Source organism: Notamacropus eugenii, chromosome 6 (genome assembly GCF_028372415.1).
Source record: "Notamacropus eugenii isolate mMacEug1 chromosome 6, mMacEug1.pri_v2, whole genome shotgun sequence".
In the NCBI taxonomy this organism is placed as follows: domain Eukaryota; kingdom Metazoa; phylum Chordata; class Mammalia; order Diprotodontia; family Macropodidae; genus Notamacropus; species Notamacropus eugenii.
This window is the reverse complement of record NC_092877.1, coordinates 72,353,726-72,642,083: the sequence shown is the minus strand read 5'-3', so window position 1 is coordinate 72,642,083 and position 288,358 is coordinate 72,353,726.

The following is a 288,358-nucleotide window of genomic DNA, read 5'->3' as shown; positions in this document are numbered from 1 at the left end:
ATAGAAAAGACAAGGGCCTGGGTTCAAGCTCAACCCATTTATTTTTACCAATGAGCAAACTGAGGCACAGAACAGTCTAATGACTTACTCAGGATCACATATCTAATAAGTATCTGAGGTAGTATTTCTATCAAGTCTTCTGGCTTCAAGTCCAGTACTTTATTCCTTTACCTTTCTGTCTCCTTCATCATCCTGGCACAATGACAAATCAAGGTATTTTGAGAAATGATTTCAAACTTTAGCAGTAAGTGAACTTTTTCTTACTTGAGCTGTTTTCAGGAAATCGCAAAGGATCTCCTCCTTCCTCCCCTCCCACTTTTTTTTTTAAAGAGCCATTTACCTTTGGTGATACGAGCAGCACAGGCCTTGAAGAAACATTCTAGTCATACAGCTTTCTAAGGAAACAGTTGTTGCCTTGTAAATTGATACATAAGCCTGGTAACAAATCCTATGCATCTAGCTATTTAACTATATACACTGCCTCTGGCTGAAATCTTTTCTGCATTTCCAAGTTCTCTTTAAATAAACTGATAGCTCCCTGGAGGTTGAATTCAACACTTAGGTGTTTATCATCTTTACAGGATATGTTAAATGTGTGAACCTTCTTTGCTACTTGAGGTGAGAGTGAATGGAATGGACAGCAGACCTGTCTGTGGGATTTCAGGTTAGCTTTATGAGTCTCCATTTTTTGATTATGCAAAGGAACTTCAATCATGTTAACATCTCATACATGTCCCATGATACATGTTTTAGGGTCAAGCTTTTGGATGCAACAAATGTAGCATATGAAGTCAATCATACTGGGAAAAGCATTGGATTTGCTGTAAAGATGTTGTTCCTAATTCTTAAGTGCAAAAATTCAGTTTGTGTTTTTCTAAATAGAAGAGAGTTGTTCTTTATTTTGCAGCTAAGCAATACAGTTTGAGTTTCTTTGTACAGTGTATGTAGAATCATGTTTTCCTATTTACTTTCACTATTTTTTCAAATACATGAAGTTTCTTATCCAGGAAATGTATTATCAGAAAAGGAAATGGGCTGGTCCCATGTATAGAAGAAAGGACTACTGGTAGATAACTATGTGATCAAATGATATTTTGAAGCTATCAAGAAATTTTCAGGAATGCCTCCAATACTCTGGTAGAAACCCCTGTGTTTAGCACAAGATACAGACAAGAATTGCATAGGATGGGCAGAGATGTCAATGGAATTTCAGTCTGTATGGTTGGGGGATAATAACCACATTGATAAAATCACAGTATTTTTCAGTGTTTTGTAGTATTGAAATATTTCCCATATGTAATCAAACTAAAAAAAATCCAAGCATTTACTTTAAGGGGAATTCTTCCTTTGTATATGTGAAACTGGTACGTTTTTAACAGGTGAAATGACTAATCGATCCCACATAATCTTCTCACATGTATTTAAAAGTGCACAAATATTAAAATACTCCTGATTATTCATTTAGAGGTAACAATGAATGATGGATAAAGATTTGGACTCAGAGTCAGGAGGGTGTAGGTTCAAGATTTATCTCTGGCATATATTGGCTGGATGATCCTGGGCAAGTCAACCTTCTGGTGCCAGGCCATTCTCTAGGACTATAGGGCTGAAGAATATTTTGTCCATCTGGAATCCCCTATTCCAATGAAAGCATAGCTCCATGACACTAAAATAAGAATTCCAATGTTAATTGGAGTTTTCAGTTCTTTCTGTTGGGCGTTATGTGAAGTTAGCCACAATGGTGATGCTAATAACCCAAGAGTGTTTCTGAACTCATTATCAGGACAAGTCATGTGAAAATAAAAATGTTTCCCCTTTCTCTTCACCTATCCCATTCCTATGTAATGAGAGTACTTTTTACAAACATGCAAGATGCATATACTCTGCCGTCCCTTCAGTCTGGAAATTCAATTCTAGCGTGATTTATTACTGTGTAACCAAGGAAACGTCCAACATCAACTGAGAGTCGAATAGAACTTTCAGATCTGTAAAGCACTTCACATACATTAGATTATTCAATCCTCATTCACATCAACTTCACAAGATAATTATTGCAATGGTTATTACCTCCATTCTACAAATAAAGAAACTGAAGCTCACAGAAGTTAAGAGATTTGCCCAGGGTCATAAATTGCCAAGTGTCAGTAAAATCAGGCCTTTGTTGACCTCAGGTTGAGGGTTCTTTCCTCATTGCATCATATTGCTCCTTAATGAGAAATTTTGAAGGTGAAGATATCACTTTAACCTGGAGATGCAGGACCAAGGAAGTCTTACTTCCCAGAATTGCACCTTCTGACTGGGGAAGGATGCCTTGAACATGGAAGAGTATCTACAGTTTGTAGGTTAATAATCCAGGAAAGGTTTGGGAGGGGGTTGCTTAATTAGGTTAGTGAAAATGTTAGAAATAGGAGGGGGTGGATAAAAAAAAGATATTGTCAAAGCAGAAGAGACTGGATATTCCAATTTATTGGATATGGAGAATAAGGGAGAGAGAAGAATAGGAGGATACCAGGCTTAGATCGTGTTTGGTATATGACAGGTGTATTATCCAGACTAAGAGGATGTTGACTATACCGATCAGATTGATGTTGAATTTTATTAAAATGTCTAAGCTGTTACCTACACTAAAATAAACATAACTAAATAAGGTAGCTCTTCATCTAGAATTTTGTGTTATTATAATATAGGGATAAGGATAGGGGTGGTCCTATGATTTCATTGCTATGGGGAGCTCTTAGATGACAGGCTGACAACTTCTTGGTCACTTACAAAGCCTTGGAGAGTTGCCCAGAGCATCGATAGGCTAAGTGGATTTTCTAGAGTCACCCTCAGTCAGTCTCTGTCAGGATTTGGATTTTAAACTCAGGTTTTTTTGCCTCTGAGATCATCCTGCTATCTTATTATAACACAGTTTCCTCTTTATTAGATATGTTTCATTAAAATTCCATTCATGGAATTCTATACGAACCTACCTATCACAGTGACTTCTCAACCTCTGAGTGCAGTAAAGGAATGAGAAAATAGTAGAAATTAGGGAAAACTATTAGACAGACTAGGAAAACTCTCCATAAGAACAAGAAATTATTCTGACTGAAGCACTTAAACATTAAAAAATCATAACATACAGTGTGCCTGATAGCTTTTATAAATCAAATCCATATTTATTTGTATATGTAAGTAGAGGTTGGATTTTGTTTTGTAATTTAAAAAAAAAATACATTCTTAGAAACATCTAGAGATAGGCTCAAAAACCATCTCTGTACTTCTATTCCTTCCAATCTTTAATAACTCTCAGAGTGAGAAGAAACCTCAAATGGAATCAAGTCCAGCATCTACAATATTCATAAAAAGAGACCATGCATCTTCCAGCGGAACACTTCTAATTACAATGACGCTCCCTTCTAACGAAGTCCATTCCACTGTTTTTTGGATCGCTCCAATAGTTAGGAAATTCTTCCTTGTATTGAGCCAAATTTTGATTGCATGTAACATCTAATCATTGCCCTGAGTCCTGCCCTTTGAACCTCATCCCGGTAAATTTTATCCTTCCTTGGCAAGCGCTCCAGTTTTTCATTGTCCCTCCTAAAACGTGACGTCTCGAGCTGAGCACAGAATTCCAGATGGACTGACCAAGGCAGAGGGCGACTCTCCACCTCCCACCTCCTGCAACTAGACTTCTCTCCATACTGCTTACAATCACTTTAGCGTTGTTGTTTGCCTCAGCATGCTGTTTAACTCCTATTGATCGTGCAGTTGCTCCACTGAAAGCCCCAGAGATGTTTCCTATAAACTGTTGTCTCATCAGCACACAAGACAACGCATGTAAAATACTTGTCATTCAGTGAAGTATTATAAGATGTGTAAACAGTTAATTTTGTTGTTCTCCCCTTCATCATTCTCCAGGTCTCTGGCATCCTATACTTTATCACTGATTTGTTTTAACCTGGATGTAGGACTACATATCTATCCAGCTTAAGTGTTATCTCCTTCTATTTGCCTAAATATTCCAACCTGTCTGAGAACATCCATCTCTCTGATCCAGTTTACGTTTGAATCTTTCTGATGTTATTACTTCTCTTATCAACATTTTCATAGTTGCTCCTCTCTCCCCCTTTCCTCAAAAGAGAAAACTCATGTCGATTACCCTGTTTCCCATAAGTTCTTTTGGAAGAGAGGCTGCTTGGGCATATGTATATACCAGACTAAGTAACATTTTCATATGATCGCTTTTTCTGATAGAGCCATCTTTCTCTTCCTTAAACATTCTGCCTAATGGGAAACATAACTCCTTAGGGGATATCTCAGATTGTACCATAGCTACCAAGAATGAATCGTACAATAGGAGAGGCAGGGTAGAAGGTAAATGACATAACCATCTTAGATTTCAAACAGTGGCTCCTCATATGTTCCCAGGGGCTAGAGTGACTCATGGGGACTTTGTAGCTAGGGAACTATCCTAATAAAGTCCATGGGTCCAGACATTATTATTCCAGCATCTTAAATTGGATAATAATCTCTTGTCCAAACCTTGACAAATTTTCTAAGCACTGATTATCAGAATTTTTCCTGAATAAACAGTGTTTGACTTTTTACTGTGGGTATATAGGCTTCCCTGCAGGGATTTCAGGTTCGTCTTGTGGTTGTAAATGACTTGTCTGTCTCAAAAATGCCGCTTGTATAGCAGCTTTACCACACCTTTATAAGGGTTAACTGTATAGCCAGGAAAGGTCTCTTGCAAAGGATAAGATTTGAAGAGAGTTTTGAAGAAACCACAGAAGTTAGGAGGCAAGGTTGAGAAAAAGAGCGTTTCAGACATTAGGGAACAACCATTAAAGGACCAGGACACAGGATATGTAGTATTCTGTGATAATAAATAAAAAACCAATGCCACTGGATCCCAGAGCATGCAGAAGGGAGAAGAGTCTAAGAAGAATGGAAAGGTAGGAAGGGGTATGTTTGGAAAGGATTTTCAAAGTCAAATAGAGGATTTTATTCCTTAATTAAAAATTGGTTGGGCCTGTCTTCTGATTCCACTATTCCCTACCTGAGATACATAGACAGAGAGGCCTTTCTAAGAAGCTGATAATTGAATGAGGAAAGGTGGATTTCCCAGTGACCCTGGTCTGTTTTGAATGCCATGTCTCCTTCCCTAAGGTTCTGTTCAAGTGGACTTCCTACACAGGGCCTTTTCTTATCTCCTAATTGCCAGCACTCTGTCCCTCAAATTAGATTTTTTTTTGTGTTTTCTTATCTGTGTACATGTCTCTCCACAGCTTTCCCTGGGTGAATGCAAGTTACTTGAGTCGAGGGACTTTTTTGTGTTAGTATTCCAAACTCCTATACCTAGCACAGTATGTGGCATATAGTAGGCACTTTGTAAATGTTTAAAAAATTGAATTCTATCATCCTTAGGATATTAGAAGAATAAGTTTTATTGAGTTCACAATCCATTTATGAAAGCATGTTTATTCTTAATGTAGCCTCTTTGCAAAAGTATGATGCCTTTGATTTTGCATTCTTTCCTTCTGACAGAAGTTACCCATATGGATCCTGGCAATATTTCTTCCTGGGATATTGTGTTAATTTTTTTTTTCTTTAACATTTGTATGCATGAACATCTAGCAATTCTTGGATTAGTCAGTTTCATTAAGCTACTTTAAATCTGGTGGTATCTGGTCCATTCAGTCAATATAGTGGGAAGACCAATAATCTATGTTGTTGTGTAGACATTGCTAGGATTACCATTGAAAGAAAACAATCTTTTTAAACCTATTTACAAAATTTTCCATGTAAAGAGGGACACATCAGAGCATATATGTAGGTTTTTGATTTTCATACTTTTTAACAAATAAATTAATCAATTAGGATTTTTTTGTGTTGATTATTGAAAGTACAGAATGGTAAATATAGTGTGTGGTAGATATTATACCCAGAGGACTGGGATGAAGACTTTGATTCGAAGTGACTCAGGCAACTCCTCAGTATTTGTCTACTAAATACCATATAAATTGTAAGCTGAAATAAAAGGAGATGAAATTAGATAATATTCATAAAGTCCTTAGCACAATCTCTGACACATAGTATGTACTGAAATTCTTGTCCTTTACTTTCTTCCATTAAAGGAGGGAATTCCTTGTGCTGACAAAAGTCACAGATCTGTCCTTATTCTTGTATTGAAAGCCAAGATAACAGTCAGGGAGTACACTGGAAAGGTAAGACTATGTGATGAAGATCTGTGGCACTTTGAAAATGTCTGCCTAAGATACATAAAAATCTTCAGCAATATGTTCCCTATAACAGTGAGGATTTAATGAGCACTCTTAAAACTGCTAACGCTCCTAATATTCTGTATCATTCAATTTCACAGACTGGCAGAATTGCCATCCTTTTGTTCATAATTTTATATTGACTGTTTAAATTTTTTTGACATGAACCAAATTTAGATTTTATTGTAGCTGCGTAAATATTTAATTTTGGTGAACTCCTAGATGTTTTAATATTTCTGGTCCACTTGGTTCTAAATGTCTCCTGTATATCTGAGAAATCCTTGTGCAACTTTCCAGAGAATGGAATAACCCAAAACAGCAAAAATGGATTGAAAATGGGATGGTCCTTAAAGACAGAAAGGATTCGATGTAGGGCTCTTTTGACATGTTTCCCATAAATCTAAATAAAGTCCTTTGTTGCAGTCACATAGTGATAATAAAAAGAAATTTTGGAAGAAAATTGTTTCCTTGCTTAGTATGTCTGAATAATGGACATCTATTTAAATAGGATATGTCTGTATATTTGCATGTGAGTCTAGAATTTTGTTCATGTTTAACAGTTACTTGATGTTAGAGTTTATACAGAACATCCCAAAAGTCTGGATGCATTCTAAACTGTTGAAGCTTAAAAATGCACTGATTTAGGGGTAGCTAGGTGGCACAGTAGATAAAACACCTATCCTGGAGTCAAGAAGACTGGAGTTGAAGCCTAGCCTCAGTCACTTACTAACTGTGTGATCTTAGGCAGGCTATTTAACCTTGATTGTCTCCAAAAAAAAAAGAAAAAAAGCACTGACTTTTGTGACATCCAATATGTATATAATCTTACATGACATGTATATGTATATACATGTATATATGCACATTCAAATATGTGCATAAATACATATGTATTTTATGTACATATATGCATATATTTTACATCTTTCAAATCTACTTTTCTTCACTATGTGAATGATTTCTATTTAACAGTTAATGCACTTAGCATTTTAAAATATTAATTAAGTTTTTCATCTGTTCAGTTTTTATATCTAAACACTTTTTCTCTTTCCTTAGGCAATTTTGTTTAAATAAAACTGATTTTAGCACTCTGTTTTCTTGTCAGATTCTCTGAGGGAAAATTAATTGAAATACAAAATGGAAAAGCTAAAGAAAACAAGCGAACTACAGTGGATCCCTGAGGTTCTTCCATTTTGGCTGAAGCTGTTTCCACTGATGGATAAGAGCTGCCTACTTACTCCATGCTATGGCTGCTGCTCTCTACAGTGGATGTCTTTGCCTATGGAATGTCCCAAGAAAAACAAACTGCACTTGTAAACTGTGAATTCCAGAAACGAGATGAGGCAAATTCTCTCTCTCTCTCTCTCTCTCTCTCTCTCTCTCTCTCTCTCTCTCTCTCTCTCTCTCTCTGTTTCTCTCTCTCTCTTTCTGTCTCTCTCTCTCTTCCTTTTTCTCTTCTAAACAGTAGAATCAAATTGAACCAAAGCTTGTTGTACAAACAGAAAGAAATGAAATAAATATTGAATTTGTATGAATTCCTTACAGAATTACTAATCCTAAAACCAAATGAATAGCCAGAGGGAAGGTTACTGAATCAGATAGCAAATGCAACTTGAAGCAGACAGGAAAAACAGATATTTACAATATAATGATAGTGACAAATACGTGCAGGATACAGGTGTAGCAAAGGGGTAAATCATAAGTCCTGGAAATTTATAACTTAGAAGATCTTTCTTGAGTTTTTAAACCATTTGAGTTCATAAACTACTTTCTGGTGCAAAGGATTGTCTTGTCCCTTAAGTAACTCTTTTCTTTGGCATCTGCTTGTCCTCACCGTGCCACTTAATGAGCCACACATGTTCTATATGTGTGTCATGGTCTCCTACTGCTCTGTTCTCTCTGATGAGATGGTTTATGAGAGAAAATGGCGAGAAGCTCCCCACAAGAGCTTGTCTTAGGGTCTTTGCCTCGCTTCTGGAATCATCAGCTTCCAAACAGCCTCATACTGGACTGATCCACCAATGGAAGCCATTTCCTTAGTTTAAATAAGTCCCCAGAAGCTTAACTAGTAAGTTTTGTCAGCTAGTCAGTTGTTCCATTCTTGACCCAATCAAAAAGACTCACACCTGATAAAGACATCACAGGGTATAAGTTTGCTTATACTTTTCAAACTTGATCATACCCTTATAATGATTAAGGTGAGGAGTATACAACCCCCTCCCTTACGGAGACACAAAAAGATTCTCTCAATATTCTCTTCTATTTCTAAACTAATGCAATAGTTTAATTTTGGGTGACTAATGTAGAGCAGGGAGCAGGAATGAAACAGGGTAAGTCAAGAGAGTAACTCTTTTTTATAGCTTCAGATTTTAATTAATTAATCTTCCTAACTAGGTATTAAACTTTTTTGTTTTTATGCAAATGAAGGATTACAAATGCTGAGATAATCCTCTACAGTTGATACCTAGAACACAAATCTCCTTTTGCCTTACCCTAGTCAAGCTCTAATATTAACTTTCCCTTCCAGTTGCAAAACATTTACAGTGGCTATAAGCATGACATCTATTTCTTCACTCAAATCATTATTTAAAACATTAGTTCCCCTCTTTTTTTCCCCAAGGTCTTGTCTAGCGTATGAATATTCCCAAACATAATTTATGATTATCACATGAATTAACCCATATGCCCTCAAGATTTCATTTGCTTTTCCAACATCATGTGATCTAAAAGATCACTCATTCAGTTATAGAGTAAATACATTCTTTATTGCAATGAAAATGAATAAATGTTGACTTTAATATTCCTATGTAACTGCTGCTTCTAGTAAGATCTGAAATCTCAATTTTCCTACCCAGGCTTCTGGATCTTAGGTGTGCTCAATGACATTGTTGGTTAGGGATGACCCCCTAATTCCCTCCCTCCTTGTCAAACATTTTGGTCTAAAAGGTAAAGGATGTGAGTCAGTGTCCACTTGGATTTATCTCATTTACTTCCTTCAATCTGGCTCCTCCTATAGGAAGTAATTACTACTCCTTTCCTTCATGAACTCTGCAGTGTTCTTTTATCTGAAAGTTTGATGATGCCATTGTAAGATATCTTAAGTATTGGCCTTATAATCATGTGCTATCTTGGCTTCTTATCCTACTGGCCTCTTGAGTCTTTTTTCTCTCATACTTCTTATAAAGGAGAGGATTTATGGTGTATATCATAAATCCACTAAACCCTAAGTATCCTGTAACCTATTCTTTCTTGAGCCTAAAACATGCAGGAAAACTAGAAAGTACAGGGGAAAAAGCAAAACAAAGCACAAAGAAAAACAAAAGCACCTAGCACTATGCGTAAGTAACTTCAATTCTCTGGGGCTTAGTTTTCTCATCTATAATGAGAAATCAGGGCTAGATGGCCTCTGTAGTAATTTCTAGCTCTATATTTAAGATACTATGTCCCAAGGTCTGGAGAAAAAATAGATTTAAACAGAGGTACCTTTCTCTATGCAAATATTTTATCTATCTCTATCTATCTACACACATATGTATATGTATGTATATCTGCACATATATGTAAATATCTCTATGTAAATATCCTATCTCCCAGAATGACATCACCTTCCTTAGCATAGGGAACCATGATTTTGAAATCTTTGTAGTTTCAGCACTTAGCCCAGGGCTAAACATATCAGTGCTTATGCACACACACACACGCACACACACACACACACAGACACACACACACATACACACACAAACACACAGATATATAGTCAAATTGAATATTGAATTAAAATCTGTGCTTTTTTGTGTCTTAAACAAAATCACAAAAGAAAGAAAACACCTCTGTTATTGGCCTTAACTGTATGTGTATGTGCAAGTGCATGTGTGAGCCAAACTCAATGCTAAGCTCAGTCATCCAACATTCCTTCTCCAAGTTCATCTACAAGAAAGTTGATTGTCCACTAGAAAGTTAAAGAATTCAACAGGAATTATGTTTTCAGTGGAATGAGACTTCTAGCAAATGTCTAGGCTTTTGAAGTCTCTCATCTCTCCTGTGTTTTATTCTTGTGTAATTTTTGTGATTTATTTCCTGAAAACATCATTTATTGCCTCCATGTGACTTGGTGTCTTTGGTATATTCTTACAATTACTTCTGTTGCTTTCTCTTTTGATGCTCATCCAAAGGATCTACATTGTTTGATCTACATTCCCCCCATGAGTTTGTAGATTTATCATTCAAGCACATATACATCTTTACACCAATCTCTTTACATATCTATATTTATCTATACACATATAACTTGACCTATAGGGCCACTTACCTGTCACTTCTATAAAATCTGTTCTTTTAAGCAAATAAAGCATGCATATTGCCATATTCCCATCAAGAGCTGTAATATCTAGAATATATTCAATGCATATTTTTCTCCAAATTCTACTTAGGAGTGAGATCTGAGACATGACTATGTAGGCATAGCACATTCCATGATGCATCCACATTACTTTAGTTAAAAAAGGAAAAATAGTGGCTACAAGATCCTGGGGCTTGAGGGATACAGAAGCATTGGACAGTAAGCAATAGGAAGTAAATGTGGACAGATACAGAGCTGGATCAGGGTCCCAACCACAAGTAAAATCAATACCAAGATAAAAAATAGAAACTGCGTGAGATGAAAAGATTTTATTTGGTTTCAGGTTGCAGAATTTGATACTAAACTATACAAAGAGGAACAGACCCAAGATGGCAGAGCAAAAGCAGAGGCTTGCTTGAGTTTTCCCCCAAACTTTGCCAAATAACTGTAAAAATAATGACACTAAACAAATTCTGGATCTACAGAACCCATGTAATGATGGCGTGAAGCAAATCACCAGCCCAAGACAGCATGTAAGGTCAATGGCAAGCATTTATCTCCCCAGGCTGGGAGTGGAGTACATTCCAGCATGGGCCACGTTGACATACATGGCAGCTATGGTGGTTACCAGACTTTTCAAACCCCAAACACCAAGGAAAACATGAAAAGTGAGTGGGGAGCTGTGTGAGAGTAGCATGGTCTACCTCTAGTACCAAGGTGGTCCAGGGGTGGAAGAGCCTGTGGCAAACACAGCAGCAGGTACAGTGGTAGAAGCTTTTTTCTGGAGTGCTAGGTCTACAGATTGTGAAGGCATCAAGTGTCTGACAGCACGATGCCCCCACTAGCAGAGAACTACCTTCACAGAGAGCTAAAAATTCAAGTAATTGGCTGGGGAAATGAGCAAAAATCAGAAAAACATAAAACCATAGAATCTTACTTTGATAATAAAGAAGATCAAAACATACAACCAGAAGAAGACAACAAAGTTAAAGCTCCTACATTCAAAGTCTCCAAGAATAATATGAATTGCCCTCAGGCCATGGAGGAGTTCAAAATGATTTTGAAAATAAAGCAAGAGAAGTAGAGAAAAAAACGGGAAGAGAAATGAGATTGATGTGAGAGAATCATGAAAAATGAGTCAACTGTTTGCTAAAGGGGACCCAAAAATGCTGAAGAAAATAACATTGTAAGAAATAAGACTAATTCAATTGGCAAAAGAGATCCAAAAACCAATGAGGAGAATAATGCCTTAAAAAGCAGAATTCGCCAAAATGGAAAAAGAGGTCCAAACGCTCACCATAGAAAATAATTCCTTAAAAATTAGAATGGAGAAGATGGAAGTTAATGACTTTATTAAAAATCAAGAAATTATAAAACAAAACCAAAAGAATGAAAAAAAATAGAAGTCATTGTGAAATATCTCATTGAAAAAAAAAAAAACGACTAACCTGGGAAATAGATATAGGAGAGAAAATTTAAAAATTATTGGGCCACCTGAAAGCCATGATAAAAAAAGAGCCTAGGTACCATCTTTCAAGGAATTATCAAAGAAAACTACCCTGATATTCTAGTACCAGAGGGTAAAATAGGTATTGAAAGAATCCACCAATTGTTTCCCGAAAGAGATCCTAAAAGGCAAACTCCTAGGAATATTGTAGCCAAATTCCAGTGTTCCCAGGTCAAGGAGAAAATACTGCAAGCAGTCAGAAAGAAACAATGAGAGTATTGTGAAAATATAATCAGGATAAAACAAGATATATCAGCTTCTACATTAAGGGATCTGAGGGCTAGGAATATGAAATTCCAGAGATCAAAGGAGCTAGGATTAAAACCAAGAATCACCTACCCAGAAAATGATCATTCAAGGGGAAAAATGATCATTCAAGGAAATAGAGGACTTTCAAGCATTCTTGATGAAAAGACCAGAGCTGAATAGAAAATTTAACTTTCAAATGCAAGACACAAGAGAAACATGAAAAGGTAAACAGGAAAGAAAAATCATAAGGGACTTACTCAAGTTGAACTGTTTGCATTACTACATGGAAAGATAATATTTGTAATTCTTGAAACTTTTCTCAGTACTAAGGTAGTTGGAGGGATTATATAACATATGTATGTATATACACACACAGAAACATACACACACAGCACAGGGTAAGTTGAAAAGAAGGGATAACGTCAACAATAAAATTAAGAGATGAGAGGAATATATTGGGAGAAGGAGAAAGGGAGAAATAGAATAGGGGTAAATTTTTCTCACATAAAAGAGACAAGTAAGAGCTTTTAGAATGGAGGGGAAGAAAGGGGAGGTGAGAGGGAAAGAGTGATTCTTACTCATCAAATTTAGCTTAAGAAGGAATAACATGCATACTCAACTTGATATGAAAAACTGTCTTACTATACAGGAAAGTAGGGAGAAAGGGGACAAGTGAGGGGGGAGTGGGAGGATTATAGAATGGAGGGCAAATGGGAAGAAGGGATAATCTGAAGCAAACACTTTTGAGGATGGACAGGGTCAAAAGAGAAAATTGAATAAATGGCAGAGAGGGATATGATGGAGGGAAATATATTTAGTCTTTCACAACATGACTGTTATGGAGATGTTTTGCAGGATAACACATGCGTAACCTATGACTGTTTGCCTTCTCAATAGGGGTGAGTGGGGAGAGAGGAAGGGGGAGAAGTTATAATTCAAGGTTTTAAAAACAAATATTAAAAATTGTTTTTACATGCAACTGAGAAATAAGACATATAGGCAATGGGTATGGAAATCAATCTTTCCCTACAAGCAAATAGAGGCTGAAGGGGATAAGAGAAGGGGTGGGTTATGATAGAAAGTAGGATAGATTGGGGAAGGGGTAATCAGAATGCATGCTGTCTTGGGGTGTGGAGAAGGGAGAGATGGGGAGAAAATTGGGAACTCGAAATCTTGTGGAAGTGAATGTGGAAAACTTAAATAATTACATAGAAAAAAAAGAAACTATACAGACATGTCTGAGATACTCAGACAACATTTGCAATTCATTTTTCCAGCAGTCTTTGGACACATACATGCTTTAATAATGAAGTCAATAAACAAAGTCAACTTTCTTGCCTAGCTTACTTTAAATTTTCAATAACCATATATCTCTCACTGTTATGGGGCAAAAAAGAGCTGTCTTGTGATAATGGTAGATAGAGTCAGTTTGCAACCAAAATAGTACTATAACATTAATTTGGACATATATATTCTGGTATGGTTGTTAAATATTCACAAAAACTTATCAAGCTATTAAAACTTAAAACAGCACTAGGTTATCAGGGACATTATATTTCTCATTTATCTCTCTTTATACACTTGTGTATATTATATGTATACGTATATACACATAAGTGTGTATGTGTAATGATGTGATACTACTAGTTTAGACATTCCCTTTGATGAAGCAGATTTCATCTTATTTCTGTCCATCTTGTACTACTTTTGTGGGTTTATGTTTCCATATCACTAGAAGTGTACCATGTCTAATTTTTCTAAAATTCTATTCACATTCTTAACTTCTTTCTTGTTTATTTTTGTTGAGATTTGTTTCGTTCTAAAAGGCACACATTAATGTTTCTCAGTATAATAGCTTTCCTATTTTGTAACTTGTTTAGTTTGTCTTCTAACTCTTTAGATGCGTTATTAGTTTTTCTATCTCCATAGTGTAATCTTTCTGAATTGTGATCGATATGGAATTGAATAATAAATTTTCTAATATTACCATCTTAATTATAATCATAAGTAATTAATAATTCTCTAATTATTTATTTGTCTTTATTTCTATGAAGTATTTTGTAGTTGTATTTATATAATTATTATATGAATCTTGGTATGTTTTACTCATTCTCTAGCTGTTTTAATGGAAATCTATCTTTTTTTTCTCTCTCCTTGATGGGTTTTATTGGTAATATACAGGAATCCTGATGATTTATGTGTATTGATTTCATATACTGCAAATTTCTTGAGATTAATTAGTCCAATTAATTATTTATTTGATTCTTGGCTATACAAAATATTTTTGTTCATTTTTATCTCATTTTTTATGTTTTTTTTAATTGCCATAGCTAGCATTTCTAGGGCTATGTCAACTTGTCTTATCAATAACAGGCATCCTTGTTTTGCCTAGCATCATACCTCTGCCTGCTCATCTTGTGCTATGTATATAGCACATATATATATATATATGTATATGTATATGTATATCTATCTATCTATCTATCTATCTATGTATCTATGTATCTATCTATGTATCTATGTATCTATGTATCTATGTATCTATCTATCTATCTATCTATCTATCTATCTATCTATCTATCTATCTATCTATCTATCTATCTATCTATACATATATACCATATACCATTTACCATATTGAAGAAAGGTCCATTTATTCTTAAGTATTTCTCCACTACCTCCTTTGCTTTATTCTTTCAAGACCATAAAAATATTACCAAACCTTTCCCAAGACCTTTCTTATTTGACTTTGACTCCTGATGACATTGGTGTTCTAGAGACCCTTATATCACACACATAGATACAGACACATACACACACAGACACACGCACACAGACACACACACACAACCCTACCATTAGAATATAGTTCATTCTTATAAAATCCCTTCTATAACTATTTTCTGTACTTCTCTTGATTTATATTTATATTTCCAATTTCTATTCAGTTTGGGCTTTTCATCAGGAATTTTTGAAAGTCTTTTATCTAATTGAAGTCTTGATCCTAAGGCCAATTGAGTAGTATTGTTGTTATTGTTGTTATTATCATAATGGTGTTGAAGCTTTGTTTGTAGTAGTTGTGGAACGGTAGTTCCCTTCTCATTTTATATCTTGGGCTTCCCTGGCTCATAATAGCTTCTTCTCTTTTTGATTTATTTGTTTATTCTTGGTACCCTGGGGCCTTCCTTCAGACATGAGGGATGGGTCTCAGAACCCCTCTCCTTTGAGCATCATCCCTAGACTCAGCTTCTCACGGGTGAGTTGAATTTCATATCTTCTTTCCTCTTAGGATTGGGATTAGAGTGAGCATAGTGAGGCCCTACTTCTTATTTGGGAATGAATTATAACTCTCCCCTCCTTCAGGACCAGAATGAGGAGAAGAGCTACCTCCTTGGCTATTCCCTCCTCAGAGATTGTAGTGACAGAGAGGAAGACTATCTTCAGGGAATGAGTTATATGATGTTAGGGGGCTTGGTCATGCAGTGGTAGAGAAACTGGGATATACTGTTTTCTCCTACTCTGCCATCTTAGTTGGTCCTGCCTTTAGAGGACTTTATTAATTCTGTACTTTTGGGTAAGACATTTAACCTCTCTCAGCATCAAGTTCATCACCTTTAAAATAAGGGAGTTGAATTTGATTGTTTTGAAAATCTCTTCAGGTCTAAATCTATTTTCCTATGAATCTGTAACACAGAAACTCTACCCAATATACAGGAAACTTATGTTGCAATCTCTTGACATTGCAAATACAGTAGTGGGGAACTCAGGCTATGCACTTGCCAGCCTTCATTTTTGCTATGTGACCAGTCCATATTATTTTCCTAGAATATATTTCCCTAATGATGACTTTTTATTACTATTCTTCTTCTGAGTTCTTCATTAGTTATATGTAGCACTCTTCCACTTACTGTAAGCCTCTCCATTACCCTGTGTGATATTAATTTTCAATTTTCGAAAACTGCTATATTCAATATCTGAAAGTCATACAATAACTCTGGTAAAAGATTGCTACTAAAATTGGGCTTTCATTCTTAGAAGAATCTTGGAGCATCTAAAAGACCTTTGCAATTTAATCTAGTCTGTTTTAATAATCCAATCTGTTGTATTTTTCCTTTTTAGTTATGGACCCAACTGAGTGTCCATTTACATGATCTACATGCTGATAGACATACTCTCAAGATTGTCTATTCAGCTACAAGACATATTCTGGGTAATAAACATTCTTTTTCTGCTTGATTTTGACTATGTGGAAAATCAGGTCAAATAATTTTGAGTGTTCATAGATATCCCCCACCCCCCACCCCAGGAGGTTCTACAGTTTTCCTGGGCTTGAAAGAAGTCAGCTATTAGAGAGAGTTACCTAAAGGGAAGAGTTAGAAGGGAGGTTGCATCCACAGGAGAGGGGGTGCAAATAGGACTAGTTCTCCTGTGTAGGAAAACACCTGAAAACTTTAGCTGCTGCTGAACAGATGTAGGTTTTCAGACCTAAAATGAACTTTGACATTTTCTAGTCCATTTTAAAGAGAAAGATTTGGAATCTCAAAGGGAGTAAAGTAACTTTCCCAAAGTCATGCAATGAGTTCCTGTCAGAACTGGAACTGAAAATAAATTCCTACCTAGAGGTCTTTCAGTCATAATATTCTACCCCTTTACTCTCCTTTATCTTTCCCTGTAGGAAATATTACAGTATTTGGCATGACTCCCTGAAATGAATTGGCCCCATTCTGGAAGCTCCCCTTAAACAATGATTCAGGTTGGTTAGTTTGGCAAGGTTGTAATTTGCCAAATCACTTCATACCTTGCAAGAGGGCATATAGGTTACAGATAAACCCTGGAAGGTCTTTATACAACATACACACAAAAGAGTTATATATTACAATATATATGCACATAATATTTATGTATTACTACATATGTACATGTACACACACATGCATACAACTCACTATTTGAGTGATAGATCATAAGTAAAAAAAAGGAGGGTCATTGTACAGAAAGGTAAAATTGCAGCTTGAAATTTTATCTGTGTATTTGAAAAAATGTTTCATACTTGTAGAGGTATATTATTTTTCTTCTCTTTGTAATAGTTTAGGGAAATCTACTGAACTTATTGACTGGGTTTGACTCAGTCGAACTGTTTTCATAAATGATGTTACTGTATTATAGTACCCTATGAGGTCATGTGCTTGGGTTAACAGGGGATCTAAAGAAAAAAATACCTTTCCATCCCTTAAGGGCTTATGATTATGACACATTCTTTATGTTGTAATTGTTAAAGACAACATTTATTCCAATACCTAATTATTTACCTTTAAATGAATGTTGTGCAATTTGCAATTGAATAGCTTTACTTTATTGAATGCAGATGTTTTCAGGAAATGTAATTCTGCATTAAGAGTTTTAATTATTTTACTAACACCCAAGAATCTTTGTCCTACCTTTAAAGTTATGTCTAGTAAATTCATGAACATGAAATCTAAGCGAAAAATCAATTATTTACCTATGTGTTTCCAATTTTTTTTGATGTATGAATTAAATGCTCAGAAAAAAACAAATGAATTTTTTACTTTCAAAATAATCACAACCAAACCAACCAAAAACCCATTTTCCTTGAAGAATGGGATCCAAAATACTGCATGAAGTGCCTTAACTTTCAGTTTGATTATTGTTGACATCTACAAACCTAGGAAATTGACTTCCTATCAGGTTAAAACAATAGAATTACAGGATTTTAGATCTGAGAGTAATACCTTAAAGTCTCCTAATCCAATTTGTTAAAGTTGTTGTTTTATAGATTAGAAAACCAACAAAATAAGTCTTTGTGTGAGGTAAAAGAAAATTTAATTCATATTGCTCCATACAACTAGTGATTAGAAAAATGCCTCATCTACCAATATATGTAGTAGATGACATTCACCAAGTAGGCCAGGTAGGTAAATTAAATTCCCTGGACATCAGAGATTCAGGCAGTTTCAGAACACGAGGGGTCACTTCTGTTGTCATTTTCATATAGTGCTTTGCAGTTACAAAGTTTTTGCACAATATTTTCATTACTACAGGCACTTACATGCTTATTGAATTGAGTTGCTTCCTGTAATACTTTGCAGTATGAAGTATGAAGTACAAGTATTATTTTCAGTTTATAGATGACAAAGCTAAAAATCAATGGAGGGAGAGTGGTACAGGAAAGAACACTTGTTTTGGAGTTTGTGGACCTGGATTCAAATCCTGCTTCTTCTGTTAACTGTACAAGTAAGTTGATGAATTTCCCTGGACCTTCCCTGGGCTACCTATCCATTAGGATGTTGGGCTACATGTCTCTCAGGACCTTCTTCTTCTTTTTTTTTTTTTTTCAAATTTATTAGTCAATTTGTTTTCAGTTCTCAACATTCACTTCCATAAGTTTTAAATTTTCTCCTCCTTTCTCCCTGCTCCCCAAGATAACATGTAATCTTATATGGGCTCTACACATAACATTTACTAGATCTGACTTGTTTAGGGGAAAGTAGCTAAAAAAAGGGGTAGATCTTGGACTTTAACCCATGACTTCTCGTATCCAGACTAATGCATAAAGATGAAGCAAGGGTTAGAAAAATTTCATCATGCCATGTAGACACAATAATGTTGCCTTTTCATCCCCCCATTTTTTCTTTCAAAGAGGAAAGAGGATGTCTTTTTTCTTTTACCACAGAATGACTAGAACTCAAGACAGAAAAGATGCTCCAAAATTCAATTTGTCCGTCTCTTTGCCTCGAGAACTATTTTTCCAGATATTTCCAGAAAAGTATAAATACATTTTTGAATCTGAATTGAATCCCCCTTCATTTGAAACCTATTTCTTCCTGTTCTTTGAAGAGCAGCTGGTTATTCTTCTGTGGAAATGACACAACATTGACTTATAAAGTCATGTGGAATTAAGAACAACAAAACAGCCTTCACTCAGACTAATTACCAAATTAATGAAGAGCTGTAGTTTGGCCTATGTAAAATAAACTGGTGGTCTTAGTCCAGAGACCCGGAGAGAGGTGCTGTTTCCCAGCAAACTCACCTCTCCACTTGGCAAGGATGTGTGTCTTGCTTTGTATTCTCAGCAAACATGGGAAAAGTTGAATACACAGAGAAACCAAGGACATACTGATTGGTGGCAATCTCTCCAGAATGTAAAAGACTGCTGGGGTAATATTTAGGGGAACTCAAATTCCACTTGTCTGGTCTCTTTTTCCCCCTGTCAACTGGAGTTCTTCCCCTCCCCACTTTCCTCTACTCAAGTTGCCAATCCATTATTTATTTAAAGCTTTGAGTAAAGTATATATTGTGGGAAGAAAAACAAAATAACCCACTTTACCCCTGATATGCATGAGCATTGAGGATCCTAGAAAAAGACAATCTTTCTGAGTATGTAATACATTGATTTACAGCAAAAGGAAATAAACACTTTGAAGCAGGGGGACGGAGGCTGGTTGGAAACTGCCAGAGCACTTTGAATTTTAAAGAGTTAAACTCTACTTTTTTTTTTTTTTTTTTACTTGTCTCCAATCCAGCCCAATGGGGAAAAAGACACACTACAACCTGACATTTGGATAATAATAGTGAGGAATGCTACATGACGCCCTTAAGATGCAGTGGTCTAAGATTGCTGGAATGGAAAGCGATTAACTAGTCATTTCCTGTACTGCCAATAACAATCCTGTGATAGGTAGAAAAACATATTATCCTTGACATGCAAGTATATGCTATTGAGATGTCTCCTTAATGGTGTATCATAGGTCAGTATAGAAGTACTAATCTTTTCTTGAATATTGTATTAGCAACCCCACCCCCACCCCATGCATCATTAAACTTAGAAACTATAGAAACCAAGGCTAGGAAACAGTGTTAGAGAAACAGTACATGAATTAAGGACTGCAGTAGTTGATTTTTAAAGTAACTTTAGTTTCAAAAATGCCTAGAAACAAAAACCTTTCTTTCATTTAAGGTGGACTCCACAGCAACAGTTCTCTTTAGGAACCAAAAAGTTAAAATATTTCTGTTGTCATATCCTGCCTACAGCAGGGTCAACACTTGCTGGTGATTAGGAAAACAGCCAGGCTGGGGAGGGCAATCCCTGCCTGGGGAGAGAGGGAGCAGAACAGAGCAACCACAAAACAAAGACAGTCAGGGCTGGGCTTGGGTGTCTGCAAAGCCTCAAGATCCCTGGGGCTGAGCAGGGCAGGAAAGCAAGATTTGGTAGGAGAGATTCAGTACAGAGGGCCACTTTTGGACCAGCAATCAAAACAGGAGTTCTGAAGAGCTGAACATTTGGCTCAAGATGCCCTTATCAAAAAAGTAATCTTCTCAAAGAAGTTATTTTGCTGATGCAGAGGGCTCTGCCACACCCCATGTTGAATTAGTGAATTAGTTAGATCGTTGGTTCATAAATCTATAAAGTCTTCCTTCCTTCCTTCCTTCCTTCCTTCCTTCCTTCCTTCCTTCCTTCCTTCCTTCCTTCCTTCCTTCCTTCCTCCCTCCCTCCCTTCCTTCCTCCCTCCCTCCCTCCCTCCCTCCCTTCCTTCCTTCCTTCCTTCCTTCCTTCCTTCCTTCCTTCCTTCCTTCCTTCCTTCCTTCCTTCCTTCCTTCCCCTTGTTCTCTTCCTTTCTCCCTTCCTTCCTCCCTTTCTCCTCTTTCCCAGGGCCTGATACAATGCCTGATGAAGAATGTTTATTAGTTAATTGACTTTTTAAGTTTATGTTCTCATAAATACACTTTATTAATACTTTTTTGTCTTGGCATCATAGTCCTCCCCCACACCCATGAAAACCTTCCCTTGTAACAAAAATAAAATAATTAAGTAAAAAAGGAAACAACCCCCAAAGCAGCTTATTTAAAAAAAAAAAAAACAAACAAACCAAAAACTTGTTCAGTGATATATAGAAAATTCCGACCAATGCCTGTTCCTATGTCTGTGGCACGAAGGAGGGAGAATGTCTTGTTATCCCTTCCTCAGGATCTTCCTTGACTTTTTTCACTAGTGAGTTCAAGTCCATTTTAAAACAATCTTTTATTTTACGTAGGTATAATCATTGTGCATGTTATACTCTTGGTATTTATTTCTCTTTTCATTAGTTTATAAAAATCTTTCCATGCCTTTTTAGACATTCCACTGTCATCATTTCAAACTGTATATTGATAGCCCATTACTGACATGTGCCATATTTCACTCCAGCCCAGCTCTTCTTTAATCCATGGTTACTCACTTGGTTTATGGCTCTTTGCTACCACACAGAAAACTGGTGTGAACTTCTGGGTATAGTTATTGGACCTTTGCTTCTGTCTTTGTCTACCTTGGGATGTTATTTTAGTTTTAAGTTTCAAAGGAATCAGTCAAAGTTACAAATTCCCTGTGAAACAGTCATCGCTGGTCAATTATCCTGCTAAGTAGTAGAGTAGATAGAAACCTGGAGTTGGATTCAGCAAAACCAAAGTTCAAAAGCAGCCTTAGACACTAGTAGCTATGGACCCTGGGCAAATCATTTAACCTTAAAGCACTTTGTAAATCTTAATGTGCTATGAAAATGATAGCTATTATTATTATTATTCAAGCATAGTGTCCTTCTGATAACTAGACCAAAAGATTCACAGTAGCACTCTGTGTGACAGCAAAGAACCTCAAAACAAGGGGTTTTCCATTGACTGGAGAAGGGTTGGGAAAAATATGGTACATGGAAATAATAGACTATTACTGTACAGTACGAAAAGGTGACAATGAGGTATCTAAAGGAACATAGAAACATGCCTTGATAGTTGATAAGTAACGTAAACCAGCATAAGTTGTTGACTCTGGTAAATGTGGCAAGGTCTGCCATTCTTTAATGGAGGAGGTGGACCCTTGTGTCATTCCTCATGTTGACCTTTTGCATTCACTGAAGTTACCCAAATTTTAAGCAAACCAGAAACGGTGATTTAAAACCCTGAAATAGAAAGATATTCGCAATTACTTAGTTCAGAAGTGCTCTATGGAACAAATCATGGTAGTCATAATGTGGGAGTAAAGGTTCCAAGGCATTTTGATCAAATTAAAGAAAACATGTCAAAGAAGTGGGAAACCACAAACCACAGGGGAAAAATTGTAATAGGAATCTTGCTGGAGAGTCCACCCAATCAGTTTAAAGAAGAGGTGTGTGCCAGGATTGAATGATTTATATGGAAATTTAGAAAGCCTGATCCACACCCTAATGAAATGAGTCAATCATGAGAGTATTATATATTTCATATCTAAAATCCAAATACCTATTTCACTACCCTCAGGAACGATTAAAAGCAACAGTGAAGGACATAGGAAGTTTGCTCATGGAAAAGCTTTGGAAGGGACAGAATTCGCCCTAACAGTGGTTGATAGTATTTGATTTTGGTGAATACTTTGGGATCCAAAAGAGGAAGCATGGTGTATCAGGTAGAGAGCTGACTTTACAATCAGGAAGACCTGGCTAGTGACTGGGCAAACAACTTAATCTCTCGGTGTTCCAGGCAAGTCTAAGACTATAAATCACAAAGAACATGCCAATTATGTTGGTAGAATAATTTCTTCACCTGGAGCTTCCTACAGTGAGGGCCTACAAAAGTCAATGTCCCCAATTCTCTAAAAGGAAATGGATATGACCCAAGAGTTTGTATTTAATAAAAGAAAACCAAATACTATCTCAAGGGATAGATCCTTAAGGGACAGCACCAATGAAACAGGTCTTTAAGAGTTAGAGCCAATGAAATAAGTTTTTAAAGAGGCAGAGTAAATACAACCAAGAGGCCTAGAAGAGCTCTTCAAAACTGAGCTACCAAAGATCTAATAAGAATTTATTAGTTGGCAACTAATTGGGACTGGCATGTCCCAAGCTCATGTTTGAGGTTTTCTTATCATAGACACTCCTTTATATTTAGGCTCTCAGTGTTGCCATTCTAGAAATCTTATCCTTTTGTCTGGAGGACAGCCTGATTGACTTTTCAGTACCTCATTTGCTTTGTGCTGAGCGACAGAAAATGATTTCATCCCCAAACCCTTAATTTGGCAGAGCAAATCCTCAACCTTCACTGGGGCCACCCAACGCATAGTACACTGCTGCCCCCAATTGGGCTCTGATCATCACAACCTGTCCACTATCAATGTCCTTGGCCTTCATTAATTCCCAAACTTCCTTTAAGATAGGAAAATCTTTGACTAAAATGGTATCAGTTGGACAGGAACATTGGCACAAGGATCTAGTTTAAGATTTAACCATTTTCAACATATAGGTTATAACTAAAACCACAGCGTGTGCTGAAAAAACTTCCTTCTCCTCCTCTCCACTCTAGAGAAAAGTGCTGAAAGCACTTTGAGAGTCAAAACATTTGGTTTAATCATTTCAAGTAGGGGCACCTTGAAAGAGCTCTCAAAAGAGAGCTCAACAGTGAATTCCAGCTCACTCCAAATGCTTAACCTAAAAATGTATGGGAAGAAATGAATTAAAATGTTTTGCTTAAAAGCATACTTCTAAAAGCCAGCATAGTATAAGGAAAGTAGGATGTCCTTGGGGACAGGAAGATTTGGGTTCAAGTCATATAATCTAGTACATATTAGTCAGATGACAAGTTACAACCTGTGTGAGCCCCATGGAAATCTCCAGGATCTTAAGTCACAAAAGAGTTGCTGATCTGTTCTGGTAGAGGAAATCATTATGTGAAATTGTTGACATTGATGAAATGAAGATCTGAATCAATTAAAAAAATCATGGAAAAACTCTCAGAAAATATTAAAAAATGACAGCAGTTTCTCTTATTAATAGAAAATAAGGAAACTTGGAAATATCAGTATCAATAAAAGAATTACCTATAATCACATCATAATTAATATACTAATCAATTGGGAAATATCCAGAAATTATATAGGTAAACAGTAAAAAATGGCTTAAATATAGTATTCAAAGGAATTATTCATTTGATTTGACAAATGAGAATGAAGAATCATCTCCATCATCATTATTCACATTTCTGTGGGCTTTAAAGATTCCTGGGCATTTTCCTAGCAATAAGCCAGTGAAACGTGTATATAGCACACCTGTGAGCCGTGTGCCAGCACATCCCCCTTACACACCTTGTATGCCTACAGTGCCAATCTTATTATCCCCATTTCACTGAGGAACAAATTGAGTCTAAGAGGAAGTAAGTGACTTGTTCATAGATGTGAATCATAACCAATACCTGAATCTCATCTTTCTGATTCCAAATCTAGCAATCCTTAATTAGAAAAAGTACTGAAAAGAAAGAAAAATTGAGAAAGAATTAGAAACTGACATAAAACACACACACACAAAACTTTCCACATAGAAGATAATGTGTGGTCCAGATAGTCCCAAAGATGAAATTGCACAATCTTGGCCCACTGAGGAACGATTCAGTATGTTACTGAGTTAATGAAAATTCCAAAGACATATTATTTGAAATCAATCAGGCACTGGGACAAACATCCTCTTTTCATAAATTCCATTATTATCTTTAACCACTGAGGGCAACCAAAAGATCCAGCTACATTAAAATTGGGATCCCTAAGAATGAGGTGAAAGAGACATGACTAGAGAGCAGGTTGGGGACTTTAGTAGACTGAAAGCTTAATTAAAGCCAACAGTATAATATTGAAGCCAAACGTATTTAAGCATGTTTATATAGATCTTGGGCTGCTTTAGAGAAGCACAGGGTCCAGGACTAGGGTGATGAGAGCCTTATTATACCCTGTCTTGATTAGAGCTGCTTTGATTAGACACAATGCAACTGATGTATTTGGTTTGAGCACCACATTTTAGCAGGGACATTGATAAGTGGGGGGAGCATGCTGAAAAGGGTGACAAGGAATAGTGGAAGATCTTGAGATTATTTCATATGAGAAACTATCACCCTCCCAAGCCAACCCACCCAACTCAACAAATTCTAATGACTCCTTCTTTTCTCTTGGATCACATATGAAAATCTTCTATTATTTGGTTTTTAAAGCCTTCACACACTGGCCTTTTTGAACCTTAGCAATTTTCATACACTTTAGTCTCCTTCTCCCATTCTGTGATCCAAAGTAGTCTTCCTATTTCTAGTACACAGTCAGCTAGCACTTATTAAGTGCTTACTATATTCCAAACACTGTGTCACTTCCTTGAAATAACAATACAAATAGTAAGAAAGTCAGTCTCTGCCTCAAAGTGTTTATATTTGAATAGGCAAAGACAACACATAGAAGAAACCTGAACAGGAAGAGGGGGCAAAGAAGGAAGGGTGGGGATAATTGGGGAATCATAGAGTACAGGCTTGACAAGCCTTTGATATGGTTGATCTGGGCATCTCCTTGAAATGGAGGTTCTGGGGAAAGGCAACTCATTGGAGAGACAGGCCAAAGAGATAGAAGGTCTTTCCAGTGTGTAAATTCTAGAGAACTGGATGAAGAGCTGGGGCATAGTAGAGAAAATCTGGATTACAGTCTGGAGAAGAATGATAATACAGGATATTATCCCCAGACTCCATCTTTTGAATGGTTGTCTCCAATGGCCAGAATATCCTACCCTTGTCACCTTTGTTTTTTTGTTCTGTGACTTCTTTCAAGGCTAGCTCAAATACTTCTCTACAATATATACCAGAGTCTACTGATTCCCCCTCTTCCCCTAGCTCATACCCTTTTGTAATGCCTTTTTCGTTCAGAGTGCTTTCTGTCCACCAACCATACATACATACATACACATACACACACCATGTATGCATACATGCAAACAATTGACATGCCATCCAATTACAGACTATAGGCATCTATGCCCATATATGTTTGTATATTACATACATGCACAGATGTACATATAACATGTACATATAATATATATATATACATAATGTGTCAGTTGTTTGCGTATTGTCTCTTTCATGAGACTGTGGGTTCTTTGAGGACAAAAGTTGCATTTTTACCTTCTTTAGCTCATTACACTCAAGGTAAACGCTCGTTAAATGTTTAATAAATGACTAACCTAGCTGACTGGCTGACATGGGACAGGCTAAGAAATATAATAAAATCCTATCTCTGTGTCTTTAATGTTCAGAATTATTGTCATTCTCCTTCCCCTTCCACTCAAGCACATATCCTCATCTCCATTTTTTGAAATGCCATTTATTCCTCAAACCCCAATTCAAATGACCTTTATCATTTAGCCACTCAGATCCTCCCCAGTCACCAGTAACCTTTTCCTCCTTTGAATACCCAGCACTTTGTTCCTACCGCCTTATGAAATTAGGTTTTACTTTACATTTTAGTCATTTGTGCATACTTCTTATCTCCCCTGCTAAGCCATATGTCCTTTTTTATTCATCGTTATCTCTTCCAACATTTAACATGGTTAATTGTACAGTGGAGAAATGTTTGTTGATTGAATGAATGCACAAATGAATATCAGGGACCTAAAAAAGGTTTCCTTTCTATGGTATTTTCTTTTTATCAAGCCAGCAGAAACAAATAGGAATTATTTATGAGTGACTTTTCAGTTCCTTCAGTTTGTCTGGTAAACTAATTACTATGAGCGAGCTAATCCTTCTGAATGCCTCCCCTTATTTATATTGTTGTTAGTGCTCTGATATGACAGTTTAATGCTATTATGCTACAAAATATATGTTCTTCCCTAAAATAAACATTTTTTATATTAACAATACATATGTCTTCAAGGGGCAAGGTTATCTAGAGATAATTGGACCCTAGAGAGATTACAGGCATTTAGATCATGAGAGCTGTGTTTCCAGCATGCCTTATTAAAAAATTGCTGGGAAGTCAAAGAAAACTATAAATACACACTCTCTGTAATTAGCAAATAAATAAATATCAACCCCAGGTAGCCACTGATGTGCCCTGTTGATGAGGCCTTTATCTGCTTGATTCTATAGTGTGGAATTATGGTTTAGTATCTTCACTTTCAGGCTCATTTTAAAGTGAAGAGCATATTTGTTAAATTGAAGAAAGCTGGGGCACCAAATCACACATTTATAAATGGAAAGAATCTTTTGGTCATTTATTCCCAAACCCTCCTTCTTTAGATCAGGAAACTGGGGACCTGGGAAGCTAAGAGACTTGTCCGGAATCACAGAAGCAGCATTAATCCCAGGGCAAATTTAGGGCTCAAATGCTGCTCACTTACTAGAAAATTCTTTTTGAAGAAGGTAAGCGGAGAGAGACTCAATAGGATATAAGAACGCTAAAGGCAGAGACTATGTGTCTACGATCTGCCCTAGTGTTTGGCACACAGGAGGCGATAATAAATTTTTGTGTATTCAACTGAATTAGAATTGAATTGAAATGAATTGAATATGGAAAATGGAGATGTTCCAATTACTACAAGGTGTCTCCAAGGCTTCCTCACTGCTGATCCAAGTAGATGGTAGGTTTTTATTGCTTCTGTTCTGCCTAGAATGGCTTTAAGCTAGTCCTTGGGTAAGGCATAACTAGGTTGAATGTACATAACACAAATAAATTGTGAAAAACAAGACATTTCAAATTTTGGGGGGACAGAGTCAAGATGGAGGAGTAAAAGCAGGGACTCTCTTGAGCACTCCCCAAACCCCTCCAAATACCTGTAAATATGGTTCCAAACTAATTCTAGAGTAGCAGAATCCACAAAATGACAGAGTGAAACAAATTCCAACCCAAAACAACCTGGAAAGTCCACAGGAAAGATCTGTTGCACCAGGAGAGGCTGGGAGAGGAGTGAAATCCAGAGTAGGTCCCAGGACAGACTAGATCCCAGCATACCCTCAGCAGGCTGCAGGGGACTAATTCACTGGCAGTTGTGGTGGTTTTCAGACTTTGCGACCCACAAATGCCAGACAACTTAGAAGGTCAGTAGGAAAGGTCTCTCCCCTGGGTGGGAGAGGTACATGGTTCAGCCTCAGCCTCAACCCCAGGGCCGTAGAGAATTTGAACTCAGGTCTTCTTGACTCCAAGCCTGATGCTCTAACTACTGCTCCACCTATATGCCAAAATGGAGAGCTGTTTTGTGCCTATAGGCTATTACCCAGAATAAGAAAGTTTTTTTTTTTTTTTCTGTTTGACCTCAGAGGATTAATCTAGAAAACACAGATACTAGGTATAAAATCAGAGTGAGCTTTGACACAGGAAAAGCTTCCAAACAATTAGTTATTCCAAATACCTTCCTTGAAAATAAGTGAATTTTTACTTTCGGGAAGTCTGAGCAAAACTGTTCTGTCCCATTTCCTATATGTCACAAAGGGAATTCTTTTGCAGGTATGAGTTAGATAAGAGTCCTGTCCAACTCAGAAGTTCTATGAATCTGGGTGATTCTTCCAGGTTTACTAATTAAAGGAGTTTATGACATCTTTCTTCTTGCACTAAGGTAGCATTATAATGGAATATATTGGATACCATGCCATTTAATAACATTATTTCAGATGAATGAAATTTGAGAGTTTAGTTAATAGTAGATGCAGTCAATAGTGTAAATTCTACTTTTTCCTGGTATTACATACCATTAAAAGTCTGAAGAATTTCATTATTCTTTATGATTGTTCCTTCAACTATGTGTCATCATGTCATAGTCTCTATGAAAACTTTCCTGATTCCCCAGCTAAAGGAATATTTTCCATCTTCTGAATTTTTATCATACTTGTTTTATGTCTCTCTTGTGACAGTTATCAGAGTCTACATTGCACTTATTGTCAGCATGTATATAGACGGTTTTATCTCTGCTTTCGGACTGCAAATTCGTTCAGTCCAAGAGAACATGTTTTATCACTCATTATAACTCCAACATCAACCAGCACAGGGCCTTACATATGGAAGATGACCAGTTTATGTTCATCCTTCATTGCCAAAGAAGACCATGACATCAGAGAAATGATGACATAACTTGCACTTGAATTTGTTTTGAGTGACAGAAGGCTGAGCAGGTCACCAGCCTCACATCGGAAGGTGACCAGTACATGGTTGTGGAAGGAAGAAGTGGGTGAGACTCACCTCTTTTTTATACCTCGATTAGCCAAGGGAGATTCTTCTTACCGTATACTTCTCATTTCTTCAGTTTAAAAATCAAATAGATTTCCAACAAGCCATTTTAGAAACACATTTCTGACACATATGTGGAACATATATTGTTGAAAAAGATATTATTTATGGATTGAAAGTTTCAGAATCTTTGCTGCCAGAAAGGAAAGCAGTGTCTTTCAAAACATATATTTTTTATAATTTAGTCAATTGTAATTATGAAACAAAGAAACATCATGCAACTCAGATCTTCAAGCCTAAACATCTACCCATGTAGTTTTATAAGATGTTCAGATTGTATAATTCTTGTTTTTCAACTGGTGTCTTGACCACACAGAAAATAAAAGAATTGAAAATGTAGATGGTGGGGGGAAGGGGAGCAAATGAGCATTTATATAAATGATTCCTACTCTGTACCAGGTACTGGGGCTAAACACTTTCCTTTTTACAAATATGCCATTTGATCCTCACAACACGTGAAGCGGTGCTGTTGTTACCTCATTTTATAGTTGAAATACTGAGGCAAATAGAGTTTACATGACTTGCCCAGGTTCATACAAGTAGTGAGTATTTGAGGCTGGATTTAAACTCATCTCCCTGAGTCCAGGCCCAGTGTCCTATCTATTGTGCAACCTAGTTGCCTAGGCTGTTCTTTGTTGCTGGGGAGGGGGAACATAAAACAAAAGGAACCAGCCTTTTTTCTTCTTCTCCAACCAGAACAACTACTTTGGTTATGAATATATCAGAAGAGCATGGTATGTAGTGGGTGAAAGTAGTACCTCCACTTGATTTTACTTAGCTCCTTTTCTGTTGGCAAGTAGACTCCTAATAATATGTGTCCTGGATATGGTAAGAACTGAGGTTTAACATGAATTCAGGATCATAAGACAGATGACAATTGAATTGAATATATCAGCAGAAAATGCAATAAAGCAGCAAGAGTAAAGACAGGAATGAAATAAGATTTCAGTCTGAGAATTTTCAAACTTCCATTAACAGTCTAATAGGAAGAATTTCATAGTTATTGCATGAAGCAGCTGGCTGAGGGCCCATCCCTTCTTGAGAAGAGATTAAGGAAAAACAGCATCCCTGAATAGGGTGGAGTGTTGAAATGGCAGAAGAGTTGGCCATGACCCTCCCTACAGAGAAATTGCTAACTGTAGCATCCCTAGTACTTGGTAGACAGAGTATTAAGTTATAGTGGATAACTGAAGACTAGTTGAAGGAGAGACATGACGAGGTGTGTGGTGTCTAACGGAGGGCAACTGAAATGATGAGTTAAGTGGAAAGAGTTAGAGATATTATACCCTGAGGAGCGCAGGTGCAGCAGAATTTTGCACGATGAATTGATTTGAAGACATTTGTGGCTCTGTGGCTTTGAAGATGTGAGTTGCCCCTTCACATGTGCATAGTGGTTTCATTTTTTTGATGTACCCCTTCATGTGAGTAATAGGTTCCCCATATGTGTATGCTCTGTATGACCTTTATCTGTGTCTATACTTTCACTGAAGGCATTTGGAAAGCATGGAAGAATGATCTCAAGGTCTATGGAAAATATATTATTTTGTAATATTTTATTACTATGGTATTTCATGAAATGCTTTTGTTTTGGACTAAGGGAAAAAGAATGATTAGTAGAGTGAATACTGGCAGAGGTGAAGGAAGCTATATTTCAGAGAGACTACCAACCTACAAAGGGTCAGTGGTAGCTTCTGGGAACCCACAAGAGAAAGGAAACAAGGTGTAAATGGTTACTTACTTAGTATGTTCCTTGACAATATGCTTTGGTAACAAAATCCCCGTGGTTAAATGCTTCTATCTTGGCAAAATTCTCAAGTGTAGTTGAAGCAAGATTGTGAAAAGTTTGTACAATCATAGATTTAAAAAATAAAGGGATGGTAGAAGCTGTCTAGTTCAGAGGTGGGGAAACTGTGGCCTCAAGGTCACATGTGGTCTTCTAGGTCCTTGAGTGCAGCCTTTTGACTAAATCCAAGTTTTACAGAACAAATCCTTTTATTACAGGGGTTTGTTCTGTAAAGTTTGGATTCAGTCAAAGGGTCACGCTAGCACCTGACAGATTATATTAACATAAATATGTGGGGGGATCCACATACTCTGGTTCTTTGACTGCTTCCTGTGGTGATCGTTGGATACATGGAACAGTGGCAGTTTGTTTAAAGTTGGAGATTAGAAAGGAGTGAGGGGTGGAGCTTGACAAAGATGCTGGAATACAAAGAAACTTACAATAGTGTGTGGTTCTCTCCTCACAACTACTGAAAAGAAGATGTAGGAGAAATTTCAGACACACTAATGTTAGAAAAATACAAGAAGGAACCATCTTGGTTTATTTTTCAAGCCTAAGATAATGAACTCACAGGCATTACTAGGGAAGGAATTATAGACTAGGGGTAAACCAGCATCTTTTTCATTCCCACCCCAGGGTAGGATCTCTGACTTAGATCAATAGTAAATTAGCTTGGCAAGGGTTTCAGACCTAGGACTGGTGTACAGTTCTATCTCTATGAATATACATGCCATTCCAGCAAACTTATAAGGGCCAATCCTAACACCTTTGTAGTGAAGTTCCTCCCCCCACCCCACAGGAAAATTGACCATTGTATTGTCAGATAGAAAACAATGTTCAAAGCCTACAGATCATAAGGACAGTATTCAGACTACATCCTAGACCAGATCATTTTAGGGACACTAAAATGTTTAAGGCTTCCTAGCATGAGACATCCCTGAAGTCCTCTAATTAAATAGCATACAATATGCAGAGAACACAAAGGCATGACTGTGGGTTATATAAACCAGAGCTACATAAAGCCAGGAAATTCCCTCCAGAAGTTCACAGAGTTTGACTCTGACAGAAAGTTCCATCTGCAGTAAATAAAAAAAGAATTTCTGAAATAAACAAAGCAAGAAATTTTTAAAGAACTTAAAATGACTTTATAAATTAAATGAGAGTTCTGAAAGAAAGAATTTAAAAAAAAAACAGGAGTTTTTGGGAGAAGGGTAGAAGGAGAATTAACACTTTAGTGCAAGAGGCAAACATGATCCAAGTAATATACATTTTGAAGATTCAAATGGAACCCCCAAATTAATGACTTTGAGACAAGAAACATTTTTAATAAAAAAGTGACTAAAATAAGATATTTTAGATAAAAAACATTTGACTGAAAAAATGTCCCCTTAAATATAGATAATTTAAGAATCAGTGGATTGATAAACATGTAATCAAAGAATAAAAGAACCTCAATGTTTTATTTACAGAATCTATGAAAGAAGATTGCATAGCCATATCAAAATAAGAAATAGATGTGAAAATGGAAATAACCCACAGTTCATCACCTACTAAAAGAAACTCTAAAATGAAAAATCTAAGGAATATTACTGATAAAATCCAGAACTTCTAGGTCAAAGAAAACACACTGCAAGCATCTAGGAAGAAAGAATTCAAGTACTGAAGAACTACCTGCAGAATCTCACAAGATTTAATTGTTAAAACTATAAAATAGCAGACATCTTGGAAAACTATATTCCAAAGGGAAAAAAAAAAGATATAAGCTTACACCCAAAAATGTTATCCAGCAAAACGGTATAGTTCTGCACAGGAAAAATAAACCTTTAGTGAAAGAAAGAACTTCTTAGCATTACTTATGAAAAAGAAAAAGAGCAGAATGGAGTTGAAATTTTGAAGTACAAACATTGGAATCATGAGGAATAGGAAAGGAAAATACAAGTGAACAACTAGAAAGGACTCTTATTAAGATGGAGTATTTCTGTTCTAAAGTGAGAGATAACGTGTCTTCTTAGAACTCTCATATCATTGGGGTTCAAAGAAAGAGTTAAATAAGACAGAGATTTTGAATGCTTTGGTTGTATTTTGATGAATTTACATTAAAAAGAAAGGAATAAAAGAACTGTGTTGGGGAATGAAGGTGGAGGATGGATGGAGAAGCTCGTATTTCATATAATCAGATTGGGCAACAGTAAGAAGACTGGACAAACTAGGACAAACAAGGATTAAAGTTTAGGGCAACTGAGCATAATTTGAACCTCATTTTCATCTGAACAGGGTAAAACACAAACATATAAACACAAAGATTTTGGTGCAGAAATTAATTCAATTCAGCACCGAGAGAGAAAGGAATGGGGAGATGCATAAATAAGAGGTAGGATAGATTCAAGGATGGATTATTCATAAAACAAACTCTAACCTCAGGGACTGGATTATGAAGAGATGCTTTAAAAAGAAAAAAAAAACAAGAAAGAAAGGATGAGAACCAGTGCTTAATGCCTAGGTGAGGGGAAGAGAAGAGAGCAAAGATAGAGCAGAAGCAGTTTATATAACATGTAAATTACTAGTGCTGAATGCATATGTTCTTCTCATCACCTTCTTTTTATAAAGAGGGTGGCAAAGACAAAAGGATGAAAATAAGTAACACAATAGGAAGGAGAGAAATTTACAATGAACAATTGTTAACAGTGAATTGGAACCTGGTGAACTATTCCATAAAATGGGAGATAGCAGAAGGAGTGAATCTGAATGTCTTTCTCTCTCTCTTCTTCCCTCTCTCCCTTCCCCCTTCCCTGCTTCCTTCCTTCCTTTCTTCCTTCCTGGAGCACTGTCCTATATGAATACCGTCCTCTGTATCTTTGCCCTTTTCTCCACTCCCATAGCCATCGTCTTAGTTTCAATAATCATCCCCTCCTGCTTGTATTATTGCAACAATTTCCTAATTAATCTCCTTACTTTCATTTGTTCTCCTGTTAAGTCTGTTCTCTACATAATTGCCAATTTGGAATTCGTAAAGCACACATATAATGTTTTCACTTCTGTTGTCAAAAAAACTTCTGGACTTCCCTGTTGTCTCTAAGTTAAAATACAATCTGCTTTGCTTGACATTTCAAGCCCTTTCCATCTGGTTCCAACCTATCTATCTGGACTGATTTCCCATTATTTCCCTACAGGTGCTTTGTGCTGTAGCTAAACTAAGGTACTTGCTGTTTTCTGTACAAGACATTCCGTTATCTTGCCCTTCTGCCTTTACATGGACTACTCCCACCCTGAAATGCTTCCTCTCCTTAGCTCCATTTCACGGAATCCCTAGTTCCTTTCTTTAAAAAAAAATAATTTGTTATAAAACAAGTATTTCCATAACAAAATATAATAAAAATATGATTGTACATGAAACTGCAAATTTACTACGTACAACTTGCTATTCCTTCAAATAAAGGCAATGTTATCATATAAATGTATATTTTCTTCCCCTCCCTACTCTGGGGATGGCGACCATTAGACATAAGTAAATAAACATATATCTATATGTGAGTGTGTGTGTATGTGTGTGTGTGTATGTGTGTGTGTGTGTGTATGTGTGTGTGTGTGTGAAATTATTCTATATATACTTCTATTATCTGTTCTTTCTCTGGTCCCAGCTCAGTTTAAGTATCAACTGCCACATAAAGCTTTGTCTAACCTTCCCTTGGAGTTTCCTTACTTTCCCCTATAGAAATGATAACTTACTTATTTTGTGCATATTTTGAATTTATCTTTTTGTGTATACATTGTTCCTTCTCCACTAGAAGTTACGTTCTTTGGTTATAAGGATACCTTCCTTCCTTCCTTCCTTTCCCTCCTTCCTTCCTTCCCTCCTTCCTTCCCTCCTTCCTTCCTTCCCTCCTTCCTTCCCTCCTTCCTTCCTTCCCTCCTTCCTTCTCTCCTTCCTTCCTTCCCTCCTTCCTTCCCTCCTTCCTTCTTTCCCTCCTTCTTTCCCTCCTTCCTTCCTTCTTTCCTTCCTTCCTTCCTTCCTTCCTTCCTTCCTTCCTTCCTTCCTTCCTTCCTTCCTTCCTTCCTTCCTTCCTTCCTTCCTCCCTCCCTTCCTTCCTTCATTTTTCCCCTTTATTTCCCTAGCACATGATTTTGCACCCCACACTTAAGTTAATGAATGAATATTGAATTGAATTGATTTTCTAGGAGTACAGGGTTATATAGTAGGGTGTAGCGTATTAGAAGAATATGTGCAGAATACTGCTATGAATGGCAGAGTTACAGGTATTCTTATCAGTCATGGCTATCAAAGTCGTTCCTGATCTCCTTGAGATTTTAGTTCTTTTCTCATCCTTCCAATCACTTTGTAATGACTGTGTATGGATTTCATAGTTACTTATTTATGTATCTCTTATATATGCTCTGTAAAATGCAAACTCCTTGCCAGTAAGTCATATTGAGAGCAAATTGAAATCTTGTCCTTGTATCCCTAGTGCCTAGCACAAAATTTTGCACAGAGCAGACACTTTAATGAATACTTGTTGGATTGAATTGAAGTCACAACTACTGGCATTTTGACATAATCAAATATTTTGAGGATTGTGTTTAATTAGGATGTCCCATGATAATAGGAATAATCTGTAATGTATAGGCTGTCCCCAGTTTACAAATGGGTTGAGTTCTGCACATTAATTATCTGAAACTCAGAATGCATTTTCCCATAGTTATCAGGATTCTTTCTTTTTTCAGCCAGAACATGATCCACATTGTGGGTTAGAATTTTGTGGGTTAGCCTTAGATCTTAGTTCCCATTCATAACACTGATTCTATGGGAAAATACATGCTGTGGTATGAGGTAAGAAGGAAACACAGTGTCTTGGGGAATTCCTGAGCCACAGTGGAAATGGAACTGTCTGCCCAGTGCTCAGTATGTAGGGAATATATGCCCTTTCCCCAAATACCATCCCTTTCACTTGCCACAGATGAGACAGCCAGTGGTCACTTAGGGTTTTATAAAAAATGGGATATGGAATCTCAATGAAAACATAAGCTTATGACTCTCTAAGGCTATTCTTATCTGTAGATGCATCAATAAGTAGAAAAAAGGTGTGCTGTAGCTCAGAGATATTAACAGGGTTATGGATGTTTAATCTTCCAAGATATGTGGTGGTATCCATGACACAGCAGACAAAGTTCTGTACTTTAGGTCAGGAAAGGCTAATTTTGAAACTTATTTTGGTCATATTTTAGCTATGTGACCTTGGATAGAGCACTTAAACCTTAAGCCAGTTTCCTCATCTGTAAAACGAGGGGTGTTTGACACTGACTTTTATATTCCTTTCCAGCTCCAATTCTATGATTCTACAATCCTTTCCCTGACATCCTTGGTGAGTGCCTCGTAATTATAGAATTTTAGATTTAAAAGTGACCTCCTAAGTTGTCTAGTATCCCTTATCTGAAGTGAAGTGCTTTTTTTCAAATGGTCAATGAACCTCTGTTTGAAGACCTCTAATGATGCTGGGCCTCATGTCATAAACTTGCACATCATCTGATGAGCAACTATAATTTTGGAAAATTTACCTTTTGAAACTAGTCTCTGGGAGTTGTTCCTGCTTTCCCAAGGGGTCAGCCTATTCAATGAATGGGTGTTGCCTCACCCTAAGTGAGTACCTGCAAAGACCTTGGCCTAAAGGGCCCAAGGTCTTCCAGTGCATCCTGGGTCATCTCCAGTCGTCCTGGGGAATATCAAGTCTGGATACAGATGGCTCTGGAGGAGAAGTGAGACTGGTGGCCTGTACAACCCTCCCTCACTCAAAACAAAGTCATGTACAAGTCATGTTATCATTTCTCTGATGGCATGGTCTTCTTCAGCAACGAAGGATGAACACAAAAAAAGGGGTCAATATTTGTAATTACCTTATCAGAATCTTTTCTGAGTGGTTAATATTCTCTTTGAGATGGAGAGTAATAGAATTTCTGCTCCCTGAGCAAGATTTGGTGATTTTATGGACTTCGAATGTAGTAACAAAAGGGAACGATTTTAGTGAGACGGTATCTCCAGTCTGACACAGGGGCTATGCATCTGGAAGAATTGTGGATTTGAAGAGACAGGCAGCAATATGGTAGTGATGGTCTCTGAGGGAAATAACATGAGGTGACAGAGTAAGCCTTATGAAAAATTCCAATGAATTTCTGCAAGGAGCCATGAGAAAGGGTTGGGGAAAAGGAGCACATCAGGAAGTTATGCTTGATTCTGATTCCTAGGAGCTCCATAGACCTGTATGAAAAGACAGAATAGGGAGTGAGTTTTGACAAGTCTGGAACTGCTGAGGACCTACAGAAGATTGTGCCTGCTCGGAGTCTTACCAAGTTAAATTAAAAGGAGCCACAACTCTCTACATGCCTCTGGTTACCAGGTAATAATCATTGGTGGGGTGTCTATTTTCCAAGATTCCTGTTTTAAGTGCTTGTGCTTTGGACTTTTCAATGAAAAGAAAGTGAGACTGATGACTTTGTGTAACTCTTCCTCACTTAAACCCAATTTATCTGCAAGTCAAGGCATCAAACTATGATGTCATTGGTCCTCTTAAAAAAATGAAGGATGAATAATAATGTACATATTTATGGATGTATACAATATATGTTTATACATTTACATTATACATATGTAAGCATATATAAGTATAAATATATATGTACACACATATCTGTGCATGTGTATATATGTATATGTGAATTATATATGCATTATATGTATATATGTACATGTATATGTATATGTATTTACACACCAAGCAATGAAATGGGTTAATCATGTAGCACAAATAAAAGAAAAACTTAGATGTTGCACTGAAATCCACATGGAGCAAGGCCCCTACAATGCTAAGCATATCCTGTATTGATGAGATAGGGAAAAGGAAACAGGAAAGTCAGAGCATTAGAAGGCATGACTAACTTGGGATTGGTAGGTGAGATGATAGATTTATTGAAATGTCACTGAAGTGTTAACTGTAGCCTTTTGGTGAGAGTCTGAAGAAAAATAGAAATATTCCTTCTCTGAATTTGTTTCAAATCTAGATACATTTATTTTTTATATAAGAAAAAAATTGGAAATAGAAAGACAGCTTTGTACAGGCATTCTGGACAGATGAGAGGAAAACAAGGACATGACAAGCCTATCTCCAACTATTTTATTATTTTGCAAAATCAGATATAAAACTCTACAAAATACAAAAGATTTTGTGTGCAGTGGTTAGTTTTTGAATCTCTGAAGCATGGAATGGTTTTCATCCAGTTGAAGTCCCAATTAAGTAAGTACCACATTCCATTCATGCTCTAAATCCATAAAGCTTGCATTTTAAAAAGAACTCAAGAAATTACCTATAACACAGCCCTGTTTTTAAAAAGTAATAAAAATGGTTCACTGGTTTTATGTCATGCTTATCCCTCATCTTCCTTCTGTCATCACATTTTAGGGGAGAGCTGAATATGGGCCTATAAGCGGTAGAGTGTTAGATCGCTTAAAACTAGGGCTGAGATAATTGCAATGAATGGGGGAAAAGAGAAGTGGTTCTATTTCATTTTATTTTTATATTTGATTTCAACTTCTAATAATTGTTTCTGTTTCCCTGTGGGAAGGATCTGGCTTCTTTAAAACTATCCAATAATTTTACAGGAATTTTGGAATCACCTTGTTCACAGCATTGTTATTGTCATTCTGTCATGTCTAGCTCTTCATGGCCCCATGAGCAGCACTGCCCATAATGTTTTCTTGGTAAATATACTAGAGAGCTTTGCCATTTCCATCTCCAGTGGATTAAAGCAAACAGAAGTCAAATGATTTAACCATGGTCACACAACTAGTAAATATCTGAGGCCAGATCTCTCTGATTCCAGACCCTATTCACAGAGTCACCTACTATGCTAAGTGCTCAGTATATAACACTGATAATAATGATGATGGAGGTGGTGGTGGTGATTATGAAAATAATAATAAATAACAAAAATAATGAAATAGGTCCTGCCCTCAAGGGGTTTGTATCTTATTGAGAAGCTATAGCAAATATATATATATATGTATATATATATATATGTATATATATATGTATGCATATATATACATAGATAGATAGATAGATGATCGATAGATAGATAGATAATCAGATACAAAGCACATACAGAGTAATAAAAAAATTTCAAAAAATTATAACACTGTTACTGAAGTTGGGAAGATGAAGAATCAGGAAATACTTCAAGTAGAAGGTGGCACTTGAATTTTGAAGGAATTCTAGTTTGAAGGAGGGAGCAAGATCATTCTAGGAATCAGAGATAGTCTGCACACAGATTTTGAGATGAGTTTTAAAGTCACATGTAGGGAGGAACTCTAAGTGTGATTTGGAGTGTACAGTTTATAGGGTGGAGTAATGTGAATCTTGACTGGAAGGCAGCCTAGAATCATATGATGAAGGGTTATGAATGCCAAGCAGTAGAGTTTAAATTTTATACTAAATGCACTAGAGAAATGATACTGAAGAGCCTTGAGATGGAAACAGACCTTATTAGATCTGAGCTATAAGAACACGATTTTGGCAGCTCTGAGGACGATGCATTAGAGAAGAGAAAGACTTGTAGTTGGAGGACCAGTGAGGAGGCTATTGCAGTAGCACAGGTCAAAGCTGATGAGGACCTGAACCAGGGTGGTGATCATTTGAGTGGAGAGATGAAAGTAGCTAAAGAAGTAGAAAAGACAAGACTTAACACTTCATTGGATATTGTGGGAGAAGGAAGATTAAAGATGAGTCCCAGATCATGATCCTGGAAATCTTGCAAAGTTCTTTTGGGGATCAAATTAGATCATGGTTGTAAAAGAAATCTAAAAAGTATCTTTCATTATACAGGTTTATAAGGCCTGGTTCAAATGAAACCTGTCACAGGAGATCTATCACCACATTCCTCTTCTTGGTTATGATTTTTCTCTCCTCATATTTTATATGTAATCATGATATAATATATCAATGTTCAACTCAGCTCAAGAAAGCCCCACTGTGGAAACTCATTCTGCTGATACAAATCACAACCCATTTATGACTTAGTAGGTAGCACTTCAGTAATTCTTTAAGGCATTTAAGTAATACAGAATGTTTTGGCATATTGTTGCACTAATAGACTATAAGGTTAGGGACCATGTATTCATGAAATGTGTATCTCTTCCAGTACCTACCATAGTGTACTGAATACATAAGAAGAATGAATTATTATTTATTGTGTTGCATTTTATGATGGTAGTGGGTATTGACTAGTGAATAGTGTATTGGACTCATGTGCAGATTCTTCTTGAATCTGGGTTCAAATCCTGTCTCTGACACTAATTATGTCTCTGTTAAATCACACAATTAGAAAGAATCATCAAGTTCCTACTATGTGTCAGACACTATAATAAGTGCTAGATATAGAAATTAAAAAAATGACAGTCACTGCCTTCAAGAAGCTTACATTTATATAGAGGATACAACACAAATAAGTATTGTTGGTAAAGGCAGGCATAGGGTATGTGATTGGAGCAATAGAATGTCATACACTTTTCAAGAGCAGTGGTAGAACTGATTTCACTGCTTCCAGAATGAGGCAAAAAGCTAAAAAGGGATGGAGAAAATATGCATATTATGCTGGAGCAGATGGGAATAAGTCTGTACAGGGTAGACCACATTGTCCTGGAAAATGGCTTGATAGGATGTGAAGCATGGTCTAGTGCTGGCTGAAAATAGTGAGTTGCATGAATGACTCATTTAGGGGCAGAGCCAGGATGGGAGAGTAATGACAGTGACTCATTTGATTTCTCCCAAATTACCCTCCAAACAACTTTAGAATAATGCTCCAAATTAAATTCTGGAGTGGCAAAAACAACAAAAGATCAGGTGAAATTATGTTCCAGTCTGGTAGGTTAGCAGAAAAGGTCTGTGTCATGACAGGGAGGGAGATATTTGGACTTGGAGTTCAGTGCATAGTGCCTAGGGTAGGCTAAGTCAAGCCACCATTAGCAGGACTTGGAGATGGCTGAATTTTTGAACCCAGTAAAACTGAATATAATTCTTTGGGGGATGGGGAATGAGTATTCAATGAAATAGAGGATTTTCAAGTATTCCTGATGAAAAGGCCAGAGCTGAATAAATAAAAATTGAACTTTCAAATACAAGACCTAAGAGAAGCATAAAAATGTAAAGATGAAATGAAAATCATAAGGGATTCAATAACAATAAACTATTTATTTCTACATGGGAAGATGATATTTGTAACTCCTAAAAACTTTCTCATAATTAGGGCAGTTCAAAGGAGTATACATAGACAGAGGGCATGATTGTGAGTTGAATAAAATGGGATAATTATTTTAAAAAACAAAATGAGGAAGTGAGAAAGAGGGATGCAGTGGGAGAACAGAAAAGGGAGAGGTAGAATAATGTAAATTATCTGACTTAAAAAAAGTACAAAAGTGCTTTGCACTGGAACGGAAGATTGGGGAGAGGGCAAAGCACATGAACCTTACTCTCACTGGAATTGGCTGAAAGAGTGAAGAACACTCACACTCAGTTGGGTATAGAAATCTCTCTTACCCTACAGGAAAGTAGGAGGGAAAGGAGAGGAGAGAAAGCATGGAGGAGCTGATAGAAGGGAGGGCAGATTAGGGGAGATAAAAGTCAGAAGCAAAACACAAAGTGGAAGCAAAACACAATTTGAAAGCAAAACACAGGATGAAAGGAGAGAGAGTAGGATAAACAGAAGGAAATAGGATGGAGGGAATTACATAGTAATCACAACTGTGAAAAAATTGAACCAAGTTTCTCTGATAAACACTTAATTTCTCAAATGTAGAAAGAATTTAGTCAAATTTATAGAAATAATAGTCATTCCTCAATTGCCAGATGGTCAAAGGTTATGAACAGGCAGTTTTCAGAAGAAATTATAGCTACCTATACTCCTACGAAAAATGCTCTAAATCACTATTGATTAGAGAAATGCAAATTAAAACAACTCTACTGGATTGATTAAATGACAGAAAATGAAAATGACAAATGTTTAAGGAGAGGTGGGAAAACTGAGATACTAATGCATTGCTGGTAGAATTGTGAACTGATTCAACCATTTGGGAGAGCAATTTGGAACTATGCCTAATGGTCCATGAAACTACCCATACCTTTGACCTAGCAATACCACTACTAGGTCTATATCCCAAGGAAATCAAAAGATAAAAAAGGAAATGACTTATATGTACAAAATATTCATAGCAGCTCTTTTTGCAGAGGCAAAGAATTTAAAATTGAGGGGAAAGCGCTGGACAAGTCATGGTGAATGAATTAATGGAATATTATTGTGCAATTAAAAAATAACAAACAGGGTGCTCTCAGAAAAACCTGAAAGACTTATATGAACTAATGCAAAGTGAAGTGACCAGAACCAGAACATTGTACACAGTAATAGCAATATTGTACAAAGATCAACTGTGAACAACTTAGCTATTCTCAGCAATACAATAATCCAAGACAATCTCAAAGGACTTATACTGAAAAAATGCTGACTACTACCAGAGAAAGAATTGATAGAGTCTGAATGCAGATCAAAGTATACTTTCAAAAACTTTATTCTTTTCCTTTTTTGTTGTTCTGTCTTATCTTTTTCAACATGGCTAATATGGAAATATGTTTTGCATGACTGAACCCTTATAATCTATATCAAATTGCTTACCTTCTCAATGAGTGGGGAAGGGAGGGAGGGAGGGAAGAAGGGAGAGAATTGGAAACTCGAAATTTGAAAAAAAACTAATCTTAAAATTGTTTTCACATGTTATTATGAAAAATAAAATATGAAAACAATTTAAAAAGAATGTCTCCTCCACCTTTCTGTCTACTATGTCATTGATGAGTTGTGATTTGCCTTGATTGAAACAGTTTCTACACTGAGACTTCTGTGAGTTAAATGTGATATTGATATTTTATATGATGACAGTAATAATTAATCTCTCAGCCAGAGGAGCCATTCTGAAATTTCCTGCATTCTTTTATTCCTATATGTAATAATCTACATGGTTATCTACAAGTCAAAAAAAATTAAGCACCTATTATATACCAGGTACTATGCTAAGTGTTAGGGAAACAAAGGGGGGGGGAATCAGTCTAAAACTATATTAAACTTTCAAGGAGCTCATGGTTTAATGGAAAAGACCACAAGAAAACTATTTATAAACATGATATATACAGAATAAATTGAAAAGATTCACGGAGGGAAAGAGCTGGTATTAAAGAGGACTGGGAAATGCTTTTATATAAAGTGTCATTTTAGCTGCAACTTGAAGAAAGCCAGAGAAGTCAGATGATAAGGAAGAGAATTTTAGCCATAGGAAACAGCCAGTGAAAATTCATGGAGATGGGAGATGGTCTGCCTTGTGTGAAAAACAATGAGGCTAATGTCACTGGATGATATAATTTGTGGAGGGAAACAAAGTATAAGAAGCCTGGAAAGTTAGGAAGGGGCAAGGTTATAAAGGGTTTTAAAAGCCCATTAGAGGATATTATATTTGATCCTGGAAGCAATAGGTTGCTACTGGATTTTATTGAATAGTGAGATATCATAGTAAGACCTGTGGTTTAGAAGACAAATTTTACTTCTGAGTGGAAGACAAAATGAAATGGGGAGAGACTTGAGTTAGGGAAACCAAACATGATGCTATCATATTTATTTTCAATGAACGGAGTTGTGTAGGCACATGTACCAAGTTTATACCCTTCCTATGAAGAAACAATTTTCTTTTTCATTTCAACCTCAGATCCACATATTGAGTTATCAATAACTGTCTTCTGTCAGACCACAAGAAGCAATTAACTCCCAGTAATGGACGGAAAGAGGTAGAAGTGTGAAAGGGTTAAAATGACTTTCTTCTAGTGATCCTTCATAAATACAACATTCTATTACCAGTTATGGAAGAGGTGGTAGAGGAAAGGGAATGAGATTCAGGGACAGGTGAAAGAAAGAACACAACCTCAAAGTACCATAGAGTACTTCTAGACTGAGGAGTGGAAGGGCAGAAACCTGTATAGAAGATCTTTTATGCAAGGCAATTCAAAGGAATATGCTGAAAATACAATTAAAAATATTCACCTGGAATATTAGACAAGAGCTAACCTTCTCCAAATAAGAGAGTTTGTAATTTGCTCTTGAATGCTCTTAGGAACCGAGAGTTCTACTAGCAGATAAAAAAGGAAAGTTTGAATGCAACTGAAAAAAGTATTCCTGCCTTTGTTGAATTAAGTTGTACAGAGGACACTACAAGAAGGTGAATCCCTGAAAGGGAAAGGTACAGGTACTGAAGTTAAGGTACTGTACAAGGGAATTGAGCCCCGAGCTATAGAAATCTCTGACTATCTGAACTAATGGTGAGAAATGAGCACAGAACACAATAAAGAAAGATGGTAATACACAAAGGGTGGAGAACAAACATGTCTATCCAAATAAGCTAAAGCCAAACCAAACATGTCTAGACCAATAATAATTTATTCCAAGGGGCACTGATTCAGGTCTCAGTAATAGGTTATCCAAAAATAGGTTATCTGGCTATAACGTTTTTTAAAATTTTGTTTTGTTTTATAGTGGACATCTTGCTGGGTTTTGTTCGTTTTTGTTGTTGTTTGTTTTTCTTTTTGCTTTGTTTGATTGTTTTAAAAATGTGACACCAAAAACCTGCTATCCAAGCATTTGGAACCTATGAATTAAGTGTATAACAGTGTTCTCTGAATCTATGAGTTGGTTCACAAATGCTGTTGAATTTATAAAGGATTACTTTTTTAGCTTTTTAATCTTAGGTTTGGCACTCTGACCCTTAGAAAAGATTCACAGAACTGAAAAATAAGAAGTTATTTATAGTAGTCCAGTGATCTCAAGGGCAGCTATGTGGTTCAGGGGATAGAATTCTGGACTTGGAGTCAGGAAGACTCATATTATTTAGTTCAAATCTGGCCCCACACATTTACTGGATATATGACCCTAGGAAAGTCATTAAACCCTGTTTGCCTCAGGTTCTTAATTTGTAAAATGAGTTGGAGAAGGAAATGAAAAATCACCCCAGTATCTTTGCCAAGAATACCCTTAAGAAGTCATGAAGTGTGACTTAAATGACTAAGCAAAAGAAAAGTGATCTCAAAATGAATCTATAACTATCAGTAGCATTTTAAATTACCTATATCAGTTGGCAGAACCAAAACTGTTTTTTTTTTCTTGAGCAAGTACCATGAAATATGCCTTCTTCTGGGGGTGAGATGGAATTGATGCTATAGATAGAAAGGATGAAATTTGCTTTATTCAAAGGGAGCTAGAGATCCAGGGTAAACTACTGAGAAGGGAATCAGAGTAGGTTGGATGAGGAAAGAGCTCACACTAGTTTGTCATCTCATAACCTCCTATTTTAACTATTATTTTTGATAAGAAGTTACTAAGGTGACTCTTTGCTTTTATGTTGCAAGGCTGTTTATGTTCTAAGAGCCCTCTATATTTGGAACCCTGGGAAAAACCTCAGTTGTTATGATGGTCATGGTCATGACTCTGTCAATTAGGAATCGTAATGATTATGCCAAAATATATTTGAGTATCTATTTCTGAATATTAGTAATAATACATGTGGATATAGAGTTTCATTATGGAATTCCAATAGAGATTCTAAAATGGAGACACTTTCCAAAAATGCATAGCACAGTTTTAAATTTAATATGAATTATTGACATTTTCTTCAACATATTTTTGTCTAACAAAAAAAAAAACCACAAATCACACTGTGAGCTGTAGAATTTAGCAGTTTGTGAGACAAAAATATTTACACTGAAAATGCAATAGTCACATGTAAGTTAAGTTTACCATAATATCTTCCAAGTAACATACAGCTGGATAATCAGAAGAAAAAGAGGATTTGACTTTCAGCAACCAAGATGGCAGTGTCAGCAATAAATCACTGTAACTCTCCCATATTCACTTCTAATCAAATATAAAATAGCACCCCAAAAGAAATCCTGAAAAAAAGAACCAGCAAAAAGATAGGGGTAGAACAATCTTTAAGCCCAAGAAACTAGAAAGATCAGGAAGAAAGGTCTATCTCACTCAGGTAAAAAAGGAGCATAGTCTAGGACAGAGAGCATATCAGCAAGCCAACAGGAGATCCTGAGCCCTAGTGTGGTGGAGCAGGAAAATGCTAACACCAAGACCCTCCACATACCTTAGCATAGCCAGGGAAATGGGCTGACTTCAGCTCCAAGAACTACCGTGTGTTTCAGTATAGCCCTAAGCACCCAGGCCTACTCCAGCAGCCAGATCCCCACATGCCTTATGCCTTAGCATAGCCCTGGGGAAAAGGCAGCCTCCAAAGGTCAGATCTCCATGTGTAGCCCTGGGGAAATGCGGAAACCCTCCCCCCCCCCAAGCCTCAGCATGAACTAGATACCACCACCACTACCCCTGCTTAGTGCCAGGTAAGCTGCCAGACCCCTCCATCCTCTAGCAGTGCCAGCCACCACATACCTTATTCTCAGCACAACACCAGACACAAGGATGCTTTGTGGGCCTCAGGGCAACATCAATGTAGCATGAAGTAAAAAAAGTCAGGGCCTTCAGTCACCTAGGAGTAGAGATCAAATTTAAAGGGAAAGAAAAGGGATAAAAAATATAAATGAACAAACAACAATAGGAACAAAAATCTGACCATAGAAAGTTATAATGGTGAGAGGGAAGACCAATATACAAATTGCTGAAAGGACAACAATGTCAAAATATCTTTGGGCAAAACCCCACAGAAAAATGAGAAGTGGTTGCAAGCCCCAAAAAGAACTCATGGAAGAGTCAAAAACGAGCTTAAGATCATATAAGAGAGGTAGAAGAAAAATTGGGAGTGATGCAAGAAAATTATGAAAAAAAGAGTGCACAGTTTGGAAAAAAAAAAAAAACAAGTCCATAAAAATTATAATGGGTCATCTGGAAAAGGAAATACAAAAACTAATTAGAGGAAACTAGTGGTTAAAAGTTTGAATTGAACAAGTGGAAGTTAATGACTCTATGAGGCATTAAAAATCAATCAAAAATTCAGAAGAATGACAATATAGAAGAAGTAAAATTTCTCGTGGAAAAAATAAAAACAACTGACCTGGAAAGCAGATCCAGGAATGATAATCTCAGAATCATTGGACTACCTCAAAGCCATAATCAAAAGGAAGATCTTGACAGCATATCTCAAGAAATTATGAAGGAAAATTGCCCTGATTTACTAGAATCAGAAGGCAAAACAGACATTCAAAGAATCCACCAATCACCTCAGGATAGAGATCCCAAAATTAAAACCCCAAGGAACATTATAGTCAAATTACAGAGCTATCAGGACAAGGAAAAAATACTGCAAGTGGCCAGCAAGAAACAATTCAGATATCAGGGAGCCACAATCAGGATTACATAGGAGTTAGCAGCTGCAACAGTAAAGAATCAGGAGTCATATACCATCATATTTTGAAAGTCAAGGGAACTAGGACAAAAGCCAAGAATTACCTACCCAGTAAAATTAAGTATCATTCTCCAAAGGGAAAAATGATCATTCAATGAAATACAAGAATTTCAAGCTTTCCAAAGGAGAAAACCATAATTGAACAAAATAAAATTTGATCTCCAATATCAAGAACCAAAAGAAGCCTACAAAGGTAGAAAGGGAAAAGAAAGCACAGGGATTCAATGGAGCTGAACTGTTTACATCCCTACATGGGAAGATGATACTTACAATTCTTAAAAACTATCCCACTAATAGTGCAGCTAGAAGGAATATAAATAGGCAGAGGGTATGAGTATAAGGTGAAATAAACATAAAAATAATGAAGAGATGAGAGAGAGAAGTGCTCATGGTGCAGAAAGAGGAGAGATAAAATGCAGTAAATTATTTCAACATGGAGAAGCTCAAAAGACCTATTACAGTGGAGGGGAAGATGAGAGGGTGGGTGATGGTCATTGCTTGAACCTTTCTTTCATTGGTATTGGCTCAAAGAGGGAATAATATGCATAATAGTCAAATATAGAAATCTGTCTTACCAGATAGGAAAGTAGGAAGGGAATAGATCAAGTACAGTGGCAGGAACAGGGGACTGAGATAAGGGTGAGCAGATCAAAGATGGTGGCAGACAGAATCAGAACACTATGGAGGAGGGAGAGAGTGAAAGGAGAGAGCAAACAAAGAAGAGGAAAGATAGGATGGAAGGAGATACACAGTTGGTAATCTTAACTGTGAATGTGAATGCAATGAAATCTCCCTTAAAAAAAAATGGCTAGCAGAGTGGATGAAAAGCCAGAATACTATAATAGGCTGTTTATGAGAAACACACTTGAAGCAGAAAGAAATATACAGAATAAAGGTATGGGGCTAGAACAGAATTTATTATGCTTCAGCTGAAGTAAAAACAGAACAAAACAAAGCACACATAGCAATTCTGATCTCAGACAAAGCAAGAGGCAAAATAAACCTAACTAAACGAGATAAGGAAGGAAAATGCATCTTGCTAAAAGGTACCATAGATAATGAAGTAATATCAATACTAAACATAGATGCACCAAGTGGTATAGCATCCAAATTCTTTTATTTATTTATTTATTTATTTAACTTTTAACATTCATTTTCACAAAATTTTGGGTTCCAAATTTTCTCCCCTTTTGTCCCTTCCCCCCACCCCACAACACCGAGCATTCTAATTGCCCCTATGACCAATCTGCCCTCTCTTCTATCATCCCTCTCTGCCCTTGTCTCCATCTTCTCTTTTATCCTATAGCGCCAAATAACTTTCTATACCCCTTTACCTGTATTTCTTGTTTCCTAGTAGCAAGAACAGTACTCGACAGTTGTTCCTAAAACTTTGAGTTCCAACTTCTCTTCCTCCCTCCCTTCCCACCCCTTCCCTTTGGAAGGCAAGCAATTCAATATAGGCCATATCTGTGTAGTTTTGCAAATGACTTCCATAATAGTCGTGTTCTGTAAGACTAACTATATTTCCATCCATCCTATCCTGTCCCTCATTACTTCTATTCTCTTTTTTGATCCTGTCTCTCCCCATGAGTGTTGACCTCAAATTGCTCCCTCCTCCCCATGCCCTCCCTTCCACCATCCCCCCCCCCACCCTGCTTATCCCCTTATCCCCCAGTTTCCTGTATTGTAAGATAGGTTTTCATACCAAAATGAGTGTGCATTTTCTTCCTTCCTTTAGTGGAATGTGATGAGAGTAAACTTCATGTTTTTCTCTCACCTCCCCTCTTTTTCCCTCCACTAAAAAGTCTTTTGCTTGCCTCTTTTATGAGAGATAATTTGCCCCATTCCATTTCTCCCTTTCTCCTCCCAATATATTTCTCTCCCACTGCTTGATTTCATTTTTTTAAGATATGATCCCATACTCTTCAATTCACTCTGTGCACTCTGTCTCTATGTGTGTGTGCGTGTGCATGTGCATGTGTGTGTGTGTAATCCCACCCAGTACCCAGATACTGAAAAGTTTCAAGAGTTACAAATATTTTCTTACCATGTAGGAATGTAAACAGTTCAACTTTAGTAAGTCCCTTATGACTTTTATTTGCTGTTTACCTTTTCATGCTTCTCTTCATTCTTCTGTTTGAAAGTCAAATTTTCTTTTCAGCTCTGGTCTTTTCATCAAGAATGCTTGAAAGTCCTCTATTTCATTGAAAGACCAATTTTTCCCTGAAGTATTATACTCAGTTTTGCTGGGTAGGTGATTCTTGGTTTTCGTCCTAGTTCCTTTGACTTCTGGAATATCCTATTCCATGCCCTTCGATCCCTTAATGTAGAGGCTGCTAGATCTTGTGTTATCCTGATTGTATTTCCACAATACTTGAATTGTTTTTTTTCTAGCTGCTTGCAATATTTTCTCCTTGACCAGGGAACTCTGGAATTTGGCCACAATGTTCCTAGGAGTTTCTCTTTTTGGATCTCTTTCAGGCAGTGATCTGTGGATTCCTTGAATACTTATTTTGCCCTCTGGTTCTAAAATCTCAGGGCAGTTTTCCTTGATAATTCATGAAAGATGATGTCTAGGCTCTTTTTTTGATCAAGGCTTTCAGGTAGTCCCATAATTTTTAAATTGTCTCTCCTGGATCTATTTTCCAGGTCAGTTGTTTTTCCAATGAGATATTTCACATTATCTTCCATTTTTTAATTCTTTTGGTTTTGTTTTGTGATTTCTTGGTTTCTCATAAAGTCATTGGCCTCCATCTGTTCCATTCTAACTTTGAAAGAACTATTTTCTTCAGTGAGCTTTTGAACCTCCTTTTTCATTTGGCTAATTCTGCTTTTGAAAGCATTCTTCTCCTCATTGGCTTTTTGAACCTCTTTTGCCAGTTGAGTTAGCCTATTTTTCAAGGTGTTATTCTCTTCAGCATTTTTTTGGGTCTCCTTTAGGAGGGTGTGGACCTGCTTTTCATGCTTGTCTTTCATCTCTCTCATTTCTCTTCCCAGTTATTCCTCCACCTCTCTAACTTGATTTTCAAAATCCTTTTTGAGCTCTTCCATGGCCTGAGCCCATTGGGTGGGCTGGGATACAGAAGCCTTGACTGCTGTTTCTTTCCCTGATGGTAAGCATTGTTCTTCCTCATCAGAAAGGAAGGGAGGAAATACCTGTTCACCAAGAAAGTAACCTTCTATAGTCTTATTTTTTTTCCCTTTTCTGGACCTTTTCCCAGCCAGTGACTTGACTTCTGAGTATTCCCTTCACACCCACTTTGCCTCCATATCTGCCCAGCCAGTGCTTGGGGTCTGAGATTCAAATGTTGCTTCCCAGCCACAGGGCTTTTGGTGGGGGGAGGGCTGCTATTCAGTGTGAGATCAAGTTCAGGTGCTCAGGTGGGAGCAGGGCCGCTCAGTTCCCTCAAGGGGTTTAAGCGGAGACTTTCAACAATGGATCCCAGCTCCTGCCTGCTTGGGGAGCCCCAGTCTGCTGCTGCCACCTCCCAAGAGGGCCCGAGCCATGGGGGGACCCCACTCCTCTCTCAGCAAGCCGAGAAGGCCCTCTCACCAACCTTTGGGTCCCGTGGGTAGAGGGACCCATGCGGCCTCTGGAGATTCAGTCCCTGAAGCCCGCTCGAATCCTCTCCTCTCAGTGGCGTGCGGCCAAGGCAGGGCTGGGCTTGGCTCCAGGTCTGGGGCACGACAGATCTTTTGCAAGAGGTTTTCAGGCTCTCTGGAGCAGAAATCTCCTTCACTCTGTTGTTCTGTGACTTCTGCTGCTCCAGAATTTGTTGGGTGTTCTTCTTAAAGATATATTATGGGCTGTGGGTTCAGAGCTAGGGTATGTGTGTCTTTCTATTCCGCCATCTTGGCTCCTCCCCTAGCATCCAAATTCTTAAAGGAAAAGTTAAGTGAGTTAGAGGTTCATGACAAAACAAGGATAGAGCATTACAAAATATAAAGGAGAAAATTTTGATTGTTCTAAATTCAAAAGGTTTTGCACAAATACAACCAATGTGACTAGATTAGGAGTAGAAAGCTGGAAAATGATTTTTATAGCAAGTGTCTCTGATAAAAGCCTTAATTCTCAAATATGTACAGAATTGAATCAATTTTATAAGAACAGAAGCCATTCCCCAACTGATGAATGGTCCAAGGATATGAAAAAATCATTTCCAGATGAAGAATTCAAAGCTTTCTATAGACATATGGAGAAGTGTTCTATGTCATTTATGATTAGAGAAATGCAAATAAAAACATTTAGGTACCACCCTGAACTTATCAAATTGGCTACTATGACCAAAAAAATAAAGAAAAATGAGAAATGTTGGAGAGCATGTGGGAAAATTAGGAGACTAATGCACTGTTGGTGAAGTTTTGAAGTGATCCATCCATTCTGGAGACAATTTGGAACTATGCCTGAAGTGCAATCGAATTGTACATCCCCTTTGATCCAGCATTGCCACTACTAGGTCTGTATCCCAAAGAGGTCATAACAAAGGGAAAAGGACCTACATGTGCAAACAGAACAGCTCTGTTTGTAGTGGCAAAATAATTCAAATTGAGGGAATGCCCTTTAATTGAGGAATAGCTGGACAGCCTATGGTATATGAATGTGATGGGATACTATGGTGCAATAAGAAATGATGAACAGGCAGATTTCAGAAAAATTTGAAAGGTCTTGTGTGAACTGATGCAAAGTGAAATGAGCAGAACCAGAAAAACATTGTATACAGTCTCAGCAACATTATGTAATGATCAACAATGAATAACTCAGCTCTTCTCAGCAACACAACACTCCAAGACTAGTACAAAAGACTCACAAAAGGAAATGCTGTCCACATCCAGATAAAGAACTGACACACACTGAATGCAGACAGAAGCATAATTTTTTTTACTTTATTCTTTTTTGAGTTTTTTCTTTTGATCTTTTCCTTCTTCCATAACTGTGATTAATAAGTAAATATGTTTTACATGATAGCACATGCATAACCTATATCAAAATGCCTAACATTTTTAATATTTTCATCAGAAAGGGAAGACAGCAATAGCAAAACCAATCAAAGTATTAAAAAAAAGAATCTCACAGTGTATATAGTAATCTACACATGTGGTGACCCTACTTCTGAAAATGACTGGGAGACAGTGAGGTATCTTATTCTCTTTCTTGTTTGGTGCCATAATTGTTCCTGTTCTTTTCAATTTTATAACCATTATTTTTTAATGTTTTGGGGTTGAAATGCTCTCTGCATTTACCTTTCTGTTGTGTTTGCATCTGTTCTTTTTTTTCCCTGTTTATTTTGCATCCCTTCTCTTACTTTATCTTTTTGATATTTCTTATTTGTAGCACATTCTTTGCTATGAATCCCTGGGTCAGAGGATATTGATTTGTAGCCAGTTCAATAATATAAATGGAAATTACTCTACCAAAAGGCTATAGTAATTCACTGTTCCACCAACAATGCAATAAGTTGTCTACTTTTCCATGACCCCTCAAAAATTGGCTTCCTGTCTTGTCATTTTTTTTCCAATTTTTTGGACTTAAGAGGAAACCTCAAGCTTTTTGTATTTGAGTTTTTAAGTTTATTATTAATTTCTAATATTCTTTATATTGTTATTCAAAATTTCCAGGTTTTTGAGTATTATTTGTTCATTCTCTTTGTCTCAATGTCATTGAAAAGTTGTTGGTGATATGTATCTATCAATTATCTTTACATCTTGAATGCCAGACTCCTATGCAAAGAATTTGATAACAATGATTTATTTACCATTTGACTACTTCTCAGTATTACAATGGTTTGTCACAGAAGCTTAAATACCTGGAGTTTCATTTAGGATTGATACCAAAACACATCTTACTAAGCTCTAGGAATACTGAGTGAGTATTACAAAGCATCTTTTTCTACTACATTGAACAAATTGATGGGAAAAAAGTCTTGGTACTGAAATTAAACAATTCTGAATCTTATAGTGGCAACAGATCTTAGAGGGTGCTTAATTTAATGAGAAATGTAAATGGGAATTTTTAAATAATGTTCCTTCTGAGTAAATATCATTGAAATGGCCACTCAGTCTAGTTCAGGCCTTTATTCCCTCTTACCTAGACTATTACTGTAACCTTCCAATTTTTATCCATGTTTCAAGTATGCTTCCATTCTAACATATTCTCCACACATCTACCAAATTAATATCTCAAAAAACTATGTCATACCATCCCTCTCCCATTTGAAAACCTTTAGTGGCTCCCTATTACTTATAGGAAAAAAACATAAAAATTACTCAGTCCAAAAATAAAGCCCTTTTCATTATGATCCCGTGACATTTTTTCTAACTTATTTCACTTTACTCCTCTTTATGCAGTTTGTAGTTAGATCAAATGCTACATACTCTTTCATGAATTGAGTATTCCTTATAAACTACATGTGCATTGGAAATAGGGACATTGGTAGTCAGAGGATTGTCTACTGTGCTACTCATAACTGTGATGCTGAGTGAGTCTACTAATCTCTCAGGTCCTCAATTTCTTCATTTGTAAATTGAAGGCATCAAACTATGTGACTTGTGAGCATATTTCTAGCACAAAATCTGTAATTTATTACCTGCTTCCATGTCTTTTGACAGATTATGCCCCAAACCTCCAATTCACTTCTTCCTTAACTCCAAAACTTAGAATTCTTAGTTTCCTTCAAGGTTCTTCTAAAGTGTCAATTCCTATAAGAAATATTTTCTCATATAAGCCAACAATTATCATTTAGTCTCCAAGAATTTATTAAAATTTTACTATGTTCTAGGAAGCATTGGTGATACAAAGATAGGCAAAAACTTGGTACCCACACTCGAATAGCAGTCATTTTACTGGAGTAGGTAATGTGTGAACAACTATGTACGTATGAGATATGTCCTGGGACAATATCAGGGAAAATGCTCCCCCCGCCCTTTTTCAGAAGTAGAATTTGAGCTGAGACTTGAAGGAATTCTGGGAAGCCAAGGGGCAGATTGAGGAGGAAGAACTTTCAAGATATAGCATAACCTTGAGATCAAGTATTTTGTGCATGAGAAGTGTAACAAGACATCTCTTATGGATCATAGCCTATTTGCAAAGGAGTCAAGTGAAAGAAGAGTGGAAAAAATATAAATAGGTCAGATTGTGAAGGACTTTACACGTTATATATGGACTTTTATATTTGATATGAAGTTAATTGATTTCAGGAGAGGTGACTTGATCAGACATACTTTAGGAAAATCTTGTTGGCAGCTGATTTGAAGATACATTGGAAAAGGGAAATCAATGAGAAGGCTATCCCAATAATGCAACTGAATGATGATAAGGGCCAGCAACAGGTCAGTTGTGCTAGTGGAGAGAAGGAAACATTTACAAGTGATGTTATAAAGGCAGAAACAACAAGACTTGCCAACCAGTTGGTATGTGGAGTGCATGTGAAAGAGGAATTGAAGAGGAAACTGAAGTTGTGACCTTGGGTAAATGGGAAGATTGTGGTGCCCTCCATGTTCATTGGTAACTGGAAAGTTAAGGGGAGGGATAAATAAGTTCTGTATTGGATATGCGGAGTTTACTGCAGATTGTTTAGAAGAGGAGGGAAGGAAGTGAAGGCATCAATTAGAGATTGCCTTCTCAAGAAGTTTAGCTTCAAATGAAAAGTGCTGGAAGACATGGAATAAAATGGGCATATTTGGGCATGTAGATGGAACATTTGTGCATATACTTTGCTTTGGTAAGGAAAATCACTTCCTCTTCATCTAAGACAGGGTAAAAGAATGGAGGAAGATATTTGAGGTATATACAATGAGGAAGAATGTAGTAGAGTGGGTCTTTTGCAAAAAGCCTCTTTTTTTCAAGTAAATATAAACTATGGTCCTCAGCTGAGAGTGAGGAATGAGAGGAAACTGTAAGAGCTTTACAGAGGCATGAAAATATTTGGAATATTCACTGTGGTGAGTGGCAAAGTGAAGCTATTAGGAGTTTTAAAAGAATTGCCTTCTAGTGAAAACCCACTTGAGAAAATGTAACAGAATTGTAGCACATCCAGTAAGGACTGGTTTGTGATTTTTTTCCAGCTCAGTTTGATGATATATGAATAGGACCAAGGACAGAAGATAGTTTAAATTACCCAGTCTTGAGGTTTAGCCTGGCAAGATTGGTGATAGGATGGAATTGTGAAGGATTCATCTATAAATGATGGTGCTACACAGTTGAACTGGTTCACCAGTGTAGAGATAGTGATGGAAGGTGAGTATAGCCAGTGCAAAGATGATAGTTTGAGAAAGAGCTGAAAGGTGAAAGGTTTGATTTCTCTAGTTATTAGTGTTTCCTCATTCCACAAATTATATTTTGCTCACGTGACCTGTGATTTCATAGGTATCAGAAACTTCCAGTAAAGGATTCCTCTATCAAAAGAGATTAGCAAATGTTTTCAAAAAAAAAAAATTAGTCATAGTGAGCTGAGAGATATGTGACTTGGCCAGGTTAACACAAACATAATATTAGAATATTTTACACACACACACACACACACACACACACACACACACATACACAAAATACACACACATATGAAGTGGAATTTGAACCCAGGTTGAGCCTAGATCCCACTTATCCTCTGTTCCACAGTATATTTATTTATTTGGTTTAATGTTATAACTAACCAGTAAAATGTAAACTCATTGGAAGTCACGACTATTGATATATTTCTTTGTGTTTCAATACCTCTACAAGTCCCTTAATCTCTGAGTTCTAGGCCATCAATGCCAACCAGTGGCTGCATATGACTCACAATACTTCCCTGTGCCTTGGGAGCCAGATTAAAATGTAGTTTGGAAGTATTTAACAAAATAAAAAATAGAAAACATGAAGAATATAAGCTTTAAAACTAAATCGATGTGCTTCTGGAAGGGATCATTGATTATGCATTGGTGGTCCCCTTTTTATTTAACTTTGTCACTACTACTTTAGATATTTCTCTAAGGATATAACTCACAAAGAAGGTGCTGACTTGCACTGGTAGACAGACTTTCCTTGTCTAGGAATTCTCCATGCCAATGAAATCATAAATCTAGTCCAGGGTGGGGAACCTGCAGCCTTGAGGCCACGTGTGACCCTCTAGGCACTCAATACAGCCCCTTAACTGAGTCCAAACTTCACAGAACCAATTCCTTTAATAAAAGAATTTGTTCAGTAAAACAGGAACTCAGTCAAAGACAGTGCCCAAGGACCTAGAAGATCACAAAACCTTGAGGCTGCAGGTTCCCCACTCCTGGTCTAGTCTCTATCTTATCCCTAGCCTCATACATAGAACCTCACACAAAATAGGTATTTAAGAAATTTTTTGTTTTACTAAATTAAATTAGGAAGAATAATTCAAAGGTAGTGTCAGTAAATTGTTTAATGACGACATGGTCATTCAGGGCGCATGGGCTCAAAGTCTGTTGCTATGCAGTGATTCAGCACATTTGCCAAATCCTTCCATGTTCTTTACCATACATCCAGATATACGTTGCTGTGCTTTATTGACTAGGCCTGTAACTTCATGTTTCTTTCACTTAGGAGAGTGGTCACTGGACTTAAAAGGTCAGAAGGGAGCCTAGGGAAGGTTGATGCTTTTCTACTGAATGACTCTTTAATATTTCTTGATTAAAGATGCAAACTTTTTGAGTTTCAACATAAAGCAAATGGAAGAGAGTTAGCAAATCCCTCCCCCACCATGCCTCATGCACACACACACACACACACACACACACACACACACACACACACACATGCACGCACACCACTGCCCCAGGAAGTAATTGCTAAGTTACAAGTCATAGCTGACTAGGGAAGTGAGGTCTCATGTGGGGTTGTCCAGGAAGGACAGAAGAAGTTTTTGAGATTGCGTAATGGGTAAACTGAGATCCCAGCTTGATGCTTTATGGTTTGAACATAATTTACAGGTGGTTAGGGGTACAAAGCTGGCACAAGTGTTGAAGGGAATGTTATTCAGGACTCATTCCATTTTAAGTCCACTGATGTCTGCAGCTTATTGAGCTATATGACAGCAGAGGAGAGGTGGCTTCACTTCATTTGAATTCCTTTTTTCTGCCTGCCCAGCCCTTCTTCATTAGAGGTTTTTTTCACACTAATTGCAGTTCCAGGTCTTGACTCTCAGGGACAGGTTCAATGTAAACGATATCTCATTTACTGATTTTAAAATGGTCTCTTTGTAACAACCTATGAAACCCATGTCCACATGAATATAATCACTAAAATAGTCTTGGAAAATAATGGGAAACATTAGAGACATTGATACCAAGGGCAGGAAATCATTCTGACTGGTGAGGTTGAGAATTTATGAAGAATGATTGCACCATGTTGCTATCCGACATGTTGCAGCAAGGTCAAAGTCCCTGTCGAGTATCATAAAGAAATAAACTTACAAATGTTGTTTTGCAGTAACAGTTGAGTGAAAAAGCCAAATGCCTTTTCATGAAACATTAAAGAGGTTTTAGTTTAGTGTCAAGAAGCAGTGTTTATATTCCTGGCAGCCATGGTACCACTAACTGACATTTAAAGCACTGAAGGGAGAGGAGGTTTCATTGATATCTGAGGTGTCATCCAGGAAAAATGGAACATATAGATTTCAAAATATTACAGATTTAGACAAAATATGATATCTAGATGACCTCAAGCTCAGTAGCGAATCAGGATTTGTTTTACTATGTGGACGTTGATAGACATTGATTGATTCAGTTTTTGAAACCTTTAAAGTATTTAGCTAGAAAGAATAATTTCAAATAATTTATCAAATGATCTTGAAAAACAAATCACTTCTATTCTCTAGACTTTAGCGACCTTAATAATAAAATGAGATGCTAAGTCCAGTTATAGTGGACAATGTAAGCAAAAGTACAGAGACACCAAAGGCCAAGAAAACAATTGGGTATGAAAATGAAGGAAGTAAAGAAGGAAGAAGGGAGGAAGGGAGGGGCTATTATTAAACTCATATTATAATTGAGTAAACAGGTTAGATGACTTGCCTAGAGTCACACAGCTAGTAAATGTCTGAGGCTGGATTTGAATTCAGATCTTTTTGACTTCAGGTCTAGCACTCTATGCGCTATGACTAAATGAAGTTAAGTTTGCCTATAGAGAAATTGTATGAGACAAAACTGAACAGGTAGTATGGAGATAAAGAATGGAGGGTCTTGAATGCCAGAGCAAGGAATGTCCACTTTCATCAGTGAGTAGCAGTGGGTCTGAAGATTGGTCAGGCAGCATTGTTTTCAGAGAATGGAATGGGGAGAAGCTAGAATGAAAAGGGATTAAGGAGATGATTATAGCAGACCAGATGAGAGGTGATGGAGGCTGGAACTACAGTGGTGGAAGTGAGAACAGAAAGGACGAGCTGTGAGAAATATCACAGGGGTAGAAGAGACCAACTTTAGAAACAGAATGGATTATGGAGATAAAGGAGAAGACAGAGTCAGATATTAATGCTGAGGTTACAACAATTTTAAATGCAGTGTGCACGTATGAAGAATAGACATTTGAAATTAATCAAACAAGGTCATTATTTTACTGACTCTACCGTGTAATTTCTGAGGGAGAACAAGGCTGCATTTTTAGATAGAAGGCTAGTTGGCATTCTGGGCATACAATAAAGGCCAGGAATGTAAGAAACCTCACATAATTGTTTTGGAATAGGAATTTAGTATTTTCCCCTGTATGTTAATAATATTAACTTAAATTTACATAATACTTTGCATCATAAAGGACTATGAATACATTAGCTAATGGAATCCTTGCATTAGTCCTGGGAGTTAGTAGAACCAGTGTTATCTATCCCATTTTATGGAGGTGAAAACTGAAGTACAGAGAAATGAACTCATCAAGGCTACATAGTCAGAAAGTGACCAGGACTTCTGACTGAAAGTTGGCATTCCACTATGCCGTCATGCCTACATCTGTAAAGCCCTTTGTTAAGCTATGCTCAGTTAATTTATATGTGTTATCTTCATAATGAAGTAAAAAATGCTTTGGATTTGGAGCCAAAGGACTTCTGTTAGAATCTTAATTTCACTGCCTAGACCATCTGTGTAGCATTGGGGACTTTACCTCTCTGGTCTCAGTTTCCTTAAATGTAAAATGAAATGGTAGATGACCGTTAAGGTCTGTTCTAGGGTAATATCCTTGAGATTAATATCATCTTTTCAGCCTCACAGCAGCATTGTGAGGAAGGTAGGACAAGTAATATTAATACAATTTTATAGATTTTTTGAAAGCTTAGAAAACGTCAAATGAGTTATTCAAAAGCACAAGGTAGTCAATTAGTATTATAGGTAAGAGAATCATCTTGGTCTTTTAACTACAAGTGCATTTTTCATTAAGATAGAAGGCTTGAAATGTTTGTGGCTCACAGAATTCCAAAGCTCCAAAGGACCAAGAACAAAATAAGAGTAATTTACATTTACACAACGTGCTTCATGGTTTTCAAAATGTTTTAGGTGCTTTACCTCATTTGAGCTTCAAGTTCACCCTTATAAAGGTTGATGCTATTATTCTCCTCATTTTATAGATGAGGAAAGCTAAGGGGAGACAGGTTAAATGACTTGGCACACTTTAATAAGTGTCCAACGAGGAGTTGATCCCAGAATTTTATAATTTCAAGTCAACTTCTATATTCATTACGTTATTTTTCCTCATCTAGTCCTAGCAACTCATTCTACTGATAAGACAACTGAGGTCCAGAATGGTTCAATGACCTTACTCACAGTAAAGTAAATTCAAGTACTTAGTTTAGAACTATTTTCTACATAAATTAATCCATTATATGTCACTGTATGTAAAGGGAAAGAAAGTGGCAATTTTCCAAATGGGATTTAAGCTAAAAAATACCCTTGTGGATTAATCTGAAAAACAAAAACAACAAACATTAAATGCTCAGTTTTCATCAGTCCTTCCTAAAACCCAGTAGTGTTCCTTACCAAAATGAAATGGTAGAAGCCAGTAACATACCTAACAATAACAGCTCATCTGGTTTTTCAAAGATTTTTCTTTCTGTATCCCTGTAGGGTAATTACTGTAAGTGTCCACATTTTATAGAACTGAAAAATAGTCAATGGAGAAGAAATCACTTGTCCAAAATCCTAGAGCTGGGTTTGGCATCTAATTCTTTGGACTCTAAGCCCATTCAATGCTCTTGACACTACTCCATAGTCTTTCATGTCAAACCATCTTCACTTTTGCTTTTCATGGTACCCCTAATACTTAACACAGCGCCTGCAGCATAGTAAGTACTTAATAAATGATTGTTACTTTGCCATGGAAACTATAAAACTGGATCAAAAGTATTAATTACTGGCCATTAAACTGAAGCAGAAACCAGTAGTTATACAAAGTGCACTATTGAGGCAGTATTCAATAATGAAGATAAGGTCACGTACATAGTTTAAAATAAATAAATTCATATAGGGTGAATAAGAATGAAATCTAAATATGAATTTAGAAATAATTAGTGAGGAGCTATTTGGGCAAACCAATGGTGAGTTGGGAATCATTTTTTAAGTGTGCACACCAGACCTGGGAAATCTATCCAGGATACTATACTCAGCTCATTAACATATCTTAGAAAACTAAATGAATATTTGTCATAAAGAATTATCTAGAAAGGAATTAGTGAGCTCAGTGTTGCATATCTTTGTGGATATTGCCACACCAAAATTAATTACATTTATTAATAGCTGTTTTCTCAGGGGATGCTTCTCTCAGTTATCCAAATAAGTCATCCTATATTCAGGAAGCATGTGGTTTGTATTTCTTTAAATATTAGTACATATTTTAAGGAGGTTGAAAATAATGATAACTGCATTAGAAATTAATAAATGAAAGAAGAAATTTGGAACTTAATTATTGAAAAATTGGAATTATTTATAATGCATATATGGAGGCTAGGGAATTAAGTTTGTGACAAAGAGCCCCACTATATACTAGTTGGTCTATGACAGGATTTTTCCCTTAGAACTTCCTATTATTAAAACATCTCATTAATATTAATGAAGGCTATCTGTTCAAACTAGAAAGAAAATAGCCACCTTTAGTCAGAATTGTTAAATGAATATCTATCATAGATGGGCAAAACAGGTTGAACAAAGCATGATTATTCAGTGAAATATTGACTTCTTGAAAATTAAGCATATTTACGGTAATATTTTCCTTCTTTATTGTCCATTACATTGGTGGGTAGTGCTAGAATGTGAATTCCTACAATACCTCCTTTTCTAACCTGGTTTTGGGGCCCTTTCCTGCCATTTTGAATGCCCTCCAGTGGATTCTTTACAGATCACCATTGTTCTCCCTAAAGATGGTACCCAAGACTCAATGTGGTGCTCCAAATGTGTTCTAATCAGGAAGATTAATTACCTAGCGAAGTGGAATGATTGCTCCCTTGTTATCAATACTGACATCCTCACTTAATTCATCCTAGGGATATTTTGATATTTCAAAATATCTGTGATCTCCTTAATGTGAACACTCTCTCCAATAAATGAATGAGGTTTTGTGGTTGTACACTGTGGACTCACTAATACTCAGCTTGCAGACCATTTGCAATCCCTGAGTCTTTTCCGCAAGGACTGTTCAATAGCCATGCTTCTGCCATGTTCTCAAGCTGATTTTTGGAACCCAAGTAGGGCTTTTCAATTATCATTTAATTTAATCTCATTTTATTCGTATTAGGAGAAAGAGCTAGAAATACAGTGCTTGGGACAATAATTTGACTCTCATTTACTTGAAAGTTTTGGTATGTAGTTTGCCCTGTTTTTCAGCATATTAAATAACAAACTTTTTTCCCCTATCTTCAAAGCCCAGGTATTTTATACGTTGAAATGACTTTTAGACTGGATCGTCCAGACTGGATTGTGAATATCTACAGTCTAAAGGCTAATCAACTAATTTCTGATTAATACCTATACTAAAATATTTAAAGGCTAATCAACTAATTTCTGATTAATACCCATACTAAAATGTTACCTACACTGCAGAGAGATGGATGCCAGGGCCCCAGGTGAGCTCTTAAATTCCTAAACCTCCTTCTAAGAAACGTAAGGAACTATTTGTAACAAAGTCAGAAATGTTAGGGCTACGCCCTGCTGAAACCAATATGAAATTAAGAAAGAAAAAAAAAAAAACAACAGCCTTACAGAAAAGCACTTCTCTGACCTGTAGGTCAGAGTAAGATGAGTGCTCTGTAGGTGGTAGAATGCCAAATCGAAAGAATTACATGACTAAACGGACAACATTCAGCCTAAAGATTTTGTAATAGTCCTGTATGAACAATCACTCTATTTGTTTCCATGATGTGCCCAGAGTAAAGGACTCGTCTGGGGAAGGCAACTATTCTCTCCATATGGCACTCCAAACTTGCTGAGAGGTGGGCTGAGCTAACCAGTGTTCATTACAATTCCCTGGGCTACAAGTTAGAATTTAGTCCATTATGAACCCATTGAGGTCAGTTTTCATCCATATGGTCATAGGAGGTCAGAAAACTGGTCTCCATTTTTTCCTTTCCTTGAAGAACCCAGAGCATAAGTAAAAGCAAGAGGAGGAATTTCTATCCAAAGCAGCCTTAGAAGACGCATTCTTGGCCTTTGAGGGCTGTGAGAGTAAAACTGAACTCATTCCAAGTAACCTTCAGGAGAATATTTGTTTCTTTATTTCTGTCTTGTACTGATTTAAAAATTCAGCATGGACCTCAAGAAAAAGGACATTTCACTTAACTAAAAACAGAGGGCCAGAATATAGTATTCTCTCTGATTTATTTCAATCCTGGTAAGCTCAGTTTCTCCACAAGGGATCCAGGTAACTGCTGATGGAAAGAGGACATTTACACACAGGAGTGAATTGTTGGACTTCTGGAGTGACATACTTTGGTTGCTGACCAACAGAACCAGGAAATGGGACTTTCAGGATATATGTGTATTTTCCAATCCTACTTCATTGTTTCTAATTAAGTGCAAAAATAAAGGGTTCGGGATGAAGCAGATATAAATCTTTCTAGGTAGTCACATGATTTCACTGGTTGTTGGTTTGGTGGATACTGAGAGCAATAGAGGGCCCATCTGGGGTGGCATGGATGAAAAATCTGTAGGCATGGTTAGATTGTTTTATTTTATAAATGCATACCTATCTATACACCTATATAAATGTACACGAACATCTGTGTGTCTTATGCATGTATATGTGCAGGGAAGAGCTGTAGAAGTAACACTGGCAGGAATTCTTAACCTGGGGCTTAGACACTTTTTTCAAAAAAAGTTTTATTTTTTAATTCTGTATATACTTTATTGTTTTTCTGATGACACATGGAGAATTCATTTCATAGTAGACTGATTTTAAAGTGTACCAGAAACATACCATTCATTTTTTTCTATTCTAGTGAAGTAGCTTTGTTCTAAAATTCTCTCTAATTTGAAAGTTACAAAGATCTCTTTACAAGTTTTGTAACCTATTCAATATAATGTGTTTTCTTTGAAATCTTATGAATATCACTGTGTACATTTAAAAATATTATTCTGAGAGGAAGTTCATCCATAGGCATTGTCAGACTACCAAGGGGCCCATGACTTTTGGCAGTGAAGAACACCTGCACAATAGTCAGAAGACATTGGTTCAAATTCTATTTCTGTTGTTTTAGTTGATTTATGACCTTGGGAAAGTCATTTGACTTCCCTGGATATCAGTTTTCTTATTGGTGAAATGATGGGGTTGGACTAGATGGTTCCACACGTTCCCCTCCAGCATTAGAGCTATACCATCTCTACCTAATAGAGGGCAGGAACTGTTTCAATCTTTTCTTTGAATTCCCTTGACCAGCACAGAGTCTGGAACAAAGCAGGTATTCAATAAATGTTATTGTCTGATTGATTGATTAAATAAATGAATGACTGGGCAATAACATAGAGATACAGTAACACAATGTAGCTTGGTGAGGCACACCAAGATAGACAGTAACTGGGTCCCAAAATTAAAGGAGGAAAAGAACAGACATTCCATTTTCTTCTGGTGATTTGGCATATTATTAGAAACTCATCAACTCATCAATGACTTTTTATGATAGAAGAAGAATGTGAAACAAATTTATAGTAAACTGCAAAAATGGCTGAATAGGTTCATCTAGGAGAAGCAAAGGAGCTTATTTCATCAAGCAATGAGAAATATCATTTCTCATGTTACATTTGATTGCCTTGTTTTGAAAGGATTATGATGACCATAAGCAAAAAGTTTCACTAGGATGATAATGATAACTGAAATACCAATGAATGTTTCAGTGCATGAAAAGGAAGGAAATTCAGTGAACACCTTGATATGCCCCTACAAAAACAAGTCAATGTTAACACACACACACACACACACACACACATACACAAACAGACCCTAAAGGAGTCTGTGGATGGATTCCAGGGATCCATCAACTTTTATGAGAAGAAAAAAATATGTGTTTCAATATAATTATTTTCCTTTATAATTACATGTTTTGTTTCATGGATTTAAAAATCATGTTGAAGAGTCCATAGGTTTTAACTGACTACCAAGGAGATACATGACATACAAGAGCCCTGATCTATTCCAACCTCCTTCATTTTAAAGATGAGATCACTGAGGCCAAGAAAGATCATGAATTACCTTAAGACACACAGAGAGTAAGTGACAGGGTGTATTAGCAAGCACCCTAGCACGCCAAGGATGTCTTGCTATCATAGGTTCTTTGATGTGCTTTGCTAGAGAATAGACAACTTTGAAAGGGACCAACAATCTTACTTTAACTACATTCATTAGTTCAGGGGAAAAGTCAGCACCCTGAATGTGGAGAAAATACAAACAGAGAAAATACAAGCAGAGAAATTAGCACAAAGATCAACAGACAGGGCTCCTACGGACTGCACAAAGTAATGCAACCACCTACATACACCACTGGACCTAGAGAGCACAAACCTCCTAGTAGGCAGTGGGCTCTTAATCCCCAAGTACCCAGAGTACTGTCCAGTGAATCCAAAGTTCCTTCTCATAAGTAAGCCTCCAAAGCAAAATACCAACCTTCCAGTATATATAACAAAAAAACTCAACCCTTGATTGGCTCAGGGACAGTAGACATGAAACCTATGTGACTCAGCATAGCTGTGACTTATCAAGATACAAAGGAGATCAGTCCTTCAGATGTTTTCAATGAGCCTGGGAAATGGAACTCCAGAAAGAAAACAAAAAAATCCCACTTTGCTTTGGCTTACACAGAGCTGGCTTTCACATAGGTATGGTGACTCATTCAGTTCTGGAGAAAAAAAAAGTTAGAAAACATGACTCAGGATTAAGAAAACAAAGATGTCAAAAATCTACTCAGAAGTCTTTTTATCCATAAGTGCAAGCAACTAACACTGAGCATCATAACAAAAATGGAATTAACTATATATTAATGGTTGATTAAGAATAATCTTATTGCTATAGCAAGTTGGAATCAGATGTTTGTGTAATGAGACAATTGATTATTGAGGCACAGATAAACATATTTATCAAATTAGAAGAAAGAATAAAGATAACAAGAAAGTGTTTAAATTAGAGAGTCACGTATATAGTGAATTCAAATAATCCATTGTTGTAAAAAAGGGGAATCTGAAAAAAATTGAAGGTACTGATTTTGATCATCACTATCTCTTGTAAAAGTTTAACTAGGATGAAGCAGTTGTTAAAAAAGAGGCAAAAAGAGTGAAGAAACATCCTCAGGCAGCTCACATTTGATTCCTTTGTTAAGATTAAAATACAAAAATCATTCTCTACACACCATGGTGTAGAATGGTAGATTATAAGCAAAATTGCCTCATGAACAGTAGAAATCAAGGAAGTATAAACAAGTCTATAGAATTCTTGATGTGAAACATAACTGAGCCACCTCATTCAAAGATTTGAAACTGGTAGGATAATAAACAGATATAACAATCCAATCCAAAAAACATTTATTAAGAGCTTACTATATACCAGGCACTATGCTATGTGTTGGGGATACAATTAATAGAAAAAAAGACACTACTGGCCCTCAGGGAGCTTATAATCTAATGGAATATGGAGTAGAATTGTCAATATTTCCAAAAAGGATGTGTTTTCATCATCAGATCTTAAAATCCCTGACTTCCTTCAGTGCTCAGATCCAAGGTTGCATTCTTCTTCAGCATACTTTTTCTGGTTCCTCTAACTGCTTGAGTTTTCAAATCTAATGTTACTTTGTATCTATCATGTATCTATTTGTGTACATTTCACCTCCCCTGTTAGAATGTAAGCTTCTAGTGGGCAGGGACTGTTTGTATTCCTAGCACTTTGAAACATGTATGACACATAATAAGCTCTAGTACTTTTGATTGACCAATGGCAGGGGAATCCCAAAAGATATAATTAAGTGAAATTAGAAATGACACAAGAAGATGAAGTGCAGAAAAGAGGTTGGACCTGCTCAGGAACATCCTAATAACAACTCATGTGAGAGGTTAAAAAATCTTGAAGGCATTGAGAAATAGCTTTACAAAATTAATATGGAAGGGAAGATTCCAAAAACATAGGAAAAAAATTTCCTATGATGTTACTGTTACTGTAAATGACACTAGGAACAGCATTAATAGCTACTGACCCATCCATTTATTTTAGCATCTCCATATAATCTTTTTAAAGAATGAGCTACATAGACCTTGAATAAAAATATTACATAAGAATGAGTAGATTTATACAAATGAGTAAACTTACAGCAGTCACAAAATTGTCTGGGAAATGTAGAGAATACAAGGTACTAACTACTTTGTTTGTTGTTGAGTAATTTGAAAAATAAATTAACCTTGGTAAAACAAAATGCAACCCTAAAACTCCACTGTCTTTGCCCCTGAGTCTGACCAAGAGTGCTGCTACATCCCATCTTTCAATCCAGATACTTCAGGCCTTTTTTTTTTTTTTTTTGGTCTCTGGGTTTCTTGATACTCACAGACTCAACACCATCACTTGCCACAAGGCAGAACATTGAGGGAATGCTGAAATGTCTAATTATCTCATTTGCTCAAAGGAATGCTCTCTGGTTACTAACAATATTCCTAAACCTATTCCTCTAAGGTAAGAATATGTTGACCTTATCACTCTTCTTCATCCTAGTCATTCTAAATACTTGCCTCTTACATTATAGGTTGTGTTCCCTACTTTCATTGCTTGTTCTCTCATCTCTTTCCCCTCAACACAAGTCCTAAATTGCCCACTTTAGATCTACCCACCCCTTCCACTGTGCTCTCTGAAATGCTTGCTCCATAACTAACAAAGTTGTTTTCATTATTATTTTTTCTTTTATTACTTCTTCAATTTTCTCACGTTCACTGAGACCTGGCTTCCTTCTAATGACACTATATCCCTTACAGCCCTTTCTAGTAATGGTAGTACTTTCTCCCATAACAAACCCACTCCACCCCAAACTCAATGGTTGCAGTGGAGGAGCCAGACTCCCTCTTCTTGGTGCAGCTAGGTGTCAGTGGATAGAATGCTGAGACTAGAGATGGGAAGACCTGTGTTCAGATTTGACCTCATTCACTTCCTAATCGTGTAACCCTGGGCAAGTCATTTAACCTCTTTTTGGCTTAGTTTCTCATCTGTAAAATGGGTATAATCAAAGAACCTATCTTCCAGGATTGTTGTGAGGATCAAATGAAATAATTATACATTGATTAGCACAGTGTCTAGCACACAATAAATTACATATAAATGTTAGATTATGATGATATTATTCTTGCCATTCTTTGTCGTTTCTAGACTCTTCCTCTGCTTCAATAAAGAGTAACTTCTCCTCCTTTGAAGTTCATTCAATTCATACTTATCACCCAAAAAGGAGTCTGGTATCTAGGCATCTGTCAAAACCCAGGACATTCTCCTTCTTCCCTCGAAGGGTTAAGTGCTTAAATGAGTCTCTCTCCTGACCTTACATCCCCAACAGCCTGTTAGGCATCTCCAGCTGGATGTCCCATAGATAGTTTGAATTTATTATGCTGAAAACAGAAGTCATTCACTTTCCTCCTAAACCCTCACCTATTCTGAACTTTGCTATTTCTGTCCATGGTAGAGCTGTTGCACATGGTGCAGTACACTTAAGTGTGTATGGAACTGATTAAATATAATTGAGAAATATTTAACAAGATACCTAAAAACACAGATAAACGAAAAGCACAGATAATGTTTACGTATGTAGTTTTCAAAGTCACTATGCTACCACAGGGATCCTTATGTATTGTTTAGTGGCCCCTGTAGATATTTCTATCTGAGTTTGGCACCATTGTTCTAGAGTACCATCATTCCTTCAGTCACTAAGCTTGCAACCTAGGTGTCAAATCCTGCCAAGTCTTGTTGACTGTATTTTGAAATGTAATTTGTATATACTCCCTTCTTTCCTGTGACTTTGATGTCACTCTAGTTCAATTTCTTTAATCATAGACTATTACAGTAGCTTTCACATTGATCTCCCTGCCTCAAATCTCTTCTCATTCCAATTAGTCTTCCACTCAGTTGTCAAAATGTACAGATATGACCATTTGCCTACTCAACAAACTCTAGTATCTATTACATCCATGATCAAATAGTCATTTTAGAGTTTTTCATAACCTTGCTTCTTCAAACCTTTCTAGTCTTCTTACATTTTACTCCCCCCCATGTATCCTGAGATCCAGTGATAATGAGCTTGCTGTTCCACAAACAAGACACTCAAACTTTTGATCATCTTAGCCATTTTCCCTGGCTGTCCTTTTGTCTGGCATTCTCTCATCTCCACTTCCTGGCTTCCCTAGTTTCTCTTAACTCCCAGCTACAATCTCACCTACAAGAAGGCTTTCCCATTTAATGTTAGTGTTTCCCCTTTGCGATTGCTTTCATTTTACCTTCAATATTTCTCTTATTAACATAGTTATTTGCACTTTTTTCCTCATAAGAATGTGAGCTTCTTGAGGGAAAAGATTGTTTAACCCCCTCTCTTTATATCCTGAACTTAGTGCAGTGCCTGACAGAATAAACACTTACAAAATGCGGGGTGATTTGACTTTACTGACTTTAACAAGGAGTTTCTCTTGCTTCTGCTATGATCATTCAAATTTCCTCATAAGTTCTACTATATAAAAAATAATTCAACAACATTCTGATTATTATATAGTATTCTAAATTTTTCTAAGAGCTTAACATACATTAGCTGATATAATACAGATACTAAATGTATTATTATCCCCATTTTACTGATGAGAAGTCTGAGAATTGGAGATATTAAGAGACTTCCCCAGACTATTATAGCTATTAGTGGTCAGAGATGAAATGAAAACCCAGATCTTTCCATGTATATTTCTATGACTTCTTCGATTTCACACCATCAGATTGCCTCTGCAGATTTTTCTTTAAAAAAAAAATTAAAAGTGCTGATTGTACCAAGACTCTGAACATTACAGACTACCTAAGTGAAATCCATTATTACTGAAAAGACACCTAACAATTCATACAGAAAATCTCAGTAGATGAAATATGTGTCTTTCCAAGAATCTGCCATGCATTTTGGGTGGCCAGTTCATTTGGTACTTAAGTATCCATGTGGAGTAGGCATGCTGACTGGACAATGACCTCTCTGAGAGTTTAAGGAATTGGCTGAGAGTTAAATAGGTTTAATGATCTTTTTTTAAAAAATTTATTTATTTAACTTTTAACATTCATTTTCACAACATTTTGGGTTCCAAATTTTCTCCCCATCTGTCCCCTCCTCCCACCCCACAACACTGAGCTTTCTAATTGCCCCTATCACCAATCTGCCCTCTCTTCTATCATCCCTCCCTTCCCTTGTCCCCATCTTCTCTTTTGTCCTATAGGGCCAAATAACTTTCTATGCCCTATTACCTATATTTCTTATTGCCTAGTAGCAACAACAGTACTTGATAGCTCTTCCTAAAACTCTGAGTTCCAACTTCTCTTCATCCCTCCTGCCTCACCCATTCCCTTTGGGAAGGCAAGCAATTCAATATAGGCCATATCTGTGTAGTTTTGCAAATGACTTCCATAATAGTCGTGTTCTGTAAGACTAACTATATTTCCATCCATCCTATCCTGCCCCCCATTGCTTCTATTCTCTCTTTTGATCCTGTCCCTCCCCAAGAGTGTGACTTCAAATTGCTCCCTCCTCCCATTGCCCTCCCTTCCATCATCCCCCCCACCCTGCTTATCCCCTTCTCCCCCACTTTCCTGTGTTGTAAGATAGGTTTTCATACCAAAATGAGTGTGCATTTTATTCCTTCCTTTAGTCGAATGTGATGAGAGTAAACTATGTTTTTCTCTCACCTCCCCTCTTTTTCCCTCCACTAAAAAGTCTTTTGATTGCCTCTTTTATGAGAGATAATTTGCCCCGTTCCATTTCTCCCTTTCTCCTCCAAATATATTTCTCTCTCACTGCTTAATTTCATTTTTTTAAGATATGATCCTATCCTATTCAATTCACTCTGTGCTCTCTGTGTGTGTGCGTGTGTGTGTGTGTGTGTGTGTGTGTGTGTGTAATCCCACCCTGTACCCTGATGCTGAATAGTTTCAAGAGTTATAAATATTGTCTTTCCAAGTAGGAACGTAAACAGTTCAACTTTATTGAGTCCCTTATGACTTCTCGTTGCTGTTTTCATGCTTCTCTTCATTCTTGTGTCTGAAAGTCAAATTTTCTTTTCAGCTCTGGTCTTTTCATCAAGAATTCTTGAAAGTCCTCAATTTCATTGAAAGACCATTTTTTACCCTGAAGTATTATACTCAGTTTTGCTGGGTAGGTGATTCTTGGTTTTAGTCCTAGTTCCTTTGACTTCTGGAATATGATATTCCATGCCCTTCGATTCCTTAATGTAGAAGCTGCTAGGTCTTGTGTTATCCTGATTGTATTTCCACAATACTTGAATTGCTTCTTTCTAGCTGCTTGCAGTATTTTTCTCCTTGACCTGGGAACTCTGCAATTTGGCCACAATGTTCCTAGGAGTTTCTCTTTTTGGATCTCTTTCAGGCAGTGATCGGTGGATTATTTCAATATTTATTTTGCCCTCTGGTTCTAGAAAATCAGGGCAGTTTTCCTTGATAATTTCATGAAAGATGATGTCTAGGCTCTTTTTTTGATCATGGCTTTCAGGTAGGTCCATAATTTTTAAATTGTCTCTCCTGGATCTATTTTCCAGGTCAGTTGTTTTTCCAATGAGATATTTCACATTATCTTCCATTTTTTAATTCTTTTGGTTTTGTTTTGTGATTTCTTGGTTTCTCATAAAGTCATTAGCCTCCATCTGTTCCATTTTAATTTTGAAAGAACTATTTACTTCAGTGAGCTTTTGAACCTCCTTTTCCATTTGGCTAATTCTGCTTTTTTAAAGCATTCTTCTCCTCATTGGCTTTTTGAACCTCTTTTGCCAATTGAGTTAGCCTATTTTTCAAGGTGTTGTTTTCTTCAGCATTTTTTGGGTCTTCTTTAGCAAGGTGTTGACCTGCTTTTCATGCTTTTCTTCCATCTCTCTCATTTCTCTTCCCAGTTTTTCCTCCACCTCTCTAACTTGATTTCAAAATCCTTTTTGAGCTCTTCCAAGGCTTGAGCCCATTGAATATTTATTTTGGATGCTTGAGATACAGAAGCCTTGACTTCTGTGTCTTTCCCTGATGGTAAGCATTGTTCTTACTCATCTGAAAGGATGGGAGGAGATATCTGTTCACCAAGAAAGTAACCTTCTATGGTCTTATTTTTTTTCAATTTTCTGGGCATTTTTTCCAGGCAGTTACTTGACTTCTGAGTTTCCTCTATACACCCATCTCACCTCCTGTTCCACCCAGCTAGCTCTTGGGGTCTGAGATTCAAATGTTGCTTCCCAGCCTCAGGGCTTTGGGTGGGGCTGCTATTCAGTGTAAGATTAAGTTCAGGTGCTCAGGTGGGGGCAGGGCTGCCACTTCAGGCTCAGTTCCCTCAGGGGGTTTATGAGGAGACCTTCAACAATGGATCCAAGGTCCTGCCTGCTTTGGGAGTCCCTGTCTGCTGCCACCTCCACTGCTGCCTCCCGAGGTGGGCTGAGTTATGGGGACACCCAGCTCCCCTCTCAGCAAGTTGAAAAGACCCTCTCACTGATCTTTGGCATGTGTGGGTGGAGGGACCTGCACAGCAGCTGGAGATTCTGTCCCTGAAGCCTGCTTGGATCTGCTCCTCTTGGTGCCAAGCAGCCAAGGCAGGGTGGGGCTCTGCTGCAGATCCGGTGCACGATGAACCTTTCCTATCATTTTTTCAGGTCTCTCTGAAACAGAAATCTCCTCCACTCCATTGTTCTGTGGCTTCTGCTGCTCCTGAATTTGTTGGGAGTTCTTCTTTACAGGTATTTTATGGGCTGTGGGTTTGGAGCTAGCATACATGTGTCTTTCTACTCCTCCATCTTGGCTCCTCCCTCTTTAATGATCTTTCTGAAACATTTTGTCAAGGAGGAGGAAAGAGAATCAGAATTTTAGAGATAAAACCATTGTGGATCAACCCATGCCTGAACAAGAATCCTCATCACTGACATGTGTTCATCTAGTATCTGCTTGAGACTTCCAGTGAGACAAGGCCAACATTTGCCTGAAGTAATTAATTTTACTGAGTAAGCTGTCCTCCCCACCCCCCTTGAAAGACTGCCTCCCAGAATTTTCTCATTCTGCTTTTTTTGGTCAAGTGAAACAAGATTCATACATTTTCACACATGGTAGTCCTTCAAACACTTGATGACAGCTATCTCATCTGCCTTTAACTTTTCTGCACAATAATATTGGTTTCATTCAAGTCTCTTTTACCATTTTCTGTTGTAGTCACAAAAGCATGCCATCCCATTGAAGATATTGAAGAGAAAATAGGGAACTTGGAAAGTAAGTGGTGGTGCAGTTAATAGAGCATTGCTTCTGGAGTCAGAAAGATCTGAGTTCAAATTTTGCCTCAGATACTTTTAATCTTTGCCTCAGTTTGCTCATTTATAAAGGTATAATAGTAACAGCTATCTCTGGAGTATTTGTGAGGATCAAATATATATCTACATCTATATATACACAGACACACAGACACAGACACACACACACACACACATATATATATGTATGTATATACATATATATACATATATATATATATATATATATATATATATATATATATATATATATATATATATATATATAAAGTTTTTCAAATCTTAAAACACTATTTAAATGATAGTTATAAAAATTCTTAATGTTCTGAGAGAGAATCCGACAGGGGTTTGCTATCAAGGATGTCTAATCCAGGTGCTGCCACAGAGTAAGCAGGGAGATAAGAGGAGAGTGGTGAGATCAGGTAACCTTTCTAAATCTTTGCATTATGCACTCTTATTCATGTGAAGTCCCTATTCCAACTGCTAGTACATCCATATCTCAGTCAGTCAACAAATGTTTATTAAATGCATACAATGTGCCAGGCACTGCACTAAGTGCTGAGCATATAAAGAAAGGCAAAAATTGTCTGTGCTTTCTGAAGGTGGAGACAAGATGGTGGAGTACAGACCGGTAATTCCAGAATTCTCTTCAAAACAACTTTAAAATAGAGCCTCAAATCAAATTTTGCAGTGGCAGAACAAACAGAAGGTCAGATGGAGAGATTTTTTTCACCCCAAAACAATTTAGGAGGTTTCTAGTAGAGGTCTCTAACACTGAGGTGGGTACAGACATGGGGTGCACAAAGAATATAGAAGGACCACAAGCGGTGGGCCTTAGAGGCTCCACAACAGCAGCAACCTCAGCTTCTGAAGCTCTCAGCCCATAGATTACAGGGAAATTGGATGACTGGTCAGAACTGGGGAAGCTTTGCTGGCATCAGGTACCACTAGCACAATTCTATTATCCATAAGTAGTTCTGAGTCACAGAGCAGGAGGAGCACTTGTGATCAGTCACAAGGGGACAAGGGCCCTGGTTACATTTTCAGGGTCAAGAGGAATGCTAGCATTTGAGGCTGCAGGGGAGCAGGGGCCCTTTATGAGTAAAGATCAAGGAACAGACTAGGAGAGCAGTGCCGACACTTCTTCATAACAACACAACCTTGGAAACATTAATGAATTGTTGGATTAGTGAATTGGTCTATCTGTTCTGGAGAACAAAATGGAACTATGCCCAAAAGGCTATAAAGCTGTACTTATCCTTTGACATAGCAATATCACAGCTAGATTCCTTCCTTCCTTCCCTCCTTCCTTTCTTTCTCTTCCTTTCTTCCTTTTTGATACAACTAATATGGAAATGTGTTTTGCATAATTTCACATGCATAATTGATATCATATTGTTGGCTTTCTCAGTGGATGGGGAGGGGTGGGAGGAAGGGATAGAATCTGGTACTCAAAATTTCAAAGAAAAAGAATATTAGAAATAAGTAAGTAATAATATCTACAATATAAAAAGAAATAAATGAAATTTTAAAATGGCCTGCACTTTCAAAAAATTCACATTCTAATGGGGAAGACAGTATGCAAATAACTACAGTAGAGGATTTCAAAAGGAAGAAGCTAAACTGTCAGGGGATGGAGAAGGCCTGCTGAAGATGGAATTGAAGCTGTCTTGAAGGAAGCCAGGGAAGTTAGGAGTCAGAGATGAGAAGGCAGAGTATTCCAGACGTGGACAACAACCAAGGTAATTCACTGAAGCTAGAGATGAAGCATCATGTGTCAGGAATTGCTGGTAAGTAAGTACAGCTGAATTACAGTATTCTTGGAGGGAAGTAAAGCATAAGAAATGGGAAAAGTGGGAAGGAACATATTTAAACCTGTGCTTTAAGTCGAACTTTTCCAGATGAGTAGAGGATGAATTGGATTTGGGAGAGACGAGTGGGGAAAACCAACCTAAAAGCTATTGCAATAGTCCAGATCAGAGTTTATGAAGGCTCCTGTGAGGATGATATATGTGTAAGTGAAAACAATTGACCATGAGAGTTGATGAAGTCATCAAGAGAGATAACAGAGGGAGCAGGAAGAGTACCTGGGACAGAGTCACAGTTAATGAATAAGACCTGAGTCCCTTATCCTAATGTTCCAAACTTATTGGATATTTAGGACCATAGATTTTGAACTGGAAGAGACCTTGGAGGCCACTGGGTCTAACCCTCTCACTTTAAAGATGTGAAATTAGATCAAGAGAAGTTAAGTTTCTTACCCAGAGTGCTCCACTTAGTAAATGTCTTAGTGAGTTTTGAATCTAGACAATATCAGTCATCACAGCTGATGTCAGTTACATTGTTAAGGATGCCAATGACCTACCAGTTCTGTGTGGAATCTCTCTTCTTGTCTCCTATGCTGGCAGAGACCTAGAAAATTATGTGGCAGATGAAGAATTCCATGCCCCTTTAAATCATTAATAAGAATGGAGTCCATGAGCTGGTGAGGAATGGTATGTAAGCTAAATGGTAATGTCATACATCCACAGGAATAACTTCGATTTTGATGGGTCTAATATGAATGATTGTAAAAGACAATCCTTTGAAGGTGGAAATCCATGGGCTAACTGTTTTGCTTATTGCAACTACTTCAAACTCCTGAGAGAGCACCAAACCTGGAATGAGAAACAAATCATAATGGCTCTTGGCTCGTTGAAGTTCTTACCTATATTCTTATTTTATGTTTCCCCCAGACGAGGAAAACATTGATTAGAGGAGAAAATTCCTTATAATTTCTTGTTCTTGTTTAGTTATTTTCAGTTGTTCTGACTATTGTTCATTCAGATGTGCCTGACTCTTTGTGACCCGATGGACCACAGCATGGCAGGTCCCTCTGTCCTCTACTATCTCTTGAAGTTTGTCCAAGTTCATGTTCATTGTTTCCATAATACTAACTATTCATCTCACCCTTTGCCATCTCCTTTTCCTTCTGCCTTCAATCTTTCTTAAGACCAGGCTCTTTTCTAATCAGTCTCATTTTCTCATTACATGACCGAAGTATTTAAGTTTTGGTTTTAGTATTTGACCTTCCAGTAAATAGATTGAATTGATTTCCTTAAGTACTGGCAGATTTGACCCCCTTGCTGTCCAAGTGACTCTCAAAAGTCTTTTCCAAGACCACAATTTGCAGATGTTGATTCAATGGCACTCAGCTTTCACTATGGTCCAACACTCACAGCCATATATTACTAATGAAAAAACTACAGCAGTGACCCCTTTTAGGGTTTTCTTGAAAAAATACTGGAATGGCATGCATTTCCTTCTCCAGTTCATTTTACAGATGAAGAAATTGAGGCAAACAGTGTTAAGTGACTTGCCCAGGGTCAGACAGCTACTTAGTGTGGTAAGTATTTAAATCTGAGCTCAAATTTGAATTAAGATCTTCTAGATTCTAGGTCTGGCACTCTATCCACTGTGTCCCCTAACTGCCCTTATGAAAACTTGTGTAAAGAGAAAACAGGTTCTTTTTCTTCACCTCTTCAAATTTACACATTTTAAACAAATAAGAGGGATAGAGGGCAAGGTGTGGAAGAAGCCAATACAAAAAACCAAATCTCATTTTTACAGTATGTTAACTGGGAATCTTTTATACATATGTCTACTAGTGTGTAGATTCTGATGATGCCCATGTTGAACAAGAGACATCTCAGGAGAGACGACTGGAGAATGCTGAACATAACCAGTGACTAATTTAAAAATAATGTTAGTAATGAATAGAAAATTCAGTAATGCATGTTCTTACCCCACCAGCTTTCTGGATAGTGCCTGATTAGGAGTTTTCAAAACTCATCATGTGGCCAGATGACAATGGCATATGGTACTAGGAAATTCAAACCTGTAACACTTCCAAATCCATAGGACACCAATAGTCATATGATAACTTGAGATGCTGTCCCAAACCAGGTAGATTTACTTCTGAGACCTTCCTGGAAATTTGAATTAATCCATTTTTTTTTGATGATTAAATTGCCTAATTGCTAAACCATGACTGTAACAAAGTAAGCGCTATATCCAGGCCAGTCCACACATTTCCAATGGTGTCTTGTCCATTCTTGTCCATATCTGTCTTCAGTGTAATTAAGATTATCATTTTCCCATAATAGTCATAAGTAAATGAGCAGGTCAGATTTGAATTCTTGGTCTGAATACACAGTGAAAGAGGCAAAGAAACATCTGACAGATTGCAAGATTCCAATTAGGATTTAGGGGTACCAAGTCAGGAGGTGATTTACCACTCTGTCCTTCTTCTTGTGGCATGACTTCTTAGCTCCTCATAAGCTAAGAAAATGTAAAGGTTAACAACAGTGCCTAAGTTGATGGACAAGATGGAGGTGGTACTAATAGCAGGGGAGCCTCAGAAATAATGACGATCAGGAAAGGGCAAAGCTCTGCAGTATCTTTTGGTTGAGGTGAGCACAATTATTTTCCTCCATCAAAGATTAGGTGACACTCTTCTGTACCTGTTACTATCAAGGCGAAGTTGTCATCTAGTAGGATGCTATATTTTTGCTACATCAGAACCTGCAAAACCTATAGCAATTCCAATATAGGCTTTCTTTGGGACTGGGGAAGCATTAACATCATCCCCTTTGATGGTAACAACAGTATCTTGTCTCTGACAGCCTTCCTTGATTATCAGCTACGACTGGCGTGATGTTCTGGCAAAGACAATTTTTCTGTGGTTAGTCAGGAGCTTATCCCACTCTCTGCTTTCATCTCCTTCATCTCTATTTCTTTTACCACAATTACTTTTGTCTCCCTTTTGTTAACCTGCTCCACAGGCATGTTAAAACTTTATGCCATGTCTTCCACAGTCTTATCATTATCTGAAATGATGACTATACTTTTCTTGATAGCTTTGGCTGTGATTGGATAATTATCTGTCACCATAATAGCCTTGGTGCCAGTACTACAACATTCGATGATCAGAAATGGTGAGTTAAGGAGGATCAATTAATCATTGCTATTATTCAGTCTTTCAGTAATGTCTGACTCTTTGTGATCCTATTTGGATATTTTTTTGGCAAAGATGTTGGAGTGGTTTGACTTTTCCTTCTCCAACTCATCTTACAGATGAGGAAACTGAGGTAAACAAGGTCAATTGACTTTACTAGGGATATATAGGTATCTGAAGTGATGTTTGAATTTAAGTCTTCCTGACTCCAGGCCTAGCGCTCTATCCACTGTGCCACCTAGGTGCTATGTCAGCGATGTGTGGTTTGTCCTGCATTCTTGAAGAGGACCATGACATGCGGGAGGTGATGACATGACTTTCAATTGACTTTGATTTAAGTGAGGGAGGGCTGTGCAAAATCACCAGTCTCATTTTCTCCTCCAGAACCATTGAGTCCAGTGTCCAGATATCTATCAGGACAACTGGAGATGGCCCAGGATGCAGTAGGAGACCTTGGCACTTTTAAGCTAAGGTCTTTTCAGGTCCTCACTTTGAGCAAGGCAATGCCCATTCAGTGAGTAGGCCTCTTTAAGAAGTGAATCAAGGGATGGCCACCTTAATTTAAAAAAAAAATTTAATTGGAAGGAGAAGATCCTCAAAGTTGTCCACCAAAAGAGAAACATTTACAATTTCATTCACTCTGAGCCAGAAGGATCCCCCAAAATAACAGTTAAGTGGTATTTGGCCAGGGGCCTATTGTTGTCTAATCCCTGAGATCCAGAGTGACTTGGGTTTAAGGCTTGGTCTTTGAGAAAGAAATCTAGCCAGTAAACCACAAGCTAATGAGGTTGTTTCAGCCATCACAATGTACCTTCCTTTGGGCAGCCTCGGGAAAGGGAAAAGGAGAGGAGAAAAGAGGAGAGAAGAGGAGAGGAGATGAGAGGAGAGGAGGAGAGAGGAGAGGTTGGTTGGTTGTTGTCCTTTGTTCTGGAAGAGGATCAAAATAGCATCACCACGATAAAGTGAAATCTCAGTGTGTCCAACTGTGGCTGATCAGACCAATATGAGATCTGAATGCTCTACCACAGGCTAGGCACAGATAGTCTATATGAATATTTGAGGTGGATACTCTACATTTGTGCATCCTACTTTTACTTTATGCTGTCTCAATTCTGCTTACTCATAGAGCACAGCACCCTTTCTGATGTGGGCATGCCATGCTGAGCGATCCTGTGCCAGCATCTCCCATGTTGCATAGTCAAATCCAAAGTTCTTGAGAGAGACCTTGAGAGTGTCCTTGTATCTCTTCTTCTGACCATCACGTGATCACCTGCCCCATGTGAGTTCTCCATAAAATAGTCTTTTTGGCAAGCGTACATTTTGCATTCAAACAACATGGTCAACCCATCAGAGTTGCACTCTGAAGCATTGTTTGAATGATCAGCAGTTCAGTGCAAACAAGGACTTCAGTGTCTGGTACCTTATCCTGCCAGGTGATCCTTGGAATCTTCCTAAGAGTTCAAATGGAAGTGATTCAGTTTTCTGGCATGACACTGGTAAACTGTTTACGTTTCACAGGCATACATCGATGAGGTCAGCACTACGGCTCTCTAGACTTTCAGTTTGGTAGTGAGTCTAATACCTCTTCTCCACAAAACTTTTCTTTGGAGGCTCCCAAACATTGAGCTAGCTCTGACAATGCGTGCATCAACCTCATTGTCCATGTGCACATCCCTGGAAAGTACATTACCAAGGTAAATGAATTTATCCACAGCATTGAAGACTTCTCCATTTGTTGTAACCGATGGTTCCAATTATGGATGGTGTGGTGGTGACTGATGGAACACCTGTGTTTTCTTGGTGTTAATTATTAGGCCAGAATTAGCACAGGCAGCAGAGAATTGATCCATACTTTGTTGCATATCACCTTCAGAGGCTGCACTGAGTGCACAATCATCTGTAAACAGAAAATCATGCAACAACACATGATTTGGAGTATAGAGTGTGTTCAAGGAGGATCAGTACCTTTGGTGTGATGGCTGCCAAGCTCTTTGCAGGATTCTTTCCACCTTTGGTATCTTCCTGTTCCACTCAACTCTCACTTGTAGCTCTAAAAAGCTGCAGCATGCACAGCGTCCACACCCTGGTAAACCATTTCGGCAGATGGGCCAAACCAGGCTGAGGGTATATGACTTTACACTTCATGGCACATATATGAACCCTTTTTCTAGCAATCTGAACTTCTAAAACCAACATATTCTCTTCTTTCATTTAAAAATGCCTTCAAATAATTCTTGTATGTCATAGTTTTTGTCATCTTAGATGCCCTTCCATGAACATATTTCAGCTTGTCAGTGTCTCTACTGAAATGTGGCGCCCACCAGTTAGATCCAGTATCCCAGATATATTTTGACTAGTGAAGAGTATGATGGGGCGTTACCTTCTTTATCCTGAATATTATGCCTTTCAGTGCAGTCTCATTAACTTCATTTTATTGTTTTTTCCTGCAACATTTAAATGATTAACTCATTCTGAGGTTTCATTCCTCTATAAGCCCAATCTATTTTCAGGGGAGCTCCTGTCTTAGCCATGTTTACCTTATTCTAATAGTATAAAGTTAATTTCTTGAACATTAATATAGAATTTTATTTTTCCCTATTATTTTTTATCTTATCTGATTTGACCCATCATTTAAACTGTTAACTATTTTTAAAGTCATAACTATCGTTTTAGATGTCAACTATTCCTTCTGGTTTGAGTCATCTGATTCTTTTGGTTTATGTTGTAGCAAGAATATCTGTATTAATGTGATTCTACTACTCAAGTAATATGTCAAATCACTGGTCACTGGGAAAAAATCTCACATGAAATGTCAATACCTAAATTCATATTTATTCAGAGTTCTGAAAGCTATGATTCTTAAGCACCCTTTTAGAATATAAGGGGGCTCACTCAGAACCAGGCCATTTGCATTTTTCATTGTGTTATGGGATGCCAAGGCTAAAGATATAATCACCTAGAGCAGTGCTTCTTAAAATGTGGGTTGCTACCCCATATGGGGTAATCAAAAATTTGGCAACAGTAAAAGGTTTCTGAACGTACAATGGCCAAAAATTAATTAAAAATCAAATGCATGATGAATCTGAGGTGTTTCTGGCATATCCATGTTGCATTGCACAATTTCACCACAGCCTTGGTTCTGATCACAAGGCATGTGGGCTTTGTACTGCACATGCCCTCATGCCATATAACACCCAGGAATGCTGTGAACTGAGGAAAGGGGTCACCAGTGGAAAAAGTTTAAGAAGCCCTTATATGTGTCCTGAATCCTTTTGGTAGTCGGATAAAGCCTAGCTTCCGTTCTTAGAACAGTATTTTAAAATCTATAAAATAAAATATCTAGAATTAAATGGAAACCAATTACATTGAAACGCAGATATCAAAGCATTAAAAATATTCATAGATTCTATGTTAGGAACTGTATCATTAAGCACCCCAACATACATGGGGAAGAGGGCTGCTATCACAGGTTCTTAGATCTGCTTTCATAAAAGGAAAGGTAACTTTTGAGAGGTTAACAATCACTTTAGTGAAGCACATGTATCAATTCTTTAGTCAAGAACATACATCATTCACCTGGTTCAGGGGAGTCATCACCCGGAACACCAAAGTAATCAACAGACTTCCTCTGTCTGACCATAATTCAACAGACAGACAGCTGTCTGTCTGTAATTACCAGAGACGGGACCATGACATCATGGTTCTCAAAGCCAGGTGGCTCCTTAGAGGCTTCCCAGTGTCCTCCTCTGGCACTCAAATCTTCTTACCAAAACTAAGCCCCAAAGTAAAACTTCACCCTCTGGGTATTTATACACTTTTTAGAGCCAGGGGGCATAACTCTCTGACCCAGTGCCTCAACAGAAAAAAATAAAAGGTAGTTTGGACTTTCCTACAAAACAACTTCCCTAATCACATTTCCCACAATGGGCAGGTCCATCAATGGGTGGGAAAGATCCTCCTCAATCACATTCAAATAGAGGCATTACAATTGTTGATTATAGTACAAAAAGAGCAAAAGATCCTATTTTACTTGCCATTACAAGAACCTTGAGGCTAACTTACAAATTATATCTTTATTTCCCTAATTTGGTTCTAGAATAGTCTGTTTCTTATGGAGTGGATATGTCACTAATTCCATGGTCCTCTTAAATGTAGTCTATAGTGCTAAAATAAACCTTGGAACATAGTCCCTAATTTCTTTACTGTAGGGTTAACTTGGAGTGAGGAATACTTGGTTTTAAATATTACATCCAGTTGTCGATATTCTGTCATTCAGTTGTGTCACATGACATTTAGGGTTTTCTTGCAAAGATACTGAAATGGTTTGCCATTTCCTTTTCCACATGATTTTTACAGATGAGGAAATGAGGCAAACAAGGTTAAGTGACTTGCCCAGGATCACACAACTGGTAAGTGTCTGAGGCCATATTTAAACTCATAAAAATCAGTCTTCTTGATTCCAAGACCTGTGCTCTATCTACGGCACCACCTATCTAGTACTTAGTAGCTATGTGACATTGGACAAGTTACTTATCCTTTCGAAGATTTAATTTCCTCATCTGAAGAATGAGGATAATAATACCCACAAATCATCAAATAGCAATCATTAATATGATATATGTGTCAATATTAATATTGTTACTATGAGTTTGTGGCTTGCATAAGTAAGGCCAGCATTATCAACAAACAAGGGAGTTGAAATTAGTTGGGGTCAAATAGTGACAGATGATTCTGCTGGAGAAAAAAATGATAAATTGAAGGCTGAGTGAAGCAGTATAAAGATTTAGTGTTGATTCTCTCTACAACTCTTCTTGCCACATTTGAAATTATTCTTGGGGCTGCTGTTAGACTTCATCAAATTACTGCCGATAGAGCACGCTGAGAAATGATGGAACGTGACATTCTTACATCCACTGACACAAATCAGTGTGTTTGACATTTAGATTCATGGTTGATACTGTTATTTATTTTCAATGTAGGCAGTATACTTAGCACTTACTGTAACTGTCTTTCACCCTTTTGGATGATGCGCAGTCCAATACACAATTAATTTTTCTGTATTTCTTTGTAGAAATTTTATGTCCACAATAAAATTTAATTGTCATGAGTTTATTACACTAAGTCTAAATGTCTTCCTGTAGGCATAATACATTCAGGATTTGATTTTCATTTCTTTATTTCTTTTTTTTGAAACAAAGTTATTGTCTATAAGTATATTTTAAAATATTTTTTCTCATCTATAAAGTAGGTGTCATCAAATTGCATTGAAACCACATTGCAAAATAATTGCTACAATGCAAGATCACATTTTCCAGTGAGTATAAAATAAATCTCATCTTATTCTATGGAGGTATTCATTGATAAAGTCAATCAATACTGATGGGGCCAGTTGACATAGGCAATATGCACAACAGGTAATATAAGTCGTCTTCATTTTTACTGACCAGTAGATTTATGACTAAAGATAGGATAGGAGTAAAATAGCTGCCATGGCAATGATATATGTTTTCAACAACAACAATAACAACCTGAACTAATGTAATTAGTCTCCTAAATACTCTACCTCTTTCGAATATCTCCTCTCTCCTTTCAGGGGGCAGCTAGGTGGTGCAGTGGATAGAGCACCAGTGCAGGAGTCTGGAGGACCTGAGTTCATATTTCACCTCAAACACTTGACATTCACTAGCTGTGTGACCTTGGGCAAGCAACTTAACTCCAATTTGCCTCATCCTAGGTCATCTCTAGTCATCCTGATGAATATCTGGTCACTGGATTCAGATGGCTCTGGAGGAGAAGTGAGGCTGGTGACCTGCACATCCCTCCCTCACTCAAAACGAAGTCAAGGGAAAGTCATGTCATTATTTCTCTGATAGCATGGTCTTCTTCAGAAGTGAAGGACGACCACACACTCTCCTTTCCATTGTTCTAACATCTATCAAAATCATCTTCCTCAGGCACATATCTCACAATGTCACTCTTTTACTCAAAAAATTCTCAGTGGCTCCCTTTCTCTGCTAATATAAAATCTAAACTTCTCAGCCTGAATATTACTTTAACCTGCTATCTAGTTTTGTTTTACATGGCCTTCCATTATATCTTATTTTGGCTGAGAGTCTAAGGCACCCAGATGGTATGCAAGTACTAAGCCAAGTTTCACTACATTGAATAGGGTGATCAGTCCCCTAGTATTCAGAGTCTACCATACTGAGACACCATACTTCCTTTAATGTGTGTTGTGGTCCAGAAATACAAGACAAAAGCAAACAAAAATAAAATTCTTCTAGCTGACATTTTTTTTTTCACCCAATACCCTGGATTCCACCTCTACCTCCTCAGATACTGAATCGGCTGTGACATCATAGCTACTCTATGTTCTTCCCTAATTCCAGAGCTGCCTTGTTTTCCCTGAGTCTAGTATCCAGGAAGCGCTGATTTGGAATAATTATGCCAGCTACTTGGAAGCAGAGTTGATGAGTCACCTCATCAGGATATGAATCCCAGCCCCATTATGATAGATTTGAGGGTTGCTCTAGTTTACAAGTTTCAGTCCTGGCCCAGTGTGAGAGGTTCATTGGGTTGTCCTGCTCTGATTTTCTTGTTGATTCTGCCTCTCCCTCCCTAGGGAACACAGACCTGCACAATATTAGGTCATTTTTCTCACGGCCTAATATCTCCTTGCTGATGGCAATGGGACTAGGACCCAAGTCTTCTGCTTCCAAGTCCCCTCTACCATAGTCATGATGACGCTATTGTTTAGTTTCTCTGAAGTTATTTTTCTTTTTTAACTTTCAGAGAATCACAGATTTGGAAGATACATTAAAGTTGATCTTGTCTAGCCCCTAGTTGACCAGGAATTCCTTTGATCACTTCTTAAATAATTATCCAGCCTTTCTTAAAATCTTCATTGATAAGCTTAACCACTTGGCCCTCTCTTTAACCAAACAAAAGGAGTTTTGCTGCTGCTGTTCAATAATATTTGTTTTCGTTTTTCCTTTCAATACTGGCTGATTTAACTATGATATCCTTTTCCACCTAGCAATGATCTCTGATAAGGAGATAAAATAAGACACACACACACACACACACACACACACGCACACACATTTTCTTCTTTCTTTTTTTAAATCACATTGACCAAAGGTTTATCAATTTTATTGGGGTTTTTTATAAAACACATACATTATTATTACATGTTATTATATTATACAATTATATGCTATTGCTTCCATTTTTATTCATTGATACTCTAAAAAGCATGCATTATACATTTCCCAGACATTGGGTCATAGGTGGAATGAAATATTTCTTTCTATTATCCACTCTTCCCAACACATCATCAGCCATCTCTAATTCTGTCCACTAGAGCTTCTTCTAATTTAAAGCAATCAGTTTGACTTTTAGGCAGACAATAGTTGGAAAAATTCTTTCCCAACTTTCTGCTTCCTTTCTAATCTTGGTTTCATTGACTTTGTGCAAAAACTTTTCAATTTAATGTAATCAGTCATCCATTTTGCATTTCATAATGCTCTCTACCTCTTGTTTGGTCATAATTTTCTCTATTATCCATAATTCAGACAAATAAACTAAGTACTGTTTTAATTTCCTTTTTAATGGAAGTGAGCTTACCCTTTTCATTTCGATACTGGCAATTTGGTTTTGTTCTTTCTTTTTTCAAATAAATTGACCAAAGGTTTGTGAATTTTATTGTTTTTTTTTTCTCATAAAACCAGTTCTTAGTTTTATTTATTAGTTCAATACTTTTCTTAATTTCAATTTTAATAATCTTTCCTTTGGTTTTTAGTATTTTAAATTTAGTATTTAATTGAGTATATTCAATTTGTTCTTTCTCTAGCTTTTCAAGTTGCACAACCATTTCATTGATCTCCTCTTTCTCTGTTTTATTCATGTAAGCATTCAGAGATATAAAACTTTCCCTAAGAACTGCTTTTGCCACATCCCATAATTTCTGATAAGTTGTCTAATTATTGTCATTCTCTTGAATGAAATTACAGATTGTATAGATTTGTTGTTTGACCTATTCATTCTTTAGGATTAGATCATTTAGTTTTTATTTTGTTTTTTGGTTTCTCTTTCCATGACCCTTTATTTACATAATTTTTATTTCATCATGATCTGAAAAGGATGTGTTGACTATTTCTACCTTTCTGCACTAGGTTGTGAGGTTTTATGCCCTAGTTCATGGTCATCTTTTGTGTATGTGCCATGTACCACGAATAAAAAGTTATATTCATTTCTATCCCCATTCAATTTTCTCCAGAGGTCTCTCATATCTACATTTTCCATAATTCTATTCATCTCCTTAACTTCCTTGTTGTTTATTTTGAGGTTAAATTCATCAAGTTCAGAGAGGGGGAGGTTGAGGTACCCCCCTAGTATAGTTTTGCCATTTCTTCCTGTAACTCCCTTAACTTCTCCTCTAAGAATTTGGATGCTATGCCACTTGGTGCATGTATGTTTAGTAATAATATTATTTCATTTTCGATCGTGACTTTTAGCAGGATATAGTTTCCTTCCTTATCTTTTTTGATTAGATATATTTTTTGCTTTTGCTTTGTCCAAGATGAGGATTGCTACCCCTGCTCTTTTTTTATATCAGCTGAAGTATGATATATTCAACTCCAGCCTTTTACCTTTACCCTTTATTGCATCCCCTTGTTTCAAATGTGTTTCTTGTAAACAACATATTGTAGGATTATAGTTTTTAATCCATTCTGTTTTATTTGAGACTTCATCTCATTCACAATCAAAGTTGTGATTACTATCTGTGTCTTTCTCTCCATCCTATTTCCCCTCCTGTTTGTGCTTTTATTTATTCTTTCCCCTCCTCAAGAGTTTAATTTCCACCACCACCTCCCTCAGTCTTCCCTCTCTTCTATTAGCCCTCTCTCTTTCCCCTTACAACTTCTCTCCTTTCTAACCCCCCCCCCCTCCCTTTTCTCTCCTCTTTCCCCTCCTACCGCCTGTAGGGAAAGTAAGATTTCTATACCTAACTAAGTATGTTGTTCTCTCCTTGCACCAAAGCAGATGAGAATAAAGATCAAACAATGCTCATCTCCCTCCCTTCTTTCCCTCTGCTGTATGTTTTGGTGCCTCTTCCTGTGATGTAATTTACCCTTTTCTGCCTCCTCCTTTCCTCTTCTCCTTTAGCACCTCTTAATTAAGTCTTTTATCATCACATCAGTTAATTTATACCTATTGTCCTATCTATGTACATCTCTTTTAAATTTCATAATAAATGTACAATTCTCAAGATTAACAAATAGCGTCCTCTCATATAGGGTTGTAAATAGTTTGCCCATATTGAATAACACTTTTCCCCCTGTTTACCTTGTTATGTCACTCGAGTCTTGTATTTAAAGATAAAATTTTCTATTGAGCTCTGGTCTTTTCATCAGGAAAGTCTGGAAATACTTTATTTCATTGAATGTCCATCTCCTTGCCTGAAATATTACACTCAGTTTTGCTGGGTAATTGATCCTTGGTTGTAGTCCAGTCTCCTTTGCCTATGGAATATCATATTTGAATCCCTCTGATCTTTCAATGTAGAAGCTGCAAGGTCCTGTGTGATCCTGATTGTAGTTTCTCGACATTTAAATTGTTTTTGTTTTTTTTTTTGGCTGTTTGCCATATTTTCTCCTTGACCTTATAGTTCTTGAATTTGGCAACAGTATTGCTTGGCATTTTCCATTTGGGAATCTCTTTTTTGAGGTGATTGGTGGATTCTTTCAATTACTATTTTGCCCCCTAGCTAGGATCTCAGGGAATATTTCCTGGATGATTTCTTGGGAGATATTGTCCAGGTTCTTTTTCTCATCATGGCTTTCCAGTAAACCAAAAATTCTTAAATTTTCTCTCCTGGATCTATTTTCCAAGTCAATTGTTTTTCCAAAGAGATATTTTACATTTTCTTCTATTTTTTTCATTCATTGGATTTTGTTTGACTGAATCTTGATGTCTCATGGAGTCATTAGCTTCTACTTCCTCAAATCTAATTTTTAATGAATTGTTTTCTTCAGTTAGTTTCTATTTCCTTCTCCATTTGTCTGATTTTCCCTGTTGTTTTTCTTGCTTCCTTATCCATTTGTCCAGTTTTACTTTTTTAAGGAGCTATTCTCTTTACTGAATTCTTTTTTCATTTTGTTAATTATATTTTTTAAATGATTTAACAATTTTTCTTCTATCTCTCTAATTTTTAAGAATCCTTTTAGAGCTCTTCCAAGAATGCTTTTTGGGTTTGAGACCAGTTCATATTCCCTATTGAAGTTTCAGATGTGGGTATATTGTCAGTATTGTCCTCTTTTGAATTCCTCTTTTGATCTTCCCTGTCCCTGTATCATTGCTTTTATGATTTGCTTCTTGCTCATGATGATCACCTTTTTCCTGGCTTTTAAAGTGGATCTCTGCTTCTGGGGCACACGGGGCTCTGCCTCATATTTCTTATGCTGGGAGTTTGGGGCTTGGTTTTTTGCTTTGTGTGTTGTGGCCTCTGGTTCTTTCAAGTAGAAGCTACATAATACTATAGCTTACCTGGTGCTGAGCTGGCTGGCATGTGCCAAGGCTGAGGCCAGGTAAAGTCTTTCTGAGTTTCCCTGGGGTTACACTAAAACTCTTGGCAATAGATGTGAGGGTGGGATAGTGTGGCCATGGGAGGTCTCTTCCTCCCCTAGGGTTGAGCTAGAGCACAGGCAGGCTCAGTAGCTTGTGAACCCCATCTGTGCTGGTGTCTGTCCAATTCCCCTGGCTGTGCTAAGACACACATGGGGTCCTGGTGTTGGCACTTATGGGCTCTACCCCCTGGGGCTCAGGCTCTTTGGCTGGTCCACTGAGGTGGTGCTTACTGGGTGCTTCAGGTCCTGTACTGGCCCCCTTCAGCCACAGCAAGAGTAACCCTTTTGGAAGATCTCTCTAGCCTCCTGAGCTGAAAGACTGCTGTTCCTCTTCTACTGGTTCCACTATTCCAGAACTTTTCCTGGAGCAATATTCTCTGGATTTTTCAAGGTCAACAATGGGAAGGTAAGAGCACTTATAATTTACTTCACCATCTTGGCTCAGGGAAAGTTCAAGTAGGTGACTTTCAAACATTTAGTCTGTGGGCAGATCATCCTAGGAATGGCTGCAGTTGCACCTGCTCTACTCTCTCACTCAGTTACCTTGGATTCCTTTCCAGTTTGAGAGGCTTGGGAACCTGCACTATTGCTTCCAATTCTTTCGCCCTGGGGCCATTCTAATCAGTTATGGCTGTGGTCAAATCTGTGCTGGTTCAGCCTGCATACTCTGCACTCCCTGAGTCCCATGCAACAGATTCTTTCTATCAAGCTTCCAGACATTTCTGGGCTGGAAATCTGCCACACTCTGTCTCCTAGTGGATTCTGTCAGTCTAAAATTTGTTGAGATTCACTTTTTAGAGGTATCTGCAGGAGTTTGTGACTGAGCTCAGGTAAATCTGCAATTTTACTCTATTTGGCTCTGCTTCCAGTGACATTATTTTTAAAAACTATTATAGTAATTTCATCCATGGTACTGTCTTCCCTTGGTGTCTCCTTTATGGAGACAATATCTTGCATACCATGTGTATTATGAAGAAATAAATAAGAGTAGATTCTAGGCATTTTTAAAAGAAGGAAAGTTTGTATTAAAAATAACAATAATAAATATTTATTAAGTACCAAAATACTGTGTATAGAACACTCTGCCTGATTCTGAAGGAGAAAAAGTTTAAAGAAGAATTGATGCCTCCTCCCATGGAGTCTATCGTCTGGGACACTGGTGGGGAACATGTAGTTTTGAAACTACCTGTGATCTGCTAAGTCCTCAGATATGACCCGTTGACTAAATCCAAGCTTCACGGAACAAATCCCCTTAATAAAAGGATTTGTTCTATAAAATGGACTCAGTCAAAAGACAGTACCCAAAGACCTAGCAGGTCACATGTGGCCTTGAGGTAGTAGGTTCCCCATCCCTGGTCTTGGAGGACAATAAGACCCAAATACAGATATTTATACTGCTTAAAAAAACATATTATTGTTTGCTACTCTCTGTTGTTAGGTACTCCAACTGGAATGTGATTGAGTTATCTCTGTTTCTATCCCAAAATCTACATCTATCCAGAAACTTCTACCAGGTACATGGTCATATGTTCAAAGTAGTTCTTGTTGGCTTACTTGGATGCTTTTGAAAGAATACATTCACTAGAGTGATGGTAGTGAGTGCTGGATAATGTCCATGACTAAAAAGCTGGGGACTAGTTGTTGGATTAAACATACATCTGGTATGAAAGGACTTTTTCCTACAACATGACAAGGTATGCAAGGGTTCATTTTATAAGGAGGCAGTCATTGATCTGGATGGTGTTAATAGGACAATTTCAAGTATATTTTCTCAAGGTCTCACAACTCTTTCAAGTTAGTGCTGAACTAGCACCCAGGTGCCCTGCCCCTCAACCTGACCTTTAACCCCTATGATTCCACCTTCATAACTTAACTGCTCTGAGTGTTAGAAGATTTTCATAGAATTTCACAGTTGGAAGGTAGTTGAAAAAGCCCTAATGGATCAGGCAACCCACCAATTATATTTTGAATTGTGTTTGCCCTCCTGTTGCTTGGAACCTCAGTTAATAAAAAACTCACTACCTCCCTCTTCAGGTCATTCTAATTTTGGATAGCTCTAATTATTGGGAAGTTTCTATATCCTACTCAAAAAAATGCCCTACTATAACATCTTTTCATTTCTCCTATTTCCGAATGTTTCTGGAGCCAAGCAGAACAGGCCTAACCTCCTTCCATGAAACAGTTCTATAAATACTTACAGATAACCATTACATCACTCTGTAAGCCATATCTTTCCCAACCTTACCATTCCTAGTACCTTCAGCCAATTGGACCATGTCCTGGTCTCCACAATTCTTTCTTTGTGTTTCCTCTTTTAAAGGGTCAGTCTGGTCTTAAGGCATCAAGATCTAGCCTCGAAGTCAGGAATTCCCAGTTGTAAACCCTGCCTCTGATACATTTTGTATGTGTGATCATGGGAAAGTCAACTGACCACTTGGTACCCATAACTCTCTAAAACTATAATTTATAGAAGAGTTTCAGATCAGTTTTGCTGGAGAAAGTTTCAATGCCAACAGTTCATATGTTGATGAAATAATAACTCTGAACTGATCAAACAAACCAAAAGTAAAATTGTAAATATTCCTTGAAGAGGCACATATTAAGCAATTATCAGCTAATATCCAGATTACAACTTTAGCTGGATTAAACAAAAATGAATCACAGGATGGAGACCCATGTGTATGTGTGTACTTGTGCATGTGTGTGCGTGTATGTATGCATGTATGTGCGTATGTGTTTGGGGGTAGGGAGATGTATTTGAGGTAGCACCTGTAAATTGGGGTGGAAAGGAAAGGAATTCAAGTGGAATGTTTGAGAGATCTAAGAGAGAGAAATAGGTACATTGAGAAAGAATTACATGAAGGTGTCAAAGACACACTTCAATGGCTTCACAAATTTCCTTAGGGTCATCCTGAACCTTAAAAAAAAAAAAATCAAATGAAAAGAGAGGCATGAATTTAAAAAAAAAAAAAAAAAGCTTTTTAGGCACAGAATAAGAGTCCAAGTGTATCTCACATTTCACATAGAGATTAATTTCACTGTAACTGGAAAGACCTTATTAATTGGGTCTACAATTGTGCATTCTTTTAAAAAAGGCTTTCTTAATTTAATCTTGTCTATTGCTGGTGGCTTGTGATGCCTTGCTACATACTCTAGCAACAGATTAATTTCCCATTTGTGCCTTCCTTTCCTCAGTGGGTGAAATGCAATTTTTTTTTGCCTGAAAAACTCATGTGATGAGGAAGATTCTACTCTGCATCCACAAAGAAAAGTAATGCCGAATAGAATCCCATCAATTATTCACATTCCTCAAGCAGAACGCCTGGCTCCACTAAATGATTTCTACCTTAGTTCAGAACCAAAGAATTGCTCCTCAAGGGGTCTATTGCACTGCTTTCTCCTGGCAGATGATATCCCATTGTTGGGAGAAAGTAAAAAAGCTGGTGTTTTCTAATTTGATCTTAATATAGACCAGATATGTGGTCAATCAATGCAATGTTGTTCAGTGAAAAGTATTAATGGTAACAGCATTATTTGGATAGCCCACTGACTTAAATTCTTCCCCAGATATACAAAGTCAAACTGGATTGAATTATCTGGACGTTGGTTATTTAATGCACTAGGAGAGTTGGATTTGATTTGTTTTCAGTCAGATCTGCCTAGTAACACTCCTTTTTTCTTGTGAGACTGCTTGAAGGGAAACATTTCCAGCTCCCATATATAACAATATATATTTATGTGGTGCTCTATAAAGCATAAAAGTTGGCAACCTGGCAAGGATCTTCCAAGCCATCTAAGTTCACCTTCTTTATTTTCAGTTGAAGGTAAGGAGGTCCTGAATGGCAAAGTCACTCTCTTGGTGGTAATACAAGTAGAAAGTGGCAGAGCCAGAATTTTGACCTGGGTCCTCTGTCACTGCATAAATTCAGTGACCTTTTCAGCAGGATTTGATCCTTCTAATATGTCTTTGAGGCATTTCACACAAATGTCATAATTCTCATTTTAGAGATGAGGAATTTCAAAAGGAAAGAAATTCAGGTGCCTTGTTGAGGATCATAAAGTGGTAGAGCAAGGACGTCATACAATGGAAGTATCCCTGGCTTTGGAGTCAGAGGAACCAGATTCAACTTCAGCCTTTGATGATTATTACCTGTGTGACCTTGAGCAAGTCTTCAGTTTTCTTTACTTGTAAACTGAGAGTGTCAGACTAAATGATCCCCAAGATCTTTTTCAGATCTATATCAATGATCTTATGACTTGAACCATGATCTTCTGACTCAAGAATCAGGGCCCTTTCTACTGCATCAAGAGGCTTCAAAAATTTTCAAGATGATTCTCAGTTACGGTTTTTCTATTTAACAATAGGAAACTTCTCTTTAAAGATATTTTCTTAAATAGGTATCCTGAAAGGATACCAGTAATGCTGTACACCTGTATTAATGTTCAGGCTAGTGAAAAGAAACATACTCCCATAAGCCCTCAGCGATCATTTGGGATAGGGGTTATTTGGACTTGGCAATGAAACATGAAAGCAAATATTCATGAGGAAGTGAAAGCCAAGAATTACAGTTTTCCCAGGATTGCTGTTGGGCTTTAAGACTGGAGGCAGGCTTATATTGTAGAAGTCAGTTTATAAGTCTCCCATGGAAAGCTTAGAATGATAGCAGAACTCTGTGATGTGCAGGATGTTTCCATTATATTCCATAAATTTGCATTAGCATTTCAGACTAACATAAATAATACATGATAAGTTCCATCAAAAGAATTTCTGGATATGGTTAGTGAATGAGTGAATGCAGGGAGCTGAAGGCCAGTTGGAAAGCTGTGTGCTTAATTGCACATATAACTCTTGGTAACCTTCAAAGTGGATGAAACATACATATCAGGTAGTCTTGAATTTAAAAATTCTCAAATATGAAAGTATGAAGTATGAAAAGACAAAATGGGGGATTAGTCCAAATCAATTCAATACAAAATGTCCACATAGACAAGAACTTACTTTTCTAATGTCTTCAGTTACTGTTCAATACTTTGAAGAATATATGGTTTCATTAGTGTGGATTCTCCCAGTTTCAAAAGAAATAGCAATTCTTCACACCATTGCATCTTGAGAATTTATTATTTATATAAGCCACTCAATACACTAGAAGTTTTCCTCTGGTTCTTTAAATATCTTGGGGGTTCCACAGTAATGTTTTGACTGCCTACATTTTACCTCTTATTCCTGCTACATGCTTTAACCCACCTCAAATCTGTCCACAACAGTGCCCTTGATGTATGTTTTTGTTTGTGTATCATTAAGAGGCACTGTGGTATAATGGATGGAGAACTGCACTTGGCCAGGAAGACCTCGGTTCAAGTCTCACCACTAACACTGTGGCCATGTAATCCTAGGCAGATGACTTAAAACTTAAAAAAACATAACCTCTTACTTAATACTTCCATTCATATTAGCTATTGTCCTAAGTCTTCAGCACTTTGTGTCTAAATTCCTTGAAAAGGGGCCTCCACTTTCTTCTCGCTCTCTTCTAAGCCCCTTAAAATCTGGGTTCTTCCAACCTTATCATTCCACTCTCTCCAAAGTTACCAATGATTTCTTAACTGTCAAATACAATGGCCTTTTCAGGATCCTCATTCTCATTGAACTGTCTATAGTCTTGGATGCTGTTGAGCACTCTCCTTGACCCTCTTTTCTCTCTAGGTTTTCAGGACACCTGTCTCTCCTGGCTCTGCTTCTACTATCAGTTTGCTCCTTTTTCAGTCTCTTCTACTGGATTCTCATCCTGGCCATGCTCTTTAATTATAAGTGCTTTACAGAGTAGTATCCTGGGTCTTCTTCTCCTGTATAATATTTCACTTGGTTATTTTATTTGCTCCCATGAATTTAATTTTCATCTCTATATTTATGATTCTTCAATTTTCTTTTCCTCCCTTTACCTCTCTACGGACTTCCAAGTTCACATCTCCAACTTGAAAAACTGAGCATTGGATATTCAGTAGACATCTTAAACTCAACAGGTTCAGATTTGAGCATATTGTCCCCTTAAACTCTAAACTCTTCTCCTAATTTCTCTAACTTCAGGGGTACTACCATCCTCCTGAACCCTCAGACTCACAAACTACGTGTCATCTTGAATTTGTTACTACCTCTCACATCCCATAGTAAAGACTAATCAATTACACCTTCACAACAATGCTCAAACACATCCTCTTTTTTCCTATAATGTGACTACCTTATCACCTCATGCTTGGACTATTATTATAGCCTGCTGGTTTTTCCACTTGCCATAAATTTCTCCCTACTTTAGTTCAGTCTACATTCAGCTGCCAAAATGCTTGTGCTTGGCATTCAAAGCTTTTCCTAACCTGCCTCCTCCACCTTTCTAATCTTCTTAGTCTTAACTCTCCACTGCAGAGTCTGATCCAGTGACATTGACCAACTTGACGTTCCACAGCCAAAGATATCACATCTCTTGGTTTCTGTAGCTGTCCCCAACCCGGCGTAGCTAGGTACCAGCTAGATAGAGAACCAGGCTTGGAGTCAAGAAGGCCTGAGTTAAAACTTGGCTTCAAACACTTATCAGTTGTGTACTCCTGGGCAAGTCACTAGCCCTCTCTTTTGCTCCATTTCCTCATCTTTAAAATAGAGATAATAATGGCATCTATCTCTCAAGGTAGTTGTGAGGATCAAATTAGATAATACTTGTCAAGTGCTTAGCACCATATCTGACACAAATTAGGCACTATACAAATGTTAGTGATGATGACGATGACGATGATACCTGGAATGTTCTCCCTTCTCATCTCTGCTTCTTGGTTCCCCTAACTTTCTTAAAGTCTGAACTAAAATTGCATCTTTGATAGGAAGTCTTTCTTAACTCCTTTTAATTCTAGTATCTTCCCTCTACTAATTATTTCCTATTTATCATATATATATGTATATATACACACATATAGCTTGTTTGTACATATTTGTTTGCTTGTTGTCTACATGCTAGATTCTGAACTCCTGGAGGACAAAGACTATTTTTTTGCCCCCTTATTATATTCCAAATTCTTTCTGCCTCCCTTCCCTCCTCACTCCCCAAGACTGCATGCAACTTATTAGATTCTTAACAAATGTTTATTGACTGACAACTTCTCAGTGTCCTGAATCAGTTATTATGAGTTTAAGAGCTGCTGCTATCAGAATTGAAGAGACTTTCCTCATTAGGAGTTTCTAATGCTAGTGAAACCATTGTTTCATCGCTTATTCCTATATCATCCAAAGTACTATAGCACAGCCTGGCCACATACCTGCTGTGTCTTTCCATTGTTGTTTCAGGAATATGATTTTGATTTTACTAACATTTTCATGTCTGATGATTTATAGATATATAGTTTTATCAGAAGAACACTTGTGTTAGAGATATGAACTACAGCATTATTGAAAGCAGATTACTGAAAGTCCTACACAATTCCTCAAATGCTGTCTGGCCTAATGTGTTTTCATTGCTCCATCGTGAGCTTGGCTCATTGACTTTCGAAAATTCTAACTGATATACCTGTTGCTGGACTAACTTGAAGGGCGTCCTGTTCATGTGCATATGGTAGAGCACACAACATTGATTTTTCAGGTATCTCATTTCTCCAGTGTGCATGGTTGGGTCATTTTTTTATTATTTTTTTTCTGATGGAGTCCACTCGAGGGGAGTGGGCTCCCTATTCTATATACCTGTGGAGGAACACAAATTCTCACTATTGCTAAGGGATTCTATCATCATTTTGAATCTTTGAAGGATAGTCTTCATGACAAGGGGGAACAGCTTAGGTGAACATGCATGTCAGTTTTAGGAACTGATTTAAGTGATCAGTGGGTCAATTCAAAAATTATCTCTTAAATTGTATTTCTTATGGAAATTACTTCATTTTAATATATGAATGGGGAATCCCATGTTTGAAAAAGTTTAGAGACATAGTCTGAGGGAAATTTTATCATTTTGTTAGTAAGACCAGCAGGTTATTAATAAAAAGATGGTCATTTGACCATCTCTCTTAGACCAAAGATGATCAGGGCAGCAGACTCAACATTTATATACTCTTCCAAGGAGGGGGTGATGTTACCCCATCATCATGTCACATTTGGATAGAGAAATATCTTTATACCAGACCATTCCCAGCCATTTCAGCCCATTCCTGGCCTGGGCTGTCTAGGCAAAAGGATCTGTTTCTACCCAAGCTTGAGTAAAACATAATGGACTTCCCCACCTAAGATTAAATTCTTTGCGAGGTTGGGTGGGGTCTCACCGAGATCAGGGAAAATTAATGTAACCTCATTATCAGTAATGTACTTCAAGAAAACTGAGCTTTTTAAAACAAGAAATTTGGAAAAAGTGGAACCCTCTGAATCTCCCCAAGATATTTGTTTTTAATAATAATTTCACTCATTATGTATTATACTCTACTCCACCATGTACTTTTAAAATTATTTGAAATAGAATATGACCTTATATTTTTTACAGTGCTTAGTCAACTATGTAATGATTAAGATATGGATTGCTATGCAAAGTCATCTATGAAATCCTTTTTTAAAAATTTTCATGGGATCATAAGGCTTTAGAGCTGGAAGAAGCTCATGAGATCAGTGGATAATTTATTTAGAAGTCACTTGGTATAGGCCTCTCATATTTTTTTAAACTTATTTATCTACTTTCAGTTAACAGTATTCAGTTACACAAGTTTTAGAGTTCCAAATTCTTTCCTCCTCCCTTCCCTTCCCACTCCCCAAGACTGCATGCAATCTGATATAGGCTCTAAATATATATTCACATTAAATGTTTTTCACATTAGTCACGTGGCAAAGAATTATAAATCAGTGGAATGAACCGCAAGAAGAAACACAACAAAACAACACAAAACGAAAAAGAGAGAGAGCAAATAGTATGCCTCTATCTGCATTCAGAATCCATAATTCTTTCTCTGGATGTGGATAGCATGAACCTCTTAAAGTTATCTTAGAACCTTGCATTGCTGAGAAAAGCCAAGTCTATCAAAGTTAGTCATTGCCCATTGTGGTTGTAACTGTGCATAATGTTCTCCTCGTTCTGCTCCTCTCACTCAGCGTCAGTTCATATAAATCTTTCCATATTTTTCTGAAATCTACCTGTTTGTCATTTCTTATAGCACAATAATATTCCATTACATTCATATACCACAATTTGTTCAGCCATTCCCCAATTCATGGGCATCCCCTGAGTTTCCAGTTCTTTGCCACCACAAAAAAATAGCTGCTATAATAGATAGATAGATAGATAGATAGATAGATAGATAGATAGATAGATATAGATAGATATATTATATATGGGTTCTTTTCTCATTTCTGCAATCTCTTTGCAATACAGTCCTAGAAGTAGTTTTATACAGTCAAAAGGCATGCACATTTTTATAGCCCCTTGGGCATAGTTCCAAATTACTCTCCAGAATGGTTGGATCAGTTCACAACTCCACCAACAATGAATTAATGTTCCAATTTTCCTACATCTTTACCAGCATTTATAATTTTCCTCTTTTGTCTTTTTAGCCAATCTGACAGGTGTTATATGGTGTCTCAGAGTTGTTTGGATTTGCATTTCTCTAATCAATGGTGATTTAGAGCATTTTTTCATATGGTTATAGATATCTTTAATTTCTTCCTCTGAAAACTCCCTTGAGCATTTTCAATTGGGGAATGACTTGTATTCTTATAAATTTGACTCAGTTTTTTCTATATTTTAGAAATGAGGCTTCTATCAGAGACACTGGTTATAAAAATTCTTTCCCAGTTTTCTGCTTTCCTCTTAATCATGGTTGCATTAGCTTTGTTTGTACAAAACCTATTCAGTTTAATGTAATCAAAATGAACCATTTTGCATTTCTTAATGTTTTCTATTTCTTTTTATGTCATAAAGTTTTCTGTTCTCCAAAAATCTGACAAACTATTCCTTGTTCTCCCCAATTGCTTGTAATATCAGGCTTTATATCTAAATTATGCACCCATTTAGACTTTATATGCAGTGTAAGATATTGGTCTTTGCCCAGTTTCTGTCATACTATTTTCCAGTTTTCCCATCAGTTTTGTCATATAGTGAGTTCTTATCCCAGGTGCTAGAGTCTTTGTATTTGTCATACAGTAGATTACTATAGTCATTGAGTACTGTGTCTCATGTACCTAACCTATTCCACTGAGCCACCACTCTATTTCTTAGCCAGTACCAAGTAGTTTTGATGATTTCTGTTTTATAATACAATTTAAAATTTAGTATGGTAAGGCCATCTTCCCTAGTATTTCTTGTCATTAATCTCCTTGATATTCTGGACCTTTTGCTCTTCCAGATGAATTTTGTTATTATTGTTTCCAGCTCTATAAAATCTTTTTTTGTAATTTGATTGATATGAGGGCCTCTCATCTTACAAATGAAGAAACTGAGGCCCTATGTAGTGAAATGACTTATATCACAAAACTACTAACTGTAGCACCAGAGTTCCATGTTTTCATGAAGTATTTATCATGTAGGCATAAATTATTCTCACAAAGATTATATAGGTATAAGAAACCATACATGCATTAGTATTTGCCAAAATCTTAATTCTTTTGAAGAATGATGTTGAACAATATCCGTTATCTCTTATTTTTCATTTTTAGAAGTCTCTCCTTTTAAAAGAAAACAAGAAATTGTTTCCTGAATGTCCTTAAAATTGTTACCTACTTTATTGATTTCTTCTCTATATTTTCAAACGTGTCCTGCTGTCAATTCTTGATTTAGTTTTATTTGGCAATTTTCAACCCTGTCAATTTCTCATATATTACAATGTTTATCAAGATGGAAAACTATAAATGAAAGATTCCATTATTGTGGTTAGTAAAATTGAATAACCACAAAAATAATGACATATCTTTTCCATTTCATATCTGTTTGTTGTCTTCCTTCTAGATTCATGTATAAATGCTTTCAAGCTTATTTGATTCAGTTGAATCTCATGTCAGGTTTTCTGAAAGTTCACTTTCTCTATAATTGTTTTATGAGCTGATACCTTCTTCTATCATCCTATCCTATATTTTCTTATCATTATTGTAAGGGAAAATAGGAATGATTTCTGACCGAGCCATGGAGTTAATGTCAAGAGTAGAAGCCTACAAATTAGATATTCTGTCCTTTAGGTCCATTACTTTAACAACTTTTCATCATAGTAGGCATTATATTAGGTCCCAGAGGTTGAGGGGAAGGTAGGGATGAGATACTAAGATCTATACAACCCTGCTTGGCTAAAGAACTTTGAATATTTATAAGAAAATCATCATAACATATGCCTACCTTTTAACATGAAATGCTTCCCTTTTTAATCCTGTTTTGATCCCAGAGCTAAAAGTAATGGAGGTGTTTTTTTTAAATAAATCAGTCTCTACAAAGTTCATCTTTTGTCCTTATTACAAAGTTGGAACATCAAATATAATTTCAGAATAATCGGTCAATTTCATATGTATTGATATGAGAATTTATTCAAGGTCCATTAAAGATTCACTGCAAATGACAACACACTGATGTACTAAAATTTCAGGATATGTTTTAAAAGGTATGAAATGGATACATTGCTTTCTTAATACCTATTTCACAAAACTGATTGAATTAAAAAAAATCAATGCTCATTAGGGATGTATGCTTAAATAAGACAAGGTCACTAATTAGAAATATTGAACTTTCGGCTAATGTAGACAAGTTTCCAGTGTACACAGTGATTATCCAAAGAAATCTCTTTTTTAAATGATTTTAAAATAAAAGGGAAGAAACACAAGAGTATGGACCAGATTGGTTCTGTTTGAGAATGTGTGTGCCTTTTGAACTTCTCTAATTGACCTGAGAATTGATTTAAAATAATAATAAATATTGATTAGATAACAGAAAAGAATGCCTCATTAAACCTCTGAAGTTAAATAATTATATTTTACATTCCATGTCTTGAGGAAAGTCCAAGGGCCTTTTATAATCTTATTTCCAGTTCCATTATTTTTAAAATTTTCTGAGTATTCTTTCATCAGGTATGCTCAAGCAGTGACAAATTTGTTTCCAACTTAGCAGATTATTAATTAAAGACACAGATGTGCTTCACAGACCAATGGAAGTCATAATCAATTGATATCTAACCTGGGGCTTAAGTTAAAGCTTTTCCAGAATGGGCAAAATCTCCTCCAAAATTATAATAACCAGTCTGCAAGTGATTGTCATGATTCCATGAAATAGACACCCCCCTTTTTTTCTTTCCTGACCCTGGGAAACATAACAATTTAATTCCTTATGATGGTTCCCACTGGCACCAGTCGGATTTTCTGGCAGGGATGAAAAATGATAAGCCATGTTCAAGTTGTATGCCCGAGGAGAAAAAACAGACAGTTTCCTCAAGATTAATCAAAATGGAGAAAAGAAACTAACCCCTAACCTTTTTCACCCTTCCCAGGTTTCTCCATTTTAAACTGTCTACACAGAATAGAATCTGTTATCAATGTCTGAAGTCAGTTGCAGAATCATAGAATTGAAAAATCTCAGATGTTGAAGGAGCCTCAAGGGCTACCCTGTCCTAACCCTTTCTTAAACATGCATTATATATGAAAGATAAACAGGTGGTCAGGTGCCTACTTTAGATTTCCAGCAAAAGGAAGTCTCCTATCTCTCATCATTAAGAATGTGTTTTGTCTTTATACTCAGCCAAAATCTTCTTTGCTGCAACTTTCATTCCACTTTTTCTCTCTGGGGCCAAGAAGCATGATCTGATCCTATTTCTACATGACAGTTCTTTAAATATTTGAAGATAGCTCCCACGTATCCCTCAAGTCTTCTCTTCTCTGACTAACCATCACTATCTTTCAATATATCTTTTTCTGGCACAGTTTCACTCATCTCACTTGCCTGATTGCCTTTCCCCAGATGATTTCTAGGTTTTAAGAATATATTACAGATGTGGTATAACCAGGGCAAAAAGGAGAACAAAATATAACAGACCTGTCACTTCCTTCAAGTCAACATGACTTTCTATTAATAGAGTCTAAGCTCACATTAGCTTTATCACTTGCCATGTCGCACTGCGGGCTCACGTCGAATTTGCAGTTACCTAAAACTCAAAATTTTCTTTTTTTCCAATTCCACATAAGCTGATCTTGAGTCACCTTCCCTATCCTGTATTTTTATGTGTCCTTGACTTCTGTTCCTAGCCCTTTTTTCATTAGCATCTTTGCAGTAATTACAGGAGATAGATTATAACTCCACAGACCTCATGGATCCTGTATTTACAAAAACACAAAAAAAAACTCCAAAAAACAATCATGAAATTGAATACACCAGTAACAACACTATCCTGCTTTCATCTTCTGTGTTTTAAGCTAATTCACTGGCATCTTGATGTCTTGAGCGCTGTGCTCCCCTGCCCCTGCCATGCTGCCCTCCTCTGTTTGTTTGTCATCATGAAACTGAAGAATATCTTTGAAAATATTACTGACAAGTGGGATTCTTGCTTTTGTTTCAGAAACTTTGAAGAGAAGAAGGTCTGGTCACTACCTTTAGAGGAATCCCATGCTATTCTGGAATAGCTTGAGTTGTTAGAATGTGATTTCTTCACATCAAGACTTTATAAGGATTTACTTACATCTGCTTAAGTGAAACTTACATTTTTCTTTCTGAAATGTATTTCAATTGCTCCAAGTGCAGTCTTTTGCAGCAAAGCTGAACAAATCTAATCTCTCTTCCATGTACATGATGGTCCTTCATATATTTGAAGAAATTTATCACATTCATGCTAAGAAGAGAAATGTCTCATATTTATTCTAAACACTCATAGTTCCTTCAAATGACCTTCAGATGGATGTGATTTCTAGTTGTCTAGGCATCTACTCACCCTGTATTAGAACCACTCCAGGTTGTCAATTTGCTTCCAAATTCTGTTTCCCAGAATTAAATACAATATTCCATATGTGTACTGACAAGGGCTGAACGCAACTAGATCATTATCTCTCTTGTTCCAGAAACTATGCCTGTTAAGATAATGTTCAATTTTGTATCTGCCATATTGTATTGTTGACTCAGATAGAGTTTGCAATCTATTGAATCCCCTTACGATTCACAAGAATGCTTGTTTACCTTTTCCTCTCTCATCTTGTACTTGTAAAGTTGATTTTCAGAACTCACATATTTGAAGGGCTGCATCTTAACTTATTTTAAATCAGTGAGGTGGCACAATGGATAAAACATCAGGCCTAGACTAAAGAAGACCTGAGTTCAAATCTAGCCTCACACTGTTACTAGCGTGTGACCCTGAGCAAGCCACTTAATTCCTCTTTGCTTCAGTTTCCTCATCTCTAAAATGGGGATCATAATATTACCTGCCTTCCAGGATTGTTGTGAGGATCAAATGATAAAATTATGTTAAAGTAGTTAGCATCCCATGATGCTGCTGCTGCTGCTGCTGAAAATGATGGTGATGATAATGGTGATGATGATGATGATGGTGATGGTGATGATGGTGATGATATCTTATTGGATTCATTCTGTTGTTTTAGCCCAAGATTTGTTGCACATAAGTCCTATCTTCTAGTTCATTAGCTATTCTTCCCTGCTTGGTAATATCTGCAAACATACTGAGTATATCATCTATGCTAAGTAATTGATAACAACATTAAACAGTGCAGGGTAAAAAAACAGAACTGTGAGGCACTCCACTTAAAATTTCCTTCCAATAAGACCTGGATTCACTCAAGAATCCTTTACCTTTGCCCTGCTGCCATCTTCTGTAAAGAAACATCAGAGTTTTGATTGATCAGACATCTTGCTGATGAGAATAATCCATCTGACTATGTCTTATCTTGTGTATCCGTTGCCATGTCTTCCTTTAAAGAATCCTTAGAATACCTACCCATCTTTTGGACATTTTCCTGCCATTTTTTTCTTTGAATTTCATAGCCACCAGTGCAGAATCTGGGCCATCCATCTGCTTTCTTCCCTTGTTACAAGATTAACCAAATTTCTTTTCTAATTTTAAAATCTGAGTTGGTCATTGAAGATTATATCCGTCCGTATCAGTTTCTTTGGTCAACCTCTTTCATCTTCATTAGAATTCTTCTTTTGTGTCTTTAGGATTTTTTTTTTTGAGTGCTTTCCATCCGTCTTGGGTCTACTTCCTTATAGCATAATAATAATTAACAACAATGGTAATGAAAATAATCTATACTGATAGCATTTGCAAAGTATTTTACCTACATTATCTCATTTGCTCTTCACACCAACACTGAGGTATGTTTTCTTGCCACCTCCAATTTCCATATGCATAAGCTGATGAGGAGGGAGGCTAAATGATTTCCCTGGGTTCACATAACCAGTATTTATTTGAGGCAAGTTTTGAATTCAGGTCTTTCTGATACCAAGTCCTACTCTCTCTATATTAAAACCAAGGTGCCAAGCCTAATTATCCCTTCTCTGAACCTTTTGAAATGTGCTTTCTCTAAATATAGAATAGACATTAGACTATACTCAGTTTTCTTCATTTTTTTTATCATGAATTCTAAGTTGAAAGTTATTTGTCCCCCCTCAAGGTTCCTACATTTTTACTTCAGCAATGTGTTTTTCTTTTTGGCCAGAACAATGTCCAGAATAGCAGTTTTCCTTACATTGCTCACCTTTTTAAGAATACAACTATTGTTAAGACTAGCCAAGAATTTATCAACTGCTCCGCTTTTGGCAAGGGGATCGCTCCAGCAGATGCCTAGATAATTGAAGTTCTACTCTCTACAAAACTATGCCTCCATGCCAGGTTTGTGATCTCCTTTCCAAACACCTATTTGCTCCTTCCATCAAGGCTGTCTGTAGTGTGCCCCAATGACAAAAATGCTTCTGTTTCTCTCTATTGTTCTTCACCCAAATGTTCTGCATCATGTTTCCTTTCTCTGGTTTCTGGATTTCCTCACATGAGTACGTTTTCTTAATATATAATGCTACTTTACCCTTTTTAGCTATTCAGCGATTTTCTGAATAAATTATAAGTCTCAGAGACACATTTAAGGCATTTATCCCATCTCTGCTAATTCTCAGGGATATCCATCTTGTTGAACTTGCCTCCCTGAATTAGGATCTCTAGTACATCTTGGTTGTTTTCCATACTTTGTTCATTTGTAAGTATATAGAACTTGGAGACCATTGGTTTCATTTCTTGTTTTTGTTTCTCCTATAAATGACTAGGCTTCTCCATCATTTTTAGGTTTTTCTCTGCACTATAGTTGCTGCTCTTTATGATAGCTGGCTTGGCAGGTATAGGAAGATAATTTTCTCCCTTGCCCAGTTTCAATTGAATGCCTTCGTGATCAGATTTGTAAGACCACAGATAACATTTTATCAGTCCTAATTAAGCAAATTACATCCCTGAACAATAGAATTTCTCATTCTTCTATCTTACACTGTGGTTTGAATATACAAAACTCTTCCTCACATAACAGTTTTTTAGTCTACCTCCATTTGTAATTCCCTCTTTTTATTTTTATATTCTTATCTTGAATTATCAGCAATGATGAAAACATTATACCCATAAGGGCTTCATTTTCTTGTCTAGGACACTTTAACGCTTAGTCAGTCTATTATAGATTGATCTTGATGGCATTATTTTCCCCCTTGTAAGCCAACAGAAATGGTGGGGACTAGCACCATATATTCCATGGAGAGCACTGCAGTCTTCTTGATTTTTATAACTTCTGGAAGTTAGATCTTCAGTTCTCAGTCATTTTTCCTGGTTCTAAATTACTATGACTAACTGCTTGCTTAACTGTGTTCAGCAAACTTTCTTCTTAGGAGTTGGAAGACTAACAGCTGTAGTAAAGAGGGGTTGAACACAACAAATATATGCGTATGTGAGGAAATACCTATTTAAGTGCAATCAGCAGACATTTCATATGTGTTGGGCTGTCCCTTCATTTTCTTTACAGGATTAGCCAAACTTTGGTTTCTATTTTATTTTTACAAGTGGCTTCCTGTGTCCTTGATTTTCTACTGGTCATCATCTAGCCCCTAGCTTACTATTCTAGCTATGTTTCTGTACAAATGAAGTTTGCATATAAATGCAAAATTCCTTTTGTCCTCCATATTATCTGGAAGTTATTACATTGATAATATTATCTTGTTTTTGTCAGTGATTTTCACAGTCAAGTTTCTTGATGAACTGCTATAGTAAACTACTTGTTCATCTCATCAGGGCTCAATTATTGTTGGAAACTGAGGAAGCTATATGCTTGTCCTTATAGCAAAAAAGCTTCATGGTTTCTCTCTTGACATGAAGGTTACTCAGTTAAGTTCATTTGATTGGCAATTTCCAAGTTCATGCCAAAGCCGTAGAGCAAACAGCAACTGTGCAAGATTCTATGAGTGAGTCTTGAGAACAGTTCAAGTAACAAGTATTTACTTCTTCGTCTTGCATCTTCTATATTCTTTTCTTTTTTTAGTTGAATTTTCTTTTTTATAGATAATTTAACAAACATTTTAATATACAAAGAAATATGATAGTTTTATTTAAGCAACCTTGAACTATTAGGTATAGGTTACTAAGCATATGTGCTTAAATTCAATTGATAGTAATAAAGCAGCTCTATTTCCTTGTGTCCCCTTGTGTACTTTTTCATATGAATTAAAAATATTTTACCCATGTTTTCCTCCCCGCATTAATAAGCCTCTTCTCCATCTCCCCCCCCCCCCACATAGAAATCCTCCTTTATAATAAACAGATACTGTATAATCCAGGACATTTCCTATTATCATTTTTTTCCTCATCAGATCTTAGAAGTTTCTTCTAGTGTCATTGATAATATTCTGGATAATTCTTCCCTTCCCATTGATCACCTGACCTTGTTCTTTTTCTATAAATCTGCACAAAGCACAACCAAAAATTACCAGTTGAGCAGTAATAGTTGAGTAGTAAGCCCCAATGAGCAGAGAGTGGTCTCTCCAAAATTGTCCCAGAGAGTTTCCCCTGAGGGATATGTCCTTGGTGCTATTCTGTCTAATATGTCTTTCAATGACTTAGATAAGGACTTGGATGGCATTTATAGTTGACACAAACCAGGGAGGAAAAGCTAATGAATCAGATGACAGATTTAGGATCCAAAAAGATCCTGATAGGCTAGAACCATTTATCAAGTTTAACTGAACCCTAGTTCATGCTCTTGTCACTTCTGTCTAAGCTATTGAAGTGCTTTCTTGATTTAGTTTTCTTCTATCTAGCCTCTCTCCTCCATTTTTTCTTCAAGCTGACTGCCAAAATGATTTTCCTAAAAGTGTAGGTCTAACTATTCTAGCCAATACAGTATAGGACAATACAATCTGTTTCATCATCTGTAAAATGGGAATATTCATGGCACTTATATTGTAGGGTTGTTATAAGGATAAAATGAGATAATATTTGTAAAATACTTTGGAAACCTTAAAGCGCTATATAAATGCTGGATATCATCATCATAGTCATCATTACCTACCTTCTGCTCCTCTACTTACCACACCCAAATCAGAGCAGGGAGGGATTCAGAGACCATGAAGAAGGTTTACAAGTAAAGTCCCTTGTGCTCCAAGTAAGCACTAACCTTCTTCTCTGGAATGTATACATTCATTACATACATTTTATGTATGCATACATACAATACAGAGATGGATTGCATTCCATGGGGAAGGGATTAAGATTTGTCGCAGCGTTATCATGCATCTTACTAATTCAACAGTTTTGCTTTCAGCTCTTTAAGGAAACAGTCTAGTACAGTAGGAAGGAAGCTGGAATTGGAGTCAAAGATCCTCAATTCAAATCCTGACTGTTGCTTATTTTGGGAGCTTGGGTACATCACTCAGTTTTAGTCTTAGTTTTTCATCTGTAAAATGAAGTTGTTGGACAATATGGCATGTAAAGTCCCCACCAGCTCTAGATCTGGAATGCTATTAAACAAGGAAGGTTGAAGTGATTTGTTAACCAAATATTGGATTTAATAGTATTGGGGTCTGAATCTAGGAGTTACAAATAAAGGGATATGCCAGTAAATCTCAGGAAACTTCTATAGGGAAAATACGTATTTTTCAAAAAGAAAATAAAGTAAAGGAATGCTTTGAAATTATCATTATAATGTATGTAGAAACCTCTAAGTTTAATCATGAAGCTGGAAATGTAGGTTGCTAGAAGCGTATCATATACGTTGATAATTGGTGAATTCCAAGGGCAGCAGGTCATGATTATATTGGTTCAGGGCGTCAGGAAAAATCCTTCATCTGGGTTAGGGAGCAGACACATAGATTTTGTAGTGTTTCTCCTCAGTGTATTCCTGTGATTTCAAAAAAATTCAGTGATTTTGTTGTTCCCTTCATAAAATTAGCAAATACTTTAGGACAGGGAGACCACCAAAGCAAAGCCATTATGACAGGACAAAACAGAACAAATAAACAAAGGGAATCATTGCCTACTGCTTGGACACAATTTTAACCATTTATACTTGAGTTTCAAAATGTAATTATGTTTAAATAGGTATTTTTGTAAGGCTTTCCCAATACTCTATTTTTACTTGTGCATTTGTGTGAATGTGTGTGTTTATCTATGTGGGAATAGATGTTTTCAGGGAGACCTATTGTGATGACACAAGGAAAAATATTAGACAGTGGTAGAAATTGTATTTTGGCATTTTAAGGACTTTGAAGAATATAACTGAAACTGACAAATTAATCAAAACACAATCAACAAAAATTTTAGGGATCAGCTGCGGTTCCATAAGTTATAGGGTAAGATCTACCAAGAATTTCTCTGGAAACCACTTAACAGCAATGAGAACTGTTTGCTAGAGATGATTAGCATAGCAGCAACAATAATAATACTAATTATTATCATTATCATCCATCATCATCACTAGGGATTCAATTTCATGGGGTCAGGAATGGCCCACAAGAAAGCCTAAGCCTTAGCTTTGAACAAAGTAGGAAATGTTGAGTCCAAGATCATCATTTTCCCTGTTTGATGTATCTGGGCTCACAAGGCAAAGGGAAAATGATAGAACTGAGTATGAAATAAGAACAGGGTTGGAATGTGTTAGCTATTCATTTTGTGACAAAGAAAGGTTAGATTTATTTTTCATTATATTATCTTTTCTGGTATGTGTGTGTTTATATATACACATATATAAATATATAAATTATATATATATAATATATATATATATATATACATATATAAGTATACAAATTATATATACATATATAAATATAAAAATATATATATATATATTTAGAAATGCTTTTTCCTTCCTTCCTGTTTAGATTTCATAATCTGTACAATATAGATCAGTCTAGATAATTTCTAAGGTCACTTCCAGATTTAAGGTTCTATGATTTCTAATATTTTCATTCCTTAAGTCCCAAGGATTGACACAAATGTGGGGATGAAAATATTTAACATACATAATATGCATTGTAAACACAAAATATTATACAAGTTTGAGTTATCCTTGTTGTTTTGTCAGAACAAAAACCTTTGAAAGGGTGAACTCACTTGAGACAGTAGCCATTATAATAATAACTGATATTTAAATAGCTTTTAACCCTGAAAAGGGCTTCTCAGCATTATCTCACTGGATTCTCACAATCATTCTCTAACTTGAACCTTCTGGAATTACTATCCTTACTTCCCCTCAGAGGAACCTGAGTGTCATTGAAGCCCAGTGACTTACCCATTGTAACAGAGTTTACCAGAGTCTGAGTCCGGATTCTAGTACTCCGTTATATCACAGAGGTTTATGTGGAATAGAGCACAGGAAAGGCACTTAGGACCATGTACACACTTGTACATGGCCTATCAAACATCACCCACTAAGGGGTCACTGACAGCATAACCAAGTAATAGACTATTTGATTACATTAATGACAGTTAAACAACTAATCTTGGTGGAAGCCTCAGTGTGAATTGGTTAAACATATGAGTGACCCATTGGATAGAGCTCTGGATGCGGAGTCAGGAGACCTGATTTCAAACCCAATCCCAGAAAATTTTTAGCTGTGTGACGTTGGGTAAATTTTTTTAACTTCTATCTACCTCCATCTCCTCCCAGAGTTGTTGTGAAAGTCTAGTGAGACAATATTTGCAAAACACCTGACACATGGTTGTTTTTGTTCATCCTTCATCTCCAAAGAGGACCAATGGTATTGTGGGGGTGGTCTTGACTTGCAAGAGAATTGGATTTTAGTGAGGCAGTTACACAAAGATGCCCGCCTTATTCTCTCTTCCAGTCATTAAAGTTTAGTGCCAAGACAAAAGTCAAGATGACTGGCAATGACCCAGAATGCAGTAGATGACCTTGGTATTTTTAATGTCTGACAAAGTTCTAAGCACTCCCCAGAACCTGCTTGAGCTGCCTTCATGACTATTTGAACAAACTGTTCTTATCCGCCCATTCCAAGGGGGAAGTCTTCACATGCTTAGGATAGACATACCCGTAACTCATGGATGGGTTAGTGGCCTGTTGGTTGCCCCTCAGCCTGATTTAGCCTATCTACTGAGATGGCACATAGTTTGTACCTAATAAATACTTTTTCTCTTTCTCCTTCCCTCAGCATCTGGTTGCTACTGCACATATTAATGATTAAAGAGTAAACATAGGTGAATCACGAAGATTCCCTGAATCAACCTAGCTATTGTTTTCTATTTCCAGCTTATTTCACATAGGCATGACACATCATCCCTATAACTTCACAGGGCATAGTGGCACAGCTTTTTAATATACTTATATTTTGATGGATTTGACAGTCTCTCAATTGGTATACTGATGACTACAAGAGACATTTAAAAACCAAGTGGAAGGCCTCCAGTGAGTAGGGTAAAATAATTTATGAAGGATTTATGAGAGAACAAAGACAAGAATCATACCAGATGGGAATATACATGGCAAAGAGTTGCAACAAATTCAATTTTTAAAAAATGTTATTCAAAACTCTAAGTTGATTTTTAAAGCTGATATATTTTAGAAAGAAAGAGGCAAATAATAAAAAAAACCTCATTCTTGAGATTTATTTATGTGTTTTTAAGGAAATATCTAGGGGTAATTCACAAGGGCATGCAGATATAAAACAATCTCTCATATTCCTTGGAATCCTTGAAGCTCATTACCAACATTTAGAAGGTCATAGAATGATCCATAAAGAATTTCATGTTCCAAGTCTTCAGAGTTTCAGTCATATTAATAAAACTGACCTTACTTAGGTAAGGAAATGTATTCACAACTAATTCAGGAAGAATTTCATCAATGAGGAAGAAAGCAAGAATATTTTTTTCAGATAACCCTTAGTACAGTTGAACAAAATATCGTTTATTGAAAATTTTGATGTCATTTTTTTTGTATTGTCAAAATAAATAGGCCCGTTTCTCAAGGTATTTTAAAGAACTTAACAGATTATATATGGAGAAAGGAAGATTTTTCCCACTAGGCTTTTACTATTATCCATACTGGATCAGAAAGAGTTTTGAAGACTTGGAAGAAAATAAAAAAGTCTGAGTGTGATCTGTCACAATACTCAGTGCCCACTACATGCTTAGTGTTGAAACAGAAGACTGAAAAAGTTACAAAGATTTAAAAAATAAATCTAATGGAATCCTGTCTCTTAGAAGGGAGAACAAGACTTGTCTACAAGAAGTGATCCTAGAAGTTTGATTCAGTTATCTCTACTTGTTCTTGTTGCCTCAGAGTATGAAAGGTGAATGTCCTTAACTATAATTTCTTCCAAATGCTCAGACAGCTGACAGCTCAGTTTTCCCATGGACATCAAAGCCACATTCAGGAGGCCAAATTGGGTATGTCTTAATGTACCTTTCAAGGTAGCTGCTTGTAGCTCTACCAACTTTTCAAGAGATGAGTTTGTATTGATAAATTCCAATTCCAATTTAAGTTCAGAAAGTATATATTAACTACCTTCTGTGTGCAGAAGGCTTTGCTGAGGGCTGGAAGAGATATAGCTATGGGATCCAGTCCTTGTCTTCCAGGATTCGCCTACCATTTAATCTAAATGTGCCTATCTTAAAAAACTGTGAATTCAGGTTACACTGCAAATGCTAGAACATTAACTTTAGTTTAAAATCTCTGACCCTTATTTTCTTCATCTGTAGAATGAGATAAGAACTGCATTACTTACCTCACAGGGTTATTTTGCAGCACAAATGGGATAAGGTACACAAAGCACTTTGCAAATTTAAAAGAACCATCAGTTGTTTTATAATAAGTATAACTAATACTTATATGAAACCTGAATTTTTTTTCACTTTTGACACTTCCAAATTTGAATTTGTATGTGAAACTTGACATGGCATGAGGCTCATCCCATGATTACACTGTAAGAATGAGAACGACCCCAAAGTTCTGGGCTTTCCTTCTCTAGAATAACTGGCCTACCTTCTATGCTTGCCATGGACAAGACCATTTCTTAAAAGCAAGGTTGATTTTGTGAAATGTTGAAAACGGAGTGGGAGGGAATGTGAATTTTGCTTTCTCTGAAGATAAAACCCTCCTCCCAAAGTTAAAGAAATGTTTGGCACCCCTATTTTTATTTGTTTTTAATATTTGAGGCTACTTGTATTATTTGAAAAGGGAGAAGATTCGGGGAGGTAGGCAAACTAACAAGCTGCTCACCATTTGCCAGCAGTGGGATTCCCCTGCGCCAGGATCTCTGTGGGGCACTTACTTTTACTATGTCTTAATAAATTAGATGAAGTACGTTTTCATGCCTTCTTCTTGGCAGACAGCCTAACGAGTGAAGGTTATACTCAGAGGCTTTCAGTAAGAAGGGGAAAACAAATCGTGAGCAGTTCTGAAGGTCAGGGAGAACTGCTTTCACATTCGTCACAAGTAGATGTCAAAGTTCTGCCCTTTTAAGAAATTTAATTGCCTGGTAGGAGCTTGAAGAGGTGTGGCTAATTAACATTATTGGCATTGGTTCCATCTGGATGGTGGCAAGTGACTAGAAGGTTCACCTAGGAAGAGGATGTATTACTAGCAGTCTCAGCAGATCTCTCCATTTTCCAGGAGATAATCACATAGTGTCCAATGCCCACAACTTGCTTTTGGCTCAAGTATGGTAAAAAGGAGGTGAGTTTTTGGGGGTTTTCTTTTTTTCTTTAGATTGTATGTAAGTGATATGAAATCAACTAGTCACTTCACCCAGTTAAATGAAAGAAAGAAACAATGGTAACAATGGCCACAACCACCACCGCCACAACAAACAAAAAGCAGTTAAAGGGGATAATGTCAGATTGGTTGGTTTGCCATCATGCAAACAAAATATGTAGAAGACTGACTTTTAACCTAGCTACTCTAACATCTTGACCTCTTACGTTCAGTCAGTTAATAAGCATTTATTATTTGTTTACTCTGTGCTAAATAGTAAGGATACAAAGGAAGGCAAAATCAGGGTCCTCCTGCCCTCAAATAGCTCACGTCAATGACTCTCTGTCTCTCTCTTTATACCATATATATATATATATACACATAGAGAGATATACACACATACACATACGTACGCATATCTGTGTATGTGTTAGTATCTGTATGACTGTATGTATATAAAGCAGATGGAAGGTAACCCCTAAGAAGGCACTAGCAGTTAGGGGAACTAGAATAGGGCTCCTGCAGGAGGTGGGATTTGAGACTATGTGTTAAAGGAAACCAGGGAACTGAATAAGGACAGGTGAGGAGGGAGTGTTTCGGGAATTTAGGACAGTTAATGCAAAGGCATGGAGTTGGCAGATGGAGTTTAAGGAATAGCAAAGGGCTATATGATAAAGTGTGTGAATAAGAGTAAAGTGTAAGAAGTCTAGAAAGGTAGGAAGGGGGCAGGTTGGGAAGAACTTTAAATGCCAAAGAAAGGACTTTATGTTCGATCTTGGAGGTAATAGGGAACTAATTCAATTCATTCCAATAAACATTTATTAAGTACCTATTATGCACCAGGCACTGTAATAATCAATTATTAAACAGAAAAATAAACTCTGCCCTCAAGGAGCTTACAAGGAGGGGGAAATAACACACAAAAGAGGTGCCTAGCATGGGGGCATCTTGTTTCATGAAGCTGAAACCATGTAGAGCTACAGATACAAAATAGTATTCATTGAAAAGCAGGGTGACCTAGGCATTCTAGTAGCCATGGAGCTAGGATGGAGCAGTGGACACCAACTGGAAGACTATTGCAATAGTGTAGGACAACAAATGGTGGAAGTATGAACTAGGGAAAGTGGCTGTGTGAGTGGTGAGAAGGAAATACATACATGCATGCATACATACATACACATACATGTTTGTATGTATGTATATGTGCATATGTGTGTACATATGGATATATGGCTGATTTCCAAGATGTCATTGCTCACATTGAAATTTAACAACTAACTCTCACAAGCTTAGTTTGAGCTGGTCCCAGTACACCTCTGCAAAGAACGTTCCAGTGCAAGAAAAGGCTATGCAATAAGGCAAGAAGATGTGAAGGAATCTAGACTTGTGAAGCGTGTGGGAATAGATGCAAATTTTGAATTCTTTTGCTCACTATCCAGCTCTAGGCCACAGATCCAGAGTAGATTGAGGAGAAGACCTCCACCTAGGATTTATATTTCAGGATGATTGCTGGGTCATGGATAGTAGATAGTGTATTGAACGAAGGGAAATTCAGAAGCAAACAGCTATATAGTTAAAACCACAGGGACAGAGCAAGATTCCAACCTCTAATTCAGTCTAAAACTTGCTGAAGATTAAATAGTGTAGGAATGGCAAAACAAAGGCAAGGCTTCATTTCTGCCATTCAGAACAAGAGCTTTTCACCTGGTTGATTAGTGGCTGAGACCAACAACTGTCTAGTAGAACTAAAACTAAAGAGCATATCCATAGAAATGTTGCTCAGCCCCAAACTCAAGTTAGGAACTTCCAGAGCTCAGGATAGGATGGCAAAAAGAAGACTGACCTACATCCCAGATAAGATCACTTTGGAAGGACTGAAAACTTTCAGGTCCCCAGCCTGAACTGTCCCTGGCATTCTGGAATAACACTGCATTCAACACTCCCAGAAAACAGCAGCAGGAAGACCCCAGACATTTTTCCAGAAGTGAGGAGAGCCTCCCTCTAACAAATTGTAGTCAGGATGTAGTTTGGAAGAATGAGAAAACCAAAAAGAATACTGCTAAAAAGCAATAGCCAAAAGAGAATGACTAGGAAGAAAAAATAGCTTGGGCACTGCAATCCAGAGAATGATGTATGTACAGAGTGATTTTACACACACAGGTATAGACACACACCTATTTATGTCTAATGGTAGCCATCTTTAGGGTGAGGGAAGAAAAAAAAAGAAATTAACATAGTAACTTCTTGTTCATGGACTTTGTAAAGGCCTTCCATTGATGACATAACCAAGATTCTGAAAGCATTTTTTACTGGTAGAGGAACATTTGGATCATCTGTCTCTTCGTCTTTCTAAACAACGATCTCAGCACCTTTTTTGTTCACACATGTGACCATTTTATATCATATGCCAACGCTTACACAATTATATATTTTTGTTGTTCTTGCAGTTTCATGGGTTGCCATGGCTAAAAACCTAATGGTCAACCTATTAAGGAATGTCTCTCTGTTCTTAGTTAAACTGACTGTTGGGTAGCAGATGCAGTCTGCCACCAGACTGTTTTGAAGCTTTTCCATTATAGCAGAAACTTTTAGCATTTATATGCTTCTGACATAAGCTTTAAGACCTAGGGTCATTTCTATGCCACAATAAGATATCAGAGTAAAACTTAAAATACATACATATGTATATATATGTATATATACACACACATATATATGTATATATACACCTATATATACAAACACACATACATACATACACACTATATATATATATATATATATAAAGGTTATTTGAAGATATTTTTTCTCTGCTATTATTTAGAGAAGTCTGCTTTCCTTAAGGGTAATTGTAGCAGAGTTGTTGAGCTGAAACTCATTTAAGGGAAGCTAGAAGGTGGGGCTGACCTCACACACTCAGGTAGAATAAGATAAATTTGTTCATGATCCGGGGCATGGCAAGTCATTTCATACCCTTGTTACATTTGGGTAGTTCTTGTTCTCTTGATATCTGAAATGTTTCCTGAATCTAGGACCACATTTTCTCTTGCTCGTTGAACTTGTGCTTCTGATCTGGACCTTCTCCAGGTAAAAACCCTTAGCCCATCTCCTCAGTGTTCTAAATCTGCAAAATTCTATACAACAAACCTGATGTTTTGGGGCAGTCCACTTTGTTCTTTCTGATCTCAGTCATTACCTAATGGAGGTCAAGTAATTTGGTCAAATTCATATAGCTGGTAATTAGCAGCACTACAATTTGAACTGAGGTCTTCTGACTTCAGATTAAAAATTCAGGATTAATATTATAGAACTTTATAGCAAAAAACACATTTTAAAATTCTTTTATATATATGAGAAAAATTGAAGAACAACATGACTTGCCCAATGTCATACATCTAATTAGTGTCAGAGACTTATTCAGATCCTTGAATGTTGAATCAGTCCAGGGCTTTTAGCACCACACCATAAAATATTTCCTACTGCATCCAATGTCTTCATTTTTTTCTGTCCTCAGCCTATTTGTTTTCAGACAAAGTGACCTCAATAATTTAATTTTAATTAATTCATTGGATTTATCAGATGAAGGATGTCATGCACACTTACTTTAAGAAAACATTTCCCAACTCTCATGCCCATATTCTTTAAGAATTAACTCAGCTTGACACTAGGCAGTTCACCATTCTTGAATATTAAATTTCTTTAGAAGAGGATTATAATGGAGGAAGAATGAGACATAGTAAATTACCTAAAGCTTTATTTGGGAATGTTTCTGAAACAGAAAATGATGAATAATACATGATTAATTCATTTTGCATATTTTGAAAAAAATATGTAAATCTTATCAAGTAAATTGCTTTTGAAGTCAGATGTTTTACAAAAACAGTTAATTGTCTTCTTGTTACTGGATGTAGGTAATATTTAATATAACTACATGCAATTCTTTAGTCTTTCTGGTAAATTAAAAAATGTGAAAGTATCTAATAATAGACTCTCATTCTCATAAAATGTGGACTTTAATGCCCTTAGCTCCTACATCTATTATTACGATCCTGACTTTTCTATTCTGTCTTGATAAGATTGATTTAATCTTGTTACTCTATAGATTCTTGAAGGTTATTAAATTTTTATCTTTCTTAATTCTATGTTTTGTGGGGAGTTAGAAAGAGCACTTTTACGAAAAAGAGCTTTTTACTATACTCCGTACTTTGATTTTTCTACTCTGTTTCTTAGTAGTAAAACAACGGGTTTTTGGAGAGGCAGTCTGATATGGTAGCAATATCGCTTAATATGAAGTCAGAAGGTCTCGATTGAAACTCATGCCCAGCTATATGATCTTGGGAGCTCCAGATTTCTCATTTATGAATTGAGAATAAGAACAGCACTACATGGCTATTGGGAGGATCAGAAAGCGCTTTATGCCAACAAAGTGCCACAAAGATCTGAATTATTTTTATTTATCATCTATATTAAAAAGTGAAATATTATCAACTAGACTACTAATACTGAAGTTAGGAAATGTTCTAATATTATCTCTGACACATATTGAAAGTATGACCCTGGACAAATCACATAATATTCTAGCATCCTACACAACTCGCTTAGAATGTAGGTTATTGGTAAGTGAATAATTTTCCATGCTGTAGGCTAATGACTTTGATGGAATCACAGGTCTGAATGAAGAGATAGGAGGAGAAGTCTCCTAAAGCAGTAGACTACAGAAAGAGGAAAGAATACTTGTCTTGGCTCCCTAAGGAAAAAATTCCTAGAACCAAATGGGAAAAAATGATTTTTTAGCAAAGATTTAAGGAATAATTAATCCCAGTAGTATATGAACTAGCATTATAGTCCTGGCTGTGTTTTTAACTAGCAGTTTAACTTTGGTAACATTAGTTATCCTATGTGGGCTACATTTTTCATTTCTACAACAGGTAGACCAGTTCATCTTTGAAGTCCTTTCCAGTACTAACTTTCTTTGAATTGATCTAGGAGACAACTATACATGAAAGAGTCATAACCCTAATAGGTAATAGGGCATTTAGTTCCTAATTTGGGTTTTGATTAGAAATTCATTACCTGAGCTATTGCATCATATATAATATAGCTGTTCAGATATGATGAACTGCAGTACCCAATTACCAACGATAGGTGTGAATGATGGCCCTTCAATGCCTCACTGAATTGAAAAATGCACTTATTTGCACTTCATTGTTTTAGGTAAAGGTAAACTTAAAAGGAATTCTGACAAAGCACATTATTTTTGGAGAACATTAATATGGGAAATAGTGTGGCACAGTAGATAGAGTACAGAATTTAGTTTTGGTGGAGTTGGATTCCAATTCCAACTCTGTTACTTGCCTGTGTGAAGTTTGATTGTTCTCTTAATACTTGGCCTTACAATCTGTTTGATCCTGGATAAGCCACTTAATCTCTATCTCATTATTTGAAATGATTCCTTTCTGGTGATGATGTATTTTATATTTTTCTTGGGAAATCTGGAATTTAGCTTTAATATTCCTGAGAGTTTTCATTTTGAGATCTCTTTTGGGAAATGATCAGTGGATTCTATCAATTTCTATTTTATATTCTTGTTCCAAGATATCAGTGAAGTTTCCCTTAATAATTTCTTGAAATATGTTATCTAGGCAATATTTTTGATCATGACTTTCAGGTTTTCCATAATTCTTAAATTATCTCTCCTCAATTTATTTTCTAGATCAGTTAAATTTCCCGTAAGAGAGTTCATGTTTTCTTATGTTTTTATTGTTTTTTTGTTTTATTGTTTCTTGATGTCTCATAGAGTCATTATCTTCCACTTACCTAATTCTAATTTTTAAGGAATTATTTTCTTGATCCTTCCAGATGAGGACTTATAGGGGTGGGGCTAAGATGGTGAAATAGAGAAATCACTTAGCTGAACTATCCCAATATTTTCCTCTAAACAGCTTTAAAGTAGTGCCTCATATCAACTTCAGAGTGGCAGAACTAATTGATCTAAGAAATGAAACTAACACCTGATTTTATGAAAAACAAACAATGTAAATAAACCATTGTTTAATTTATTAAATTGTTTTTTTAAAGAAAATAAAATTATCCATATCAAAAATGAAAAGGTGAATAAAGACTAATGAAGATAAAATTAAACCAATCATTAGGACTTATTTCGCCCAATTACATGCCAGAAATATGGACAATTTAAGTGAAATGGATGATATTTATGAAAAAACTAAAAACTACCCAGATTAATAAAAGAAGAAATAGAATACTTAACTTTGTCTTAGAAAAAAAATGAAAGACATCAATGAACTCCCTAAGGAAAAAATCCCTAGGACCAAATGGGAAAAAAAATGAATTTTTAGCAAAAATTTAAGGAATAATTAATCCCAATAGTATATAAACTATTTGAAAAATTAATTAAGGAAGAGTACCAACAAAATCATTTCATGACATAAATGTCATTTTGTTATCTAAATCTGGGAGAGCATAAAATGAAAACTAAAATGGAGAAAGAATACTCTGTTCAAAACCATCATCCAAAACAAATCAAAAGGAACTATGATGAAAAATGCTATCTATCTCCAGAGTGAATTGATAAACTCAAAATAAAGATTGAAACCTAGTCTTTTTAATTTCTTTCCATTTTTATTATGTTTATGTTTTCTTTCGAACATGGCTATTATGGATATATGTTTTAAATGACTTCACAAGTATAATGTGTATCAAATAGCTTGTCTTCTCAAGGTGAGATTAAGAGTGGGAAGGAGGAAGAGAACTTTAAACTCAAGCTTAAAAAAAGATTGATAATTTTTTGCATGTAAATGGGAATTATTTGATGAAATAATTAAGAAAAATAAACACATGAGGAAAAAAACAAAATATTCCTTCAGTAAGTTTTGTACCCTCCCCCACTTTTTTTCAATTCTGCTTTTAAGGAATTATTTTCATCAGTGAAGTTTTGTACCTTTTTTTTTCCATTTGGCCAATTCTGTTTTTTTAGGTGTTGTTTTTCTTCATTTTTTGTGCCTCTTTTTACCAAACTGTTAATTGTCTGTTTTAAATGCTATTCCTTTACTCTCATTTGAAACCTGATTTTTCCTCTACCATTCTGACTTTGAAATTTTTTTTTTAGTTCTTTGGGGAATTTGTTGGGTTTGTTTCCAATTGATTTTTTTTTTCCTTTGAGACTTTGTAGCTGTTTTAAGTTCATAATCTTTTGAGTTTATGTCTTTATCTTCCCTGTCACCATATTAAATTTTTGTGGTCCAATTTTTTTTTGTTCTTGCCTCATTTTCCCACCATGTTTCATTTTAGCTTTATGTTAAAGTTAGGCTTTGCTCCCTGTGTGTCCAAAGTATTAGGGGAAAACACACCATGCCAAGCTTCAGGCTTTTTTTGCACTGATGAGCTAGTTCTGGGATTTTGGAAGTTTTTTGGTGCTTTGAAGGTGATTTGATCTGGGAGAGATGTCATCACCACTCTCTTGAATTGCAATCTGGCCCTTATCCAGGAAGAGCCTTGAGATTGTGATCGATAGTGCTCCTCAGAGTCCCTGATCCTTTGTGCCCAATGGAAATACTGCTCCTTATGACTACTGCTTTTTCTTAACTGAAAGTGTTCTTCTCTACCCTTAAATTGTGACCCAAAAGTGGGTATAGGTGAATGAGTTGCCAAGAAGTATCACATCCCACATCCAGTGATAGCACAGGGGTCCCCTTTAATCACTTTCTAACCAGTTGTCAGGTCACCTTACCCTCTCTGGCTTTAGAGCTCCTGAAGTTGCTTCTGCTGCTTCTGTCAGCACTACCTAATCCCATTAATGGTGCTTAATATATCCTCATGGAGATGTCCAGATTACTTTTTCTGATCTAAATTGCCTTGGGCTCAAAGAATGTCTTAATTTGACCTCTTGTCAAATTCAGAATTTGACTTAAGATGTTATTTTAAAGGGTTGTATGCAAGGGGATGTTGGGAGAGTTTGGCTTACTACTTGGGCTGCTCCATCATCTTGGCTCAATAGGTCCATTTTGTTATTTTTGAATCCACTTACTATGTAATATAATGTGTTATATGATAATAATAGGAGAATTCATACAGTGCTTTTAGTTTCGCAAAGTACTTAATGTAGTTTATATCATTTGATAATCACAACAACCCTAAATGCTATATGCTATTTTTACTGATGTGCTAAATTTTACCAGGTAGAGATTAAGTGACTTGTCCAGGGTCACACAGATGGTAAATATCTGAGGTGAGATTTGATATCAGATCATTCTAGGTACACAGAAGTTGAGTCCTCTAGCTACTATGCTGCCAAATGTCTGTATTTATCCGTGGCCATGCCTTATCCAACCTTTGCTAGACCTCAAAGACAGAGACTGTCTTACCTACAATGTACATTTCCTCCAGTCCCTAGTACTATGGGCACTGTGCATACACAATAAATTGATGCTATTTATATTATACTTGTATTATATTATATTATATATATTATATATAATATATGATATATTATATATATATTATATATATACTTGTATTATTGATGTATTTGCACACTTGGTGTTTTAGTGGCTTGGCCTATATCTGTGCATGTAAACTAGTTTGAATATAAAGGTCTAATTCAGTCCAAAAATGCATTATTTTCAGATTAGTTTAATTCAAAGAAACAGTTAGATGACAGAACTTAATAGTTGCTAATTTTCAAAATAACAGGTTGTTTCAATTCAACTGTGTGATTTTTCTGGGGGACAAAAACAAGCTTAGTTGGTATATAAATATAATCTCAGTGGGATTGCTGATGAGTCAACCCAAACTGGTTACTACCAGGTTTTGTCATCCAGTTAAGCACTATAAAATGCAGCCCGGGCCAATTAGCAAAGGAGATTTTGGTTAAATCATCTTTTTAAGGCAAACTCACTTGAGGCAGTGAGGGAGAAACATCAGCTTAGAGATATGTATAACTGTCCACCTATATATGTACTTTACTACTTATGTGAAAAACTTATGAGATTCATCATTGAAGTTATCAATGGGAACAGACATGGTGTTTCAACTGACATTTCACAGTGGATCACATCTTTATTCTTTTTTAAAAAAAATTATTTTCAGTCTTTAACATTCACTTTTACATAATTTTGAATTTAAAATTTTCTCTCCATGTCCCACCTCCCTTCACCTCATGCCAGTGTGTGTTTTGATTACCCTTTCCTCCAATCTTCCCTTGCTTCCATCAGCTCTCCTTCTTATCCCCTTCCCTTCTATTATCATGTTAGGCAAGATAGATTTCTATATACCATTGTCCATATATCTTATTTCCTAGTTGCATGTAAAAACAATTTTTAACATTCATTTATAAAGCTTTGAATTCCACATACTCTCCCTTAGTGACCCCCCCCCCCATTGAAAGGGCAAGCAATTCAATATAGGTTATACATGTGTAGTCATGCAAAGCACTTCCATAACAGTCATGTTGTGAAAGACTAACTATATTTCCCTCTATCCTGTCCTGCCCTGTATTTATTTTATTCTCTCCTTTCACCTGTCCCTCTATCGAAGTGTTTGCTTTTGATTATCCCTTCTCTAAATCTGTCATCCTTTCTGTTATCCTCCCTCTCTTATACCCTTCCCCCTGCTTTCCTGTAGGGTAAGATAAAGTTCCATACACAATTCAGTGTGTATGTTATTCCCTCCTGAAGTCAAATCCAATTAAAGCAAGGTTCACTTATTCTGTCTCACTATCCCCTTCTTCCCCTCCATTGCAAAAAGCTTTTTTTGGCATCTTTTATGTGAGATGATTTACTACATTCTACCTTTCCCTTTCTCTTTATCCTAGGAGATTCCTCTCAACACTTAATTTTCTTTTGTAGATATTATCCTTTCGTCTTCAGCTTACCTTGTGCCCTCTCTCCTTCTCCCCATATATATGTATACATAAAAACATATATGCACATACACATGGATGCACACACACGTGTGTGTATGTATTTTTTCTCCAACTATCATAATAGTGAGAAAGGTCTCATGTGTTATAAATATCATTTTTACATGTAGGAATGTAAACAGTTCAAATTTAGTAAATCATTTATGGTTTTGCTTTCCTGTTTACCTTTTCATTCTTCTCTTGACTCCTGTATTTGAAAGTCAAATTACCCAAGAATGCTTGGAAGTCCTCTATTTCTTTGAAGTTCCATTTTTTTTCCCATGGAGTATAATACTCAGTTTTGCTGGGTAGGTGATTCTTGGTTTTAATCCTATCTACTTTGACCTCTAGAATATCATATTTCAAGCCCTCTGATCCCTTAGTGCAGAAGCTGCTAAATTCTGTGTTATTCTGATTGTGCTTCTACAATATTTGAATTGTTTCTGTCTGGCTGCTTGTAGTAATTTCTCCTTGACCTGGGAACTTTGGAATTTGTCTACAATAGTCCTAGGAGTTTTCCTCTTGGCATCTCTTTCAGGAGATGATAAGTGGATTCTTTCCATTTCTATTTTACCCTCTGGTTCTATAATATCAGGACAGTTTTCCTTGATAATTTCTTGAAAGATCATGTCTAGGCTCCTTTTTACACTGTGTCTTTCAGGTAGTCCAATAATTTTAAAATGATTTCTCTTGGATCTGTTTTCCAGGCTGATGATTTTTCCAATGAGGTGCTTCATTATCTCTCCTATTTTTTTTTCATTCTTTTGATTTTGTTTTTTAATTTCTTGATTTCTTATAAAGTCATTAGCTTTCATTTGCTATATTTTAATTTTGAAGGAATTACTTTCTTCAGTGAACCTTTGGACTTCTTTTTCCACTTAGCCCATTCTGCTTTTTAAGACATTCTTATCGTCATTGGCTTTTTGGACCTCTTTTGCCCTTTGGGTAAGTATATTTTATTTTATTTTATTTATTTATTTTTTTTTAGATTTTATTTTTTTTTTATTTAACTTTTAACATTTATTTTCACACAATTTTGGGTTACAAATTTTCTCCCCTTTTATCCCCTCCCCCCCCAAACCCAAGCTTTCTAATTGCCCCTGTGACCTATCTGCTCTCTCCTCTATCCTCCCTCCCTGCCCTTGTCTCCATCTTCTCTTTTGTCCTCTAGGGCCAGATAGCTTTCTTGACCCCTTAACCTGTATTTCTTGTTACCCAGTGGTAAGAACATTACATTTGGTCCTAACACTTTGAGTTCCAACTTCTTTAGCTCCCTCCCTCTCCACCCCTTCCCCTTGGAAGACAGGCAATTCAATATGGGCCATATGGGTAAGTATATTTTAAAGGTTTTATTTTCTTCAGCATTTTTTTTTGGTTTCCTTTAGCAAGTGGTTGACTTGTTTCTCATGATTTTCTTACATCCCTCTCATTTCTCTTTGCAATTTTCCCTCTACTTTTTTTACTTGATTTTCAAAAAATTTTTGAATTCTTCCATGGCCTAAGAGCAATTCATGATTTTTGGAGGCTTTGGATGCAGGAGCTTTGACTTTTTTGTCTTCTTCTGATTGTAAGTTTTGATCTTCCTTGTCACCAATAATGTAAGAAAATAGCTCTTCATGAAGAAGGTAAGAATCTGTAGTTATGTTTCTTTTTCCCATTTGCTCATTTTCCTAGAAAATTACTTAACTTTGGAGTTTTTTGTCAAAGTTCAGGGCTCCAGGGCAGTTGCCCAGTCAGCTAATTGACTTTTGAGCTATTTGTTAAGTGAGGGGCTCCAGAAGCAGCCTCTGCTTCAGGTGTGGTTGCTGCCATCCTGGGACTGGGGCCTGACTACACTATCCACTCATCCAGGTAAAACCCTTTCCACTGACCTTCAAAGCTGTCTGATGTTTGTGGGTTGAGAAGTCTAGAAACTGCACAGGCCACCAGAGATTTAGTTCCCTAAAGTCTGCTCCAGCTCTGTCTACATGCTGAACTGTGCTCTACTCCCAGCCTTGTGTGATAGACTCTTCCTGTTGACTTTCCAGGCTGTCTTGGGCTGGAAATTTGATTAAGTCTCTCATTGTTTGTCTTCTGTTACTATAGAATTTGTTTAGAGTCATTTTTACAGGGTTTTTTTGAGGAATTTTGGGGGACAGCTCTAGAAGGTCTCTGCTTCTACTCTGTCATACTCTGTCATCTTGGATCTGCCTCCACATCTTTACTCTTAACCAACTAAGTACAAAATGTTGAGCAGACATGATCACATTATTTTTACTGTTGGTTGATTTGATTCTGTTTAGGAAAGCACCACTTTAAAGGTTTTCTTCCATCAAGGTCTCCCTCTTTCATACATCAAAGTCATTCAAGATTCCTTGAAAGATATAAAAAAAATGTCCCTGGGCAATGAGTCACTGTTTATAAATATTGATGAATCTTCTGACTGACATCCCTAATTCCTTAAGAAATTTTATGTGATCATTCACACTGGAAAGACCAAGTGGATAAAGATTGTTTATTTCTAGACTATGACATAGAATTGAATGGACAACCTATAGATCTTTTACCTCAGTATGGATAGTTGGGAGCAATAGTATGATAATGAGTTAGGCCCAGAATTTAAAGGGAGAAGATAAAATAAACAGAACCTAGAGAACATTGTACACATTATCAACAATATGGTATGATGGTCAACTATGAATGACATAGCTATTATCGGTAGCACAATGATTAATACAATTCCAAAAGTCTTATGATGAAAAATGCTATTCACCTCCAGAGAAAGAACTCAAGAAGTCTACATGCAGATCAGATGATATTTCTTTCTGTTTTTCTTTCTTTGTCTTCTTTCTTTCTTTCTTTCTTTATTTCTTTCTTTTTCTTTCTTTCTCTCTCTCTCTGTCTCTCTGTATCTGTATATCTGTAGATATAACAGTATATTTTTTGATGGTTTTGAGGAAGAATTCTGGTTTTTTTTTCCTTTTTGTAACATGACTAATATGGAAATATGTTTTTGCGTGATTACATATGTATAATCTATATCAGATTGCTTGCCTTCTCAGGAAAGAGAAAGGCTACAAAGGGAAACAGGGAATTTGGAACTCAAGATTTTAAAAAATGAATGTTAAAATTGTTTTTACATGTAATTAAGAAAAATAAAATAATTTAAAGAAAGAAGCGTAGATTGTAGTTTTCCTTTAATAATCCCAATCTTCTTTAGGAAACAATGACCCATCTTTCTAAAACCATAATTCTATATGTGCTGTTATGTGCCTGGTAGATATGAAACACAATATTTGATGAAAGAAAATGATCATTACACAGAGTGCAAGAAGCATGTACTTAGATCTGGGCTACTTAAAACACATAACCAATGAAGAACCTCAAAAAACTATAGATTAAGGGATGAGAATAGGGACGTGTATGGTAGGAGGAGAGGCTGGTCATATGGCAAAGACAAGCAAAAATTCTTGAACTTCAAATATTCCCCTGGTAATCTCATGATAGTAGGAAAAAGTATAAAAGGCTCTGAATATATTAGGGTCTTTTGTGGGAAAATTATGGGATGATTGGACAGGATGACAAGACATACATTTTTTTATTTCCTCCTACTATCATTTTTCCAGTGATTATGCAGGTTGATGAGTATACTGACTAATTTGATTATTTTTTTTTGCTACCTAGATGATAAGTTCAGTTGCTTCTGTCTGCTGAAAAATACAAGTGTTGTCAATCTCCTATGAGTTTTGATGCCCTGGATCAAAGTGCCAACAACCCTACCCTAGTTATGACTTAATTTGTAGCTTGTGTCCTTAACATATCTTCCCAAAGAATGTTGACCCCTATAGTCTCCCTTGGCCTTCGTAATTTGAACAGTCTGCCAATAATTTTACAAGACCAAGACACAATTATGTTGGTAAAGCCTTTAAACAGAGATTTTTCCTGGATATTGCCCTATTGTTCCTGGACAAAGTTATCATCTGTAAACATTCCATTCCTCACCATTGAACCAACTGCTAGTCTTAAAACAAGTAAATCATACAGTTTTGAGTAATAGCTTGTGTGGAAAAAAAATGCAGTTCGTTTCCGATGTCCATCCCCAGAAAGAGTGTCTTAGCTCTCTCTATCACAGCAGTGCAAGGAGGATGATGGACAAAAGGAACTATTAGCTACAAACACCTTAGATATGACTGTAGAAAGAACTCACTATCCTGACAGAGTGCTGAATTAAGCATAATTCCTACTGAGGCCAAGCATTACAGCAGTGGACTTGGCACACCAGCCTTCTCCGAGTGTGTGATGCATCATCTAACCAATTTTCAAACAAATGCTCTGGAAACAATTAAAAGTGAGTGAGCAGCCCCCATCCCTATCCTCTGGATGTTTTAAATTGCATTTTGGTCACCCATAACCACTCTCCCAAAATGATCCTTGAAATGCCAGGGCCAGGGGCAGAAAAGAAAGTTTTTTTGTGGTCCTGCCAAAGGAGAATTCTGTGCTTTGGGTCATTAGGAAGCCAACATGTTCAGGCTCAAAAATAATTGTTTGGTTTATAGTCACTGGAGGCTACAGCTTGACTCAGCCCTCAGCTGTGGAGTGTTAAGAGTGCATATAATGCAAGGGAAAACAGCTTGCTGACGTCACTGTCAAAAGCATATGCTCTACCCTGGCCTTCCCAAACAAATATGAGCAGCCTGTGCCAGCTTCTGAGAGACAAATACCATCACATTTGTGAAACATAATTTGGGTTTCCATACAAACCTAAGAGATGTAAACAAACATGTTTTGTATATTCCAGTACTGTGTCAACATACAACATACACTTTCTCCAACATGGGAAGATTCATAATACTAAATTTTGTTGGTGGCACGCTTTCCTTTTAAAAGCAATTCATATACATTAACAAATTTGATCCCTTCCATTAGCCCTATTTAATAGGTAGTGAAAGTATCTGCATAGTACAAATGGACACACGAAGTTTCAAAGAAATAATGAATTATTTGCTCAAGGTCACATGGCAAGACAGGTGAGGATAGAGTCAGAACTCAGAGCAAGGGTCATATCATCAAGGATTTAGGGCCAGAAGGAACTTTATAGATAATGTAGTCTCACTCTCTCATTTTATATAAGAATAAAATGAAGCTCAGAAAAATTCAGTCATTAAAAGGAAAAATCAGCATTTCAATCCTCTGACTACAAATCCAATTTTCTTTCTCAGACTTAAGGGACAACTTCTGTACATATTTCTGTACATATTTCTGCACTTTAGAATGACTTCCTGAATTTCATAATCTCCAGAAACTCAGCATTCAGCAAGAAGAAATCACCTCTGAAAATCACTCTTCAGGACCCTCTCCCCCTGCATCCTCTCCATCCCTCTGGTTGGAGACCATGGAGAGTGTGTGTGGGAGAATGTGTGGAAATCTGGGAGCTTATCCTTGATTATCCATCATTTAAGGAGAGTGTCCAGGGAATTTACCTTATCATTTACCACCTGGCTACTTTCCTAGGCATGATCATCTCCGGAAACTCACCCTTCTGCAAGATGAAGTCAACTTTGAAATTTTTACTTCTTCAGATCATTTCCCAATCTAGGTCTAGGGTTTCATCATGCCCCATGGAAGGGCAACCACCCCTCCCATTTTCTTTTCGTCTTCTATTTATATCTTGTCTCTATTATATTGTGAGCTCGTTGATGGTAAAGGCTCTTTTAGTTGTATTCCAGTGCTTAGCAAATGGCCTGGTACATAGTAAGTAGGCCCTTAATAAACATTTATTGACTCTGATTCTCTCTGAATGGTGTCAGTCTTACAGAGCCTGATTCTATCAAATGAGGTTAGTTTCTCCTTTCTTACACTCATAGACTCATTAAATTACAACCCTAATGTTTTAAATTTGTAAGTACATTTTAAATTTATTTTTATAAATTTAGTTATAAGCTAGGTTATAGCTCACATCTAATGTTTCCCACAAAATGAAGAACAGAAAGATTTTTAGTGAACATTGTGAATCAGGTATGGGACAGGTATTTTGTCCTTTCACATAAAATTGATGAACACAAGGTTCAAAAGTGTATATTGACAATATGACAGCAGCAAACTTAAAATGGGATTCAGTAATTTAACTTTCAAATACAGTTCCAATCTTCTTAAAGGCTGATACTTAAACCTCATCAGAACATAAAGCATTTTTACATTGTGAGTGTACTACGATATCAAGAAGAGAGGACCAACCAGCCCTCCCCCAGCCCTCAGTGGAAGTCTGCAGTTACATGGTGGTACCTGAAACACAGAGGGCTAGACAGAAGCTTTCTCTTAAATGGATCATTACTTCCTCCTTTTGATACCCTAATAGTTCAGTGGAGACAATGAGAAAAAAAGTTTAATGGAGCTAAAACATTAGCTAGATTATATTGAAATGCCAAGTCCTTTCAGCTCTGGGTGACCCCTTTGTGGGGAGCAGACTCCAAATGCTCAAATAGGTGAATGAAACCAGAAAGGATAACTCTAGGCTTGCTCCCTGAGTTTTCCTTGTTATTTTTCCATTGTGTAACACTCTACCTCTTCTGATTCTGGATTCAGGACCTTTATCTTTATACCACTCTTCATTCTTTATATCATAGTATTTAGAGATAGATGTGTTGTAAAATATTACAGAACTATTGAGTTCAGACTTTTTGTGAATCCATTAAGTTGCCTTAAATATCATCATTCAAGTAAACCCTTATTCTGGAGGTTAATTTAACACAATTTGAAATATTCATATATGGCAACGTTCTGATAAAGAGATGAGGGAGCCTATTAGAAATAATTTTGTGTCAGTTAATAATTTTACTTATCTGGTTACAATATAAAATTTTAAAAAGTAAAATAGCTACTTTACACAAGCTTCATATGTAAGGATATAATGAGTAGTTAAAAATAATCATGGAGCTATTTTCAAAGCTTTTGTTTGTGTTCCTATTGTCTTCTTGCTCTTTTTCACACATATTTCATCTCTCATCTCCATCTCTTTAATAGGCAAATACACCCTGTGTCTATACATGTAATTTCTCCTCACTTCTGTCTCTCAGAATCACTGCCTTCCTTCAAAGCCCTGTTCATGTATCACATCCTTTGGTACAAGAGACCTTTCCTGATTTATTGTCTCCATCCAACTTATTATTTTCCCCCTCATTCTCTACTGAAAATATCCCTTAAACCAAATAAAAAACTTATACACTGCACACAGCTGAATACAGTAATTGCTGTATGGCTATAAGAAATAGAATATATCTCTAAACATTAAAAAGTGAATATTACCCAGAAAGGAATAATAGAGAGGTACATGGTGAGTTAGTTGATCCACAAGCATTCATTAAAATGGGTTGGAAAAAGCTGCAACCTATAATCAGTAAAGGAACCTGAAAGAAGAAATGGAATAAAAGGAAGTGATTTCAAGGAAATCAATGATAGGAAGAGAAGATGGATAAATCATATGGAAAGGATGGAGGATGATGGAGGAGAGACAATGTTCCACTGGTATCATTTTGATGTCAGGAGGAATCAAGAAAGGGCTTGAATTTTGAGGGTGTTGGCTTGACCACATATAATGAGCTTATGGGATGACCTGCACAGAAGTTGAATGGGCCAGTATGGAGGGGTTACAATCTATATTTTTGAAGGGTACATCAATGAAATCAATTAACAAGTATTTATTAAGTGCATATTATATACTCAGAACTACATTAAACATTGGTGAAACAGAAAATAATGTTTCTGTTGTCAATGAGCTTACATTCTAATGGGGGAAACAAGAAGTACTTAAACACGACAGGTATAAACAGAACATTTATATAGTAAATGGAAGATAAAATTAGAAGGTCATCAATTAAAGTATTTGAGTATATGTCATTTTCCTTAAAAGAACATAAGTCCCTGTAGGACAGAGAACTGCTTAAATTTAGTCTTTGAATCCTCATGATTAACATAATACCTGACACACGCTTACTGATTCTTTTTAGTTGAAGGATCAGAAAAAAAAAAAATCTCCCAAGTTTCTGCTTGTGTTATACACAGCTTTCTGATCATGTAAGCTCTTGATGTTTTTGGTGTGGTTTAACTTCTGTCCTGCATTTGAACATGTAACAGTAAACACCGAAACATACACAGGGAGGCTGCTACTGCAGGTTCTATGATCTGCTTCTCTAAAAGGAAAGGCAACTTTTGAGGGTGAACAATCACTTTAATCAAGCACAGGTACCAGAGAAAATTTTTTTCCCCTTTATTTATTTATTTAACTTTTAACATTCATTTTCACAAAATTTTGGGTTCCAAATTTTCTTCCCTTTTGTCCCCTCCCCCCCCAACACAAAGAGCATTTTAATTGCCCCTATCACCAATCTGCTCTCTCTTCTATCATCCCTCTCTGCCCTTGTCTCCATCTTCTCTTTTCTCCTGTAGGGCCAGATAACTTTCTATACCCCTTTACCTGTATTTCTTATTTTCTAGTGGCAAGAACAGTACTCGAAAGTTGTTCCTAAAACTTTGAGTTCCAACTTCTCTTCCTCCCTCCCTCCCCACCCCTTCCCTTTGGAAGGCAAGCAATTCAATATAGGCCAAATCTGTGTAGTTTTGCAAATGACTTCCATAAGAGTCGTGTTGTCTAAGACTAACTATATTTCCCTCCATCCTATCCTGTCCCCCATTACTTCTATTCTCTCTTTTGATCCTGTCCCTCCCCATGATTGTCGACCTCAGATTTCTCCGTCCTCCCCATGCCCTCCCTTCCATCATCCCCCCCACCCTGTTTATCCCCTTATCCCCCACTTTCCTGTATTGTAAGATAGGTTTTCATACCTTCCTTTAGTGGAATGGGATGAGAGTAAACTTCATGTTTTTCTCTCCCCTCCCCTCTTTATCCCTCCACTAATAAGTCTTTTGCTTGCCTCTTTTATGAGAGATAATTTGCCCCATTCTATTTCTCCCTTTCTCCTCCCAGTATATTTCTCTCTCACTGCTTGATTTCATTTTTTTTAAGATATGATCCCACCCTCTTCAATTCACTCTGTGCATTCTGTCTCTATGTGTGTGTGCGTGTGCATGTGTGTGTGTGTAATCCCACCCAGTACCCAGATACTGAAAAGTTTTAAGAGTTACAAATATTGTCTTTCCATGTAGGAATGTAAACAGTTCAACTTTAAGTCCCTTATGACTTCTCTTTCCTGTTGACCTTTTCATGCTTCTCTTCATTCTTGTGTTTGAAAGTCAAATTTTCTTTTCAGCTCTGGTCTTTTCATCAAGAATGCTTGAAAGTCCTCTATTTCATTGAAAGCCCAATTTTTCCCCTGAAGTATTATACTCAGTTTTGCTGAGTAGGTGATTCTTGGTTTTAGTCCTAGTTCCTTTGACTTCTGGAATATCCTATTCCATGCCCTTTGATCCCTTAATGTAGAAGCTGCTAGATCTTGTGTTATCCTGATTGTATTTCCACAATACTGGAATTGTTTCTTTCTAGCTGCTTGAAATATTTTCTCCTTGACCAGGGAACTCTGGAATTTGGCTACAATGTTCCTAGGAGTTTCTCTTTTTGGATCTCTTTCAGGAGGTGATCGGTGGATTCTTTCAATATTTATTTTGCCCCCTGGTTCTAGGATCTCAGAGCAGTTTTCCTTGATAATTTCATGAAAGATGATGTCTAGGCTCTTCTTTTGATCATGGTTTTCAGGTAGTCCCATAATTTTTAAATTGTCTCTCCTGGATCTATTTTCCAGGTCAGTTGTTTTTCCAGTGAGATATTTCACATTATCTTCCATTTTTTCATTCTTTTGGTTTTGTTTTGTGATTTCTTGGTTTCTCATAAAGTCGTTAGCCTCCATCTGTTCCATTCTAATTTTGAAAGAACTATTTTCTTCAGTGAGCTTCTGGACCTCCTTTTCCATTTGGCTAATTCTGCTTTTTAAAGCATTCTTCTCATTAGCTTTTTGAACCTCTTTTGCCAATTGAGTTAGCCTATTTTTCAAGATGTTATTTTCTTCAGCATTTTTTTGGGTCTATTTTAGCAGAGTGTTTACTTGGTTTTCATACTTCGCTTGCATGTCTCTCATTTGTCTTCCCAGTTTTTCCTCCACCTCTCTAACTTGATTTTCCAATTCCTTTTTGAGCTCTTCCATCGCCTAAGCCCATGGAGTGGGCTGGGATACAGAAGCCTTGACTTCTGTGTCTTTCCCTGATGGTAAGCATTGTTCTTCCTCATCAGAAAGGAAGGGAGGAAATGCCTGTTCACCAAGAAAGTAACCTTCTATAGTCTTATTTCTTTTCCTTTTTCTGGGCCTCTTCCCAGCCAGTGACTTGACTTCTGAATATTCTCTTCACACCCACTTCACCTCCAGCTCCTCCCAGCCAGTGCTTGGGGTCTGAGATTCAAATGCTGCTTCCCAGCCTCAGGGCTTTGGGTGGGGGCAGGGCTGCTATTCAGTGTGAGATGAAGTTCAGGTGCTCAGGTGGGGGCAGGGCGGCCTTTCAGGCTCAGTTCCCTCAGGGGGTTTATGCACAGACCTTCAACAATTGATCCAGGCTCCTGCCTGCTTGGAGAGCTCTGGTCTGCCCCTGCCTCCGCTGCTGCCTTCCGAGGGGCACTGAGTTATGGGGGCACCCCGCTCCCCTCTCGACCTGCCAAAGAGACCCTCTCACCAACCCCCATCATTTGTGGGTGGAGGGACCCGAGTGGCTCCTGGAGATTCTGTCCCTGAAGGCTGCTTTCATCTGCTCCTCTCAGCACCGTGCGGCCACAGCAGGGCTGTGCTCGGCTCCACGTCCGCAGCGTGACGGACCTTTTGCGAGGGGTTTGCAGGGCTCTCTGGAACAGAAATCTCCTCTGGTCCACTGTTCTGTGGCCTCTGCTGCTCCAGAATTCGTCGGGCATTCTTTTTTACAGGTGTTCTATGGGCTGTGGGTTCGGAGCTATGTGTATGTGCGTCTTCCTACTCTGCCATCTTGGCTCCTCCCCCCAGAGAAAATCAAAATGAAAATGTCAGAGAACTCAAAAATCAACAGCAGCACTTCCAAACTGCCTGACCATTAACATACATGCATCTTTGCCAGAGAGGGAAGCACCAACATCTGGGTTTTCAAAGCTAGGGGCTCCTTCACAGCTTCCCAGAGTCTCACCTGGTACACAAATCTTCTTCCAAAAACCAAGCCCCAAAGTAAATCCTCACCCTGAGGGTATTTATACACTTTTCAGACCCAGAGGGCATGATCCTCTGACCCAGTGCCTCAATAGATAAAACAAAAGGTACTTGGGACCCTCCTGCAAAGCCACTCCCCTAATCAAGCTTCCCTCAATGGGCAGGCCCATCAGCATGTAGGGAAGATCTTCTTTAATCACATTCAAATAGAGGCATTATTGTTGATTATACTAAAACAAAAACAGCAAACATCCTACTTTGCTTGACCTCATATTCCACCCTTCCAGGATCCTTGGCCTTACAATGGTTATGGATCTTGGAACAAATAGGCATTAACATTTTTTAAGTACATGCAACATAGTTCACATTTGCAGAAAACATAACACAGGGGCTTATTACCAGGGTGGTCAAATGGCTTTAAACAAACATAAAAGTATAGCATAACATACCATTATTCTATGAAGATAGAGTAACCATCTCCTCCTTCCTCAATCCCAAACAGAAATGTTCAAGCAAAGTCCTCTTGGGGGTGTATCCTGCCTATCCTGTACTCCCTAATGAGTCAAGCCCCAGTCTTAACAATGCTTCAGCCCCAACTTCCAAGGCCTGAGGGCTGCTGGGCAACAATGCCATCAGGGTGGGGTTCATGGGGGTAAATGGTACTTCCCCCCCCCCCCCCCCCCCCCCCCCCCCCCCGCCATAGGCAACTCCACTCCTTGAGTCCTAAACTGTCCAAGCAGAACACTGCAAAAAAAGCACCCTCAGTGCCTTACTGAGCAGCCTCAATCTTGCCCCAGGGCTGACCTCTGAACTCCTGGATTCCTCCTCCCCCAGTAGGAGCCAGTCACTCCCAGTTCCCACCTGCATCTGTGCAAAGGCAGCTCTACACTCTCATTCCTCTCACCTCCCCAAGGTCAGCACACACAGGCCATTCTCTGCTTCTGCTAGGTGGTTTGGCACAGTTTTCTGCTCGGTTCCGGGGCTCCATTCCAAGCTCTCATATTCTGGCCTAGTTTCTGAATACCATATACTTTCAGGGCCTTCATTCCTCTAACACAGTGTGGAGTTAGGATAATCCATTTGAGCCCCGGCTCTGGCTACCCCCACCTCCCAGGGCTCCACAAAATCATAGCCACCACAACTAGGAAACAACAAACAATTATCTCAGTCCTTTAAAACCCCATACTTTCCCTTTAATTTATGTGGATCCCATCCTTGTCACTATAATGTAACGGTAAGCACCCTAACATAAACAAGGGAGGAAGGGAGGGAGTGGGTGGGTGGGGCTGCTTACCACAGGTTCTTGGATCTTCATTGATAAAAGGAAAGACAACTTTTGAGGGGTTAACAATCACTTTAATGAAGCACAGGTATCAGAGAAAATCAAAATCAAAATGTCAGAGAACTAAAAAACCAACAGACAGCACTTCCAAACTCCCTGACCATCAACATATATACATCTTTACCAGAGAAGGAAGCACCAACATCTGGCTTTTCAAAACTGGTTGGGGGGAGGGGGTTGCTCCTGAGCTGCTCCCCAGAGTCTCATCTGGCACACAAAGCTTCTTCCAAAAACTTAGCCCCAAAATAAAACCTCACCCTCAGAGTATTTATACACTTTTCAGAGCCAGAGGGCATGAACCTCTGACCCAGTGCCTCGACAGAAAAAACAAAAGGTATTTGGGATCCTTCTGCAAAATGACTCCCCTAATCAAGCTTCCCTCAATGGGCAGGCCCATCAAATATATGGGGATCTTCTTTAATCACACTCAAACAGAGACTTTATACTTCTTGATTATACTAAAACAAAACAGCAGAAGATCCTTCTTTGCTTGACCTCACAGAATACTAAGTAAAATCTTCAGTGTATGGTATGATGGAAAAAATACTAGCTTGAGAATTTTCAATCAAAGTCCAAGAGACCTGTCTTTTAGTACAGGCTCTAAGCACTAGCAAGTTAGCTAGAGGATTGAATTAGATTGTCTCCAAGGTTCCTTGCAGCTCTAAAATATTATGATTCAATGACAAGTCTCAACTTTGTCACTAGCGAGTTTAACCTTAGACAAATTATTTTAATCTTTTTGAATTTCAGTTTCATAAATTTGTAAATTTAAGGTCTCGGATACCACCAAACATTTATGATTCTGCACGTAGTAGGCATAGCAGGCCCTTTATCTTGACTTTTTTCCTTATTCCTGCTCTACTCCAGCTGGAGAAGCTTACTTATCTCATTTGTCCTTATGATATGTGATATGATATCCCTGAGAAGTCAGAAGATGAGGGATAGTTAACTTTTTTCTTATTTACAAATAGAATATCATCACAGAAAAAGCCATCACTCTTAAGTTAATCTCCGCTAAAACTAGAACTATAGGGTAGCTTTCCATTTCTCATGTTGTTGCACTATCCATAATTTTTTCCTTCAGTCTTCATTGTTTTCTATTTAGCCCTCTCCCCATGTATGAGACTCTTTAAAAGCCTTAAAATATTATTTTACCTTTGCAAGATTCCATTGTGTTGCATGTAGATGGTGCCTATATTATCAGTCTCCCAGGTGCATGTGAAGGCAAAATTAGATGCGATTGGTAAACATTGAGAACCACACAATGTTATCCCTATTGCACCATTATCATCATTATTAGATCAGATTTAAAATCTACCTTCTCTTAGAAGACATTACTAAATACAGTTGTCCCTTCCACATTGTAGCCATTAGGGTCATAGTGTCCCTGTGATCTGTAAGATTCACTTACTTTTTTGGCCCTCCCTTCACATCAGAGAAGAAATTTGATTTTTTTTCTTTTAGGTGTGTTCACAGCACCTTATTGTAAATATTATACTTTTATTGTACAATACCATATATTTATTTTATGAATTTCTGAGTTTTTAACTGTTTTCTTTGTCTTCTACTGGCCTTCATGTGTCATCTGCTGACCTTCATGTGTTGTCCGTGGCTTCCTCAAAACTCCCCCCCCAAATTCCTATTTAATTTCTCATGCTGACCTATGACATATTGAAATCAAGGGGAAAGTTGTGAGGTGGATAACTAATTTTTTTGTTATTTTCTGTTGTGTTTGACATTTTGTGACCCCATTTGGGGGGTTTCTTGGCAACTTGGCAAGCACTTTGCCCTTTCCTTCTCCAGCTCATGTTACAGATGAGGAACCTGAGGCAGAGAGGGTTGCCTGGCTTGCCAGGGTCACACAGCTATTAAGTGTCTGAAGCCAGATTTGAACTCCTCCCTTCCTAACTTTAGGCTGGGTATTCTAACCATTTTACCACTTTTCTGCTCTACTAAATAATTCCATCATTTTGCAAAGTGAATTCTCTCTTTTCCTGAAAATAGCAACTTAAAAAGAACACTGCCTTTGGATCCAGCAGACCTACCTTTGAGCCCTGGCTGTGCCATTTACTAGCTGCATGACTTTGTTCAAGTCCCTTAACCTCTCTGACCTTCAGTTTCTTCATTTATAAGATAAGAACATTAATACTTGCATATTATGCAACTTTGTGAGGATCAAATGAAGTGCATAATTAGCTTTTGTAACTTTAAAGTGTCATATAAGTGTGAGCTTTTAAAAAAATTAAATTTACTCTTTATAACACAGTATCAGGTAACCATTCATATACTGCTTACAGGGTTCCTGTTTGGTTGCATGTGAATATGCATTAATGGAAATCTCCCTAAAGGGATTATTATTTGGAATAGAGACTGCATCTCTATTTCCATTGGGATTGCAAGTACCCCAAAGAGGTCACTTATTCTACCCATGCAGGTCAGCACCTTGTCTGAGGCTTAGTCTTGGAGTGTAGACTAGAACACTGAGAGGTTAAGGATCACATAGTCAAGTCACATAGTCTACATGGTAAGTAGAATTTGAACTCTGGTCCTCTTGGCTCCTAAGCCAGCTCTCTATTCTTCCACAACTGCTTCTTATCAGGATCACATGAGATAAATAATATAATACATTTTGTACATCTTAAATATTTTGTGATCTAGATTATTACAAACGTGTGCATGTACTTTAAGTTCCTTATTTTCTTTGCCTTCCTATTCTCCAAATGACTTCCTAGAGTGAACTGCTTACAGAAAGTGCTTAATTAGTACTTATTGAATGAGGAAATGAATGTGAACATTCATAGCAGCAGGATTTTTTTTTAATATTGTCACTGTCAAAACTATGTGCTTTGAACTGCTCAGATGGTTAGCTACTTTGTTGAGACAATCTGGTTTGGAAAAGATCGTAGGTTTATTTGTGACTGCACAAGGAGAGTAGGGTGATAAGACAAAAATTGCATATACATGTGAGTATGTATATATGTATGTATGTATATATATATATGTATGTATACATGCACATACAGAGGGAAAGAGAGAGAGAGAGAGAGAGAGAGAGAGAGAGAGAGAGAATGCTCAACTGATAGAATTTTAAACCTGTAGAGGTTTTGTAGGGACAACACAAAATCCAAACTTTTCCTTTTTAAATTCATTCACCTGAACTCATATTTGAATAACAATTTACCATAAGAAATGCAAGAGATTATAGAATGAATCCTGCTCGTTGTTCAGTTCATCAAACGTATTACACAACCACAGAATCTCTGAGTTGATTAGGACCTCAGCACTGAGCAGATATTTCCTTCAAAACTTTCCTGACACGTACTCATCTATCTTTTGCTTAATTAAATACCTCCTTGTTTAAGAATTCACCCCCTAGACATAACTTTGAAAGGATACCAATCTACATCTTTTATGTTTTTAAAGGAAAAGACCTTTATTATTCTGATCACATTGATTTTAATTAATTATGGTATAGAGTGTAAGATATTGGTCTAAATCTAATTTCTGCTGGACATTTGTGGTTTTTAGTAACAATTCTTGTAATATACTTCGTTCTTTCTGAAATAATTTGTTTAGGGTTTATCTAACCCTGAGTATTGGGTTCAATTATGTTAATTCTTGTTTGTATAGTCTGTTGTATTGATATGTTTTTTTTACTTTTTCAATCCAAGTATCATTTCAAAATGATTACTACTTTTTAATACAGTTTGAGCTCTAGAAGTGATAGTCTTACCTTTCACCCATTATTTCCCTTGATATTATATGTTATTATTTTTAATGAATTTTGTCATCTCCCCAGATTCTGTAAAGTGTCCCTTTCGTATTTGGGGAATGACACTAAATCTGGGAATAATTTCAGTAGTGAGGTAATTTCATTATATTCCTATTGCCCAGTCATAAACCCTGACTATCCTCCCAGGTTTTTAAGTTGTTTTTTTTTCTTTAAGGAATATTTTGTAACCATATGTATGAAGGTATTTGGGATGCCTTGGCAGACTGAATTCCAGATATTTTATGTATTTTGTAGTTATTTTAAATTAGCAAAGAAACTATTTGAGATAATGACTTCAATAAAAGTGTAGACTAAAAAATCCAAAAGAATTCACATATACGTATCTATATGTTTTGTAATGTACAACTTTACTGAAATTATTGTCTCAGCTTCTTTTATACCTCTCTAGGCTTTTCTAAGTAAAGCATGATGTATGTCATCAACAAATTGGGCAATTTTGACTCCTTCTTGTATGTATTTGTGCCTCTTCTTGCTATTTCATTCATTTCTACTTTTTTAAAGTAAGTAGAGGGAAAATCCTTTCTTTATGCTTGCATTAATTGCAAAAATTTCTAGTGTTTCCTCAATGTATATCATATGACTTTTGGGTTTAAATTATTTTCATTATCAAAAAAGTTGATTAGTCTTTTATGCTTCTATTTTGTAGTTTTTATTCTCTTGGCATAAATTATCTGCTTTTATCAAAAACTTTTCTATATTCATCTATTAAGATAATTTTAGATGTATTTTTGTGTAGAGAATTGAACACTGTACTTAGAGTAATAAATACCTGAGTTTGAATTATGTCTCAGATATTTCATAGTGATACATAACCTGGGAAAGCCATTTAATCTCTGCAAGTTTCTGTTTCTATTTCTGTAAATCGAGAACAATGTAACACCTACCTCATGGGGCTATTGTGAAGATCAGATGAGGTAATATGTAAAAATTGCTATGTAAATCATAAAATGTTCATGATTATTTTCATTCAATTGTTTTTTTAAACTAATGATCAATTTTGTTAATCATTTTCCAAATATTGAAATGTCCTTACATTCCTGTATAAATCTGTCTGATCATATTAATTGCCTTTTGAATAAATTATTTGCATTTTTTGCAGAATTTAATTTTTTGAACTGATATTCATCAATGATACTACTTTATAGAAGTTCTCAACTTTTTTGTGATAAGGACCCCTTTGCTAGTCTAGAGAAGCCCAAAGATCCCTTCTCAGAGCAATATTTTTAAATGCATAAAATAATAGACAAGATATCATTAAGTAAATCAAATGTAAATGACATACAACGCATTTTCCCCATCTTATACGTTCTGTCAAAAACTTCCTGGGGAGTATTGGATCTGAGGATACAAATCCCTGCTCTATAGTCTTTCATTTACTTATATTTTAATTATTTATTTTTATGTATTTTTGAGAATAATTTTTGAGTATATGTAGTGGTTGTTGGTAGAATTCTCCTATGAATCTATATGGATCTTTTTTTTTCCTTTTAATAGTTCCTTTATAACAAGATGACTTTTCATTTCTCAGTTCAGATGATATAAGATCTATTTTATTAATTCTGTTCTGGAATTTGAGGCTGTTAATAATTTAGACCATCTTCCTGCTAAAAAGAAAACTAGAGGAACACCTCTCATATGTTGCATGTTTGTAGAACCTTTATAAGAGAACTGGGCAGTGTAATACAGTGGAAAGGGCAATGGACTTTGAGTCAAACCCTCAACTCAAATCTTAGTCAAGTCATTTAATTTCTCCATCCCAATGAAGTTATTGTATTGCATGACCATTGTGTTTTCTTCCAACTAGAAATACCTAAAACTATGGAAATTAGTGAAACATGAAATATTTCATAAAATAAGAAAGCATAGATAGGTTGTAAATCTTCCCAGTTGGAAAGAATGCCCACATTGATGAGATCATCAACTCTTTGAAGTACTTAATATCCCACCAAGCAACACAGTCAAGATTTAAATGCAAGTATACTGATTTTTCTGAAACTCTAATAATTTCAAATGTTTTCCCTTTCCTCATGGTGATTTTCCCATTCTCTTGGTTTTGGTCAGGATTATTTTAGTATTATTTTTTTTCTCTCACAGCTTTTCAAATCTTCATGATCATCTAAAAGAAGGTTGAGAGGATTAGAAGTCACTCTTTATAAAGTATTATTAGAGGGAAAGAAAAGGCTGTGTTCATGCTAATACTCTTTAAAAAAGATATTCAATGCATGATTAAGCATTTAAAGATAATTGAATATATGGGAGGACATATGTGAACGGGTCCAAGATTACCCGCCTCTTGTTTTCAGTCTACAACCTTGCCCATGTTCTCTTGTGTACACAAGGATAGCTTTCTCATTGCCTAACTGTCATTTGATCTTGCTCTTTTTAATGTAGAGACTTACTGGAAATTTGTTGAGTATGACTCATCATATACAATGCACTTTATTGTGATGCCCCAATGCTTCCATAACAGCTTGGTGTTAGCAATATCAAATACCACTTACATACTCAACAAAGAATCAGCAAAACACAGGGGGATGACATAATTTTTCATATGCTGATGGTCTTCTGCTTCCAAATCCTTGTGTGCACGTGCATTCATGTGTGTGTGTGTATGTTTATATGTATGCATGTGTGTGTGTTTATCTGTCCCTTTTACAGAAGAATCAGGAAATGATTTAATTTTTCAGTGCCATCTTTTTCTGCTATTATAGGGATCCCATCTCTTGTCAAGATTAGATTTCTTTTCTTTTTGAATGTGATACATACTATCTCTGCAAGAATGTTTTATTTCTGGACATAAAATGTACATACATAATTAGCCTATGTAAATATTTTTATATACATGAATGAAATAGTGAGTATGACACAAGGATTTGGACATGTTCCTCCCTCTTTGTCTCCCACCATTGACATCTCTTTATCGAAGTAGGAAAAAGTAATTGAAGATTACCTAAGGAGGGAAAAAGTTGTTGTTTTTTATTGACTTAGCACCTATCTCACCAGGTTTTTGTGAGGATCAAATGAGATGTTGTAGCTATTACTGCTGTTATGGTTAAAGAAAAAATATTATTAAGACAGAAATATCCATTCATTTTTTCTTTTTGTTTCTCTTTATTTTTAAAATCTTTATAAGCACTTATCTCTCTATCCCATACCTATCAAACTGAACATTAATTACAAAAACCACTCCCACCAAACATGCATTGTTAAAAAATTTTCCCATTGGCTATGTAAAAAATGTATGTCTCATTTGTTATTTAAAAAACATTACCTCTCAGGACGGAGGTGACTATTGTGCTTTATCTTTGCTCCTCTGGAATTCTGATTTGTCATTACATTAATCAGAGTTCTAAAGTCTTTTAGAATTATTTTTATTTATGGATTTGTTGTGATTTTTGTCATGGTTCTGGTAACATATGAATGCTACCAGAAATAGTATACAAAAATATTGTATTTTACTTAATCATTCTTTAATGGGTGGGGACTTCTTTAAATTCCATTTTTTGACTATTACTAAAAAAACCACCTCCTTATTTAAGTATATGTCATTTTCTTAGTCTCACCAAACCAGGGAGCCCGTCCTCCCCCTCCTCCTCCAGATTTACTTTAGCAATTATGACCTTAGTTTAGAAAGGCCAAGGCCATTCACTACATCCCAGGCCATTGTCAGTTGTCTTGACATGTCTTGACAAGGACTTAGATGACCCTGGAGGAGAAAGTGAGACTGTTGACTTTGCACACCTCTGCTTCATTTTAATCCATGCATAAGTCAAAAAATCACACGTGATATCATTTGTCCTCTTTAAGAATGAAGGCTGAAAAACAACAACACAGAACAGAGCAAGAGAGGGACAGTATTGCTGTGTCAAAGGGTAAGAACAGTTGATGGGTTTTTGGTCATCATTCAAAACTGCTTTTCAGAATGGCTAGTTCCACTATCAGTGACTGTTTTCCAACAGCCTATCCACCATTTATCATTTTCCTTTTTTGTCATCTTTACCATTCTTAATTTGCTGAGATGGGATCTCAGACTTGCCTTAATTTCCATTTTTTTTAATGATTTCGAACTTTTAAAAAATATAAATGTTGATAGTTTGAATTTCTTCCTTTGAAAATTTTCTACGTTTCTGTTGATATTAATTGGAGAATGAATCTTAGTTTTACAAATTTAAATAGGTACTTTATTTATCTTGGATACAAGATCGTTATAAGACAATTTACTACAAAGACTTTTTCCTAGCTACATATTTCTCTTCTAATTTGAAATTCGTTTGTTTTGCTTGTGTAGAATTTTTAACTTTTTTATAGTTAAAATTGTCCACTTTATCTTTTCATGATCTTAAAAATTAACAAACATGAAAATAAAATGGAAGAGGAGTGTATATGAAACCATGATTGTTAGGAAATTTTTTAAACAAAGTATACTGACATTATAGTCACAAAATAATCCAGTGCGGTTGTATTCCTTCCTTCAATTTTTATTTTATTTGTGTATTTTTTATTGATGCTCATCTCTCTCTCCTTCTCTCTCTTCCGACCTCCCTCCCTGCCTCTCTGTCCCCCCTCTCCTATTTTCTTCCACTTTTTTCTCTTTTTCCCTCCCCATGGAAGCTCTCCCTTGTTAGATGCATCTGAAAAATTGTGTCTCTGATTCATTTAAAAACAATAATGACAAGAAATACAAAAACCCCCCACACCTTTTCAATTGCTAATTAAATCATAATATTCTCCTAGAAAGGAGCAATGGAGGAAAGGAATTAAGATCATCAAATATTTGATCAATAAGGAATCTTAGGAATGCTTTAATCCCATATATTCCCCCTAAAAGTGAATAAAATGAAAACTAGGAAGAGACAAGGAATTGGTTAAGGTTGGACAACTACTTGATGACAAAGCTCAGACTAAAATCTGAACAGATGGAAAGAAATAGAAGAAAAGGAGAGGGAGGGGCTAATGAAGATGTAGGAAAGAGTGAAATGCAAAGTTAGCCACTCTTTTCATTTCTGTCTCTCTGGAATCCTTGTCCCCATAGCTTTATCCATTATTCCATCTACTGTTCTGTGCTGGGCTGATTTGAAAACGTGTTTCTGCTAATGTTACTCAATTCTGTAATAAAAATGTGAAATTTTGGTAATATCAATCAGACTTGCCTTACTTTATAGTTGAAAATAAGCCCAGAGACCTAATGGTCAATCTATTTCTAACCTTATGCTACAGAAAAATATGTCAGCTTTTAAGTCATTCCAGTGGATTTCTAGAAATTTTGATAAATTAAGTATAATTCTTGCCCAGTCTGAGATACTGGTTATTCCTCTTGCTGTGCCCCTTCTAATAATTGCTCTTGTCATCTTTGTCCCCTATTGCACAGCCAACTTACCCCTGTTTTGGTAACGATGATCCCTGTAGCTGTAGACTCTTCAGTCTAATCTCCATGAATGCTTCCATTCCAAGATCTACCTGGCCCATAAATAACCTTTGCTAAATCTCTCTGACTTCCTTCTTTGCTTCCTTCCTCCTTTCCATCCCTTATCTTTCTCCTTTCCAGAAATGAATAAATTGCTTTCCATCTCTTCCTTATGTTCCTTTCTTAATAATTCTGACTTGTAGAAACAAAACACTCTGTCCTTTTACCACCCCTTTAATCAATCAATTAATATTTATTAGGTACCTATTGATGTTCTAGGCTCTGTGCTAAAAGCTTCTATTGCTCTGTATCATATGGTCATAATTATTTTCTATTACCACTCTCACCAATAGAATTTAGGATCCAGGTCAATCGAAAAACACTTAAAAAGTGTTCACTCTCCATCAGACACCATGTTTGGTGTTGAGAATTGAAGACAGAAGTGAAAAAATTATTACCCTCAAGAAACTTACATTCTACCTGTAGGAAACCACATGTACACAGAGTAACTAAAATGGACATATATAGGAATATGCAAAATAAATCCAAGGTGATGGGGAGGGTAATATTAACTGTTTCAGTGGGGAAGTAGATCAGGAAAGGCTTCAAATAGAAGGTGACTTGTTAATTGAGTCAAAGAAAACTAGTGGATCGAGGAGATGGATTTGGGTGGAAAGTGCATTCTGGGCAAAAAGGAAAGCCAGTGTAAAAGAAGAAGAAATAAGAAATGAAATGCTGTCTGTGAGGAAAGGTAAGAAGGCCAGAATGACTGGATGGCTGATTATGTAAAAGGGGTAATATATAGTGATCCTGGAAAGGTAGGTGAACGGCTGCTTGTGAAGGTCTCTAAATGTCAAACAGAAGAGGTAATACTTGCTCCTCCATGTAACAGAGAGTAGAGTTTATGGGGTAGAGCAACGTCATGATAACATCTGCCCGTTAGAAAAATCAGTTGGCCATTGGATAGAAGGTGAATTGAGGAGGGGAGAGACTTGAGGTAGGGAGACAAATATAAAAGGTTTATAATCACCTCTTACCCAGTGTATTAAAATAGACACCTAAATTGCCTCTACTCTACAATCTAATTGCACATGGAGGCCTGATTACCCTCTCTAAAGTATCATTTTAATCCTGTCACCCTCCTATAGCTTTTCCTATCTCTTTATTACTTCCAGAGTAAAAGCTATATTCTATAGCCTGGGACTCCACATAATATCTGTATTCTGATTTATACCCCTCCTTTCCTGCCTTTTCTTTCTTGATTCAGGGGCCATAGAGCTGTGGCACCCCCTTAAATTTGGAAGGCTCACTCTTTTCCAAAACTTACTGATGTTTCCCACCTTCTTGTTCTTGATCAAGTCATTTCTTCTTTGCCTTATATTTAAAAACAACAAAAACTAGATTTTCAAGTCCTTGAGAGTAAATACTGTATCCTATTCATCTTGCTTCTCTCATTGACAGTATCTACCACATACAAGATGTTCAATAAATATTTCCTATGGAGTGAAGAAAGGAGGATGAAAAAGGGATTTTATCTTTGTTATATAGATATGAATCCTATAACATCTGTTGAATACGGAGTATTCCCCTCTTTTCTAGGTTTTTAAAAAATATTTCCTGGCAAGTATTAGTCTTTTGTCAGGCAACACTTTAGCTTTAGAGACCATTTGTGAATCAACAGTTTCTCTGACTCAGGATGTGGTTGGTTTGCCACAGGGATTTCAGGAAGGATTCTCATGACCCTTTCCAAAAAGTTGTTGGTGTCAAACCATCTTGGTTTCTAACTTCAATTACTTTAGGTCACTGGGAGAGCTTTTCCAACTGTTAGAAGAAAACAGCAATATCCCACATTGACCTAGTAGCTATCAGTTAGGAGGAAACTACTGCACTGTGTACTATTATCACTTTGAAAGAGGCACTGAAATGAATTTCCTCCATTGGACTTTCCCTGAAATCATTGCTACATACAAGGCATTTAGTAAATATGTGTTGATTGTATTGGATTAGACAAAGTTGGAAAGGATTGGATTTTTCCACTAAGGCAGCCTATCTTTAGGGAAATGTTTCCAAGGAGTTGTGTGTGTGTGTGTGTGTTTGTGTGTGTGTGTGTGTGTGTATCATCTTGAACTATTTTCTGAAAAAAAAATGTTGGCATTGTTCTAGAATTTTAAAGTGACCCTGAAAATAATTTTACATATTATTTTAGATCCTTTTCAGGAAAACTATACAATCTTATCACTGAGTGGGCAGTGTAGCCATTAAACCCACTTGGTCTTATTCCAAATGTTTCCCGCAGCTCATAAAAGAACATCATGGTAAATTCCGTGTTTTGAAAAATTCTCCTGTGTTTAAATTAAAGATACATAACTTAGCCTTGCCGTGAAAATGTAGGGAAGGTGGGGGAAGTTCTATCAGTCATTTCAGTTACCCCCTACAGATGCAATATATTACCAGACGTCAAATGTATTAGTGATTATTATGGTGACTTTTCTAATACTTTTTCTTTTCTGCTTTTTGCAGGTTCTGTTACAGTTCCTTTCTCTTCCTTTTTGGCAGCTTCTATCGTGACATCTCACTTTAGGGCTTCAGAGAATAAAGGGTAAGTTTCATTTTCTGCCCCCTGTGTCTCTCTGTGCCATTCCCACTTCCCAGAGCAGCCCTGTGGAATGATCTTTAGCAAGCAAGGCTTGAATATATAGCTAGTTTCCCTCTCTCTGACATTCTCCACATCTCTAGGACTAAGAAATCCCAAAGCCAGGCTGAGGCACAATGATTTTCCTTTCTGCTGGCTGGAAGCCTAAAAAACCCACACCCATTTCCTCTCCAAGCTCAATCATTTCATTTTCAAACTTCATCTTGTTTTGGGGAATGGCAGATCTGAGATTTGGAAATGCTCAACTTTCCAGAAGGAGTTGTGAGGCAGCTTTGAGGTAGTAAGCATAGACCCCTTCTCCCTCAGCTTTTCCCTCAGGTGCAGAAGGGAGGAACGTTCAATTCACACTCATTTAACACCTTGGACTATGCTCTTCATTTTGCTTTCATCATGGTTGCTGCTTTTATGTCCTATTAATAACTCACTTTTAAACAAAGTATAAAGAGAACCACCTCTATATTGAGACAATTATTCCTAGCACAGTCTTTTGCAATGCATGGTGGGTTAAAAGATGTGGAAAAATAACCTGTCTAGTGTAGCTGAGCTGACATTTAAACCTATGATTGAGATGTCAGTTCCAATGTAGCACAACTCAAATTACAGTCTCTTGGTGAGCCAAGCAACAAGCTGACTGCACTTTTTAAAAGTTTGACTTACTCTCTCTCTCTCTCTTTTTTTTTCTTTAAATTCAGTACATACTGCATAATGCCTTCTCCTTAGCGACAGCAGGAACAAATGGAGGAAAAGGAGAAATGAATCTCTGCAATTGAGGTCTCTCAAATGATGACTGTCACAGTTTCCAGATATTTATTCTTGACTCACAGCATCACTTCTGTCTTAAATGGATTATGCTCCAACTAGATCTTAACAAAGTGAAGAGCGGGGCTCCATGGGAAGAAAAAAAAAGCACATTAGGAGTTAGATAAAAGAAATGCACAGCTGAGAATCATCAGAATCTCTGAGTATTCAAATCCACAATGCCTTTCTACCTCCCAGGGTGGCTTCCCACATACATTTGACAAGGGGAATGATAAAATAAATACCCGTGGTACTCCACATTAGACAGTCTTTTGAACAGATTTGTCTTCCCTTGGGTTTTTTTTTTTTTCCCTAACAGACACAACAGAAAGCAGAAATGATGTGACCATCATCTGATTAACTTGATCAGTACAGACAGTCCAAGTGTAGAACCAGGAGTAGATTTATTTTTCTTTTCCCCCATTTTGCCTGAAAATTTCCACTGATCAAATCAACCAGGGAATGTTTACTCCCACATTTCTTGTTTGACTGTGACACTACAAGTTCAAGCCTGACCATGCAATTGAAATTGTACTTCTTAAAAAGAAATCCTTTCCTTTCTTCCCTGGGAAAGATTAATAGGACTGTAAAAGATTAATGGGATTGGATCAGCATGGAACAGTGGAAAGAGAGAAAGCCTTGGGGTGAAGGGAGTCATGGACTCATGCCTTGTCTCTGATACATATTAGATTTGTGATTCTCAGAATATCCCTTAGCCTCGCAATGTCCTGGCAACTCTGCCAGACGTTAATTTGCTCAAAAATCGTGGTGTGTGTTGGTAGAGGAATTTTGTACCCTGAGAGCTGGCTTATAGTTGTGACACCATGCTTGCTTCTATATGTGTCATTTTTATGTTTGTTTTGAATGACCATCTATATTTGAACATAGTCAATACTAGGATTTATTTTGCTGAACTGTGTAAATTTGGTATGAGAGTTTTATTTTTCTTTCTTTTTTGGGGGGGTCAGGTTGGCTGGAGTTGACATAGCAGCAGAAGGAAGAGTTAATATATTCATGCATAAACAGAGAAATCAATAAACAAATAAATGAATGAGCATCTAGACAGAAAAAACACAATAGGATAAACAAATAAAAAGGAATGTGCATAGCCAACACATTAATATTTATTAACAGTGCCTTTGCAATGCACCTAAGTTTTGCAACATATGTGTTTCCTAATGCAACCTAGCTTCATGGAGTGACCATGGATGGGGAACGATTAATAGAAATTTAAAGCACTTTATGGAGTAAGAGATTATGATCTAATGTGCTCCAACAATTCTGTATTAGGGCAGTTTTTGATTTGTTTTATTTTGGTTTTTGCCCTGCCTGTTTGTGTGTTTTGGGTCCTAATCTATGACTTGATTGTAGTAACCCAGCTCCTTCAGAGGAAATTACCTTTTCCAAAACAGATAAGCAACAGTTTTGCATATAATTACCCTGTAATTTACAATCTTAAAGAGTAGTTTGCGCCTGGGAAGGTTCAGGGCTTTGACCAAGATCACACAACCATCTGTAAGAGCTGGGATCTGAATCCAGGTCTTCCCAATTCCAAGGAAACTCTATCCATTATGCCATATTTTTGTTTTCTTTTTTGTGCTATTTGACTTTGAAAGATTCTGAATTCTGTATAATGTGGATGGATTAAACAGAAACTTTGGTATCTAAGAAATGACATGCTTTGTTGGGTCTTCATGCCCATTTCCTGACTCTATTAGGATGATTACCAACCATATTTGCTTCTCTGTCCAATACAATTTTAATTGGCTTGAGCAAATGAATTTGTATTGCTTCCCCTGAGAGATTATTCTATTTGCATAGTGATTTGACTGGCAAGAAATACTTTCATTATCAAGGGAATATTTTTCTACTTTCAGTTTCATTCATAGGACCTAGACATTTTGTTTGAACCACTAGTGCTTAATTCTTAGCCCTCCTTGTTATTTACATATTTAAAATAATAGCTTTCATATCTCTTTCCCTATTGGGTAACTGGGTCACACATATTTTTTTTTTTTAATTTTGTTTCTTTGTAAATCAAGCCCTCTATGTATGTAATCTTCAGGGTTGCGTTTCTTTGAATTTGTTCCAATTTAACAACATATTTCTGGCAAAGTCATTCTGTCTTGCAATAAAAATGTTCAGTTTTGATAACAGCAATCAAGCCTGCCTCACTTCACAGGGGAATAATAAACTAGAGCTTTTCTAATGGTGGATTCATTTGTAATACTATATTACATGAAAATATTCAGCTCTTAGTTTTAACTATTCCCATGAATTTGTACATGGGTTTAATATGCAGTAAATATCTGGTCCAAAGGAAGAATTTTGGATGTAGAACTGGTGATCTTCTTTGAACAATTTATCATTAAGACTGTGTTCATGAGATGCTTCATCAAAATTACCTGTAAATATGATTATAAGCAGGGATTGTATTTTTCACTTTGCACTTAACACTGGTCTGGATGCTTAGTGTTCAATCAAAACACCTTGTAATTGAAAAGGACCATAAAGTTTTCCTAGATAAATTTTCCACTCAATTTAAAGATCCCCTAATCAATATTCCTATTAGATTATGCTTAAATGCTTTCCGTGATAGTGAACTAATCACCTTGCAAGCTACTTCATTCTAGTGTTTGGCAGCCTTAATTACTAAAAATATATTTTTTAACAAAATAAAGCCAGATTTTCCTTTTCAGACCTCTCCCCACCATTGGTACTCCTAGCTCTATTCTCTGGAGTGACACAAAACAAATTGGTCTTCTCTTTTACATGGAAGACTTCAAGGTATTTCTAAAGGTAATAAACAAATTCATACAAATTCATTTCCAATTTATTTCCCTATAGGTCGTTCATTCATGAGCATCTTCATCTTTCCTCCATTGTCATACTACAATTATACCTCTTGTCTCACACTCTACCACATATGATGTTTCACTTACATTCTTAATCTCCCCTACTAGATTATAATATCTTTCAGAGTATGGATTATTTTATCTCATTTAGCATGGTACAATGAGTAGATCCCTGGCCTCAGAAACAGAAAGAACTGGTTTCAAGTTCTTCCACAAGTTCAAGGTTGTGGAACCTTTGGTGAGTTATTGACCCTTTCAGTGTTCTTGGCAACTCTCTCAGACTATGAAGTGCAGAAAAGGTGTTACTTGCTTTGGTGAGGTGATTGCCTCATTCAGGAATTCCCTATACAAATGAAACCACAGGTTCAGTTCCTATCCATGTTTCTTTTAGTGTATATTACAGTGGCCTGTCCACGGCAGTCAGTACACATTTGAGTAAATTAAAGGACATGGTTTTTATATTCTTTCATTATCCTAGTTTCCCTTGAGTATATTGTCCAATTTATCAATATCATTTTTCAAGTGAAGCACCTGGAATTGAACACATTATTCTCAATCTCCTGCTGATATCTGACAAGCAATTCAGTACTATGTTCTCCCACGTTGATTTTTACTGAAACTACATATCTATTAATGTGACCCAAGATTATATTAGTTGTTGAGTTTAATTTGGGGGCAAAAGAGGGAGGTTTAGTCCTTATTATACTTTCAACTCATTGAAGTTGGCAACCAATTAAAACTCATAAGTCATTTTCAAAGGAACGGCCCTCTACCTGATACTGTATTTTTATAGTTGACTTTTTGGACTGAAATTCTTAGTTTTACATTTATTCCTATTATATTTCACTTTTTAAAAATTTTGGCTTATTTTCTAGTTGTTAACATATTTAAATATCCTGATTCTGTCATCAAATGTATGTATTGTGTCTTCTAGATCTGTGCTATGAATGTGACTTTTTGTGTTTTTAGTCAAATTATTGATAGACATGTGGAATAGGTCAAAAACATAATCTTGGACCATTGAATTTCAATGTTGATGTCAATTTACAATTTTTGTGGATGGCTGTCCAATTAGATACTAATTAAATTTTACTTGAATGATTTTGATGTTCATATTGTGATTACCATTCAAAGCTTTCCCATCACTTCCAAATAAAGTATAAGCCTGTTATATTCTTTATGCCCTTACCCAAACCAATTCCCTTTCACTGCATCTTGTTATTTATAAGGTGCAGCAGCATTATTCCAGTCTTCCAAGGTCAAATCATAGGCATAATGTTGGACTTACTTTTCTTTCTTCATTATCACTATGTAGTGCTTACTAAAGCTTGTCAAAATTACTTTCAAAATATCTCACTATGCCATTCATTCTATTACCTCCTTAAACTCAGCCTTTATCCTCCTCATACTTTGTTGATTTCAGTATCTCTTAGTTGGCTCCCTTGACTCATCTTTCGTTCTCCTGATAGCTCCTCCAACCAAATACCAAACAAATCTTGCCACTTCCTTATTTAAAAGAAAAGACCTTAGAAGTCTTATACTTCCTGCTGCTTTTTGTCCAATGGATTTTGCCTTGATTTAGTCAAATAATAAGCACAGAAACCAAGACTCAAAGAAGTAGGTAGATTAATATAACTAAACTTGCCCAAATCTTCCCTTTTCACTGAAAACAATTAAATCATCTTCAGGATTTTTGAATTATTATTTTCATTAAAAACATGTCTGGTTCCTTATGTAGAAACACCTTGGAGTAGCTTAAGTGGTTTACATATCCATACTTATGTACTATAGAAAATAGAGAGCATGCCTTCTGAAAGCAAGATTCAATAGTAGCTCTCTGCTTTACTAAAAGAAAAAAAAAACCATTGATTTTTCTAAAGGATTTCCCTGATGTAAAATACTAGCAATAAATAGATCTTCAACAACTATATTGATGATTTGTAGCATTTTCATGATTGTCCAAACAATGATCTCCTTATGTGGTCATCTGAGTTAGTGTGATATGTTAGACAGAATGCTAGACTTGGAATCAGGATGACCCGGGTTCAAATCTTGCTTTGGACACTTAGTGTATGTCCCTAGACAAATTACCTAACCACTTAGTTAATTTTCTCCTCTGGAAAATGGGGATACTAATATCTATTGTCTTAGTTACAACCAAATAAAATAACATTTAAGCAGTTTTCAAATGTTGAATTACCATTAAAATTGTAATTTTAATCAATAGTAGTGCTCAAGTGGAAGATACTTGATGAATCCTTTTGAGGAATAGGAATTACTGTTTATGTGGTTACCAACATCAAATGATTGAATTTCACAGTTGGAAGAGACCTTAGTGGCCATGTATCCCAACCGATAACTAATAATGATACAAAGATGCCTATTATTTTTTTTGATACCCAAAAAGGAATTCCCCATGACAAGTGGCAACCTAATCTTTGCTCATAGTACCATTGCTGAGAGGCATTCAAATAATGGGGGTAGGGATTTCCTTCTACAGCATCCTGTTCCCTTTTTGAATATTTATTCCACAAAATTTTATTTTCTCCTAAAATTTCCCCTTTTCACTTTTTACCCACTGTTCATAATTCTGCTGTCTGGAGCAAAAGTCTATCCATAGCACTCCTTTTCATAATTAAAAACAGTGATGAATCGCTTCCAAAGTATTTTATATACATTAATTTCTTTGGTACTAAGAAAACATCCATGAATTGAATACAAATGTGTGTATGTGTATGTTTGTATGTGTGTGTATACTTAAATGTGTGCATGTATCTACATGTGTATATATATCATATATGTGTGTATATATGAGTATATATGCATACATGTATATATATACACACAAACATAAACATACTCACCTATCTTATCATTAGTATTCATCAGTTTACATAGGAGGAAACTGAACCTGATGGAAGTGAAATTATTTTACCAAGCCTACGTGATAAGTGATGAAACTGAGAACATAGGATTTCTAACTCTATATTCAATATTATTTTATACTACTAGATCATGCTGCATTTCATGATAAATTAGATGAATGAACATAATGTACAGAAGCCCAATCAATTAACCATTAAATATTTGTAAAGTTCTTATCTCTCAAAGTGGGAATGCCATAACATGTTGGCCTGAAAGGGTCAGGGTCTCCCATTGTGACCTGGGCCATCTCAAGTCATCCTGATGAATATGTGGACACTGGACCCAGATAGCTCAGGAGAAGAAAGTGAGGTTGGTGACCTTGCACAGCCCTCCTCTCTCAAATCAACATCAACTGAAAGTCATATCATCATCTTGATGTCATGGTCCTCTTCGAGAATGAAGGACAAACACAACAACAAGTTCCTATTTACCTAATACTTCATCAAAACACAAAGAGGTTTGATATATCAAATCTAGTACCTCAACTTAAGGGAATTTGCAATGTGTTTGGGGAAGATAAAACATTTTCACATAAAAGACAACTAATAACACATTATACTATGTACCATCATATAATGTAAAACAAAATTAACAAACATCACCCATGCCTACCATGGTACTTTGAACATATGGGGCACTTAATAAATATTTGTTAAATTAAGTTCAAAAGCATTTATCAAATGCTTACTAAGAGTTAGACACTGCCCTAGGTGCTATCAATATAAAGTAAGACAAACAAACACAAGAGTTCAGGTTCAGCTAGAGGAATGTTCAGAGCTTATATTCAACTAGAGGAAAATCAAATTGACCCAAATAAATAAACATAAGCACACTCATCCATCCATCCATCCATCCATCCAATCTATCTACCTATCTAATCTATCTCCAAAATAATTTCTTGATTTGGCACATAACTTGGGAAAGCAGAATAAGTCACTTAACCAGAGTTTTAAAGAGAGTTTGTTTCCAGGACATAAAAAGGTAAGGAGAGAGAGTACATTCCAAGTTTGGAAAAAAGCTTAGATACAGAGTCGGGGAATGGAATATTGTATACAGGGAACAGCAGCGAGACTAGTGTAGGTGGCACACAGAAGGAAGGAAAATACTGTAGTATATAGTATAGCTGCTATAGTAGCTGGGGAAGATAGGTCAGAGCCAAAATGTGAAGGATTTTAAGTGGCAAACAGAGGAGTTGGCATTTTATTCCAGAGACAGTAGCGAGTGCTGTGGATTCCAAATCATGATAATGACCTGATGAGACTCCTGTTTTAAGAATATCAATTTGTTAACTATGTGGAGGAAGGGTTAGAGAGAGAACAGCCTGGAGCTGGAGCAAGGAAGATGAATTCAGAGGCTATTGCAGTGTTTGTTGTTTGTCCTTGGATGATGTCTTGACTTAGGTTTGTGAGTTAGATTTAAGTGAAGCAGAGTTGCACACTCTCCTCTAGAGTTATCAAAGTCCTCTAGCAAGACAAAAATCCAGATGACTGGAAGTGACCTGGAATGAAGTGGATGACCTTGGCATCTTGGATGTCTCCGTAAACTCTGATCACTCAATAGCACCTGTTTTAGCCACCTTCATGACCATTGGAACAAAGTGTTCTCATATACCCATTACAATGGGGCTAGTCTTCACATGCTTGGGGTAGACATTCTCCTTCCTCACTGATGGGTTTGAAGCCAGTTGGTTATCCTCACCTTGGTTTAGCCAATTTACCTGGGTGTGGCTGCTTGGAGCCACAAGTGAGAGTCTAATTACATATGAACACTACAGGGGAATGAGTAGTCCTGAAAAGGCCCAGCAATCCCTCACACCAGAGGTGCTAATCTTCTTTGAACATTCCACATGCCACAGCCTGTTGCTGTATATTAGGTCAGAAGGCTTAAACTGAAGTTATATATAGCTCTGTGAATGGAAGGGAGGAGGTGGATGCAAGGGATGTGGAAACAGAGTCAATAAGACTTGATACAATTTATTGGGTATGGGTGATGAGAGGCAAGAAAGAGAAAGGAAGATTTTGAGATTTTGGCCTGAGTGTTTGGACGGATGGTTATACTCATGAAAATAGGTATGTTAGGATGAAGGAAGAGATAGGGGAGAGGGAATTGGCTTGTTTATTTTTTGAGAGTTGAGGTATTTATGTTATATCCAAGCAGAGGTGGCTAGAAAGCAGTTGGTGATACAGAAATGGAATTCAAGATATTTTCAACTGTCATATCCAGGACAGTTGAAGACTGGATATAAAGAATGATTGGAAAGCAGGTGACACAGTTGGCAAACTCTTGGACTTGAAATCAGGAAGATCTTACTTGCTGGAGAACTCTGAACAAGTCATTTAACACTGGTTTCCTTAGCTATAATAATTATAGTTCTGAAGGTTATTGTGAGAATCATATGAGATAGAATGCATAAAATAATTTGCAAATATTGCAACACTATAAGCATGTCATCATCTTCATTATTAGTTACTGTGTAACATAGAGTGGATAACTGAACCATTGAAGATGATGAGATTATTGAGAGATAGTATAGAGAAAAAGGAAAATGAGAGCTACACTAGTTTGGAGGCAAACCCAGGGAATAGAAGGAGGACATGATTGATGATTTAGTAAATGATACTGAGAAGAAATGGTCAGACAGGTAGGAGGAGAACAAGGAAATACAGAATCTCTCTCTCTCTCTCTCTCTCTCTCTCTCTCTCTCTCACACACACACACACACACACACACACACACACACACACACACACACACACACACATACATCATAAGGACAGAGTACCAAAAGGAAGAAAAAACCATCTAAGTGAATGTATCAAAGAAAGGCTAAAAGTAGAAAACATATTGGTCAAGGATGAGGATAAAGAATATATTAATAATCCAAAGTGCTTCTGTCTTTTTATTGCTATTATAATTACTCCTCCTAGGCTTTTACCTTCCTGAAAATGAAACTAACTTGTTTTTATGGAATATGGTTGTGAATTGATGAATAAGGGAAGTTGTTGATTTTTTGCCCCTTAAAGTTCAAACACATTTTTTTTTTACTGCTACATCTAGTATTCCTAGAAGGAGATTGTTTTCTAGTCTTTCGAATACTTGTCTAGAAATTGAAAATTTGACCAATGAGATTGTTGCTTAATAAAGGAATTCTAGCATGATATTTTGCACATAATGAGAACTTACAGATCTTTTTGTTTGTTTCATAACTTCAATTCAACAAGCACTTCATAAGTATCTACTGAATGCCAGACACACTGTCCTAGGTTTTGGGGATACAAACTAAAATAAAATTTGACTGACAACCTTCCAAGAGTTGACATTCAGCTCAAGCTTATTCCTAATTATATGGAAACACAGATCAGAGGCATTTGCTTCGTGTAGTAGATGTGCCTTTGGAAATGTTTAGTCAAATCACAATTGTCCAAAGTCATATTTTAAATGGATTTTGGTGAAGAGCCCTGGGAAGCAACTGTGAATTAAATCACTCTGTTAACCGCACCCCCCCCCCCAAATTGACCTGTTCATTGGCACTGTTGTTGTTACTTTTAATAGATTTGGCATCTCAGTGTTATAAAGCAACCCCCAAGAAAGGAATTATTGGGGAGCAAACTCCTTCTGCCAAGGTATATAGGCACCTGTTCTGCAATTTAGTCTTAGACTGTAAAGTACTTAGAGGCACAGACAGGTTAGGTGATTTGTCTATGGTCACACAGCCAGTAAGATAGATTTTCCTGACTCTGAGGCCAAATGTCTCTCTCAATGTTTTTTTCTGATTCCATAGGCTAGTGGGATTGAAATAGCTTTGAAGTTGGGGAGCCATGTCAGTAACAAGCTGTATGACCTTAGGCAAAGTAAGTAACTTCTCTGGATTATAGTTTACTCATTTCCAAAATGAACAGAATACGTGTAATGAAATTTAAGGCCCCATCCATCTACATAATTTCAAATTTCTATAAGTCTGGATTTTTATATCTTTTGTTTTCTTAAAGTAAGGAATATCTGGTTTCCCAATTGTAAAGACATACATATTAGTATATCATTTTGCAGTTTCTATGAGATTGACCCTTAAAATACTAATCTTGGGATATATTTATATCCAATATAGAGGTTAAATAAATATTTTCTGATGATTATGGCACTGATAGATCAGCAAGAATTACTTTAATTTTTACTTTAAAATTCTAGATTTTGGTTAATATTTATCCCTTACCTTTGTTGGTTTTTAGTTGATCTTGTAAATAGCCTTCCTTTTAAACATTGTTCTCAGGTTTGATATCTTCCCAAGCTCTTTTGTTCGTTTTATGCTCAGAATAATGTAGTTCGGCCATACTCAACAAAAGGACATCTGCTTCCCTTATTGGGAAAGTGCAACACTCTTCTGGTGACCTTCAGGGCCAGTAAGTTTCTGATAGATGGTGGCAGAGATGCAAAAAGACTCTAATTAGGCACCTAGAGGAGGACTGTTGTTCTTTATTAGCAAATGTATTAGTATTATGTGGAAATACAGAGGCATTGAAATAGGAACATTTCGTAGGAATAACACAAGTAAATGTTTCATTTTGAAACTCATTCCACATTGGGGGTTTCTAATAAGAAAATCCTAAGATTCTGTACTACCTAAAAGGAGTCAATGTCATAAAAGCCAGTCAGGAAAGATCTGACAAGGCTGAATACATATTTGGACTTCAACCTTGAATGAGAAGCATCTAAGGTCAAAGGATATTCTACATAGAAGTACTTCTGCTCTGTGCCCCTTGGAGTGCAAATACATGTATCCAGGGGCCTTCCCAATAGACTTTTACAGGAAAACTAACTGTGGATAAAAGAACTGTCAATCTGCTTTTCTTTAGAACTTACTCCAACTAATATTGGATCATAGTTTGATTATAGAAGGCAATTTGGAGGCCATTTAATCCAATGCCCTCAGTTTATAGAAGAGGGAATCGAGACCCAGAAAGGTTGGTGACCTGTCTGAGTATATACAAGTAGGAAGTGGCAGAGATGGGATTTAAACCTGCATTCTTTAACTCCATATCCACTGGTGCTTTCACTGTAACAAGCTGGAGGTGGAATTGATTACAAAACTGTTGTGTCTAGGCTAAAATCAAGACTTCCAGAGCAAGGAATAGATACCATGTGATCTTTGAGGTAAATTATCGTCGTAACAAAACAAAGTTAGAATGAATTCTTGTGTGTAAGAACAGGTATTATTTTGAATGAGATTTCATGAAAAGAATTAGAAGACCACTGCATTATAGGCTGTCATACTAGATATACAGTCTGTCAGACAGTACAATATGGGTTTTGAAGCAGCCGGAACAAAGGAAGACTCTTTGAGTTAGCATTGTGCCAGTTTTGTGTCAGCCCGTGATGAACTTACCATTAATGGTGTTATCCTACATTTTATACTTAGTCAAATTACCCCTATATAATATCTAGCTTGCTGTTGCATAGGAAGGACTAAAAGGTAATGTGGTGTTAATGGGACTCCACTAGGCCAGCTTGGAGAAAGGGAGGAAAATGGAGCCTGCCTTTGTATCACAGAATGCATGGTTTGTATATGTATGCATGTATGTATGTGTGCGCATGTGTGAATATGTATACATGCACGTATTTGTATATGTACATGTACACACAATATATGATGTACATGTGTGCATATTTGTGTGTAGATGAATATGTATGTATACATATATATGTATACATGCATTTCAAGTAAATAAATTTAGTATTTGGGTGTCCATCTGTCTTTCTCTTGTGTTGACTCCTCCAGATCTAGTCTTTTAACATGTCTGTCTATATGAGAATAGGAGAATAATAAATGGCCTCTTTTTAAGAAAAAATCTACTTAATTATTATACTTTGTTCCACAAATGAATTCTTAACAACGTACATCTGTTCAGTATAGGCACCTAAAGTCACTTTCTAGACCTAAAGCTTTTCGCTTTTTTTTTTGACTCTTTAAAACATATTCTTAGTAACCCCCAAATGACTTAAACAATAAAATGAAATCAAGAGTGGGTAGAGAATTGACTTGAGGTAGTAAAACAATAAAAAAAAAAAAAGAACTAGTCAAACAAATAAACATTTTACAACTTTTCAGTACCTATGGTCATTGGAAGATGCCCCAATAAATCAAGGAGGTGAGACTCAAAAGGAGTGTATTATTCTCTAAAAATTAGTATGTCCTGTAATTGTACATTGAAAGTATTCAAGAAGGATGGCTGTCTTGCTTCTTTATTAAAAAAAAATAAAAATCCCCCTAAGAGCTCAGAAAAAACTCATTCCTCCTTATTTGGGAACCTTTTAACAGGTTGCATTATCAATCCTGTGCAATGCATTAGGATTTAGACCATCTAGGTTCAAATCTAACTCAGCTGCTTCCAAGATGTGATTGTGCCAAAGTTGTTTAACTTTTGGGGGGCTTTATATCTCTTCTATAAAATGAGAGTCTTGAACCATCTTTAAAGTTCTTTCCAGTTCTTATTCCTTTAAACACAATTGGTATATATCATTGTACTAAATCTTGAATAGATTGAAACAGACAAATCCAATTTCTAAAGTAAATACTATATACTGTAAGATAAAAGACACACAGGATACAACTGAACAATTTCTGCATATAGAATTATCTGATTTTGAGGTGGTAAAGTATCTTACCTAGTCACTCGCATCTCTTTTTAGAGATGAGAAATTGAGGACCAGGGAGGGTAAGGCTTGCCTGGAAAAATACATAGTTCACAATTTCAATGAATCTGTAATTTCGTTGTAATGATCATACCTTCTAATGACACAGTTCTAAAGTCATTCGTATCTCCTTATTGGTACATAAAAATTCTAGTCCACCTCCTTTTGCACATCATCTAAAAATTGTCTATTTAACACAATAGAGAGGTTTGCTATGGATTGTTTCAATGTACTTGTTTAAAGGTATTAGTATCTAACTGTAGTACCTAATACTTTTGGCTCTCCCAGATAATGTTTGGGCAGGAGGTTAGTAGAATATTATTTTATTAACTTACTTTCAAATGTTCATGTGGATCAAATGGTGTTTGTTCCATTATACAATTAGTCGAGAAATATTTATTAACCCATTTTGTGCCAGGCACAGTCATTGATGCTGGGGACACAAGGACAAGGAAGATAACAAGGTCTACTAAGAAGGAGCTTATATTCTAATGGGCAAGACAAAGAAAGCATAATCATTAACACAGAGTCAATAAATACAAATTTGTATGAAGTAATTAAATGCAAAGTAGTTTGAGATGAAGGGTTCTAGTATTTGCAGGGATAAGGAAAGACTTCACACAGAAGGTGAATCATGAGTTACATCTTAAATGAAGAGAGGCATTCTTGAATATGTATGACCATATATGTATGACCATTACCTATAGATGGAAGTAGGGAGCACTTTCTTGGCACAGCCAACACCCAGTAAGAAGGCATAGAGATGGAAGATAAAAAGTTATATGTGAGAAAGAGAGGAAGACTGTTTGACATTACAGAGTATAGAAGGGGGAGTGATGTCCAGCATAGCTGGAAAGATCAGTTAGAACTGGGTTGGGTAATGCTTTAAAACCTTAACAAAAGAATATACATCTTATTCTAGTTGTAATAGGAAGCATTGAAATTTGGTGAGCAGGGCAGTAATGTGGTCATATCTCTACTTCAAGAAAATTATTTTGATAGAAGTTTGTAGGAAGAACTGGAGTGGGGAGAGACCTTAGACAAGGTGAACAATTAAGATCCTATCACAATTATCTAGGTGACAAGTAATGAGGGACTGAACTAAGATGGTAGTGGTATGAGTAAAGGGAAGAGGACAAATGGGAGAGACAGTGGGAAGGTTAAATAATAAAATTAGGCCACTGAATGTATATTTAGGGTAGGGGTGAATAAAGAGTGTTAGATAATGAACGCAGAAATTGTAAACCTGATATATAGGGATAATGGAGTTGCCTTGGATAGAAAGAGGGAAATTTGGAAGGGGGAGGGATAAGGAGAAAGGTACTGTGTCATCTTAAAGTTTAAAATTTGTCTGAGACATGAAGTTTCATACACACATGTGTGTCTCTGTATACATACATATATACACATGTATGCAATGCTATGCATATCTATATACAATACATATATGTGTGTGGTCATATGTGTATATATGTATATGAACATATACAGTTCTATCTATACCTTTATAATTTGGTAATTAAGAGAGCAAGGAGTAAGCTCTTATTCGACTCTGTTAAAAAGGAATTAGGTGAATATAGCATGAAGAGATATTTTGATATTGGTTGGTTATTGTCCTTTGTTTTCAAAGAGGACCAAAATGAAATCACCATGATGTGTTCATCCTTCATTGCCGAAGAAGACCATACCATCAGAGAAATAATGACATGACTTGCACTTGACTTTGTTTTGAGTGAGGGAGGGCTGTGCAGGTCACCAACCTCACTTCTCTAGAGCCATCTGAATCCAGTGACCAGATATTCATCAGAATGACTGGAGATGACCCAGGATGAGGCAAATTGGGGTTAAGTGACTTTCCTGAGGTCACACAGCTAGTGAGTGTCAAGTATCTGAGGTGAGATTTGAACTCAGGTCCTCCTGACTCCTGCACTGGTGCTCTATCCACTGCACCACCTAGCTCCCCAATCACCATAATAATAGGAAAGACAATGGTCAAGGCTAAGTCTAAGTGAGTTACATCAGGAAACATTTTCACTCTGACTTTTGATGTCTTTTCATTCAGAGTTAAGAACTAAAAGGTATTGCATGAATACAATCTCTGTTTTCTCCCCCTCCATATGTAAAGATGTTACTTTCATGATTAACTATATGACCCTGAGTATGCCACTTCCTTTTTTATGGTCTTAGTTTTCTCATATATGATGAAATACAACTAAATTAAAGAGTCTCTACTATCCCTTTAGCCCTAAACTCTCTGATTCTGTGATTCTACAGATTATTTTTTGTCAGCAACTTTTTGAGTATGGTTTAGTATCTACTTAGAATTCACACTACACTATGGAAAATATAAATTATATCCACTCTGCTTTTATGGAACTTTACAGGCTGAGATGTGTTTTCAAAAGGGAGAAAATAATGAAAAAGATCCCATTCTAAATTGTTACTGAACCAAGCTGATAATTAGGCTTGTGCTATGTGCTTTAAACTGAGGAGTAATACTATAAACAAATCCAGATCAAGAAAAGAAATTCATTTCTTAATTTAACTTCATTCAATAGTAGTTAAATCATAATGAACCCTGGACTCTCTTAGAACTGTCCATATCTGCATAATGTCAATAGCTTTCCCATTCATCTTCTCTAATTCCTTATCAGAGGTATGATACATTTCCCTCTCATAAATCTTTATTTTAATCAATGTGCAATTAAAGAAAAATTAATTATCTTTCCAGAAAGGGGGAGGCAACTCACATTCTTCAACTGGTTGTCATTGTAATTTTCTTTTTTTTGGCATGGCCAACTGATATTGGTTAAATGTGTAGAAATCACGTGATTAACCATTGAATAAGTGATTCCTATACACTAGGCATTTGAGGCAAATACATAAAAGTGAAATATTTCTCATCCTACAGGACCATACATTCTTATGTGGGACAAAGATACAGAGATGGGAGAGTGAATATTGTATTTGAAGACTAGCATGATGAGTAACTTAGGTGGAATTTAATTCATAGAAGGAAAGTAATATGCAACAAGTACGGAAAAGGAGTTTGGTAACAGATTGTGAAAAACATAATATGCCAAACAGAGAAGTGTAAAGTTGATCCTAGAATTTGTAGGTTGTTACTGGAATGTGTGTGTGTGTGTGTGTGTGTGTGTGTGTGTGCATGTGTGTGTGTGTGTGTGTGTGTGTGTGTGTGTGTGTGTGTGTGAGAGAGAGAGAGAGAGAGAGAAAGAGAGAGAGAGAGAGATGATCAAGCTTCAGGGAAATCACTTTGGAGTCCATGTGGAGGACTGGTTGAAGTAAGGAGAGTTCAAGGCAGGGAGGCCAATTAGGAGGCTCTTCGAATGGATGTAAGAGACATGGTGAGGACATGAATTAGGGTGATTCCTGTGAAAGTGAAGAAAAGTGATCACATGAAAAATTTTGTGGAGGTAATAACCAACAATATTTGGCAACTGACTGGATCTGTGGAGTGAGTGAGGAGTTAAGGATGATGTCAAGTTGTGACCCTACGAGACTGTATGGATGATTAGTAAGCTGGATATAAATAGGAAAGTTCAGAAAAGGGCTAGTTTTGGGGAAAATACAAGTTCCATTTTGTACATAGTGATTTTGAGACATGCAGTTTGCAATGTGCAGTGGTCAATTGATGATGAAGACTTGAAGCCCAGGAGAGAGAGAGACTGGGACTGGATGTATAGATCCTGAGTGTCATGTGCATAGAGATAATATTTGAACCATGAGAGCTGAGAAGCATATAGATAGTGAAGAGGAAAGAACCTTGGAGTATACTCATAGTTAGGGTTTACATTATGAATGAATATCTACCAAATGAAACTAATGGACAAGAAAGATAAAAATGACAAACTACCACAAGAAAACCCCAAATGTGGTCATGAAGAGTCAGACATGAATGGAATAACTGATTAACAAAATAGATGAATCTCCTTTTCAATATTTACAAACATTTTCATTTAGTGTATTAGCAAGGACATTGGAAATCATTGATGTGCAGTACTTTTATTTTAAGTATAAGAAACTGAGTCCAAGGGAGGTTAAGTTACTCACTTATGATCACGTTTTTACTGCTGCCTTGGATGATGTGATGGAAGGAATACTTACAAAATGACAAAGTTGAGAAGGATTATTAATGCAATGAACATGAAAATTAAACTTAAAAGACTTTGAGCTTAGAATGATAGGTCAAAATGAGCAATCTGAAATTTAAGGAGGGTCCTTGTAGAAGCATGATTCTAAGATGTATAGAAACACAAACAGCACATAAATGGCATCAGGAAATATTGCCAGTCTTCTAATTGTTGGAAACAAAAGTCTATAAACTATATAACTATGGAAAATCTTTTTTTCCCCACATGTGAAGAAATCTATGTGCTTACTCTTGTTAATTTAGATTAATATAACTTGCAAGTTCTGTTTACCTTTTAAAGAGTTAACTTCCTTATTCATATAACCAGGATTAGGGGACTTTTAGATGCTTGCAAAGGGTTAAAGCTGCACAAACAAAGTATTCCCAAGTTGGGGAACCAATGCCTAGTGATACCTATTTATCAGAAGAAGAGAGGGAGAAGCCCAGAAGAAGCGCAGATATCTACTTTCAAGACATTTGGAAGGAGGAAAACTATATCTGAAGCCAGAACTACAGCTATTATCATTTTAAAAAAGACATAAAAGAAGTATATACATTTCTGTTTGTTTTTAAATTTCATATTCTTGCAATTATACTGATATTTGAAGGAGTTATTTGATAAAGAAATTATGTAATTCCTTACCAGAAATCCTTCTGGTACATTAATTTGTAAATAACAAGGCACTGAATAGATTTTGCAGAACCCCGTAAGACTTAAGAAAATCCCTTCTCTTTTGGAAAGTACTGGTCTAACCATTCATTCAACCAGCTATTCATCTTAGATGGGGAAAAGTTAGGGAAAACATTTATTGCTTAGTTTACAATATAAAATTGAATAGTCATCCACTTGAATTAGACTTTCAATATCTGTTCAATATCCATTTCTATAAATTTATGTACTAATTTATCTATCTATATGAACATGTATGTGTATGCACACACATGTATTGTATACATATATATATTTTTCTATATGTGTGTGGATGTATATAGATAGGGTAATGCTATAGTGGAAAAATGCTTAGATTTGTTATTAGAGTACCTATGTTTGAATAATGCATGTACTATTTGCTACTTAGGAGACCTTGGGCAAGTCTTTAGATGCCCCTAGTTACTTTACCTCTTCCTTAGAATGAGACAATTAAATTATATGATCTCTCAGATCACTTCAAGCTCTAATTCACGAACCTAAGATATGAGGCACACTAAAAGTGGGCATCATTGGACAGAGCCAAGATGGCAGAGTAAAAGCCGGGAATTGCTGCAGTTCTCACCCAAAACCCAGCCAAATACCTGTCAAAAAATTGACTCTAAATGAATTCTGGAGATGCAAAACCTACAGAATGAAGCATATCTCCAGTCCAAGACACTGGAAGTTTGATGGGAAGTACCTATCATGATGGTCTGGGAGCAAAGTGCAGTCCAGAATGGGTCTTGACCTGGCCTTGGTGGGCCTGAATCTCTGGCACTTGTGGTGGTTTCCAGACTTCTTGATATAAAAATGCCAAGGACAAATTGAAAGGTCAGTGGCATGAGAGAGCAGAGTGGTTATGCTCCAGCTCCAGGGTTACAGAGGTGGTAAAGAAGTCCGTGGCAGCCACAGCAGTAGCAGGGGCACAAGCAGTGACTGTTTCTGGAGCTCTAGGTCCTCAGATTGTGGGGACATTGAACAGCTGACAATAGATACCTCCCCTCTCCCACAGCCTTACTTGGAGCAGAGAAATACCTTGACAGTTCAAAAGTCAGGTAATTGGCTGGAAAAATGAACAAAAATCAAAGCATAAAAAGAATCATACTATAGAATTCTACTTTGGTGACAAGGAAGATTAAAACATACAACCAGAAATAGACAACCAAGTAAAAACTCCTACATCCAAAGCCTCCATGAGAAATATGATTTGGTCTCAGACCACAGAAGAGCTCAAAAAGGATTTTGAAAATAAAATAAGAGAAGTAGAGAAAAAAATTGGAAGAGAAATGAGAGTGATACAAGAAAATCATGAAAAATGAGTCAACTGCTTGCTAAAGGGGCCCCAAAAGCTGTGAAGAAAATAGCATCTTAAAAATAGATTAACCCAAATAGGAAAAAAGATCCAAAAAGACAATGAGAAGAATGCCTTAAAAAGCAGAATGAGCCAAATGGAAACGGAGGTCTGAAAGCTCACTGAAGAAAATAATTCCTTAATAATTACAGTGGAGAAGATGGAAGCTAATGACTTTATGAAAAATTAGCAAATTATAAAACAAAACCAAAAGAATGAAAAAATGGCAGACAATGTGAAATATATCATTGGAAAAAAAAACTCACCTGGAAAATAGATCCAGGAGAGACAATTTAAAAATTATTAGACTACCTAAAAGCCATGATACAGAAAAAGAACCTAGACATCATCTTTCTTTTTTTGTTGTTGTTGATTTATTTATTTTTAGTTTTAACATTCAATTCCACAAGATTTTGAGTTCCAAATTTTCTTCTCATCTCTCCCCACTGCCCATCCTAACACAGTATGCATTCTGATTACCCCTTTCCCCAATGTGCCCTCCCTTCTCTCATCCCCATCCCCTGTATTTTATTGTAGGGCAAGATAGATTTCTGTACCCCATTGCCAGTATGTCTTATTTCCCGTTTGCTAGACATCATCTTTCAAGAAATTACCAAGAAAACTGTCCTGATATTCTAGAGGCAGAGGGTAAAATAGACATTGAAAGAATTCACCTATTATCTCCTGAAAGAGATGCCAAAAGGAAAACTCCTAGAAATATTATACCCAAATTCCAGAGTTCCCAGTTCAAGGAGAAAATATTGCAAGCAGTCAGAAAAAAAAAAAAAAACCAACAATTCGAGTATTGTGGAAACAAAATCAGGATAACACAAGTTCTACATTAAGTAATCATACAGCTTGGCATATAATCTTACAGAGGTCAAAGAAACTTGGATTAAAACCAAGAATGACCTACCTAGCAAAACTGAGTATAATAGTTCCAGGGAAAATCTTGTCTTCAATGAAATAGATGACTTTCAAGCATTCCTGATGGAAAGACCAGAGCTGAATAGAAAATTTGATTTTCAAACACAAGAATCAAGAGAGGCATGAAAAGATAAACAAGACAGAGAAATCATAAGGACTTACTAAAGTTGAACTGTTTACATTCCTACATGGAAAGATAATATTTGTATAATATTTGTAACTCTTTAGACTTTTGTCAGTATTAGGGTAGCTGGAGGGCATAGAGAGAGAGAGAGAGACAGACAGACAGACAGACAGACAGGCAGTGCAGAGGGTGAGTTGAATATGAAGAGATGATGTCTAAAAAAAATAAAATTAAAGGGTGAGAGAGGAATATATGGGGAGAAGGAAAAAAGGATAAATAGAATAGGGTAAATTACTTCTTATATGAATGAGGCAAGAAAAGCATTTTTCAATGGAGGGAAGAGGGGGGAGGTGAGAAAGAAAGAGTGAACCTTACTCTTATCAGATTTGACTTAAGGAGGGAATAACACACATATTCAATTTACTTTGAAAACCTAACTTACACTACAGGAAAGTAGGGGGGAGGGGTTAAGTGGGGCTGCAGGTATGATAGAAGGGAGGACAAATGGGAGGAGGGGATAATTAGAAGTAAATACTTTTGAGGAGAGACAGGGTCAAGAGAGAAAATAGAATAAATGGGGGACAGAATAGGATGGAGGGAAATACAGTTAATCTTTCAAAACCTGACTGTTATGGAAATGTTTTACATGGCTACACATATATAACCTATATAAATTTCTTGCCTTCTCAATGGAGGTGTGTGGGGATGGAGGAAGGGAGAGAAGTTAGAAGTCAAAGTGTTAAAAAATATTGAATGTTAAAAATTGTTTTTACACGAAACTAAGAAACAATGTATATGGACAATGTGGTATAAAAATCTCTCTTGGCCTACAAGAAAATATAGGGGAAGGGAATAAGAGAAGGAAGGGGTGTGATAGAAGGGGGTGCAGATTGAGGGAAGGAGTATAAACAGAATTCATACTGTCTTGGGGTAGGTGGAAGGGAGAGATGGGGAGAAAATTTGGAACTCAAAATCTTGTGGAAGTGAATGTTGAAAACTAAAAATTAATTAATTAATTAAGCAAATAAATATAAATGGGAATTGTTTATTTGAGCTCACTTCTAATGAGTTCATCAGAACTGGATATGAGGGAGAGATTGGGCTGTAGCAAAGCAGATTTGGGATTGCAGTAATCACAGATCATGTGATTATCAAAACCCATGTTTTTATTTAGACACCAATATTTTTCTGCTGTTGCCACAAGGCTGTGATTAATCAAATACCATCATTTCAGAGCCACAAAAATTGCAGTTGACCCAACAGATTATGGAAATCCTACTGTGGAATGGAATGAGGGTATAAGATATCAGCAATGATGACTTAAAAATCAAAGGTAATATACAAAGCAAATAGGTAGTATTATCAGAAAGCAAGAGTGATAGATAATTGTTGAACAGTGAGAATGTTGAACCTAAGCCCATGATATATGAAAAGAACCACCCATGGAAGGTGTGTTTTGCTAAAATTCCTCTGAAGATTTATGGAATGACACGTACACGCATACACACACACACATATACACACACATATGAATCTCTATAATCTTTTCATAAATGTCATATATGTATATGTATACACAAATATGTGTATTTGCAAGCTATGATATGTATATGTACATTTATACATATACATATATATACACATATATATGTGTGTGTATATATATATATATATATATACATATATATATATACACCCATAGACACTCTTACTATCTTCATGACTCCTTAAACCAAAAGTCCATTCCCTTTATTAGAATGTAAGCTATTTGAGGACAGGGACTAACTTTCTTTTGTATTTATATCTACAGATCTTAGCATGATGTCTGGCACACAGAAAACTTTAATAAGGGTTTTTTGTTTAGTTATTCTCTCAAAAGAATTACAAAACATGAAAAGGAATGATATTGGTGGTCTCTGAGTTGAAGCACAATTCACATGTATGAGATTTTGGATCCCTTTTGGTAGATATAACACCCACATGTATGAGATTGTGGACCCATTGAAGCATCAAAAAGGAGAAATTTACTTGAAAATTTCTTAGTTGTCCAGTGCTATCCCCTTAACCAAAAGTGCTATCCCCTTAACCAAAAGTGTTATAATAGTGGTGGTATTCATTGGGAAAAGACATTGTTCAGAGGGGATGCAATAAGAACATTTTAATACCTCTCACACCCAAATAAAGTGGTAAGGGGGAGCAGAATTTAGAAATGCAAGTAAAGTCAGAGATTACTTGCTTCAATAAATTTATGATATATTCAATGTGTTTAGATGTAGATCAGAGTGTGATTTTTATACTACATTCAATAAGAAATTAACAAGGATAAAGCTCTCACTATTGTGAATTCGTTATTTAATCATAAATTGTAAGCTTGTATGGTAACCATTCTTTTTTCCCTGGGTTTACAAAGGAGTAAGTGGATTCAGGGCTCCTTACCACATGGAATACTAACAGATAAAAGACCAATAAAGCATTCTCTTAATTATCCCTGGGATTACTTGAAGGAGACAAATTTTTATTATTCTTTGTAGAAGAACAATTCAGGTTGTATTCCGAGAGATGTATCCATTAGTGAAATTTCTTGGAAAATTTTTGGATTGGGATAACTTCAGCCATGGACATCATCACTTACTATGAGGACTAAGAATTTCTTGACCTGTGAGAAAAGAGAAGGCCACTTGAGGAACGTCCATTTTTAGGCAGTAGGAAAACTTGTTGCCACCAAGACTATGATTAACTACCAGGCTCAGCCCAAAGGAGCTCTGTGCTTAGCAGCTGGCAGGGCCTTCCTTTGGAGTATCCAGCTCTGCCTATTTATAGAAGTCCCTTGCTCTAGAAACAGAAAGTGTCTCCTATCCTCAACAGTCCAACACCTGACGACCAACAATTACTAGTGAAGTCCTCTTCATTTAGGTTATTTGAAATGTGCCACAAAAAAGTTAATTTGTTATTGAGTATTTCTTCCATTAGCTTGCTAAAAACACCTTGTGTGGCAGATGGGCAGAGAATTGATAGGTCAAACATGGGACACTGTATGCCTGGTTTAGTATCTGAACATCTGGATGGTAAAAATGCTAAATAAATGTAGGTTATCTTACCAGTATTCCATATTAATGTGACAAAGCATACTTCACTGCAAAGCAGTCAAGGTTTGACTTAGCTAAAATAGATCACAATAGAAGATGTTCCTCTTAAAATCAATCCTCTTTCTGCTTTATACCTGCACAGACAATTTATATACCAAATCCCTCAGGCGGTTGGCAGCGTGCTGTTGATGAGAGTCATCAGCAGACCTTCAAGGACCATCTGTGCAGATTCTCTGGCTAATGAGCAAAGTTAAAAAGTGGTTGGCTGGGAGAGGTGGCAGGGTAATGATGGCATGGTGTTTATTTTAACTCCATCTGTACCAGAGATTAACCTGCTTAAAGAAGGAATTTCCCTGAGTGAAGGTCTGTCTCATCTTGTCATCCAGCTAAGTCTCTGGCAGAAAAATTTTAAAGCTTATAGTGTTTGACCAGATACTGGTCCTTCATCCTGGAACAATCATTGGTGGTCAGTCATCATCACATGTACATCATGTGATAAGGACACCAAAAATGAGGATGTGACCGGTGGAAGAGACACTCTGGTTTTACGTGAAGAACAACATATTTTAAAATGGAATCCTTTTTCATTGAAAGGAATTCAATGAAATTTTTTACCTTAGTAATAACAATTTTTATTTGGTTTGTTTTACGTTCCTTTCATAAATGTTTGAGAAGAACATGGAAGTTCAGCTTTATGAGATTATTAAGGGCATCTCATTGCTTTAATTTTGAAACTTGTCTCTTGCAAAATGCCCCTTTCCTAAAAACCTTATATGTGGATTGTGTCCTGTATTTTTATCACTGGTGCATACACAAAGGCTGGACCATAGTAGGAGTTTAATAAATACTTATTGATTGATTAGTGCCTTGCCTAAAGTAACCCAAATATCAAAGAATACTTAGAGAATAAGTCTAGTGAATCTTATGCATAGTGAATTACCTAATTTTCTTTTATCAGAAAATAGAAGTATTTTCAGAAAAGTAGGCAAAGGTGAAGAAGTAGAGAAGAAGGCAGAGAGGGGAAGAACCATTAGAAGTACATGAGATCAGTTCTAAAATCCTGTTGGAGAAAGAAAACATTTCAAGACTATTCTCTTGGTTTTCAGAGTAGATCTACGAGTGAAGATGAGTCTAAGACAGATCTTTAGTCTAGGGACAGGGAGTGCAGTTGGGTTAGGCTACCTAGAAGTTTATCAAATACACTGTCCAATACAGGTCTTGTTACATAGACATTCCTTAGTGACTTCATTTTATTTTTATTATGCATTCAAAAATCCAAATGGAGTTTACTGTAATGTTGTTGTTATTGAGTAAAACATGAATTTTTATTTTTAATTAGACTTTATTTCATTAAATATTTCTCAATTACATATAAAATTTTAATATTTATTTGAAAAAAAATTGAGTTCCAAATTCTCTCCCTTCCTTTTTCCTCTCACTCCTTGAGAAAACAAACAATATGATATCAATTACACATTGAAGTCATGCAAAACCTATTTCATTATTAGCCAACATGTGAATTGTTATTCATGTTATACAACATGAGGCCATAATAAAATAGAGTTTGATTGGGTAGTGAGAGGGTAAATTAAAGTATTAGCAAGAAGTCACTAGCTGACTTTTCTGGCATCTGTGGTAAGTCTCAAGTTAAGTGATTTATGGGTAAACATTATTATTGTTTCAAATCTTGTTTTCTCAAGTGTTTTGTACTTTGTAGATGCTGCAACACATTTCCTTCTAAAGGAAAATAGAGACGACATGTGAGTAGGTCAAAAGGAAGATTGGGGAACTGAGGACATTTAAAGAAAAAGGGTGATGAGAGAGAAAATATCCTGAAGGAAATTTCATTTTTGGTGACATTTCTAGAGGAATGACTTTCCTAGAACAAGATATCAAGTCACCATGAAATTGACTATTAAGTTGTAATGTCCTTGAGGACAAGGTCTAACTAAGCATAGAACAGATACTCAGTCTTCTGAACACAAAATAGAAGTTAGCCACAAATCATTTTCCTTTTCTGGTGTCTCAGCTATAAGTAGAAGGGATTTACTTGAGATCATCTCTAGGATGCCTTCAAACTTTAGCATTTTGAGACTTTGTAAGTCTAGACAAAGTATATTTTTTACTTCTAGGATAATCTGAGCCCTTTGCTACTAGACCAGTTTTCTGAATATTAATTAATACTTGAAAGAGAGGAATTGAATTAGAAGATAGTGAATACAGGAGAGAGGTTGTTCTAGGTATTTTGCAGGGTATAGTGGATGACATGCTGGATTTGATGTCAGAGCATCTGGATTTTAATGACTCTTTCATTTTCTATCACTGTGAACTTAGGTAAGTCAATTGAACTTTGTAGACCTTGTGTTCCTCATCTATTAAATAAGGAAGTTCTAAATCTATCCAGTCCTTTCTCGCTCTAAATCTGTGATCTGGTCAGCGCAATGAGGCATTAGACTGATTCTCAGCGGCTGTTTGTCAAGATTTTACCTATTCTACATGATTACTCTGCTCCAGAAAAAATACCTTACTCCAGATGAAGAACAATTAGAGAAATATATAAAAAAAAGATATAAACAAAGTTCTGTGAAATGAAGGGAGCTAAGAAAATTCACAGATATGTGAATCATTCAGAGAATAATAACAATTTCTGCTTAATCCAAAGTGAATATACAATAAGTAAAAGTTCATTCACTCATTCAGCGCTCAGGATGCATTTATTAAGTGTCCAGGTAATTTATTAGGTACAAGAAATGCTAAGAGAAAAACAAAAAAGACAGTGAAGAGAAGAGAAGCAAAAGATCATTCATTCATTCCTCAATAAGCATTTATTAAATGCCCTCATAATTTATTATGTATAAGAGATAGATAGACAAAAAAATAGGGCTTTCAGCATCATGGACATAAAAAAGAATACAAAATATATTCTTTGTAAATAGAAGAAATTTCAGGGAGCAGTAGAGAAAAATAGTAACTAATAATATTCAGAGGGATTTTTTTAGGAGTGTCCTGATAAAGGTTTTACAATCATCTCTTTGAAAAAAATGATCCACACACATTTTTAAGTATTGTGTGTGCATATACACATATGTATATATATATATATATATATAGATATAGATATAAATTATTAGTCTTAACATTTAAGTCTATGAAACAACAAAACAATAAACCAAGTCCTGGTTTGTAGCATTTCCCAATCTCTAAGGTGTAAACGTTTGCATTGAAAATCTGATAATTTGTTCTTGTGCACCACTTCACATATCTCTAGATTTATTCTTTAAAAAGTTTTAGCCAACTGGGCAGTTTTATTGAAAGAGTAAATGATTTGAAGTCAGAAGACGCTGTTCCAATTTTGCCTCCTCCACTTGCTGCTTTGTAACCATAGTCATGTTCCTTAATGTTTCCAGGCTTCAGTTTTTCTAATTTGTAAAACAAGGGGTTGGACTAATTGATTTTTAGAGATCCAAATGTAAATCTGATTATCATCCTATATTTTAGAATCTTCTTTGAACGTATGTCTAGACTTGTACAGAGATCTATGATGAAACTTGGAAGTTCCTTTCAATTTTTCTGGGCTAAGATACCAGATGGTTCCATATTACTTTACTTCCTTCACTTTTTACCAAGGGATATATGTATTAATAACCTTGCTTTAAGAATCCACAACTCTTATAATAAAGTGGATGTTCTTCCCCAATATCTCCTTCTCTGCATTATAAATACAGCATTGTTTTAAAGAAATGTAAACTTTTAAAATTCAACCTTCTGTGAAGGACTTTCCCTCTTATGCATCTGGAAAAAGAAGTGCCTTATAGTAAGTCAAGATTTTAGTTTAAATATGAGTAATGTACCAGCAAGAAAACCTATTGAGATGAATATACTTAGTAAGTTAAAATAATAAAAATGTGTCTTCCAGAAAATAGATATATATCCTTATTTGCATTTTTATTTTATTTTCATTTATACGTACATGAAATTTGCTATTCTTATAAATATATCTCTGCTTTGGGTTCCTGTATTTTCCTCTTAATAACATCTTTACATCTTTAATTTATTATAATTTAACATGACATCTTACCTACTCCATAGCATATAAGCCTACAGTAAATTTGTAAGATTCCTACTCTCTCTGGCTCCTTTGTACCCTATCTCCCATCTGCTGCCCCCCTCACCAGCTTTTCCACTATCTAAAATCTCATTGTCCTTTTAAACACATTTCCCCTGCTGCCATTAAAACTCATACAAATTTTTAATATCTTTGAATCTATAGCTGTATTTTTAGTTCCTCCTTCCCACCACCACTTGCCTTTTGAAACCTCTTGGAATTCCCCAATTTGAAGACCTGACTTTATGCAGAAGATAATTATTCTATTAAAAAAATAGCTAAATGCACATATTATATTTGATGCAATTTAATAGGAACTATTAATTAGAGTCCAATTTCCTATACTTTCCTCCCACTAGAAGAATCGAAGTTGAGTTAGAAATTTGTAACTGACCAAACGTACTAGGCATACACAAGGTTTGCTACAGTTTTGCTTTAATCACTCCCACAATAAAAACATTTGACAGGAGGGAGTGAGAGGGAAGAAAATAGGAGAAAGGCTGTATATACATATATATATACATGTATATATGTATATATGTTTCTAAAAGCTCCATGACCCACTAGATAGAATGTTGGGCTTACTCAGGAAGATCGGAGCTCAAATTGTGCCAAAGACACTTACTAACTGTGTAACCCTTAGGAAAGTCACTCATAGCCTCAGTTTCCCCCTCTGTAAAATGAGAGAATTGGACTTGACCTTTAAGGTTCCTTTCAGTTTGAGGTATAAGACCTGTGTTCCTCTTGCAAGAATCATCTGTGTTACTGTGAATCTATGGTGGTAGATGGAGTACCACACATGTATGAGTCTTAATCCAACCTCCCAGAGACTTCATTATCATAATGAAAACAGTTGAAGCATATTAGGAGTTGGTAATCCATACAATCTGGGTCTGCTTTAACCGTTCTTTAGTAAAGCTCAAAGAAGAGAGTGGTGGGGAGGAAGGAGGAGAAATAGGAGGGGCAAGAAAAGGATCCTGAATGAGTTAGAGAGAAAGATCAAGACATGGAGAGGAACAGGAGTGACTTACATACTTGAAAGCCTCTTTGACTAGCAGCAAAAAAAAAAAAAAAGAAAAGAAAAAAAAAAGTACAGTCATGTGCACATTAGTAACAGATAAGAAAGACAGATGTTGGATTGACCTCCCACTCACTGGAATGAAGCTGCCAGTTTAGCGACTCCCCTGCAGCTGTTTTGTGATGGTCAGGTGGGAAGTTAGGGCCACAGAGACATCCCAGTAGGTACAGCAGTAAATCAGATAACATCTTTTCTGGATGAAGGCCAAACTTCCTTTTGAAAATGTCAGGGACAGCTCCCTGATAGCTGGGGGAAATGGTATCCATTTCAATCACTCCACAAATAGCCCCCAATGCTGCCTTTTTTTTTTTTTTTTTGGCAGAGGAAACTGAATTCTGGAAAGATTTCTTGGTTAAAGTTATAAAAGAAAAATCAAAGGCATGCATGCTTCCCACCAGGGCTCTGACGTTGTTAGAAAACAGGCACAAAGGGAAACAAATCTGTGGCAAAGAATGGGAGTAATAATACTTGTAGCTTCACTTTTCTTGCTTTCTTCCCCTCCCTCTTTCTGTCACTCCCTCCTTCTTCCTTCTCTGTTTCTTTTCCTTCCTTCCTTCCTTCCTTCCTTCCTTCCTTCCTTCCTTCCTTCCTTCCTTCCTTCCTTCCTTCCTTCCTTCCTTCCTTCCTTTCTTCCTTCCTCCTTCCCTCCCTCCTTCCTTCCTTCCTTCCTTCCTTCCTTCCTTCCTTCCTTCCTTCCTTCCTTCCTTCCTTCCTTCCTTCCTTCCTTTCTTCCTTCCTCCTTCCCTCCCTCCTTCCTTCCTTCCTTCTTTCCTTCTTTCTTTCTTTTTCTTCTTTCTTTCTTCCTTCCTTCCCTCCCTCCTTCCTTTCTTTCTTCCTTCCTCCTTCCCTCCCTCTTTCCTTCCTTCCTTTCTTCCTTCCTTTCTTCTTCCCTTCATCCCTTCCTTTCACTTCCTCCATGCTGCCCCTCAAAACAAGTGGATGCAAAGACTCCAATCTGGCCTAGAATGTCATTCTAAGGCAATATGAGTTTACAAGAGAATTATAATTAAGAGTAGAGCTAAGCCCCATAAGATCAAATAGTTTCTTGCTTCACTAATATTTATAAATGTATCTATCTGGGTGAAACTAGAGATCAAAACTAGAATCCATTCTTGGACTTCTCCATAAGGAAAGAGGTGTTTTGCATAGACAGGGTGAAGAAGAAAAATGCCCTTTTCTTTACTCCTTGGTTAATCTTTGAATAGTAAGTAAAAACAATGACAAAGAAACAATTAAAAAATCTCAAGAAATAATGCCAGAGAAAAGCAGAAGCATTTTTATTTAATAGAAAAAAACCTATTTTAATTGGTTCCTTCTTTTGTGAAAAAATCAGAGCTTACTGTCCTTTATTGACCTGATATGTCTTTGGGTGGTGTCTGACATAAATATTGTAGCAAACGACAAATGTAAAATCATCATGGGTGGGGAGGAATTTTTCACTTTGCACATCATTTACAAGTGGCTACAAAAACCATTTTTTTTTGAGAAAGCTGATTAGAGAGCCTTTTTTTCTTCTATTTTCCCTCAGACTCATGATGTTTAGAATCTTCTAGCTTCAAACACTGTCAGACCCTGAGTGGATATTCTTTCATATAATTCCAACATCATACTCATTTATTTTCAAGAAAAGTAGAAAGAGGTCAAAATATTTTTTGGTTTGAGTTCAGTGTAATTCCTTTTCTTTTGGGAATGTCATAAAATGATTGTGCTACTATTTGTTAACATTAATGAAAAATAAAATATTTTTAATAGAAAACAAAGGAATGACTACATAAAGCAGAGGAAAGGGACATGCTAGTTTCTACAACTGAATTCTGAAGGGATAGAATCCATCAAAAAACTAACATAGTACTTGGCTATATAGACTTTCACAATAAGGAAAAAGACATGTAACCCTCCTCCCATTCTGCTCTCCTTCCAACTCCCCTACCATTTACTCAATAGTGATAAAGCACATTTTTACTATAAGAGCATTCGATACAAAATTTGTGGAATTCATGAATAAAGTACTAAAAGCCTCTGATCATTCATTTCATTTCAGTCAAATTCTCTACCCTATGTTTCAATTCAATTTATAAACATGTATTCAGTGCCAACTATGTACAAGGCACCCTGGTAGGTGATAGAATTCTTCTCATCAAGATTATTATACTTCAGCATGTACACAAATAAATATTTTATTTTATTACATTAAAATATTGATGGTTTTGGTTTTATTTTAATATTACCTTCATTTCCTAACAACTTCACTGAATTCTTGCTTAAAATAAAGAAATAAAAACAGTGAAGCAAAACGGATAAGAAGCACACACGCGTGTGTGCACACACACAGACACATGTGCACACATACATATATGCACACATCTTTCAGGGTCTTCAACTTTTGAAATGAAATTTCCCAGTTTCTCTCTTCATACAGTACAAATAGAACAATTTTATACTTTTAAAAATATTATTTTCTTTTAACATTTTTAAAAAAACTTGAATTCCAAATTCTCTCCCTCTTTCCAGGCCCTCTCCCACACACTGAGAAGGTAAGCACTATTTTCAATTATATATGTGCAATCGTACAAAACATGTTTCATATCACCCATGTCAGAAAAATACCAAGAAAAGTAAAGAAAATGAGAAAATTATGCTTTGATTTGTCCTCAGAATTCCTCAGTTCTTTCCTGCAGGTGGATAAAATTTTTCATCATGAGTACTTTGGAATTGTCCTGGATCATTACATTCATCATAATACTTAATTATATCATTCACAGTTGATCATCACTGCAATACTAATGCTACCATGTCCAATAAACTCCTGATTTTGCTCAATTCACTTTGCATCAGTTCATATAGGCCTCTCCAGGCTTTTTTTTCCTTTATGAAACCATAATACTTATCATTTTTTATAGCACAAGACTATGCCATCTAAATCATGTTCCCCAAATTGATGAGCCATTCCCTGATTAATGGGCATCCCCTCAATTTCCAATTATTTGCAGAACAAAAGTTGTTATAACTTTTTTTTTTTTGTACATACAAATCCTTTTCCTTCTTCATGGTTTTATTTGGGAAATAGTCCAGATTCAAAAGATGTACAGTTTTATGACTCTTTAGAGATATTTACAAATTGTGCTTCAGAATGGTTGTACCAGTTCACGACTCCACCAGCAGTTCACTAGTATGCCTTTATCCCCATAACTTTTCCAGGTATGAAGTAGTGCCCTAGAGTTATTTTTTAATTTTCTTTTAGACTCAAATGCCAGAACACAAATACAGAATAGAGAAAAGAAACAAAAACATACTTTTAACTTAAATATTGGAATTTAAATACAACGTTAAAAAATATCACGTGCATAGCAGAACATAAGAGAGGATTCAAATCATGTAGCAATATACTTTCATTTCAAGAAAGTCTGTATGATAAATAATCCTTGTGTTGAAAATTGTCCATCTTTTCTTTGCTTCCTTGTGAGTTCCTTTGCTCTCTGCTGTGTAATTTTTTATACTGTTCTTTTTCTTCTCTCCCCATCCTCTGAAGTTTACAATGAAGTTTTGATAGGTTTCTCCGCAGCTGTAAGTACTTATATACACATATACATATATGCATACATATAGACATATATTTTCCCAAATCTATTCTACATCTGATCTTTGTTTTTGGTTTGTGCCCATCTCTTGCTTGCTATCCCTTCTGTCTTCTCTGCTCCTATTTTTTACCTATCCCCCTCTAAGGATCTCTCCCCATCCTCCCATTCCCATACATCTAAACACCCTTCTATACCCCCTTTTACCTATTCCCTCAACCTCCCCTCTAAAGTTCCCTCCCTTGTCCTTTCCCTATGCCCCTATCATTTTATTTCCTCTGAATTTAGAAGAATTTTATATTCTTCTAAACATATATGCATTCTTCCCTCTGCAATCCATTCCCAATGAAAGTAAGCTACCATATCTACCAGCCCTCCTCCCCCATCTAATTCTTCTTTATCAATTCTTCCTCTTGTACATCTCTTGTATAAATTATTTATTCTTTTTAGCTATTCTAAATGGTTTTACTTTTATAATTAATATCATAGTTGGGTTTAGCACAATATTTGTTATGAACTACCCAATTATTCAGGAGTCTTAGACATTCACTTTACATTTTACATATATAAAAGGTAAATTGTCTTTATAAATCCCTTATAATAAGTCTTTAGTATATACCTTATATTTCTTTTGGTTCTTGTATGTCAAATCTTCTGTTAAGTTCAGGATTTTTATCAATGAAGTTTTGAAAGTCTGAGAGTTTATCAAATGCTCATTTTCTTTTCATTCCAAATAACACTTAACTTTCCAGGGTATGATACTTTTGTCCAGAGCCCAGTTCTTTTGCTCTTCAATATATTGTGATCTAAGACCTGCAGTCCTTTAATGTCTCTGCTGCTAGGTGTAATGTAATTTAAATTGTGGCTCCATCATATTTAAATTATTTGATTCTTGAAGCATTTACTATTTTATCCTTGAGCTGAGGGTTTCTCAATTTGACTATGATGTTCCTATGAGTTTTCCTCATAGGATCTTTTTCTATTTCTACTTTCCCTCATTGTTCTAATGCTTCAGGACAATTTTCTTTAATTGTTTCTTGTATTATTGTATCAAGATTCCTTTTTGATCATAACTTTCAGTTAGTCTAATTGTTTAATATTTCTCTTCCTGATCTATTCTCCAAATCTGTTGTTTTTCTTATAAAATGTTTCACTTTCACTTCTATTTTTTCATTATTCATATTTCGTTTAGTTATTTCTTAATCTCTTATAATTTCACTGGCTTCACTTTACCCAGTTCTAATTTTCAAGGGGTCTCTTTATTCCTTAAGATTCTGAATCTCCTTTTCTAATTAGTTGACTTTCCTTTCCCTACTTTCTTGTTTTTCTTGTATCATTCTTATTTTTTTAGTTTTTCCTCCATCTCTGTCATTTGATTTTTAAAATCTTTTTTAAGATCTTTTATAAATTCTTTTTAGGCAAGAGACCATTAGATGTTACTCTTTGGGGGTTTCTTTACTTCAGTATCATCTTCTGAAGATGAACCCCAGTCAGATCCATTCCCATAATAGCTTCTGTGGTTGGATTCTTTCTACTTTGTCTGTGAATATTTTTGTGGTAATATCTAAATTTTTCTAATCGCCTCTAGCCCTGGGGTATGGGAAATTGTGCCTCTTCTCCCAAATCTTCAGTTCCCCCTGTAGCTTGGAACCAAAGCCAAACCTCCGGCCTCCTGCAAATGCCCACCGCCAGAGACTTTTTACCCACTGCTTCTGCACTCACTGAGTGTGTGCTGGACCCTTTTTGCTCCTCTGCTCTTCAGAGCACGGATGGATCTGTTTCCTTATCAGCAGAGGTTCCCTCAGTCTTCCCAGGCTCAAATGCCCAACTCCCCCCACTGTGCTGGGGCTGAAAGTTCCTGTGGCTGTGGCTGAGGCAGCCTCTCAGATGAACTAACCCCAAAGCTTGCCCCTTGTTGTTTAAGAGACTTGTGGACCCGGGAGGTGTTTACTCTTCACAGGGACCAAACCTCACCCTGAGATTTTTCTTCCAATCTTCTTGAATTATCCCAGGAAGATCCCTCTTGCGGCCCAATTCTTATTTATCTCCACTCACACTGTGTTCGCCCCAAGGTGCTATTCTAACTCTTTTGCCTTTATCATTCCTTCTGTTGATCTGCATTTCTCTTTTTTAGCCAGTACAGCATATTTTATGACTAATGATTCATAATTTAGTTTAAAATCTAGACGCCTCTGCCATCATCATCATCATTCTCATCCTCACCGTCACCATCGTTATACTTTATATTCTAGATCAGGTTTCCATAACCTGGATTCTTGGATTTTATTTGTTAAACAAAGTGGTAATTGTATTTTAATGTAAATGCTTCCTTTTGTAATCCTATGGTCTTGTTTTTTTACATTTAAAAACATCCTTTTAAGAAGCAGTCCATAGGTTCTACTATGAAAGAGATCCAAAAACACCAAAATAGAATAAAAGCTATTTTTTTTATGAATTGACTGAAGAGACAGGTTTCTGTTTATTTGGGGTCAGGAGTCATGTGATTTACAAATGAGCTGTTGCTTGGAAAAGGAGATAAACCATTACATTCATCTTTGTAGTCTGGCAAAGGTTGAAATGGAGATGATAGGACACTGCCTCACATTCACAAAAGGGAAGAGCTGACCCCGAGAATGTCCTAACACACAACCAGAATACATTAGAAGTGACAGGCAAGCCTTAAGGATGCAGATCTAAGATTTCTTGCCCAACATGACCATATTTTTCTTTTAGTTTCTTTTTTAAAAAAATCATCTATTTTATTTTTAATTTCTGGAATAAAACAAGCATTTCCAAAACATAGCCTAAAAAGATGATTGCACATGAAACTGAAAATCTTTTATATATAATTTGCTGTTCCTTTTAAACATATAATAAAGTTATCAGGTGAATTTATTTTTCCTCCTCTCCCCCCACCTTAGAGATGGTTACCATTAGACACAAATATGTGTACACATGCACACACACATATTTATATACACACATATATATGTATAAAACCATCGTATTCATGTTTGTATTAATCAGTAATCAGCTCTTTCTCTGGATACGGATAGCATCTTCTGCCATATGTCCTTTGTAGTTAATTTGGGTATTTATAGTAATCAAAATTACTTGTTCAAAGTTGTTCTTAAAACAACATTGGGGAAAAAATTAGGAACAGGTAAAAACAGTTCAAAAAAAATTATGAAAAGAAAGTTAAACAACTGAAAAAGAATTCCAAAATCTTAAGGAAGAAAATAACTCATTAAAACTGGAATTGACCAAAAAAAAATTGAATGATGTTATAAGATGCAAAGAAATAATAAACCTAGAAAAATAGTGGAGTATCTCAAATGTCTAAGGAGAAAGAAAACTGATCTGAAGAAGAGATTCAGGAGAGGCAGTATAAGAATTGTTGGGCTACCTGGAGGTTATAATTTCATAAAAGCAATCTGGATGCATTATTACAAAATATCTTTGAGGGAAATTGCCCTTAAGTTCTAGAATAAGAGGGTAGAGAGGTGAGAGAACTGTGGTACAGGATGTAGGAGGAATTTTTAGAAGAATGTGTAGATTAATATTTAGAAGAGTTGAAGGAGAGGATAAGTGAGGGACTTTCAGAGGGGAGGGTAGTATAAGGAATAGAAGCGAAAGGGTAGGAAGTAAAGTAACAGGGAAAGGGCAAAATGCGAGGCTGAGAATAGTAAAACTAAGATGGATAGAAATTCACAATAGTAATTGCAACTTTGAATGTGAAGGGGATAAACTCATCCATAAAATATATATAGAAGGCAGAATGAATTAAAAAATCTAAATCTGACAGTATGTTATTCACGAGGAACACATTTAAGAATGAGTGGCACACACAGAGCTAAAATGGAGAGTTGGAGTAGAATTTATTATGCTTCAGTTGATGAAAAAAGGCAGGGGGTAATAATTATAATCTAACACAAAATTATGGCTAAAATAAATTGAATTAAAAGTGATTAACAATGTAACTACATTTTGATAAAAGGTACCAAAGATAATTAAACAAATCAATATTGAATCTGTATGCACCAAATACTAAAGCACTTAAATTTCTATAAGAAAAATTAAATGAATTGCAGGTGGAGATAGTAGTACAATAATAGTGGGGTACTTTAATCTTACCATCTCAGAAGGATATAAATCTAACCCCCCAAAATAACAAAGAAGTCAAGGAAATGAACAGAAGTTTAGATGATAGATATGAGATTTCTGGAGAGAATCAAATGGAAATAAAAAGGAATACATCTTTTTCTCAGTGGTTTGAAATGATTGACATAAAGTGGTACATAACATTTTATTGGTCAAAGTAAAAAAAAAAAAAGGAGAAATATTAAAATTATCTGTTTCAGACCAAAATTAAATAAAATTATATTTAATAAGGGACCATGAACATATACAGTAAAAAAACTAATTGGAGAATAAACAACTTAATCTTAAAGAATGAGTAAGTTGAAAAACAAATCAAGAAAAGAATCAATTTCATTGAACAGAATAACAATAATGAGATACAATATTAAAAGTTATGGGATACAGCAAAAGCAATTATCAGAGGAAAATTTATATCTCTAAATGCATGCATAAATAAAGAATAGATCAATAAATTGAGTATTCATTTTTTAAAAAAAGTATGAAGAAACAAACTAAAAATCATCAATTAAATATTAAATTTGAAATCCTAAAAAACAACATTGATGAGATTAATACAAATGAGTGTAAAAAAACCAGTTGTATTAGTAAATAGCAATAGGAATTGAATTTGTTAAAATAATAAAATATGTAAACAATTAGTTTACTTACCATTGGTAATTTACAAAAGAAAGAGAGAAGAAAATCAAATCACTGGCATTAAAAATGAAAAAGGTGAATACATCACTAATAAAAATGCAAGTAAAGCATTTAGAAGGAGTTATTTTATCCAATTTCATACTAATGAATTTAAAAATGTAAGTGTAATGGAGGAATATTTACAAAAAAAATATAATTGGTCTAAAATAGAAGAGAAAATAGAATATCTAAATAAGCCTATTTTAGGAAAAGCAATTAGACCCTAAATGAGATTCCTAAGAAAAAAATCACTAGAACCAGGTAGATTTACAAGTGATTTCTATCAAACATTTAAAGATAAACTAATTCAAATATCGAATAAATTATTTGAAGTTGTAGGCAAAGAAAAGATTTTTCCCAAATGTTTTATGAAACAAACATGGTACTGGTACCTAAATCATGAAGATTAAAAACAGAGAAAAAAGTATAGACCAATTTCAATAGTGAATATGGATACAAAAATCCTAAATAAAATACTAACTAAAATATTACAATAATATATTACAAATATTATACATTATGACCAAGTGAAATTTATATCACAAATTCAGGGAACTATTTTTTATCTTTTTTAAATTTTAATTTATTTGTTTTAGTTTTGAACATTCACTTCCACAAGATTTTGAGTTCCAGATTTCTCCGTTTCTCCCCTCCACCCACCACAAAAGATCATGCATTTCGATTTTCTCGTCCTCCAATCAACCCTCCCTTCTATCACACCTCTCCCTTTTCTCATCTCCTTCCCCTCTATTTTCTTGTAGGGCAAGAGAGATTTCTATACCCCTTTTCCTGTATGACTCATTTCCCACTTGCATACAAAAATAATTTTTAACATTGGTTTTTAAAACTTTGAGTTTCAATATATCTCCCTTCCTCTTTCCCCACCCATCCCCAATGAGAAGGCACACAATTTGATATAGGTTATACATGTGTAGTTATGCAAAATATTTCCATAACAGTCCTGATGTGAAAGTCTAATATTTCCCTTCATCCTATCATGTACCCCATTCATTCTATTCTCTCTTTTGACCCTGATCCTGCACAAAAGTATTTACTTCTAGTAAACCACTCCTCTGATTTGCCCTCCCTTCTATCATTCCCTCACCCCACCCCTACTTACCCTTTCCCCCACTAGTTTCCTGTAGTATAAGATAGATTTTCATACCAAATTAAATGTGGATGTTATTCCATCCTTCAATTTGATGAGTGCAAGGATCACTCTTTCCCTCTTACCTTCCCTCTCTTCCCCTCCATTGCAAAAGCTTTTTTCTTGTCTCTTTTATGTGAGATATAATTGATCCCATTCTATTTGTCCCTTTCTCTTTCTCCCATTATATTCCTCTCTAATGTTTTTTTTTTTTTTTAGGTATCATCTCCTCATACTCAGCTCACTCTGAATATAATCCCTCCAACTACCCTAATATTGAGAAAAATCTCAAGTTACAAATATTATCTTTCCATGTAAGAATGCAAACAGTTCAGCTTTAGTAAGTGTCTCATGATTTCTCTTTCCTGTTTACCTTTTTATGCTTCTCTTGATTCTTCTGTTTGAAAGTCAGATTTTCTATTCAGCTCTGCTCTTTTCATCAAGAATGCTTGAAAGTTCTCTATTTCATTGCATGATCACATTTTTTCCCTGAAGTATTATTCTCAGTTTTGCTGGGTAGGTGATTCTTGGTTTTAATTCTAGTTCCTTTGACTTCTGGAATATCATATTCCAAGCCCTTTCAATACCTTAAAGTACAAGCTACTAGATCTTATGTTATCCTAATTACATTTCCAGAAAACTCAAATCATTTCTTTCTGGCTGCTTGCAATATTTTCTCCTTGACCTGGGAGCTCTGGAATTTGACTAAAATATTCCTAGGAATTTTTCTTTTTGGATCTCTTTCAAAAGGTGACAGGTGGATTCTTTCAATATTTATTTTACCCTCTGGTTCCAGAATTACCACGTCAGTTTTTCCTGATAATTTCTTGAAAGATGATGTCTGTGACATATTTTTGATCAGGACTTTCAGGTAGTCCAACAATTTTTAAATTGTCTCTTCTAGATCTATTTTCCAGGTCAGTTGTTTTTGGCAATGAGATCTTTCACATTGTCTGCTATTTTTTTCATTCCTTTAGTTTTGTTTTATAACTTCTTAATTTTTCATGAAGCCATTAGTTTCTGTCTTCTTCATTCTAATCTTAAAGGAATTATTTTCTTTAGTGAGCTTTTGGACCTCCATTTCCATCTGGCCAATTTTGCTTTTGAAGGCATTCTTCTCTTTGTTGACTTTTTGGACGTCTTTTGCCATTTGGGTTAGTCTATTTTTCAAGATGTTATTTTATTCAGCATTTTTGGGTCCTCTTTAGCAAGCAGTTGGCTTGTTTTTTCATGATTTTCTTCCATCACTCTCATTTCTCTTCTCAGTTTTATCTCTACTTCTCTTACTTGATTTTCAAAATCGTTTTTGAACTCTCCCATAACCTGAGACCAATTCATATTTTTCTTGGAGTCTTTTTATGTAGGGGCTTTGACTTTGTTGTCTTCTTCTATTTATATATTCTGGTCTTCCTTGTCACCAAAGTAAGATTTTATAATTCAATTCTTTTTCTGTTTTTTTTTTTTTTTTTTTTTTTTGCCCATTTGTCCTGCCATGTACTTGACTTTTGAGCTGTTTGTCAGAGGAGTTCTCTGCTTCCACTGGGGTTAGGGAATGTATTGTTAGCTGCTCAATCCCCCCACAATCTGTGGGCCTAGAGCTCCAGAAACAGCTGCTTCCACTGCCCCTGATAATGCTATGGCTGCCATGGGCTCCTCCATCCCCTCCACTAACCTGGGCATGGGAACAGACCATGCTGCTCTTTACATAGTTCCTACTGGTTTTTTCCCACTAACCTTCCCATTTGTCCTTGGTGTTTTGGGGTTGTGAAGTCTGGAAACCATCACAGATGCCAGAGATTCAGTCCCACTGAGGCCTGCTCAGGTCATGTCTGTGCTGGCTTGGCACATGCTGCACTGTGTTCTGCTCCCGGTGTGGTGGGATAGATACTTCCTGTTGACCTTCCAGGCTATCTTGGGCTAGAAACTTGCTTCACTCCACCATTCTGAGGGTTCTGCAGTTGCAGCATTTGTTTAGAGTAATTTTTACAATTTGATTGGGCTTGGGGGGAAGGGCTCTAGCAAGTCTCTGATTCTACTGTTCCAACTTGACTCTGTGCTGGGAAAACTATTAACATAATTGATTTATATCATAATAAAAATTTAAAAATCATATTTACCAATAGATGTAGAAAAAGCTTTGGCTAAAGGACAACACTGATTTCTATTAAAATATTGAAAGCATAGATATAAATGGATTTTTCCTTAAATCAATAAAATTCTTTTTTCTAAAACCATCAGTAAGCATTATTTGAAATGGGAATAAGCTAGAAGCCTTCCTAGTAAGATCAGGTATGAAAAAAATTGTCCATTTTCAGAAATACTATTCAATATTCTGTTGGAAACCATAGGAAAAGGAAGGAGAGAAGCAAAATAAATGTAGCAATCAAAATAGAGGAGGTAATAAAACTATCTCTTTTTACAGACCTATATCATCCTATACTTGGAAAATCCCAAAGATCCAAAGAAAAACTTAATTAAAACAATTAATAATTTTAGTATAAAGTAGCAGGATGTTAAATAAGTTCTCATAAATCAATAGCATTCCTATGTATCATAAGAGATACAAGAAGAGATATCAAGAAATTCCCATTTAAAATTCTTTTAGACACTATAAAATACCTGGGAGTACAGCTGCCAAGACCAACCTAGGAACTATGTAAAAATAATTTTAAAAACATTTTTTATAGAAAATAAATCAGATTTAAGTAACTGCACAAATATAATATGTTCATGTGAAGCCAGGGTCAATATAATTTATGAATTCAATGTCATCCCTATTTGATTACCAAAAATTATTTGACTGAATTTAAAAAGAATCATTGAAGGAGAAAAGTCAAGAATATTAAATAAAATAATGAAAAAATGTGAAAGAAGGAGGTTTCACACTGCCACATCTTAAACTATAAGGCAGTAATTATCAAAACTATCTGATACTGGCTAAGAAATAGAAAGGGAGATTATTTAAACAGGGTAGACATAAAATTTGCAGTAGCAAATAATCATAATAACCTTGTATTTAACAAATGTAAAAATAAGATTCTGGGATAAAAATTCATTGTTTCTTTTAAAAAATTGGGAGTACTGTGAAGCAGTATGGGGGAAACTGGGTATAGAAAAATATCTTACACCATATTCCAAGATAAGATAAAAATAGATACATGACCCAGATATAGAGATGTTACCAAAAAATTTGAAGAACATGGAACATATCATTCATCAGACTTATGAATAGGTGAGAAATTTATGAATAAACAAGAGATGGAAAGTAGAATTGCATGTAAAATAGATATTTTTATTATATTAAATTAAAAATGTTTTGTACAAATAAAACAAAGTTAGCCAAGATTAGAAGCTAGGTAGAAAATTGGGGAAAAATTGCTAGACCATATCCTAGATAACTGTCTCATAACTTAAAATATCCAAAGAGCTTTATAAAACCTGTAAGAATGAGTCATTCCTCAAATAACAAATGATCACTGAATATGAACAGGTAGGTTTTCATTGAAGAAATAAAAAAATGGCCATATAAAAATACTCTAAATCATAATCATTATTAGAGAAATACAAATTAAAATAAACTTTAAGTATCATTTTATGCCTATTAGATAGGCTAAAATTATTGAAGGGGAAAGCAATAAATGTTGGAGGAGGAGTGGAAAAAAAATAAAGACACTAATTCATTGTTGGTGGAACTGTAAACTGATCAAATCTTTTTGGAGAGCAATCTGGAATTATCTTCAAAGATGTAGTAAACTGTTCATACCCTTTGACCCAGCAATATCACTACCAGACTTATTTCCAAATATGATTAAGGAAAATAGAAAAGAAGCAATATGTTCTAAAATATTTATAATAGTTCTCTTTGTGGTGCAAAAGAGGCAGAAATTGTAGGAATAGCTGTCAATTGGGAATGGCTGAACAAGTTGTGATATTTGATTGTGATGGAAAATATATGATGAGCTCAATGGTTTTAGAAAAACATGGGGAGATGTGCATGAAATATTGAAGAGAGAAATGAGCAGAACCAAGGTAATGGAAGGAAGGAAGGATGAAAGGCAAGTATGCTGATATGTTCTAGGCACAGTTCTAGTGTGTTTTACAAATATAATCTCATTTGACCCTCACAATGACTCTGGGAAGTAAGTGCTACTGTTTTCCCATTTTATAGTAAAGGAAACTCAGGCTGATAGAAAGGAGGCTGGAGGGGAGGAGCCAAGATGGTGGAGTAGAAAGAAGCACATACGCTTAGCTCCTACCCCACAGCCCATAAAATACCTGTAAAGAAGAACTCTCAACAAATTCTAGAGCAGCAGAAGCCACAGAACAACGGAGTGGAGGAGATTTCTGTTCCAGAGAGACCTGAAAAACCAATGGGAAAGGTCTGTCAAGCACTGGACCCTGAGCAGAGCCCAGCCCTACCTTGGGGTGTGATGGAGGGGAGGGTACATTGAGGGAAGGAGTAATCAGAATGCAAGATATTAGGAAGTGGGGGGAGGGGAGTGATGGGGAGAAAAATTGGACATGTTACAAAGGGAGGTAAAAGCAATTAGTATTAAAACAACAGACTGAATTAATTACTGAGAATAAATCAATGACATATTTAGTTTGGAGAAAAGAATTTCAGTCTAAATTTCCTAGAAGAAAGTAACCTCGGGTAAAATTTGGCATTGATGGAAAAGTCAAGGTTTTAATGATAAATTTGATTTTATGATTGCCGTTTAATCAGGAACTAAAACATGTATAGAAAGGCATGTAAGTCACTTAAGACTTGCCTCAAGAGATGTTCCTTAGCCAAAGTGAAACTATAATCATATTTGAAACCTGATTATTGGAACTTGCCATTTTTAGATGCTATGGGACTATTAAGTGACTGTTCTTCTGAATCTAACTCCAGGTATAGGTAGCAAGAAAGGTGATCTGAGCCTCCAATCCATGATGCCAGTAAGCTGATGAGATGCTGGTATGAACTGCATAAGGTGATCTCAAGGGAAGGGTGGGAGAGTGGCTGTTCAGCATGGGCAGAGGTGGGATTCTCCTGACTCAATTTCCCCACTGACACCTGGCAGACTTTAAGCCTGACTGAATGCAAGTTTACAATCTAATCCTGCCTGGAACTGAAATGAAGTTGGGGAGATATTGAATCCCTGCAATGTCCTTACTATTGGTGGCAATTTCCTATAGTCAAAATATTTGTAAGCTCAATACCAGATCTATTCAGTTATAGACTATGGGTAGAGGAACATCCAAGGTTGTCTAAAATTAAACTATTAGGCTTAGGACTTTAGACCAAAAACAATAAGATAGGGTCCTTTAATTCTTAATAATACTGAGGAGATAATTAGGTCAAGAGCTTGTGAAGTTAACAACATAAATATTATTTGTGTCTGGTGTGTTTGGTGAATGTTTAAAAAAAAATTCTTTTGTGGTTCATATTGTAAATGCTTTAAAAAGAAGAATCACCTGACCCAAAGTTTGAATTGCTTTATCTGTTATAAACTGCGTTAAAAATAAATAATAAAAAAAGAAAAGAAAGGAGGCTGGATTAGGGGAGGTAGTAGTCAGAAGCAAAATACTTTTTGAGGATGGGTAAGGTAATGAGAGAGAGAGAGAGAGAGAGAGAGAGAGAGAGAGAGAGAGAGAGAGAGAGAGAGAGAGAGAGAGAGAGAGAGAGAGAGAACAAGGAGGAAATAGCATATAGGGAAATACACAGTAATCATAACAGTGGAAAAAATATATCAGGTTTCTCTGATAAAGTTCTTATTTCTCAAAAAGGTAGAAAACTGAGTCAAATTTAGAAAAACAAGAGGGATTCATGTTTGTGAAATTTATGAAACATCACCCTTTTGCAGGCCCTTTAACAAATTCTTGATGGAAAAATTTCTCCTTGAAAATCTTTTTTCTCTAATGTACAAAACATAGAAATGGTAGAGAGAACTGGCTAGTCTTCTTAATATATATTTGAATTGGGTATAACATTTGCCCTCCTTTATGGAACTGTTTCAAAAGAAACATGGTTTTTCCAATTGTATGACATTTTATCTGTTTAAGGTGTGACCCATAGAATCACAGGCTTAAAACGATATAGTCCAACCCTTTCATTACAAATGAGTAAACTGAGTCCCAAAGAAAATGAAGTGACTTGCCCAATGTGACACAAGTATTGAGCCAAGATTCTTTATGCTGACCAATTCTACTTACTCGATCTTCTTATCAAGCTAGCCTTGCAGTATTCTTTAACTAATGTAGACTATACACTCTTGGAAGGAAATATTTTCTCCTTGTTATATAAAACTCCCTACTTCAACTCTTCCCACACTCATAAAACTCAATGTAATACACATTGAGGTGTCAAGTATCAATCTTCAATCCCACTGACTATATTTTATTTATATGCGGTTGTTGTTTTTCATGCTGGTTTATTGTTTTCAAATTAAAGGTTGAGTCAGTTGTTTTTGTTTTTGTTTTTCTAACTCACCTGGCTATCCAAATGTTTTAACTGAACAAGTAGCACTCCTTGAAGCCAGCGAGCTATGTGAATGCACCTGTAGGGTCAGATCCCAAATGTGTTTCTACCAAACAAGCTCAGCTTTCATACTTGTTTGATATGATGGGATCAGTTTCATGGGCTACCAGACAGTCTAGAAACTTTTCATTTCTTGAGAAAGCCTTATTCTTTAGGAGAAACTTTTCCCTATTGAAGGAAAAAAACAGAAAAGTGTATTTTGGTTGAGTTTTTCTGCTTCTATTTTTTCTTTGCTCATTAAAAAGCAAGTAAAACAGGTTAGATGTAAAAATTTAATCCAAAAAATATCGCAAGTAAAAATATAGCAGAGAAACTTTGTGGGCATAAAACAAATGTTTGATCCTATAATGGTTACATGTCTTTCTGGGTATATGAACAGCTTAGTGTACTATTTAATCGCATTTGGTAGTCACCACATTATGAAATAAGACAAAGTAAAAGATCAACTTGACAAAAATAGAATAATACAATACTTTCAAGTTTTGCCTTAAATTATGCAAATAATTAAGTATCTAGTTGGGGGTGGTTAAATTGTGCATTATGCGTAATGGTCAAAAGTTTTACATTTGTACCATGAAAAAAACAAGGCCTAACCTTTAAACACATAAATATGTATGTATGTACACAAATCTATATATTATACACACACACCATACACGTGTGTGTGTGCGTGTGCGTGTATTCCAGGTATTCCAGGTTCAAACTTTCATATTCATCCTTGATTCCTCCTTTTCCATAGCCTCCCTTCTAATAATAAAGTCCTTTCCAATACCCATTGATTCTACCTTCTCAGCATCTCTCTCCTTTGTACCTTTCTCTAATTTCAAAAAGGTGACAAACTGCTTCTCCCCTCTAGCTTGGACTATTGTCTTTCTAATTTGTCTTTCTAATTTGTCTTTCTATTACTATTGTTCAAATATTTAATCCATCTACCACTGAAATCTCAAATGTATCTTCCTAGGCCATATTTCAACAATGTTTTAACAAATCAGAAACCTCCAATGACTCCTTATTGCTAGGATAAGGATAAAATACAAATCTACAGGTTGGGACTTAATGCTTTCTAGAATATCACTCCAACCAACCTTTCTATGTTTTTCTTATTTTGTTCATTTTCATGAAGTGTATCTCTGAAAATCTAGATTACTATTTCTTGAGTTCAGTGTTCTATTTCCTACACCGAGTACTTGCATAATATATCTCCCATGTCTGGAATATACTCTTACTAGCTCCCAAATTCATTATGTCTTCAAGGCTGATATCATGTCTTACCTCTTCTTTGAAGCCTTTCCTATTCTTCCATATTGCCAATGTTCTCTTGTTTCTCTAGTTACCTTGTATTTTCCATATGTGTGCACATGTTATGTCACTGAGTAGAAGGTAGGTACCTTGAGAGAATAGACTATTTTTTCTGTCTTTGACTTCCTAGCAGCTAGCACAATTTATATTTTAGTAAATGAGTGCTGAATTTTATTCATTTGACCAAAAACAATAACTTAGTTGCTGAAAAAGTGTTATGTTAAAAATGCTGTGTTTTGAGCCAGAGAACATAAGTTCAAATCCTAAGTCTGATAATAGTAACAAACGATGAAGATAATGATGATAAAAATGATGTTTTATTCTACTCTAAGGTTTGCAGTGTTATTTAAAATATCTCATTAAGCTCACTACACCCTTAGAGATGGGTGCTATTTTTATCCCCATTTTAAAATGAGTAAGCTGAGGGAAACAGTGATTAAGTTATTTGGCAGGGTTTCCACAGATACCAAATGTATTCATCTGGATTTGAACTCATATTCTTGATTCCAATTCTAGTTTTCTATCAATTGTATCACTTTTCTGCCTTATTGATGAAGAGACATTGGACAATTCTCTTATCCCCTTTGGGTGTCACTTTCCTCATTTGTAAAGAAAGGAATTCAGATTAGAAGTTTGTTCCAGGTCTAAATTTCTGATCCTGTTAAATGTCAAATAAATGATATCAATGGTTAGTTCTTTAGAAGTTCAGGCAACAGACTGTTCAATCAACTCAGATCTAAATCTGCTGCTTTTCTGGAATAAGTAAATTGTTCTTTGGAGTTGGAGTTTCATAAAAGTGCTAGAGTAGAATTAAATTTCCTTGGGGAAGTCAATCAGGGAAGAAAGACTTGGAGTTTTTGTGCCAAGATCATTTAGTTAGTTTCTGTCCAAGAGAACAAAATAAGCAGGAAATAAAAGTTAGAAAGAAAATGACTTGTAAATGTATATGATTAAAGTAGCAAAGCAATGGGTGAGCACCTGAAAAATCTCATTTGATAGGAAAAGGAAATATTTTTCAAATGATGTCAAGGATTCAACTTTTCCTCACTGTGATTTAACTTTTCTTCATACAATATTAGGTCTTTTCCTTGTTAAATAATCTAAATGGTGAGAGACCTGAGAAATGAAATGTATATCTTTCACATTTTTAAGAAAAGTTGAAGATTGGGGGGAAAAAAGAATTTTAGACAAAGCACATGTCCATTTCAAAATTTTTTGAAAAAAAGTTTCATTATTTAATAAGTATTTCCTAGCGTTGCGAATTATAGGGCAAAATTTATTGAGAGTATAAGAAACGCAGTAGAAAGATCCTTGGAGAATATTCTGGGAAGATAATGGACTAGGTCAGAAAACTTCAAACTGTCAAAATTTCCCTCCCAAACAAGACAAAATAGTACCTGAGGATGAATGTAGAGCAGTAAAACTAAACAAGAATTAGGGCGGAACAGTATTTCTCCTGGGATAACCAGGAAATCCAAAGAAAAATCCCAGGACCAAGGTTTGGTGCCTGTGAAGAGTAAACATTTCCAGGATAATTTCAGTGAAAGAGCAACCAGCAAGCACTGAGGCTAGCTGGATTGATAGGCACCATTGCCCTCAGTCACAGGAACTTTTACTTCTCGGACAGTGTAGGGAGTTGTTGTCTGAGCTGGGGAAGATTAAGGGAATCTCTGCTGATAAGGAATGCCAGACTCAGACATGCTACCAAGATGCGTCTCTGGGCAATATGGAACCAGGAAAAGCCAAGTGGGTGCAGAAATAGTGGGGTGGGGACTCTGCTGGTTGTGGGCAATTGCAGGATAGCAGAATTCTTGGTTTGTGGTTCCAGGCCAGAGGGGAGAACTGAAGGAGGATCTGAGGCCAAAGGCAGCATCATCCCTTATACCCCAGAAATACAGGTGATTACAAAAGATAAGCTGCTACAGATAAAAAAAGGTAGTGAGAAGGCAAAGGAGAAAGAATCCAACCATAGAAAATTACTATGGGAACAGAGAAAACGGAGGTTCATCTTCAGAGGAGGATACTGCAGCAAGGAAAATCTTTTATATCCCCAAAAGTAACATGAAAGGTCACCTGCCCGAAAGGAATTCTCAGAAGAACTTTAAAAAGTCTTAAAAAATTAAATGAGAGAGATTGGGTGCGAAGAAAAAAAATAAGAACAATCTAAGAAAACCAAAGATTATGAAAAGAAAATCAACCAATTAGAATATATTCACCCTTTTCTTCTTCTTTTTATTGTAAAGGTAGTTTAATTTTTTGAATTCTAATTAATTAATTAATTTTGTTTTCAACATTCATTTACACTAGATTTTGAGTTCCAAATTTTCTCCCCATCTCTCCCCTCTGTACCCCTCCCCCGAATTTGCCCTCCCCTCAGTCCCATCCCTCCCATTTCTTATCCCCATCCCCTCTATGTTCTTGGAGGACAAGATTGATTTCTATACCTAACTGCCTGTATATCTTATTTCCCAGTTGTATGTAAAAACAATTTTTAATATTCATTTTCAAAACTTTGAGTTCCAAGTTCTCTCCCTTCTTTCCTCCCCAACCATCACCACTGAGAAGGCAAGCAACTCTAAATATGTTATACATCTATAGTTATACAAAAGACTTCCATAAAAGTCATATTGTGGACGACTAACCATATTTCCCTCCATCCTATCCTGCCCCCCATTTATTTATTCTATTCTCTCTTTTGACCCTACCTTCCTCAAAAGTATTTACTTCTAATTGCACCCTCCTCCCATTTGCCATCCCTTCTATCACCCTGCTTATCCCCTTCTTCCTGACTTTCCTGTAGCGTAAGATAGATTTTCATAGCAAATTGAATATGCATGTTATTCTCTCAGTAAGCCAAAGGTGATGAGAGTAAGATTCATTTTTTCCCCTCTCACTTCCCCTCTCTTCCCTTGCATTGAAAAACCTTTTTCTTGCTTCTTTTATGTGAGAGATAGTTTGCTGCATTCTGTTTTTCCCTATCTCCTCCCAATATATTCCCCTCTCACCCCTTAATTTTATTATATATATATATATATATATATATATTCCTTCATATTCAACTCATCCTATGCTCTCTGTCTACATGTATATAATCCCTCCAACTACCCTAACTCTGAGAAAAGTCTCAAAAGCTATATATATTATCTTTCCATGTAGGAATGTAAACAGTTCAACTTTAGTAAGTTCCGCATGATTTCTCTTTCCTGTTTACTTTTTTCCTGTTTTACTTTTTTGCTTCTCTTGATTCTTATGTTTGAAAATCAAACTTTCAATTCAGCTCTGGCCTTTTCATCAGGAATGCTTGAAAGTCCTCTATTTCACAGAATGACCATTTTTCCACTGAAGTATTATACTCAGTTTTGCCTGGTAGGTGATTCTTGGTTTTAATCTCAGTTCCTTTGACTCTGGAATATCGTATTCCATGCCTTTCAATCCCTTAATGTAGAAGCTGCTAGATCTTGTGTTATCCTGATTGTATTTCCACAATATTCGAATTGCTTCTTTCAGGCTGTTTGCAATATTTTCTTCTGGGAGATCTGGAATTTGGCTACAATATTCCTAGGAGCTTTACTTTTGGTATCTTTTTCAAGAGGTGATAAATGGATTCTTTCAATATTTATTTTACCCTCTGGTTCTAGAATATCAGGGCAGATTTTTGTTGATAATTTCTTGATAGATGATTTCTAGGCTCTTTTTTTTATCATGACTTTTAGATAGTCCCAACATTTTTAAATTGTCTCCCCTGGGTCTATTTTCTATGTCAGTTGTTTCTCCAATGAGATATTTCATGTTGTCTGTTATTTTTTTTCATTCCTTTGGTTTTGTTTTATAATTTCTTGGTTTCCTCTCTGCAGCCCTGGGGCTGGGGCTTGGCTACTACATTCTCCCACGCTGGTCCCACAGGATTTTTTCCACTGACATTTCCATTTTTCTTCAGTGATTTGGGGTCCTTAAATCTGGAAACTTCCACAGGTGTGAGAGATTCAGTGTCCCAAAGGCCTGCTCAGATCCTGTCTGTGCAGACGTGGCCCACACTGGACTGTGCTCTGCCGCTACGTGGCACAATAGACACTTTCTGGTGACTGTCTAGGCTGTCTTGGGCTGGTGGTTTGCATTACTCTGTCATTCTGTGGGTTCTGCAGCCCCAGAATTTGTTTAGAGCCATTTTTACAGGTATTTGGCTGGGCTTGGGGCAGTGTTCTAGAAAGTGGGTGCTGTTACTCTGTCATCTTGATTTTGTCACCCCTCCACCCCAGAGTTTCAGAATCTTAAGGAAGAAAAGAACCCCTTGAGAGTTAGAATTGAGCAAAGGGAAATCATCAAAGACCTAAAAATAACAAAATATAAAAAACGAAAAAATAGAATAGAATATGAAACTTCTCATAAGAAAAAAACAACTGATCTGGAGAATAAATTAAGTTGAGAAAATAGAAGAATAATCAGATTATCTGGAAGCTATAAATCAAAAATAAAAAGAATCTTGACACAAATATACAAGATATAAATAAAATTGTCCTAAAACATGAGAACAAGAGGAAAAAGTAGAAATAGAAAAAATCCACTCATCACCACAAGAAAGTAAACAGATGAGGAAAACCTACAGGAATATCACAATCAAATTCCAAAACTCCCAGCTAAAGAAAAAACTATTATGAGCAGCAAGAAAAAAAAATTAAACATGGCAGTGTCACAATTAGAATCACACAAGACCTAGCAGTGCTGACACTAAGGGACCATGGGTCCTGGAAGACTATCAAAAAGCAAAACCAATGGGGTTGCAATCAAAAATGTCATACCCAACAAAATTAAGCCTCATCCTGAATGAAAAGAAATGAACATTTAATGAATTGCCAGGCTTTCAGAATTTTTGTTAAAAAAAAACTGAACTTAACAGAAGATTTGACATATAAGAGCCAAGAGAAATATAAGATATGCATCAAAGATTTACAAGGGACTCCATAAGGACAGACTGTTTACTTTTTTACATGGGGAAATGTAAAAGGTATTTATAAGATTATTATGAGTAATTAGGTAGTTCAAAAGAAAAATTGGGGGTAATGCTGTATATAATAAGATTCTAAAAAGTAAAACTGTTTAGGAAAAGGTCAAAAGAGTAATTATTTTATACAAATGAGGTGCAAGAGGAAGAAATGATTCAGAAGAATTAGATGAGGGAGGAGGGCTAGTAGTTCTTGAACCCTGCTTTCATTGGGAATGGATTTAAGACATAAATATTTAGAAGGATATAAAAGTCTTCTAAATTTAGAAAAAAATAAAAAAGGTTAAAGGGATGGGGAAGGGAAAGAGGATAAGGGAGGAATTTTTAAAGGGGAGGATGTGGGAATAGGATAACAGGGAACAATACATATAAAGTTGGAAGGTATAAAGGTCTTCTAATTTCAGAAAGAAATAAAGGGTTAAGCAGATGGGAAGAGTATGAAGGATGTATTTTTAGTGGAGAGGAGGAGGGAATAAGATAAGGAGGTATAAACAGGTGTTTAGGTTAGGGAATGGGAGGATAAGCAAAAGATCATTGCAGAAAGGGTAAGGTAGTGGTAGAAATAAAGTAGAATCAGGAGGGATAGGATATAAGAAATACACACAAACATAAAATAAAGATCAGGAGTAGAATTTGTTAGGGAAAAATGAGCAGAAGTGGGAATCATTATCTGGAACAAAGTTAAGGTTGAAATATATTTAATCAAAAGAAAAATAGGGAAATTATACTATATGTCAGCCATATTCATTTCTTTTGATTTTCATTATTTAAAATAACTAGAAAGTATAAGGTTGGAATATTGCTGTGGTGTAGGAGATGATGAGTTGGTGGACTTGGAAAAATATAAGAAGACTCAGACCAATGAAGAAGTTATCCAGCCTCTGAGAAACAAATAAATATGGTATGGTCTTACATAGATGTGTCTAAATATATATGTTTATATATATATATATTTGCTTATAATGCATATATACATATAACATATGTATATATATATGAGCATTAATATCTAAGCTGATGCATGTGTGTATGTATACATATTTCTTTGTGCATATATGTATATGCATATATGTGTGTATATATATGCATATATGTATGTATATATAAATATATATTTCTTTGTGCATATATGTATATATACACACCTCTTGTACACATATGTATACACATGCACACTCTCTTAGCTGTAGCCTTCTTGGGGTCAGGGAAGGGCTAAAAAGAACAAAGTAAAAAGTTCACAGCAGAGAACAAAAGAAAACTTAAAAGGGAGCAAAGAAAAGATGAACGGCTTGGAACACAATGTATAGTATTTATTATATGTGCTTTCTTGAAATGGAAATTTATTGCCGTGTATTTTGAATCCTCTCTTATGTTCTGTTGTGCACATGGCAATGTTTTTTTTTCTTTTTTCTTTTGTTTTTGTTTCTTTTCTTATTGTGTATTTAAGTTTTAATATTTAAGTTTGAAATAAATTAGTAAAAAATAAATTCACATCTACTTAGGTGGGGAGAATTTAGAGGCATATTTTTAAAAGAGGTTAATTTGTTCAAAGATCATTTAATTGTGAAAAGTATTTTAAAACAAATTTATAAGGCCATTGAGTGGAAGGCATGGGAATGATGTTCATTTGATCAGAAAAAGAGAGAGATACATTTATAAATAGATATATATCAGAAGAGCTCTCAGTACATATTTATTTTATATACATATGTATTTACAAATACATATGTATATATATATATATATATATATATATATATATATATATATATATATATGTATGTATGTATGTATGTATGAGAAAACTTTAAATGACATGGGCTCATTTTATTTCCCAGCTGGAAAGTGCAAGGACTACTTTTATGTCTGATCAGTACTGGGAGCTTTTTGATCAGTTCAGTTTCCATTTCCAAAATGGGCCATTTCATCAATCCTTAGGCAACTTCTTTGTTAGTCCCTGGCCACTAGGGGCTCACTCTATTGATGACGACTAAGTGTGATCACTTGATCAGCACAGCCCACTGCAGCTCAAAACTATTAAGCTTAATACATTTGCTAGAGTCAGCCTTCCGATATCTGGGATTGCAAATACGCACTACTATGTCTGACTGTTCTTAAATGAATGAACTAAGAGGAAAAAGTCACATGATAAAGTAGATGGCAGCTAGTTTTTATATAAATAGGCTGTGGTTGGAGTTGTATAATTGTGGCTGAAGGGAAATAAAACAAAAATAAATTGGTTTACTTTACTGTGATTTTTCTCCATATAAAGGAATCCTGATTCTGGTCTTGAATCCATTGAGGGTAATTCTGGTCTTATCTCTTTTACCACATTATGGGAATTCTAATGAAATCTAATTTAATTTGGCCTGTGATTGAATATACTCAGCCTATTACTGTAAAAAACTGGATTTCCAGCTTTTCCTCTTGGCCATTATTGACCTTCCAAAGGATTTTCATTTTGAAAAACATTATATTTGAGGATAAAGGGTTGAAGTTATATTATTAATGGTGTAGATAATGTAGAATTGGAGTAACAACAAAACTGCAGGAAACAATTGACCTGATCCTTGTTTATTCCTTCTCTGTTATCTCTTCTGAATGGTGTAGGAGTATATCACATAAGAATCTGTTGTGTGATTTTTCTTTCATTTTGTTTTGTTATGGACTGAAAAAAAATTTGTGCTGGAATTCCTTTCAAGTGGGAGGAATTCAGCCTATTTAGTTATTATGATGATTGACAAATAATAGAATAATAGGGCAGGCAGTTAAAAACACTTCATTTTTCAGTATCAGAATGCCCTGCCTAACAACATTTTATGGAGAGTAGAAGAGCAAATGAAGAAAGAGCTCCATGAACATGCTAACAGCTTCTTTTATTTTTTAAGTACATAACAATAACAAGAAATGTCATCTGCTATAATTATTTTGAAAACTCAACAACCTCGAAAGTATTGAAAGATACTGACCTTTAATTACATCCACTTTACTCTCCCTCCCCCAGTCCATGCTGTTAGATCACTGGTGGTTTAAAGTCAGAATTTATGAGATGAGATCCCTGTTTTGCTATGGGAATAGTTGTCTCACCGAATGCAATGTACTGAATGTCTCTCAGTTTCAGCTTCCTCATATGTACAAGGAGAATGCTACAGTTTTCATGACCTATCAAAAAAAGTCCTTGCAAAGAAAACAGATCTAATGTAAAAGGAAATAACAAAGAAGTTAGATATCTGAAAAGAGTAGTATTTTAAGGGAAAAAAATGACTTCATAGACATACTGTAATCCTTAAATAGAAATCTTAAGTATCCTTTTCTTTGTATGTGTATCATCTTTGTAAAAACTGGTCATAAGCACATGCAGAAATAGTGTATAAAAAGGCAAAAATATTAGCCATATATCCTTGATATACAATATTGTAATCAAATCATAATCAATGAGGAAAATATGAGTAAAAATTTAGATTTAAATGGAGAATAAATAATTTTCTCCTAAAGACTGAATAGATCAAAGAACATATATATATAATGTATAATATATATGTACACACATTTATATACACACATGTTTTTATAAAATGCTGTTTACATATAAATTTTTTATATGTACATATATAAACAAAAATGCTAGAGCAAAATATATAGGATTGCCCTATGACAGTTCTTACAGAAAAATGCATATCTCTAAGTACTCACATTTTTAAAAGAAACAAAAGACCAAATAAACTAATCACACATAAAAAAGCTGTAAAGTCATTGAATTAATGATTCTTAAATTCACTCAATTCAACTAAAATTGAAATCCCAAAAATCCTAAAAAGATGAATTAAAATTGAAATTTAAAAGATTGTTAAGTTTCATTGTGGAAAAAAAAATCAGTAAGACAGATTGTTAGGGGAGGAAAGAGAGGAGACAGAAAGAGAGAGAGAGACAGAGAGAGAAAGAAAGAGACAGAGAGAGACAGAGAGACAGGAGACAGAGATAGAGAGATGGAGAGAGAGACAGACAGAGACACAGAAAGACAGATGGGGGGAAGGAGAGTGGGAAGAACAACTTTTCAGAGGATGGAAATGAAATGAGATTATGAGAATCTACTGTAGTTATTTATATGACAACAAAAGTTGAAAACTTGAATAACATGTATGAATACATAATGAAAAACAAAAAATGCCCGGAATACTAGAGCAGAAAATAAAGTCTCTAGACAGCATCATCTCTGAGAAATTGTGCCAGATACATGTAAACTGTGGAATCAGGATTCTAGTTCTATAATTTTCTTGTGCTCTTAGAATTTTAGCATTACTGTCAATAGGCATGGATAGACAGTGTAGTACTACTCTGTAAGAAAGTATTTTCCCATGAGAAATATTGCTTAACAATGGAAAGCAGCTGCTTGACTTGTAATCAATTATCTATGAACATTTTGCCTTTTTGACAGACTATTGGAAACCTCAACTTGAACACTGGGCCCAGTTAATCATACTCTGTACCACCATTGTCTTTTTTGTTTTCAAAATATATGTTAAAAAATTCAGTCTTCGTCTGGAAAAACTCCATAATGGCACTAAGCCTCCAAGACTGTGTAAAATCATTAAATAAGTATTTATCAAATATTTAGTATATCCCAGGGACTTTGCTAAGGATAAAAAAAGGAAGAGAAATTACTCCTATTATCAAGGATCTTACATTGTGTGAAGGAAGACAACATATACAGATGTAAGAATAAATATGAAGTCAGTGCTTGAGAGTGAAATATAAACTAGTGAGGAAGAGCATAAGGAGTAGAAGAGATTGAGAAAGCATAACATAGAATAATTGCTCCAATTTCAAGATAGTCCAAAGGGTTTGTGCTAAAATTGTTTAATTGTGCCTTAAGTAGTAAATAATTGCCTAATAATGTTACAAAAATCATTTTACTCTGTGGCAACAAACATGGGCATGTTTGAAACATTTTAAGTTTCTTTATGAAGTGATTCAAAACCAACATGATCATTCGGGCACAGATGTTGGTGTTTGTGAAATAATTACATCAAATACTGATCATGTTTGATTTAATACAACACATTGCAGTTTTTCAACCTCTCATCAAATTGTTTCCAAACCACATTTGACTTAATGAAAACTGATTTAAAATGGCTGTTCAGATGCATATGCAAATATTTGCATTCTGTACACTGCGCTAGAATTATTCCCTTGTTCTCTTCTGTTTCTCTGTAAATGTTGCTTATCAACTGTGGAATCATGTGAACAAATGTTTATTAAGAACACAAATATCAGGTTTATTGAAAATCATGATATCTGGATATGTCCACTATAAGTCACCTTGAAAACATCATACATCATCATAGTAAAACTTCATTTTCTAATGCAGATTTACAACTCATGTAATTTACGGTTTTAGAAAGCTCTAGCTCAGCAAAAGATTAAAAAAAAAAGCAATATAAAACAAACCTTGCTCTGGTTCACGCATTCAGTGTATGTCAGAAGGACTTGAACCAAAATCTTTTTCATTCTGAGATCAGTTCTTTGTTGACTATAAGGTAATGCCTCCAATGAAAGAAATCAACCAAGATTCAAATAAAACTACAAATAACTCTTTCCAAAAAGAAGAAAAATAATTGGAGAGATATTAACTGTTCATGGCTAGACCAAACCCATATTACTGAAATGATTACAGTAAAATAAATTCACAAATTAGTGCCATAATAAGCAAATAATTGAGAGATTACTTTATAGAATAAAATATAACAATTACAAAATATTTTTTAAAAATCTACAATCTTAAGGGAAATGATGGGGTTTGGAGTTGCAGTTAGTAAATGTGTGGTAATTAAGGAGTGGCAACATAAGTTATCCATATCCATATCTATCCATCTATCTATCTATCTGTCATGGTGCTTCAAATGAGATTTGATTTAAAAAGAAAAAAACAACTTGGCATTCTATCAGGCTCAGGTGAAGGAGGAATATAAGTCAGGCATGAGGGACAGCTAGCATAAAGTCACAAATTCAGTAGATGTATTGTCACATGTGAGAAACAGAAAATACACTGGTTTGACTGTAAAATAGTGTATGAATGAGAGTAATGTTTAATAAGTTATGGAAGGTAATAATGGAGGTAGATTGTAATAGGACTTAAATCCCAGACAACAGAGTTTGTACTTTATCCTTCAGGTAATAGGGAATATCTGGTGCTTTTAAAGTATAAAAGTGAAATGGTTACATGTGGGCATTAGGAATACCAATCTGCTAGCTATAGAAGGGTAAATTGGAGAAATTAGAGATATTCACTGACCATATATTTATATTAGATGGCTGATCATGAAAGGTATTTCCCTTCTTTCCATATAGAAACTGTATACTCTCAGAATTCAATGTCATGTATTCTATTCTATGTCATTGTTGTGTATTTTTTTTTACTTTACTGTTGTATGCAACTGAGGGTGTGCTTGGGGTGCATGTTCAAGTATGAATTATTGGGAAATGATATCAAAAAAGCTTAAAGCACTAAATTTCATTAGCTTATGCCATCAAATTAGATAGCTTTGGGGACATTGAGTAATTATTTAATTATTCCAAATAATTTCTGGCTGAATAAGCCAATCTATTTATAAATTAGTATTCATAGAGTTTGCTAACTTTCTGGAAGTAATGGAGCACTATGATTTTACAAATACAATTACAAATAACAAAGGCAATGGAAATAATGAGTAATAAGGGTAGTGGGAACCCAAATAATAAATATATAATTTCCAGAGAATGTCTAAATTTGGCAACATATATCCAGACATATGAGACTACACATTCATCCAACTATGTAAATGAGGCTATTAATAGTAAACCTATGCTCCTAAAGCTATATGATTGACAGGGAGATTTAGTTTATGAATTAGTGTTACGAGGGGCTGTATCTTATAAAAGACACAATTCTAGCTTATATAACACTATGCCCATCTGTTAAAATAAAAGCTCCTTGAGAGTAGGGTTTGTTATGTTATTTATATTTGTATTACTGGGGCTTAGAGCAGGGCTGAATAATTTTTGAATGATTGTTTGATCTTTGAGTCTATATTAAATGAACAAGGCACGTAATCAGTCCTTCGATTCATGCACTAGATGATTGCTATTTATTTGAATGTACCAAGTATTTTATTTCTACGTGTGCTATCTGGTTCCATATAATGTGGACATAATTTTATTATACTTTATGAGATTTTATAGTTAGAAATTATGTTAGAAATTTTCTGGTCCTATATAGAATCCAGTGGGTCCCATCCCTAAAGTTCCCCCTTTTTTCTGGGCATTGCCTACATATTTCATTGTGTATCTCTTAATATAATCTTACATTACATCAGTATTTTGAGGGGAGGAAACATCGCATTGGATTCATATTGAGCTTTCACTCAACTGAAATAAATTTTAGTTCTTTTTCATGAATATTGCTGCCCCCGTTTAAGTTTGGAGTCGCATTTAGTAAATGTGTGATAATTAAAGAGTGACATCCTAAGTTATCCATATCCATACCTATGTATCTATCTATCGTGGTGCTTCAAATGAGATTTGATGAAAAAAATAACTGGGCATTCTGGCTGAGATGATTTATCACATATAGTTGGTTAATATATATATATAATTGATTAATTATATGTAGGTGATTCATAAATGTCAATGAAAAAAATCACCTGTCCCAAACACCCTCTTTTACATATGGGAAAAATTAAATCCAGAGCATTTGAATGACTTATCCAATGTCACACAAAGCTTAGATTTGAACCTAGTACCTCCAATTTCAAATCAAATATTCTTTCTAGCTCTAATACTATAATAATATTCAGTGGTACTGTGGAAAGAACACTGAATTTTGTTGCTGAACCTACAGCCTTAAGATCTAAGTTTTAATCTTAGTTTTCCTACTTACTACCTGAGTGACCTTGAAAAAGTTACTTAAGATTCAGATCATCTGTGAGGAAACACACACAAAAAAAATCTGCAAAATAATTGGTTGGATTACACATGTCTCTTCTAACTTTGGATTTATGATCCTGTCATCTGGAAGAAAGAAAAAAAATAGTTTTAGATGTATGGAACAGAGGGAGCAAAGTAACTTTGGAGAAAAGTTAGAATAAAACATTTTTAGAGAAGTATATCTCTTGTCAATGAGTTTTAGTTTATTGGTGTGCTTTTAGGAAATTCTACGGTTGAGGGAGTGTCAAAACATGAATATAGAATGAGAAGGGTGCGAAACACAGAAAGAGGTAGAAAGAAAGTGTGTAAAAATCCAAAAAAATCAGCAGGAAGAAACGAATGGGATTATGGTGGCTTGAGGAAAATATGCAATGTAAGAATTTGTTTGAGTATGCTTGAATCTTAGTTTACGGGATTAATTAGTTAGGCTATTTTGTTAGTAGTATGGAGAAAATATTCTGATGTTTTTCCAAATCAAGCAATAGGCTTTATGTTAGCTATTTGTGTAATAAAAAGGTATCCTCTTGAGTCTAACACAATAGTGCTATATTACTAAAAAACAACTCAGGGCAAACCCCACCCTGTAATTTCTGTGGCCTACCCTTACAGGAACTAGAAAGGAATAGAAACACTAACATTTTACCGCAGCTTCTTCTGCCAGATCCAACTGTGTTTTTCACCCAGTTACATTTTTATAGTTGACAATAGCATATAAACTCCTCCAATAGAATGAAGCCCCGTGAGATCAGGGTTTGTTTGCTTTTTGTCTTGATTTTCTGAGCACCTGGAACATAGCTAGTGCTTAATAAATGCTTATTGTTGCAGTTTATATAGCGGCATCATAACTGGGTGCCAAATTTCTTTTTCATTTGTTTTTTTTTTTTTAATACTACAGACTAGCCCTTTGGGCATTAAACCTCCAGGGAGCCTTTATTGGTACTTTGCTGTGTGATGATCACTATGACTGTAAAAGAATCCATTTATAAATTTCTTTGGCACCTGTAACACTGAAAGCACCTAGAAAGTGAAACACTCAAGGGAGTATAAACATATTCTTGAGCCTTCATATTATTTCATTATTCATTTAATAATGATAGCTGACATCTATGTAGTGCTTTAAGATTTACAAAGCCCTCCACCTGCATGATAGCGTTTCCCTACTTCTAATGAATGCCACATATGAGAACGAACTAAGAGTTTAATATCACATAAAATCAACAAGCAAAATGTGTAACTGACAAGCCCTCCATATTTATCTAAGGTCTATCAAGAAATATAGATGCTTGTCTTCATCAGTGTCATCTTTAAAAATTGCTTGACTAACCCAGAATGTATAATTTATGGCTTTTTCTAAGTTATGAATCATAGAATCTTAGATTGATACTTTAGGTAACCATTGACCTCTTAGGTACCTTCTAAATCTATGACATCATGCGAATATGTGTATTTAAAGTCACTGTTTGATGTATGTGTAGCCTCTACAACTTCCTTGGAAAATGAATATCTAGCCCCACTTTTTGGTACTTTCCATGAATGGACTTTCTTTGATTTTTGTACTTGTAAGGCAGCCTATTCCATTTACAAAATTTAAATTATTAGAAAGTTCTTCATTACTTGGAACCAAAAATCTTCCTCAAAATGTTCACCATCCCTTGTTTTCTACCTTGAGGATTAGCTAAAACAAGTCATCTCTTATTTCTACATGACATTTAAAATATCTGAAGATAGCTCTTGTTACACTAAGTTGACTTCCAAATTCCCACTCTTTAGCATTATTGAATATATTTCCCACAGTTTTTAAGAGACAAGCGGTTATTCTAGTGTTCTACTCATTCAGCAAATATTTGTTGAACATTATCACAAAGCACTATGCTAAACATAGAGTGGAGGAGGTAAACCTACAAGGAAAATACAGCTCCTTCCTTCTATGGGTGTTTAATCAAATAGGTCAGATATGACAAATATAATATTGCTGCCACACATCCTATGACAACTGTACGCTTCTTAGTGTCTCATTAATCCCTGTATACCTTATAAAACAATTTATCTATAGTTATACTCATGAATGAGGAAGACATTTTTCCCTTTCATTCATTTCATCAGTTTCTTTAATGATCCAGGTCTTATCTGGGTGAAGGCAAGAAGAACTAACACAAAATAGGAAAAAAATAATATTGAATGATTGGATTGGGCACTAGGTTCCAAATGAGGCTGGATGACAGAATATATAACAAGATTTCAAATTTCCCAGGGAGTAGAGTCTATTAAATGATAAAAAGCGGGCGGTTTGGCATCTATCCAGGAGGTTGATGACCTGAAAGAGCTTAGCTTGTCCTTTAGTTTAAGTGGCAATGACTTTGAATAGATAATCAAATCAATGGCTAGACCTTGGAAAGAAACTTTGAAACAGAGAAGTGAAACAGAGATGAAAGATTACTATGGTTGTGACATCATTTGCATCATATCCTATCAGTGATATTGGAGACTGGTAAAATTTTCCACTTTTTTTTGTTGTTTGGGTAATGGTGAGCTACCCAGCTTTTAGAATATGGAAATCTCATTGCTACTGTCAATGCCGGACTTACACATTTAATGTGGCTCTCATTCTCTTCCAGACCCTAGAGAGATCACTTCTCTGCATGAAAGCTGAATTCTTGGATCCAGTCAAGAGACTGGTTAAACTTGAATGGCTTTAAAATCCCAAAGATTATTTATTTCTCTTATGAAAGTAAGTTGTTATCTCAGTGTTTATAATTTTTCCAGATTGATCTTGGGGCCAGGAGAGGTTGGACTCACAATACCACCCCCACTTCACTCCATCCGGTGAGATTTGGTACAAACAACTTGCTTGAGCCACTCTCACATGTTTTGGGAGTACTTGTATGTGATGCATTTCTTTGATTTTTTCCATAGTTTCACTACTTAAAGTCCTTTGTTTTTTCTACCCTCAAAATTTTGAGGTAATTGCAAAAAAATATCTTACATATAAAGGGATAAGATGTTGCCAGAAGATAGAGGCAAAAAAACAAAGGGAGGTAGTATCTTAACTTGAAGATATTAACAGTTGCATCCACCCTGCTCATTTTGTTCCTTTGGAGTCAACCACCTGTTGCATCATTAAATGACTTCTAATACAAAAGCTTTTCCCTCTTCTTTATTGAGTCAACTGCTTTAAACCCTTTACAGATTTTTAAATTTCATATTTGTGAACTGATACTACATTGGAACAAGACATATGTAGGATACTTAAAAAGTAAGATTATAAAGTTAATGTTTGACATTTCAGAAAATATTATGATTTTGTTACATGCCAGTATTACAAAATAGATCAATTTTTGACAGTATCTTTAGTTAATAACGTGCTGCATCCCCAAAATGGTTCCAAACAATATCATTTTTCAAAGGTTTCCTGTTGCAATGGTCATGTCAATGAAACATAAACCATAAAACTTTGAAGAGACCTTAAAAAAATCATCTCATTCTCAAATTATGGAATTAGATGGGATGGGGAAAATGTGTCACAGAGTACATATTGCAAGAGATTTATGAAATGATATGTGAAAACACAAAGAAGTAAACTTCTACCAAATCCACCCCCAATCTCTTATGGTTATAGATAGGTAATGACACCCAAAGTTTATATGAAGTATATGCTAGGAAGGCTTGGAATATGGTACCAACAATGGACTATGCCTGCTTTACAAGGATCAGTGTAAATACAGATAGACTCATAACCAGTAGACTGGTTTATTATGACCACTTTATTATGAATGTTCCTACCATGGTAGTAGAGTTGTCTTTTGTGTGAAAAGCAAACCAAAATGATACCACCTATGTCTGGGGCAAGGTAAAGCATGTCTGACTGTTACTAATCAGACCCATACAAATTATGAAGGCTCTACAGCAGGTTGGGCAGAAATAGTTCATATGAACATTTGGAGTACAGATGAATCTATATTTGCACATTTCATATTCCTTTTGAGCTACTGCAGTTCTGCTTTGCTCATAGAGCATGCTGCCTTCTTTGATGAAGACATAACACGTTCCAGTATCTTGCATGTCTCAAAAATCAATTCTAAAGTTCTACAGAGATCTTTAGAGTGTTCTTATATTATTTCTGATCTCCATGTGAGCACTTGCCTTATGTGAGTTCTCCATAAAATAGTCTTTTAGGCAAATATGTTTGGCATTCAAATAATGTGGCCAGTCCATCAGAGTTACACTCTGCAGTAGAGTTTGAATGCTTGGTAGTTCTACTTGAGAAAATAATTCAGTGTTCAATACCTTATCTTGCCAGGTGATATTTAGAATCTCTCTAAAACAATTCAAATGGAAGTTATTAAGTTTCCTGGCATGTTGCTGGTAGACTCTCCAGGTTTAATAGGCATACAGCAATGAAGTCCTTACAATGGCTCTGTAGACCTTCAATTTGGTAGGTAGTTTAAAATCTCTTCTCTCCCACACTTTCCTTTGGAGTCTCCCAAATACTGATCTAGCATTGGCAATGCATGTGCCAATCTCATCATCTATGTGGGCATCACTGGAAAGTATATTGCCAAGCTAAGTGAAATTACCCACAGCATTTAAAATTTCTCCATTTGTTGCAACCATTTGATGTGTGGATGGTGCAGTGCTGGCTGGTGGAGTACCTCTGTTTTCTTGATCTCAATTGTCAGGTCAAAATTAGCAGAAGTGGCAGAGCATCAATCCATACTATTTTGCATCTCAATTTCAGAGGCTGCGTAGAGTACACAAATATCTGCAAAAAAAAGTCATGCACCAATTCTCCCTCCACTTTAATCTTGGCTTGTAGCCCTTTCAAGTTAAATAATTTACTGACAGCATGGTAGCTAATCTTGAAACCATTTTTTAACCCTCACTGAAGGTATTTGATACCACAGAAAACATGCTAAAAAGGATGGGAGCAAGAACACAGTCCTGTTTCACTCCATTGGTGACTGGAAAGCAATAGAGCATCATACATTACCCAGAACTTATACAAGTATTCTGTGTGGAACTGGCATACAAATAATGATGAACTTCTCTAAGAAACCAGTTTTTGCTGTGATCTTCCACAAGCTTTCATGACTGACAGTATCAAAGGTCTTGTTCAAATCAGTGAACATTGTGGACAGACCTCTGTTCTGTTCCTGGCATTTCTCCTGGAGTTTATGGGCAGCAAGCACCATACTGACAGTTCCTTGGTCTTTTCTGAAGGCACACTGGATTTCAGGGACATGACCATCTTCTAGGGTAAGGATCAGCCTATTAAGCAGGATACTGATAAGAACCTTGCCAGCAATAATTAACAGAGAGAACTCCCCTGTGATTGTCACAGGACAACCTGTTTCCTTTACCTTTATAGAGATGGATATTGGTGGCATCTTCAAATGCCTGGGGAATAACTTCCTCTTGCCATATAAGCTGGAAGATTTCAATCAGTTTTGTATGAGCAGTTCACCACTTGCCTTGTAAATCTCAGCTGGAATACAATCAATACCTAGTGCTTTGTCATACAAGAGGAGCCCAATGGCACACAAAACCATGTCTTCAGTTGAAAGTCCAACTAGAGAAGGATTGACTTCAATCTGGGTCATTGGGTTTAGTATTATTTGATGATAGTCTTTTGAAAATACTATGAAAGTGTTCAGTCCAACTCTCTAGGATCAAGACCTTATCAGCATAGCTCCATCAGCATTGTGTAGTTTAAATGCACCAAAGATCTTTGTACCATAAATAGCCTTAAGGGCATCATAAAACCACTTTAGATTTTTACTATCAGTGTAAAACTGAGTTTCATCTGCCTTCTTACTTAGCCAAGAATCCTGTATCTCTCTAAGTTTCAGTTACACTTTATGTTTGATTGAATTAAACTCTGCCTTCTTAGAGAGAGATGAAATATCCTGTAAGTAAATCTTGTGGTGTTCTTATTTTTCATTTAGTAGATTTTTAATTTCCCCACTTTCTTCACATCAGAATGTGATGTTTGTGAGTGTTTGGACACACATGAGTAAATGCATTACCGTGTACCAAATCACTGAAAGTTGCCCACTGCTTTTCTATACCACTGTTGCCAATTGTGTGCAGGCTCAACTTTTCCTACAAGTTAACAATAAACTGTTCACTCTAATGCATTCTGATCTATTGACATTAAGTATTAAGTATTCTGGTAATCAGCTTTTGTAGAAAGTGAAAGTTTAGCTTAGGGGGGATAAGTCTATGATTGGTCCAGCACTCTGGGCCACCCATTGCCTCCCTCATTCTCATATCCAGTCTGTCTCTTCTCCTTATAATGACATTAAATGACAATGTGTGCTGTGAGGGAGCATCCACTAAGTTTTATTACATTTAGGTAAATAGAAGACAGTGTCAGTGATAAGAAAGTTATGAGATAAACACGTCTTCACTAATAAGTGATCATTGTTGCTGTTTCTGATTCCATTCTGCCAATCTGATTATCTGTGCCAACTCTTGTGATAAAATCACCTAGAATTACAAGCTCATCTTCTTTTGGCATATTGGTGATGGGGATCTCAGGTTTTCATGTAATTTTTCTTTGACCACATCAAGGTTCATCATGGTGGGAGTATGTGCACTGATGTTGATATGGTGGGGTATTTGCCTTCAAGTGGCAACTTACTGTCAAGAGCCTGTCATTCATTCCTTTTGGAAGGCACGCAAGCTTGTTGGTAAGATTAGTTTTGATTACAAAATATATGTCAGCTTCATGCCATTCCTTATCTTTGTGGTCACTCCAGCAAAAACATGTATTCAACTCTTATTTCCATACGTTGGTCTTGTTTTGCTAGTCTTATTTCACCCAGGACTGCTATTTGAATGCAATACCTGATGAGTTATTTCTCAAAAAGAATTGTCAGTCTTTCAAGTCTATTGGATTTTGTGTTGTTTATAAGCATATCCACATTTTATGCACCAATGGTAAGTGGAATCATCTTTGCAAAAGATACTGCTACAATAAGCAGGTCAAGGTTGGGTTGAGTAAAGTACACAACTTTTAGGGCAACATTTCTAGCCTCTTCCTCATGCTAGGGGGTGAGGAATGTGTTCCTGAAAAAGGCTACTCAGACATTCAGGGTGATACTAAGTCCCACAGCTACTTCTGTTCAGAAAAAAGATGACCCTATGGCCTGAGCCACCAGCGTTCAGGATTAGGACTACAGCTCCAAGTATATCTACATCTGATTCTTTATCACTTTTCCATTGGCACAGGTTTTTGAGGTATTTAAAAATACTAAAATGGTATGACTAATGTCTTTTAACTCATGTGGCATTAGATTTAAGTGAGGGAGATTTGTACAAAGTTTTGGCCTCATTCTCTCTTTCAGTCATTGTAGTCTAGTGCCAAGGCAAAAGTCAAGGTAACTGGTAATGGCTCTGGAGGCAGTGGATGATTTTGATTTCTGTGAAATCTAACCAAAAACACTCCACAGCACTGCCTTCAGCCACCTTCATGGTCCACTGGAACAAATTGTTGACATCTGCTTATTCTACCAAGGAAGTCTTCACGTACTTGGGGTAGACACTTTACTAACCCACCAACAAAATGAAGCCTGTTGGTTACCCTCAACCTGATTTAGTCCATATGTTGGGGTGTGGCCGCTGAATATGCTCTAGGTTCTTGCAGCCACAGGTGAGATTTGGGTGATCAGCTGTACACCCATGGTAGATAACAACCCTGAAAAGGCCTTGGCAGCACTTGAAATGGAAATACTAAGCATCCCTGAGTACCTGTACACCTCTGGCCATGGTGAACAATAAATAAAGGAAAATACAATATTCCCATCAGTCTGATGTGGCCTCCTTCCATTTTTTTCTGTAATAGAGGTAGAATATTGGAAAAGGAGCCAAATGTTACTAAGAGTCATGCCATCTTTAGACTGTCTATAAACATTAACTTAATCTGCTGGTACTCTAAACATGAAATCTTTGTCCACTGATCAAGCAGACATAATACCCAAGAAAGTGAATCATATCAAATCTGACATTCTTGCTGTAAATGAAACCAGAAGACAAAGGAAGCTATAGCTAAATAGAAGAATGGCTAACAGATTCTCCTTGGAGACACAAATAAAGGAGTTGGCAGAGTTAGTTTTATTGTGCATCCAAAAGTAATAAGAAACATAATTTCATAGAACACTTGGTCATTCTGTCTTGCTTTGCTCAAGATAAGTGTTTGTGAAAAGACCACCATGAAGATAATTTTAACTTGTATGCCAACATCTTGTAGAGGATGAGGAGAGAGAGGAGTTCTATGAATAACTCAGTAAAAACCTCCAAAATAAACCAACTAGCTTATTTATTTAACAGGTATTTGTTAAATGCCAATTATGTACCAAGCACTATGCTAGACACCGAGCAAAAGTAAAAGACAAAAATAATATGCCCCTTGGTTTTTTAAAGAAATTTGCATTTCAATAAGAGAGACACATACAGAAATATAAAGGTAGTTATAAATGAATTTAATACAAAGGAATATAGGTGGGAAGAGGACTGACCACTTGAGTAGGAGAGAAGATGTGAGTTGATTCTAGCAAGAAGCTAGATATTCTGTTGTTTGCTTGTCCTTTATTTTCAAAGAGGACCAGTGGCCTCAAAGGAGATGTCTTTACTTGTGGGTGACTTGAATTTAAGTAAGGCTTAGTTGCACAAAGTCATCAGCCTCATTCTCTCTTCTTGAATCATCAAAGTCCAGTGGCAAGACAAAAGTCAAGATGAGCAGCCATGGTTCAGGATACAGTGGATGACCTTGGTGCTTTCAATGCCTGACCAAGCTCGAAGTGTTCCTCAGCTTCTGCTTTAGAAACCTTGATGGCCATTGGAACAAATTGTTCTTATCTGTCCATTCCATTGGGGAATACTTGGGATAGACATCTCCAACTCACAGACTGGTTTGAGACCTATTGTTTATCAGGGTAGGGCCATTGTGTATGCTACAGTTTCTTGGTGCCACTAGTGAAAGTTAAGAAATTGGATGGACAGCAAAGGTGGATGAGCAGCTCCAAAAAGAGTATAGCAAGTCCTTAAACCAGATGTGCTAGTCCTCTTGAACACCCCATATGCCCCATTAGATAGTCTAAGAGAGAGATGTTAAAAGGAAGTATATTTCAGAATTTTCCACTTGTAAAAAGGTGGGGAAGTAGAAGATGAGATGCCATATATTAGGTGTAATAGAGAGACCAATCTTGCTGGAAAGAGGAGTTTAAAAGAAACAGTACCATGTAATCAATCTATAAAGATAGACAGGATCCAGATCATTAAGAAAAGTTTGCATTCTATCATGGAGGCAATAGAGAGCCACTGAAGAAATGAGTTAATACTCAATTACTTTAATACAAACTAAGGCAGTCAATTCAAGTCAACAAGTATTTGTTAAATACTTATCATTCCCTAGTGCAAATGAAGCAGAAACAAAATGGCTCCTATCCTCAGGGAGTTTACATTCTAATTGAAGAAGATAATACATAAAAAAATTTAAAAAGATGGGAGAGGATGGTATCCATAAAGGCAAGGTAGAGAAAGTTAAGAGAGGCCACAGAGGAATGACTGGCCTGGCTGCTTTCCTTAAAACTGAGAGGTGAATTGGATTCCCTGTTGGTACATTCCGGGCTTCAAGTGTATTTAAGGAGTACAAAATGAAAATGTTCAAAGGCTTGTAGTCTACATCATTGTTTTACACGTTGGTTTTCTGATTATTCTCTTCAGGAATCTGCAGATCCTAACATAATAAGCACCAAATATCATCAAAAGTCAAATGGATTGTATTTGTTGGATAAGAAAAAAAACAGTTAGCAGTGTAATAGTCATTTACAAGCAATTTGTTTCTGTATAGATAACTGATTTTAAGACGAGATAGCAAAATCTATACCAGATTGGAAGAAAGAATAAAAATGATGTAATAAAGCAACAGAGGCAACTTCAGCCTGACCAACTTAAACAAATTATTAACACAGAAAAGTGGAAAATAGATGAAAGATGAAAGAAAATCAACATTCTAACACGATTTCCTTAGCAAATTTGATCAGTATGCATCAGCAACCATTAAGAAGAGACCAATTGAGCCTAAAACTTGCCTCAGCCAGAAAACACTTGAGCTTCTTGCCAGGTGGAAATATGGCAGGCAAGCAAAAGCAACACTGGTTTAGAATATAAATTAGTTCATACAATTTTATAGAAGAAACTTGTAGGAGATTATAATTAGTGGCACCTCATAAAGCAGAGCAAAGAGGTGAATGGAAAACAAGTTGACAGCTTGTTGGGGGGGGGGGCAAAGCTGATCTAAGTCTAAAGGCATGTAAAGAAGAAACTAAAGGAAGGAAAAAAGAACATATTAAAAAAGGAAAATATCTATCATGTTTGCTATTAGAGAAAAATCCAACAACTTTATTCTCCATCACTGAAACAGGATTCACTACATATGGACTTTAATATTACCATCCTCAGTGCAATACATTAGAAGGAAAAATGCCCCAAAGAAAATAAAGATGGAATGTGAAGGTGGCAGAGACATAAAGAGGTTCATGATAGAAGTGATATCTTGAGAGCATTGAGAGATTCCCAATATATCTGAAAAAGGAAAAGTGTAGAAATTATTATTGCTAAAAAAAGATATCAATAAAAACTAACTCAGAAATCTGCATACATATGTACATACATACATACATACATACATACATATATATATATATATATATATATATATATATATATATATATACACCCCTTTTCTAAGAACAATCTATTTATGGTTAGCATCCTTGCTAGGGGCAGCTAAGTGGTGCATTGGATAGAATGCTGGGCCTAGAGTCAGGAAGACTACTCTTCCTGATTTCAAACTTGGCCTCAGACACTTACTAGCTATGTGACCTTGGGCAAGTCACTTAACCTTTCTTTGCCTCAGTTTCCTCTTCTGTAAAATGATCTGCAGAAGGAAATGGCAAAAGACTCCAGTTTTTTTTTTTTTTGCCAAGAACACTCAAATGGGATCATGAAGAGTCACATATGACTAAATAAATGACAAAACAACAACTCTAACCTTTGTTAAAGTTACGAAGGGAAAACAAACTTGCAAATGATATTAAATAGCAAATAACATCTTTACAATCATAGAATTTACTGAAAGATGCAGAGTATACAAGATCTTATTCTACTGATTTTTGACTGTTAAAAAATGCCTCAGTAGAACAAAGCATTGCCTTAAACTCGCTTCTTCAATCATCTTCCATATTCAAAATGTGAATTAAAATAATAAAAATATGCTCCCCACAAGTATTTGCCACCGTTGAGGAAAATATCAAGTGAAAGAGAAGAGAAAAGAGATTCTCTTATAAATTATAAGGCCCTTTAGATATGCCTGTTCGTGAATTGCCTTGAATTGGTTGCATCAAACCTAAGGTCCTGGGAGAACTTCCAAAGATCAGCAATCACTCAGAAGAGTTTGTCCTTACCATCTACACAGGAGAAAACAAGTATATGAGCATTGTTTGTTGCCTTCCTTATGCCAGGAAGTTGGAAGGGCTGCAAGTCCATTTTTACATATTACTTAGAAAGACATTTCAGCGTAGGACGAGATCAAAATAAGAAGAAGAGACTGAACTGGATTGTTTTTGGGGAATTATGTAGTCTTTTGTAATGACCCAAAACTTTTTCCCAAAAGGTCCATCCATATCATTCCAGTGGTGTTGGAGAGTTGCAGGTTATGCTGTTCAAAGACTACGGTCTTTGAGGAGAGTTGTGAGTCATTAAAAGTTCAACGGAGAAGTACATGGTAAAGTTGCATGGGAGATGCCTGATTAGGGGAGAGCCTTAAAGATGTTTTTTTTTTTCCTTTTCTAAATTTTTAATAGCAATGAGAATGAAGAATTTTGGATTCTCCTTATCTCTCAGTTACATGACTACAAATGTGATCTTCTACATAAACCTACCTTTCTTCTTATCTTTAGCAAGGATGTCCTCAAGGCATATGGAGGTTATTTCCATAAAGATTTTGTAAATATGAGAAAGTAGTTAGCTATCATATCCTTTTCTTGGGGGGTGGATTAAAAAAGATAGTGATGAAATCTTTGTTTCTGGATGTTTTATTTCTTCCCTCTTTCAGTCATCTTGAGAATGGAGAAATTAATGCCTTCAAAATTATTTTGCCTTCAGCAACTGTCTGAGTATACTTGGTTTATGTCTATGACTTTTCCCATCTTGGTTTTCTTAAGGGTATTTTTCTCTTCCTCATAAAGCACATCAGATTATACACCACATAAATTCCAATTATTATTACACTCTATCACTTCTTAGCTTTGTATTCTTAGGCAACTTAGTTTCTCTAATTCTCTTTCCTCATCTGCAAAATGGGCATAGCACTGGTACTCCCTACATAGGATGATAGTTCTTATATGTTGCTAGTGCTGTAATGGATAATGAGAATTTTATCACTGCTAAAGAACTGCTATGAAAAAATAGTGCTTTGTAAGCAGTCAAATGCTACACAAGTAAGAGTTATTACATTATATTTAAAATCATATGTCCCTAAGAGTTAGAGACTTACCTCTACCACCACTCCAGAATGTTAAAAAACAAATCTTTACTGTAAGATGAAAGACATTTTTCCTACAATTAGATGACTCTGATATGAGAAGAGTGAAGTACGGAAAATACCTGCTTCCTTTGGGTTGGACTAAATTCATGGAATGTGGGTCACAGCTGGAGGAAAATGAGGATCTAGAAGGACATGAGGTTTGATTCTAAATAGACAGCTAGCTCAGAAGCCTCTAAAACTCTAAATTAGTGGCCCTGAGCAATTGACCACAGAGGTTTGGGCCTTCCTTCAGCAAACAGCTGTCCTCTTTTTTAGGACAATTTCTTACTGTGGGCAAACCACATGGATTTCTTTTGAAGCCGTTGGAACTTTTCTCAGTATCATCTTTTATCTCTCCTTTCTTCTTCAAGGCTGAGAGGAAGATCTTATCAAAAGAGGAATCAAAGGGAACTTCTGGTTTTACTATTTTCCAGACAACCTTCTGGAATTCTGAAACATGGCACCAGACCTCTTGGGAGATATGATGTGGACTGCAAAGGTGTTTCCTTTTGATATATCTCTGCTAATATCTTCAGGCTGTCTGGAAAGGAGCCAGAGAGAACCTGTAGCCAGTGTTTCCAAAGTTTGGGGTTCTGCACCTTTGTTGGAAACTCTTGTTACTTTTTCCCTATAGCAGATACTAAGGCTAATGATGGTGAAAAAGTAATTACTGACAAACAGAAAAAATAATTCTCTTTTCCCTCATCTCTCTGTTTTCCCATTCATTCTTCTATAGCTTATATATTTCTATGAGAATCACATTAGAGTGGCATAGAGGATGGGATAGGCTTAGAATCCAAAGGGAGGGTACATTTCTGATATTTGGTGAAGTCTTTTAGATCCTCCTGTCAGTGGATGATATTATACTGTACACATCAAGACACAAAATACGGGAGTCAGCATGACTGAGTTCAAGTCCCAACTCTGACATTTCTGGACCATAGTTTCCATAGCTATACGATTGGAATAATTATAATAATGAAAACACTTATAATAAAAGTCTCTCATAGGTGTGTCATGATGATCAAATGTACTTACAGAAAATGAAAAAGTAAAGAAAACAATGAGTTTGTAATTTACATCAAAGTTAAACACATTTGATGCCACAAAATAGATTGAAGTACAAAAAGAACATATTCCTAATTCTTAAGACATATTACATGAACTCTTATACTGTATTTTATCATCAGATATTGATACCCTTTCTGTGATCACTTTTCTTTCCACACTTCTGGTAGCCTTAGAATAAGAGTTTGACCACATATTTAAAAAATAACATAGAAAGAAATATACAAGTTTTATGACAGCTGAATATATTGTGATTTGTTAGGTATTTGAGAATTTTCTGCCTTGTACATGAATTTGTAACAATTAATTTGAATTTCAATTTTGTTCACTTTAAACTGGAAAGATGAACAACATCTGCTACCCAAATACTTCTCCCACACCTCTCTCAGATGAAAAAAATGATTAAAAAAGAAACAAACCAGACAATTGAAAGAGTGTTGATAAAGACTGTAGTACGGTGAAAGCACACTGTTTTGAGTCAGTAGAACTGAACTTGAATCTCATTTCTGCATCTTCCTATGTGATCCTGTCAGTTCCTGTGCTTTGGCCTCTATTTGCCCCTATGAAAATGTATCTGACTGAATGAGATAAACTCTAAAGTCCATTTTCAATCTCACTTTTTTCTATATCATTTCAGTTATTTAGCCATCATGCTTTCCCTTTGAGAGGAAGTGTGATTTAACGGATACAAAGCCTTGGAGTCATGAAGTCTGAGTTCAAGTGTTGCCACCAACTCATATAAACTGTGTGACTACTGGCCAAGAAATTAACCTAAGCAACTCTCTAATATTATTATGTATAGAGTAGGTGGCAACCTACCTTGATGGATTTCATTCTTGCCAAATTTATAAAAAAGTATTATATATTTAAATTAACATAATATTTATATTTTAAATTATATTTAAAATGGGAGTAGAATATAAGTAACCACCTTAAAGATACCACTTTGAATTAAGACATGGAGCATAAATAATTTATAATCAGTAAAAGAGATATTTATTGATTGGGAATTGTTGATATCCATGAAATTATAAGTCTAGTCCTGTTTTCACCTGTCCTCCATTTCATTGGTATATTTAAAATAACATATATTTTCAACATAAGTAATTGCCTAAAAGATACTGCTTTGAATTAAGACCTGAACCATGAATAAATCTATAATCAGTACAAGAGACATCTGGTATAGTGATAGTGTAGGATAATGTGTGAAAGTGCTGGACTTGGAATGAGGAACAACAGGTTCAAGTTCTACCTTTGACACTGCGTCACCCTGGACAAGTTATTTTGCTTCTCAAGATCTTGGTTTCCTCATCTGTAAAATGACAGAGTTGGACCTGATGACCTCTTAGAGGTCTTTTCTATCTCTTGACCTATTATCCTAAGTACAGACTTTGGAGTGTAGCTTCATATTCTTTGAAGAATTCTCATAGATTTGTTACCATGAGAAGAGTATTACCAAGCAAAACTGAAAGATAGAAAACGGTGGAACAAAGAGATGTGCTTCTATTATTGAAGGCTTCTGACATGGTCCAGTTACCGAGTCACGATTTCATGTTTCTTAATCTTGGCAATAGAATAAAGTCCTTAGCAGAGAACTTTTTTTTCAAGTCCAAAAACATGACACTTTAGTGCTCTATGCATGACTTCTTTTCTTCTGTCTAGAGGATTTACAGTGTTTGCAGATGGAAGTAATATAATACCATGGTGATCTTTCATCTCGCCTGTTTCCTTTCAGTGACCTTATGTTTACTATAAGAAAACACCAACAAGGTGTCTGATTTCTTCGTGGAAAATGGCAACTATTTAAAACAAAAGGATTTTGTCCAGCACAATCATAAATCTTTCAGGGTTTCTGTAGCTTAACAAAAAAAGCCTCATTTGTTCTGTGAGGAACATTTGACTAGGAGACAAGACCAGTTTGACTTTCTTATGAAAGATGCATTTTTGAGGGAGAAAAAAGTAGCAGAGGAATGAAAAAGTCAGTTGTTCTATCTATTGCAAGAGAGGTAACCCTTCTTATTTCCATTGCCTACATCAAAATGCTTACAGCTCATCATTTTGAATGATGCCCCCAGAATCTTTTCTGACACTTCCCAGGATGCTTTGAGAATAATAGCAGGTTCTATGCTCCCAGCATTCATCTCTGCCTCAACATGTGGAGTTCCTGTTGATTTCAAAGACAGTCCCACACCCTGAAAAGAAGATTCATACTGGGAAGAGGTCATTAGTAATCACAATTATATACCTTTCCATAGAATCTTCCTTCCTCCATCACCTCATGTGGCACTGACTTCTATTTATGCTTTTGGCATTTGAATAGGTCCCATCATAAATAATGGAATTGAACCCCTTCAGCAGAAAACAGAAGCGGCAACTGGAAGCAGACTTGAGAACATTAAGGAAATAGATAACATCTGCTTTCCCAGGATGCCTTTTTAAGATTGGAAGCAAATTTTTCCAGAGGGAGAAAAAGGCTTAAACATCAGTGTCTACTCTGTGTTCAGAATGGATCAGGTGGTTGCAAAAGCCAATACATTTTTATGTTCTCAGCAACAATTTAAGTGCATGTGTATATGCAGTATTATAAAGCTGTACATAGGATTGTCAATTCCAATTAAAATGATATTTGAGGGCTGCTTTGGATGCAGGGCACTGGGACAGACACTGAGTGGTAATGAAAGCTATTATTATTGGTAATGATATCAAGAATTATAAGAAGACTGGATGACAGGTGTATCATCGTTGTTGCCCTCTCTGATACTGACATTGTACTAAAAATGCTAAAATTCATAGAATTTTGAATAAGTAAGAATAATTGTAGGTCAGTGATTTATCCTATGGTCATTTCTATCTGAATCTCCTCCCCAAGAAAGATATTTAAAATAAGGCAACAATAATAATGATAGTAATGATGAGAAAATAGGATGAGGTCCATGATGCTCCTGCTTTCCTGTCTGCTAGTGGAGTTATACACTTTGAAAAAGCTTACAAAGGATGAAGGCATATCCTCAATTTGTTCAACCACAAATACAATTAATTTAGTCACCTGTGCAATAGCCATTAAATATAAAACATTAAATATAAAAGAAGAAGAATAGCAATTTGGTACAAACCTGTCTATCAAAATAGAATTGAAAAATATGGGAAGAATGAGGTAATAATTATATTTAAAACACTCTACTTATACAACAATGTCCAAAACAATTCATTTAAAATATGACATTTTTCAGGAAGGCAATTTAAGTCATTAATGGTTCTTTCTAGCCTTATATCCATTAAAATGTCTCCTAAATTGAACTAAGTATGACTTCTAAGTTTACAGAATTAAACCAAAACATTGTATGAATTGCTTGGTGTACATAGATGACATTAAAGTATATAACTCCCTTGAGAAAGACATCAAACAGCTTCTTTGTCCCATAGAGACTTTCTCCAGTGATACCAACATCTTGTATGGACCCAATAAACACAAAGACTAAGGGCTTCAAGCTTGAATCCAGAGGTCTGATTGAGTTAATCGTGGAAGGCAATACTTACATATTCTTTAGTCCCTTCCAGGCAAGCCACAACAAACATAAATCTAGGAAAGAGAAATCTGTGTCTTAATACCTTGGAATTTACTGGCATTCTGAAACTAAAACTTAATGGGAAGAAAACATTCATAACAATTAACACCCTTGAAATACCCATTTAATGTACCTTTGTGGAACTATAAAATGGATTGTGGAAGGTTTGGAAAGAATTCTAGTAAAACCCCATAAATATTAATGAAACAAAGGGGTCATCACCTAAGGCAGCTATATAAAATTTGCTGGCCAAAAAAGTAGAAGAGGATTGGTAGACATAGTTAGAGCACATGATGAATAGAAAAAAAAAAACCTACAGAAATACTTTTGGAGCAAGCAGTTAGCACTTCATGGAAGGTGAAAATAGGTCCATGCTATTGAATTTATGAAATGTAATCTCAAGTGGTTAATTTCAAATGGAGTCTATGGAATGCAGAGATTTCAAGTGTGGAATTAATGTAGAATTAAACGTCTCTCCATTGGCAATATCTACATAAGTTTTGCCATAAACATGTACACAAAAAAGTGTTGAATAAATGACTGCGTCCTTTGAATTTATTTTTGAGAAAGGAGACATTTATAACAATTCAGGACAAGGCGATCACCACCCAAAGCTGTAAAATGTTATCTTTGAGGAGCCTGTACTTGATAATCAATGCAGATTCTATTATCAACCTGTAACAATGGTAAAATGTATGGCTATAAATGTAAGCATTTTGCACCTATTGAATGTCTGTTGAAGATGTTCCAAGAAGTATGCACCAAGAGCTATAGCTTTTCATGGACTGTCAGTTGGCAAATCTTTCTATCATGTGTATAAATCTCAAAATTTCCTGGAGAACTCTTGCAATAAACTGTGCTATAACTAGATTATTATCTGATTGATTCATTATAGACTGAATTATTACCTCCATTTGCCTGAATATTCCATTGAACCATTAAAAAGACTTAAGAACAGTGTTTTAAATATATTTTGCCATACCTAATACTTATAATCTCTATGCTTCATGGAAGGAAAAGCTTTCAAAACATAGAGACCTAGTAGAGGAGGTGATGTCACACTGTGATGTGATGACATTCATATCATGTCTGTTATTCTTTCTTTTACTGGAGTTGTACCAAGTTATGATTTGATTTAATCTACCAAAAGGAGCTTTTCTTCAGCCTCAAAAAGTGGTAATCTTATTCACCTGCGCAATAATTCATAGACCATCATCTATAAAGAAATATTAGTAGTAAATCAACTGGACATCACCTTAAAGAAGAAAATCATGGAGATTATGGTACAGTAGAATAACAAGGCCTTGACACAGATGGTTATAATGCATATATTACATGATAATACCTTTGAAATATGTTAATAAAATGTTTTTTGTAAAGAGGCCAAAATATCAGTATAATAGCACTATAGTATGACCTTAGAGATCATATAGTCCAAACTTCTCATATACAGATATCCATATGGGTAAACTGATGACCATAGAGTCTCAATTAGTTGGTGGAATTGGAACTGAAACTCAGATTGTCTGATTCCTATGCCTTTCTCATGCTATCACATTTGCTTTAAATATTTTCTAAAGACTGAAAAGATTTACATAAATAAGAACAGAGTAACGTATTTCTAGTAAAGATCAAATACTCAATTCAATGTCTTTCTGCATTCTTGCCACTCTCCAACATGTAGAAGAAAGAAAATAATGCCTATAGGACAACCAACCATGAAAAATAATTAGGGTTTATTGTATCTACTCTGATAATATATATCAGTTCATGAGTGCCATTAAAATACCACAGTTATTGTTTGAATTTCATGGACTCATCAATCCCTTTGTTTCAATTCTACATCTCGAACTCTTCTTCAGTTGTGTCCTAGTCTTTGGGATCCTATTAGCTATAGTACACCAGGACCTTCTCCAAGTCTGTCCAAGTTCATATACATTGTTTGCATGATACTATCTACCCATCTCAACTTCTTCCATTCGACTTTTCCCTTTTGCCTTTAATCTTTCCCAACATCAATCTCTTTTCCAACGAGTCCCATCTTCTCATTCTGTCATCAAAATATTTAAGTTTCAGCTTCAGTATTTTAACTTCCAGTGAAGAGCCTGAATTGATTTCTTTTAGTATTGACTGATTTGACGTTCTTGCAATCTAAGGGACTCTCAAGAATCTTCTCCAGCAATACAATTCAAAAGTGCTGATTCTGTGCTACTCAGCTTTCCATATAGTCCAATACTCACAGCCATGCATGGCTACTAGAAGAAACAATAACAATATAGCTTTGACTATATGGATGCTTGTTGGCAAGGTGATATCTCTGCTTTTGAATATGCTGTCCAGATTTACCATAGCTATCCTTCCAAGGAGCAAGTGTCTATTAATTTCATGGCTATATTCACTGTCTGCAATGTCCTTTGAGCCCAAGAATATAAAAACTGGCACTGCTTCCATGTCTTCAGGAAGTGATGGACCAATGACTAAGATCTTGGGGGTTTTTTATGCTAACCTTCAAGCCAGGTTTTACACTTTTCTCTTTCACCCTCATCAAAAGGTTTCTTAATTCCTCTTCACTTTCTGCCCTCAGAGTGGCATTGTCTGCATATCTGAGATAGCTTATATTTCCTCTGGAAACATTAATTCCAGCATTTGATTCACCCAGCCTGGCATTTCACATGATATACTCTGCATATAAGTTAAATAAATTAGGTGATAACATATAACCCCATCATTCTCCTTTTTCAATCTTGTACCAATTAGTTCTGTTTTGTTTCTCATTCTTGCTTCTTGGCCCAAGTACAGTTTCCTTAGGAGAGAAGATGATCTGATACTCTTATCTTTCTGAGGACTTGCCACGTTTTTGTTATGATCCACACAGTCTTCATCCTGGTGCCCACTACACCTTTCCTTATTTTAAATAATTGTCTCTAATTTCTTCAGTTTTTATTATTCATGTTCCTTATAACCTCATAGTCCCAACTATCTTTCTCTAGATCCAAATCAAATAAATATATTTTTCTCAAATAGAACATCTTGAACTGAATGTAATACTTGAAAAAGGATATGATAAAGGAACAATGCTGTGGAAGTATAATTTTTCTGAACACTGTGAATCCATCAGTGTTTTCATATGCCCTAAGACAGGGTTATTGCTGTTCAGATAAATGATGTTGAATGTAATTTTCCCAATTAGCAAAAACTTAAAAAAAAATCACTTAGCATCTTTTTTAATCTAGGCACAAAATTTTACATTTGTCCCATTCAGCTTCCATCTCATTGGATTTAACTCAACACTTTTGCTTTCTAAAGATTTTAGATCATGGAAATAGCCCTTCAATATTTATTTATTCCGTGCATTTGAGAAGAATGACATCAAAACAAATTTATTTAAGTCACTGTGTCAATGTTAAACAACTTAGAACCAAAGACAGATCCCTGAAGTACTCTGCTATAAGTTCTTTTATTCCAAATTGACCTCAGACAATTAATTACTACATTATGGGTTCAGTCATAGGCTCATAACTTTGGAACTAGAAGTGATTTTAGACATCTCTTACTCCAACCCTCTCATTTTCCAGGAGGGGAAACTAGGGACCTACAGAACTTGTTACTTGCCAAGGTCATACACAATAAATAAGGAACATATCCAGGATTTAAAAGTCCTTTGACTTCAAATCCATTACTCTTTCCACTGCTGTACCCCTTTTCTGATTCTACCTAATCGTTCTACCACCAAGTTCATATCTCTCCACCTAGTCTACAAGAACAGCATGAAGAAATTTGTGAAAAGCTTGAAGAAATTTAGCTAAAATGTATCTATCTATAGCATTGTTCTCCTCTACCGATTTGATAACCCTGTCAAATAAAACTATGAAGATAGTCTGAATTCTCAATGAATTTGTATTGAATTTTACTCTTCACTGATTTTGTTTATAAATTGTCCCATAGCATCTCTTATATGATATGTTTTAGAATCCTACCAAGAATTAATCAATTCCCTGGCCTATAGCTTTCAGATTCCATTGTTTTTCTCTTTTGAAAATGGGAACTCTTTCCATTTCCATTCCCTGGATATTTCTCCCATTCTTTACAATGTTTCAAGATAACTGATAGAAAATTTTGCATCATATTTCTCCCAGTCATTATTTATGTGATTTGAGGTAAGTCACTTAACTTTTAGGGGCTCAGCTTATTTATCAGTAAAGTAGAGGGAAGTGAGGTGGAATTAAACTGCCCTTAGCTCTAAATCCTTAGATTCTGCTGTGCCTTAGTAGAGCATTTTTATAGATTTGTATGGTTATCACATCATTACCTAATAGCCAAGTCTGTGATGATGAGTCACGTTGAATATGGCCAGGCTACTACTTAGAACAGACATAAGGTCTTTTTTTCTGGGCCAACACTGGAAGTTTTTTGGCTTTGTACAGAACAAGATACTATGCTTCATGCTCTGCCTTGCCTTTAAGAAACAATATTCAGCAGGATATCAGAGAAGGTCTTCCATGGGGGATCACACATTGAATGAATGTGTGATCTCATAATTGACATTGAGGAGCCCATAAATGGTAGCTATAATAACCCATCCTGTATTTTTCATACTGTGAAATTCTTGTCAGTGTTCTCAGAACAAAGAATATACCCAGTGTGCTAGAGAAATTTCTCTAGGTTTTTGACATTTTGAAAGTAGTGGAGCAGCATTCCGACTTCTGATATACTGTCCTCAAATCATGATATGACTGTTGGATTTTTTGATGTTGTATATTATTACACGTCTAGTATAATTAGTAATATACACTACCCTACTTACACCTGTGTCAATTTAGATTTTTCAGAAACTGCAATTCCATGGTTTGGAGGTATAAACCTTTGTGGAAAAATATTGGTGTTAAGCAGTTGGATTTTTATATGCAGGATCACTGAAAAATTTATATAAAGTCTGAAATTCATTTTAACCCACTTTACCTTCATATTTGATTCTACATGAGTTGGAACATGTGCTGGAGCCAGTTTGAAATGGCTCATGAGAGCCAATTTTTAAATTTTAGTGTATCTGCATCTCAGATAATGGCAAACTCTACAAATAAGGGCTTGATGCATAAGTGACGGGGAAATGATGGCCTCGACTTAAGATGGTTATGGGAAAATGATCACAATGAAAATTAAGCTTAAAATTGTGTTGTATATAAAATGACCCTATTGTTAAATATTTACCAGTATACCCCTCTTAATTTAGGATACATTGGTATCTATCTTAGTGGGAAAGTTTTTGCATTATGGGGGACCATTAAAGGCCTTTTGGCAGAAGTTTGATATTAACTGATACTTGAAAGAAGTCAAGGAAGTCAAGAAGTAGAAGTAATAAAGGATGATATTCCATGTATAGGGGGTAACTGGTGAGAATACAGTGGTTTGGGAGATGTGGAGTCTTATGTGAGGAACAGGAAAGAGGCTAATGTCACTTGATTGTAGTGCAAGAGGAGAAGGATAAACTACAAAAATAATAAGAAAGTAAGAAGGATCTAGGTTATAAAAAGCTTTAAAAACTAAACAGAGGGATTTATATTAATACTGGAGATAGTAGGAAGTCACTGGAGTTCACTGACTATGGTGGCAAATTATGATTAGACACTCACTTTAGAGAGAACATTTTGATAGTTTAATGGAGGATGGACTAGAAAGTGAAGAGATTTGAGGTAGGGATACAAACCAGAATAATACAATATTCCAAATGTGAGGTGTGTTGTGAAAGTAGAATGTAATACTCAGCAATAGATTGAGTCTGAGGGTTTAAAGAGAGAGAAATTAAGGTTGAAACCTTGGATACAAGCCTGGGTTATGGGAGCAGATTGTGATGTCCTTGTGGTAATAGAGAACTTATGAAGAGAGAAGGGTTTTTTTTTTTTTTGGGGGGGGGGTGGAGAGTGGATAATAAATTCATCTATGGATATGCTGAATTTAAATTGTCTATAAGACATTCAGTTTGAAATGTCCAATAGAGCTATATGACTGGAGTTCAGGAGAAAAAAAATAAAGAAATAAAATAGATAATAGAGATAACAATTTAATTTATGGGAACTAATGAGATCACCAAGCAAAGTAGTATCACGTTGAAGAGAAAAGACTCAGTCAAAAGTCACAGTGGACTCGCATGGTGAGTGGGTATGATCTAAGAGAAAATCCAGCAAAGAAATTGAGAAGGTAGACAGAGAACCAGGAGAAAGAAGGGTCACAAAAACCAAGAGAAAGGTGTACCAAGGAGAACAGGGTTACAGACAGTGTCAAAGATTTCAAAGAAGTTAGGAGGGAAGAAAATTGAAAAGAGTCATTAGATTTGGCAATTAAAAGATCAATGATAAACTTGAAGAGTAGTTTTTAATTGTAAGCAAGACTATGAAATTTTTTTTAATTTTAAATGTTTATTTATTAATTTTTGATTTTCAACATTCATTTCCACAAAATTTTGAGTTCCAAATTATCTCCCCATCTCTCCCCTCCCCCACTCCATAATGTCTTGCATTCTGATTACCCCTTTCCCTCCACATGTCCTCCCTTCTATCACTCTGCTCCTTTCTGTTATCCCCAACTTCTCTCTTTCCTTGTAGGGCAAGATAAACTTCTATACCCTATTACCCGTGTTTCTTATTTCCCAGTTGTATGAAAAATTATTTCTCAACATTTGTTCCTAATACTTTGAACTCTAACTACTCTCCCTTCCTCCCTCCCCACCCATCCCCACTGAGAAGGCAAGCAATTCAATATAGGGTATATATGTGTAGTTCTGCAAAAGACTTCCATAATAGTCATGCTGTGTAAGACTAACTGTATTTCCCTCTATCCTATCCTGCCCCCCATTTATTCTATTGTCTCTTTTGACCCTGTCCCTCCCCACAAGTGTTTAGTTCTAATTACTCCCTTCTCCCATTTGCCTTCCCTTCTATCATCCCCCCGCCCCACTTGTTCACTTCTCCCCTACTTTCCTGGAGTGTAATACAGATTTTCATATCAAATTGAGTGAGCATGTTATTCTTTACTTAAGCCAAATGTGAAGAGAATAAGCTTCACTTTTTCCCTCTCACATCCTCCCTTTTCTCATCCATTGAATAAACTTATTCTTGCCTCTTTTATGAGAAATAATTTGCCTCATTCCATTTTGACTTTTCTCCCCCCTCACACCTTAATTTTTATTTTTTTAGACATTATCCCTTCTTAATCAACTCACCCTGTGCTCTATGTATATGGGTGTGTGTGTATATATATATATATATATATATATATATATATATAATATAATATATATGTTGTGTATGTGAGTAATCCCTCCAACCACCCAAATACTGAGAAAAGTTTCAAGAGTTACAAATATTATCTTTCCATGTAGGAATGTAAACACTTCAACTATAGAAAGTCCATTATGGTTTCTCTTTCCTGTTTACCTTTTCATGCTTCTCTTGATTCTGGTGTTTGAAATTCAAATTTTCTTATCAAGAATGCTTGAAAGTCCTCTACATCATTGAATTCCCATTTTTTCCCTTGAAGTACTATATTCAGTTTTGCTGAGTAGGTGATTCTTGGTTTTAATCCAAGTTTCTTTAACTTCTGGAATATCATATTCCAAGCCATTCAATGCCTAAATGTAGAAGCTGCCAGGTTCTGTGTTATCCTGATTGTATTTCCACAATACTTGAATTATTTCTTTCTAGCTACTTGCAATATTTTCTCCTTGACCAGGGAACTCTGGAATTTGGCCACAATGTTCCTAGGAGTTTTCTCTTTTTGGATCTCTTTAAGGAGGGGATCGGTGGATGCTTTCAGTATTTATTTTGCCCTCTGGTTCTAGAATATCAGGGCAGTTTTCCTTGATAATTTCATGAAAGATGATGTCTAGGCTCTTTTTTTTGATCAGAGCTTTCAGATAGTCCCATAATTTTTAAATTGTCTCTCCTGAATCTGTTTTCCAGGTTAGTTGTTTTTCCAAAGATATACTTCACATTATCTTCTATTTTTCATTATTTTGGTTTTATTTTGTAATTTCTTGGTTTCTCATAAAGTCATTTGCTTTCATCCTTTCCATTCTAATTTTTAAAGAACTATTTTCTTCAGTGAGCTTTTGAACTTCCTTTTCCATTTGTCTATTTCTCCTCTTAAAGCATTCTTCTCCACATTGGCTTTTTGGACCTCTTTTGCCATTTGAGTTAGTCTATTTTTTAAGGTGTTAATTTCTTCAGCATTTTTTGGGTCTCCTTTAGCAAGCTGTTGATTTGCTTTTCATGGTTTTCTGGGATCATTCTCATTTCTCTTCCCAAGTTTTCCTCTACCTCTCTTACTTGATTTTCAAAATCCTTTATGAGCTCTTCCATGGCCTAAGACCATAATATATATACTTTGGAGGTTTTGCATGCAGAAGTCTTTACTTTTAGGTCTTTCTCTGAAGACCTAAATTGTTCCTCCTCATCTGAAAGGAAGGAAGAAAATACCTGCTCACCAAGAAAGTCTTATTCTTTTTTTTTTTTTGGACATTTTTCCCAGCCAGTTACTTGACTTTTAAGTTCTTTGTCAGGACCGAGCTCAGGGCTGAGATTGTGATCAGCTGCTCAACACCCCCAGGGGCTTTAGGTGGAGGTCTCCCAGGGCTTCCACTTCAAACCATACTCCCCTCTCCTGGGTGATGGAGCTGTCCCATTGACCTTTGAAGTTGTCTGTGGCATTTGTGGGTTGAGCAATCTGGGAACTGCTGCTGTAGGTGGCTCCCTGAAGTCTGTTCAGGGTCCCGTCCCTGCCATGATGGCCTGCGCTCTGCTCTTCCTGGGCAGCACTGTATGTGGTCTGTGCTTCCTGCGCTGTGCTCAAAGTATGCAAAGTTAAGAAGAAGGTGTAGTAAAATAAAGTAAAGACACAAATTTTAAGCATGATATTTCACACATTCTATTTGCTTAGCTACAATGACACATTTATGTGTGGGTATTCAGGCAAACTTTTGGGATTTTACAAATTATATTAAGGTTGATTAGTTATAAAGGTATCATTTGCATTTGCTTGTTTTAATAACTAAATACATAGTTGGAAATAATTAAAACAAATTTAAATGCAATCATTTCCATTTTCTAGGATACAGAGTATAATTCGAGTCCTTTTTTATTACTCTGAAAACAACAGCGGTCAAACCAGAACTTAGATAGTAACATGATTATATCATTGCTTTTATGGACATCAACTTAAATTACAAATTCCTTGGATAAGATAATGTGCATCATGATTTTTACTTTATTAACATTTGGCTATCACTATTACATAAAGCAGATTCCATGCCAGCTAGCTCACAGAAACTTGGTGAAATTTCATGATAGAACAGGAGGGACATTAATCCTAGTTTGCTTACCTTTGAGAGTTTATTTAGAATGATAACTCACACACTGTGCTGTGGCCACATGAGGAAATTTGCTGAGGATCAATGGATTCAGTGGTTCACATATACTCCAGGAGGCAGAAGTACAATTTGGTCAACTGTAATGTTAATTATGGTTTTGTTTTGGCAAAGATCTTCTCCACCCATTAATGGGCCTGCCCATTAAGGGAAGTTTGATTAGGGGAGGTTTGTTTTGTAGGAGGGATCACACTTTTTGTTAATTTCTAATGAGGAACTGGTTCTCAAGAGTCGTGATGTCCTCTGGCTCTGAAAAGTGTATATATATTCTGAAGTGAGGTTTTGTTTTGGGGTTTACTCTTTGGAAGTATTTGTTTGGCCAGATAAGACTCTGCATAGCCAATAAGGAGCCTACTGGCTTTGAAAACCCAAATGTTGGTGATTCTCTCACTGGTAACTTTGTATATATGATAAAACAGTTTGATCTGTCTATTGATCTGTGATAAATGTATTGCTTATGGTCAGACAGTTGAAGCCCTGTCTGTTGGCCTTTATTTATCTGTTTGTATTTTCTCTGAAGTTCAGGGTGCTGACTTTTTCCCCTGAAATAAGTGAATGATATATGTGCTTGATTAAAGTAGATTGTTAAACCCTCAAAAGTTGTTTTCCTTTCAGAGAAGTAGATCTATGAATCTGTACAGCAGGTCCTCCTATGTATTCTGGATTCCTTGTTGTTACATCAACTCAAGGATTAGAAGTCTATTGAAACTATATAATGACATAAAAACTCCCTTCCAGATAATTTTGACTTTTTGATCCCAAGAGACCTTTTGTTACCCCTTAGAAGTAGGAGACATCTAGGGTCATGTGGTCCCATTTCTACATGGAACTTTTTGAACAGATGAGTGTTTTATTACTTTTCACCATTTACTTTTGATGCTTTCCAGAGTACTTTGAGTAAACAGATAGTTGTAGAGCTAGATAAAACTTTAGTTTAGCCCCTTACTTGTATTCTGTGAATTACCTGAGATAAGAAACAGTTTTGTTTGAATTATTCTCAGCAGTCTTTCAACTGCTTCTAATGATCCTGGCCTAACTAAGAGGACTGACCTTTACCAGATGAAACTTTAGACTAGTTTTGCCATCTTTGGTCAATTCTCTACCAGTCAAGTGCTAGATTTTGTGTCATACATGATTCATTGATCACTTTTATTGTGTTTTTAATCTTGTGGGCCTTAAGAATATAAAGTATTTCAAGGAAATATTCAAAACTTGTAGCTCTAACACACTTTCATGATTGTGGAAGATTTACAATGACATTTGGTGTGGGAAAGTCAAGTATTTCAAGGATTTTTCAAGACCACAATTAAAACTGGATTCATCTCAGCAAAGCTCAAATGAAGGTAGAGTCAAAAACAAAGAATGCTATTAACTAGTAAACTCTTGCCTAAATAATTTGAGAGGAAAATACCCAGAGACTTTCAGAGATACTTTGGCAGTTAGTGGGATTTTTACTGATTTCTCTAATGTGGGGAACAAGTTTCTTAAAATTTGAAGAAAAACATAAAGATTAGTAAAAGAAAAATATTTCTGTTATGATGAAAAGTTGGTTGTTGTCCTTCGTCTTCAAAGAGGAACAAAATGACATCACCACGATAAAGTGAAATTTCAGGTTGTACAACTGTGGTTGATTAGAACAATATGAGCTCAAAATTCTCTACCACAGATTGAGCATAGATAGTCCGTGTTAATATTTGGAGTACCTATCTCAAATTTGTGCATTCTATGTTGACTTTGTGCTTTCTCAATTCTACTTTGCTCATAGAGCATAGCACCCTTTCTGATGTGGGCATGCCATACTGAGTGGTATTGTGCCAGTGTCTCCCATGTTGCACAGTCAAATCCAAAGTTCTTGAGACCTTGAGACTGTCTTTGTATTGCTTCTTCTGGCCATCATTTGATGGCCTTCCCTATGCTAGTTCTCCATAAAATAGTCTTTTTGAAGAGTGTACACTTTCCATTTGAACAACATGACCAGTCCATTGGAGTTGTGCTCTCTGAAGCATAGTTTGAATAATTGACAGTTCAGCTCGAGCAAGGACTTCAGTGTCTGGTAACTTATCCTGCCAGGTGATCCTCAGAATCTTCCTAAGACAGTTCAAAAGGAAGTGATTCAGTTTCCTGGCATGGCAGTGGTACACTGTCCATGTTTCACAAGCATATAACAATGAGGTCATCACAACAGCTCTGTAGACCTTCAGTTTGATAGTCAGTCTAATACCTCTTCTCTTCCATACTTTTCTTCAGAGCCTCCCAAACATTGAGGTAGCTCTGGCTATGCATGCATCAACCTCATTATCAATGTGTACATCCTTCGAAAGTACACTCCCAAGGTAAGTGAACTTTTCCATAGCATTCAAAACGTCTCCATTTGTTGTAACTGATGGTTTCATGTATGGATGGTATGGTGGTGGCTGATGAAGCACCTGTGTTTTCTTGGTGTTAATTACTAGGCCAAAACTAGCACAGGCAGCAGAGTATTGTTCCGTACTTTGTTGCACGTCAGCTTCAGAAGCTGCACTGAATGCACAATTATCTGCAAAGAAAAAATCATGCACGAACGCTCCTTCCTCTTTGGTCTTGGCTTGTAGCCTTATTAAAAAGTAGTCCTGTGAGGAAAACAATACATTTAATTTGTTTTTAATGGACCTGAAAATCTTTACTTCCCTGAGAGAATGATGAAATTTGATAAATATATTTATGGACCAGCTAGGTGTTGCAGGAGATAGAGCTCTGGTCCTGTAGTCAGGAAGATCATAGTTCAGATTCGATTTCAGACATGTACTAGCTATGTGACCTTGGGCAATTCCTTTAACCCTTTTTGCCTCAGTGAGCTAGAGAAGGAAATGGCAAAGTACTCCAGCTATCTTTGCCAAAAAAAAAAAAAAAAAAACCAAAGAAAAAAAACCCAGAAAGGGTCACAAAGCGGTTGGGGTGGGGCGGGGAGCCAAGATGGTGGAGTGGAAGTACTGACCTGCTCTAGCTCTCCCCCCATAGCTCATAAATACCTATAAAAATCACTCTAAACAAATTCTAGAGCAGCAGAAGTCACAAAATGACAGAGTGAAACAGATTTCCAGCCCAAAAGAGCCTGGAAAGGCAATAGAAAAGATCTATCACACCAGGCTCAGAACAGAGCACAATCCATTGCGGGCCATGCTGCATGGACAGGACTAGAGCAGGCTTCAGGGCACAAAATCTTGGATAGCTGCTGTGGTTCCCAGACTTCTCAACCGACAAAATGTCACAGCTTCAAAGGTCAGTAAGAAAGCCCTTTCACTTGGGTGAGAGGGGAGCACAGTCAGGCCTCAGGGTGGCAGCAGCCACAGCAGCAGCAGCAGCATCCACTTTTAGAGCCCTTGGGGTAAAGATTCTGGAAGAATAGAGGTACTGCTCTGTGTCTCAGTCTCTAATGGTTGTCCTCGGGTGAGAGGGAGCACTGGCATTGCAGAGCTGGTGGTGTCTGTGGAGAGGGAATCCTACTCACAGTTCCAGGACAGAAAAGAGTGCTTGTGGTTGCAGAGTACAGGCCAGGAAAGGAATGAACTCCTCTCCCTTGATTGTGCCACCTTAGAGGAACTGAGAACTTACAGATCCCTAGAGCTATCTCAGAGAACAGCTGCACCAAACCTCTGAAGCCTAGGGTAGTATACACTCCACTTGACAAAGGACGTAAAGCCAAGTAACTGGCTGAGAAAATGCCCCAAAAGGGAAAAATTAGACTATAGAAATTTACATTATTAGTGATAAGGTATTTTCTTCCATCCTTTCAGATGAGGAAAAGAAAAGCATACCATCAGAGGAAGATAGTAAGGTCAAGGCTTCTATATCCAAAACCTCCAAAAAATTTGCAATGCTCTCAGGCTACAGGAAACTCAAAAAGAATTTTGAAAATCAAGTAATAGAAGTGGAGGAAAAATTGGGAAGAGAAATGAGAGTGATGCAAGAAAATCATGAAAAGTGAGTCAACAACTTGCTAAAGGAGACATAAAAATGCTGAAGAAAATAACTCCTTTAAAAATAGACTAACCCCAATAGCAAAAGAGGTCCTAAAAGCCAATGAGAAGAAGAACGCTTTAAAAATCTAAAAAGAGTTGGCCAAATGGAAAAGGAGGTTCAAAAACTCACTAAAGAAAATAGTTCTTTAAAAATTAGAATGGAGGGGGCGGAGCCAAGATTATGGAGTAGAAAGATATACATACTCTAGTGCTTCCCCCATGGCCAACAAAATACCTCTAAAAAATGACTCTCAACAAATTCTGGAGCAGCTTAAGCCACAGAACGACAGAATGAAGGACATCTCAAGCCAAAGGTAACCTGGAAGGCCAATAGGAAAGGTCTATCCCATGGGATGCTAAGCAGAGTGATGTCCAGCCCTGGCCGTGGGGCACAGGAGGAATAAGATCTGAACAGACCTTCAGGACAGAATTCCCAGCAGGGAGGGTCCCAGATCCCTCAACCCACAAGGGACAAAAAAGCTTCAAATGTCAGTGTGGGAGGGCTTTCCTAGCACTGGCCATAGGCAGCAGAGGTGGCTGCAGCAGCAGCAAAACCAAAAGAATGAAAAAAAAGAAGACAACATGAAATATCTCACAAAAAAAAAACAACTGACCTGGAGAATAGATCCAGGAGAGATAATTTAAAAATTATTTGTCTCCCTGAAAAGCCATGATCAAACCAGGAATCTATCCATCATCTTCCAAGAAATTGTCAAGGAAAACTGCCCTGATATTGTAGAACCAGAGGGTAAAATAGAAATGGAAAGAATTCACCAATCATATCCTGAAAGAGATCCTAAAAAGAAAACTCCTAGGAATATTGCAGCCAAATTCTAGAGTTCCAGGACAAGGAGGGAATATTACGAGAAGCCAGAAAGAAACAATCCAAGTATTGTGGAAATACAATCAGGATGTCACAGGAGTCAGGGGTCACTAAGTGTTGGACACAAGCAAAAAAACTGAGTAAACATCAAGAAGAAATATAATTGATATACTGAAAAAGAGAATTATTCTGGAATTTAATGAAATTCTCAAATGAAGATGAAATACTGCAAAATGACTTTGGATCATGCCAGATGACATGAAAGTTTGCAAAAAGAAATCCAGAAAATCAAATTAATGTGCATTAATGTTGTTGAAACTAGGTCTTAAATAATCTATTGAAAACTCATGGTTTGTAATAATGAGAATACTTGGAAAAATGCACTGTTCATCAAAAGTAATCTTTATATCCAATATATTTGGGCATAGTAGCACAGGCCTATAATCTAAGCTACCAGTTAAATGAGAGCTTGTGGAACTCTTGATCTTGGATGTTATGACCTAACCAAATGCCCACACTAAGATCTGTATCACTATGTTGAAACCCCGTGTGTAGAAAATAGTGGAGATGAAGAAGTAGACTTCCTAAGAAGGGAATAAATTGTCCATCCAGGTCATAAATGGGGCAGACCAAATCTTCGCTGCCTTTCGTAATATCATGGGGCTATGAGCAGTCCTTGAACTTCCAGATGGGATTATATATGGAGACATACTATTGAGGCAACAATAAAAAGTATCTGATGTGATAAAAGTATGATGTGTTGAAAATAATTAAATAATGCATCCATACCAAATTATTTAAAGCAAAAGATCATACCAAAAATCCCACTTATTCCTTATTATTTTTAAATGCAGAATTTCCAAGTTTTATTGTATGTTAAATTTAATTAATTATTTTGCATAATTTGTATACTGCTGCATTTCACAAGTGAAGAACCTGAAAGTGAGTGAATGTAAATTACTTAGCCAAGGATAGATAGGGATAGATAATGGCAAAGCAAAAAGTAAAATCTAGATCTATTGCCTTTCACTGGACTTCCAGTACTTTTTTATTTCAATTGCATTATAGTGTTCTTAAATCAGAATTAAATAGATAGGTTGACTATCTGAAACTGGAATTAAATAAAAGAATGCAGAATTTTATCGTAAAAATTTTTAATTTTAGCAGACCTTATAGATCATCTAATCTATCCTATCACCCAACACAAATTCCTCCTCCCTGGCAACATGTCTGTTAATTAGTTCAATTTCTGATGTAACACTTGCAATGACAAGGAAAATGACTGCAGGAAGAATTTGGCTCATTTATATGGACTAGGAGCAGTTAGTTGATGCAGTGGATAGAACATGGAGCTTGGAATTAGGGGAACTCATTTTCCTGAGTTCAAATCCAATCTCAGATATATATTAACTAAGTCAATTAACCCTGTTTGCCCCAGTTCCTCTTCCATAAAGTATATTGGAGAAGGAAATGGCAAGTCACTCTAGTATCTTTGCCAAGAAAACCCCAAATGACGTCATGAAGAGTTGGACACAACTGAGTTCCTCTCCCAAATTTACCATAAGTTTACTTTTCTAAGATGTCTTCCCTTTTGTTCTATTTTTTCAAGATTTTGGTAGATTTAAATCACTGAAGTGGGTAACAATGATGTATATCATCAATATCTATATGAATATCCCTTTATATATCATCTAAAACTATCCTTCCTGTAAGACCTGTTCATATCACCCCATGATAGCTACATAGGAGGTTTACTCACCATTTGGAGGGATTTCCTGTAGATCTCTTGACATTGTTTAAATACCCATGAATCCTTTTTCTAATTCACACTTTTCCTGTCTCTTGCCTCTTTCCTCCCAGGGAATCTAGGTAACAAAGTAGCTAGAACAGTATACCTGGATTCAGGAAGACCTGAGTTCAAATTCAGCTTCAGACACTTTCTAACTGTGGAGCCCCCAACAAATGCCTTAATCTCTGTTTGCCTCAATATCTTCACATATAAAATGTTTTGGTAATAGTACTCAACCTCACTTGGCTGTTGTGAGAGGACCAAATGAAATATTTATAAAGCGATTAACATGGGGGCTGACTCATAGTGGGTGATTAATAAATGTTCATTTCCTGCCATTCCCTCTTTCCTCACTTTATCTCTTCTTGGAAAGGCCTTGATTTACTATTTACATAGGATTTTAAAAGTACTGAACTAAAATTTCCTGCAATATGAATTCATGATTTTCAAGACCCATTTCTAGCTACAATTTGAGTTTTAAATCAACCAGCCATCATATTATTTCGCTTTTCCCTCACACAGTGGCAGTCACTTCTCCATAATAATATGGGGATGAAAGAAACTGACTCTGAAAATACTTCTTGACTCAAACAAAAGTGTATATAGGAACACATAGGGGGAGAAACCTCAAAACAGGCTGAGTTCCATTAGCTTTGGTTTTTACCCTTCCCAACTCCTTGGTTTTCAGAACTCTGGACTATATTATATCTGAGATTGCTTATTTCTTAAAATGTTGACTGATTCTATGGGTCCCTAGCATCTTCCTTTTCCACCTCTATTGCTAATTATGTTGTTTGTGACAACCATCTTGATTTCCTGGCTTTTGGTCCTTTTCTTTTTCCTTATCTCTGATAAATAGCTTTGCCCTGAGGGATTAGTGACTTACCAGCGTCAAACTCTGACCAACACCATTCTTCTTTGTCCTTGCTTGGTTATCTGATTGCTTCAGAAACCCATGTTACTGCCTGACAGTATGAAATTCCATATTTGCTTTTGCTTTTATTATATGGATGTATATAATTTTATTGCTAAAAGATGTATTTTAGCTCTCTTTTCTTTTTCTCTCAATAGAGAGCCAGAAAAAGTAGTTTAGGACCAATACTTTGACACATTTTTCTTGTACAGACACAAAATATGTGACTGCCCTCCATAGGGCATAATACTTTTTATATGATCATGAAAGGCAGCTAGGATATTGAAAGATTATTTAAGCTCTAAAACTGAAAACCACACTGCCTACTGAAGTCAAGAGGAATTTACATGTTAGGAGGCTTTGTGTTTCCTAAGGAGTTCTCTCCCCAATACATCTCCCCAGGAGTAGCTATGGCCTTCAGAGGAAGCGATAGTATCTCAGGCTAGAGGGACAGAATAGATTGATTTCGGTCAGCTGGCCTTAGGCAAAATTCTCTGAGGGGAAGAGACTCAAGGAATAGAACATGTAAGGAGAATTGAATTATTGATTTGATTTTATTTTTGAAAGGCTTTTCCTTTCTTTCACTGCATATAGATAAGAGTCTGGGGGTGAGGCAATGGGGTTGTGAAGAAGATATAATTTGTCATCAGTAGTTCAGTGTTTTACCTCCTGTCATTGGTCAAGGTCTTCACTCCTTCCTTATAGATCCCTGTCTGTTTACTTTACATTTTGGCACCAATTTTAGTGCTCATTGGCATAGGGTTCTCCTGGTTAGGAATCTCTACCCACTAATCTGCAGTTTATGGTACTTGGGGATGTAGAGAATGTATTTGACTTGTCCAAGGTCATGCCTACAGTAAATTTCTGAGGCAGGACTTAAATTGAGGTTTCCCCACTCCCAAGCTTGTTAAATACAAGTAAATGCAAGTTAACTACTGTGTATAAATTTGTGCTTGCATGCACGTATTTAAAACATCTTAATGTGAATATGTGAATACATACATATACATATATGCATATATAAAAATTAAATATAAACTACTATGAAAGGAAAGGAGTTAACACGGAATTTGGAAAGGCTTCTTGTAAGAATATAGTGTTTGAGCTGTATTTTTAAAGAAAAAACTTGGTAAAGCTTACAAATATAAACATGTGCACTGATTCTACACATTTATGCTTGTAGTATATTTACATCTATCTATTCCTTCCCGCACCTCTCCCTTCCTCACCACCCCACCCCCGCTAGCTAATACATACTAATAAAATATAAGTTTATTTTGGGCAAAGATTGATTAATTCCTTGTACTTGTATGCCCAGAGTCTAACACAGTTCCTGGCACGTCCTCTTTAATGGATACTTCTTAATTGATGGTTTGATACATAGAGAGCTTGTATTCCAAGCTTTCCAGCTGGGTATGTCCAGCCAGACCTTATACATTTAAGGAATAATTTTCAAAAACCTGAAGAATTCTAGAATTGTAAAAGGTCACAAAAGTTATCTAGTCTAAACCAGACCTGAAAAGGAAACCCTTCTATAATAAATCTGAAGGAAATTTTGTTTCACAGACAAAAATGTTTACAAATGTTCATACTTCTAAAATTGTCATCACTACATGGATACTTAAGCTTATTAGAAGACATGACTTGAGTCTACAATGTCCTAAAATTGAAAAACAATTTATCAGGTAGAATTCTACTCTGTGATTATGGCATGGTGTCATTAGGGCATGATGGTATCTTAAAGGTTTCTTTAAGGCTGTGCTAGTGGAAACATTGACATCTTTGCATAGTAAAAGCTTTAATTACAGGAAAGAGAAGAGCCATCTTCCTTTAGGGGTACAGTAGGGGTCCACTTTATGCATCTTCGAGATTCCACATAAATGGCAAGTTGATATTTCTAAAACATAGGTGGCCTGGACATGTCACTCTTCTGCTCTTGAAACTTCAGTATCTCCTTATTACCACTGGTATAAAATAAAATTCCTCTATTTGGCATTTAAAGTGCTTCACAATATGGACCCAATCTATCTGTCCAGTTGAGTTATACATTACATATTACTTCCTTTAAGATCCTCTGGGTTTCAACCAAATTGACTTTCTTATTATTCTCCATGCATGACACTGCATCTACACCATCTTCTTTCTCTGTACCTTTGCACTGGCTTTTCAACATGCCTGGGAAGCCCTTCTTCCTTTTCTCCAGTATGAATATCTACCATACATCCTTCAACACAGCTCATGCTACATTTGTTTTACATAAAGTCTATTCAAGTTCCCCCACCCTCTTATGACTTCCACATTTCCTTGACTGAGAGGACAAGAGACCTAGCACAATGCCTAACACATAATAGATGATTACTAAGTGCTTAATATTTGACTGATGGATGGAATTATAAGAGAATGATAGATTCTGGAGTTAGCAATTTCATAATTCCACAATTTTCAACTAGAGTATCTTTGCTTTATTAACAAAACTTATTTGATGATGAATGTCTAATTTTATCATAACAAAGAAACAAACACTTTTTGGCTGATTTCATCCTACTTCCCTACCTCTGAGAGGAAGCAACTGCTATGGAATGTCTCTTCTGGCTCTTTGCCCCTTTATTCTTTTTATTTTTCCTTTTTTCTTCTCCCTCTCAAAGCTGGAATTCACAGATGTAATAGACTAATTCTCAGAGTTGAAATTGAGCTACTGTGGCAGTCTTTTGGGAAATTATTGTGGGTAGGAAGGCAAGAATGAGCTGTAAGATGAGCTTTGCAGCCGATCTTCTATAGCAAAGGACACATGGAGGTAGAGAGCCATCAAGGACATCAAGAGAAGTCCAAGGTGAAAGACTTTCCTTTCTAAGGCATGGGAAATAAACACATTATATCCTATTTTTTCTCCTCTTCTGCCCTCATTTCATTATAGCTTCATGTTTTATTAAAATGGTCTTCTTATTCTAGAAACAAATAGCTTCGGTCAGTGGGTCCAAAGATGGGAGAAATTTCATTGGCCTCTAGTCAGGCATATTTAAATTTCTAATGTCATTTTGGGTCCTCTACTGATAGCTAATTCCCATAAGTTATAGCACTTTGATAGACAAAATATTCTGACCTCATATGAGGCCATAGTCGTGGAATATGTATTGTTCCTACAGAGTTCTCTGAGAGTAGCATCCATTGAAATCTATAGCGATATTATACTAAATTAGAATTACTTAAATGCAGATGGAAAATGACACCAGCCATTCCCTATTGCCAATCACTGCTAATGTCTAGGAAACCATCAATTCACCCAAGAGTCATTGTTCCGTTTGGGAAATCACCTTGCAAAATAAAATGTGGAATTGAAAAGCCCTTTTTTCTTCCTTGTGAAGGATGCATAAATTAAATGGAGACTAATTTGAATTCCTAGGATCTTTTCCTCAAGATTTAACAAGATAATGCCCTGTGGTCATAATTTCTTCTGCACTCAGAATTGGTCTCCTAGTCAGTTTGGCCATTTGGAAATGATAATAAGTGGCATTTTTGTAACATTACAGTTTGGCAAAGCACTTCATGTGTGTTATCCTATTAGTGTCTCACAACAATCTTGTAAATGCTATAGGTGTATGTGTCCCTACTTTACAGAAGAGGTTGAAGCTTAATTTGGGTCTAAGGTCAGATCGGCATCAAGGTTTTTTCATCTCTAATCCTCTATCCTTTAGTCTTTTTTGTTTCTTGAAATCAATATTCTTCAATACCCAGGATACTGCAGTTGTTTTACCTGAAAAACTGAGTAATCATAGACTATTTGGGTGATTCCATATAATATAACAGCTATAATAAAATTTATTAAGCCCCTACTTTGTACAGCACACTGAGCCTTAAAGTGCCAAATACACAAATACAAAAAAAAAAAAAAAAATGGAAATCCCAACCTTCAATGAGCTTAGAGTCTCCTGGGGCCATATAATATATACATTGTAGTATCAACACAGTCAATACCTAGTATATAAAACTCTATGCAAAATAATGACAAAAGGGAGAGAATATTAAAAACTGGGAGGTAGACTGAAGATTAAGGGGCAAGAAATTCCTCTTGTAGTACATTAAGCTCTGAACTATAAATTAAAGGAACTGATACTTATTACAATCATAGGTGAAGAGGGAGTACCTTCCAGATATGGAGTACCAACTATGTAAAAAAAAAATGAGTTGGAAAATAAGAGATCATGCACCCAATCTAACTTGAAATTATGTAGATGTGAATATAGATAGATATAGAGATATAGATATACATAGTTATATAGATAATTATATTTTCACATATAATTATATATGAATAATAATGTATATGAATGAATGATGAAATAATTCTGAATTTGAATTCCTAAAATCTCTACCATGAAAATTAATCAATGAATAAACATTTTTTTTTGAACACCTGCTATGTGACAGGTATTGTGCTAAGTACTGAGGACATAAGAAGAGGCAGAGGACAGTCCCTGCCACCAAAATAAGTCAACCCCAAATTGAGGAGCTTTCAAATATCAAACGAAAGAATTTATATATATATATATATATATATATCTTCATATTTTATTCTAGAAGCAATAAGGAACACTGAAGATTTTTAATAGTAAAGTGACATGATTATATCCACACTTTAAGAGTATCAGTTCAGCAGTTAAGTGGAGGAGAAAGGTTTGGAAAGAAGAAACGGCAAACAGAGAATTGTCCATTGGATCTAGAGAAGTGATGATTTGTTTGTCAGACCAACATGTCTTTTCTAATCTCATTTTCTTAGTCTATCAGAGAAGCTGGAAAACAAAGTTTTATTTGTTTAATTCTGGTCAGTGACTGGACTCCATGAGTAGATGGTCATAACTCTTACACTGGAAAGAAACTTCCTGCAGGATAGGGAATATGAAACTTGAAACTGTTTAAATTAGGAACAAATGGTCCTAGTAAAATAAAATAAATGTTTTTCAAATATGCTTTCTTAATTATTTTTTTAGGATGAGGGTTTACATCAACATTTGATCCAATAATTCCTAACCTTAATAAAAAATGCATGTTGCAAAGAATTCCCACCAGAAAGTTGAGAGGTATCTGGAACACAGAAGACAGGTTTGGCTCACAACAAAAAAGGCATTTGACTCCCAGAGGCAATAATTTTTTCTTTGAAAATTATTAAACAGTTCAAATTTTGTTAATAAATCTGTTTGAAGTAAAAATGTGAGTTAAATAGTGGATGCTATTACAAATTACAAAGTTAAAACATTGACTGATTTTTCTCTACATTTTTGAAACTTAGATCTTTTTTTTTATTTCATATTTTCATTCCCAAGCTTTGTTCTTCTCAATTTATGCACTGTATTTGTACCTCCATAGGAACAGGGGAAATTCAGGGTTATTGAAACCTAAAAAAGAGTGCCTTTAGAAGTTCAAGTTATTTCTTCAAATACCAAGAGCTGTAGGAACTTTTAGAAAACAGTAACAAGGCTGCACTTAGGGAAGGACTTTACTCTAAACACAGATGTAAAAAAATGGGGAAATATGCTTCCCTTCTTTCCCAAGAGTCCTGTGAATATTATCAAGGACTAAAATTAATTGCCACTAAAAGCAGCTTTTTCCAAATATCATTTACATCAGATTTGCGGCTTCTTTTACTAAATTTAATAGCCAATTAAAATGTAAGAAAGTGCCCATTAAGTACTATTGCAAAACCCTTTTTAGAGCCAAGCAGCAACAGTAGGAGAGCTCATGTAGCTACACAGACATTTCCTAGCATGGACTTTGTCATTAATAAACCTCTCTGAGGCATCAGAGGGAAGATATATCAGAGAATTTCTGTATGGATCCAGAGCTACCAATAGAAAATATGTACTTTGAGAAAATCTGTTATATAAAAATTTAGATTTAGGAAACAGCTAAAGGATTATTGCCTTTAAAAACATCTCATTTTGCTTTACCAGCAGAATCAACATTTCCTTAAATACAGAGCTCCCTGATATATTCAAAATGTGATTTACAGATTAAAAACAAATATCCAGAGCTTCCTAATTGCCTGTATTATATATAGTGAGGTACATGGCTACATACAGAATTTGGAACTTGGTCAGTTTTGCTATTTTAAATATTTTGGAAACATTTAGTTCTGTCAATAGAACATACTATGTGCTCTTTCATTCCAACTTAAACAGAGGTCATGTTTAGAAGAAATGCCATTGCAATATAATTACTTAAATATTTTAAAGTCCCTACCTTATGTGAGACACTGTGGGATATAAATGTACAGATAATACAAACATTGCTCTCAAAGGAAGGTAAAAATACAATTAATTATATCAAAGTTCAAAGTAGAAGGAAGTTCAAACAAAGTACTATAAGAAATTTGATGGAGAGGAGAATATTTTGCACCTGGAGATAAGGTAGTGGGGGAGGGACAAGAAGTTGAAGGTGAATTGAGCCTTGTAAGAAAGTAGGGAAGGATTTTCGTAAGAGATAGAATGACGAATTGGAAGGAGGAGGAAGACAGCTAAGAAGTCCCAACTAGTTAACTTCTATAGTCACTACAGATCAATTGAAAGTCCATTCCAAGCATAGATTATACTATGGGTAAAACCATGGAGACAGAACAATAGCAATGGGGAGATGAAGAACAGTCTGATTTGTCTGGGAAAATACATGTTGAAATCTAAAAAAAAATACCTCAATGCTCCGGAAATGACTTTATTCTTTTCTCTGTATTCAGATAAGCATAAATTTTCATATATGATTCAAATTAAATATTCTTGGTGAACAAACATACTTGCTACTTGGAAGCTGAATAAGCATGAAAGATATAGACAGTGACTCAAAACAGTCCTCATGAGACCACCCAACTGACTAACCGTTCAGTACTTATAGGCCAATACATATTCTTTTAATATATTAGAAATACATTCTCTCTTTCAACACCTTGAAGTGTTGGGAAATAACCCATTTTTCTAGAACACAAAGCATATTTAAGATATAGAAGGTAATTTCTACTTCCTTTTAATGTTACTTGGAATATTTTTTTTAATTCTAATTGTAAAAGAGTTGAGGTATCTCAGCTAAACAGCATACAAGTCTTTTGAGGAGACTATAGTTTCTCATAAAGTACTACTGGACTAATGCAGATGGTACTGACTTTTATGACATTTTTTCAATTTCATCTATTTCTTGCATGATTGTGGGATTTGGGGGATCATCAGAGTCTGGATGCATATCTCTTTGTCTCCCAAGTTTCAATTTATTTAAAAAATGAGTTAGGAGCCAGGAAGGGCTGATGATGGGGGAGAGTGGTGGACAAAACACAGCTAATAAATCCACTTACTCCCTCAGCACAATACCACAAATAGCTAACGTTTCCTCCTAACTCATCACTGACCATTTTGAGTTGATGAAAAGTTAGTGTCTCTGGGAATTTCAAGCTGCTATCAAAACAGTCTCCTTTCTTTCCATTTTACATTAACTATATTATTACATTTGTACTTTACATCTAGACTGTTAATCATAATTTTACAGAAACCTTATAAGACCCAGAAGTTATTAAAGCAATGTGTTTGCAAATGATCTGTGTTGTTTCTTATTGTGAAAAGGTTTTTTATTTAAATTTTAACTTTCTCTTCCATTGCTGTCCACTATAACTATGCGTTAAAGTATTTAGAAATCAAAAGTAGTTTCTGTAATTACTACAGAAATTGAAAATTAATCTTGAAATTGGGGAAGGGGTTATATTCAAAGTCCTTTAACCATATGCATTTCATTACCAATTCAATCCCTATGAGTCAGTTTTTAAAAATTGACTTTTAGGGACCAAAATGTAAAACAAAATTATATGCTTTCAAAGATCAAGTGCAATTAACTTAGGCATCAGTGGTTTGGTCTGAAAAATGTGCATACTTCAAGCCACATCTCCCATAGCAGGTGGTGGTGGTGGTGGTGTTTTTCTGTAGTGTTTGTTTTCTGAATGTCCCCTTAGAAGACCTGGAAAAGATTCTTCATTCAACTGGTCAAACAAGTTATAAGGTTTGTTTCTTAGTCTCTAATATAATTTGACCTGAATGTGTAGGTAGTTTCATTCTGAAATCTTGTTCCTCCCAGCCTGTGAGGGGATGTGTTTCAGATCAATCCATCTCCCTTTGTTCTCTAAGAATTTAAGAAAGTCTATACTTGACTAACCCAGGATTGGAAAATAAATACATTAAACATTGCAATGTGTTCTTGTCCAAGGCAGGAGAAAAGGAGGGCAGAATTTTGGTTGAAGGTTTTTCTTATATCATATTGCCTGATTTAGAAATGTAGGGATTTAGTCTCTGATGGTTGGTATACCAAGCACCATAGTCCAATTCTCATGCAGACCATTGTGGTATGACAACTGCTACTGAAATTATTACACAGAGTAACAGAACTAGAGATATGTTCATTTAAACTTGAAGTTGATAAAATTAGAAGACATAAAAGGAAGTTCTACTTTTAGCATGTAGTAAAAGGTGATGATACTCAAAAAGTGATGGCAGAAAACAAATATTTTTTAAAACTTCAGGTAAACTCATGCATCTATAATGATTCTTAAGGTAAATTCAGGGAGCTAACCTTAACTTCTGAGGATGATGTCAGTGAGGATAACCATGCTATTGAATAGTAATAATTGTGTATGATTATTAAAGCAAGAGTATATTATTATCAGATATATCCCTCTTTTATTTAATATTTTGGGAGCACTAAGTCTTTAAATCCATCATCACATTTGATCCTCATGACACCCATATGAAATAGGAAGGAAAGTTAAATTATACCCCATTTTACAGATGGAGAAATTACAACTCTGAGAGTTTATAGAATTATCCCAAAGTCATATAACCAATAAGACAAGAACTGTAACTTGAACCCAGCTCTCACAATTCTAAATTCACTGCACTTTCTGTAATATCACTCAAGCTACTGTTTTATTTTTTATTATTGCTTACCATCGATAGTCAAATTTTTGACTAACTTCTCTATGGTTAACTATGATTGTGCTTGAAACAAGAATATTTCAGACCATTAAGCATTTCCAGTTTAGATGGAAAAAATAGGTATGGTGATAAAACTCTGAGAACTCAGGATAATTTACGTAGCATAAGGACCCTCAGAAGAGAATTTCAATGATATTGGTGTAGATACCTGGAATAAATATACCTAGGCCAAATTATTATTGTCTCTTGAGATATTTAGTAGACAATAGGCAAACTTTAAATTTATACATTTTTGATGCTGAATTTTGGTTCATGTCCTGTGATATTTTGCATATCTATCCCTTCACATATATTTTAATTTTAATTATAGTCATATGCATATTCCATTCTAATGGAAACAGCATCTTGATTCTCCCTCAAATACTAACCACTTAATTCCTCAACCTATTTAGCTCCCATGAGCTACTCTTTCATCTAACTGCAACCACAAATCTAGATAGTTATACCTCTATTTCTCAGTTAACCTGCTATACCTCCCTTGTCAGTTTACTGTGCCACTCTCCATAGAGACTCTTCCATACCTTTCTATTCTCCATCCTCATAGCTCCCCTTCCTTATTCTCTCTGTTGTAAATCTTGCCTCATATTTTACAGAAAATTTGAGACCATTTGCCATGAACTCCCTCTTCTCCCCTCTTCCTCATCTCCTATTGCACTGATGCCTTCTGTTACTTTCTACTTCTCCATCCTTCTCTCATATGATGAAGCTTTTAAGTGGCAAAGGTTAACACCTCTATTTATTTAAATGATCCCATTCTATTATGCCCTATTTAGCAGATTGTGGTGTCATCCTCATTCTTTCACTTATTTTCAACTTCTCCTTCTCTACTGGATCATTTCCTACTGTCTACAAATATGTCCTTGTTTCTTTTATCCTGAAAATAAAACAACCCTCACTTAATCCTGCATCGCTGTGACTATTGCCCTATATCTCTTCTACTCTTTGCAGATTAAACTCCTCAAAAAAGCAATCTACAATAGGTGCTTCTACTTCCTCACTCTTTTCTTCACCTCTTAAAAACTGACTTTGGGCTTATCATTCACCAAAACTGTTCTCTTGATCTCTTAATTGTTAACTGCAATGGTCTTTTCTCAATCCTCATTCTCTTTGACCTCTTTGAAGCCTTTGACAGTGTTGATCACTTTGTCTTCCTTGATACTCTTTTCTCTCCAGGCTTTTGGGATACCACTCTCTCCTGGACTTCCTCTGATCTATCTGACCACTGATTCTCTATTTCCTTTGCTAGACTTCTTTCAGATCATGTTCTCTAACCAAAGCTTTCATAGGTTTGGAATCCTCGCGTTTGTGACCTGGACCTTTTCCTCTGCCTTTATACTATTTCATTTGGTGATTTCATCAGCTCCCATAAATTTAATTAACGTCTCTATGCTGATAATTTTCAACATTATCTATTCAATTCCAATCTCTCTAATGATTTCCTTTATTGCATCTACAATTTCCATTCAGACATCTTGAGCTGAATATCAATAACACATATGAAACTCATTATGTCTAAAACAGAACCCATTATCTTTCTGTGAAACCCTCTTACTCTCTCTTACTTTTCCTATTACTTTGGCAGGCAACACTATCCTTCCAGAGCCTCTGATCTGAAACCTAACTGTCATTCTAGATTACTCATTACCTCTCACCTTACCACATTTAACCAAGACCTTGACAACATCTCTTGAATATGTTCCCCTCTATCCTCTGACATTGACACCATCCTAGTGAAGGCCCTCATCATCTTACACTTGGTCTATTACTAGAGCTTGATGATAAGTTTGCCTGCCTCAAATCTCTACCCATTCCTATCCATCCTCCATTCATCCACCAATGTGGTTTTCCTAAAGCATAGATCTTGTCATGTCATCTGTTCTACCCCATTCAATAATCAGTAGTGGCTTCTTCTTGCCTCCAAGTTCAAACACAAATGTTCTGTTTGATATTCAAATCTCTTCATAAGTCATAAGGGACTTACTAAAGTTGAACTGTTTACATTCCTACATGGAAAGACAATATTTGTAACTCTTGAAACATTTCAGTATCTGGGTACTGGGTGGGAGTACACACACACACACATGCACACATACATAGAGACAGAGTGCACAGAGTGAATTGAAGAGGATGGGATCATATCTTAAAAAAAAAAAAATGAAACCAAGCAGTGAGAGAGAAATATTGGGAGGAGAAAGGGAGAAGTTATATGGGGCAAATTATCCCTCATAAAAGAGGTAAGCAAAAGACTTATTAGTGGTGGGATAAAGAGGGGAGGCAAGAGAAAAACATGAGGTCTACTCTCATCACATTCCACTAAAGGAAAGAATATAATGCACACTCATTTTGATAGGAAAACCTATTTCATAATACAGGAGAGTGGGGGACAGGGGCACAAGCATGGTGGGGGGGAGGATGGAGAGGAGGGCATGGGGAGGAAGATGCAATACGAGGTCGACACTCATGGGGAGGGAAAGGATCATAAGAAAATAGAAGTAATGGGGGACAGGATAGGGTGGAGGGAAATATAGTCAGTCCTATACAACACAACTAGTATGGAAATCATTTGCAAAACTAAACAGATATGGCCTATATTGAATTGCCTGTCTTCCAAGGGGAAGGGGTGGAGAGGGAGGGAGCTAAAGAAGTTGGTGTTAGGACCAAATGTAATGTTCTTACCACTGGGTAACAAGAAATACAGGTTAAGGGGTCAAGAAAGCTATCTGGCCCTACAGGACAAAAGAGAAGACAGAGACAAGGGCAGGGAGGGAGGATAGAGGAGAGAGCAGATAGGTCACAGGGGCAATTAGAAAGCTTGGGTTTGGGGCGGGGAGGGGATAAAAGGGGAGAAAATTTGTAACCCAAAATTGTGTGAAAATAAATGTAAAAAAAAAAAATCTCTTCATAATTGACCACACTCCCACCTTTCCAGTCTTCTTATACTTTCCTCCCTGGCATGTACTCTTATCCAGTGATACTGACCTCCTGGTTATTCTATAAACAATACTTTCTGTCTCTGACCTCTGTGCATCTTCCTAACTTCCTTACACACATGCTTTATTCCTCCTCCTCTGCTTCGACTACTGATCTTCCTGGCTTTCTTTTAGTTCTAACTAAAATTCTTATTTTCTACAGGAAACTTTTCCAACTCCTAATTTTAGTTTCTTTCCCATGATGATTATTTCCTCTTTATTCCCCATATAGATGGCTTCATAAATGTTTATTTTATGTTGTCTCTCTAATTAGATAGTGATCTCTTTGAGGGCAAGCTCTCTCTGTTGTTTCTTTTGCTAGCCCCAATACATAGTACAACACATGACACATAGTAGGTCCTTAATAAATATTGCTCGATTGATGCATGTTTTCCATGTATTTCCTTTCACAGTGTAATGCTATTTAAGGGATAGCTTATTTGATTTACCTTTTCAATGCTTACAGATCCTAGTACAGCATTTTGCCTGCTATAAGTACTCCATAAAATATTTATTGAGTGAGTGTGTATACACTAATATTATATTGTTTACTTAGCAAAATATCATTAAAAATGTTTATCAAGTTCCCACTGTGTATGTCACACTGTTCCAGACACCATGTGGAGAGATGACGGATGTTGGAAACAATGAGACTGTATTTCATTAAAAGAGTCAAGAAAAGTGTAATCTATAAAAACCTCACAAGAGAGATAAATAAATGTAGAAACAAAACCAACTATGATTTTGAAGATTTAAGTAAACACTATTTCTAAGAAGACTGCTGGAAGTATTGGAAAGTCTGGGGCTTAGTGGTTTTAGTTTGGAAGGAAAGAAAGAAGGAAGTAAGGAATTTTTGAAATTATTTCAAATTATATAATGCATTTGAGCATTCCTTTGTAATATATATGTTAAAAAAGACTTTTGTTATGGTTTTTCTTTTATATTAGCTTCTATTTTTTCTTCAGTGGATAGTAGGAACTATAACATCTCTCATTATTCTCTAGGGATGCTCTAAATCATGAATAACAGGATCTAAGGAGAGTCACAAAGGCCAATACAAAGATGCACATTGTTCATAAGAAGGATATGGGATATTACCAAAGATGACTTTTGATTAAATAATGGCATGTGTGCCCGTGTGCACACACACACACACAAATCAACAAGGATGAGTGAGAATGAGGGATGACAAATGATTTCCTTGAATGCAACAAGTATATCCAAGGAGTTGGAAAACTAGAGTTAGTGGGAGGCATCCTCTGTGGGGTAACTGGTGGCAGGACATGTACAGTGATGACATGGGATGAAAAGTTGTGGATGGGTTTGATCTGCACTTATGCAAGGAGAATATCTACATATAAATACATGCCTATGTATACATACATATATTTTTCTCAGTGTTTACATAATATATATTGACCTTTGATATTCCTCTAGAGAGTATGGTAAAATATTGGCACTGAGAGATATCTTTCTTATATATAACATGTATCTTTCTTTCAGCCTTTGTGATTCTTTTGAAATCATGATACTCAACACTCGAAGACCTAGAATATCTCTGGATAACTAAAGAAAGGTGTTATAAATGCCATTATCTGCAGAAGACAAAATTAAAATTGTAGCTAATAGAAGAGGGATATTCAAAGCTTTCTGAACAAATACTTCAAAATAATACTTAAGTATATTATTGGAAATAATTCCAAAAATGCATAATGCATTTGCATCATGTTTTTCCCATTAGAAAACATGTTTTATCTTTCTCTTTGTCCCCACAGTGAATGAGACATACTACTGCTTTTGGCGGACAATAGCCCTGTAAGGTAGATATCATTATTATTGCCTTTTTACAGATAAGGAGATTACCTTAAGAATGCATAACTCACTTGTACAGGATTGAATAGCTCCTAAGAACCTGTTCCCTATTTTAAACTCAAGCATTGTTTGAGACAAGTCCAGAACTCTAGTCAGTCTCCTATTTTGTCTCAAGCAAGTCATAACTGAACCTCAGTATCCTTGCCTTGTAAAATAAAGGAATTGAGCTATTCAATCTTTAAATCTCTTTTAACTATGAAAATTTATGCTCTGAGATATGTTACATGTTTTTGGAACTCAAAATACTTGTAAAATAAATACTTGAAATATATGGATGATAATATTTTCAAATGATAAGGAGAGGCAAAACAACAGAATTTATGAATCAAATAATAGATAAGTTGCAATCTATGCTAGAAAATCACAGATCCTTCATTTACCCATGCAACATGTAACCAGTCCAGTGTTTACTCTTCCACATCCATAAACTCAACAGACTTGATAACTGTAAGGAACTAGACAATTAGACTTTTATTTCTTGGAATGAATTTCTCATGAACTGTATGAGAAATATCAATTTTTTAATTTAGATGAGCAAAATTTCCCATGATTTCATGTGTAAGATCTTTAATTTCTACAACATATCATGATATCAGTCATGTAGATAGACACATAGAATGGATAGATGTTGACTTCTCATGTCAATATTAAATAATTTACCAAATTGAAATCATGCAAATAGGAGTGGTTATTTTTCGGTCTGTTGTCTTTACTGCTACTTCCTGTGTTGCACTGACTCACACAATCTTGCTTAATCTATGGAGAAGTATCATTTTATAAGGAGCTAATGTCTGCCCTGTATCCTTACAATTCTTTTTTGAAAAATTCTGCTTATATTGAAATCATATTTTTGTTAGATAGATAAACTGTATTTCCAATTTGGATGTGGTTCAAAAGTTGGTTAATGTAGCCTCACTTGCTTAAAATCAACCTTTGGGTTTGATTTGTTGAAAACAACTGGAGTAGTGTGTCAAAAGTAGGAAAATTTTCAAAATAGAAGTTTCAAATATAGAGGTAAGATAGAGACAGAAGCAAACACACTTAAAAGAAAGGTAGCCTCTCCTGAGAGAGCTAGAGAGTTCTTGGGATTTGAGTCATAGTAGAATTATCAAAATCAAGTGAATAAGGGATGGTTTGGTGTAGCAAAAAAAAAAAAAAAAATTAGGGATCAAAAAGGAAATAAATGTTTAGTAAGGGCCTACCATATCCTAGGCACTGTGCTAAGCATTTTAGAGATATTCTATCTGATCCTCCCAACAACCATTAGAGGGAATGGTGCTATTGTTATTTTTATTTTATAGTTGAGGACAATGTGATAAATAGAGGTTTGATGACCTCCTAAAAGTCTAATAAGTGTTTGAGGCTGAAATTGAACTCAGATCTTTCTAACTCCAGAGCAGCACTCTATCCATTGTACCACCAGCTGTCAAGTCAAGGAGACCTATGTTGTAGGTGTAGTTGAGAGAGGAATAAGGTCTGTACCTTGAAATCATTTACTTAACTTTTGGAGCCTTGGAAATTTTTGGAGAATTACAAAATTTGAGTTGGAATGGACTTCAGAAATCATGTGGTCCAATCTATTCCTTATGAAGAATCACCCATGTAACATTGCTTTTCCTTACCTATCTCCTGCCAGTGGGGCTAGGGAGTAGGCCCACTACCATTCAAAACACTCTAGTCCTCTTTAGGACAGTTGGAATTATCAGGAAGCTGTTCTTTCTATTAAATGTCAATCTGCCCCCCAGCAATTTCAACCGGTCTTTCCTAATTCTGCATTCTTCACCTGTAAAATGAGGTTAGTGGTACCTCCACTGGCTAAGTCATTGGATTTTAGTGAGAAATCAATATGATAATGGATATGAAAGTGCTTAGAAAATTGTAAACCCTGAAACAATAGAGATATTTGTGTTAGATAACAGTGAACTTTTATGTTTAGGAATTTTTTTATCGTGGGAGAGGGATCTTTTTTTTCTATTTGGTGTGTGGTTTGTGTTTGTTACTTACAAATGACTTTAATTTATATTTGTTTTTATAAAGAAACATTTGTTTTTATTATTTATGTTTTGTTATGTAAACAGATAGGCACATGTATATATACAATGTATAAATACATGCTTATATATACTCACACATACATGTGCATTTTATATATACATACAAACACATGGATATACCCATGTGTATACAATTTAAAAAAGAAGCCACAGGACTTATTTGCTGTCTAGAATTAATTCTGTATATGCCTAAACTACTATGTTTGTTGAAATACCAAACAAAATCACCTGACAGAAGCAAACAGAAGAAAGAGAACAATTTGGAATAAGAAATAAAAAGAACACAACCATGTAAACTATGGGTTAACCTTTTTTTGTGACTCATCAGTGCCTTTGACAGTCTGGTAAAGCCTATAGACACCTACCTAGAGCAAAGCTTTTAAATGCATAGGTTAAAATGCATAGGACTACAAAGAAAATGAAATATTTTGAAATAAAGCTTTCATTTAAAAAAATTCAGGGACCTCCGGTTATGAACCTGTACTTTAAGAATACAATCCAGGATTTCAAAACAGTGACAAAAAATATATGGGCATTTGGTATCTTTATGAAAGAAAATGCTCTCATCTGCTTTGTCTTTGTAGTGATTCTGAAAGCTTAACCCTGAACTGAGCAAAAAATACACACTTCACAGAGAATAACACAAGTATATTGCCTTCCCATTGGCCTTCTTATTTATTTTTATTCTGTGTGAAAAGTATCGTTGCCATCTGAATATTGTAAAAGCTCTCTCAAAAAAGTTTAAAGTATTTTACATACTTTAATTAAGCTAAGGGAGAATTTGCTACGATAGCAATCTTTTATTCAAAAGTTTCATAAGCTTATGATCTAATGAAAGCAAAGTATTACCTTCTTGACTTAAAAATGAAGTTTCATATTTGAGAATATTGTGTTCTAAGAGACTGTCATGAAATTAGCACATCTGATTGTCTTAACTTGAGAGATTAGAGTATAAATTCCTTCAGGGCAGGGACCATATCTTAGCTAAAATTTGTATTTTCTTCTATACACAGTAGGTGCTTAATGAATATTTATTATATTGTATTAGTCACTGGATTAGAAATCCAAAGATCTGAATTTTAGTCTGAGTTCTATGAACTCTCTATGAGACTCATGGAAATAACCACCTTGTGAGATGGAGAAAATAATACTTGCATTACTTACTTCAGAAACTTTTCTTAAGAAAAGTCCTTTGTCAAACTTAAAGTGTTATTTAAATATGAATATTTATCACTGTCATCATCATCACCATGATAACATAATGAAGATTTACTTTCCCATTAGGAGAACAATAATTATTCAACCAAAGCCTGGTCTTCACATAATCCAGTGTATGCAGAATTGTAAAAAAAAAAAAAAAAGATACTCTTTCTTATGAAAGCAATCAGCTATACAACACAGCAAGGTTAGAAGACATTCTTGGTAAAATGTTGATTGTCTTCCTCTATACTCTTTCTTTAACAGATGTTTAAATTTGTTAGGAATTCCAGTCTTCTAATCCAACTTTCCATATTTCCCATAAACACCAACTCTCTGCTACAGGCTTTATGTGTAAAATTGTACTAATTTAGTAACTATCACCCCCTAGAAGCAAAGACTTCATAAATTAACTTCTTTTAGTTCAATACAGGAAGAAATCTGTGATTTCATCTACACAGATATTCCCTCTACTGATATAAATCAAACCTCCTCCATGCCTTTATTAAATGATTTTATCTTGTGGTGGTCAACCTTCTGGTAGGCAGAGTCTTCTTTGAACATATTTTGGACAATGTAAGGATAACAGACATATAGTGCAACTTTATGTTCACTCTAGAATCCTTTCCAATTTGGTAGAACTATAGGAGCTTGTGACAGGCTAATATCACTTTAAAAATGTATATCATTATACCTCCAGCAAAGACAAAAAAGGATCAATGTGCAGAAAAGTATTTCTAGTAGCTTCTTGTCATAGTGACAGAAACCGGAAATTAAGGAGATACCCTTAAATTGGGTAATGGTTGATCAAATTAAGAGTATGCAAATGTCATGGGATACTATTAAGACTACTTCAGAGAAACCAGGGAAGATTTGAATAAAATGATGCAATGAAATGAGCAGCACTAGGAGAACATTTTACTTAATAAAATCAGTACTGTGAATAAAACAACAAAGACGCAAGAACTATGATCAATGCAATGACCAGTAGTAATTTTAGAGGAACCATGATGAATCATCCAACCCACCACCTGAAAGAAAGGTGAAGGAATTTAGGGACATATTAAAAAAAAATGACCAGTGTAGATATTAGGTTTTCTCGACTATATGTATTTGTTACAAAGAGTTTGTTATTGCTTCTTTTATTTCTCCAACAGGATGGGGATGAGGTGGGAGGGAAAGAAAATAGATTTTTATCAAACAGGAAAAAATAATTTAAAAAATATCGTGTGTCCATCTTCACGCCCTGATGTGTCATCAGAGTAGGACTTAAGGATTAAATAACAAAGTAGAACAAATAACAGATTTAATTGAGAGTTTTTGTTCATTCAGTGGTGTCCAGTTCTTCATAATCCATATTTCCCATGGGACCGGCTTGACAAAGATACTATAGTGGTTTGCCATTTCCTTCTCTGGTGGGGTAAGGCAAACAGATTAAGTGACTTGGCCACGGTCACACAGTAAGTGTATAGGGCCATATTTGAATTCAGGTCTTGACTCCAGGTCCAGTGCTTTACACATTGAGCTACGCAACTACCTCTGCTTGTAAGAATTTAGAAAATAGTTTATGCTGCTCACTCTTTTCCTAGATAGTAAATCTTTGCTGTTTGATTCTCTACCTGGAAAAAAATGGAGGAAAAGGGAATATTTGTATATCTTGCAACTGGAGTATAGAGACCAAGCATTACTTTTTTAACATTATGGAAAGAATGATCTGGGGATTTTATGTTTTAAAGGAAATTAAGATTAGAAAATGAATGAAAGGAATTTCCATTTCGCCTGTGTCCAGAGTAGAAGCCCTTTCTTCAGTTCATTTATCAGTGCATTTACCCTTTCATCTTGTCCACAGGGCTCAATAAAGGTGAGTTAAATGATAGTCTTTCAAAGTCATTTTTTGATGAATCTGTTTTCCTGATATTTAACCTAAATTGCTGATTTTTGACATTATTGCTGCATATCTGTGAAGAATTTAAGATGATATGAAAGAAATTAAATTAAATAACAAGTTAGTTTGGACCTTGTTGTAAATATGCTTCCATCTTTAATTTTCTTTTTCATTTTAGAGACAGTGTTTATTTGCAAAAAGGGAAAAATAAGAGATATTAGGAGGGAATGCAGCACAATTAGTGCCAAAGTGAAAGGGAATTTGGTTCCTAATATTCAAAGTTAGGTGAATAAAGGTCAGTGAGGTCCAAACCATCTTGCATTTCTTGAGCCATAATGATAGGCTGAATTTCTTATTAAAGGGGCTTAATTTAAAATGTCAAACAGTATGTACAAAGTTAAAAAAATATCTGTTGTATTTTCAAAGCTTCAATTAGGCTTGCTAATGTTTTAACTTCAGTTCCGTTCAGGTAGGAAATATCTTTCAATCAATATGCTTAGTAGAATGCAAAAAGTGCTGGCTCTGCAGATGGAGGGTCTGGGTTCAAATTCTGCTTTTGATGTTTATTATATGAGTGACCTTGGGCATGTGCTTTAATTTCCTTGGGTCTCATTTTCTGTGTTTGTAAAATGATGGGGTCAGACTAGATCAGGGATCTTTACCTGAGATTCACAGCTTGTAGAGAGTCCACTGTTAGATTTCAGGGGATCTCTATGAAATTCCCATCCAAGTTATTGGAAAAATACATTTTTTAAAAATTTTCATGATTCTCCTCCTGAAATTTAACATTTTCCTTAGTTATGAATGTAGATAACAAGTATTACTCTGAGAACGGATCTATGTACTTCACTAGACAGCCAATAGATAGACATGCCAATGTATGACACAGAAAAAGGTTAAGCACTCTTAGATGGTGTCAGAATCTCCTTTGAGCTGTAGATACACAAAAACATAATCTCTTAAAATATGAAGAAGAAACCAATCAACATGTTGTTTGAATGTCCTGACCAGTATTTTTGTTGTTGGATATGGAGATCTTGTGTCCTGTTTCTGCAGGTGGCAATTCTAGAAAGGAGAAGAAGGAATGAGAAAAATAAAATGGCTTTTAAAAAAAATCAATACTTCTTACTCACCACTTTTGAACTCTGACAATCTAGTTCTAAATCTCTATGGTAACATGAGTGCAATAGACCTTCTGTACCCCCAAATTGCATTCATTTTTTTATTAGAAAACTCAAAACTATACTAAATGGTCTCTCTTGTGGTCACCTAGTTGCCACCATTTCTTATAATTTGAAAACATCCCTCAGATTCCAGACCTATTACACGAAATACTATCAAGGTTCCCTTTGCCTCATCCCTTCTCTGGTGATGCATTAAGCACTTAGGTGCTTAGGTAAGGGCATTTATTTGAAAGATGTTATAAGGAAATGTGTATTGTGGATATAGGTGGATTTACAGTTACTTATGAAAGGATTATTAATAGTTTTATCACTTACAAAGACTCTTAGTGTCTTCTGGCTAGTACAGAAAAGCCTGAGTTCATATCCTGCCCCTGGCATTTAAGAATTCTGGGGCAAATCACTTAAGGACCAGTTCTATCCCTTGTACCAATCTGCAAATCTATGAGATTTCATAGGGAAGATAAAATAATTATATGAAAATATTCCGTAATCATTAGAGCACTTATGAATTACACCCTCACTCAAACATTATTTTTCTCCTTAAAACCAGAATCTAATCCATTCTAAGGCCATTTCTAAGGCCATCCTTGCATAATAGGCAAAGTCTTTGTTGGTCACTCTCATACTGGGTACAGGTAGTCTTCAAAAGAGAGCAATTTGAATATCGAGAATCAAGAGGGGCCTCTGAGGAAATTGGTGATGACTTGGAACAGTTTTTTTAACATTTACTCCCTATTTTTAGTTACCTATTTTTAAAGATCATGCCATGAAGTCAAACAAAAGTGAAAAGTTGTCCTATCATGCCATTATTGAATTTTATCAGAAAAATATATATTAAAAATCTCACTACATTCACTCTTTGCTTTAAAAAGTAGGTCAGAAGAACAATTATAACTTAATTTCTGCTAAATATATGAAAAATAAACTTAATTTCATAAATTTTAGATATGTATGTACAGGTAAATGACATAAATGGAAAGGAATGCTAGTACATCATGAATAATAATGAATATGAAGATTCCAGACAAATTTGGAAAAACATATCTAAATTGATATAGAACTATGAAATCAACTTACATGATGACCACAGTAGATGATAGTTAGCAATACGAAAAGACTAAAAGATTTCAGAATTTCCATCAATGAACTGACCATTTGAGACTTCTAAAGACTAAAGCTCTGTCTCTCAGTAGGAAGCTAAGTGCAGGGGAAACAGGGAGAGAGGATAATACTTTAACCTCACTCTCACTGGAACTGGTTCAAAAAAGGGAAGAACACACACACACATACACACTGGAATATAGAAAACTATCGTACTCAATAGAGAAATAGGAATGGATGGGAATAAGAGATATGGGGGTTGTGTATGATATAAGGCAGGGCAAATTAATGGAGTCAAAGACCAGAAGCAAAACATACTTTTAGGGAGGGAAAGAATACAAGGAGAGAGAGAAAAATAAACAGAAGAAAACAGGACAGATGGAAATACACAGTAATCATAACTGTGAATGTGAATGAGATGAATTCACCCGTAAGATGAAGTGGATAGAAGAATGTATTAGAAACCAGATCCCAAGATTATGTTCTAAGATATATTTAAAACATAAAGACATATAGAGTTAAAATGAAGGGCTGGAGCATAACCTATTATGCTGAAATAAAAAGAATGGGTAGCAATCATGATCTCAGACAAAGCAAAGAAAAGCATTTCTGTTGTTCGGTTGTTTCAGTTGTGTCTTACTCTCCTTGATCCCATTTGGAGTGATTTACTATTTCCTTCTCCAGTTCATTTCACAGATGAATAAACTGAGAAAAACAGGGTTATGTGAATTGTCCAGGGTCACACAGCAAGTAAGTCTTTGAGGCTAGATTTGAACTCAGGTCTTCCTGACTCCAGGCTTAGCACTTTATCTCCTGTACCACCACTTTTGCTTTCCCAAAACAAAAATAGATCTATTTAAAAGACATAAACAAATAAATAGCACCATAAAAAGTGAAGTAATAGAAAAAATTATAGCAGGTTTCTCTGATAAAGGTTTCATTTATCAAATATGTAGGGAACTGAGTCAAATTTAAAAAAAAATAAAAGCAACACCTCATTTGATAAATTGTCAAAAAATAAAAATAGGCAGTTTTCAGCAGAAAAAATCAAATCTATCTATAGTCTTATAAAAAATGTTCTAAATATCTATTTGTTAGGGAAATACAAATGAAAACAATTCCAAGGTATCACCTCACACCTATCAGAAGTGACAGATACATGAGAGGGATAAGGAAAAATAGGTACATTAATGAAATGTTGATGGAGGAGTGGATTCGTCCAATATTTTAGAATTATTTGGAATTATGCCCAAAAAGCTACAAGATTGTGCATGCCCATCAAGCCAGGAATAACTCTACTAACCCAAAGAAATGAAAGAAAAAGGAAAATGACCTATTTGTATAAAATATTTGTAGCAGGTCTTTTTGTCATGGCAAGGAATTGAAAATTGAGGGAATGCTCATCATCTGGAAATGACACAACTAGTCACAGCTTATGATTGTGATGGAGTACTATTATACTATAAGAAATGATGAGACAGGATGGTTTTGGTGAGGGCTTAGTGGGGGAAGTAATCCTTGCAAGATCTGTATGAATTGTTGCAAAGTGAAGTGAGAAGAGCTGGGAGGTCATTGTGTAGAGAAACTGCTATTTTAATGATGATCAATTGTGAAGGACTTGGCTACTTTGATCTATACTGAAATGTAAGAGAATTCCTAGGACTCATGATGAAAATATGCTGTCCACCTCCAGAGAGAGAACTGAAGAACTCTGAGGACAAATTCAAGTATAATTTTCTTACTTTATTCTTCTTGCTTTTTGATACAGAAATATGTTTTATATAATTTCACATATATAATTGAGATCATATTTTTACCCTTTCATTCATTAGGGAGGACTGGGAGAGAAGAAGAACAACTGGAACTCAAAATTTAAAAATAATGTTTAAAAGTAAAGAAATAATAGATTTTGAAAATATTGATAAAATCACAATTCCCCAATTAAAAAAGTAAAAAGGAATGTCATAACTGTTATATCTAAGATCATAAACATCCAGTCAGACCCCTTGTACACAAACATAGAGACATCAAAGATGATCTGTCTTTGGTATGCAGTGGCTAATAATCTTTTATAATAGAAGGTTCTCATGTTATTGGATGGTACAAAGTCAAAATGGATCCAAAAACATAATATTGTAGTATTTTCTCACTCAAATGCACCACTTTCCAAACAGCTCTTCAGGAAATTAGAATGGGTTTGCAAAAATCAGACTATAATGATGTGTCCTTTTGAACTTCATGCTAGCAAGCTCAGTACAGTTTCTACACGGGCTGGTTGGCTTTCTTGTATCTGGCAGAAAGACAATTTGGCAGAGTGAAAAGAGAGAGGCTACTGGGGTCGAAAGACTGAGTTTCAAATTTCAGATTTTCTACTTTCCCTCCTGTGTGGCCTTGGGGAAATCACCCCATATCACTGGGCTTCAATTTTCTTATCTCTAAATCGATAGGATCGAACCAAATCACCTCTAAGGTCCCTGTAACTTCTGAATCTATTGGCCAGACATTGTATATGGATCATAGTCTCTGAGAATAACCTAGAAAACCACTGTCAGGTGCTGCCTCTTCTCGTGGGGATGTGAATCTATTTTCTGATCATTACCAACAGTGGGTAAGACAATTCTGGCTCACAGTCAGGTATAACCACTACAGATCTTTATGAAAAAAGAACAAAGAAAAAGGGAGTGTTCATTATATCCTTAAAACTATGAAAGTCAAATCTGGTGGTTTATATTCTTAGCACATGCAAATAAGTCCTTTTTTTGTAGCAATCGCATACTTAGCCATAGTTCCTTTCTCATCTTCAGAAGAGGATAATTTATGAGAAGAATAAAGAGAATGGTGAACTATTGATTATCTTTACTTCCAACAAAAAGGAGGGTTTTTTATTTTCCAATTTATCCTGGATAGTATTCAGTAATGCCAAAAGGGGCCAGCAATTTATCTCATTCTAATAGCACTGTAGTATATTGGTAAAATCAATCAAGTGTTCAAAGAATTATATATTATACATATATGATATATTGCATATGTTACATTAACTGAAAGATCATCCTGACTTTGCTATTTTCTACCTGTGTGACCTGTGTGAAATCAGTTTCATCAGGGACAAAACAAGCCTGGAATTTTATAATAATAACTGGAAACACTTCAACTTTGCAAGGAATTTAATAGGAGTCCCAAGACAAGTAACGAACATATGGAGTTGTGTAAAGCCAATTAGTTCTTTGGTTTCTCGAGGGTAGAAATTATGTATCTTTTCCAGTACTTCACACCATGCTATGACCAAAGAGGGTTACTGATACGTGTGTGTGTGTTTGTGTGTGTGTGTATTGGATGATAATGTGTGTTTTTTGGTCCAGACTTGTGATTATTTTGGTATGGGTAATTCTCCATTGAGAAAATCAACTCCTGTCAATGTCGATCAGCTCCTACTCTGTAATTTCTAGTCCTTGCATATAATCTGGGCACACAAAGAGATTGTGAATCATTCCATCTGTGTCAGAAGTCTGTGTCAGAAGCAGGATATGAACCTGAGTTTTCTAACACAATAAAAACTGGACCAAAACCAAGATCACCACCACCAAGAATAAATAAGCATATAGTGTGACGTAGTGCTTTAAAGTTTGTAAAGAACTTTATAAATATGTCATTTGATTCTTACAGTAAAGCTAGGAGGTAGGTGCTGTTATTATCCCTTTTTTATAACTTCAGAAACTATATAAATTATGTATTTATATATAAATTATAAATTAGGAAACTAAGGATAAAAGTTAAATGGCTTTTTCAGAGTCACACTGTTGGTAAGTGACTGCGGTTAGATTTTAACTCAAGTCTTCCTGACTCCACAACCACTTCTCTTTTCACTGGGCCAACTAGATGCACATACATATATGTGTGCATGTGTGTGTACATGTATGTATACCTACACCTATACATACATGTATGCATGTACATATAAATATTTTGTTGTTCAGTAATTCAGTCCTGTCCAACTCTTTGTGATCCCTTGTTATGTAGGGGTGGGGAAATTGTGGCCTCAAGGCCACATGTGACCCTCGAGGTCCTCAAGTGCTGCCTTGTAACTGAATCCAAATTTTGCAGAACAAATCCCCTTAATAAAAGGATTTATTCTATAAAACTTGGACTCAGTCAAAAAAGCACACCCAAGGACCTGGAAGGCCCTATGTGGCCTTGAGGCTGCAGGTTCCCTACCACTGGCACTATAGATGCCAAGTCTCCTGTCCAGTGGAAATTTCTTGGCAAAGATATTGGAATGGTTTGTCATTTTCTTCTTCAGTGGATTATATGCTTTGTCAGAACTCTGCGCTATTTCCTGTTCATCTTGGGTAACCCTATATGACATAACTCATAGTTTCATTGAGCTATGCAAGCCCCTCTGCCATGACAAGGCAGTGACCCAACAGGGCACATATGCATTCACATACATATACCCATTTATAGGTATGCATACACACACATTGGTCTATTTCTCATATGAGTATATGCATATGAATGTACAGAAATGAGAAATAGATCATGGTACAACAGAACTATAAAGGAAGAGCTGTTTCCAAATTCTACCTCTGAAATCTACTATTTGTATGACCCTGGGCAAGTTGCTTAAGCTCTCAATGACTTGGGCAACTCTCTAAGACTATAAGTTGCAAATTAGGGGTTGATCTACCCTAAAGGGTATTTCCATGGACTATCATGAGCACTGTAATATATAAAGATGAAGTGACTTATGATTTTTTTCTTTTTGCTTTCTGGGCTGTGTTGCCATAGACTCCACTGACTCTTCCCTATTCCTCTTCTGAAAAGCAACTTTGAGCCATCCTTCCACAGAACTATAACTTCTTCCTTTCTTCTTGTTTTAGTTATGGAAAATCTCAGCATGAGGTTTTCCTCAAATCCTCCATTAATGTTTTGTCCTCATTGATAATTAGACCATGATCTTACTTTAAATACCACCAATTTGATTAAGGTTTGTAGGTTGTATTAATACCCTAATTCTTTTCCAGTGCTTTGTGTTTAATTACCTCTCTCCCATCACTGCAGGAACAGAAGAACGTACAAGACTGAGACATATTTGCAATATTTCTATGTTGTGTGGGTTAAAAATAATTTAACCCTGACATATTAAGGCCTGATGACTCTGGGCAACAGATGCAGTCTTTGTCATAGAATATACCCCAGACCTTTCAAGCTTGGTGAATTCTGCCAGAGGTTTTACTCTATTGTCTTAGGCTCAGAGAAGTCAGGGTCACATCAATCCCCACCCCAACCCCCATAAGATGGATATTTTGGGTGTCCACTTGAATTCAAATATTCTCACTGATTGTTTCTATGAACCAAAGGATCCTTCCCTCCAAAAGAAGATCCACAAAGAAGATCACATAGAGTAATTTTGACTTTCATAATATGGGCATCACACTGATAAGTACTTAATGCCTGATTGGATCTGTCTACATAAGAGCATATGATTTGTAAATTAGTAAATTTAAATTTAAATTCTCCACCCTGTAGGAGTTTCCTTTGCATCACGAGGATAGAACAGACACACATATGGAAACACAAAATAGACACAAAAATAAATAATAGTCATGGAGGAATAAGCACTAACAAATAAGAGAGTCAAGAAAGGGTCTGTATTCTCAGTGTCACCAGGAGCCATTTCCAGAGTTGAGGGGAGAGGGTAGGATTGATAGCATTCTAGGAATGGTAAGTACCTTGCCTAGTGGACTATCAGAATAATCATAGCCTCTCTTCCCCTCCTTTCTTCCAAAAAAGAAAAATAAAATAATTTTGATATTATGTACTTTTTAGAACTATGTTGTTAATAATGATTTTCCAATGAGACAGGGAAATGAAATGTAGCTGGTCTCGAAGCATGATCAGTGAGAAGTCAAGGACAATACTGTTAAACAAATGGGAATATAGCCGAATGTTCTAAATATATTTTATTGAAAATGTCTACTTTCACCTTGTTGCTTGAAATTAGCATGTTATATATAAAATATGATTGTTAGAGTCCAGGCTTTAACCAATCATGAATGCCAAGTATATGATCTGCTAATTAATGGGATCTGCAGTTGGTACGTACAGAATTTTCTTTGATTCATTTCCTGCTAAGGTTTAAACTAGTCTTGAAGGGAATAGGCGTCCTTATTTCATCCATCCTAATAATATTCAAATTATTTAAATCTTTTATGAGAGCTCAAGAGTTTCACATTTAGAGAGATTATTTATAATGCTTTTTAAATAAGTCAAAAGTATAGCTATCTCAATGACCATCAGATGATCACTTTCAGGGTTAGCTACCACTCTCCAGTATGTAAAAAAAAAAAAAATCACAATGTCAGACACTTGAGTAGAACTTTAAGATGGTAGAAATGTTGTAGAGAGGTTGTAATAAAATAAATCACATTTAATCCCCTCAAAGACACTTCTGGGAGGCAAGATGGCAGATTAAGCAGTAAATCTCTGTAACTTTCTCCTGTTCACCTCCAAACAACCACAAAATAGCACCCAAACAAATCTTGAAACAGTAGAACCAGTAAAAACATGGAATGAAATGATTTATTAGCCCAAGAAGCTTGAAAGATTGGCAAGAAAGGTCTGTCTTGCTTGGTTAAAAGAGGAACCCAGTCCAAGTCAGGAATCACCCCAGTGAGACAACAGCAAGGTCCACCACAGTAAACCAGGAGGAGATCCTGAACCCTATTGTGGTGGAGCAGGCAAACCCCAATACCAGGATCCCCCATGTGCATCAGTATAGCCTGGGGAACCAGCAGACTTCATCTTTAAGAACCATCACTTACTTCAGGGTAGCCCCAAGTAAACAGATAACTTGCAGTGGTCAGACCACACATGATTCATTGTGGCCCCAGAGAAACACAGGAACACCTCCACAAACTTCACCATATGTCAGACACCAGCACTAGGACCCCAGCTTTGTTAAGCTGGGTAAGTAAGCTGCCAGACACCTATGGTCTCCATTAGTGCCAGCTGCCCCCAACCCCACCCCCAGATATGAGGGGTCCCCATGGGCCTCAAGGCAACATTAATGCAGCAACAGGCTAAAACTCAGGGCCTGCAGCCCCTGGCACAGGAAGCCTGAAAAAGTTCCCCTTCTTCCCTGGCAACAGAGCTCGAAATTAAAAGAAGGGAAAAAGACCAAAAAAGATGAGTAAAAATGACCAAAAAATAATCTGACCACGTTATTATTGGAACAGGAAAGATCAGGACAACATTATCAAAAACAACTGTGGGCAAAAACCCAAAGAAAAATTGGAAGTTGTTTCAAGCCCAGAAAGATATCATAGAAGAGCTCAGAAAGGAGCTTAAAATTATATGAATTAGAAAATAATTTGGGAAAGAAAAGAGAGTGATCAAAGAGAATTATGAAAAAAGAGTAAACAGCTTGTAAAAAGAAAACAATTGCTTAAAAAGTAAAATTGGACAAATGGAAAAGAAAAACAAGTGGTAACTAAGGAAAACAACTCCTAAAAAGTTAGGATTGGGAATGTGGAAGCTAATAGTTCTATGAGACATCAAGAATCAATCAAACAAATTCAAAAGAATGAAAAAATATAAAATATCTCATTGGAAAAAACAATTGACCTGAAAAATAGATCCAGGAGAGACAATATGAGAATCACTGTGTTATCTGAAAGCCATAATCAAAAGAAGGACTAGATAGTATCCTTCAGGAAATTAGCAAAGAAAACTGCCTTGATATACTAGAACCAGAGGGCAAAATAGACATTGAAAGAATCCACCAATAACCTCAGGAAAGAGATCCCAAAATAAAAACTCCAAGAAATATTATAGCCAAATTACAAAATTACCAGGGCAAAGAAAAAATGATGCATGTGTCCAGAAAAAAACAATTCAAATATTTGGGAGTCTCAATCAGGATTATTCTGGAAGGCTGTTGTGTTCATCCTTCATTTTCAAAAAGGAGCATGACATCAAAGAAATGATGATATGACTTGCACTTGACTTTGTTTTGAATGAGTGAGGGCTGTGTAAAGTCACCAGCCTCCCTTTCTCCTCCTGAGCCATCTGAATCCACTGACCAGATATTCATCTGGATGACTGCAGATGGCCGAGGATGCAATGGGAGGATCTGCATGTGCAAAAATATTTATCACAGCCCTCTCTCTGGTGGCAAAATATTGGAAGTTGAGAGGTTGCCCATCAATTTGGGAATGGCTGGACAAGATGCAGCATATGAATGCAATGGAATACTATTATACAATAAGAAATAATGAACAGGCCAATTTCAGAAAAACTTGGAAAGACTTATACAAACTGGTGCAAAGTGAAGTAAGTAGAACTGGGAAAACATTGTGCACAGTATTAGCAACATTGTGTGATGATCAACTATGAATGATTCAGCTCTTCTCAGCAACATGATGACCCAAAACAAGCACAAAGCACTCATGAAAGAAAAGGATAATGAACCAATGGACTCAGGATACAGATTGAAGCGTACTTATTCTATTTACTTTATTCTTTTACATGTTTTTTTCCTTTTGATATATTTCTTCTTTCACAACTGTGACTAATATGAAAATAAATTTTATGATAGCACGTGCATAATCTATGTCAAATTGTCTATAATTTTAGGAAGTGGGGAGAGAAAGGAGAAGAATTTGGAACTCAAGATCTTGTAAAAATGAATGTTAAAAACTGTCTTGACATTTAATTGGTAAAAAAGAAAAACAACAATAATAATTAGAAGCCTTTTTGCCCAATCCTATACCAATAAATCTGACAACTTAAAAAAATCCCTACAAAGACAATGAATGTTATAATAACTAAATTTTAACTCCACATAGTATTATTCATTTATACCAGCATACATTGGCCTTTATGCATTTTTCTTTCTTATTTTTTTTACCTATTTATACAGTAAGTAATGCAATGCCTCATTATTTCTATTCTCATAAATGCATGTAAATAAGTTGGATGATATGGGGAGACGCAGAGCATTAAAATTATAAAGATTACTTAGCATAAATTAATTTTCCCTACTGGAAAGACCATTCAGCTTTCATATCCTGATGTCCACAGTGTCATGTCTTTTGAGTAAATGTTATGAAATGATGTCTTCAACTTGCATGAAGAGGAGAAAACTTAGGATGTAGAGAATGTAATTCTTCTTTCTTATATTTAATATTTTCTTTTTTCTATTTATTTTTCAAATTCTCTTCTTAAAATTTTGAGTTCAAAAATCAAACCCTCCTTCCTGCCCTTCCCCCACTAACTGAATCAGTTATATATGTGAAACCATGTAAAACACATTTCCATATTAGCCATTTCCCCCAACCCCCACCAAAAAAATAAATAAATTAAAAGCAAGAATTTCATCAATTCTCTCTCTGGAAGTGGATAGTTGTTGTTGTTGTTTAATCATGAGTCCTTTGAGATTGTCTTAGATCATTGTTTTGATTGGTATTTCACAGATTATCTTTTTTATAATAATATTATCTTGGGTCAGCCTTCTTCAATTAACATCATTGCATATAAGAATTCCCAATTTTTTTTTCTGAAATCACTCTGCTTACCATTTTTGTAGCACAATAGTGTTCCATCAAAATCATATAATACAATGTGTTTAGCCATTCCCAACTTATGGGCTTCCCCTTCTTTTCCAGTTCTTTGCCACCACAAGAAAGAGCAGCTATAAATATTTTTGTACATACAGGTCTTTTTCCTTTTTAAAAAAAGCTCTTTAGGATATAGAAGTTGTAATAGTGTTGCTGGGACAAAGGGCACATGCAGTTTTAAAACTCTTTGAACATAGTTCCAGATTGTTCTTTTGAATGGTTGAGCCAGTTCACAATTCTACCAAGAGTGCCTTCCAACATTTCTCATTTTTCTTTTCTGTCATGTTAGCCAAAGTAATAGGTGTGAGGTGCTCATCACAGTGGTTTAAATGGTCTCTGATCAATAGTGATTGAGAGAAGTTTTCCATTTGATTATTGATAGATTTAATGTTTTTTTCTGAAAACTGTCTTCTTATCCTTTGATCATTTATCAACAGGAGAGTAGCTCTAATTACTACAAATTTGGCCCAATATATTTAAGTAATGAGGCCTTTACTTGGGAAAAGTTTTTACTCAGTTTTTTGTTTTCCTTTTAATTTTGGCTATATTATTTTTATTTGTACATTTAAAAAAATTTCAGGTATCCAAAATTATCCATTTTGAATCCCAAATCTACATCTTATTTGGTTATAAACTCTTAATTTATCCATATGTCTGACAGATAATATTTTTCTTGATCTTATAATGTACTTATGATATAAACTTTCATGTCTAGAATATTTCCCTATTTTGATCTTATTTTGATATGTGGTATGAGATGCTAGTCTATGCCGAATTTCTGCCAAACTGCTTTTCAGTTTTCCATCCATTTTCTCAAATGGAGAATTCTTGCTTGTAAATTGCAGATCTTTGGGTTTATCAAACCCTGGAGTACTATGGTAATTTACTAATGTGTTTTGTATACCTAATCAATTCTGCTGATCCACCAATTTATTTCTTAGACAGTAGCAGGGTGTTTTGAATAATATAATGAGATCATTTGATAATAATAATATAATTTTAAGTCTGTAACTTAAGTCTGTAGCTTTCCTTCACATTTTTCTCCCATTGATTCCCTGAATATTCTTGATCTTTTGTTCTTCCAGATGAATTTAGTTCTTATGTTTTTCGCTCTATAAAATAATTGTTTGGTACTTTGCTGGACATGGCACTGAGTAAATAAATTAATTTAGATAGAATTGTCATTTTTATAATATTGACTAGGTCTACCATGAGTAATAGATATTTCTCCAGTTGTTTAGATATGTGTTTATTTTTTGTGAAAAAAAAAATGTTTTATAATTGTGTTCCCTGCGTTTGTCTTGGCAGGAAGATTCCCAAGTATTTTGTATTGTTTGCAGTTATTTAAAATGGAAATCCTCTATCTCTTACTGTTGGGATTTTGTTGTTCTTGTTTTTGTCTACAGAAATGCTAATGATTTATGTAAATTTGTTTTATATGCTTCAACTTTTCTATAGTTGTTTCAACTTGGTTTTTAATTGATTCTCTAGGGTTCTTTAAGTATACCATTATGTCATCTGCAAAGAATGATAGTTTTGTATTCTCATTGCTTTCAATTTCTTTTTCTTATCTTTTTCTTCTTATTAAAATAATATATATGTGAGTGCATATGTATATATGTATATGTTTGTGTATGTCTATATATGTATGTACATGTGTGTATATGTGTGTGTGTTTCAAAGTTTACAATTCATTTTCCTCACAACTGTGTGAGATGGGTAGTTCAAGTATTATTTTTTCTGATTTTATAGATGAAGGAACTGAGGAGAAAAGTGACTCAGCTCCTAAGTGATGGAGTGAAAACTCAAGCCTATGTATGGTGATTCCCCATCTGGAGCTCTTTCCACTACACCACTGTTTCTTAGTCATGGCACTGCTCTTTGTTTGAATGCTTCCTTTCTGCCAAATGTTGTCCCTCTTCTCCATGTAACTTTCATATAAAACAATCTAGTTTGTCTCTTCCATCACTTCAACAACCTTCTCTTAGCAGCTCTCTTACTTTTACAATCAACAAAGCCACATTTCTATGTGTAAGAAAATACATTTTAATATACTTCTGTGGTTTTATTTGCTCATATGTTTTCCATTTTTCCCCTTTAATAGGTAAGTTCCCCAAGGGCAGAAATGGTGCCACATGCTTTCACTATAAACTGGAATAGTACCTAGTGCAGTGCTACTCAGAGGCAATGACATGTTACTAATTTAACTTACTTGGTCGTAGATACTTAATGGTTAAATGCAAAAAAAAAAAAAATATGATTCATTGTGGGTAGGAGTAAAAGTATGCTTCTAGAGCAGAATCTTGGTCTGATAATAGATTAGGTATTACCAAAAGCCCAAAGGAAAGGAGGTTTATTCTACATTTGATTCATAAACTCAAATCCAACAAGATAATCAGTCATGTTTATTACAATGTCCAAAATAAGGCCCAGCTTTTACATATATTAAATCTAGAGCTCTGGTGTTAAAATCTCTTAAATGTACTCTGTCCTTGAAACAATGAACTATAAAATCAGATTACATTAGTCAAGCTTAGATTTTAAATGATCACTGAGACTATATCATCTTCCCAATAAGAACATGACAAAAGGTACTAATGAAGCAACTTTAAAACTGTGATGATCACCCAAAGTTTATTTTGTGTAGAAAATAAGCAATCCTGCCAACCAGTCAAAAAAAAATCATCCCTTAAATGAAACATGTAAGTACAGAATATCCTGGCCTCATACAGACATACCTATATTTCTCTATAACTCTCTAGATGGTCTTTGAAATCTGCTGCAAAAGAAAAATTCAACACAATCTAGTCAATTTGGTGATAAACCTCACACTAATAAGGACATAATCTACATATAATCTACAAAAAAATTGTTCTCAGAATGATTCTATTATTATTTCTGCACCACTTCTGAGTATGTAGAAAAGCTGCCTCTTCAAAATTTTAACTTAGAAAAATTGAGAAAAGATAAAGAAAAAGAAAAATGTCCTATTTCTCTTAATCATAAACTCAGTTAACATCTTTGGGATGATCTCAGAAAGCCTAGCAATGTCCTTGGTAAAATAGCTGCAGGGCTAGAAAATTCTCTGACTCCCTAGTATTTAGATTTCCATAGGTTCAACTTTTTAGTGCTAATCTTATTTCCAACAGCAATTGTTTTCTTCTGGACCAAAGTAGACTCTAATCATCAAAATTTTGAATGTACTTATAATATTAGCCTCTGTAGTCTTTGGACATACAGTAGACAATGTATAAGAAGTAGATTTCCTGGCAATACCAGAATCCCAATGATCAGGACAGGGATACTGTAGTTTGGCCGCCCCCCTTTCTCTTCTTCCTTTTGTTATGTACTCAGTTAACACCAGAGCACCTAGAACAATTGGAAAGATGCCAATCATAAATAGCACTATCACAAATACTATAACCCTGTAAGAGATTTTGGGAGGATGCTTTCTAAACTGAAGGTTGATGTCACCATCCTCCATGCTAGAAAGCTTGGAGTACTTCACTTTGCTACTGGACTAATATTGTTACAAGATGGTATAGAATCTTCTGCCCATCTCTTATACCTCAGGCCAAGCAGGACACATCACAAGCACCACATCCCATGAAGAACAAATGGATGACCTGTGGAAGGCAGAAATCAGAGCTACTTCCCTCCGAGCCTGACTTCCTCTGTTTGGTTCACCTTTTTTTTTCTTATCTTAATGCTATTACTAGCATTTCTAATACAATGTTGAATAATAATAGCTATGATGAAAATCCTTGCTTCACACTTGATCTTATTGGAAAGGTGTCTAGTTCATTCCAATTACTGAGAGTGCTTGCTCCTGGTTTTAGACAGATTCTACTTATCATTTTAAGAAAGGCTCCATAGAAAATGGCCTTTATATCTGCGAAATACTCTTATGTTTTTGAAGTAATGTTGACAGGATAGAGAAGCAGTCTTAAAGTTCTAACAATAAAACTAATTTTGAAAATGAATTCAATTCTTAGATGAGTGATATGTAATGGGATACTCAAATGGAAATGTTTAGAAAGTCATTAGAGATGCAGTCCCGGAGCATAAAAGAGAGGTTGAGAACATGGACATAAATTTGACAGTCACCTACATAAAGAGGGTTCTTTATATTATCAGAATTAATGGGACTGATAAAGATGACAATCTAAAGAAAAAAAGAGAAGAGAATCTATTTCAGATATATTGAAGGGTTAAACGGAATGAGAAGTCAACAAAGGAAAAATGACTGCAGTAGGGAGAGTGTTACATGGAAATAATTTTTAAGAAGTATAAAAGTGTAAGTGGGGACTGGGTTATGGAGGGCTTCGAATTCCAATTCTGAGGATTTCATATTTCATCCTAGAGGTATTAGGGAGTCTTTGGAGTGGTCAGACTTATATTTTACAAATATCAAATTGACAGCTGAGTGGAGAATGAGCTAGAGCAAGGGTGAGGAACCTGCAGCCTTAGGCCATGTGTGGCCTAGTGCAACCATTGGACTAGTCCAGGTTGTATAGAACAAATCCTTTTATTAAGTGGATTTGTTCTGTGAAATTTTGATTCAATCAAATGGGACCACTTGAGGACCTACAAGGCCATGTTGGCCATGAGTCTGCAGGTTCTCCACCCCTGGACTAGACTGAAGAGAGAACTGATTGAGAAACACCCACCAGTAGCCTCTCATAGTAGTCCAAATATAAGGTAATGAGAGGTTGAACCAGGATAGTGATGGGATCAGAGAAGAGAACAGGCATATATAAGACATGTTATGGTACATTTGAGAGGCACATTTGGTAATGGATTATATACTGGGGGCGGTGAAAAAGATTGAGAAGTAGAATATGGTATCTTGATTTTGACTCTAGATGCCTAGGAGGACAATGAAGACTTCAACTATAACAGGGAAATAAGAGATAGGGGAGAACTGGGGGCAAAAATTATAAGATCAATTTTCAACATTTTGAGTTTAAGAATGGACATTCAGTTGAAGATAGACAATAGAAAGTTGGAGCACAAGGTTAGAAGCTTCTAGAGAGATTAGACCTGGACAAATAGAACTGAGAATCACCTTCATAAAAAGTAATTGAGTCCATGAGAGCTGATAAGATTGCCAAAATATTTTACAAATTACTATTATCATTAGTGGAAAGGATTTTTTAATATAGTCAAAAACTGCACTAAAGCCAAAGAAAATGTGGAGTGACAAAAAGACTACCAAATTCAGTAATTAGGAGGTCACCAGATATATCCCAGGAGTTCTTAAAGATTTTTACATCATAAATCCCTGTGATCATCTGATGAAACCTATGATCCCCCTTTCAGAATAATTTGCATCCGTATGGGTCTTTCTAAATGTAGCTCAAGATTTATAGCAGTTCTCTTTGAAGTGGCCAAGAACTGAAAAATCAAGGGGATGTCCATCAATTGGGGAATGGCTGAAAAAATTGTGGTATATGAATGGAATGGAATGAAATACTATCGTGCTATAAGAAATGATGAACAGAAGACTTCAGAAAGGATTGGAAGGACTTATATGAACTGATGCTGAGTGAAAGGAGCAGAACCAGGAAAACTTTGTACACAGCAACAACCACAATGTGTGAGGAATTTTTCTGGTAGACTTAGCCCTTCATAGCAATGCAAGGACCTAAAAACTTCCCAATGGACTTGACGCAAAATGCCTTCCACATCCAGAGAAAGAACTATGAAACTGAATTGCAGAATGAAGCAGATCATATTCTCTTGTGTTATGTTTTGTTTTGTTTTATGGTTTCTCCCATTCATTTTAATTCTTCCATGCAACATGACTAAGGTGAAAATATATTTAATAAGAATCCATGTGTAGAACCTATAGAAGACTGCATGCCATCTTGGGGAGGGAGAAGGAAAGCAAGAAGAAAGGAGGGGGAGAGAAGGAGATAAAATCTAAGATATATGGAAGTGATTGTAGAAAAACTGAAAACAAATAAAATAATTTTAAAAAAGAAATCATGTAAAACAAAATAAATGTAGCTCAAGGAGAGGCATAAATAGATATTTTTAGAAACTCTACTACTGGCCCTCTCCAAAAGAAACTTTTATTCACTAGAGGCTGAACACTCTGCTCTCCTGAGAGAAATAGTACAAGGCTGAAATTGTGTCTATTTGTTCCCTTCCATGTTCGTAATCTAGAGATAATTTTTCTGCTCAAGGTGAGCTCCTGATTGCTATGCATTAATGGGGAAGAAGTGTTATCAAGCTACATATTCAAGGTTCAATTCCCTTCCCACCACCAAATGCTATTTTCACAATTAATAGACACACCAAATAGTATATGCACCTTCACAGCTTGGGGGTAGATGCAGCGCCCCCACGATCCAGAAAATCCATGTAAAATTTTTTGGTCTTGTGTTTCATACCAGAGAAGAAGCCTGAATTATCATGTTATTAAACCATAAATTATGTTGATTTTATACAATACTATATATCTATATATATGTATATATATATGTGCATATATATATATATGTATATATATATATATATATATATATTTCATGTATTTCTGAGTTTCTAAACGTTTTCTGTTGTTGTCTGCTGGCCTTTGCTCTGTCATCTGTGCCTTTTGTAAAACTCCCCCCAAAATCCCTCTTTCATTTGTTATGCTGATCCATGATATATTGTAACTGTGATGGGAAAAGTTTCAATGTGGAAGGGATAACTCTGTGTGTATATGTGTATGTACTATGCATGTATGTAGAATGAGTGTGTATATATAAATATATAATATATGTATATATATATATGCCTGTGCATACATATATACACACACAGTACATATGCACATATGTATGTTTGTGTTGATAGCAACTAAAAATAAAGTATACAGATGAGAAAGCATAGTACTAAACAATTGTACCACTGGAGCTCAGCTTCAGACAAATTCACATTGGATTTGGGCAGACTACAGAAAGACAGTGGAGCCGCAGATAAGGAATTCATAGTCCCTTTATTTTCAAGGTGGCCAGCGGAGACAAGAAGTAAAAGCATCCACCAAATCACTTTATTCTAATGGTGATTGGTGAAGACAGGGATTAGGAGCATCCATCCACAACCCACAACAATAGTATAGGCTACCACAGTATACCACCAGAGAGGCCACAAGACCTAAAACAGACAAGAAGAGTAACTCTCTATCCCTGGGGACAATCTCATCAGCTCTCATAGACTCAATTACTTTCTCTGAAAGTTATTCTCAGTTCTCTTTGTCCAGGGATGGGACTCCAGGCCATCTTTGGGGAGTGGGTGGCCAGCTCCTTCTCACTCAGATACTGCCCAATGTACTGCTTATACAGCAGGAGATTCGGGGCCCACATCTGCTTGTAGCTGAAGTTGGAAATAGGGATATGATCAATGTGCCAGCTCCTCTATATATTATTTTCTTCCCAGAGTCTTTCTGTCCCTTCAGGAACCTGAAGAAAATCTGAAAATATATGTTTTCTTTCTTGAAGCTAGAAGGCAGAAAAACAGGCTATCTCTTTTCCCAAATTCTTACACACTCTGCCCCTCACAATAGGTATGGATTATTGAGACGTGTAGCTTTGCAAATTAGTAGAGTCTTATGGAAATTGACTTGGAGGTACAGATTTCATAAGCAAACACAAAGTGTTTATTAAAGAATTGCCATGTAGTATTGGAAAAAGGTGACTGTGAACAGCAGGGAGAATCAAGAAAAGCTTCTCAATTCAAGTGGTACCTGAACTGAGCCTTGAAGATATACAGGGGTTCCAAAAGACAGAGGTGAGGGAGAAGAGTCTCCTTCAATTGTGGGAATAGTTTTTGCAATAGCACAGCTATAGGACATTCTTTGCCAGCTTGGTTGGAATCCACAGACCCTGTGTTTGAATCTATCATTATTCCAGAAAGGTACATTAGAGTGAAATGACAAAGAACTTTAAAAGGCAAGCAAGAAAAAAGGAAATTGTAGTTTATCCCAGTCAGTGGCAATAGGGGGCTGCTAAAGTCACTTGTTTGAAGAGTTATAGCCAGACTTGTACTTTAGGACATATTGGTGGCAAGAGGAGAGAGGATGCTCCATGGGGAACAAGATGAAGGTAGAAAAGAGGATTTTCAGGCAGTTGTGAGGGCCTTGATAAGACTGACTAATGGATTTCTTCTATAGTTATAATCAAATGTGATAACTTGTTTAATATTGGAGCAAACCTGAGATCTTCTAATGCAACTCATACCTAAAGGATAAATATGCTCTACTATAGATGGGGATATTTTCTAAAAGTAGAATATGGGGGGGGGTTATTGGGGGGAAGTGGGGTAAAGGGAGGAACAAAGAAACTCTTGTCAGGTGTATGTATTTCATTTGGTTTAGAAGCATATGAAACTGATTCTTCCAGTTCCAAGGAAACCACCTGATTTTATTCAGCATTTATCTTCCACACATCATTTTGCATCCACAACACTGCCAGCTCATATTAGCCTCAACAAATGGTTACCTTGGATTCAGCTTAGCGGCCCTTACTTTCTGCATACAGAGAGGAAAGTATAAGATGAATCGGCAAACATTTTGCTTTTATATTAGGGATTTACCTTGTATCTGTTGGGAAAGGGGTGTAGGAGGAAAGTACACACAGAGAATCAGAAACCAGGCTCCTAGTCTGCTATTTTTGTTAAGGTTCAATCCATCTTGGATGTTCAGGTGTCCTCCAGTAAATCAATGTGTTTCGTTTCTTTAATAGGCCAAAAACTGATTACTCTGCTTAATTACCCAGGACATTAAAAAAATCTATTTACAGTAAAGCTCTATATAGCACTGCTCTTTTCTAAAATAATATGGCTACCATTAAACCATGCACAGTGCTGTTTAAATGCAGCACTGTGTGGCTAATTAGCCAATGTGCAGTCTATCTCCAAAAGCCAATGAATGCCCTGCAGTACACAAGCCTTTTCCCAAAGCTGTTCTTAAAAAGTTATATTAAGCAGCTTAGGCACCATAAACATGGCATATAAAAAAGAAAAAGGTCTCTCTATTCCTCCATTTCTGCCCCTACCTCACCTCACAATAATAACGGGCCAATGAAAAGATGTTTTAATTAAAAATAGAGTAACTCAAAAGATTTTGCTGTTTGCATATTTTCTCTTCTGCATTAGGATACGTGTGTGTGTGTGTGTGTGTGCGCAGATAGGGGCAAGGATCTAAGAGCTGCTCTGTATCCATGATTACAGATATTACAATTTAGACTGAGCTCCCTGAGAGCAGGGACTGTTTTTTTCCTTCTTTTTTCTTTGCATTCCCTATACTTTGAACAGTTCCTGACACATAGTAGGTACTTAATAATACTAGTTGACTCACTCAATAATGATCTTTCCCATCCATTTCTTCTCATGTCTTTACTATTCAGATGATCCATTCCTCCTCTTTCCAGAATATAATGAAGATTCTGACCCTGGGTTGTTCAGTTCTGATAGGTGAGCTCCTTTGCCTTACCTTGTCAGGCACTATACCTCCATGCCTTTTGTGTGTGTGTGTGTGTGTGTGTGTGTGTGTGTGTGTGTATGTGTGTGTAGGTGTGTGCATGTGTTTGTGTTGGTGGGTGGGCATCCAAGATAGCACTCTAATCAGGAGAGCTATGAAAGTGGCTAGGGTAAGGTAGAGGCACTTTAGAAGAGAGGAACTTGAGGGTTCTGCTCTTGAGTTTGAGCAGAAGCTCTTTCTCTGTCTATTGTTCTACAAATAAACTTTATGTCACATTTGAGGCTCTGTGACTGTGAGCACTTGTAAGGGTAACTTCCCCTTTTGGTGAAGCGCTATATCCTGAGGTAGGTGGAGTAGACAAGCCAGATTTATAAGATAAATGAGCTGATGACAACATTTGGGGGGGGGGGGAGTACAAGATAATGAGTTCTCAGAGTTCTAGGGAAGAGTGAATGAAAAAGAGAAATTTATGAAATGCCCCCCTTCAAAGTTTTACCACTCCTTCATGTTGAGAAAGTATTGGCACAAGGTATAGATTTTACACTACTCTTAGTCCACGCCATTTTTAATTCCTAGGCCTCTGTATCAGTTTCTATCTACCTCCTATCATACCATGTCCCTCTTCCCACCTATCTTTTCTATGGTGTCTCATCTTCCCTCATCAGAATGTAAGCTCCTTGAGATCAGGAACTATCTTGAGGCTTCTTTGTGTTTGCTTGCTTGTACTTATTTTAATAAATGTTCACTTTTCCTGTTTGTATCCTTGCCTCTATATCTTTCTCTTTCTGTCTATCTGCTTGTCTCTGTCTGTGTTTCCATATTCATCCACAGGAGATCTTGTGTTTAAAGAATAAAGAAGGGGAAAGAAGTGTGGTGTAGAATGTCAGAGCTGAGAGGGAATTAAATATTATTAAAATCAACCTCCTCATCTTTCAAATGAATTAATCCATTCATTTTATAGATGAGGTGAGGGGTTGGGGGGGAATCAAATGCCTAAAATGACACACATAATGGCAGAGCTAGGGATGAAAGGAAACTGACAAATTCTGTTCCAACTTGAATTACTCACTTCTTAGGACAAACGCTGTAGCCTAAAGATACAATGGAATTATCATCCTGGCTCTAACCATGTATCTCGAGCAACCTTACAGGAGAAATTTGGGAGCCTTCATTTAGTTCTTGTATAACACTTATGGTGCTGTAAAAATGTGAGTTATCTTTGTTATTTTAATAATAATTACTTTGCCCCCAAAACATCCCTTGGTCTACCTTGAGGTATGTCTGTCATAAAAAACATCCTGTGCTCATTTTTACCACCTTCTTTCCCCCCACTTATTTCACTGCATGATGAATGTCTATTTTGTTGTGTTCAGTCATTTTTCAGTTATGCTCAACTCTTCTTGATGCCATTTGAGCTGGCAAAGATATGGGAATGCTTTGCCATTTCCTTCTCCTGCTCATTTTACAGATGAGATAAAGTGAGGCAAACAGGGTTAAGCAACTTGACCAGGGTCATACAGCAAATAACATTCTGAGGGCAGATTTGAACCAGGTCCTCCTGACTCTAGGCCAAGCACTCTAATCATGGCAACACCTCACTACCCCTTTTTTATCCTGTGACTTCCTCTTGTGGGATAAAAAGCCTGGAGACAATTACATTATATCATTATCCTTCCTGTCAACCATGTGTCCATGGGAAATATTTTTCTTCTAAGCACCCATAGCCAACCTGAAGATTTTATAATATTTTTTAAAGTTACAAATATATAAAATATATATACACTCAGTATGTATATTTAAATGTTTTATATATATATATAAATAACTGTCATAATAATTATACATATAACTGAAAATAAAAATACAAATATATAAAAATATATAAATATATAATATAAAACACACACACACACACATATATATATGATAATAATGATCCAAGGTGTTTTTATGATGCTCAAACAACCCAATATTCCTGAAAATGTTACTTGTGATGATTGTTTGATCCTATTTGGTCTCCAGGAATAACTCTACCTTTCTATATCCCAAATGCTTAAAAGTCTGAGTCAGATGTCATTTTTTCATGATTTCTTGCCCTATCACTATAGCCCACACTAGTTTTTTTTTCCTTTTGTCTAATATTTTTATCATTCCTTTGACTTCTAATTTTATTCAAGGAATTATAGAAGTATAGCTTATTATAACTAGCATGGCATATTAATGTGATAGAACAGAGGACTATCATTGTCTCCTCTGTTAGAAGAATGTAAACTTCTTGAAGAAAGAGATTATACTTGCTTCTGTATTTGTATCTCTAGATACATAGTAAGCTCTTAATGTTTTTTCATTCATTTATTTAAATTTTTATATTTATATTTTTAATATGACCATGTCCTTCTTCTAAACTTTTCATTCTAACTGAAATTAACAAGAATCCTAGGCTCCCAAGCAAAACCCCAATATAATGTAGGTGAAGAAATTTTGTGAATATGCAGCATTTAAATAGTTCAGCTATTTGTGGTATGTTTCTCAGGGCCAAATCTCAATATTGTTCATGTTTCAATAATTATTTTGTTATAATTTTTTTTTAGAAGAGTGTGTTCATACCTGTGATTTCATTGGTATGGGGAAATCCCTAACCTTTAAGCCAGTCATGGAGAGTTGCCTGGAGGCACTTAAAGGTCTCAGGTTCCCAGGGTCACACAGACAGTAGTCAGAAGCAGGACTTATACTCAGTTCTTCCTGACTTTGAAACTAGTCCTTAACACACTAAACCATGCTACTTATCCATTAATTATGAATACTCATTAGTATAATGAAATTCAAAATCATTTATTATAAATAATTTACTTTTCTAAGATTATTTTCTTTTCCACTAACATAGATACTGTAATGTTAATGGGATTTAACATCTTCCCAGTTCATTAATAAGCCTCAAATGGAGCCCATTAAGTGAAGCTTGCTTACAGGAGGCTTCCTTACAAGAAGGCTTGCATACCTTTTGCTAATTTGTGATTAGACACTGAGCCATTAGGGTTATGATGCCTTCTGGCTCTGAGAAGTACACATACACACACACACACACATACACACATAAATATATACATATACACATATCTATATCTTTATATATATTTTTACATGTTATATATCTTTATATACATATATACACATACATGCATACACACACACTCTGAGTTGGTATTTTACTTTGGGAGCTCACTTATGAGAAGGAGCTTGTGTTTCTCTAGCCGAGACTCTGAGTATTCATATGTTCAGACCCCCTGTTATTCAGATGCAAAGGCTCTCTTGATCTAGGGGCAAATCTAAAGTGCATAACAATATTGCTTTGATTCAGACAGTAGAACCCTGGTCTTTATTGTTCTTCTTATATTTTCTCTGTATTTTCTTTAAAGTTCAGGTTGCTGGTTTTTTCCCTGAACTAGTGAATTGAATTAAAGATTGTTTTGACCACTTAAAAGTTGTTTTCCTTTAAGAAAAGCAGATCCAAGAACCTATGCTAGCAGGTCATCCTGGGTATACTATGGTGCTTGCTGTTACAGATACTAAATCTACTTCTTCTCTCTATTCTTCTATTGTGGTGAGCAAATTGCTTACTTTTAAAATATTGTACTGGAAATTTAACAAGTGGAAAAATATTTTTATATTACCACTGCTGAGATAGTTGCTATCCAAACACTATCAGTTAGCATTGGGGAAAAAAAAATATGGGTAATTTCAGTTTTGCATCTCATTTCAAAAAAATGGAAAAGAAAGAAAAAAAGATTGAAAAAATATTATAAACCACCATTAAATACAACTTTGAACCATGATTACTTTGAACTATTCAAACAATTTTATTATCAAAGCAGAAGGACCTTCTGTGATTGTTTTTGTTTGTTACTAAGTCAACACTTCTCTAAATCAATTGGCATTTCCCTCTTTGAATAATATATTTGAGAAAGTATATTATAAAACAATTTTTGGATTTTGGTACTCATGGGAGGTAGTTGATTGAGGTCCTTTGTGCTCCATGAGGACCAAAATGATATCACCATGTTAGGGTCAAGGTTCAATTTGTCAGACCATGGCTGATATGAGCTATTTGATGACTGATATAAACAATTGAAAAGGAGATGTCTCTAAATCAGCCCATCTCATTTATTTTGAACTGCTGAAATTCTGTTTTGCTCATAGAGCTTAGCACATTCTTTTAATGCAGACACATCATGCTGAGTCTTCCTATGACATTGTCTCTCATATCTCCCAATATATTCCAAAATTCTTCAGAGGGACCGTGAGAGTGTGTTTGTACCTCTTCTGATTTCCATGTGAGCACTTGCCTTGTATGTGTTCTACATAATGTATCCTTTTAGGCAAACTTAAGTTTGGCATTCAAATAATATGACCAACCATCAGAGTTGTGCTCTCTCCAGTAGAGTTTGAATGTGTGACAGTTCAGTTCAAGGAAGAAACTCTGGTACCTTATTTTGCCAAATAATCTTCAGAATCTTCCTAAGACAAATAAAATGGAAACGATTCAGTTTCCTGGAATGGTAGTGGTAGACTGTCCAGGTTTCATAGGCATAAAACTGTGATGTTAGCACAATGGCTCTATAGACCTTCAGTTTAGTGAGCATCCTAATACTTCTTTCCTCCCATGCTTTTGTTCAGAGACTCCTAAACACTAGACTAGCTCTGGTGATGCATGGGCTAACCTCATCATCTATGTGTATATCCTTAGAAAGTATACTGCCAAGGAAAGTGAATTTATTCACAGCATTCAAAATTTCTTAGTTTGCTGTAATCTATTAGAGGTGGTGCAGTGATGACTGGTGAAGAAACTCTGTTTTCTTGGAGTTAATTGTCAGGTTAAAATGAGTATAAGTGGCAGTTAATGGATCCATACTCTGTTGCACCTCCACCTCAGAGTTGCACTGAGTACTCAATCAACTCTCCCTCCACTTTAGTCTTAACTTGTAGTGTTTTGAAGTTAAATAATTTACTGTCAGTCTGGTAGTTGAACTAGATGCCATTTTCATACTTTTTCAAGACATCTGACAATATTGCTGAAAACAACATGCTAAAAAGCTTGGGAGAAAGAATACAGTTTTGCTTCATTCTGTTGGTGACTGGGAAAGCATGAGAACATTGTCCATTATCCTGTAACTATGCAAACATGTTATCACAGAAGCGAGATACAATATTGATGAACTTCTCCAGCAAATCAAATTTTGTCATGATATCCCACAAGCTCTCATGATTGATATCAAAGGCATTGATCAGATCAATAAATGTTGTGTATAGACCTCTGTTCTCTTCCTGAAATTTCTCCTGAAGTTGTCAAGCAACAAACACCAAAAACCACTCGCAAGATTTTTCTGTTGTCACACTAGCTCTTGGGGTGATGGTCATCTTCCAGGTGAAGGATCAGTCTATTAAGGAGAACTCTGGCAAGAATCTTGCTGGCAATGACTAAGAGAGAGACCACCCCCTGTGATTGTCACAGGTCAGCATATTTCCATTCCTTACAGAGATGGACAATGGAGGTGTCCTTGAACTCCTGGGAGATAATCTTCTCTTGCCATATAATCCAGAACATTTCAGTTTTTGTATTAGCAATGGAAGCCCTGCCTTTTAAATCTCAGCTGGAATAGAATCAGTACCAGGTGCTTTGCCATACAAGAGAAGCTTAAAGGCCTTTAAAACCTCTTCTTTAGTTGGAAGTTTGACTAGAGAGGGATTGACTTCAACCTGAGGTATACGGTCAATGGTTTCAGCATTGGTTGATGATTGTTGAGAATGCTATGGAAGTGTCCATCCCATCTTTCCAGGATCAAGTCCTTATCACTAATCAAGGTGGCTCTATAAGCACTGAGTATTTGAAATACACTAAGGTCTTTAATCCATAAATAGCCTTCAGGGCATCATAAAAACACTTTGGATTATTATTTTCAGCATAAAACTGAATTTCACCTGCCTACTTACTGAGCCAAATATCCTGCATCTCTCAAAGCTCTAAGTGGTCTACAGTTCCATTGTTACATTTGGAACAAACTGTTCACATCCATTTCTTCTGCTGGGAAAGTTTTCACATGCTTGATGTAGATTTTCCCCTAACTCACTAACAGGTTTGAGGTCCCTCTGTTACTCTCAAACTGGTTTAGCCCATCTTCCAAAATGACTTAGTAGGGTGTGGCTATTATGCCTGCTACAGCTTCTTGGAGCCACAGGTGAGATTATGTGGCATGTGAACTGCAGAGATGGAAAACAGCCCAGGAAACACCTCACATGAGACATACTAGTCTTCTCTAAATAGTCATCCACCTCTCATTGGAGTTGCTGAACTATTTGCCAGCTTCCCTCACTAGATTTTCTCTAGCAGATTTCTCCCACAAGAAAATCCCCCAATCTTCAGTCTTTTTCTATCCATTATTTTCTTTATGGGTATGTACAAATATACCAATACCTGCCTCATACTTAAACCTTCACTGGATTCTATCATTCCCTCAAGCTATTTTCTACATTTCTCCTTCCTTTTGCACACCAAAGATCTAGAAAAAATACATTGTTTAAATTCATTGCTAGTAATTTCCTTAGTATCAACAGTCCCCTACTCTTTGGAATCTAGCTTTTGACCTCATCTCTCCACTAAAGCTGCTCCCTCCAAATTCACCAAAGGTTTCTTAATTACCAGATCTAAATCCCTTTCCCCAATCCTCTTCCTTCTTGATCAATATTCAGTATTTGACAATATTGAGCACTCTCACTTCCTAGATACTTTTTCTTCTCTTTTTATGACATTATTTTCCTATAGTTCTACTTATCAGACCACTCCTTCTTTTCTCTTCTGTTGGGTCGTTATTTGTACCATGTCCTTTAACTTTCCCTGTCCTCCAATGCTCCCTTCTTTCTATAATCTCTCACTCAGTGGTCTCATTAGCGCCCATGCATTTAATATACATCTCTTTGAAGATATAAAACTCCCAGATCTACACGTGTGGTTTGTATATCTCTCTTAAACTCTATACCAGTGAAATCCCAAGTCCAATCCCTATTCCTATCTCTC